This window comes from Anolis sagrei, chromosome 3, assembly GCF_037176765.1.
Source record: "Anolis sagrei isolate rAnoSag1 chromosome 3, rAnoSag1.mat, whole genome shotgun sequence".
Taxonomy (NCBI): domain Eukaryota; kingdom Metazoa; phylum Chordata; class Lepidosauria; order Squamata; family Dactyloidae; genus Anolis; species Anolis sagrei.
In genome coordinates this window covers 234,680,220-234,968,577 of record NC_090023.1, presented here as the reverse complement: position 1 = coordinate 234,968,577, position 288,358 = coordinate 234,680,220, and the positions used below count along the sequence as shown (strand labels likewise).

Here is a 288,358-nt window from a genome sequence, read left to right as displayed (position 1 = left end):
ATCCACCGGACTGAATATTAACTGTCGCTTTCAAACCTTTTATTCCTTAAACTCCGCCCACCTCCTCTGAGGCCTTGTTACCATGGCAACCTATCTCTTACAGTTAGGCCATAGCAACTAATGTAAACCCTAAATACAGTTTAAACACAGTACATTAAACACTCTATAATAAACATTTCTCTACAATGACTTATCGATTTAAAGTTAAGTTCTTAGCCTTACACAGTGACTATTTTTCCTTCTCCTTTTTTCTTTTGCTGGAAGACGAGTTTATGCATTTTATGTGTAAAATACAAATTCCTGACACATTAAAATATAAAGTTCAATCTTCTTCCCCTTTTCAATCTCATGATGCTGAGAATTACTTCTTTTTCAAATTAGCATTAAGCTCCTGTGGTCAATCACTGGAGCAGGAAATTACATATCTCTTAGGAAAGGAAATGGGGGGAAATAAAGGGAAAAACAGAAGAGAATAACCTTTCTTTTCAAGATGGTAACCAATTAAAATGGCATAGTGAGTGAGTCAGCATGGTTTGAGCATTGGACTACAACCGTGGAAACCAGGGTTCAATTCCCTGTTCGGCCATGGAAATCCACTGAGACTCTTTCAATCCTCTTTATGGGGAAAAATGCAAATTCTGGCCAGGTCTGATCATAACACAAATCAAAATGCTAGCCCACCCTTAGACTGGTCAAGTTCCATGGGTGTAGCTATTTCTAACATGGGGAGGACTATTAAAAAGTGAGGAGTCTCTCAGAAATTCAACATTCCAAGCACCCCAAATATCAAACTGAGCATAGTTCTCAATCATCCCTAGCAAAGGAAATTAGGATGTGTCAGGCAGTGATTCTATAACTTAATACAATCTATCAGCTATATGTAAACCATAGATACTGTTTTAACTTTTGCTGGCTGGGTGAAGCAGATATCTATCGTGTTACATGGTTATTGAGCTGTAATCATCTTGGTAACAAGTTATACAGATTTCCCCTACACCTTGGTTGCTTATATTTTTCCTGATGCATCTTCTTGCACTCTGTAAATAATTTCCCAGGCTCTTCTTGTCTTTTACAGGATATTGGAACAATGTCAGATAGTAGGCACTGCTTTGGATTTGAGCTTTAGAGGCTAGATTAGTAGCATGTTACAACTTCCTCTTTCCCCTCATTATTCTATGTTGCTCAAGATCTAGGAGTTTACTAACGCAGTGCCCTACAATCTGTGACGGCATGTCAGGTTAATCCTAATGCTTTGGCATCCAACAGATTTATGTACTGAGAGAGGCTCACATGTCTTAAATCTGACACATATAAAGTTTTAAAGATGTAACAACAATAATCTACATATCTGCTTTTAGACTCAGTCTACTTATGATTTCCTCTTCAAGCCCATTCTCTGAATGGAGCTTCTAGGCATCCTGTATAGCTGCTCTCTGAGCCAAACCAGATATTATATTAAACTGGTTCCTTGTTGTTATTTAAACACAAAATGCACAAGTATGCTTTTGTTCTTTAAAGTGAACATGTCTGATCATGATCAGGACTTTGATGTGTGGACAGGGATGAGAGGGTCATGGGGTGATAGTAGTTATACTTTTCTTTCAAGATGAACTCCCTTTCCAATGACCCTTTCCCTGTTTCCCATGTGATCATGAGGGCCAGTAGGGACTACTCAATTTTTTCAAACCAGAAAAAAGTAAATGCTTTTACTTACCTAGTTGTGACATTCTTTCAATTGTCTTATTCCTTGTATTGTTTGGCTATTTTTAATTAGGTATCTTACAGTTTTTTAAATCAATCCTGGAAACTTCCTACAGAAAATCCAGGCATACATTTACCAGTTGCTGAACTATTTAAAAACTTCATAGAGGCTTTATTCCAGAAGAATCACATTAAAATAACATGGATGTTTCTGGGGGCCTGTCTACACCCACCCCAGAAAGCGTGCACTTTATGGGGTGGGTTGTCCAGACATTCTCTTGGGACTATCCTTAGAGAACATCTGGAGGCCCTCTCCTCAAGCCCCCAGACCCCTTAGAAAAGTAAAAAAACTTACCAGACCTGCAGTATACCCTCGGAGCAGCTCCTCCGCCCTCCCCCCACTCTTCTGGTGCATCATTTGTATGCACCGGGATAGCTGCTCTGAGGGTATACGGCAGGCCTGGTAAGGTTAGGGTTAGGGTTAAGGTCTGGGTCTTTTTTTTACTTTTCGAAAGGGTCTGGGGGCTTGGGAGTAGGGGGTGGGTATTCCCACAGTTTATGGGAATTGTGTCTGGACTGTAGTCCAGATACTGGAAATAGTGGATTTGTCCCGTGTCTTCCAAGAAGCCGCAAAATAAGCCCACTATCAAATTAATTCGATACAAACCAGGGTTTTCCTGGTTGGTAGCAAATTAATTCGAGACTGTCCAGAACATTATCTGGACAGCCCCCCCCCCCTTTATTATGGGAGTTCCCACAATAAGGGTCCTGTCTGGATGGGTCCAGAGTTAACATGGGCTAGTTTGAGCCTCACAGTTTATGATATTGTGAATTGATGGTTTACCCTGCTAAAAATGCAGGGTTTGTTGACGATCAATCTGATTTTCTATTATTTATTTATTATTATTTAATATATTTATTTATGTCCCACTTTATCTCCCCTGACAGGGACTCAAAGCGACTTCTAGCAGATCATCCATACTGCAGAATTATAGCAGTTTGATGTCACTTTAACTGCCATGGCTCCATCCTTTGGAATCCGGATGTTTGTAGTTTATTATAATACTAGAGCTCTCTGACAGAGAAGGAAAAATATCTCATAAAACTACAGATCCAGAATTCTGCAGTATTGTGCCAGGGCAGTTAATGTGGTGACAGACTGCTATAGTGTTGATACAAATACAGTTAAGCTAAATATTAGGATTTAAGCTGATTGCATTTCCTGTGCCGTAGGCATCTTGACTTTAGTAGGGTTTGTGTCAGGATGAATCCTTACATTGTGATAAAATATTATATAGCTTGGCAGTGCAATCCATTATAGATGCATGCATATAAAAAAGTTAAGACTGGCATAATTTTTATTTACAGCAGCACACCTTTTAAACAGCACCTGATACATTATGTAAAAGTGCTTATCATCCCTTAGATATATGTAAATAAGTCCCAGGAGAGAATGCAAGCAAGCAAATAGGCACTTTATTTTGTGCTACCAGATCATTTATTGCTGAAGCTAGTTTGCTTCAGCCTGGGAACACTCTCTTTCAGTTTATGACATGCATGCACTGCACAGCTTCTTATCGCCAAAAAGGAATATTTATAATTGTGGAAACAATACAGCAATGAGTGCAAATGGGCAAAATAAATCATGTTTTGGTGTATTCCTGATAGATCGTTGAGCTAAATCCAATTGCTAGTCCCATTAGAGTAGACCTATTGAATCAGTTGCTGAATGGTAAATCAACATTGTTGTAAGTGCTACTGATTCAATGGGACAACTCTACTGGGGACTAAGTATTGTACATAGACTTCTAGATTTTACAAAACCCTATTGAGTGCTGTGTTTCAAGCAGAAAAACAAACTAGGCCACTGACCTTTCCCATGACCTTGACACAAATTCCTCCTCACATTGACCAGCAGAAGGTAAACATGAATGGGACCTGTCCTTTCCTCTTTTTCACCATGCCTCACTCATTTCAAAGTGACAGAGGCAGAACAGAGAACCATAAGTTAGGTCTGAAAGGCCTTTTTCTTAATAACAAAATCCCTTTGGGGCCTCACATTCCTTTCTTTCCAAATTAAGGAAATCGAGTCATTTTGTTCAAATGCTGATTTTTAACACTGCATGTTGTTGACAGTTTTAATAAATGGTATGTCCTCCAAACAATACTTTTAAGCAGGTTTATTTTGAGGAAAGAAGGATACGTTTTGATCTTTTTGTTAATTAAAAGACACCATTAATACAAGACCCAACTTTTGCAGGCATGTAGGATTTACTTTTCTTCGAGACACTTGCTGTTTGAAAAGGTGCGGTTTGCAAGAGTCACAAAAGAGGCATAATGCTCTACATACCACACCCTGCAGAGACTAACTCAAGTTCCCGGCTTCTTTGTGATATTTTAATATTAACTGTGAAAAACCATGCCTAGTTGATCTGACAGCAGCCATGTTGTAAAGCGTATTCCCAGGTGAGTATGTACAAAAAAAAGAGCCAAAGACTAAGATAGGAGCAATGAATGATAGCTCTTCTGGGGGGGGGGGGGGGGAGCCTGAATTTATCAGTGAGAAATGTCCTATTTTTCAGCTCCGTCTGAGTGCATGCTAGTTCATTACTTCTTAAACTGTGTTTCCCAACTCCAAATGGGTGCCCTTAGCTCAAAGTTGGGGTCCAAAAAATATTGACAACAGTAAAAGATTTCTGATTTTACATTAATCTGTTAGCAACAATGTGCAGTGCTTACTGTGGACTTTGCAGAAAATGCTTCAGCTGTGCTTCATAAAAAGGAAAATCAGCCTGTTTAACAAGCCTTGCAAATGCTGAGTTATTGCTAGTAAATGTTTGGTTTTTATACTTATTTTATATACCTATGTATCCATAGTCATGGAAAAATGATTCTGGGTATATAGCCATATATTGGAGCCCTGGGTGGCGCAAAGGTTAAAACCCTTGTGCTGGCAGGACTGAAAACTGACAGGTCAGAAGTTTGAAATCCAGGGAGAGCATGGACAAGCTCCCTCTATCAGCTCCAGCTCCCCATGCAGGGACATGAGAGAAGCCATCCACAAGGATTATAAAACATCAAAACATCCAGGCATCTCCTGGACAATGTCTTTGCAGAAGGCCAGAAGTGACTTGCAGTTTCCCAAGTTGCTCCTGACACACACACAAACAAAAAGGAAAAATGTCTGGGGTGGAAGGGGGCCACGAAAACATTTCTTTTGTGAAAGGGGGTCATGAGTGGAAAAAGATTATGAAGCCGAATGCTAGTTTATATATGTACCTCATAGCAAGAGGTGAACAAGTAGCTTAATTGTTTTTTGAATCCATGAAAGAGCGCAGTAGTTCACATATGCAATCCGCATTAATGTCACATCTTTCTGGTCTGGTTCCATTGCTTCACCTAACTCCTTCCTCATTTCCTGTGCTATTTCCCCCTCTACCCTCAAAGCCCGATAATTTACTAGCAGCTACTATGTCTTCTTTTACAGCATGGTATAAATACATTAATCATCTGGAGTGCTACCAGAGTGAATTGTACTTCCATGCTAAGGCACTTGCTTCAGCTAGAAATTCCTGTCTGAATTTGCTCTCCTCCCCAACTTTACATTTCTGGAAAACAAATGTCAACATCTTGAGCTATAGTTACACAACCGATTGGCTTCAAACCTTCCAGCCCACTACATCATAGTTGTTTGGTAAACATTTTCAATCATCTCCAAAGTCATAAAAACCTGGAGCTTTATAGTAACAAAATACTTATTTGTCTCCTTAAGTGCTTGTCTGTAATTCAGTTTAATGATGCTGCACTTTCCTTGTGGTCTCTCCTTGCCTAGAGGGTAGTTTGTATTGATTTAGTCATTGTGTTCGTCTCAGTAGCAAAGTAGCACATAAAACACAGACAAGGAAAGGGGAAACTTTCCTTCGGGAAAGAAACTTTGTATTCAACCTAAGGGAGGGCTACCATAATATGAAAAAGAATTCTTGATGAGTATTGTGTGTGTGTCCGTGTGTGTGTGTGTGTGTGCGCATGTGTGTGTGATATATATATATATATATATATATATATATATATATCGTAAGAACTCCCTCTACTTCCAAAATTAGCAGTTAGCAAAGAGTTGAAAATAAATGCATCACTGCAACTGCACCCATTCAACATGCAGATTTCTTAATTTAATTGAAAATATCTTCAGAGAGTATGCCCCAGGGTACAATACCTCAAGATTCCTTTACCTTGGGGTATTTTGCCATAGATGAAAGTTGTCTAATAAGCAGTTGTTTGTTAGTCTGGTTCTAACCACATTTTGTACTCACACATTTCCTCTATTGTAAATAGTGTGCTCATTTGTCAAAGGCCAGTACTTCCTGGAAAATGAAAGAAAACAGTCAGTAAAAATTAGATCAGAACCTGCTTCTGTTTCATGGATAGACAAACATGGTTAGGACAAGAAAGAATGTTGTACAGTGGGGTCTCCACTTTTGAGAGGTTAATGGTGAAAAACCCAATTGAAAGCGGGAAAAATCCTTTTTTTTTACGGTCAGGAAGTTTTTTCTAATGTTCAGGTGGAATGTTTTTTTTCCTGCAATTTGAACCAATTGTTCCATGTTTTGCTCTCTAGAGCAGCATAAAACAAACTTGTGATCTCTTCAATATGACATGTTCAAATATTTAAACTTGATTGTAATGTCCACTTTCAATCTTCTCTTCTTCAACTAAACATACCTAGCTTCCCAAATCAATTCTCATAGGACTTGGTTCCATACCTTTGACCATTTTGATCACCATTCTCTGGACACATTCTGGTTTGCCATTATTTTGAATTGTGATGCCTTGGATTATTCCAGGTATGATCTCACCAAAGCAAAACTATGACTTCCCCTATTGATGCAGCCTAGAATCCCATTGGCTTTTTAACTGCTGCATGACACTGTTGACTCATGGTCAGCTTGTGGTCTACTTAGGGCCCTTCCACACAGCCACATAACCCAGAATATCAAGGTACAATATCTGCTTTGAACTGGATTATCTGAGTCCACGTTGCCATATAATCAAGTTCTATGTGGATTTTATACAGCTGTGTGGAAGGGGCCTCAGGCAAAAGCAAACAACTGCATCCTCATTAATTTTTGTCATCTTGGCATCACTCTGATGTTTCTTGGCTACATATGCCCAAATTTCCTTCTGTGAAATATTGGAGGTTATGACACACAACTTTTCATCTATTAGTAAGGACAGAGTTCCATTACCTAGCATGGAACTTCCAGAGAATGTAAATAACTTCCTCTATTCCTCCCTGGCTGGCCCCAATCTATCAAAGTCTTACATCTATTGATTGGCTGTTCAGAGCTCTTACAATAAGGAATAAAATACACTGTACAAGAGGCAGTTTTCCCAATATAGAAAGTCCACAGAAATAACTTACTATAGAAAAAAAGTAAGTGAACAACCACTACTTCACTATTCAATATATTTTAGAACATAAGTATTTCTTTGTATCTGTGGCTGATATTGTAACTTCCATGGGCAAAGGCACTTTATTTATTTATTTATTTATTTATTTGCCACATTTACATCCCACCCTTCTCAACTTCAAAAGGGACTTACAAAGGCAGCAAATCAATGCCATATATTAATACATCAGTAAATAAAAACGTTAAAAGCAAACCCATTAAAAAGAGCATTAAAACATCAATTAAAATCACATGATCCAATTAAAATTACATGATTAATAACATTATCATTATTAATACCTATCCTAAAGGAAAGACTACACACACCAATCTCATGCTCTAGTGATATATTCTGCTTACTTCCAGTCAACCCAATAGGACTTTCCCTCTGGATGGATGGAAGACCTTGGTTCTAAGGGCAGGAGTTGGATTCTAATTAGGTTTTTATGATCAGGTGCCAATCTATAGGATTGATTATTCAGGAATTGGCAGTCACACAAAGTTAGTGGAGCAGAATTAGGACAGAAGTGGCACCAAAACCTTTCTGGATCAGACCCATGGAATAAGTAAATGCTGCTGTTCTAGATTCCACTTCACAAGGTCCTTTAAGATGAGTGTGCCTCAAAAATGTTGGACTCATCCTGTTAGTTTCCTTTGATTGAGTCTGATTGGTTGTGATGTCTGGTTCTATAGACTAGGGGTGGACGGAGAGGGGTTTTTATTCCCTGCAGCAGATGAGAGAAAGAGAGTGTTGTATACTTTTGGAGAAGCTGACTGCCCTGAAAGCTGTCATCCCCTTTAGCTGCTACTAAGCTGGAAGATTTTTGACAACCACCACTGAGAAGGCCCTGTCTCTTGTCCCCACCAGATGTACTTGTGACAAAAGCGGGATCGAGAGCAGGGCCTCCCTAGACGATCTCAAAATCCTGGAGGGTTCATAAGGGAGATGTGTTCACATCACCCTACGCCCCGCATTGCCTGACTTACAGCTGGCTTCATCCCACAAGGGGAAGTGTCTGTCACCTCACTTTCTCCCATTGTTTCATAGGCAACATGGGAAACATCTTGTGTTGCTGCCATGGCAGTGTACCCCACTTTCTCTCCCCTTTCACTATCGACTCTGGCCAGAAGTAGATATGTATCATGTACTCGGTTCTGTGGCGAAAGAGGAGTGCAAGTGGAATATGGTGGGCAAATTAGCCTGTATGATGAGGTCATAAGCCACACAATCGTCAACAGCCATGTTCAGGTCTTGCAGACTCAGGTCTCTTGGCTTCCTTGAATGAGTCGATCCACCTGTAGTTTATTTATCCATTTCACTCACAGCTTTGTCTTAAAACTCCCAACCTGTGTGCAACATTTACATGTTTTATTTGCAAATGCACTTTTTGTGCTACCAGACTGAAGAGCTGGTAAAATTGGCAGGAGCCTATCTACCATACAAACGAAGTTACATTTGCAAGCCTCCACTGTAAGAATTAAAGAAATGTTTTTGGAATATCAGAAAGGTGTGTGAGCTATAACTACATTCTATTGTGGCATTTTAAGTGATATATAATGGTTTCTTTGTAATTACATGTCAGAAAAACACATTCCAATACAAAGTGTTTACTCAAGTGCAAGAAAGTGTCATCGTTTTCCAACTTCTATGGAAGTTTTACCAGGAATGCTTGTGGAATTTGGGTTTTGTGCATATTAGCAACTGATCTGACCCATTGTTCCTAAACTGGAACATAGAAACCTATCATGTTTTCAACTTTAAAAAATTGTATTGCAGTTCTTGGCTCAAAAATGTATTAAAAAGCATGTAGAATGAATATTTGGAAAGCAAATATTCAACGTAATATTTTAAAAATTGTAAAAACATGTTTTCATATATGGGCAAAGTTGTATGAGTCAATGCTTGTGAAAGTGACATGAATAGAAATTGATTTTCAACATTTTTCCCAGTTTACCTCTGCAACCATAAACATTTATCTTACCAGTGTTTATAAGAGCACAATCTTACTATTTCTCATGGTTTGTTTCAGTCATTTTATTTATGTGTCTTCCTGAGCTCTACATTAAGTTTCAGAAAGTTACATTTTGGACTACAACTCCCAGAATGGTTTTAATATGTTTTATCATGTATTGTTGTTTAATCTTTGTGGTTCTGATGTTTATGTATTTGAGTCAGTATTTTATTATGTCTGAATGGCATTGAATTGTTGCTGAGTGTTAGCCGCTCTGAGTCCCTCAATGAGGGAGAGAGGATGAGACATAAAACAAAGTATACAAATAATGACTAAATAAATCCCTAGCCAGAATGGCAACTGATAGCGGTTGTAGGCCAAAAATACTAACTTTCCAAACCTTGTTCTACATATGTATATGACTACAAATAAATAAAGATGTTTTTCCTATTTTAGAACAGAATTAAATGATAAATCTATTTGGCTGTTTTCTTTTCTTCAACTGAGAATACCTAAACTTGAGTCATATTGCAAATTTCAAGTTTACTCAGGGACTCAATGGGACTGACTAATGTATTGACTCCCTATTTAACAATGGGTCTTCTCTAGTTGTGACAAATTAATAGGACTTAGTTGTGACTAATTAATAAGCTCTTGATGCTATCCTTGCACACTGTTAATAGGGTTAGTATAGGAGAAAGTGCAGTTCCCTCACATTTTCTAAGCAAACATCCAGATAGACTATTTTTCAGATTTATGTCTAGCAAGAATTTTGTGTGGTTCATTCTTGATTAGAAGTTTCTAAAGTTTTCACATCCATTCATCAATTTAACAGAAAGAACTTGTGATTCTTTAAAAATGAATATGAGAGAAAAAAAAAGAGACTTTAAGCTTTATCCATCTTTATTTTAGATTATTTCATCATGCAACATCTGATTTTTTCTTTCTTTCTTATTTATTTATTTATTTATTTATTTATCAAATCAGGAGTGATCCAAGGATGCAGTTATAATGTATTAAAAGAAACACAAAGTGTCTTAATCACAGATGCCTTAAAGGGCCAGACTCAGAGTTGATTGAAGCAAAGGAAAAGGACACAGAGACACTTAAACTCAATGCCTCTGGCCAAAACTCAAATGCAAAACCATGTGGCAGGGCTTAGGCTGCATTGTAATAGGTGGTCTGTGGTTTGCTCTTTTCCACACTTGCATGTTGTGGACTCCACTTTGTGGTCCCATTTCTTAAGGTTGGCTCTGCATCTCGTGGTGCCAGAGCACAGTCTGTTCCGCGCCTTCCAAGTCGCCCAGTCTTCTGTGTATTTCTCATGCCAACATACACTTCTGTTAATAAGGATGGGGATGAAGGAATGAACAGGCAAACGAACAAATACATTTGTGCAATGCATTTATTTGGGTCACAAACTTTAAAATAGAAAATACAGTTTACTAAATCATGATCAAAATCAATCTGAACCAGCAATATAGAACTGTATAAAACAGTAAATACAATTAAAAGAATGTAACACTGGAATAAACTGTAGTTATAGATGCCGTTGCCCATATCCTGAATGCACAACATAGTAATTTTCCACAAAATTAGTTTCCCCTGAAACAGTGTCTTTCATAAGATAAGAAATGTTCTGTTAGGAACCAGAATCTGCTTTCAGCTATGGACAAATTAGTTTGTTCATGATATGACACACTCATGTTCCTGCCCTCCATCATAGCAAAGGAAAGTACATTAAACCTGTCGAGTACAGGAGCCTTCCTAAATCAAAGAACAGAGTGGTGGTTCTTCATCTTTTTGAATCACGGGCCTCTTTGAGAAACTGATGAAAGCTATGGACTCTAGAATAAAATACACAAAAAGCATAAGCACAAAATGGTGAGTACAATTGGAAAGTGATTTATACTACCGTGGAATGAAAAGGATCACAACGAACTATTGAAAAGACTGAATTCTTCTTACTATAAAAATATTTCTTCAAGGTAACAAGAAGGAAATCAAAGAAGATACTTTTCTTCTTTGCACTGAGTCTGTGAAGCCTATCTAACATCCCTTTGGCAAGGAATTGAGAAAGATTGCCTGTGGTCCCTGAAGGTTATTTGTGAGTCTTTTAGCTCACTGTTGTCCTAAATGACTCCCAAAAGTCATTTGGAAATTTTGCCACAGTTTTACCGCCCCTGCAGGATTTAGCCGGAGCGAAGACTTCCAGGTCATTTACTGTTTTTAGAAAGTGCCTCTCTAATGCTCAAAATGGTGTTGGGTCATCAAGAATTCCATAAATGCTGTACAACAAACTTTATAGAAGTTTAGTACAAAATAAAATTTTAGAGTTATATGTCTAAAATTAGGCTGGTTTAATTCTCCCTTTAGTAGCTTAATGTCTCTATAGTGTGTAACTGTATATATATATATAAATAGAACTGATAGCTATTTTTGTTTTTTTCCAACACAAGTCATTTCAAATACCAACCAGTGGGGTTGAGGACACAATGATAATCCAGATTTCCAAATGTTCATTCAAAATTGTGATTTCATTAGATGTAGATACATCCAATCTACAATTGGATCCAATCTAGGAGCCCCCAGTGGCACAGTAGGTTAAAGTGCTGAGCTGCTGAACTTGCTGACCAAAAGGGTGGTGGTTTGAATCCAGGAAGTGGGGTGAGCTCCCGCTGTTAGCCCCAACTACTGCCAACCTAGCAGTTTGAAAATATGCAAATGTGAGTATATCAATAGGTACTGCTCTGGCAGGAAGGTAATGGTGCTCAATGCAGTCATGCTGGCCACATGACCTTGGAGGTGTCTATTGACAATGCCGGCTCTTTGGCTTAGGATTGGATATGAGCACCACACCTCAGAGTCAGACACAACTAGACTTAATGTTAGGGAGAAATTTTTACTTTTACTAGATGCATCCAGTTTGATTTGGCTCAAATTGGAATTACAAAGCTAGGCTCTGGCCTATATTGGGGGCTCTTTATACACCCCTACTTTCAAGTAACCCTGCATTCTGTACCAAAGCAGGCCTTTACTGTTGTTCAACAGGCAGATATAATACATTCTAGCCAGTACCTGCCAAGGGCCAATGCTCATGTTTCATCCTGAACACGAATCCGTTCCATTGCCTTCTTGTTTTAGTAACACCTTGAATTTATTTCTGTCACAATTTTATTCATAGTATTTATCATTTTTAGAAGGAACTTTGTGCATTCTGTTATGTAGTGTTCCTTTTTGCTAATCGCTGGCAGACTAGTACTTAAGTCTGGTTCTTTCTTGCCTTGGAAACCTTTAAGGAGCAGTCCTAACTTTAACTTCTCAGCTCATATAATGCAGTGTGACTGATTTATGTTCCTTCAACCTCAACTTTTCAAATCTGTCTTTGTCATTAGCTTCTATGTGTACTCTGTTCTTGTAAATGGCCAAGCATACAATAATTGTGAGCTATCTTGTTTTCAGAAGGCTTCAAAGTCTACTGCCACAAATTATCCCTATGGTGAAGAAAATTGCTGGGTGAGTGAACCCTGAAACAAAATCTCTTGTAACCAATGCATCTCTAGTAAGCTGATTCTATGCAGAAAAGAAACTACTACTTGGTCAACAATGGGAATTAAACTGTGCTGTAACTGAAATGGAGAACAGAAAGCAAACAAAGGCATATCACTTTATTGCTATATGTGTGAAAACTCTGGGGGAAAGTGTTACTTTATCTAATTGGCCCTTTGTGAATTTCCTATATGATTCTGATGAGCATTAAGTACTTTTGAATAAGAACACTGTTTAATACATATATGATATAGGAGAGACATGATAGGATTTCCTGATGTTAAACAAGAAAAGTAATGCATTTGTTATGACCACCAATTTTCTTGCAACAATACCACGAGGAGAAGGGTTTGCCTTTGCATTTTGATCAAATTTCTCCCAACGTGCTACTTGCTTTGTGGATAAAAAGATACAGATGCTCAAAAAGGATTTAGAAAATAGTTTCTGTAGCTTGGAGTATTAATAGTCCTTCATTGTTGCTGCTGCTTTCCATTATAACTGTAATAGGAAAAAAGTTCAAAATGACAGGTTTCAGCAAAATGTATTTAGCAGTATGTGAAAGAGCCCACGTTCACATTTTATCCCCAGAGCAATCCTGTGATATAAGACAGAAAGAGAGGCCCGGGGCCATCCTGTGAGTTCCATGATTCCATGGGAGCCCGAGTACGAAGCCCTCGAAGTCCCAGCTTGCAATTACAGATGCTTGCATTAATATTTAACAAATAAATGAAAGTATCACACTTTCACTGAGAATGAATTGGTATAAACTTAAAAGCTACTTTCCTCAAAAGTTCAAATTTTCAGAATTATTGCTTCCATTTCAACTCCAGGCATAAATAAAATATTTATATAAAATTACATGCAACGTTAAAAGTGTGGCATTAGTAAAAAAAAAGTACTTGAAATAATTTATAGTAGATAAACACTGCTGCCGGCGTTTTCTTTGGCAATTTATAATCGACCATATTAGAGAAGACGTACAAAAACCCTTTTCACTGTATGATATTCAAGACTCAGCTGGGAAGAAGCATTTTGTTCCTGTTAGGCCCCAATCCTAGGGCACATCCTGAAGTGTTATTTTGATTTTAAAATTTATGACTGTTTTTTCGGGGTCTTAAGTTCACGGTCTAGTCCAGACACACAGTTGCTTCAACTGGAATCACCGAATGAAGCTTCTAAATGCCTCCTTCACAAATATGTCATGAGTCTTTTGGGGTTGTAATTTTTTGATGCTTGAGTTCCAGTCTACTTTTGGATAAGAATTTAGATTATAACTGGTTTTTAGTAAAATGTATACAGCTCTATGGCATTGCTGTTGTTTGGCCATTGCCAGTAGTGGTGGAATAGGGTTGTTGAAGGTTTTTTGGGTTGTATGACCATGATCTAGAAGCATTCTCTCTTGGCGTTTCACCTGCATCTGTGGCAAGCATCCTCAGAGGTTGCTGAAAAGCAGTGGAACACTTTTCAGCATAGCATTCATCAAAAACTGCAAGGTTTTCTCCATGGGGTGACAGAATTTTGTCAATCAGCCATGGACCTATAAGAGACCTGTTGAAATACCCTCTGGAGTTGCCCAGGATACATTGGCATAGATGCCTTGTTCTCTTGGAGGCCCCTACTGCTGCTGTTTCCATCTAGAATCAGCTCTAAACAGCTCTCTAGCAGAGGGTTGCTGCCAATGTTGCTTCTGATGGGGTCACAACATAAATAGAGCTTTAAAAATGGAGCTACAGTGTTTATTTTTTTAACACAAATACAAAAGGCAATTGTTATTCCTTTGGAACAGCTGGTATTTACCCATAATATCAGCTGTTAATATATCTCCTATTTTATTACCTGGATAAAGAACTCCAGTTTCTATAGTGGAGAGTTGATTGTCTATATTGGTTGCTTAATGTCTGTTTGGAAGGAATAAGTTAGGGAGGCCACCAAATTAGGGGGAAAAAAGGCAAGAAACTCAAGAACGTATGGTGATAGATGGCAGAACAGATAATGGCAGAACAGATCAGAAATTCAGCCCTTGGTCATAAATGGAGACCAAGTGGAGCGGGTGACCAGTTTTAAGTTGGGTTGTTGTAGGTTTTTCCGGGCTATATGGCCATGTTCTGGAGGCAGTTTTTCTCCTGACATTTCGCCTGCATCTATGGCAAGCATCCTCAGTGGTAGTGAGGTCTGTTGGAAGTAGGAAAATGGGTTTATATATCTGTGGAATGACCAGGGTAATGTTTCAGCTGATCACCTTGATTTGCATTCAATGGCCTGGAAGTGCCTGGGGGGAATCTCCTGTTGAGAGTGAATTGATGTGCCTGATTGTTTACTCTCTGTTGTTTTGCTGATGTAATTTTTGAGTTTTTTTAATACTGGTAGCCAGATTTTGTTCATCTTCATGGTTTCCTACTTTCTGTTGAAATTGTCCACATGCTTGTGGATTTCAATGGCTTCTCTGTGTAGTCTGACATGGTGGTTGTGAGAGGGGTCCAGCACTTCTGTGTTCTCAAATAATATGCTGTGTCCAGTTTTAAGTTCCTAGGTGTCACTGTTAAGGAGGATCTGACCTGGGGCATCCATATGGCAGCATTGATGAAGAGGTCCCAGCAGAGACTGTACTACTTGAGACTTCTAAGGAACTAACAACTGAATGAAAAACTGCTGGTGACTTTCTACCACTGAGCTATAGAGAGTGCCCTAACCTACTTCATCTGCATGTGATTTGGTAACTGCACAGTGCCTCTCCTGCCCCTCTGGTCTCTCTCTCTTTCTTTCTTCCCTCCCTCCCTCCCATCTGGGGAAGAAGGCGGGGCTTTGGAAGTTTCCCAACATCTTCCATTAGGCTTCAACTTGACTGGACTCTCTCCTCTTTCTCTACCTCCCTCCCACTCCCTCCCAGTGAGGGAGAAGGCAGGGCTTTGGAAGGTTTGGCTTCATCTTTTGACTCTCCTCTCTCTTTCCCAGAGGAGGAAAGCAGCTCAGTTTCTCCTGTTTCCCAAGTTGGGAGACTGGGGAGAAATGGCCAGGGAGGGAAAGGGGTGCTGTTTCATTTCCATCTCGCAGCTGGGAGATGATAAGCTGTGAGGCAAAGGAGAAAGGCTTGGGGAGGGAAGCCCTGATCCACCATCAGGCGGAGGTTGGCGAGTTTGCTAGCCTCCCCCTGTTGGAGGGGCAAAGGCACCTTTTAACTCACAATTGTAATGCACCATCAAATCTAATGCACATCTCAGTTTTGGTTAAGCACGCAAGCAAAAAAAGATACACGTTAGATCTGAGTAAATACAGTAGTTTGTGGCAACCACAAAAACGAGGTTTTTGGAATATAGCAACTACTTTCAAAGTAAGTGCCACACTATTAAACAGGAAATAACACTTTCAAATCAGGGACAGAAAAAAATTCAAAATTTGTTACATGTTATATATTATTTTGGTCAGTGACCAACAGTAAAGGAGAATTTTTATAATCTTTCTGAAGGTCACAACAGCTAAGGATGAGTGGGGCATTTACAATGTGTCCAGTCAGGAAAACCACTTAGCCTGGATGCATCTTTACTGTAGATATTTCACTCACTAATAATTAAAAATGTCAGCAAAAACAGAAGAGAAAGGCATTTCCTGATGCTAAGTGAAACCATGTTGAGATTAGGCTCCCTTAACAAATAAAGAACTTAATCTCTTCTGATTCTCACCTTGATCAATAACTGATTGCACATCTTCAGCCCTGTTCTGCTGATATCAGCAGGTGCTTTAAAATATGAACTCCTGGCTTCCACCAGGAGGCTGAAAATGATTGAGGTATTTAGAATGTACATCTCTTTGAACTGGTCACATCGATTGCAAAAACTGCTCTTACAAAATAAAGGGAAACTTCTTCATTGAACCAATACTACTGCTACTGTCAGCCATGATGACCAAAGTTATGGCAGTTTCAACATTGTGTGCGTTTTTACAAATCAGATGAACTTGATGAAAGAGCACACTAAAATAAATTAGATTTGAAGATGCTATGGGAACATTCCTGCCAGTACTGCTCATTAGACAGAGTGAAATGGCTATTTCAAAATAGCATTTTTGGGGTGTCTTGAAAGGCATATAAGGTGTTTACTATTTTATTATCATGGTTTTATTGCCAGGGAACAGGAGGAGTACTTTTAGTATTGGGTTTTGTAGATCAAACTATTTAGATGGCTGCATTTGCTATTTATTTATCATGTCAGAAGCAAATTGAAAATACAGTTATAATGTATAGATAAACCACAAACCGAGTTAAAAACTTGACATTATACTAAATTTCCTTTGACCAGAAGCTGGCCACTTTGATTGCCTCTGGTGTCACTGTAGGAAGGTCCTCCATTGTGCATGTGACAGGGCTCAGAATACATTGAAGTAAGTGATCTGTGGTTTGCTCTTCTCCACACTTGCACTTTGTGGCCCCATTTCTTAAGATTAGTTCTGCATCTCATGGGGCCAGAGTGCAGTCTGCCCACCGCCTTCCAAGTCACCCAGTTTTCTGTGTGCCCAGGGGGGAGTTTCTCATCTGGTATGAGCCACTGATTGAAGTTCCAGGTTATAACCTGCCACTTTTGGACTCTTGCTTGCTGAGCTTTTCCTGTGAGTATCTATGCACACCTTAGGAAGCTACTTCTTGATTTAAGGTGTTGGCTTGCTGGCTGACATCTGAAGAGAGGATGGGCTGGAGATGTCACTATCTTGGTCCTTTTGTTACAGGCTGCTAATTCCCAATGGATGTCAGGTGGTGCAATGCCGGTTAAACAGTGGTAGAGGACAAAGTTATCCTATGATAATGTGGCATCTCATTAAGAGCCACATCCACTGTTTTAACATGATATATTCCACATTGGGCATGCATATTCAGCCGCAGAGTAGCAAAGCACAAGGGCATTTTCTTCTACAGTGTTAGAGTCTCACTTATCCAACCTTCACTCATCTAACATTCTGCATTATCTAACACAGTCTGCCTCCCGCCTGGATCTACAGCTGTTTCAATACATTGCGATGCTTTGGTGCCAAATTCATAAATACAGTAATTACTACATAAGGTTACCATTTATTGATCTGCTTCTTTCTGTCAATTTGTTGTAAAACATGATGTTTTGGTGCTTAATTTGTAAAATCATAACATAATTTGACGTTTATGAGGCTTTTCCTTAATCCTTCCTTATTATTCAACATTTTCATTCACCCAATATTCTGTCAGCCCGTTCATGTTAGATAAGCGAGACTCTACTGTATTTGAAGACTTCAGTTGAGAGTAAACCTTAAAAAGCCTGCTCTCCCCAATAACTTGCTCTATTGCTAAACTCAAATATTCACATTTAAAAAAAATTCTTATAGGGCTAAATCCAATGCTAGTATTGCTTAGAGTAAGCCCATTTAAATCAGTGGGATTTGTGTTCACCTTAACTAACAAGCTCCAAAACATTTAGTGGGTTTGCTCTTAGTAAGGTTCATTTGGATTTAACCTCAAACGATTATCTGAAGTCTTTTACTCTCTCCTAAACACATTAAATCTAAATATGCCCTCCTTTGAAGTGAGTCTAATCTCAAATTGACTTCATTTAATGTCTAATAGCTGCACTGTTAAAATGATATGAGGCTGGTAGGCCAGCATATTGCTTTCTTCTATGAGAGAGAATCTGGGAAAGTCATAGCAATATTTTACTCATAAGAAAGAATGAGCTATTTTCTGCATTAATCAGGGAAAATGCAATTTTATCTCTATACATATTTAAAAGAAAGAAACAATAAATACAGGCAACACAGTATTTTTCCAGAACTCTTGTTGGAAAGGCTATTGTTGCAAACAAGTGAATAAGATAATTATAGAAGTTCAGATTTGTTTCCTTAGATACATAACAGTACCCAAACATTTTGGTTGCAATTTTGTGGCAGTGGCCTCAGAGTTATATTTGATTAAAAATGCAGTGCTGCTGAGCTGCTTCTAGCCTGGGAGTGCCTGATAGTGCTGAAAGCTCCTTCGAACGGCAATGTAAAATTACAACATATCCTATTTAAAGGTATATTTAATGCCAAATATAAACATAGTTCCATACATCACTTGTAATGTCTCTGATGAGCTGGTCAGAAAAATACATCACCCAGCATCAATCAAAAGTCAGCGAATTGGTGTCCTAAAAAAGAAAAGAAAAGCATTAAGTGCTTTTTGAAAAGCAAAGCTATCATGTCAGCAAAGTCTGCATGTTTAACTTCTTTACTGCATTGACCTACATATAAGAAATAACTCCTGTTGAAAGGGCACCCACACCCCGAACCTTAACTTTACAAACAAATACAGGCCTAAAATTAAGTGGAGCTGACAAGCATCTGAAAGATCCCTGAGCAAAGACAGATAATCCAAAGAATAAAAGAGATCTTCGCAGCAAATAGTGAGGAACCACTCTGTATTCATCTAGGATGATGTAATGCATATTCCGCTCCCTGGATATCCTGTTGCCCTCTCTTCAGCAATCATGTATTCTGTTGCTATTTTGTTTGGGTGTTGGGAGATGCCTATGCATGTCTACAGAAACCAAAAGGGTTCTTTTTGTACTTTTAGTCAGTTGCACGAAGAACCATAGAAAAGGCTTTTCTACTAATGAGTGTCCTGAAAACACCAGAAAATATCCTGCACTGGTGACTGATTGTGAGCTGCTATACCAGTGTAACCAAATACATACCCACCTAGCTGCCCAGGAGATGATGTTGAACACACCTTTCGTAATTTGACCCATATATCTTGTGCAAAACATCTACAGTATTTGCTTCACATGACTTCCTATGAGAAGCAGAATGGCTGACATTAATGTCTTTCCTCCCTGTGCAAGTAGTTCCTCTGAAAACAAAAAAGTGCAGTAGAATCATAGAATCATAGAGTTGGAAGAGACCTCATGGGCCATCCAGTCCAACCCCCTGCCAAGAAGCAGGAATATTGCATTCAAAGCACCCCTGACAGATGGCCATCTAGCCTCTGTTTAAAAACCTCCAAAGAAGGAGCCTCCACCACACTCCGGGCAGAGAGTTCCACTGCTGAACGGCTCTCACAGTCAGGAAGTTCTTCCTCATGTTCAAATGGAATCTCCTTTCTTGTAGTTTGAAGCCATTGTTCCGCATCCTAGTCTCCAGGGAAGCAGAAAACAAGCTTGTTCCCTCCTCCCTGTGGCTTCCTCTCACATATTTATACATGGCTACCATATCTCCTCTCAGCCTTCTCTGTGAGCCGTGTGAGCAAACCTCCACTAACACAATGGCAGAAGTTCACTGACATTATAGCATAACAAATTACTATAATAAAAGATGTAATTATAGCTTTCAGTTGGCTATATTCATGGAAAATAAGGCAACCAATGACTAGTGATCCTGATAGCATGGTATCAGAAGCAGTACACATCAGAATACCAGTTATTGGCACCAAGAACAGGAGAGAAGTAGCTCATTCACATAGTGGTGTAGATAGGTGTCATATGTCCTTGATCTCATCTACTATGGCCTTTCTTATATTTTTTCTGTTTTGAAAATTCATTTTGACTTACTATGGATTGTAGTATGAAACGAGAGGGAAAAAATATGTATTGCCTTTTTCTATTCACACCATTCATAACCATGCCCATTAGGGCTGGGCGGTTTCATTTCGTTAATTCATAATTCGTTAATAATTCGTTAATTTTTTCAATTACAAAACGATAACGAACCATTCTGGAGCAATTATTAAAAAAACGAATGTTCAAAAACGTTTTGTAAATGCTTCGTATTTCGATATTGTATTCGTTTCGTTATTGTTTTGAGGTCGTTTCGTTATTATTTCCGCATGTCTGGGCCAGTTTTATGGTTTAATTAGTGAAAAAAAATTATAATATCACACCAACAGTCAACAACAGAGGGAGAGGGAAGCTTCAGAAGGTTTTGGAGGTTTTTTAGCATATTTCACGTTCGCGTCCGCCATTAACGAATCGATTCGTTATTGTTTCGGAAATCGATTCGTTAATTTTTTACCATTTACGAAATTTCGTAAATATCGAACTTTTTAAAAGGAAAATTTTGTAATTATTTTAAATATCGAAACAAAAAAAAACCCCAAATACAAATCGATCTTAGAAACAAATTTTTCCGTTGTTACCCAGGCCTAATTCCCATCTCTACTTGTATTGTTTTGAAATGAAAAGCTGCAATTATAACCTTGACTCATATTTAAACTGCTGTAGCTCACTCATAAATTTGGAGTAAAATATTTTTCCATTTATATTTTTATATGATACTTGTAATAATCTAACGAACATGTCTTTAGTAGCATCCAGGTTCTAAATTTGAGAATCTCATAGCATGCTTTCAAATAATATTTTCAGGATTGGTATTGCTTTCCCCATTTTATGACTGGCTGATGGATTTTCAAAAATCCTTCATACATATAAAATCTATGAACATGATTGGAAACCAGGAACAATCTGACATCTGTTGTGGGTTAACAGCAAACCATTTTGTTTAGAAGGTAAGAGGCAATTTGCATAGCTGTTTGCCTTACCTCTGTGTACACATGTGTACTTAGCTCATTGTAAAGCAGATCAAACTTTCTTTGAAAAATGAACCTTAGTCGTTACACAGTAGCTTAACCTATGCTTTGGAACATTTCATCTATTATTTACAAGATGAAAAATCTATAGGGCAGTGCTTAGAAGATAATCATTTCATATATCATTTACCCCACAGCAGAGACAGCATCTGCAACGTGTTTATTAAAACCTGCCTCGCAAATATATTTTAAGATGTGACTCACAAGAATTACTAATAGAAAATCACATTAGTCTTCAAGGTATTTTGGCTTCAGAGCATTTGTTATTTTTGGCCCCACAAAAACAAAGAAACATATGAGAAAACAGAACAATTTGGCAACATGTTTGCATAGAGATATGATAAAATTCCATATCATTGTTGTGACTGCTGCTGTAAATGGAGATAATTATAGCACATTGATGATATGTTTTAAGGGAATTCTCTTATGAAAAGTTTCTTTCAATGGAAATTCCAGGTGAGCCATCTAGAGGCCAACACAGATACTTTAAAAATGATGTGACAGTAGTAATACAATGCATGAATACTGAAGCAAATCCCAGTAATTTTACTGACATATTTTCACAAATGAGCAATCCAAATTTAAGAAAGGATTTAACTCAGTTTAACCCAAGAGCTTAGATTTTTTTTCATGTCAGGAGTGACTTGAGTCGCTTCTGGTGTGAGAGGATTGGCCGTCTGCAAGGACATTGCCTAGGGGATGTCTGGATGTTTTGATGTTTTACCATCCTTGTGGGAGGTTTCTCTCATGTCCCTGCATGGTGAGCTGGAGCTGACAGAGGGAGCTCATCCACGTTTTCCTTGGATTTGAACCTCCGACCTGTTGGTCTTCAGTCCTGCCGACACATGGGTTTAACTCTTTGTGCCACCGAGGGCTTCTAGAGCTTAAAATGAAGAGATGACTGTTTTAAGCCCTTGATCTCAATTAATTAATTAATTCAGAGGTTAGAATGAATTGAGATCAAGGGCTTAAAACAGTCATCTCTTAAATTCATACTATACCTGAGCTTTCCCCCTCTTCTTTTCAGACAAATCAAAGCAAGTTTGAATTGTATGTATTATCCATTCACAAAACGTTATTCTTTCCAACATGGTACCTACAACAATGAACAATATAACTGTAATATAAAAACAAAACAAAACATTATTTGAAAAGAGACTAAGGTCAATTTTAGATGACAAAGACCTGTTGAGAAAGTTGAGAAGAATGGAACAGCAAGTTATTTCACTTTTGATCGGGGGGGGGGGGGAGGGGGGGGCAAACTCATTTTCATTGAGGGCCACATTAACCTTATGGTTGCTTTGAAAGGGCAGTTGAATCCATGAATACAGAAGACAAACTATGTTTTTTACTTAGTGGTCAGTGCTCTTTAGTTTTTACCCAGTTTGGGTCGCCAGGTATTATTGAGTCACAATAAAATAATAATGGGAATTGCAACCCAACAGCAGTTGTGACTCTGAGATTGGGGAAAGATTAATGGACATTATAAAGTCAGACATCATATCCACAAGCCTTGTATCTAAATCAAACCCCTGTATACTGATGAAACAGCACAAACTGCAACCTTCCAGACATTACTGCATCACAACTCCCATCAACTATAGTCATGATGTCTTACAATGAGTCCAGGATCTGGAGGGCCATATAAAATGACACGGAGATTTGGCCCATGGGCCTTGAGTTTGACACATGTGCTGTAAATGATATTCAGTGCTAGAATTTGCTATTATGTACTTAGCACTCTAAATTTTCAGGGGAGGGGGTGATAATGAATTTACCCACTGAATTTCAATGAAGGGGGTGTCTCAAAACACTCAAAAAACCTTAAGGCATTAGAACTCTATAGATGAAAAAAAATAGCATTTAAAACAGAGGTTTAAAAAACCCTCCTATATTAGCATGGTTGGTTCAGACTGTATAGCACCCTGTCTTCTGTATTTTGTAGAAGTTGCTCACTCCCTCTGAGAACATTCCAATGGCAGTGCAATTGTCTATGTATGTTTGTATCTTGAGGACATTCATAGATGTACAGTAACCCAATAAATTATAAGGTTTTCTTAGGCAAAGGAAATTGAGGTGTAGTTTACTAATTCCATCCTCTGAAAACTAGCTTACAGCATTTGGTATTTTTGGCACAATCTCACCCAAACCCAAAAAGAACGAGCCTTCGATAAGGATGATCAGAGGTGATGGAGGGATAGTGAAAACAGTCTTGTTAACCACAAATGTGATCTCAATACCAAGACAACTCAAAATATGTGGATATCTACTATTTCAAAAATCATATTTCAAAGCAGTGTAACTATGTCCAGGACTTACCACATGGTTTAGCTGCAGATAATTAAGTCTGGAATAGCTTGAAATACATGAAATAGAAACCCTGTAATGTGAAATACTTTAATAATTTGACATGGAGAGTATGCAGTATGACCATAGTTCCCAGTGCTAATTTTTTTTTTTTAAAAAAAAATGTTTCTAATGGCTCTACAATAACTGATCAAGACATAATATGGTACTCTTGGGTACCAAGTGGGAGATGGCGAGTACTTAAATCTGTCATAAAAATATAAATGGGAACCTTCAGGGACAGTGAACACAGAATTGAATTCAGTTTAAAAGATTTCCAAGACTTTAAATTACCAGAGACAGTATTAGGAATGTGCTGTCTTTACTAACTTGCTTATCACCTTATACATTAAGGCACTACATTCCTTTCCTTCTTTCTCTCTCTCTCTTCCCCTCCCTACACCACCATACTTTTTTTTCATTTGGCTTGTGGTAAATGGGTTGCCTTTTTAATGAATTTTGCCAATTTTCCTAAACCAAAGAATCACAACATTTTTATTTTCCTAATCTCTATTCCAGTGGTTCTCAACCTGTGGGTGCCCAGGTGTTTTGGCCTACAACTCCCAGAAATCCCAGCCAGTTTACCAGCTGTTAGGATTTCTGGGAGTTGAAGGCCAAAACATCTGGGGACCCACAGGTTGAGAACCACTGCTCTATTCCATGAAGTCATATGTCCTGTCCAGATGTTCCCTTTATGTGTTTGAGCTGAGCTTTGTTGTTGTGTATTTCTGTAGTCTCTATAATGCAAAAAGATTTTTTTGAATGGGAGAATCTCCTTTATACAGTTTATAACTGTGATTTACCAGTTTCCAGTCACAGAGAGCCTTGAAGGTGGCAATAGTTCTGTTTTTCACATAGTTCCCAACCAGCATAGAAATTAATAGAAATTGTGATGTGATAGAGGAAGTGGTGGTAGCATGTTTCCACTCCTCACATCATTTTTTTAAAAGATAGATTGAAAATATTTTAGGTTCTGTTCTACAAGAATGAACCTTTACATGGTGTACATATTGGATACATATTTATATACATGCAGGTTTATTTACATTTCTATACACATTTGATAGTAGTAAGGTGTGAATAATAATAACAGCAATAACAATAATATTGAGGAAAAACAACAGGAAAAACTCAGCTGTTATCAAGACCTCAAAATCGAACTGCAAAGGCTCTGGCATAAACCAGTACAGGTGGTCCCAGTGGTCATTGGCGCACTGGGTACTGTGCCAAAAGATCTCAGCCAGCACTTGGAAACAATAAACATCGACAAAATCATGATCTGTCAACTGCAAAAGGCCACCTTACTTGGATCTGCGCGCATCATTCGAAAATACACCACACAGTCCTAGACGCTTGGGAAGTGCTCGACTTGTGATTTTGTGATACGAAATCCAGCATATAGATCCCTTTTGCTGTGACATACTGTGCTTTTGTATCAACAACAACAATAATAATATCATCTTGAGATTCCTGTACCTAAGAATGCTTATGTTGATTTCAGTACATAAGAATGCTGTTAAGTTGGACACTCTGGGTGCCAAAAGGTTATATAGAGATACATATTAGCTGACATGTAGCAAATGACCTTCAATCCCTCAGTCAAAAAAAAAACAGAGCTGAGGAATCATACCTGTTTCAATAGAGCAGATGCACTACCCCATTGACGTGGAAGCCATCAGCGTCTGTACAGCCCTTCAAACAAAGGATACCTTCAAATGAAGATCTGTTAAGTTGTGAATTAGGACACATGGACACCCTCCTGCCCAGTCCAATGGGACCTTTGGCACTGATGTCATACAACCAAGTAGGAATTCAGTGACAAATTAGGAAACAGACAAGCATTGGACAAGTCACTGTTGAGACAGATAGTAATGTATATGCTGCTGAGAGAGTGACAATTCAGGCAAGTTTGCAAACCTGCTTCACACCATTGAGACAATGGCTCATCCCTCACATTTGAATAGCACTACACCTAGAACAAGATGTTCATTGAATACTTTGGAAATGATTCACTGCTATTATTTTGGATTGGAAGTCCTTTTGATTTTATATTCTTTTGTACCAGCAAATTGCTTTTTTGTGCCAAGATCTATTTCTCCTTTGTGTATTTGGTAGCACAAGTCAAAACAGTTTGAGTTGCTATTAGATGCACTTGCACAGCTTTGTTCTGAAGGCAGTCTCAAGTGAACACTTGAGCATCTTGTTCATAAGGTATTCATTGTCAGGTGGCATGTACAAGTCAGAAAAGAGTTAATTTCCTCTGGGAAAAGACACATACAGTAGCACCAGAAGGCTGGAATGCTACAAAGGTAGAAAGTGGAACTGTGCCTTTGGCTCACACATTTAAAGTAAGTGGATTAATAATGCTAATGTGTACATGCAGAAATAATGTATATGTACATTCCACAGCATTGTTTTCTATCCTTTTTTAGATCTTTGATCCATTCTAGGCAATGTAAGAAAAAATGAAGCATGTTAGATATAGGGTAAAATATTGAAGATAATAGATTCAACTTTGCTATGATACATGCATTCTTCTGTATATATAGAATATTCAAGTTGACCATGAATATAAGAATTATTTTAAAGGGTGTTTTTGAACATGCTATACATTGAAATTTCAATGGAATTAAAGCAACATCAGGTGAATCTTGCTAAGATAGGGCAACAGAATTTAAAGTAACTATTGTATTACACTATGTAACAAATTTGAAATATTTTCTGTTTCTGGGTTGAAAGTGATATTTCCTGTATAACTATGCAGTATTGACTTTGAAAGTAGCTGTTATATTCCAGAAACTTTGTTTTTGTGGCTGCCATTTTTAACCTTTCAAATGTCATTTTAACCTTTTGTGCAGACCACAAAAACAACATTTTTGCAGTTTAATAAACTTTCCCCATGGTTGTTTTTAAATGAAAGAATCAAATAGGAAATGACATTTATAACTCAGGAGCAAAAATCGTGTTAGATAGTGTTATGGAAAAATGGTGCAAGATATAACATGAAGATAGTGAAAATAAGAGATAATACATTTAGTTAAATGCAAAATAATAAAGGCACGTCCTTTTTCACTCATTCCAACATTGTTAATATAAAAACAGACAGTCTTTCATTTGGTTCAGCTAAGATAAATCTGATGGTAACTATTAGGTAAAGGTAAAGGTTTCCCCCTGACATTAAGTCCAGTCATGTCCGGCTCTAGGGGTTGGTGCTCATCACCATTTCTTAGAGTCGGCATTGTCTGTAGACACCCCTAAGGTCATGTGGCTGGCATGACTGCATGGAGTGCCATTATCTTCCCACCAGAGCTGTACCTATTGATCTACTCACATTTGCATGTTTTCAAACTGCTACGTTGACAGAAGCTGGGGCTGACAGCAGAAGCTCACACCGCTCCCCGGATTCAAACCTGCGACCTTTCGTCAGCAAGTTTAGCAGCTCAGCAGTTTAACCCATGGTGCCACTGGGGGCTCCTATGGTCACTATTACATCTAATATTTAAAGTTATTTCTTTTGTCTGTTGTCCTGACTCAACTTTTGTAGAAGTTTCATGCATATTGGCCTCCCTTCCAGCTGTGGCCACTAAAGAGAACAACTTGACTATTTTTTTTTTAGTACTTCCAGGTGATAAATACCTAAATTAACAAGCCACCATTTGATAGGATGAGTCTAAGACATTTTGGTACCAGAACCAAAGGTTATTATGTCATGCTCTCCATTTCATGTATAAAACTGTAGGGGCAAATGGATCTTGCTTCATCACTGGCAATGAGATAGGATCCTCCAACACACTAGAAAGGGTCAGGTTGCTAGCTTAAGGAGTATGCAATGGACACAATATGACACAAAGTATTGGGGAAAGTATTATTTCTGTGCAGTAGTGGCATTTTTGCACAAAACAGTCACATGCACATGTGTAGATTATGTTTTCAAGCATAAAGATTCTTATCAGTCCAGACCCAAGTTCTTCTTGTGTCTTGGATACACATTTTGGACCATTTTGGAGGATATTTTCAAATGCATGCCATCAGTTGCACATTTCAGAAGAAGTAAGCAGCTGCCCTGCACACGCTAAGAAAACCTCCACCAAACTCTCAAGTGTGATTTTGATGTTTGAGCGTTTTCTATCATAATAAATATTATCAGATGCAAGAAACCTGTGCCAAAATTAATATAACTTTAATATGTGTCTATGATTTCATAAGGCTTGGTTCAGCTGTCAAAATTCACAGAAAGCTGATGTGCCAATTGTTACCCTATGCTGTGCATTAGGTAACACCTCAGAAGTAACCCACCCTATATATAATTCATTTTCCCATTTTGTGTTGGGCACCATTGTTAAAATCTGTTTACAAGTGTTTCTTAATACAGAACTCTATTCTTTCATCACGTGGTTAACAAAAATGGAATAGAGCAGTTGGTTTTAATCCAAAGTTCACAGCAAAGTTATCCTACTCAAGTCCCATTGAAATCAATTGCAGCCAAAGTAAGTATGAATCAAGCATGGCTTGAATCCAACCATGCTTTGTTTATTAACTATACAATGGAAATTTGTATGCATATCTTCAGAAATAAGTTCCATTGAGTTATATTGGGTTTACTACTAGGCACATTTGTACTGAATGGCAACCATATTATCAAAACAATCTGCCAGTGCAGTCATCTACAAGTGTTTCCTAATATTAGCCACTAGCCAGTCTCTACCAATGGCAAAATAATAATATTCCTTTGCCATGAACCCCTCCCATGTAATGATGTGCCACAAAACTGCTTTTTCTACATCTTGACTAGTTTTGCATGAGGATTTTTACCATAAGCTAAGAATTTACATTTGAAGTTACCATTTTGGTTGGAAAGAAAAAAAATGCTAGGGTTGTGTCTGGATCAATTTGGACTGAAAGCAATTGGTAAAATTTGATAATTAATTTGCTAAATCCCTGAAAATAGCATTGGGGGGAGGGGAAAGCCAGCTGAAACAAATCAAGAGAGCAGGATTTTTTTCTTTTGCTACTGAAGATAATGGAAGTAACTGCAGTATATCTGAGGCAAGGGTTTGCCGCGGGGGCTCCTGGAGATGATGGGGTTAATTTTAGTGTCTCTTCGTCTTCCTCCCATGGGTTTTCAAACACTTGAAAATTTGGTCAGGAAAAATTATGCAGTCATGAGAATTTCATAGAATTATAGTATGAAAAATGGAATGGGGTTTGCCCTAAAAAAGAACATGAGAAGCCTGTCTCTCAAAACAGTTAATCTGACAAAAATAAATCCAAGTACTCTGGGCTAGCTGGGTTGTGGGTCAGATTGTCTGTTTGATAGATTCAAATGTAATTAGATAATTCAAACTGAAAATAAGACAGAAAAAAGGATGCTTGCTTTATAAGGAGTTTTAGAGTTTTCAAAATAACACACAGCAGATTTTCAGTGGGATCCACTGATTTTAAAAATATTTTGGTGTTTTAACTGTAAAGACAGCTCAACCTCTCTCAAGTCTATGATAACATCTCTAAGGGGCATTATGTACCTAACTGACATAAATAAAATATTTTAATTACAGCTAATAAGAATTAGATTTTTGTTTTTGAGCTCCATAATGTCAAATTTGGCATGCTGCAGGGAGGAATCTGCACAATAGGTTTTTTATAACTCATTCAGACTGTTATGTTCATGTCAGTTTGACCTTGTAAAGAACACATTGTGCTTCAAGAGTCAAAAAAGGACATTTTAAGCAAATGTTCTTGCCTACAGACACTTTCTAAACTTCAGAGCATAATTTGTTAGCAATAAAACAGAACTGGAAGAAAAGATAGCACTCAAAGTCTGTATGTTTAAGTCTGTCCCATTTAAGACATGGAGAAAGACTTTCCATTTACTCATGGATGAAATCGTTCTTCTTCTATAGTATCTATTTATTTATTTATTTCAAACATTTGTACCCTGTCCTTCTCAACCCCTGAGGGGGGACACAGGGCGGCTTACAATGGCAACAATTCGATCACACACACACACACACACACACACACACACACACACACACAAAACATAATATAACACGACATTACAGTGTAGGTAAAAACATTAGGTTAAATCCATTTAAAACATTATTTAAAACATTATTATTATTATTATTATTATTATTATTATTATATGCATGTGTGTATATATAATGTTCCATAAAAAAGAGAGCTGCAGCTGTTTACATCATTTTAGCTTATGATTTGAAGCATTAGCCATTCCAGTGAGGTGCACTTTTGCTACCACTGACATTTTTAATTAACCTTTGCCTGAATTTGGAAATACATTTTCACATAGATATGAAACCATATTTTTTCCAATGTATTAGTTTATCTGGAGACAGAGCATCATACTTCATGGCTTAAAGGAACAAAAAATGCAAGCCATAGGAAGAAATATGAAATATACAGCTCAAGAACTTGGCTATATATTACACTAGGCAGGTGGAGGAAGCAGCTTCCCCCTCCAAGAGAATTGTGAAGACTCCTTTCACCAGGGAACAAAAAGTTAGAGTTACTTTGGGTGCATCATCACTGTAGAATTAATGTTGTCCGACACTACTTTGAAGTGCCATGGTGCAATGCTATGGAATCATTCGAGTTTGAATTTTTCAAGGTCTTTAACTCTCTCTGCCAAAGAGTGCTGGTGTGTTACCATACTATGAATCCAGGCATGTAGCCGGGGGGGGGGGGGGGGGCTTTCCATGAGTAGGCCTTACTGGTACATTATTTATTATTATTATTATTATTATTATTATTATTATTATTATTTATTATTGGCATTTGTTAACCGCCACTCTCAGCCCGAAGGCGACTCGTGGCGGTGTACAGAACATAGAACAAAAAGACAACAGTTACAATAAATTCAGGGCTAAACATACATCATACTAACACACAATTAATTAAACTATTATTATTATTATTATTATTATTATTAACTTTATTTGTACCCCGCTAGCATCTCCCGAAGGACTCGATGCGGTTTACACAGGCCGAAGCCTCAAAACAACAATACAATAGAGAGCATAACATCACAATAGCAAGCAAATCAGCAATAAACAAAATAGCATAACACCACAATAACTAAGCAAATCAAACAATAAGCAAAATAACAACAATAGCAGTACATCAAGACATTATTAAAACTGGTTCGGCCGGCGCACTGGGGTACAAGGGTTAAAAGTGCTGAAATGGCAGGAGGCACGTGGGATTAAAAGTGCAGTGTGCAGCGACAATTAGTTATGCTAAGGTGCTACTAGGACTTGGGGTGGGGATTCCTAGTCTGAGAAGGCACAACGGAACAGCCAAGTTTTTAAATTCCTTCTGAAAACGGCTAGAGTGGGGGCCTGTCTGAGATCTTTTGGGAGGGCGTTCCAAAGTCGGGGGGCCGCCACAGAAAACTAAAACTAAAAATCCGCTTCGTCTTGTTTGGGTCATAATCAGTCTCGTAGTCCTAGTCCATTCCGGTGGTCGTTCCAAAGCATAGCACTTAATTGAAGGCCTTTTCGAAGAGCCAGGTTTTCAGGCCCTTGCGGAAGGCCATGAGGGAAGGCGCCTGTCTAACTTCAGCAGGGAGGGAGTTCCACAGCCGGGGGGCCACCACCGAGAAGGCCCGCTCTCTGGTCCCCACCAAACGTGCCTGTGAGGCAGGCGGGACCGAGAGAAGGGCCTCCCCGGATGATCTCAAGGTCCTCGTGGGCTCGTAGGCCGAGATGCGGTACTCAAGGTATTTTGGGCCGGAACCGTTTAGGGCTTTGTAGGTTAGCACCAGCACCTTGAATTGGGCCCGGTAGCTGATCGGCAGCCAGTGGAGCTGGGACAGCAAGGGCGTTGTACGCTCCCTGCGTCCCGCTCCGGTTAACAACATGGCTGCCGCGCGCTGGACTAGCTGGAGCTTCCGGGCCGTCTTCAAGGGCAGCCCCACGTTTATTCATATCATGATCTGATCACCATGCTCAATATATCCCATATGCATGGGGGTATTGGGGTAACGATACAAAAGGTTTGCTAGGGTAGACCCTCTTTCACTCAGACTCAGCCCCCCCCCCAAAACAAACTCAGCCCCCCCCCCCCCGAATCAAAATCCTGGCTGCGGGCCTGTATGAATCCTAGGATTCTATAGCATTAAATCATTGTAGTTAAAATGGTGTCAAACTACATTAATTCTACCATGTAGAGTCAGCCAAAGATGTTACTTACTTACTTACTTACTTTACTTAGGCGATTCCTCATTGGACGAGTAAGATGGTCTTCCATGATGAGTTTCCTTGTGGATTCGTAGGTGGCTGTGGAGCCCTATTCTTGACCCGCATCTTCTCCCACAGTGAAGGCATTGGTTTCCAGGTGGAAGGAAGTCCCAGTCGGGGTTGGCTTGACGCTTTCTTCCTGGCATGTTTCTCTCTTTCCCCCTCCACTCATGCCTCCTCGAATTCTGCAGCACTGTTGGTCACAGCTGACCTCCAGCTGGAGCGCTCAAGGGCCAGGGCTTCCCACTTCTCAGTGTCTATGCCAGATATTTTAAGGTTGACTTTGAAGCCATATTTAAATCTCTTTGCCTGTCCACCAATGTTCCGTTTTCCATTCTTAAGTTCAGAGTAGAACAACTGCTTTGGGAGACGGTGGTCAGGCATCCGGACAACGTGGCCGGCCCAGCGGAGTTAACGGCAGAGGACCATCGCTTCAATGCTGGTGGTCTTTGTTAAAGATGTTATACACATGGTGAAGGCACTGACAAGAAAGCTGTTTCTGTTACAAGTTTATCCCACTAACTACCTCATCATAAAAGGCTAAAATCAGTGGCATGTGCTGATATTAGCACAGGTCACCCGTGGAGTTGGCCAGCTCCATCACATGATGCTAGTGTGGCTCTGTGAGTGTAGAAAGGGACCACCCCAGGCTTGCTCACACTTCCCCTCATCTCATTGCCCTCACCTGGATCTGAGCAATGCAAGATGTGGGGCACAGGATTTCCCATGTCCCTGTATGAAGAGGAGCAATGCCAGTGGCTGTCTGACAAGTTCAATAGTCACTTCTCCATCTTCTTTCTGTTTTAACATGCTGGCAAAATAGAGTACCATGGAGGCCATCCCATGATGCATGGCCATTCTGGTGGATGCCCATGGGAATCTGTGTTGCCAACATGTTAAAAGGAAGAGAATACTCCAGTCCTTTCTACACTACTGAATAAAATCTCACATTATCTGCTTTGGATTGGAATATATGGCAATCTGGACTCAGATAACACAGTTCAAAGCAGATATTGTGGGATATTTTTGCCTTGATATTCTGGGTTATATGGCTGTGTGGAAGGGCCTTTTGTTTTCAGATGTTGGGTGCTATCTGACTCCTAACTCAATAAAACGAGGAGGAAGTGGGGAAAGCACAGGAAAAATAATGATGATGATGATGATGATGATGATGATAAAGAAAACATGTTCCTCATTTGACAGTGTTATTTCCTGTTTAATTTAAAAGTACCAAATAAGTATTAACAATTAGTGTTAAGGATACTTGGAAGATGAAACATGACTTTGTGCCCTTTCACACTACACAATTATAGCATGCTGATTTCACTTAGTCACATCTCATTGACTGCTGGGATTTTCAGGTGGGGGACATTTTGAATTCTCAGCCTCAGCAAATTACAAACCCTGGGATTCCATAGGGCATTGCCATGCCAGCTAGAGTGGGATCATAGCACTACTGTTGGACTGTGTGAAAGAAACCTTGGAGGGGCAGTCTACTTAGGCACACTCTTATGCATTCGACCTCATTTTCCAATGAGCTTGAAGAACCATACATCTGGAAGTTTCTGGTGCTATGATGCTTCCTTGTGGGTCTGAAGTTTTTTAAAAAGCAATGAGGAGAATCCTAGGAAATCCAGGATGTAATGAGCTGCATGAGTCTCTTGGGCCACATAGTTCTTATTCCTTCACTAGCAGAAGGCACTTTCTAGAACTGGTGAAGAGAAGATAGGATTAAAGACAGTGTTCCACTGGCCAAACCGTTCTGAAATGTGATGAATATGTGTGCTGTCTCAGTGCTCAGTAACTTCTTGTTCAGTTTGCTAGAGTCATATTGGATGCGAGTCCCAATTACTTGTTTGTTTTTTCAATAAGTCAACCTTGTGTGTAAATCAAGAGCTGGTTTGGGGGTCAAAATTATAGATTTTGATATTATCTATCGATAAGTTAAAGGTCATTCCTGAAGAAAGGGAGAAGTGTCAGTACCACCTCAGGAGGTTAGCCATTCCTAGTCACCACCACCATTTTCCCAACCGGGCATGCAAAAAGGCCAGAAACACTGATGCAGTGAAAAGAGTAGAGGGGATCAGTGCTTCTTTTAGGTTCTCCCAAGATGAGCTGAGCTCTTGCCTTTTACCACTCCACTCAGAGAAGGGGATTGTGCCTTTTTTATTATAAAAGAACTACTTACTACTTACATTGATTCATAGATAAGTCAAACTAGGTTTTTTTGGGTTGATTATTTGACTCAAAAGTCTAGAGCCGACATGAGTATATACAGCATATGCTGTTCTTTACCCACAATAATGGTCAGAGTGGAACTAGCTGTTCATAATTAGTCTGTCTCCAGTGTGAGAGTTTATGTATCATTTACTGAACAGGTTTATGCTTCCTTTATTGAGGCACTTAACTGATCAAGTTGTTGCATGCCATATTCTCCTTTCATTGTAGTGAAGTGTTTTTATGTTCTACTTCACTCTTAGTTTTATCGATCTTTTCCCATACTTCTAATTATAAGAAAATACAATGCAAGGTATGTTTAGGAATGTCAAGTAGACCATTTAGTAATCAGATACCTGAGGAGCAATATGTCAGAAGGACCCAGGTGCTCACTGTCACTTTGGCGACAAGTTTCTCATAAACTAGGTGAAATGGGCATATAAACAAGGTTTTATTATCACTGTGGAATACCAGAGTACCAGATTATATAGAACCAAACCTGAACAAAAATTTTAATTCAGCAATAGCAAGCTCCCGCTTTCGACACATGGCTCTATTCTTTACTTTTTATGAGCAAAAATACTGTGTCCAATTCTGGGCACTGCAATTGAAGAGAGATATTGACAAGCTGGAATGTGTCCAAAGGAGGGTGACTAAAATGATCAAGGGTCTGGAGAACAAGCCCTATGAGGAGCGGCTTAAAGAGATGGGCATGTTTAGCCTACAGAAGAGAAGACTGAGAGGAGACATGATAGCCATGTATAAATATGTGAAGGGAAGTCATAGGGAAGAGGGAGCAAGCTTGTTTTCTGCTGCCCTGGAGACTAGGATGCAGAGCAATGGCCTCAAACCATAGGAAAGGAGATTTCACCTGAACATTAGGAAGAACTTTGACTGTAAGAGCTGTTCAGTAGTGGAACTCTCTGCCCCCGAATGTGGTGGAGGCTCCTTCTATGAAGGCTTTTAAACAGAGGCTGGATGACCATGTGTCGGGGGGTGCTTTGAACATGAATTTCCTGCTTCTTGGCAGGGGGTTGGACTGGATGACCCATGAGGTCTCTTCCAACTCTTTGATTCTATGAAATAATTGCTGTTAAGTAGTCTTTATTGATGCTGGTGAAACATATGTATCTCTATTCTCCAGTCCATTCTTGAGACCATACCTAAGTTAGTCATCATACATTCAGTAGAGATTACTGTATGTTAAGTGTGAATTGGGCAAATATTTTGCTAATAAAATGATGATTTCGATTATGGAATGTAGGAATGGAAATTACATTAGGGAAGAACGATCATGTCATGCCTGCCCTGAATTTACAACTGAACGCCTTACTTCTCTCCCTACAGAGCACCCACCTCTACCTTCTTTGTTCCAATTCTACTTATCCAGCTTAACATTCTTAACAAGTATGGCCAAAAAAAAAAAAAAAACCCATGATAGATTCTCCTTTCTTGTTATTGATTGCAAAAGTTAATGTCAATTTAGGAATGAGAGACCTCTAAATCTCCCTGCTCAGGTCATCCAGTAGGGTCATCATAAGTAGTAAACAACTTCAAAGCATAGAACAACAATAAATATTAACAGTAGGTAAGCGGTACAGGAGTGAGCATTTGGCTGTGATTCTTCTTGGAATGTAGCATGCTTGCCCAAACATCTGCAGTTTTACTGTGAGTTGCCGTGCGTGTCTGTGTCTTTCCTTATCTTTGATACATAATATATCAGAGGAAAAATTTAATGTGTTTCAGGTTTTTAATTTTAAACCAGATCCCTAATTTCCTCCATTCAGCTGCCTTATCCATCAACAATCACAGGAACCACAAGAAAGCATGCAATATCCTTGTTCTGACACTCAAGTGGACAAGTTGGCAAAACCACTTTCAGAATTATGTAAAGTTGTAAATAACTAAGTGTTTAGCTCACAGAGTAACAGTCCATCCAGATGTGGTGCAGAAACCATCAAAGCCTGATTTCTGTCCTCAGATATAAATCTCTGCTGAGGCCCCAAAGAAAGGAAGTATGGAATAGCCACAGAGCTGTGAGATCATTTATGATATAAACAACTGACAATAATGATTTCTTAAATAGTATCAGTTGGCTGGAGCATGACATTATATATACCCATAGGAGGAAATAGTTTCATACTATAATAGGAAGTCTGCAGTATGAACACTGTTTTTCTCTGACATCTAGTGCATTAGAAAGATATTAGCGGCATAAAGCTATTTATTTTAAATGCACTGAGATTGTCTTTCCAGCTTTATTTTCACAAAAGTCAATATTCAACCCCTGTATTGTTAATTCTATGAACAACAACAACAAAAGCCCCAAGGCAAGCAAGCAAGTATACAAACAAACAAACCCAAAGCCACAGTGTTTCTAAGTGGATGCCTGTGTCTGAAATAGAAACCCTTCATTGTATGAACTGGAGGTATTAGGAAAAGGTTTAGCGACTCTAATTTATTCCACATTCATAGCAGAAGAAAAGAATATATTTTCTTAGAAGTATAGCCAGTTGGGATGGAAGTTGACTTAAATCTTTAAAACTATGAAAGACTTTGATATTCAAATGTGAGGGGACAAATTTTTACTACACCCCATGATTTTAACCTCTTCTCTCTTATCGGTGTATTTTTCCCCCCTGAAGTCTAATTCTCCAGGCTGGCCACCCTCACATCTGTTACCCAGAACCTGTGCTGATACCTCGACATTGAGATTATCTTCTCCAATTCTCTATATGGAAATTATTTTCAAATGTCTAGAAAATTTTGGAGAAATTCAGCATTTCCAGAGTGATAAGATTAAAAAAAACTTTCCTTCTTTTTCTTATCCCTGCAGTCTTTTCAGTTGGGCAGCAATTGAAACTGGATGCTAATTTCATCTGACTTGCATTGAATCCCACTTCGGAAGAAAAGTAGGATATCAAATCAACAAATAAAAATACAATACAATATAACCATCATATTCAACGGAAATATGTTCCTAAAGTTACTGTGGAAACAAGAAAACTGTGGTGGAAACTCCTTCCTTGGAGGCTTTGAAACAGAGGCTAGATAAGTGCTTTAAATGTACTTTCCCTACATGGCAGGGTGTTGGACTAGATGGCCCATGTTGTCTCTTCCAACTCTATTATTCTATGATTCCACGGATAATAGCAAACCCTGTTGAAATGAATGATTTCTAGGTCCTCCAAGGCAATTCTAGTATAACCTCCAGTGGAAGCATATCATAGAATTACTTGGATGATTTAAAATTCCTAGACATATTTTATTGGATGTTAATAGGTGAAATCATGAGTGTTGATTCTGCAGATATGGGGATTGTACAGTAAAATAAAGTATATAATTATTAGGCTGATGGATCTCTCTTCTGCTCTTGACTTTTTTCCATTCCAGTTGTTTTCCCTCTCTTACTGTAGCCCAAGAACATTCAAGACATCATCACACTAGATCTACTTTAAATCTCTATCCGCTTTAAATCCTGTGGTCGCCTCCAGCATAATTCTGGGATTTATAGTTGAGTGTTGTCTAGGACTGTTCTGGCCAAGCAGTTTAAAGCCCCCCCCCCCTCTAAACTAAAACCCCAGAATTCTGCAGAAAGATCCATGCTCATGAAACATTAGATTTTATCCAATAGTACTTATCTCCTTAGTCACAGTGACAAAGAGAAACAGATAGACATAGAACTACTTTAACCAACATACACCAGTAACATAGAAGCATCTGGGAAATGTTTGATTTCATTCAGAGGGTACAACTTATATTGATCACAATGGGCACTTTGGTACAGATGGATTGCACGGTGCAGATATATTTGAAATAATCACATAGTAACTACCTCCATGAGTTTTTTGCTACAGCATAATGGTACCAAGAGTCCTAAAACTGGACTTTTTAATGGAAGTCCTGTCCTTACCCTTGGGCTGAGAATTGCGGTATATAAGCACAGTAAATAAATAAATAAATAAATAAATAAGTTAACAGCTCTCAAGCAACCACAGCATTTCTGTAAGACTAGCTCTTTTCACTTGATGCATATAGTTCACATTCTTATAAAGATAAATAGGTAGTCGGCCATAATATGATAGTAAGTGATGAATGAGCCATCTCTACCATGGTTTTGATAAGAATGGGTATCTTGTTTGATAAGTGTGTCATGGATCCAGTAATTCTTGTAGTGATGAGGTTCATGGGCTTTTCAGTACTTCTACGTAAGTGAGATGATAGCTGAACTCTTTCCATGTAGTTGCACTGTAGCTTTAAAAAAACATACTGGTAACTGGATCCTCGTACAAAGCACATCTAACCCGTAGTGCCATGAATACTTAATCTGGGATGAAGCTGATATGGACAAACAGATAAGAGGCAATTGATGGATTTTCTTTACTATAGAAATGGGCTTTGTTTATTTCTGGAATTTGTACTCCAACTTTCTCTCAAGATGGTATCCAAGGTAGCTTAGAAAACTGTAAGAGAACATTACGTTAAAAGCCATATCCTACAAAAGTGAAAAAAATAATTAAATGTTATACTCAGAATACAAGTGGAGAAAGAAAATGTTATGCAACATTTTACATGATTACAGGAAATACAGTAGAGACTCGCTTATCCAACATGTACAGGCTGGCAGAAAGTTGGATAAGCGAAAATGTTGGATAATAAGGAGGGATTAAGGAAAAGCCTACTATTAAACATCAAATTACATTATGATTTTACAAATTAAGTACCAAAACATCATATTTACAAGTCTACAGAAAAAGTAGTTCAATACACAGTAACGTTATGTAGTAATTACTGAATTTACAAATTTAGAACCAAAATATCACAATGTATTGAAAACATTAGATAGAGAAACAGCTGTGGATCTGGGCGGGAGGCAAACTGTGTTGGATAATACAGAACGTTGGATAAGCGGTTTGATAAGCAAGACTCTATTTTAAGTCTTCAGGTTCATACCTTGGTTTTGCCAGGGTTCCAGAAATGTGATCCCTGGCAATGGATAGAATTTGAAGAGTCCCTCTCCTCACAAAATCATTCATTGTAGTCCCTTAAACATTTTATATATAGCTATGCCTCACTGAATTTGGTAATTCATACATTTAATTATTTGATCAATTCCAGTGAAAAATAACTTTGGTCTCCAAAGCTTTGATACCACATTAAATGCAGTTGTTTATCAAACCTGGTATAAAACTCCTGTCATGTTTACATGGCACTGCTATATAATTCAATAATGCCAGGAGAAAAAAGCAATCCATATATTTAATTTCAAATAAATGCTTATTTTATTCACAGGAACTATAGTATCCCTTGCCCACAATTTCTGGCAAAATATATATTTTATGGATACTTGCACACATACATGAATTCCATCATTTGTTTCATTATGTTAGTTGTGATTAATTTTCGAATTTGACTATAGCAATAGACTACGGCCTTTATTTAGTGTTGGATTCTTTATAGGGAAGCCTACAATCTGGAGAATTATGCCATCAAAATGGAAGCTGTTTTCTGATTCTGAATGACATGTCCTTCAAACCTCCAACCACCCAATATATATATATAAAAAGAAGTGATATACCTGGGGTTCAACATGAAAAAGAACTTAATTTTAGGTGAGTGTTTCCTGATGTTAGGTTCTGGACTTTGATCTTAGGTTGAAGACTTTGATGTTAGGTTCTGGAATTTGATCTTAGGTTGAAGACTTTGATTCAATAGAACATGTAGCAATTCAGTCTGTTTTCCCCCCCAGACTGAACCCTTCCCATAGGTCAGTGGTTCTCAACCTTCCTAATGCCACAAACCCTTAATACAGTTCCTCATGTTGTAGTGACCCCTGACCACCACAACATGAAGAACCTTTGTCCTATCTGACAAAGCTTGATGGTACCTCATTTTACTTTACAACATATTCACAATTCAAGTTATAGGAGCCCTATTCCATATCTACTGCCATGCTCTAAGGTCTAGGGGAAAAATGAACCAAGCTCAAATAGTGCATTGCTCTTTTGTTATGTTACATGTAGAACAAGTACAAATGAACACATCAGGCATGAGAATAATTGGAGAGAGGTAGTTCCACACCTCTCTGCTTTTGCTCATGTCCAAAGTGAAGATGAGTGCCTCCTTTACACTGAGAGGTTCCCCATGCAGGTTGGAATACAGATTTTCCAGATTCCTGGATTTTACTGCATTTCTTGTCATATTTCTATCATTAGGAAGTCTAGTCGTCATTTTGTATGGATCTCTGAAAGAGTTCTAACAACCTGACAGATGATTAGTGACTCACCCATAGAAGGTGAAATGGTTTGAACATTCTGCTACGAAGTCTAGAGAGGACAAAAATGCCTATTGAAGTTCCTGGGAAAGGTCTGATCTGGCAGCAAGAAGATTACAACTATCAAACTAAAACTCTCAAGCTTCATAAGTAATTTCAAAGATCAAGGAATGATGGCATGTCTAAAGATTAGCAGGTAAAACCCTTATAGGATCATTTTATATGGTCAGAGCATCATAAACAAAGAACCCTTGAGAGTTTTTTTTACATCATCTATGGAATTCAGTTGGACTTGTACAGGTTTTACAAAAAAAAATCCCACACCATTCTTGCTTTATATTATTCATCTGATCTTTTAATCTCAATATGCCAAGATAGAATCTTTGTTCTGAAGCAATGCATCTCTTCCTAAAGCTTGCTTGGTGTCTCAGAGGCCGAGTGCAATCTCCACTTTGGCTCCTAAAGTATTTAACATAATGATTTACCCAGCATCTTTAATATCTGTGCAAGCTTCAGAATTTAAAATTTATACTTGAAATAATATTTTATCTTGGGTTGGCTATATATTTCCTTATATAGAAATATCTTATGTTACATATTCCTGCACATGTTTTCATAAAATCAGAATCAGAAGAGACCACAAGGGCCATCTAGTCCAACCATTTACTTACTTACTTACTTACTTACTTACTTACTTACTATATTTGTATACCATCACTCTCAGCCTGCAGGCAACTCAGTGCAGTTTACAGAGGCAACAATCCAATGCCCAACAATAGCATAAAACATTTAAAAACATTAACATATAATTTAAACCCATAACAAGATTAATAAAAACATAAATCATATACATCTCTTAATTAAAAACATTGTCCAATATCATCATCCAGTCATTCCATATTCCTTAAACCTTATATATTTGACTTCCTAAAATTCAGTCTTTCATACCTTAGTGTTGTCAACATCAACAAGAAATTAAATTTACCAATGAGAGAAAATTGGGCTGGATATTGTGTTTTTATCATAGTTGCTTCTTTCTAAATTGATTTTTCTTGTTTGGGCCTCAAAATCCATTTAATTAAACCCCCAAACTTATGAAGTGATGTTAAATGGGAAACTTTGGTGTTCAGGCAAAGAGCGTCAGATTGTTTTCCTTTATATAGTGAAGTTATGGCACTGCATATAGATTTATGGCACCATTTGAACAATGATTAAAAATGAAGAAATAATTGGTAATTTGTCTCCAGGTATCTGGGAAAAAAACATGCATGCATGTGCACAGCCAGGCACATCTGCATTTATGCCACTCTGGTGGTTGGGTGGAAAGAAAACTCAAATGGAAATCAATCAAGAATACATACTCTGCACAAACAGTAAGAGCCAACAGATAAACCAATAGGAAAAACAAGAGGCAAATTTAACTGTGCCCACTAGGGAGCATGGAGACCTGTTACTCCATGACCCACACTCTCCCCCACTACCTCATCATATGGGGGAAAGCCTGTTTAAGCCAGTTTGACCCATCTTTCCTCATGTCCACCACAGGCATTTTTTTCAGCAGCAGCAGGGTTATTTTTCCAGTACAGCCATGGAGCCACCCTGGAAGTACTTTTCTGGAATGTGATGGGAGCCGACAGGCTCCATGGTGAAAGGACAAGAAACCTGCTGCCGAATTTTGGACTCTTTGAAGAGGTCCCATGACTGTCATGGTGAAGCTTTGCTTTCTTCTCCAGAAAGAGACACACTGATGAGGCAAAACAACCACCACCATATTGGTGGTGCTGTGGATGGTGGTGGTAGTGGCAGAAAGAGCTGGCCTCTTTCCTTCTTGTGAATTTGGCTCCCCCTCCAGCTCTAATGTGCAGTGAATGCTATAGTTTCTTCAGGACTAAGTAGGAATTTTTGGCCCCATTCATCTCTTTGGTGATCTGAGGAAAGTTTTGCCTATGATGCACTTTGGTCCTTATGGCAGTGGGAAAGCTTAAAAAAATCGAATGCCCTTAATAATTAACAAAATGGCAGTTATGTGTTATAATACGGCTCTCTTTTCTCCAAGTTTAAGCAATGTGAAACAAATGGATCTCTTGAAGAATTCTTGGTAATTTTATTGTCCAGCTACTTAATACATGTGTAGATTCTTCCCAATTGAAGATAAAACTTTATGCACCTGATAATGGACCAGCCCCATGAAATGTCATGCCATGATTAATATATTGGTCTAAAAACAGCTTTGAGTCACTTTGATAACCGCTTTCACTTTTTCCATATCCCAAAGTCTTTCAGTGTCATACTCCAAAACCTCAGAGGATATTGTGCTCAGTATCTTGTTAGAAGCTGGATTTCCTCGGGGCCTATTGGGAGAAGGGGTTCTGAAGAGATCTGGTGCTATAACATCTAGCTTACCAACTAAATATTATGCAGAAGGCGAGTAGGTGCACAACATAACACTATTGCTCCCCTCAACGCTTCTGCCACTGGAGTACACACACCCCACAAATGGGAAGTTTAGTTTCACAACCTTGTGTGTCTTTATGAGCTCCCTGCAAATAACTTGCTCCTATTTTTATCTCATTAGAGTTTTTAACATTTTATCTTGTACATGTGGCCCGTCCACTGTTACTGCAACTGTGTTTATTGTAATGTTATTTTGTTATTGTTTTCATATGTTTTTTATATAATTTGATGATATTGTTTGTTGTTTATGTTTTGGTTTTATTTTGATGTAATATGTTGTCCGGGCTCGGCTCCATGTAAGCCGCTCCAAGTCCCCATTGGGGAGATGGTGGCGGGGTATAAATAAAGATTATTATTATTATTATAAGAAATGGAAGAACCCTACTTCTCTGTTAGATAAACTATCAGATTATATATTTCCGGATTTCCTCATGAGTCCCCAATTCATCTTTTCTTTTGTGTTGTCCCAGAAAAATTGAAGTCTATTGCCAGTGTTGTGTGTCATCAAGTCATTTGCGCCTGATGGGAATCAGCTGCAGAAGGGGTTTGCCCTTGCCTTCTCAGAGGCTGAGAGACTATGACTTGCCCAAGGTCACCCAGTGTTTTTCCATAGCTGAGCAAGGATGCAAACCCTAGTCTCCGGAAATGCTCAAACAACTATGCCCTGCTGACTTTCAATATTAAAAATATGTTCCAGACAAAAATGTGTACTTATGGTTGTTTTCCTTCGTTGGCTTAAAATAATTATAGTCAGAGTTTTTTCACCCTTTTGGTTCTCATAAGGGAGTGAAAAAAATGAGAATGTTGTACTTATTAAGGAGCTTTAAAAATATTGCACCGGAATACTGAATAAAGTTCATCAATAACACAGGCAAAGGGTGGAAAATGGTAATTATGATGCTGAAAAAAGATATTACAGCACACTGAGACCTCTGATATATCCCAATTGTTGGTAAAATATGGGGGCTGGTTGCTATTGAATTTTCATTAACGCTGAGATTTATCTCTGGCAATTTGAGCCAGCCAACACAGTCTCATTCAGAGATAAATCAACCCTTTATATAATACTCTCTGTTGAAGGTAAATCTGAAGAGGTTGTTCTTTGAAGCTTAGTAGCATGGTAAATGCTCCATTAATTATTCTTTCCTCTCACATTAGCCAGTGCTTGTACCCTAAGGAAAGATCTGTATGGGACAGAGAACACCTTGTCAAAATCAAAATCCCAGAGTCAGCATTCTGTCTAGGTCCTTCACCACTATTTTTGTTTAAAGAAAAAAGGTTAAAAAGGTTGAAGTTAGACAAATATATTTTGTAAAGAGAAATTTGGCAATGATATCAGAAACAATTTTTGGAGAAATTCAGCCTTATAAAGTAGGAGTCCACTCCCTTTATGAACCATGAGATATACTCTCGGGGACCAAAGGATTGCAACAATATAATGAATAAGCTGTATAGAACCAGACAGGAATGTTTCCTCTTATTGATGTCACGTTTAGAAAAACATTGACAGGGGCTGTGGTAGCGCAGCGGGTTAAACCAGTAGCTGTAGGAAATCTGCTGAGAGTTGGCAGATCAAAACTGTGAGTCGGATAGAGCTCCCGCTGTTAGTCCTAGCTTCTGTCAACCTAGCAGTTCGAAAGCATTCAAGGAAGGTAAAAGGGTGCCCCATGCAGACATGCCGGCAACATGATCAGAGACAGCAGGCTCCTCAGCAGACAACAGGCTCCTCGGCATGGAAAAATGCAACATGTTTTTGTTATTTTCCCCATTTTATTGCATTATACTAAAGTGACATAAATATCCAGTCCATGAAATGACTATCTAACAGGCCCAAAGCCAATGGAAAGGTTCTCACCTAGTGTCAAAAGGATAGATTTGTTAATAGGTAAACTTTTCTAAGGAACATATCTCAGTGTTGGTGTGACCCAACCAAAAACAACTGTTTTCAAGCCTTATCCATTTCGCCAGTGAAGGAGGTGGTAGAAATTTCTCTGGAAAAGATCACCCAAAACATGTAGATTCAAGTGGAAGCAGCCCTTAAGGCACCAGGGTCCTAACCACAGCAAGGAATGTTTATTTTTTGAGCTTGAAGTCTCAAAATTCTTCCAACCAACAGGGTCAATAGCTGTGGAAATTAAAAAACAGTTTTTTTTAAAAAAAAAGTATTAATAAGCCAGTTTTCCAAATGGACTCATACAAGCCATTTAAGATTAAAACTAGGGCTTTCAATTATAGTAGTAAAATTTTATGCATCTTCTGTAATAAGAAATTCAACAGAAAAAATGATAAAATTTGTAATAATCATTTTAAAATAACTAAAGCACAAAAAACACCATTGTGATTGTAGGAGGGAAATATACCAGAATAAAAGAAGGATTATGATGACTTGTATCAATTGTTCCAGTATGTGACCACTACTGCCTATTTCCTTCAGTGGCCTCTTTGCTGTGAAGACAATGGAGATCACATCCCACAACTCACTCTCTCTCTCTCTCTTGCCAATGCATCCTTTAATTTTGGCCATTGTTTCATTCTGGCACCTTTTCTTTACTTTGCTTTTAAAATATCCTCTTGATCACCTGAAGATATGCCATTACTTACCTTGTTTGAAGATGCACAAAGATCTGGTTATTACTCTCACAGTTCAGATTTGTCATCTTTCTCTTTGTATTCCATGAGCAGAGTTTCCAGGAAACCTGTCACGTTGTTCTATTAAGCAAATTCGGCATATAATTAAGACTATACAACATTAATTTAGATTATTAATACTAGATCATGCCTCTTTTTCTCAATTCTCTTATATACATTTCTGCAAGACATGTTGCCTCTGCTGCCAATAGCAATTTCTGTCTCCAGCATGAAATTCAATTAGTTATCTAATAATATAAAACCATCCCAAATATCTATATTTAACATTTTTATGTGGGCATATAATTTGAAGAATTTGCGTGTAAGAGCACAATCCAGCAGGATGTTTCTTCTGTATGATCCCCATGGAAATACGATTTACAAAACAGTAAAATTACTTTTAGACTGGAGAAATCCCCATTACCAGTAGATTTCTCCCAAAATTATATTTCACAGATACTGCTAATCAACACTTATTATACTACGAAGAGATTGGGCATTCTTTACCTTTTTACTGCTTTCAATAATTTGCAATGGGATTTGTTAATGGTATATACCATATATACTCGAGTTTAAGCTGACCCGACTATAAGCCGAGGCACCTAATTTTACCCCCCAAAAACGTGGAAATGTATTGACTCGAGTATAAGCTGAGGGTGGGAAATGCAGCTGCTACTGATCAATTGTTCTTTATTTATTGTTATGATTTTAGAGGTGTTTTTAAATACTGGTAGCCAGATTTTGTTCATTTTCATGGTTTCTTCCTTTCTGTTGAAATTGTCCACATGCTTGTGGATTTCAATGGCTTCTCCGTGTAGTCCGACATGGTGGTTGAGAGTGGTCCAGCATTTCTGTGTTCTCAAATAATACGCTATGTCCAGGTTGGTTCATCAGGTGCTCTGCTATGGCTGACTTCTCTGATTGAATTAGTCTGCAGTGCCTTTCATGTTCCTTGATTCGTGTTTAGGTGCTGTGTTTGGTGGTCCCTATGTCCCCAAATCATGAAGTAATGGGAAAGAAAAGACACCGAGTAATCATGTGAATGCCTTATGGTTATTTGTAATTCTGTATTTTTTTAAAAAAAAAACTCCAACAAATATAATTTGTCCAGGATCTAAAACAAACACAATCAAATTTGTTTTTATGTTCCATTGGCCAATCAGAAAACAAAGGATACTAAATGCAAAGAGTGTAAGTGACAAAAATCCCATGATAAACAGATGTTTTTCATCATTTGGGGGAGAACCTCTTTAAAAACCACGAGAAACATATTCTTTAATATTACTCTGATAAATATCACACCTGACTATATGTAAAAGGACCAAAGCTTTATTTATCTCTTATATAGTTTGTACCAGACCCAGCCTGAATTTTGACATCATTAATCAGAGATAAAGGGCTGAATATTTAAACTATTGCTTTTATTATAATTACACTGGCGCACAAATAAATAAGCACTAAGTTATTGTAAAATATTGTCAATGCACGAAAGAAAAAGCAAAAACTGATAGTCAAACGACATCTTATTACTTCAGAAGTATCAAAGTACATTTAATTACATTTTACCTAAAAAAATCAAGTACAAAAAGGAAATGAAATTAATATGTATTCACATTGTGTATATAGAAATGACTAATATATGATTACAGTTATCATCTATCTACTCCATACACATTTCAGGCACGTACCTGACATTTCTAATGAAATATGAAAAAAAGCAATATGACATTCAGTTTTAAAATATTGGTAAACATATTACATAGGAATGGACATGTTATGGTTTCATCTCATTTAAAAACCCTGTCACTGTTATAGGTTGGGCCACTGGCCACTTTTTTTGTTAAAAAATTCTATTTAATAACATGAGCTATAAATTAAGGGGAGGAGGAAGCGCAATAAAGTAAACATACATTTGCCAATATACGTAAACACCTTTTTAGTGCAAGAATAAACAAGACCTGTGACCTTACTGTGCTTCTTAAAATCACAGTGCACTTGACACAAATTGCTACACTAGAACGTTTGAACTTAAGAAATGTAAAAACAAAGGTAAGTGCATATCAAACATGGTCATATATACAGTCAGTAAGCATGTGAGTATATATATATATATATGTGCATGACCTGGATGTTACAGAGATTGCATATTTCGATACAGCTTTTGCAGTACAATTCTATCCATGTGTACTGAGAACAAAGAACCACTGGATCCAATGGGGCTTACTCCCAGGTAGATGTCCATGGGATTGCATCCTTAATGAGCTCCCATTGCTAATTCCTGGCATTTCCCCCCTGCAAAAGTAGCAGAGAATATCAAAAATGTTGAAATAGCATTTGGTCAGAGCCAGAGGCACACCATGTCTCTTGGAACAGAACTATCACTTCAAGGAGGGACAGCCCATTACTGGGTTTTCAATGACTGATGAGTCTTGCAAGTGTTCCTTTTAGACACTTGAAAGTCCTCCTAGGAGATTTAGAGCATTTGACAGGAATACCTGAGACTCCTCAGTGACTCAAATGTGCTCCCTGACCTTCTCAATAAAAAATGAAGTTATTGGGACATGGGAGAGGATAACAAGTAGTGATAAATGCTCACACAGCTACAAGGCTGAAAGTGCTGACTCTGTGTTGTCGAAGGCTTTCATGGACAGAATCACTGGGTTGTTGTAGGTTTTTTGGGCTGTATGGCCATGTTCTCAAAGCATTCTCTCCTGATGTTTCACTTGCATCTATGGCAGGCATCCTCAGAGATTGTGAGGACCTCACAACTTCTGAGGATGCCTGCCATAGATGCAGGTGAAACGTCAGGAGAGAATGTTTCTAGAACATGGCCATAGAGTCCAAAAAACCTAAAACAACCCAGTGCTGACTCTCCTATTACCTGCTGTGAAGCAGTAGCAGGCTGTTGAAGGAAACAGCTAGGTCCTAAGCCTTCTAACCTCTCTTGTTGCCTTCAGGTGTGGTGAAGAATGTTGTCACTCATATTAAAAATATTTTATTACCAGCCCAAATGGCTTTTGTATGCCAATCGAGAGGAGGTAACATCTGGCTTTTTTGCCTCTGGCAGCTAAATGTGATGACCAGCCATGCTCATTCAACTTGGGTGCTTATCTGTATCACGGACAGTCACAAATATGAAACTGTATAACCTCAGAATGACAAAATTACTGTTGCTAGTTTAAATCAGTGGACTTGGTCATTGGGATCTTTTCCAAACTAGTGGTGGGGAACATTTGTTTCGCTGGACACTTTAGGCCTAAAGTTGGAAACTCTAAGTATAACTTCACTACACAGTTAGATCTATGTGATATCTCTTGAACTGCTCTATTCCATATATAGAAATCAAGTACCCTGATTCAATCCCCTTTCTCACTGTCTTGTGATCTGCAGATCAAGGAAGTTATATAGAGTTCTACTGGAAATAATTCTAAGCAGGTCACTAAATTAAAAATCCCAGAATTCATTTATATGGATTCACAATAATGAAACTGATAGTAACTGATTAAACGGTGCAGTGCTGGTTACATTGCTAGTATAAGACACTTGGTAACAATGACCTACTCAAGGCTTGTCTTTTGTTTGTTTTCTATGCGCTTAAATAAAAATTGCTTTATGCAGCTAAGGACTTTATGATGTTAAACATGCAACCAGTAGAATTTTAAAACCAGTAGAATTTTAATTTTCCTTAAAGAAAAGGTCAAATCTTAGCTGATTTTTCTTGGGTCACTTACCAACCTCCATCTAACAATGCTAGATGGGAGATTACCTGTAAAATCAGGAGTAGGAATATCCCCCGCTTATGGAGTAGTTACCTATGTCTTTCTATCATGGGTAGTATTTCCAAAGGGATGTACATTTTAAAATCCCAGACTGCCTTGAATTTCTAAAATAGGGAAATAGCTAAAATTATCCTGAGTCAAATCTATGTTGTAAAGGAGCCCATCAAACCTTGACTTGGAGATCAGTGGAGCCCAATCCCATCATTTTCTCCTATAATCTTCCAAACCCCATTCCATCAAATCAATTTATGGCTGGTGGTTTCTAGTGGGAAGAGGGAAACCTCTCTGTAGCAGCAAATATGTGCTTCTGACATAGCCACACATACTCAAGAATTGCCATTTTTTCACTACTCTTGATATGTATAATGACCATTTAAGGTAAAGGTAAAGGTAGTCCCCTGACATTAAGTCCAGTCATGTCTGACTCTGGGTGGTGGTGCTCATCTCCATTTCTAAGCCGAAGAGCCAGCGTTGTCCGTAGACACCTCCAAGGTCATGACTGCATGGAGCGCCGTTACCTTCCCGCCGGAGCGGTACCTATTGATCTACTCACATTTGCATGTTTTCAAACTGCTAGGTTAGCAGAAGCTAGGGCTGACAGCGGAAGCTCATGCCGCTCCCCGGAATCGAACCTGTGACCTTTCGATCAACAAGCTCAGCAGCTCAGTGCTTTAACCCACTGCGCCACCGGGGGCTCCTTAATGGCCATTTAGAATAGTACATTTTCTAGTGCTCCTAGTTGGTTGGTCATTATTCTGTTAATAACAGCACCATAACAAAGAGGAATGCATGGGAAAACCTTCTCTCTCTTGCTGACAGTTCCACTGATAACAAGATAAATAGGAAATATTGAGGAGGTGAACAGGGACCTCGCTTATGGGTCATTGAGGTTTTACAGAACATAAGATTTGCTTCAAGATAATTTGAGCCAATTACTACAGAAGGGAGTGTGAAGAAACAAACTTTTGTCCTTTCCATCTTGGATGCATACAGATGTGTTTTCCCCCCAGGTCTACTCCTGACCATGTGACCATGTGGGAGTGAATAGGAGGCAGGAATATAAATCTTCACTTAGTTCCTCTTTAAGCAAGAAGTAACTAACATTTTTCTTCCCAGTGAGTGAAAGCCTTTGAAACCTTTGCAAAGGGTTTTCTGCACAAAATCTCAAATGGCTATTTTGTTTCCTGTGTTGAACATTATTTGTTGTGTGGAAAATGCTATTTCCTGCATAAACCAGCCATGTGCAAATTTGTACAGAATTATTTCTGAACTGCAACAGAGTCTCATAAGCCTAGGGGTTTTCTCATCAAGTTTTCTCCACATTCTAAAAACATGATTTTTTTAGCCATTTTGCGAATATTTTGAATATTATTTTCATTCTTAATAGGAGGAGAACCATAGAAATTCAATTGTGGAGGAAGCGAATGATGGGAAAATACAAAGGTTGGAGAGATGATAGATTTTGTAGCAAGCAGTTGGGTAGAATAGAGGTCCTCAAACTAAGACCCAGGGGCCGGATATGGCCCTCCAAGGTCATTTACCCAGCCCTCGCTCAGGGTCAACCTGTCTGAAACGACTCTAAAGCACACAACATCAACAATCCTATCTCATCAGCCAAAAGCAGTCCCACACTTCCCACCGAAATACTAATAAGTTTATATTTGTTAAAATTGTTCTTCATTTTAATTATTGTATTTTAAGTGTTTTTTGCACTACAAATAAGATTTGTGCAGTGTGCATAGGAATTCGTTCATGTTTTTTTTTCTTCAAATTATAATCTGGCTCTCCAACAGTTTGAGGGACTGTGACCTGGCCCTCTGTTTAAAAAGTTTGAGGACCCCTGGGGTAGAAGTAGGGATGGAGCACTGAGTATATTTGTAACTGAGACTAATATCCAAGACAGAAAGAATCCAGGCAGTACCATACTAGCTTTCTATTTGAGGTGACTGTTAAAACTATGAATATTTGCTCCCTGACTCAAGGACCTTTGAAGCTCAAGTACATCTCATCATAGTTGAATTCTAAAACGCAGCAAGAAAAATAGGATTATTCTTAGAAGGACCAATCCTTTGAAAACTCTGCCTTATCCTAAACTTCACACAGTCAAGTCTCCAGATTGGAGAGCTAGAAATTTTGCAAAATCTCCAAGTAGCAATTTCAGCATATTTCTTTCTTAAGAATGGCCTTTTCTTTTGCATATAACTTTTTCCCTACAAAAGTTAAAGATTTCTGCCATAATGTTTGTACTTGATTTTCTTTCTTGGGTCATGGGAGCACCTGTACATTAGCGACTGAACAATATACCACTTTCAGCTGTTGCATATGCACATCATGGCAATTTGAACATATACGAGTGCCTGTGTCCTTACACTGATAAAACATAAATAACGTTCCATAAATAGCTACTATTCACACTTATAAACTTCCACCTTTTTTAAAAATCTGATACAGAAATCATCAATTTGGACATCAAAATATACATTAGTTATAAAATATTTAAAAACTTTATTTTTTATTTCAATCTGGAAAGAAACTACTATTGATAAAGTAATAGTCAATTGTAGCAATATAGATTACAAAATAACCCACTAATTTATTTATTTATTTATTTGGTTTTATTGATCAGCATTCACACTTGTGGCATTGCTGTCAATATTATTTTAAAAGAAAAAGCCAATATGACAATAAATTCAAATGACACATTTTCTTCTTCTCTGAGAATATAATATTTTAAATGATTTTTAAAAGAGAAACCTTTTCATGCTACCAAACTTTTAGAAGCATAGATAAAAAATTTTAATATATAAAATATATGTGATCACATCAACTCTACTGCAATATGGATCTTTTTCAAAATCTTATCCTACACAGTGCCTTCTGGAAGATACTTTAATGCACAGATCTCACCCTCATGTACAGCATATAAACCATCTCTTTCTCCTGTTAAAACCAAGAGGTCATAATTCTTTGGTCATGACATTATATTGTCTAGTTAGATGGGTGTGATGTCACAGAGGACTATGACCCAATTACAGGATCAACCAGGAATTCAACAATGATCTCTTGAGAGAAATGTGCTTTACAGACCCAGTTCAAAGGGTCAAACTTTCCAAGATGAAGTCAACCTTTCCCATTGACTTTAGTGAGACTTAACATTAACTCATTCTAATTGGACACAGAATACAATATATTACAGAAGTAATATGAAAATTGTGAACAGATTGTTACCTTACTTTCAGGGACCACGACAAATGAGGATGGGAAATACAGCTGCACTATCACAATTTCAACCTGCTAAATGAATAAAGAATAAATGAATCATGTGATGTACAGTCCTTAGTCACAGTGAACCCTGGTCTCCACAAATTATCTGAACAGAAGAAAGAATAATACTCCACTGAATATAAAATTTTCTGCAGTTAATTTAGTTTGCTTGTTAAACCAGCCTAGTTTATCAGCATCACTCAAGACATTCACCATTTTTTAAATTTATATTATACAAACTTATGTTCCTTAAGATTTCAAATGTCCCCATCCTGAAATGAAGGCCATTAAACATAGTTGACAGTTCTGGTAACATTTTTGGAGAGTGGGATGAGTAAGAACCCACTTTTACCAAATATTCCCTCTAAGAGGTACCAAGTGCTGTTAGGTAGTAAAAATCCTTAAACAAGGTTTTTGGGATTGGGGCCTCTTGGTGACCCTGGCTAAGCAATAGTAGTAAGCTATGTGGGTGAAGCTGATGTAGGAAGGTTGCAGAGCATACTTTGTAAACAGCCGATATTTCTGATGCCCTATTAATACAATTATAGAATAGCAAATATACTTTCCATAAAATGTGCAGAACAACACATTGCTAATGTATTTTGGATTTCCAAGTGAATACTGTTTAACCTGCATTCTTTGCCGTTCTGTCCAGCCCCTGCTGAAAGGCGTTTGTAGTAAATTCTTCTAACGAATGATATATTTATAGCCCTAGCACCAGTTTGATTCAAACAACTTACTGTTAATCCAAAAATGTACAACTGCATGCTTTTGTAAAGACACTAAGGCCTGAATCCAATGGCTAGTCCCAACCTGAGCAAACCCTACTCAATGGGATACATATACATGTTGCTGTGCCATTTAGCAACTGATTCAATGTGGCAACTCTAGTTGGGATTAGGAATTTGGATTTAGGCTGAAAAATTAGGCAGGTGAGACAACTTCTTTTCTTTTTTTAAGAAAGCATAAAGATAACACATTGAAAACCATTAAAACAGTATATGAGTAAAATTCTTCTTACATGTTTGCATTATAAAGAGTATAATAACTCTGTTTTTTTCCAAAGGAGATTGGCAAAATATTTACATTTTACTATTTTTCTTCAGGCAAAGAATCCTCAAAAATGTGCATGCCTTTGCTCCGTGGTAGACATAGATTTCTCTCTTGATTGACATGTGGATACCACTCCAGTAAGCATTATTCCTAGGTAGACCTTCACCTGAAATTAGGTACCAGATACTGCCTTATGAGGAAGGTAGGCTGACAGTGCACATTGCGACGTGTGGAAGATAAACCCTCATGTTCATTTCATATTGCCGTATCCCAGAAAACAGTCTGTTGCTTGGAATATGGAGGGGGGCTGTATTTCTTGGACCCTGTGTTCTTCTTCCAACTTGGTAAGATTGGCATACTGTCCTGTTTGCAAAGTCCTTTCTCCGACTTCTGCCGTGCCTTGATTTCCTTGCAGAGGCAACGTTTTTTCTCAATCATTTCCAGCATTGTATGATCGCCATGTAACCACTGCATACACGTCACCTATTTTAAAAGGTACAAGAATTTAACCACAGATGAAGTATAATGTTGGACCCTTAAAAGAATCAGGAAGTATTCACAAAGGTCTTAGAGCAACAAGATTATTAACTGATGAAGAAAAATATGAGGAACAAAACACAAACACCACACCACTCAACAGACTATAATACGGAACATGTAATTTCCACCCTAATACCAATAAATAGACCCAATGAAATGCTTATGGCATCATACAAACCATCCTGTTCAAATCTACATTCCTCTAGAAGTGTTCACCTATAACCCCCCATCCCAAAACATTGTATGAATACCTCATTCGATTGTAAAATCAGTACTAGATTGACCCGTGTAAGACTTTGGGTGAAGGACCAAAGAGAAAGGTAAGCTAAAAAGACACCTTCCTCTTACTATTAAAAGTCCAAAATGTGCAGAGCTGTATACAAAAGAGAATTTTCCATGTGTAGTCATAACTCGTGGAGGAAAATTTGCCATGTGATGAACAGTTTCAGTTATACAGTGTTTCAATCTGCCATCCAATGCCCATTTATCTGAGAGCAAGCTCAATTGACTAGAAAAACATCTACAACATACATCCAAAACATCTTCAGAGACCCCACCTGCTTTTATTAGAATATTGTGCATCTATAAATGAAAGGTAATTCAAGCGATTCATTGTTGGGTCTCAATGACATTGTCATCCAATTCTACTCTTATGTGTGCCAGATTTTTATTGGTATAAGGCAAATAACTATCCTCACATACATCTTTTCAGGCCAATTTGACATGAGGTTGAAGCAATACTTTGGTGAGCACTATGAATGCAAATACTGCTCAATTCATTACACCCTGCACATTGAAGCATATGTCCAAAATGGGAAGACACCACTAGATTTATTTTCACCTGGGGAATTCTTAGGGGAAAATATTTCAGACAAATCCCCATTTTATGCAAAATTTCATGTTTTCAATTTTTTCTTTAAAAAAAAAGCTCTAGTTTTTTGTGCAGACGATTCCCCCCTTTCCAGAGTTATGAAATAATTTAGCCTAATGAGAAGATGGTTTTTTAAAAAATAGTTCTTGCACATGAGAAAAAAATGCCATCCAAAATAGTTTCATTGAAAATTATTCCAACACAGAAAGTCTATTAGATCACTAAGCTTTCTTGGAATGCTAATCACCAGATTTGTCTATACAGTATGTCATTGCTTTCTTTCTAAAAATTCTACATGTCTGCTGTGATGGTACTGCATTTCCTCCATCTTCAAACCTTCTTGCACAGTTAAAACTAGTAGTTGTTCGAGTGCAATAATGACATACTTCATTGCTTGATATATTGTGCTGTGCTGAATGGGTTAAATGTTGTCTTTTTTTTTCTTAAATAGCCTATAATAAATGTCTGTGCTGTCTAAATAAACTCTCAGGGCCCAGACATTAATCAAAATAAATATTTAAACCAGTTTTTCTGTTTTGATTATTTTTTTTAAATGAAAGGAATTTTTTTAAAGTGAGAGGAGGAGTGTTTTTTCCCTTTTACTTTATTCTGCTAATTCAGCCTATAAACAATCAAAATAAGGATGTGGATTCGTGATTACTAAAACCCATAACAATCATTTTTATCATTCATCGACATTGGTTAATATTATATCATTGTATTATCCAACACCATAAATCTGCTTGGTTTCTTATAACTGGTGAACTAGGACTTACCTTTCAGTGTGCATTTATGCCCACTTTTCTGACACTGAAATTCTCAGCATTTATTTCATTTACTTACTATAGCAGGTATGTAATGCTCCATTATAAGTCTTTGACTTCTGATTTATTCCTTTCTTCTCAAGCCATCTGGTGAATCACAACACCTCCCTCTCTGAATTACTCTGTGTTGGAGCAATAATTTGATCCTATAAGGAACCAAATACTTTTTTTGCTTTTCTTCTCCAAAACTCCATCTTTCAGCTGTTTCCACTTGAGCTGTTGTTTTGTTTCTTAGGTCCTAATTTTGGGAAACAGCTGCTGTTTTCTTGATGAGCCTGCTCCCAGAATCCCTGGGTATTGGCCAAGGCAGCTGAAGTTCCTAGGAGTTAAAGTCCAAAACACCTGGAGGACTAGAGTTTGGGAATAAACTTTCTCTTGCTTTCCTTTGCACTATAGAAATTTCCGTACCTGTGTGTGAGTTCAGTGCATCTACAGTTAGTGAGTTTGCAAATGAATTGAAGTTTAGAGCTAATCCTACTGAATATCTATCCTGAGATCTTTGTTATGCAAATATTGAATTACATCTGCAAATCCACCTGGTGCTAAATCACAGTAAAGGAAAGCAAGAAAGTTTAGGAATTTGTGCAGAATAATAGTCTGGATTCAGCTTTGGCAATTCTGATAAGACAGTTCAACTCAAGATTGCTTAGAAGGACCTTAGAATGTATAAATAAAATCTTTAGCAAAAAAAGCAAAGCTGTTATGCCTCTACTTTGACATTTACCCATCTCCTCACTGTTGAGAGCAACCAGTGATCTTGGAAAAAACAAGTGCATTGTGAGAAGTTGTTCCCCCTTTCCTAAACTATTTCCAAGGACACAGATTTCTAAATAAATAAAGCCCTAAGCTCCTTGTGCAGCCTAGAGATATTTGGCCTAATTGGTTGTATGGGAATCAAATGAAGCTTGCTTTTTTAAGGACTTTTGGGGGGACAGGATTTTCAGTATGTACTTTTCCCTGTCAGCACAACTTGAAACACTTTGAGGAAATACCAATATTTCTGAAACAGCCTGTTTTGATTCCATAGTCAGGCTTAGTCTGAAAAGAATGCATATCTGTAACAGATATACATGAAAAATGGTAGATGCATTCATACAGTTCACTGAATAGAGTATAAAACACCTATACTGTATGAATACAATAAGGGCTTGGTGATAATTGCAATTTCCCCTCAGCTATACTGTTAAAGATGACTGAAGATACATTCAGCTACCATGGAACTGATCTAGTACAAAGCCAACTCTGGGATGCAACAGAAAGATGGCAATCTTTCATGGACATGTTCACTCACCATTATCTAGCCAGTGTGCTCTAATTTAAGCACATAACCAGTCTGTCTTCTATCAGCAGTTGTGAATACTGGTTTTATGTTGTACAAAAAAGAAGGGTAAGTACCAAATATCTACTGTAAAACTAGTCAAATCTCAGAGCACTGTATTAATAAATACACATATTGACTTGAGGGCCTTACCTAGTTGTCTGCCATGTCCTGAAAACAAGAATAGTACTATGATTTCACTTTATGACCATCATGTCTGCATTCTATGTGTAATCCTGGAGTTTGTTACAAAAATGCTAAACGTTCCCTCTTCCATTTGCCTTTTTGATGCAAAATTTAAGTTTCATTAGTAGGTGAAGTGCTGTAGTTGTGTAATGGTAAAGGGATCATGACATAACTGTTCCTTGAATACATGGCATTAGTCTCAGAAATAGGTAATCCATGAATTATCAGTATTATCTGATTAGTTCCTGAGGATTTCTACTGTTTAAGCCTATGCTTTGCTTCCTTAAAAGATGAGACATGAGGAAACCCACAGCAATAACATTTGTTTCAAAGTAATTGTCCATGCAATACTTTGCAAGCTATGGTATGCTGGTGGCATGGTGGTAAGAGGTCCAGTTTGAGAGAACCAAGTCCATGCCTTCAATAGCCATGAGACAGTCACAATAAGACAGTAAGTGTCACATAGGCATGGGCAATCCATGGTTCTAAATAGTTCTAAAGTACTTGGACAACTAGATGGTGCTGGTGCTTTGCTTCTATAGTGTTGCTAAAGTTCTGATAGTGAAAACTTCAGAACTCTAACAAAATGTTCAAAATCTTGTTATAAATGGCAGTTCCTAATTGATTCTACTCTAGTTGGGACTAGAACAGGTGTATTTAGGTCAAAATAATTTGTATTTTGTAAAATGCATACTAAAATTATGGATGCTTGAAAAAGCAAAACAACATTTCAGTGAATTAGTACAAGCCTTTAATAATGTCAGCCTCTGCAAAATCAACAAATTAAAGACCTTCAAATAAGTTGATTGAATTGTCTCTGAATAAATTAATTGCTTTGTGTACCAATTAAAATGTATGGTACAGCAATTTCTCTTCTTATGAGTGAAGAATAAATAAATTCTGACAGTTGAAAATTAAATGAAATGGTATTTTCTTCAATCTACAGATTTACAGAGCTTGTCTGCAACTTTGCTATCATCGTTCAGTATACTTGCAGTGGACACATTCTGATTGTACTTTCATCATTTTAATCTATACCTAATCAGTTGTATTCACTGATGGCTGATTAAACTATTCATATCTAAGCAGCCATTTATTACGAGTTATGTTTCAAGTGAAATGTTAGCCTTTTTATAGGCAATCATACTAGGATTTCTAGATGTGATTATTCTTTATAACCTTTCAGCACTGAAATGACTGAACATGTATCACAAAAATGGGTTAACACTGTACAGACAGAGTTCATAAATAAATACACAAACACAACTGAAAAAATATGGAAACACTTCTAAATCATGCCAAACAAAATGTCTTTTCTGAAATGAAAAAGGTGAATGATTGAAAATCTTGAGGGAATATGAAGATGGGTCTTAAAATAACATGAAAAGTCTCTTTATTATGAGTGTGGTTCTTCCATTTTAGCTGTTTTTTAAAAATATTTTTATTGTTCTGGGTCAGGTAATTGGTCCAAATCTATAGGATGAACCTAATACATAATAGAATGAAATGCCATATTATTATAAGTGTGGACCTTCTGTTTCAGCTGCATTTTCTCCAGGTAGGATTATTGAGCCTAATCCAGTAAATTGCCTTACATAGGCACTAGGAACATGGACTACTGATGATGATCTATGTGTGCAGCCCCCAATCATTGCAGTGGGAATTATGATCATATTTGTGTGACACATTGGAACAAGTTACTTTTCCATCCCTCATTATTCCTACAATTCCTCAATTCTTTTTCCATCTTGTGAGTTATAACACTACAGGAGAATGAAAAGTTTTTTTAAAAAAGCAATGGGTGAATTGTTGTCAGATCACCTCTTTTATTATGTATGTGTGTGTATATATATATATATATATATATATATATATATATATATATATATATATATATAACCATTTCATCAACCTGAGCCTTTATCTGCAAAGCTCATGAAATTCAATCTTCTCAATCTGGTGTTCTCCTGATGTGTTGAATAAAGATATGAATGTTGCCCATTGCCCATGACGATTGTGGCTGATGGGAGATTTAACCCAGTAGAACTGGAAGGCTCTATGATGGACAAGGCTGATCTAACTGTTTATGGTGGCACCCTGTAGCAGGGCATCCCATACTGTGGCACCATTCTTATTTGTTTCCAGCAGAGAAGCTGTCTTTGCAAAAAGATGGTAAAATTTGCAACCATGGCCATATCAAGACATGTCCATGCTTCAGAAAGTGTTTCCATATTTTTTTCCCAGTATTGTATCATCACACTTACTTTACTGTTATTGTATACGCTACTAGGCTGTGGAAGTGGTTGTTCTCTCCTTGTTCTTGTGGGTTTCTTGCCTCTCCTATTGGGTGTGCAGTGTGCTTGATTCTACATTTATAGGAGGTATGGGGAAATCAAAGTAATACTGGTGTGATCATGGATCATATTCTGTATCAAAAAAACATTCATTTTCACAATAGCTACATAGAAAAAATTGGATGAACTTTTGTGTAATGAAGGGATGAATGAGAAAATGTTTAAATTTTTAAAATCTATCACTTTTTTCTGTATATCTGTGTATCCACAAATAAAGCAATTGTATATAGGTTCATTGAAAAAGTAGCGTTTTCAGTAGTTTGAAATTTTCCACAAGCTGTCATAAATCAAACAAAAAGTGGCCATTTGAAGAAATCACACATTTTTGTTAGAAGGAGTAAGTAAGCACACAACTATTCTGCTTATCCACTCTACTTGAAAAGCTAGAGTGCATGTTTATTCTTGATTTTCATGTGACTGTTGAATGCATTGTCCTATCATCTTGATGTTTTTTTGTGTGTGTGTGTCAGGAGTGACTTGAGAAACTGCAAGCTTCTGGTGTGAGAGAATTGGCCATCTGCAAGGACGTTGCCCAGGACATGCCTGGATGTTTTGATGTTTTCTCATCCTTGTGGGAGGCTGAGACTGATATTTCAAATGTAACTTCTGTAGTTTGATGTATAAATTGTATAAATTTATGTATAAATTGCATGTACAAGGAGGGGAGGGTGGGAGTGGGAAAAACCAATAAAACAATTAAAATTTAAAAAAACCTTGTGGGAGGCTTCTCTCATGTCCCCACCGGGGGAGCAGGAGCTGACAGAGGGAAGTCATCTGTGCTCTCCCCAGATTCGAACCTGCGACCTGTCAGTTTTCAGTCCTGCTGGCACAAGGGTTTGACCCACTGCGCCACTGGGGGCTCCTATCTCATCATCTTGATGAGATAGGCACTTCGTGGTAATAAAATTCTTTTTATACAAATATGAGATGTTACCACTATTTACATTTGTTCTGTATAGCACAGTTAATTTCCAACAGGGTTTTGACCCAGTGCATAGCTGAAATGGAAGATTATGGGTTTCATCCTTTTAAAATCAGAACACCATTTATTCTCTTTGTTATAAACAAATAATGGATTAATTGTTTTTTTTAGAACAGAATTATATATAACAACAAATGTATAAAAACAAAGAAAAAGTCAGAAAATGAAAACAATCAAGAATAACAAAACAAACCATAATTAATAGTTAAAATAGTGCAACAATATCAACTTAACAAAATAAATAAAAATAATAAATAATAAATCCAAAAACTATTTCTTGGTACAAAACCCTATTCCTGATACAGAAAGAGTTGAAATCGTCTAAACAGGAGCACAGAGAGCAAAACAAACACCACAGGGGTGTTAACCCTTCCCACAGGGGTGTTAACCCTTCCCTATGTTATCCAAAACATGCATGTGTGTGTCCGTGCATGTATATATGGAGTTACCCTTTAAAAATGTACTTGTTCCAACATATGGTACATACAAATTCAATTTAAGAACAAACCTGCAGAATTTATCTTGTTCGTAACTTGGAGACTGCCTGTAGAATGAAGGGGAATTGAATTGCATTGGAATTGTCCATATGTCACTCTTATTTCACATATTTTGATTTACTTATCAATTTTTAAAAGTGATGTTATCCAGATTCAATTTAATCAATTACATTGATTAAAGTCATGTAAAGTTTAAAATGGGAAATTTTAGTCCTAGCTTCCACAAGGAGAAATCCAATCAATTCCTTATGCTTAAACTGATTATTTTTTGTCAATAATAGCAGTTCTCCCTGGGAATTTATATTCTGATTAGTTATACATGAAAGAAGAGAAAGTGTTTGCTCCCTTAAACATTTCACTGTTGGGCATTTTAACCATATGTGTTTGAGGGACCCACTTACACCCTGTCTTCTCCAGCAATCTATTGACCAAGTTTTATATATTCATAGTGATCACATTCTCTTGTGATTTTACTTCCTCTTTTTTGTTGAATGCCTAAACTATATTTGTAAATGCTCAACTGAAGTTTTAAATTACCCCTATCAATAGATTATTGGAGAGTTGTGGTATATATCATCAGCATCAGCCCTCCTGGCTTATTATCAGTGCTAAAGGTAAGCACCAACAATGGAGGTGGTGGGTGCAAAGTTGAAGTCTGGAATGACAAAACAGCTTTTGCACTGCAATTTGGGCAGCATCCCAAATTACAAGAGGCTTGTAGCAGGTGGCAATGGCCCTTGTGGCTTTCATCTGACAGTTTGGAATTAAACTCCTCCCCTCCAGCTACACTTTCTTTCGCAAGATGACATGGATAAGAGGCCTTTGTTTCATTTACAAGGGAAAGCTTAGTCTTCATATACATTTTCAAGTAGATCTCATATATTTTTTTCCTGTGCTGCCAATATTGGCATAATGGTTCGGTGTGGAAGAGGCCATCTTCTGTATACCAAGAGGCCTACTGTTGGTTGATACACTCCATCAGCTATTGTATCCCAGGTGATGTTGTTGATGTTGATTATACACAACCCCACTGAGTTTGATAATGTGGGCATCATTGTTGTTGTTGTTATTAGCAAAGTTGGTTGATCATGGAAAGAGATAGGCATCCAAAAATGGGAAGAGATAATGATAATCATCCCATCAAGAAGTTTTCCACCAACTGACCGCACTAGCACTTCTCTTCCTGTTTGGATGATAAGGGAGATATTTGTGGCCATTGTGTCTAGAATGAGTGCCATTTAAAAGGCAAGGGTATAGCCAGCTTCATTTATATATATATTTCTCTATAATACACATATTTCTGCCCTTACACAAACATATCCTAGTATACCATCTCAGACAGATCAGTTATCTGTTCCAGATAATCAATGAATATCAAGAGAATGGTAGCAGCGGAAGGTGGATATGCTCAGTCTTTCCATCAAGGATAAATCTAGTGTAGTTGGTGCAGGGCCTAGATTCACACCAACTCAAAATGGGATGGGCAGTTTCAGTTTGGCATTGTCTTTAGTAGCTCCTAACACTGGACAATCATAGTAAGAATCTCCACAGGCAGAAAATATTGGGCCTTTATCCAGATGTGATGATATAAAGCTAGAAGTCATGACTGTGGGACAGCTAAGGAAGACTGGTATGACAAGCCTCTGGTTTCTGAGCACAGGTAAACCTTAGAGAAATATGATGTTTGCCTATGGAACTTTGAACCTAGTTTTGAATGTGCTTGAGAGAGAAGAAACTGTTGCAATGTTCAATGTTATCTTCTTTGTGTTCAAGCGAAATCCTGGGGGTGACAGGATGTTACATGTGATTTTTCAATTAAGAAAATTTTGGAAGGGTGCATGCAAGCAATGAGATTTCAGAAGGAGTAACCTTTCCCAAATGATGAGTAATGACAATGCATTATTGTTTAAACACAATAATGACCTAGAAAATTGAATTACTTTTAAAATAGTACCTTTTCAATTTCTGCAACCTCCTTCTTCTTGAAACCAATAATAAAATGAAAGTGGGAAAAGTATACCAAAAAGGCAGAGGAAGACATAAGAACACAGGTTCCCTACATTTAATACTATTCCAACATCAACCAGACAGTGGTTTTCATTTCATGGTTCATCTGTCATAGGATTTCTTTCCACATAAGATTACTGTGAAAAGCACATAGAATTATTCTGAAAAAGTTCTTTGTCAGTTTTGTGATTTGAACATAACTTTCATGAAAGTTTTTTGTATGAAAATGTGGTGCAGGATTAGGCAAAAAGGAACTCATCTGCCCACTATTCCCAAATTACAGATCATTGACATAGACATGAGTCACCAAGAAGCATCCATGACTCAAGCACAAGGTAAACTGCTGCCAGTAAATTTAATTCCTTCCTGGACATTGAAGCCAATTGGAATCATGCCACTCTTTCGATCAGAACGAAAAATAAAAGGAGATGATTACTGGCATTTGGAAGTCTCCAAGTTATGTTGAGAAGAGACTCCTGGAAGACAGGAGGAACAGACAGAATCTGGAAGTTGTCTTTACAGGTATTTTCCAACATGGAAAGTATGTTCTGTTAGAGTAATTCTTATTCCTTCTGTTTAAAGGAAGGGAGTGGAAATATTTCTCTCAACACAGAACTTGACTGCAATCTGAAATATGAATCTTTCTGCCTCACTAATAAAACAGTCTGTGTTGTGGTTTAATGACATGGATATGAACCTCCCCTCAGAGCAGTCACACATGAATTTACAACAGTGTAGTGGGTCCAGGGCTCATAGGGGTTGGAATAAGGAGATTTCTTTTTGGTTATGAGGGACAATGATTTCATCTACTCTGCCCATCATACTTTCCTGTTTCCTCAGAGCTTGGCTACAAATACACAGTAGCAGCTGAAACTGAACTTTCCTAGCAGTCATTGTGAGTTACCTATGCCATAATATAGAATACATTATAGCCATGGGTTCTGTATTCATTTATTCAACCATCTACAACTTGAAAGTATTAAAAATAATTAAAAAAACAAATGTTGATATTTGCCATTGCATATAGGATTTGAGAATTCATGGATGTTATTATCTAAAGGGAGTTCCAGAACCAAACCCCAGCAGAAGCATTTTACTAATTTGGTAGTCTAGTTTTGAATGGACAAGCTTAAAATACTTGCTTTTTTTGGACTCTCTTTGGGAGTACAAATATGAGGATTATTGTCACGATAACCTTCGCTTCAAAAGTCTCCAGGTCTCTCTTCAGGACCTGGGTTCAAGGCAAAGGCTCACATATGGACCTACACATCAGATATATCACCACATTGATGAGGTGAAGCATTCCAATTTACCAGTTTCCATGGTGAATCAGGGGACAGCAGGGCAATCCTGGCACCCCATGCTCTCCTCAGCACCAGCTGATGCTTCCCCATTACACATATGGCTTCCATGTTAGCAGTGCAGCATCCTAGATGCTTCTGCCCCAGTTGACCCATGGAGCCCCACCAGGTGAGGCTATGTCATAGGATGGACAATGTGGGTCAATTGGGACAGAGGTATCCTAGGAAGCTAAATTTCCATTGTGTGATGAGGTCCTTAGAAGCACTGATCTACATGATCTACACATGTTTTTCTTTCTTTACAGTTGGATGGTAACTGTTTAAAAACTTTCTGTCTTGTGATGCCCCATTAACTAATTAAATTGGGTTTGAGTATGTGTTTCTTCTAATTGAAGGGAGTGTACATGAGATACTGGGCAGTGTCCCATCTAGACATTGATCTATCTGACCTGCAAAGCTTGCATGCTGGAAGCCCCATATGCTGCAACCATTTCAGAATGTTCTTCCTAGTCAAGTTAATCTGATATCTGCTTTGATTTAATCTCTGCTGTCTTTTATTTTATTGCCCTGCTGTTGGGTAATCTGTTTGTAATTGCTTTTATCATGTCATTTCTTCAAATTATGTATTTTTTTTTAAAAAAAACTATTTTGTACACTGCTTTGAAGATGAAAATACTGAAGAGGTTATAAACAAACAAACAAAAATGTTTCCAAGTTGGGAGAGGACTGTGGACAATAGTAAGCCCTATTACTTTAGTTGGAAGAATGATAGAGGTACCAAAAAATAAATAAGGGAATAAGTGATTAAGTGAAATTATGTACAATTCTGCAGATACAGGGGTTGTACTCTAATCAAAGTGCTAACCAATGCAGAATTACCTACCACAGTAAATGTGTCCTTTCCCACACATTTCAGCATTCAAGGCTTATGTCAAGCTGCTTATTCAGCACTGGAATGAATCTCATTAACTTGACAAATAGCTTTACCATGCCTTAACACAGAAACCATCCATTGTAGACCAGGTCCTCATCACATTTTGTTGATGATGCCATTGTTGGTTTCCAGATTCTATCACTCTGTGCTATTCCCTCCCTTCTCTTTTCTTCTATTCCATAATATTTTGCATTCTACAATAACCAAGTCTATGAAACACAGTCATCCTGGAGAAGGACTATCTTCCATAAGGGTAGCTGTGATTACAGCAGAAAAATATATTAAGTCCACACTTTTTGGTGAAGATGTGTTCTTCCTCCAGCAGAAAACACATAAGACTGAAGTTATTTCTTCTGCAATTAGATTAATCCATCTGGACAAAATCCAAAAAAAATAAATAATAAAAATATTAGCACTAATTGAATGGAAGTTATTAACTTAAAGCCAATATGCCTTATGTTTGCACAGACAGTTCCTACTAGAGGCTGTAATCCAGCAAAGCACTTATGTGTCCAATGCAAAATCTGGTGTTACTGATCATCTTGATATCCAGCAAGAACAGGATGGAAACTGACCAAACTTTCAGCTGGAGACTCTTTGTGGCAGGTGTCCAGTTTTGGGAATAGGATGTTAAAATAGAGCTGTGGAGTGTACTCGGAGCCAAACATCACTATGGAAACATATTATGAACTGGAGGGCAACAGCTAGTTTCCATGTATTATTTACTTAACCAGTAACTGTGAAAATGGATGTGTTGAGAACTGTGACAAATTCCATCACATTAGAGACATTTTTACTTGGTGAATATGATCCACAACCTTGGCCTATTCCACCCAAAAGAATAATGGCAAGTATTCCAAAAATAACACTCTAGAATCAATTATGAAATAATGAGATTTTTGAGACTTGGTCAGTTTCAGATTTTTCTTTTTCATTTGCCCCCGTTTTCTGAGCCTTTAGGTTGCATGATGCCATATTTTCATTTCCTTCCCCTTGAATTCTCAGGGGAGTGAGGAGTAGAGCTGCATTTTTAAGTGAAGTCGACAGTACTTTGAGAGCTATGGATTTGTGTATTACTTGGCCTGGTTTGATGGAAATCTTCAATTCACCAAGTTGTAAGAAAGTGGGTGGGGGCTATCAGAGTTATACAATGTAGCAATTCAAGTACATTCTTCTGAATGATATGTTATAGATTATAATATGCGATTTATCAGCATCAGCCCAACGGAACAGAGATCAGCTCAGGATTATATTTAATTCATCAATGCTCTTAGCTGTTTAGAATCTAACCAAATATTAATAATCTTTTAATTTAGCTGAATACCATTAATGCCTATTCTTAATGGATACTAGTAATTATGTCATGATATATCTTAATGAGTGTCCCTGCTAATGATTTGTAATATACATCATTGTCGGTAGGTTGTGATATTAACACCTAATTAGAAGTCTTACAAAAGATTATTATAAATTTAAGAATAAAACTGTGGTGCTGAAATCTTAACTATTTACGGAAAGTTACAGCACCCTCTCCCCACAACTGCTTAAGCAGCCAAGCAATCTAGCTGAGCAAAAATTTTAATATACTGAAGCATGAAAACAGTCTTGAGCTTTCCTTCTATAGTCACTCAGTTCAGGAGAATAAAGAAAATGGCAAAGTACCATGGGGAAATCAAAAGTTCACTGGATCGCTTTTTCATATGTAAGTATTTTCTCTTTATCTGTAGAGAGGCAGAAATGTCACGATAGAGCCAATGATGTATTGAGATTTTTCAAATATGCTTTGCCATGGATGACCAGCAATGAAAAATGCTTCTTTTCTAATAAGATTTGCTAAACCATTCTCTTCAGCATGTTTCACTGCCATTATTTAAGTCGTTCAGTTGCCTTGCTTTCTTTCCTCTTATTATTTCTGGCTTCTTTACTTTATTTCTCTCTCTCCATAAACATCGCAGGGCAAGTGACAACTGCTATATTTCAAGAATAAAACAGTAACAAACTACAATAAATAAACCAATAAAACAGTCAGCAATGAGATTCATTTCAGCAACAATTACCTGATCATAAATTCCCAGTTAAATGGATGGATCTTAGCATCACACCATATTGTTTGGAGGGCATTACAGGTGCAACCTCTGAGAAAGACCTTTATCTTAGCATCTCATGGCATGTGGTGAGGTGGACCTCCCAACTTTGTTCAGCCTTATGTCACCTTGGGAAACCATTTCCCCAACTATAGTTTTTTTTAATCATGTCAGAAGTGACTTGAGAAACTGCAAGAAGCTTCTTTTGTGAAAGAATTGGCTGTTTGTAGGGACGTTGTCCAGGGGATGCTCGGATGTTTTTTACCATCCTGTGGGATGCATCTCTCATTTTCCCACATGGGAAGCTGCAGCTGACAGACAGGAGCTCACCCCATCTTTTGGATTCGAACTACTGACCTTCAGGTCAGCAGTTCAGCTGACACAAGGGTTTAACCCATTGTGCCACCAAGGCCCCTGTAAATAGTTGATCCCCCTTCATTGATATCCTGTTCTGAAAAGGAAATGACTCCACAACCCACTCAGACAATTGAATCAATGATCCCCAAGCTACTGCTCCTAAATCATCTGAGGACCACCCAGAACTAATGTAAAAGAAAAGAAATGTAATCATTGTTTTAAAAATGCTCATTTAAAATACATGAAGTTTTTATTTTCATTGTTGAACAAGACAAAATGAAGGTTATTATAAGTTATCAAAAGTGAGTGCTGGCATCCATACGTCGTCATAACTTGCATACATCAAATGTAAATATGAGGAAGTCAAACATTTCAGTGACAGACTATGAAGAGACACACATACATATACAGATATATAAACAAACTATACATACATACATGGGTGAATAAATATACATATTTATGGGCATACAGTATACAGACAAGATACTATACAGGTGCAGGAAGTGCAATATACTTCATAAGGCTATACAAACATTCGAGGGAATCTGATAAAAAAATCATGGTCACCATGGTAACAAGGGTAGATAGAGCACTGTGTGATGTAACAAAAGAAATTGTGATTTTTTAAAAATGTAACTTTTCCACAGAGTCCTCTGTGGTGTCTCCCTCTCTCAGGCACACAGCTTAAACAAAAAAAGCACATTAATGCCTACATAATTGATATAACTGAACAGCAACAAAAAAGAAGCAGCTTTCATGAAGAAATGTGTGTGAAATGAAATACATGATATTCTATTTATGGCATATTATAAATAGACTTGTAATTTTAAGGAGGGAGATAGGATACATAATCCCATGCTTTCAAAAGGTTTGCTTCATACTACTTTTAATCATTGTCTATTCATTTAGGAAACACAACCAATAACAGGGTGGGACTCATGCCGTCTTCCTGATATTGCTAGACTAAAAATCCCAGCTTCTTTAGCCAGCACAGCCAGAGGTGAGGCATGCTGGGAGTTGCAATCCAACAAAAAATGGAAGACCAATAATTCCCAACCCATGCCATCACATTGTTTTGCCCTGAGTCAAAAATAAAAGGACACCAAAGAAGAGAAGAGTTGTTTTCCAACGAAGGCACAGGAACGTCAACAGTAAATAGGTGCATAAGAATCACAGGAAAGGAACCCATCACTTATTTTCTCAGCCTAATTAAAATAATTGTTTGTACTAAAAAAATCCCAAATAACCAATTTCGAAACAATTTTAAAAGACGCCATTCTCTTTCTAATTCACGAAGGAGTATTAAACAGCAATACTCCTAGAAAATCTTTTTGCAATACAATCATTTTGTAGCCCACTTATTCATATACTTAAGTTGAGCATATGTTACTAAAATCTCTGATTGTAGATCAGGCATGGGCAAACTTCGGCCCTTCAGGTGTTTTGGACTTCAACTCCCACAATTCCTGACAGCCCACTGCCTGCTGTAGATTCTAAATACAATTTATTTACACTATATGGTAGACCCTGTAAATATATTATAAAGATTAAAGTGTATCCCGTGTGATTTTTAAGAGCAATTAAAAAGTGAGAGACGCATTTCCAGTTAATATTTTGATTCTCTGAGTAAGCAAGAAAAAGGTGGTCCTATAAATGCCAAAATTCATAAGCCCCAAGAGTTTTAGTTTAATTACATTAGACTAATAAAGCAACACATACTGACCATTAGTTCCCATGATTTACTTTGCCGTTTTGAAAACTGATTCCACATTCTTTGCACGTGTGATACAATTGGATTTTGCAAGGCCATTTATATACACTGATAGTATAGTAGTAGAAAAACTAACCCTGCTTCTAAACACATCTATTTAAAAGTGTTTAATGTAATACAAGATTATCCCAAGGAAGTGAGTTTTGGATTGCACTTGCTTGTACTTTGTAATTCTTAAAGCACATCATATATTCAAATGCTATTTAAGGTTGTAATTTCATTTAATTCAGTTGGGTTTGCTTTTAAAAAGATATGCCAAGATTTGCAGTATATATTGACACAGAACTGCAGAGGAAATAATGTGTAGCTCAAGAACCTCTGAAGATGCCAACCACAGATGCAGGCAAAATGTTAGGAGATAATGCTGCTGGGACACGGCCATATAGCCTGAAAAACTTGCAGCAACCCAGTGATTCCAGCCATGAAAGTCTTCGACAACAGACTGGAATTTGATTTTTACAAAATGGCCAGGACTCATGGTAAAACAGATTCACATGAACCAAACAGTCTCCCAAAACCTGGATGATGTAATTTGAGACACAGTGATTTGTTCCATATACATTATGAAACCAGTGTCCTTTCACTATGATTCTACTGTAACTATCATGGTTTGTATTTTGGTGATGGAACAGAGTTCTCCTTTGGATAATTTCAAATAATACTCTAAACTACAAAGGCTAGGATTCCACAGGATGCGGCCATGGCAGTTGGAATGGAATCATAGTGATACGCTTGTGTAGTGTGAAAGTGGCCCAGCTGAGAGGATACCCAGTGCACTATAGACAGACAATATTATAAAGTAGGCCAATAGTAGCATATGATCAGGAAAGGAGACTAGGAAAGAGGAGGAGGAGGGAGACTCAAGTCTCTGTTGATATACTTAGCCTTATGAGAAATTTGTTTGATCTTGGAGCAATTGTTGTTGGAGTAGATAATCTATTATAAACCAGTTAAGGCTTTGCCACAAAGGATACAAATTCATTGGACATAATTTGAAAGCATTCAAGTAATGAAAAAATATGGGTGAAAGAAAAACTGTCAGATTTGTCTATTCACTTAGAACAGTGTTCTAAGTCTGGGATCCCCAGATGTTTTGACCTTCAACTCCCAGAAATCCTAACAGCTGGTAAATTGGCTGGGATTTCTGGGAGTTGTAGGTCAAAATACCTGGGGACCCACAGGTTGAGAACCACTGACTTAGAGGGTTTTGAGCACTTAGTTATTTAAAATATGTATTTCAATAATTGTGTATCTATTGTCTAACCATATTCGTGGTATCTCCTATACCCACCAATAGGTTCTTTATATAATGGTGATGATGATGATGATAATAATAATAATAGGCTTTATTTGTATCCTGGCCCTTCTCCCCAAAGGGACTTGGGGTGGCTAACAGCTACATGGACTCAATGTACAATCTTTAAACTAGAAACAACTATATCTAGCAAATTTGCGCAGTGAAGCTGGTTGAAAATTTATTTCATTATGAATTTACCAAAATTTGCAAATGCCTTCATAAATTCAACAGATATTTGAAGTTGAGTTTGCCTTTAAAAAAACAAAAAAACAAAACAAAACAAAAAACAACAACAACAACAACAGCCTTGTGGGAGGAAGTGAAATGGACAGATTTGTTTATTCCCTCTTGCTAGTGTACTCTTTCAACTTCTTGACAGAAGATTTAGAAACACTTGTCCTAATAATGTTCCTTGTTATAGTAGGCTAAGCTTTTGGGCATGGCAAAAACTACACAAAATCAAAACACAAAGTAGATCAAGCACCCCCTCTTGTGGTCATCTAAAAAGTAGCATGTTATAATCAAATTTCAATTTTAACTAACTATACAAAATATGCTGAAAAAACAAAACCACTATCATACTTTGGCTCTGTATGAGTAAAAATACATAAATATAATCCTCCATTAGAAGCTTAAGATCTGGTTGTTAGTTTGCAAACAATAGCAACAACAAACACTTCTTCTGGCCAGTGATGAAATGCACCTTACAGGAGTTGGTGAAAACTTTTTTTCATAAGAGTCTCACAAATCTGATTAACTGAGTTATGTGAAGGAGAAAAACGGTATTCTAGAGCCCAGGAGTTTTTCAACTGCTGGAGATAAAAGCCCAAATGTTACCAGGGGAACTGGGCAAATAGTACAAGCATCCAAAAGTAGGAGAAAAATACCTTAAATAAGCAGCCAAAAGCAATGATTCATGGTCTTAGAAGTCTCTATGCTAAGGCACAGTATATGGGAAGTAAACAAAAACTCTGACCAATTCTAACTCTGTGGAGAACATAAGGTCCAACACATTCCTCACATACCTTTCAGAAATTACATTTTCCAGAAAGTGGAAGATGCAACAAGGGGACCAACCATCTTAGCTCTGATTCTAACCAACAGTGATAACTTGGTCAAGGGGTGGAGGTAGTAGGTTCCTTCCATAGGAGTGACCATTGGAGGAACAGTTTCAAGCAGTTCCAATAAGAAGAAAGAATAGGAGGTACCTTAAGAAACTGGGATGACTTTCAACTGAGCTAAGATTTAAAAGGACCAAGTACAATAAATTGTGAAAGGGAATAAACAGCAAAGAAGAATTCAAAGAAATAGCCACATGCATAGTGCAAAATTCAAAAAAGTTAGAAAAGCTGAGAACAATCTCAGGCTTGCTTAAGAGGTTAAAATAATACATCACATTTTGTTTATGTCTGTATCAAAAGGAAAAACAAGAAAATGGAAGGGACGCTGCATACAGGTGATGGTGAAATGCCAGTAGGAGGCAGAACAGACAAAAGATAAATAGTTCTCAACCTGGGAATAATGAAGCAGGTGATGCAGTAGGGGAAATGTAGCACAGAATAGGTAAAGAGGCAATACATAAATATTTGGCTACTATAAATGAATTCAAGCCTCCAGGACCAGATGAACTACAGCGCATTAAAAGAACTGGCAGAAGTAATTTCAGAACCACTGGCAATAACCTTTGAGAATTCCTGGACAACAGGAGAAGTTTCAGCAGACTGGAACTCAATTTTATGAAGGCCTTTAACAAGCTGATATTATTTGTGTGATATTCTTACTATTATGCTAGTAAATGTGGGATAAGCAATACGACTTATAGATTTGTAATTGATTGACCATCTGAACCCAAAGGGTACTCACCAATGGCTTTTCTTCTTCCCAGGGAGACGTGACTATGGGGGTAGACATGAAAGGGGTCTAATAGTAGATAATACACTGAGCATTACTCAACAATGTGATGTGACAGCTGCAAAAGTCAATGTGATTCTAGGCTGCATCAATAAGAGTATAGTCTATAGACTGAGGGAAGTAATAGCATTAATTTATTCTGCTTTAGTCAGACTTAACCTGGAATACTGTATCCAGTTCTGGGTATCACAATTCTAGAAGAATATTCACAAAGTGGAATATCAGGGTGACGAAGACAGTAAAAGTATGAGGAGTAGCTTAAGGAACTAGATATGTTTAACCTGGAGAAGAGAACAAAAAGATGTGAGGTAATAACTATGTTTAAATATTTTAAAGGATGTCGCACTGAAGATGAAAGAAGATTGCTTTCTGTTGTTCCAGAGACAGAGTAATGAATTCAAACTACAGGGGAGAGATTTCACCTAAACTTCAGGAGGAACTTCCTGATAGTAAACTGTTTGAAAGTGGAATACACTGCTATCTCAGAAAGTAATAGAGTGTCTTTCTTGTAAAAATAGACTGGATAGCCATCTGTTGGGAGTGCTATGTCTATTCCTGCCAGGCAGGTAGTGGTCTCTTCCAACCTTATGATTCATTTAAAGAGAGATGAATCCAATTCTAAATTTCAGTAATTACAATGCTATTCCATGGGTTTGTTGTTTAATAAGTTTTGAAAGATGAGTCAATAAGGCAAATCACAGCTCCTGGTTTGAAAAGTCACTAATGTCAGGAATCTGGGAAGATTTATATCACAAGGATACCAGGGGCCTAGTCACGCTATGCAATAATACCACTATTATTTTGCTTTAACGGTCATAATTCTGTCCTGCAAAGTGGCAATTTGTTTTGGAGCATTTAGAATTCTCTGCCAGACCATCTCTAGTATCTCACCAAACTGCAAACTCCAGTGTTCCATAGGAAGGAGCCATGGCAATTAATGTGGAATAATAGTGCTTTAATTGTCTTGTATGAATGGGTTACAGGTTATTTGTACCATCTCCTTTGTTTGTGACATCATTAGATGACATATGTAAAAAAAGGTTTGCCAAACTATTGTATCCATTTCTCTCCATTCTTACAAATATTACCATTACATTTCTTTGCCTAGGATCTATCTCCTACATTATATCCCTGGCATGACAACAAGCAAACAAACAACCACTATTTCTGCCATCCTTCTTGCACTGGCACATTTTCCACGGTAGGTCCAAACACGTTGTACCTAGTATCTTTCTGGGTCTCAAAACAAATTGAAATATTCTATTGATTCCAGCATTGAGCAAAGGGAGATCAACTTTTGAGATCTGTAAAATGTAAGGGGAAGAGTTAGTAATGGAGTTAAAGAAATTTGCAATGTGTTCTGTTGGTACATATATTCTTGTGAATGGTGTGGTGGTGGAATACATGCAGATCCACTTGCTGGAGTGTTCAGAATAGCAGCCTTGATATGGTTTCCCTTTTCCTGATGGCTTGCCTTCACATTACAACTGCTATTTTTTATGATGGCTTTGAATTTTGAATATTTCTTCATCTCCTAGAATTCCTTTGATATAATATTTATGCTGTTCAGTGAAGCACCTGGCGGAGTTTGTGAGCTATTCTGTTTGCAATAGCCACTGACTGACACATATATCAATGGCAGTCAGAAAACAGCAGAGAAACAGGATGCCCTTAAAAAATGAAGCATAATATTCCTCGAAAGAATAATGTGTCTTCAAGCTCCACCTAGTGGCTATTAACCTTAATGTTGCAGCTGTGAAGAAATACTATCAAAACAAATTCACATTTGAAGTAGGAGCTGAAAATGATGGATGGACAAATTCTATACCCATGTGCATAAACTGCAGACTAATGCAGTAAAGTAGAAAACTTGTCTGTATCTAGTGTGCAATGGATTCAGCTGCTGTGAATTTATGTAATGAAAAGTGTTGCTTCTAAAATATATGTTGATATAAAATCCCAATGTGTGTTAGCTTGCTACCTCTTGCTTGAAGAATGCAACAGTAGCTAGTGACCTTGAGAAATCAGGATTGAAAGAAAATCTGTGATCTTTCTATTGTAGGGCAGCTTTTATAATCTAACCTAAGATAATTACTTTAAAATTCAAGGGTGCTACTAATATCTATTCCTTTACTCATGCACACACACACTGCTATTGTTCATTTGCCCCATTTTCTGTCACCTTTTCTCATAACACCACCTCGATGGATTGTCACTTTGTCATAGTGAGGGGGCTTGTGTGTTCCAATGAACCTGTGGGAATAACCACCGGAGTCATGGTTATGGGTGGGGGGAGGTTCCAGATCGAGCACATCTGAAGACCTCAATGGCGGATCAGGTAGAAGATAACATGGTACATGTTACAACAGCTGTGAAAGAGAAAGAAGGTTGCAACCACATCACTGGTTGGGATCCTCATTATGTGAAAATTGTGTGTTGACTGACTGTGCACCAACCTCCACACATTAAAAAGACACACGCACAGGCATCTCCTAAGAACTTGAAAAGCCATCATACTTGGACAATGAAGGATCACCTAAGTAAGTCTCATGACAAAATCTATGTATCCTTGGCCCCATCTACACTGCCTTATAATGCATGTATATGGTGTATAATTCACAATATAATGCAGTTTCAATCTGCATTATATGGCAGTGAGGGTGGGGCCTTTGATAACTACTCGTCATATGCATGGAGTTCTGTGTCCTCCCTGGAAAGCAGCATTGAAGTGTTCCATGTTGTTGCCATGACCATTTGGCCAGAGGTAAGAATTACCGATGAAGGATTCAGCTGTACTTCTGTAGTCAGGGAAAGAAAGCCCGTTACCCTTCCAAGTCTCTACTGTTTCTAGTTTGGTTTGGCTCCTCCCAAAAAATTAAAAATACAATTTTAAAAAAGCCATCTTGTTCCAGTATTTGTTTTATTTCAAAAGAAGAAATTGATAAATCCAGTTACCCAGTTGTAAGAAATGTAAGGTATTAATTATTTATTTATTTAATTAATTAGTCCTCCAACTGGAAGAATAAGCACTGAACCATTTCCATGTGCCATTTCCCCAGTAGAAGTCCTTGCACCCCAGGTGTGATGAATGGATTGAATTAATTGTATGTTTTGCGTCTGGCTGGGGCCTATTAAGGTCTGGGAAAGCTGAAGACACCATCCCAGAAATGAACCCTGGAAAATTACATTATGGAGAACAAAGGAGGTAAAGAATTCATTAACTTAGGAAAGAAAAGTGCTAATGAGAAAACTGCTGAACTGAACTGAGAACTTTGGGTGCAGACAACATGTGTTTGCAAAGTCAAAGACAATAGCTTTCAGTTAAACAACCTATCTCTTTTGGGATTGATGCAATTCCAGCAGGCCTGAGCTGAATGACAGGGGTTATCTAAACAATCAAATACTGGATAACCAAAATCACTACATAAGGAAACCCTCTTCCTTAGTGTATGTGTGCCAGATCTGCAGGGATGCAGCTCTGACTTCCCGCCTGTCTTCTCTCAATGGCAGGCCTACATGGAGAAGGGATGGTGATTATGAATGCTGAATGTGTGTGAGTGAATACTGAGTTTTTGTAATGTTTCTCCTTGTCTGTGTAACCAATATAGCTATTATAAAACCAGTACTGGGATCTGTGTGTGTCTTTCTTTCTCTGAAAGTGCCTGATGTACTTTGTCCCACTGAAAACTAATTAAAGAACATTGTTAAGATTCAAAAATATTAATGACACAGGGCTCTTCCTTTCTCAGGACGGGGGGATTAATATCAGCTTCTGCAAGCATCTAGATCTGCAAACTTTCTGGAGGGAAGTCCACAACAGAGTGATATCTTTATTGACCCAAATGGAAAAAGTATTTCATGTAATCATTCAAAGTTTCACTGGCTTTTTCAGCAGGTAAAGATGTTAAAATCATACAAGAGAAGGAAAGTGGTGGCGTTAGACCCACAGGTCTGCATTCGGTCTCAGATGTTTCTCAGTTAAAATGATTGAGAAGGATATTGGGAATGGGGAAAACAATCAATACTTTTCTTTGCAAGCAGTTCTGCTTGAATCTAAGGTATGTCTGCCTACCAGTCCCATGGCTGAATTAAAGTACATAAGAACCTGAGAAGAGCCATACTGGAGAAAAGTGGAGAACTAGCTAGTCAAACATAGGGATAAACTGCTTTGCTATTGTGATGCTCATACACAAGAAAGAACAATTAAAAATGCTTTCTACATGTTGGATGTGGTTACAAGAGCTTCTGTGCATTTCTGATCCCTTATCACATGCGATCCTCTTTTTGGTACAGTATATATTTGTGCAAAACAAAACAAAACATGTTTTACGGTCAAGACCTTGTATTTTGCTCAGGTTCTTTCTGTGTGATTTTCACAAGAAGTGCCCAAATGAGAAAAATCCTTCGGCTATTAAGCTTTTTTCTTCTTCTCAGAGTCCTTTGATCTGCTGAGAAAACTCCTCCTTACAAGGATGAGAAATTTTGCAAATAGTTTTTATCCCCAGAAAAACATGTTCATAGGGGCCAACCATTAATCTGACACCAGCAGGACAGAAATATCTTCTATATCTCATTCCTCTGTATCTCTACATTTATTATTGTTCGAGATTATATGCAGCCTTTCTGGCTAGTAGCTATTGATTACCTATACCTCCTATGAATGTATCCATCCCTCTTTTAATGGCTTTCACGTTAGGAAAAATACAAACATTGGCCAAAATTCAACTGTTATTTCTTACCATAGAAGAAACATTAACTCAATAAGAATTTGATAAATTAACACATATCTATTAGGCTTGGGCAGTTTCGTTCGTTAATTTCATAGTTCGTTATTAATTCGTATTTAAGTTAGCTTACGATCCAATATTGAGCCATGCAGGAATAGTGTGAGGTGTAGATTTGAAACAATTTTTTCAATTTATTTTGTAATTATTTTGTAATTATTTTGTAATTATTTCGTAATTATTTCGTAATTATTTTCGTATGTCTGGTGCAAGTTTTATAGTTGTTGTTTGTTTTATCACACCAACAGTCAACAACAGAGGGAGAGGGAAGCTTCAGAAGTTCCCCCTGCCCCATTTGGAGGTTTTTTTAGCATATTGCGCAATCGTGTCCACCATTAATGAATCAATTCGTAATTATACGAAATTTTGTAAATTTCGAAATTTTTAAAAGGAAAATTTCGGAATTCTTTTAAAAAATGAAACGCGATGGACCCCTAAAAACGAAACAAGTTTAGAAACATTTTCTTCCGTTATTACCCAAGCCTAATATCTATGATTTTTTAAAATTCAGGAAATCTACTCTATTTAAGATTATTGAATTTAGACCATTAGAATATCCTTATCCAGTCCATAATCTTCTGTGCAATACATATTTTGATACTGAAGATAAAATGATAGGGAAAGACTGACAGTCTAAAGTGTATAAATTATAGAGGGGGTTATTTATCATCCCAATGCATGTACTATGCTCAGAAATCAATGGTGGAAACAGCTAGATATACTGCAATAGTAGCAAAATACTCTGATCTGCCAATAACAGCATCAATGATTGAATGTAGAAGAGAAAGGGGGCATCTGGAAGTGAGTGGCATATAAAAAAGGCCATACTTATGCAGACAGTATGCAGAATATTTTGTAAGAGAATGTGGAATAGATTCCAGGGCCAGCAAGGCAAAGTCTAGAAAGCCCTAAATACATACTTGGCATGTTTGATTATGTGATGTGTGTTTACGCTAATGTGCTAGCCGACATTTAGACAATGTGAAGTCTTAAGTGAAGGCATTGCCTGAGAGTTGGAAAAATTCCAATAAAAATTCTATTATTTTTTAAAAAACAGATTAAATTAAAAAAAATATATAAAAAGATTCAGTTCAAGATCTTCAACAAATGTTAATTGAGTGGGAATTTTATGCATTTTCAGGCAATACAAATTATATTACAAGAATGAGACCTCCATGTTTATCAGAAGAAAATCACATGGTTTAGGTTTAGCACAGCTGGTAAATCATCAACAATTGTAAGATCTATCAACCAAAAGGTTGCAAGTTCAAACCCTGGGTTTGGCGTGAGCTGCCAAATGACACCCTAGCTCATTGTTTACCTAAGCAATCCGAAAACAGCTTTAGCTGTAATTAGAGAAATTAGGTACTGCTAAAAAGCAGGGGATGTGTTTTACGACGCCCTAAAGAAAGAAAATCAGAAAATGCTGGGCGACCAAAAGGAAGGAGGAAGTCCTGACAGCTCTTCGTCAAAGAAAATAGAGCAAAAGCACTTCCTGGATTGAAGCCCAACCTTCCATGGCATCAAAAACAACTGGACACTGAATAAAAACAAACCACCTTCTTCTGTTGTCTGTCTGTCTGTGTATTGTTTTTACAAAATGGCATTCAATGTTTGCCAAGTATATGTACTGTGATCTGTCCTGAGTCCCCTTCGGAGTGAGAAGGGCAGAATATAAATAAGAAGTATTATTATTATTATTATTATTATTATTATCACTACTACTACTACTATTGTCTCACATAAGCATTCTATATCCCAGTTTTCCCCAATATATTGCCTTTGGAATGTGTTAAACTACAACTAACATCATTCCCAACCAGATAGGTTGTGATAGCTAGGTGTAATGAGCATGAGATTCAACATATCTGAATGTTACTATACTGAGAAAAACTTGGATATATTTTCAGATTCAAGACAAAAATAATAGATGCTACACTTTCTGAATTTGCCATGAGATGGAGCCATTAGCCCAACCCAACAATATACAATCATTCAGTGATACTTTCTAGCAAATTTTGAATATGCAGGATTTTGTCTCCTGTAAATGTTCCCTTTTTGTTTAGCACCATTTTAAATAACTGAAATGATTTTTAGGTGTGGAAGGCAAGAAATCTCACACTTACCCAGTTTCTTTATAGGGGCATTCTCTTAGCCACAGAAGAATGCAATGGCAAACCCACTCTGAACACATCTTGCTAAGAATACTCTATGGCAGTGGTTCTCAACCTGTGGGTCCCCAGATGTTTTGGCCTTCAACTTCCAGAAATCCTAACAGCTGGTAAACTGGCTGGGATTTCTGGGAGCTGTAGGCCAAAACACCTGGGGACCCACAGATTGAGAGCCGCTGCTCTATGAATATGTCTGAAATGGCTTGATGGCACACAATCAAAACATTAAAAGGACAAATAAGAATAATGTACAGGATCATAATCTAAGGGAAAAGGTATGGAAAGAACTGTCATGGGAATGATGGAGGTGGGAAATAAGATAGCTAAAAAGGAATGGGAACAGTATTCCATGGATAGCAGCGCTGAGATTTGTGAAAGTGACAAGGAAGTAAATGTATCTATTTAGTTCATAGGCCCCATCTACCTTGCCATGTAATGCAATTTCATAATGCAGTTTTACTGCACTGAACTGCATTATATGAATCTACGCTGCCATATAATGCAGTTCAATGCCGTTAAACCGCATTATGAAACTGCATTATATGGCAGAGTAGATGGGGCCATAGTTTGTTCATCCTTTGGGAAGAAAATACTATGATGAAGGATACCATGCTATTCACCATAATATTGACACCCTCCTTGAGTATTTAGTGTCAATTAATGGAGGAGCTGGGGGTGGTGACGGCCGACAGGGAGCTCTGGCGTGGGCTGGTCCATGAGGTCACGAAGAGTCGGAGATGACTGAACGAATGAACAACAACAACAATGGAGGGGAGGAGGTGCTTTTAAAAACAGATTATCTGAATTGAGGTAAACTTGTATTTATTCTCAAAGAAACAAAACATCTGCTCCATTATAGTTTCACATGAGCTTAACTGTTCTTTTTATTCACTTTGATTATCCACCATCTAAAATACTTAGGACCAGAAATATTTTAGATTTTTCAGATTTTGGAATGCAAAAATAACGAGATAGCTTGTAGATAGGATCTAAGACTAGACAAATTCATGGCCCGAAGGTAGTTATGGACAGTATTTTCAATAGTTGTGTGCACGCAGCAAAGTTAGCATTCATTGAACCAGTAGAAAGCAAAGGTGACACTATATCAACTACCCATGCAGACTATTTTGGATTTCAGAGATACAGATAAATGATGTTCAGTATATTTAACCAATTACTAAGGGAATGGGAGGAAGGTTTATAAAGATAAAGTGCAATGCTTCTTTCACATTTGTTTACTATAAAAACTGAAACCGTTTTTTATTTGGCATTTTATAATGGCTTCCTTCTTCAATAATTCCCTTTGATTTTTTTTAAAAATGATAGACATACAGCATCTATCGACTACTATCCTTAGATATTATGCAAGATAGTGGATCATGTGGCAGAGTAGAGGATTTCACTTCAAATTCATGTTTTCTGTAATTATGTCACTTTGCTTCTAATTTCAGACTTTTATCTTAAAATCAACTGTACATGTGTTTCTTTTAATTCCGTTTTGCACTAGAAGTTTACTGTATAGTTTTAGTGCAGCTGGTATATAACTAATTTTCATTGTTTCTTTCAACAGGCACCAGGCAATGTGTAATGAATGCATATGTGAGATGACCCTTACAGATTAGGCCAGTACAGACTTGCAAATGTAACCCTGTATTTAGTATTCCTTGAATTTGTGATATGATATCTCCACACACCACTGTTTTACAAAAGAAAAAGAAGGAAAAGAAAAAGAAAACCATTGCAGGCATTACACTGTTAAGGTCCAAGACTTGCTAATACTTCTGTAATCCTTCCAAATGGCACATAAATCAGAAGTACAGAGGGACAGCAGGGGCTGTGGTTAGCACACTGGGTTAAACCTCCAGCTATGGAAAATCTTGCCGACCAGAAGGTTGGCAGTTCAAGCCATGGGTGGGGTGAGCTCCTGCTGTCAGCCCTAGTTTCTGCTTACCTAGCAGTTTGAAAACAGTAATGTGGTTAGATAAATAGCTACCACTGTTGTGGGGAAGTAGAAGGCATACCTAAAGACATGCTGGCAATTTGATCAGGAAGGAAACCATAGACAACAGGCTCCTTAGTGTGGAAAAATGGAACAACAGCATTTTCCCGTGGCTGAGTCGACCACAGCCTCCAGATGCCGGAAATGAAAAGGAGGGAAGCCCTGCACTGTCTGTTTACTGTTTGTTAATTGTATAACAGCATCGAATGTTTGCCATATATGTATTCTGTAATCCGCTCTGAGTCCCCTCGGGGAGATAGAGCAGAATATAAATAAAGTATATTATTATTATTGATATGTTCTTTGTTGACTTCCTTTCATCGAAATCTGTTTTTGCCACAGTTCAGCTACAGCAGAGATTTTCCTTAGATTCCTTCACTATTCTAGTCTTCAAAAATATCCTTTAATCAAATATAAAAATAAAAGAGAATTGCAGAAAGGAAGAGAAATCATATATTTCTTTCATAACTTGGATCTGGGGAAAATGATTAATTACATTTATGTGAGCACATTTCTTCATTCCTAAACATATTATATATTTTGGATCACTGTGGAAGCCATTTTATAGTTTAAGTCTTGCAAATCGCTGCATATTATCTCAGTAGTTCTCTAATACTGCTAAATACTTCTATCTTCATACCTTTCTCCAAGTAACATATTTAGGGGAAAAATGTTCTGATTTGTTCTCTGCAACTTCTGCAAACGGGTAACGTATAATAAATAGCTATATTTTAAGTGGGTAGGGTTTTTTTTTTAATAAAAAAGATATATCTACCTACCAATCCACCCATGTCAGTTCCCAATATTGTGTCACATTCTCTAGTCTGTCAATACACAGTGTGACATTAAGATGGCATAATAAAGAACAGAAGGGCTGATGGATTAATCGTTCAGGTAAAAATAAAGGAGATATGTGGAAGATATTATTTTCTTTTAAAATTTTCTATATGAAGAGAGGCTTCTACTATTTTCTTCTTCATGGTACAAAGTACTTTGAATCACCCCCACTCTTTTAGCAGTGGAGATGAGAGGCAGGGCCTTCTCAGTGGTGGCCCCATAGTTGTGGAACTCCCTCCCTAGCAACATCAGAGCAGCCCCCTCCCTATTAGCCTTTAGGAAAAGAGTCAAAACCTGGCTCTGTGGGCAGACCTTTGGAAACTACAGTATTTTGAATGAAAATCTTGTGCAATTTGACCTTGGAACGGACCCAGACCATGAACTTTGGATGGTGGGTTTTCTAAGTTTTTGATTTTAATTTGTTTTAACTCTGTTTTAATATGTTGCAATTTTTGAAATATTTAGGTAATTGTGTTGAGGCATGACGTGTGTGCCACTGTAAGACACCTTGAGTCCCCCTGTCGGGGTAGAGAAGGGCAGGGTACAAGTATGGCAAACAAACAAACAAAGAGCAAGACAGCTTCCCTACTTTAACTAAAAAACAGAGACAGGTCAAAAATGTTGAAGCTCAGCCCTTCACCTGCAGTGGTAGTTCTCCATTTTGAGCACAAAAGAGCATTTAAAAATACTATAAGGACCTCCCAACATTTCCGTCAGAATTGCCATGGATTGTGACAAATCTGTCAATGCCTGGCAGTGGGCATAAGGAACCCATCACCCCATGCTCTGCATCACCCTGCTTACCCCTAACCTTATCACACAAAGGGAAGCATCTGCTGCCCGGCTTCCCCACATTGTTGTGAATGCAACATGAGAAGTCTCCTGTATCGCCACTATGGCAGCATATGCTAGTTAGTACCTCTTCAGGTTCACTATGAAGCCCCGCTGGAAGGAGCTGTATGTCCTAGAATGGTAGCCAGTGGCCTCTATAGCAAAACCGAAGAGGAACTGGCATATGCCTGTCTGATGAGGTCGTAACATAGTAAAGATCATTCAACTATCATTTTAGAGCAGGGGTCCTCAAACTAAGGCCCAGGGGCCGGATACGGCCCTCCAAGGTCATTTATCTGGCCTTCACTCAGGGTCAACCTAAGTCTGAAATGACTTGAAAGTGCACAATAACAGCGACAATCCTATCTCATCAGTCAAAAGCAGGCCCACACTTCCCATTGAAACACTAATAAGTTTATATTTGTTAAAATTGTTCTTCATTTTAATTATTGTATTGTTTTAAGTGTTTTTGCACTACAAATAAGATATGTGCAGTGTGCATAAGAATCCATTCATGTTTTTTTTCAAATTATAATCCGGCCCTCCAACAGTTTGAGGGACTATGACCTGGCCCTCTGTTTAAAAAGTTTGAGGACCCCTGTTTTAGAGAGTGGGCAGATGAAGATGTAGCATCAGTTTTCATAGACTGTAGGCCTGTCTACAATGAAGAAGTAGCTCAGGGGCCCCAGATTCCATCCAGATGACTTCCAGTTCTTAACACGGGGTAAAACCAGTTAACTCAATTCCATCCCTCATTAGGCAAAAAAGGGAAATCCTTTGGAATGTGCCAATAGCTCAGGAGCAACCCCTAACTTAGTTTATGCATGAACTGCTGGGCTGGTCCTCATTCAGAATTGAGGCTATTCTTCACATGGGTCAGTTCCACAATCCCACAGTTACATGGGTGCCTTTGTTTGTGTCATTGCAAACCATGGGGGCCAGGATATGTGATGGGGAAGCATCACTGCAGTTGCCCCACTGTTCTGCTTATTTGCCACGGAGGTTGGCAAATCACCCTGTGGGATCTAAGAAGGCTAAACCTTTGAATCATTTAACTTGTTCTGCTTTTTTTCACTTCATTCTGCTGCATCTGTGGATGACGTTTTGAAAGAAGAACCCAGGATAGGATTATGGAATTCTTATAAATAGGATAAAATGTGGGTTTGATAGGAGGGTTTGGAAAAAACCTGCCCACTGCCCAAGATGAGAAAGATTCCCTAACTGCATCCTTTATTTCATCTTAGAAAAGCTTCCTTATATTGGGTAAATTAAAGTGCTGCACTTTGGATAAATATTATCGTAAGAATCAAAATAGCTATACAAAATATCAAGACACCCCACCCCCACCCCCACCCCCAAAAGGAAGGAAGGAATATACACAAATAGATACAATTTCTAAAGCATTTGAGGAAAGTCTTTATCAACATAAAGTTAATATTTCTAAGCAAAAACTATTTGTGACAAAGTTGACAAAGTTTATTTTTATGACAATTTCTTTTGGCTGTGTTGGCTGGGAAAAATCAGGGAGTTGAAAACCAAAATTGTTCCTTTTCCAAGTTTTGGGACAATTTATTTCCTCCGCCATTTAGGAATTGCTTTGGTTTGCAGGAGGAGAGAAGTTATTTCAAACACTCCTGATTAGGAACCAAGTTTTGATGAAGGACTCTTGATAAAGAGTTTCCTTAAAATACAGCGAGAAGAATCACATGTCTTCTCAGCACCCCATTACTGGGTTACCTGCCACCAACAACAGGAACCCGATTAGTGAGGCAAGAGTGCATCTCTACACTTGCAGAAACCACATTGCACTCTAAGTTATTCATGGTATATGGGAATTCCCTCAGTAAATACCCTGCTAATTGTAATCACTTTGCTACTTTATAAAAGCAGAGGGTTACTATTTACTCTTTCTTATAGTATTACATATAATCCAGGGATGAAGAAAAATGCTTTGTGCAGGAAACAAAATGTTTTGCTAAGAATGGTCATTCCTTTATATTTGCATATATATGTATATATATATGTATGTATGCATATTTCAATCATGCACAAATCAAAATAGATGCACATATGGTACAATACAAAGAGGCTTGAGTTTAAACTGTATATACAAAGTCACTGAGAAATATAGTAAAAAACATTACTGAGAAGACATTTAAAAGAAATGTGTATTATAAATAAAATAGACTGAATTTATCGAATAATGATAAATTTTTAAATTCAGGAAAAATTACACAGGATCAAATAATAATTCAGTGAATACATAAGAGTACAAAAGGTTACAACATTTATATTACAGAATGAAGAGGAGACAAACAGTGATTTTAGACAAATTAACAGCAAAGAAAGCCTGGCAGATTACCAGGATGCCATGGGTAAATTTTCTTTGCTTATGAGAAAAGGGCAGGAGAGAGAAAGAGAGACACGCACACACATAAGCACAGGCATACAAACAGAAATCAAATAAAACACGCAGAACAATTTACATTAACAGATGATAGACAGACACAGAAGTGTGAAAATTTGGCATGTTGCATCACAGGAAGTCATTCACGATTGGCTAACGATGGTACCTGGCTCGGGTGTGGATCGCTCGCTTGCCTGAGAGGAGTAACAGAGGGAGGAGGCACACCTGATGTGGATGCAGATCGTCCCAATCTGCAACTTGCTTTCGGCTCTGGAAAGGAAAAGCAGTGTATTAGAGAAAGAATCCCATTGTCTTTTTTCTAAGCTCAGAGTAAACAGGAATTGCGAAGACCACCTTTTTCATGATGTCCACAACTTCATTTTCTCCCCATATTCTCAACAGTAATGTGCTGTGATGGTCAAAAAAAGCCAATGCAATTCTAGGCTGCATCAACAGGACTATAGTGTTAGATGGAGAGAAGTAATAGCATCACTCTGTTTTGCTTTGGTCAGACCTCACAGGGAATACTTTGGCTTGTTCTGAGCAGTGAGAATCACCATTCAAGATGAATATTGAGAAGCTGGAACGAATCCAGAGAAGGATGACCAATGTAGTAAAAGGCTTTGAAACCAAGTCCTGTGAAGAGCATCTTAGGAAAGTGAGTTGATTACTCTAGAGAAGAGAATATTTAGAGGTGACATGACAAACATCTGAAGAGATGTCATATATAAGATGAAGAAGGGTTGTTTTCTACCACAGAAGGTGGTAGACTCTCTTTTTAACTGAGATTTTTTTAAAGTACTGATGTTTATATTTAATCCTGTTTAAATGTTTGCATATTGTTATATATTAAATTGTATACTAATGCTTTTCTGTTAAGCAGCTTTGGGTCTCCTACAGGAGAAATAAAGCGGGGTATAAATAAATATAATAATACCCATGGACATTTTAAGTTTGATGGCCAATTATCAAGAATGTTGTTGTGAATATTTACATGGCATGGTGTTTCATTAAATGGCCCTTGCAGTCCATTCCAATTCTATAATTCCAACAGTTCTCAACCTCTCTTTTAAAGGGAGAACCTTAGAAAATCTTTTGACACTTTACTTTAGAGTCTGTAGAGGGGATCCATCTTTTTCAGGTTTGCTGTTATTCCATTCCATTTACCCAAAAAGCCATCCTGTCACACACTTACTCAGTAGCTTTTGCCTGCCAACATGCACATGCTTTATGTAATGTCAAAAGTAAATCCATTAAGATAAAGGGTGATCGCTAAATGTTTTCCATCAGTCAGTGGAAGAAAAGCTCTCTGAGGATGCAAATAATTGCCACATATTCCATCTATGTGATAGATTTAAATCTTTCCTCCCTCCTTGTTGAGATTTGTAAATCCTAATCTTAATTTGACTCAATCATTTGGCTATTTATAGTTACTTGACAATTGTGGATTCGATAGCTATATATGTTGCAGACAGTGACCTTAATTCATGTAAGCCCACTGAATCAATGGAATTTTCATAAGTGTTGGCTTACCAAGTTCCCATTTATTCAGTGTTTTTATTCTCACTGGGACTAATTGGATTTAGGCCAACATGTCTTGCTTGAGAACTGCTTATGTGCAAAAACTACATGGCTTTGTTTACCAACTTCTGAGTTGTTTTTCTTCATTTAAGGAAAAGTGGGAAATGTCATTTTCAGTGGGGCATGGGCAACATCATGAAAAATTATCACATCTTTACCACCAAACCCCCTTTCATCTGACATCAAAGAAATAGCATACACCATACTCAGAGACAGTGTGAGTTTCCTTTTACCTGTGTTGCTTTATATCTCCAACATGATGTGACTACTGAAATAAGCAGGAGTTTCTAGGCTAATAAGTTTTCTCATCTAAGAAGTCTCTCTTTAATGATCTAGTGCATTATCACAGCAAGCTCTTCCTTACATTAAGAACTGTGTGTGATTTTCATTTCTTATTTTTAATACTATTTCTCTCTAAAGGCATAAATTATAATAATACAAAAAAGAAAACATGTCAAATGTTATTGCGAGTGCTTTTGGATAGAAAGAAGAACTACACTTTCTTTATGGCAACAATCTCAAGTGGGCTCACTCACATTCAAGATCCAAAATGCTTGTGCTATAATCCCTTCAACTGTACATAATAAATAATAGGATTTGCCTCACAGTATAGAAATACAAGGGAGTTCGATCTGCGTGAAAAGAGTAGGATTGTGCAATGCTAGTCAAAGGTCTTATCACTAGCCTTAAAACATGCTAGTTGGTTAATTTTGCAATTGCTCCCTTGCACCTGCAATCTGCATAATGCCAACAGATACTGCTTGAACTCAGAGGCAAATGGTTTGCCAGGCTTTTCCTCAAATGACCTTTCAGATCTTAGGAGACAATGGCTGGCATCAACAGGAGAAGCTACAGCCAGAGTGCAAATGAAAATAGCAGGCTCTATGCCCTGTTGATTTTATTAAGGTGGTCAAACCACCACCTTGATAATTAAGGCAAACCTGTAAAAGAACACAGGTTCTAGTTACAGGTGGAACATCATATCCCAAACACCAGAATTATCTGTCGATTTTTTTTTTGTAGCTCAAATCTACTTATATTGGTAGACTTCATACCCAGTCTACTATATTCACCAGAAACAATATACTTCATTGGGATGTGTGTGTGTTTTAATACACAAAGGCATCCTGATTTCATATCTTACTGGCCTAATAATCTATTACACAGGCATAGAGCACTTTTTCAGGTTTGTATAATGGTGGTAAGTCAAAGAAATTTGTCTCACTACCATGCAAAGCTTCTAAATCCTGAAAAGGCTTATATTTGAAGTGCTTGGTTTTGAGGTAGCTTCTCAAAGTAGGAAGTATGTCTTGGAAAATTGCCTGTCCTGCCTAGGCAATTTTCCAAGATAGCCTTTCTAGACTGTCTTTAGCTTCAAAGACCCATCTTGAAGCCAAACATAGCAGAAGTTGATCAGGAGCTGGGGGTTTCAATCCCAATCTGTGGGTATGTGCTTTGTTTTCCATATTTCTTAGAATATTTTAGTTAGAACTAGTGTTGATTCTGTCTCTGTAGCCTGAAACAGTATCCTCCCGCCATCAGTCCTAGCTCTCCTGCTTGCCTAGCAGTACGAAAGCAGCATTGTGAGTAGATAAATAGGTACTGCTTTTGCAGAGAGGTAAACAGCGTTCAAGGACAACATACTCTGTGGCTTGGAAAAATTTAACAACAGCACCTCCCCATGGCTGAGTCGAGCACAGCCTCCAGATGCCGGAAATGAAAGAAAAGAGAGAAACCTTGTTTCTGTCTATGTACTGTCTGTCTTTGTTAATTTGTAAACGACATTGAATGTTTGCCATAAATGTATTCTGTAATCCTCCCTGAGTTCCCTCAGGGAGACAGAATGGAATATAAATAATAATAATAATAATAATAATAATAATTATTATTATTATTATTATTTTACTGACACAAAACCACAGCAAACGAGATCTATATGCTTATATTATTATTATTATTATTATTATTATTATTATTTTCTAAAAAATGTATCCAGATAAAAAGTTGGGGCAGAAAGATAGAATATAAATTGAATAAATAAATTTTTTAAAAGATGTATCAGTCAAAAGCACAACCAGCTATGCATGGTACCAATATAGCCATGGACGGGCTCTCCAGTGGGCACTCCCAGTTTGTGAGTTCCTGATCTGACTGTGGATTGTCACACCCCATTCCTAAAATGGAGGTGATGTGCACCATCATTTAATAACATGACTATCCACATTTTTTGCTATGTGTGTTTGTGTGTGTGTCTCAAACCCCAGCAAATCTGGAGGGCTCACTGTATACCTTCACACAGAAAAGTTTACCACCTATTCCCCCCCCCCAAAAAAAATCAGTTGTAACTATGTCTTTCTCTTCTGTTTTGAGAAGACTAAAATAGATGATAGGCTTAGCATACATTTAGAAGAGGTTATTATCGCAAGTAGTAAAAGACTGTCCTATGTTATGCGTTCTCTTATCTAATCATTTTGCATTTATTGCCTTTTGTTTTGTAAGTAAGTCATCTGTAGATTGAAAATTGTTGTCTTGCCACTCCAAAACAGACACCTGAACAGAGACAGAATTCTGCAGTGAGATACTAAAATACCTTTGGAAAATGAACTGCAAATGTAAACTGATCCTAGTGCCTTATATTACATAGCAGCATCATTACTTCAGTGCAACCTCTCTGAAGACGCTTCATTTTACTGACAAAAAAGCACTTTTGAAGGGGACAAGAAACAGTCCCTATTTCTCCTTATTTAAAAGACCAGAGCCTTGCTGTCTTGCCAGCAGAGGGAGGCAACGGCCAAGATTATGATAACTTTCACTGCTTAGTGGGCAAAGACTCATCAGCTCAGATATCAATCTGCCATTAGTGGCAGATTGTCTAGCAGTGACAGGAGAAAGGTTGGGTCTATACCAAAGAAGGTGAAAAGTCATTTTTTTTTCCTGTATAATTTCTAGAATCCTCAGGCAACATAGTGGCTGAAGAACTCTGGGAGTTGTGGTACAACAGTAGAACTTTCTCAATATCTGGCCAATATAGAAAAGTCTTTCCAGATACCTAACAAGTGAATGGAAAGAGATTGTCTATTCTACTCTTATCTTGAGTGAGGGGATCTCAACAGTGTCTCTATAAACCTCAATGCTGTGGGTTAAGTGCTTCTGAATACATAGTATAGTAGTTATATAGCTTCCCACAATCTACACATGGGGCAATCTGACTGTGTGGTCATATATTTTGGAAATTGTCCTTGTAACTCCTACATTTCAATGCCTAAAAGTTAGTTGCTTGCAGCATACAGAAGACAAATTGGAAATAGAAATCAAGGGAAATAATATGGTGGGAGGGCTGGCTCCAGGTTTGAGGCCATTCTGGTCAAAATGATGGTGATGGTGATGGGCTTTCTCCTTTGTCACCTTTGTGCTCCCTGAAATTGGCTCCCCTGAAATAGAAGGCAGAACACTCAACGAGAAAGTAATGGATGCTTTGGAATTGCCATGTAAATTCCTCCGCCAAGACCCTACACTTGGAAGGCAATCATATTCGGCCATGAGTGATAGCCCATGATGATGACGATGTGCAAAAGAAAAGGAGGAAAATTGAGGGAGCAGATCTAAATTCTAATCCAAGATACCACCAAGGTGAAGGCTGTCTCTCTATAGAATCAGTTTATTTTGCAATAGCTGGCATGAACCATTAACTTATTTCTACATTGGACATCTTGATTAGTCTCTCTAAGCATGGCAAGAACACCTGCTACAATCCCCACTTCTATATAAGCATTCAGGGTTCAAAAACCCTCTCTAGTTTTCACTCTGGCCGCACTGACAGAAGCCAAAATGAAATCTGTTTGATAACAGAGAAGGAAATGAAGACAGACAATTCCCTCTGGGTTTCAAATGAAACCACCCAATTTACTCTGCTTGTTTGTGATCTACAGGAGTGAGCTGAGCCAATATCTCAAGCATCCTTTTTTGGCAATGATAGTACCTCAGTAATATATTAAGTTCATTCTTCTGTAACCCAAATAACCTTTTAAAGTATGAAACTGTATTCTGGTTGCAACATTTGTCTGCCCAGTTGCTAAATGATTTGGGAAAACATCAGGCTTGTGTGATGTTGGGAAATGAAAAATAAAATCACCCAGAAATACCAGAAGGTGTGTTTTTAAAAATTGTGATGTAGTTCATTTTTCCATCAGTAGATGGCAATGCAAAATTTTTCATTGGAATAAGGACAGCAGCCTTCTGGAAAATGTGCTTTGCAACACCCAGAGTGAAGCTGGATGATGCTTCCTATTTCGCAGACCCCCTGCTGTGGTTCTTCACTGAAATAGCGGTAGCATGTTTTCAAGGCTGCTGTGTGTAAAAACCCCTCACAGCTACTCCTCTAAAAAAGCCTGAAATCACTGAGGATGAGAAATGTCCCTGAGAAATTATCTGATATGTGGTAATGACACAGAGAGCGATGGAACATAATAATAAACATCCTATTCAAGGTCACTGTAATATTTACAAACTCAGAGAGCAATGGGTTTACTTACAAAGACATACTACAGTATAACAATATATACTTAGAAACAATTGAACCTAATGAATTGAATTAGATAGTTTTAGCAATGGATTCATCAAAAGAAGGGTGAAGGTGAACATAGGTAAGTGTATGTGTGTTAAGGAAATGAGGGGACTGCTCTTCCTAAGAAAAATATGGCATGCCTCCATGAAGTTTCCCTTCTATCTCCAAATGTCTAGCATTGCAATGAATTAATCATTCGGTTGAACATTTAGAAATATAGTACAGGCAAAGTTATTAGAGGAAGGCAAACATGGTGAATATAAAAGTTCTAAGTGAGGAACATTTTCAATGTGTCATTCTTTGCAATGATAGAAATGTGAAGACTGGTGGCAATTTCATTGGGAGGCAGAATTTCTATTTGGGTCAGCACTCTCATTTTGTCCCCTAGGTAGCTATACCCTTGGCAATGGATAGGTGTGCCTTGCAATGGAAGAGGATTTGGAGAGGGTATGGATGTGTGCCTTGTTTTCATGTTACAGAGAACAAGAGAACCAGTATGAATGCCCTGTGTCCTGCTGTGCAGGACTACTAGCACCAGCTGGGTACTGCTGAGCTGTTACAATGCTCAGCTGTAGAGTTCCTGACATCCCTCCATGCAGCAAGCAGGGCAAACTGCAGAGACTTGGCAGAGTGAGAAATGCCAAAAACTATCACAGTGTTTTCAATTTTTTAAAAAGGAATTGCTTCCCACACTCTGGATTTTACTGGGAGTTTCAAACTGTAGTAGATATTGTGGAGCTTTCATGCATTTTCTGAATGAAGGACTCAACAAGAACATATGGCAAATATTTTTGTGGTGTTTCATTTCCATGGGAGTCCTGTAGCCCTAAACACAGTGAATGTGGATGGTTGGCTAATAACAATTAAACCTTGCTCTGACAGATCATGATGTGGACTACAAAAAGTCAAGAGGCTGCTGATACTTGTTTCATTTTGTTTAGTATTCAATTAATAGAGTACTTTTTGCTTGCATATATTTCCGAATTCCAGCCAACTAACAAAAGTGTATTAAAAACTAACTTATTTGCCTTGAGGTCATCGTCTTGTATGTTAACCCTATCCTACTTTATCCAGATGATAGCAATTCACTGGTTCAGTATTTGAAACAGGCAGGATTCCTAGTTGTCCTAAATGCAGTTTTCTTTGTTTTAGCATTCCAGCACATTCTACCCAGAGTGGAGGCACTTGAAATTACTGGGAGCAATGAACAGTTCAGAATAAACTATGGTGAGTGTTGGATTATGGCCTCATTGATTTTAACTTGAATCCATTTGCTGTCATGAAATGTAAATTTAGGATGCATGTTACTTTGCATTGTGTTTTAGGAAGTGCCTTGTGTAAAAGGGTCCTTATGGGATGGGGAGCTTATACACACTCATCAACAGAACTGACACACAATGTAAGAAAAACACTTACCTCTTACTGGATCAGTTCCCATTGATGAGTGTGTGTAAGCTTTCAGTCTTCTAATTTAGGTAGAAATCGCTTTAGCAAGATGCATCACCTTACCTATTTTGTCTCTGGTGTTCTGGGACCAGCACAGGAGTAGCACTATATAACAAACAAGAGAATTTTGTTCAACACAGTGGGTATATTTTCTTATTGATTCTGTTTCACTCTATGGAACTCAAATGTTTTCGAGTCCTAATACAAACGTTCTCTAAGAAGCTGGAAAACTGTGTGTTCTTATTGCAGTTATACTGGTTGCTTCCAAATCTTTTCTGAGTTTTTGTCTAAAATTACTAGGATTCAGTATTACTGATTGTTCTTTTCAATTTCTACTCTACACAAGAGTGGATTTGTTTTTGAAATGGATACCACCAGCAACCAATGATAAAATTGCTGTAATCCTTCCTTGCAATCTCCTCCAACCCAAAAGAAATATTGTAAAGAGGGAAGGAATCTTTAAATTTAAAATTCTGGACTATTTTGCAAAGAAAAAAAACCTTTCTAGACCTTTTCTAAAGAATGATAAATACCTTATAAAGGAGAGTCTTTGCAAGGATGTGAAGACAAAAATTAAATCACATTACCTTCCTACTTCCCCCAAAACTTCATCTTGCTTTACATTGAGGAAAATAAGGGACTCCCCGAAATCAGCTCAGTTTTGCCTTCTCAAATTAAAGGGATCATTCAAACCGGAGCTTGGAAAAATATTTTTGACCCTCAATTCAGAGGTTATCTAAGCTCTTGTTCAAAGAGTCCAGTTGGTTTTATGGAAAAGCAGAAGAGCATTCACACAGTATTGTTCTTTGACTAAAACTTCCAACAGAGATTGAGAAGAAACAACTACTCTGGTTAATGTCTCATTTGCTGATTCCTCTATAATAATATGTAACCAATGAGAGCAAAAGTAAGTGATATTTCACATGCAATCCCATATTTGACTGCTGACAGTTCGAATCTGCGGAGTGGGGTGAGCTTAATTAAATTTTATTGAAAACTTAATAAAGATTATTTTTTAAAAAAGAATGTGCGGAGTAGGGTGAGCTCCCATCTGTCAGCTCCATCTTCTCAAACGGGGACAGGAGAAAAGCCTCCCACATGTATAAAGTTTAAAACATCTGGGCACCCCCTGGGCAACGTCTCTGCAGATGACCAATTCTCTCACACCAGAAGTGACTTGCAGTTTCTCAAGTCATTTCTGACATGAAAAAAAACACCTTTCCTGCCCCCAGCATGGGGGCGGGGAAGCACTTTGCTCCCTTCCGGGGAAGGAAAGACAAAGAGTCCCAGGCAGGACTTCCTGTGGGCTGGGCCAAGGAGTGGTGAGCCAAGCTCACCTCACTTGACCCGAAGAAGTTGGCACCCTTGTTGGAGGATGACATGGTCATGTGGAGTTACCACCTCGTCTGATTAATAGCACATTAAAGTTCAAATTCATGCTCAAGTTCAAATTCTTGTTCAAGTTCATGCTGAATCACAAATTGAATTTGATGATCACACAGACATTGACTGGTAACATATAATAAAAGTTGCCCATATTGAACCCACAACATGGTGTTGTCTGGTGATTTCACCGGTTGGAGAGCATAAACCCTTGATCTATGTAAAGAACGCTAGATAATATATATGGGTCACCCCTTCACTCCTCAACATTTTTGAAGCCTAAATGCAATTTAGACTAGAGCAGACCCACCAAGTCCACTCCTAAATTGTAATCAACACTTGCATAAATCCTACTGATTTAATTGGTCTAATTGGGAGTAGCAATTGGATTTCGCTACTGATTATTTCCGTCACATAGTCATATATGCAAGTACCTGATTGCTAGAGAAAGGCAAGCTTCCTCTTTCCAATAGGTTTGCCAGGTGAGACATAGGACAGGGTTCCTATATCTGTAATGGTTGTTTAGATGACAGAATTTCAGCAAGTCATTCTTGCATAATATCTGTGCTTGGCCATGTAGAAGGTAGAACTGAATGAAAACTAAACCTTCTGAAATTCCCTCTTCTAAAAAAAACATTAATGATACCAATGCCCTGTCCTGTATTTAATCACTCAAGTCCTCAGAACATATTTCTATGCTAATTCCACATTCATAAACCTCTCCCACTCATCCTCTAACTCAGAGTTTCTTAAACTGTGCTCCTCCAGATGCTTTAGACTTCAGCTCCCACAATTCCTAACAGCTGGTAAGCTGGCTGGGATTTCTGATAGCTGAAATCCAAAACACATGAAACAACAGTTTGAGAAACACTGCTCTAACTCAATGGTTCTCAATATTTCGTCATGATATTTGACACTTTAACTCCCCAAAGCACCGCCAGCATGACCAATGGTCAGAGATTGGGGAATTTTAATTTAAAGATGGACAACAGTTCAGAAACAGTGCTTTAGTTTATTCATCCCCCCTTCTGCAATCACTTTCCTCAATCTTCTTTAGACATATCAAGCTGGGAGAATAGCAGGGTTGCCAGTGAGGAAAGAAAACAAAAAGGGAGAAATTCCTACTGAAACATTTGGGTCTGTTGTACTAGGGGCAACCTAGATAGAGCAAAATATCTCCATTTTTTTCCATCTAGACACAAGGTTGCTCTTGTAATAAGAAATTCAATGTGCAGATTTGATAAATGTGAATTTAATATGCTGTGTGGGAATGAATGGAAGATGAATGTATGGATGGAGCTAATAATTTTGGAAACACCAGTAAAAGACCCAGGCCTACAATGACTAACTACCTCCTTGCTGGACTGTAATTAAAAGTTGATAATAAGAACTGAAAAGTAAACTCTGATAAGAACTGGACAGTGATAAGATAAATGTTTACAGTGTTAAGAAGGAAGTCAACATAAGATCAACACCAATCAAGAAGAGTCAACATCTGGCTGGGAAACTGAGATGGAGTCAGGATGTAGTCAACTTTGCGACTACATCAGCAGAATATTCCTATAAAATACTCTGTCTAATAATGCTCAAATTGTGGCAGACCTGAGGAGTCTGTTCCACCCACTATGCTCTGCTCCATGGAAAGGAGAGAGATAGTGTACGTATGGAGAGTGGCAGATTTGCACGGGAGCAGTCTGGTCACTTTGAGGCTTCTTTCTCAAGGGAAGAGGAAGAAGTGCACTTTTGGAGTCTTAGATTTTGTGCAGGGAGTCAGGTTCTGCTGTATGGAAAAGAGAGATCTGGTCCTTGGCATTGTTCTTAGGGAAAGAAGTTTTGGCATTTCAGCGTTTTGAAGTTATGGCATTATGTATGTTATGAAACTATAGGTTGGCAGGCTGCAGGAAAGCAAGATCTGGCCTAACAGGTGCTTCTCCAAGGAGGGAGAAAACGATATGGTAATACTTTGGATGCATGTGGATGAATGCGTGTACATGTGTGTGAATGTTTTCCCTTTAAAGGTGAATCTGTGCTGCAAAATTATTGTGATTCAAAATTATTGAATCTGTGCTGCAAAATTTGATATTATTTAACCAGCATGGCTCAGTGCTGCAGAATCTTGAATTTGTAGTTTGATAAGACACCAGCACTTTTTAGCAGAGAAGGCTAAAGATCTTGTAAAACTACAGCTTCCATGATTACATAGCATTGAGCTATGGCAATTAAAGTGGTGTCAAATTGCATTAATTCTACAGTCTATCTGTATCCCAAAACCTAATAGACTCACATAAACATACAAGGGAAAGAATCTATAAAGACAGTGATCATAATGTTTGGATATGTTGTCGTAACCTGCAAGAAAATAATTTGTAGAAAATGGAAACCTCCATTCTTGCCTTGATCTGTTGCATCTGATGTGAGTTATTGTTAGAGTGTCAGCAGTGTGCTAAGTGAGACATGGCATATATTCTGACAGAACAACAACTGCATACTTATTTTGTTCTTCTGCATTTTCTTCTACATTCGCACTTACCCGAACTATTATTTCCCGCCAACATGGTTGGACTAACAGAAGACCTTCCAAGTCTGCTAGACACAAGTGGTGGTCCTGGTGTCCCATCCCATTCCTGAGCTTTTATTGGCTCTCTGGAAGATGCCCCGTGGTGACCTCTTTCTTTGTTTTCCAGCTTTGGTAGTGGCTCAGTGCTGTGGCTCCTGATCTTCAGTTCATCTAATGGTTCTGCAAAATAAGCAATGGTCACAATCGATTACATAGTGAACAAATTGATGAGGTCAACAATCTTTGTTGCCCTTTCTCCCATTTTAGCATGTTGCTAACTGGACCTAATTTTAAATGAATAAAATAATGCAGGGATGTAATAACTGATTATTTTAAACACATTTTATAACTTATATGTGCACTCTATGTCAGAATAGTTGAGAGTAATTCAAAGAATTCCTGATATAAACAGAAGTTTGCAGTAAAATTATTTATGACAATATAGAAGATAACAATAGGAAATGTATATAGAGCGAATGTATGGGTCTTCCCTATGTTTGTTCTCCAAAGAAGGCATGGGGCACTTAGCTCTTCCTGATATTTCCTTATCATAGACAATGCTGAGTGAGATGGATGAGAATTGCTGGTCAAAGTATCCAAAGAGGCGGAGGTTTATCAATTTCACCCTATGGAACACTTCTATTCAATATATTTGGCTTAATTCAAGATTGGGAAACTGCATTGGCCCTCCATGGGACCTTGAGAGTCCATAACTGCTGTTGTGACAGCACTGTGTGGACAATCTCTAATGTTTAAAATTCGTTTGGACCAGATGGTTCCTTTGCCCTTTTTTGAGCTGAAAGGAGCGATGTTCCCATATTTGAGCTGAAGGAGCAATGTTCTCCGGCAATTTGAGGCCCAGAAGAGTCCCCCTATTTTTGTAACTAGAAGTTAACTGGAAAAGTCAAGCAGCATTTGTCCCAAAAAAACACCAGAAGGGGGGATCCTCAATTTTTGCTTACTTTTGGTCTAAAAATCTCATCAGATAGAGATCTAGAAGCCAAAGGACAGCAGTGGAAACCATGGGATAGTTCCCAGCTTTGTCTCCTTACACTGGCTGCCACCCCGCAGTGTTTTTTGGTTGTCTCTGGCTTCCTCTCATGCTGTTCTTGTCAAGCTGCTGGGATGTAGCCTGGATGGAGCCCTGCTGGAAGTAGCCCTGCATCATAAGATGGGCTCCAACGGACTCCATCCTGGTTCTATCTCAGGAGAGCTAGGATGCCCCCCCCCCATAAGATGAGGTCCTTGGTGACAAACAGAAAACATGCTCTAAATATTGAACACCAAGTTGATAAAAGAAAGCAAAGAAATGTGTGGTTCTATGTCTTCAAGTTGTTTCCAACTTGCGGTGACCCTAAGGGTATCTTTGGCAAGGTATGTTCAGAGGTGAATTGCCATTGCTTTCTTCTGAGCCTGAGTGAGTGTGGCTTGCCCATAATCACCCAGTAAATTTCAATTGCTTAGTACAGATTCAAACTTTAGTTTTCAGAGTTGTAGTTTAATGCTCAGACCATTATACTATTTTGGCTCTTGCAGCCAAAGAGATAGTGCACATTATTCAATAATAGGGAGGTATTAAATGTTGTCAGGGTGTCTGTGTGCAAGCTTTTCACAGCAATTGAAGCATTTAACTGGTTTTCTGGTCACTACTGATGATTGTGACCAACCTTTTGTGTTTTTCTTGCTATGTATTTAAGAAATAAAAGTGGGAAGTATCACTTCATTTGACCCTTTTCTTGACACACACCACTAAGAAAGGGGGAAAAGGATATTTGCAATGTAAAAAAGAGTAAGGGGCAGAGATTTCTTCTAGTAACCCACCTCAGTTACACACAGTTAACCAGTTCAGCTAATCAGTTTGTGAATCCATTATTGGGTATAAGCACAGTTTGCAGTTGACAGAACAGTTAATATATTTACATGGTGAGCTTCATTTCTAAGGTTATCTAAAAACTGATAAAGCTAAAAGAAATGAAACAGTCTGGATCAGTCTGGCATCTCATGCAGTCCATTCTTTGCCCAAAGAACACTGTTATTAGATGATAGGTATCAGGACACGAAAGCACATTCTTTTTTTTTTTTAAGAACTACCTATTTTATATACCCTCTAAAGAAGTGAGGGAAAACACAAACCAGGGGAAATTACATTTTCAGATAATATCATTAAGGAGGTCTCTATTGTTTGTACATGTAGTGGTGAACTTTTCTCAGTTTTAATATTCTCAGATAAATATGAAAGAGATTTGCTGTGCCCATGCTTTGAAATTTCTTTATCATTTTATTTTCTGAGTTAAATTTATTCCTACCTCTAACAAACATGTATGTGCTGATATCCATAGCTGTATTTGCTATGGATATCAGCACATATTTATTTATTTATTTACACCATTTGTACCCTGCCCTTCTCACCCCCGAGGAGGGACTCAGGGCGGCTAACACAGGCAGCAATTCGATGCCACAATATCAGTAACAGAATATAAAATCATCATACATAGCAAACTTAAAAACAGTAACATGAATTAAAATCACATAATCACAAAGTCACATAGCCGTTTCCATTTGTCATAACAGTGTCTAAAGTGCTGCTGTGCCCACTAGCCAAAGGCCTGGGTCCAAAACAACGATTTTAGTTTTTTCCTAAAAGAAAGGAGGGAGGTCGTCGATTTGATCTCACTGGGGAACATACATGTTTCCAACTTTCATCCCAGATGGAATAGTTAGAACTATCAAATACAGACAAGTATTTTGTGTCCAGTAACAGCCAATTCTATAGGTCACATCTGGTCTGCAGATATTAAGAAACTTCTGGTCCAAAAGTTGAAAATTGACATGGAATCCCTCCATCAATGTTAAATGATGCACCTCATATGTGATTGGGATGTCTAACGGTTGAGTGACGTATCTGCATTTCTTCAAAACATCATTGCATTTTTCTTGGGATAGAGGATGGCATTCACATTAGGGGTGTGCAATTCAGCAATAACCCATGCTATTTTTGGAGTCTGGTTTTCGACTGCCCCCTTGTTCCATTTTTAAGGAACTTTCCAATTTCAGTAAAGGTTTCTGTTTTCATGCTAGAAAGATTTGTCCATTAGGGAATAGGGAAACTATAGAGGCTCATTTCTCTGACGTTTTTAGGCCTATCAGCATAAACTTGGTCTCACCTATAGGCCACATCTTCTACTGCAAGCCTGCCAAGTTTCAGAATGTTTCACCAATCTACTAATTTTTACCACATTTAAAAAAAACCACAAGAGGGGATTCTGGGAATTGAAATTCAATTCCAAGTGCATGCCACAAGAGGGGAGGAGGACGGATGGACACAGTCAACCAGGCCTCTGATTGCTAAGAAGGAAAGTGAGAAATACACAGAGAGAAAAACCTCAACTCACATCATGCCCTGGGAGGGAGCACAATGCTTGCACTGCACAAAGTGCTGCTGGGAAAATGAGTTCTCATTTGTCTCAAGCAGGCATGTCGGAGGAGGGCCTACAGGAAGGGATGGAGGAGTCTGCTGGAGAAGAAAGCAAAGGAGGAGCCACAGCTTTCCTGTTTAGCAAGGCTGCCCTGCCATGCCTATACTTCACCACCTCTGCCTCAGGTAGAGTGCTGCTCAACCCCATTAGCTGAAAAAAATCTGGCTGCTGTAATCTGTACTGGCTAAGGCTTCAGCTGCCCCATGCCAGGCTTATTTTCAAGCATTTGGCAACCAAATCTGCTGAATTATTCAAATCTGGTACACAAAAATGAAATCATGCACACCCCTAATTCACATACCTTGCAATATTTTACAGACAAAAACTGGGACACATGTGGCTAAGCAACACCAGAATGTGTTCAAGATAGCAAAACTTATTAATGAGATGCAATAGACAAGAGGCTGCAGTGATTTGCTTTTGCCTAACCCTAGTAGGAAGGGCAAGACTTCCCTTCTCCTTAGTCTCCCCTGATGAGTTAATTGAATACAAACCTGCACTTCGAATTTAGGGCCCTTCCACACACTTATATAACCCAGAATATCAAGGCAGATGATCCACAATATCTGTTTTGAACAGGAAGTCCACACTGCCATATAATACAGTTCTATGTGGATTTTAGACAGTTGTGTGGAAGGGTCCTTACTTTGTAGCAATTGAAGTAAACTGAAAGTAAAGGGAGAAAATGGGGGAAGGAGAGAGAAATTTGGATATTTAAAAAGTAGGGCAGGAGAGGATTAATCAAGACTGTCCCTGCAAATTAGAACAATTGGAGGTTATGCATTTACCACCCCCAAATTGTTGGAGAATGTATCAAGAAAATTCCCTGATTGGCCAGGCTAGCCTTTCTTCACCAAGGGAGATTGGGATTGGGGGGGGGGGGGGATATGTCTTTTAATAAATCTCAGCTCAGCTCTTTAAATCAAAATCAAACTGATAAATTGGAACTGAGGAAACACCTTATCTACAATTCTATCATTCAAATGAATATATTCTCCCAATTCAATCTGGCACCAGGCTCCTAAGCACATATTAATTCCAGAGCCTGGTTGTTATAATGCTGAGTGACAAACAGCAGACTCCTTCTAAAGAGGCAAACAAGGCACAATTGGAGGAACCGTAAATGAGGGCAACTCTCAGCGAGTCTTCTCTAAGTAGTCCAAAATGTATCAGATAATGATGCATGTATTATTCATTCATCTCCCTCCACCTGTTATTAATTCTAAATAAATCACACATCATCCTAACAGAAAATGTGTTTTTAAAAAGATAGGGTTACAATGAGTGTTTGTTTCTCCCCAAAATGCATTAATAATACTAAAGGTATTTTTGCACAGTGCTTGCAGCAAAACAAGGTCATGCTATACCAAGCTTTAGCATAATGTCAATTGAACCTTAACAAACTGTAAAACCAGTGCATTCGCAAGTCATTAATTGAATGGTTTCTGAGTAGTCCTCTGGGAGCAGATTTATACAGCCATTCAGAAAGTGGCAAATCGCTGTATTTTGTGGTTTATGGATTTGTGCATGATACAACCAGGCTTCTAAATGCTACTTCTTGTGTCACTATCATGATTCATGATGCCTTGGTTGTCAGACCTTGACATATGTCAGATTCCGTGATCTTCTAAATTCTATAATAAATCAACACAGGTGTAGCATAATTAGTGAATCAGTCCTTACTCCTACATGTCTTATGAATACATTGTTAAACACATTCCCATTAGAAAAAGGAAAGAAAGGTTTTCCATTTTCAACTTGTGCCATTTGCAAATATCCCCCAACTCTTTCCCCTTTTACTTAAGATCCCATAACTTAGTAGTAAGATGAAGCTATGTTTAGAGTAGTGTTGTGGTTAAAACACTGGACTGGAACACTATACACTTACAGTGTGATACATGTTTACTGTTGCGGCTCCATATAATGGAATCCTTTTATTTTAGTTTAGGAAAGCAGTGTCAATACTCTAGAAAAGAGAGATAGATCACTCCCCTGAACTAAGACTGTGGGGCTCTTTTGCAAATAATTCTAAAAACCTCACCAAACTACAAAAGTTCTGTAGGATGGAGGCACAACAGTTAAGATGGTAACAAACAGTAACAATTGCATATGCAACAGTCGATTCAGACTTTGATTAAGAAGTTCAAGTCCCAAATAAAAATAAAAGACAGTGTAAGCAATAGAGGTGTGTATTTTTTTTGTTAGTCCTTGTAATTCAAATAAAATTCATTAAAATCATACTTATGGGCAATATCAGATATGTGGGCATGGCTTGCACCAAAAATTTAACTATTGAAACTTATCCCATACTTTTTCTTTTTCTTTTTGTAAATCTCAGAAGGCTCCCAAAGTCAGTTTCATATTCAGTGCAAGGAAGCAAAGATGAAAGCAAAGCCAAAGGCTGCCTTAGTGCCTCTGTAAATTAGTTGAGTCTCACCATTAGGAGTGGGGGAAAAAGAGAACAGTGTTTTCTGGCAACAGCAAAGAACTCTGGAAAATGTAGTTTGGGAAAGGAGGAGCCCTATGCCAGAGAATTCAAAAGGCTCTGCCCTAAACTATATTTCCCAGAGTGCAGTGCACTGCTCAGCCAGGTAACTCTGGCAACCTTTTACAGACTGTGTAAAGAAAGAAATGTAATGCTAGGCGTTGCTGTGTAGAAAAGAAAATGTTGTATTTCTTATAAGGACATATTATAAATACAATGGGATGTAGTTAATTTTAAGGAGTGGTGGAGATGGGAAGGATGTAGTTTATTGTCTTTTGTTTTGTCTTGTTTGTGTGTGTGTGTGTGTGTGTGTGAGAGAGAGAGAGAGAGAGAGAGAGAGAGAGATGAGAGATTTATCCCTCCATAGCCAGTCAGTGTTCCAATAAATTATGATTTTTGTTCCTGGGTTATAAATGTCATTTTCTAATTGGTTCTATCATAAAAACATGGCAAAAATTTATTAAACTGCAAAAACTTTGTCTTTGCATGAGGAACATTATGTTATAACACATTTTGCTGTAGTCTCCAGTTCACCAATTTAACATTGCCATCCACCCATTTAACAAAGTTTTTGGAGCAAAAATAAAGTTCCTGGTGTAGAACCACTACTTTCAAAGTAAGGACTACGCAATTAAACAGGAGATAATACTTTCAAACAAGGAATATATTTAATTAATATTAAAAACGCTGCTTATATAAAAAAATCCAAAAATCCAGAGATAAATGAAATATTCTGAAATTTGGTGGGCTATGAGTGGTAAATGTGTTCTAACACTGGACTGAGTTTCATCCCAATAGCTGTACTCTCGTAGTAATGAGTTTTTCCACTAACAATACTTTAGAAACACTTTAGAAACTTGGTGCACATTTTGATCTGACTTACAACACTAGCAGGGTTTCAACGAGAACCACAGAATCACAGAATCATAGAGTAGAAAGAGGCCATGTTGTCCATCCCTCTGCCATGCAGGAAAAGCACAATCAAAGTACCCCATTTGGGGATATGGCTCCAAAAACAAACAAATAGATGTGTGTGTATGCAGTACTCAGTCACAACAACAAGAGGGCAGTATATAGATTCAGAGGGAGAGATGACAAATGGAAGAGGGCTCGAACATTGGCAGTGTGAAAAGGTAAAAGGCAGTCCTTAAGATGACAAAACTTGGATTCAGTACTATAGAACTTTATAGAATCCTATATACAGGCAATGCATACCTGGGCGACACCGGTTACATATGCTGGTGAGCTACAAAGCTCTATAATGCTCAGGTACTGCTTGGAGACCTCTCTTCTATGAAACTATAAAAGTACGGGATCAAACTCTGTTTTTCACTTTGGCAATCCCATTGGGAACTTCCTCCCTAGAGAGACTGGGATGGCTGGCTTCTTGTCATTCCATCAGCAAGCGGGTTGTTGTTGGTGTTGTTGTACTGACAGGCATTTTAGAAACTCAGTGTAAGGGCTTTTATTAGTGTTCTGATTCTGGTCTGTTGTCCTTTTTTCTTTTTTCTTTTTGATGGGTTTCATTCTATACATTTTAAATACATTTAAATAACAGCTTGCCTCTGATTTTGTAACTCTTTTAAATTGCTTGTGTTTCAATTTTTGCAAGCCACCTTGGGTACAACATTGAGGGGGGAAAGGGTGCTCATACTAATAAATTAAGTCTCAAAATGTAAATAAAAGCAAGGAGATGAAGGAAGGATAGCTGGTTATTTTTTTTAAAAAAAACGATCCCAGTGCATTTCAGCCAGAAAATATTGCATGCTTATTTTTCAAGGGAAAACAAAAGTAGAAATTTCCATGGAGCCTATCAGGGCATGTAGGCATTTCATGAGCCTTTAGCTTAGAAAGAAAAAAGATATGTATGATGGCCAGGAAAGAAGGTTAACACAAGTTAATGTTGTTTTATAAGAACTTATCAACATTTTCATAAACAAGGTGGGAAAATATGAATGTGAAAAAAGTATTTTTAAAAAGGCACTTTAGACTGTGATGTCTCACTTGTAGAAATCCCTTTCCAGGAAAAAAAAATGTAACGGGATTTTTTTCCAGATCTTTAGATTGTTCTGAATACTGATACAGTGGAACCTCTACTTAAGAGCAATTCCAGCTTAAGAGAAGTTTTGAGTTGAGAGCTGTTGCTCAGGTTGGGTTTTGCTTTGACATAAGAGTAGAATTTTGAGTTAAGAGCAGAGTACAGGGTTTAGGGCTTCAAGGAAGCAGCCTCTATGACTAGTGCTCTTGTTCACTTTAAGATATTGCTGTCTGGTTTGGTCTTGTCTGCTTTGAGGAACTTTGTGTTAGTTGATTTTGTGTGATTTTTATTCCTGGTATGTTTGGATTCATAAAGAAAGAAGGGGGGGGAGAGAGAGCAAGGGAGAGAGGGATACTGGAATAAGTACAGTATGAAGAAAAAATGCTTCTACGTCTTCACATGTGCTTTGTGTTTCCTTGCCACAACTTTGTACTTCTGCTATTGTGCCACAACCTTGTACCTTTACAATTTAAAACTTATCTTTCCTTTAAAAAAATTGTTCCATGTGAATGTGCATTTATGCATTATTTGTTATTTATAGAATACATTTTCTTATTTAAAAAATACATTATATAAAGAATTGGGAGGAAAGTCAGGACCCCGTAATGGATTAATAACATTTCAATGAGAAAATTTGCTTTGAAACAAGAGCATTTCAAGTTAAGAGTTGAGTCACATAACAAGTTAAACTCCTACATCAAGGAATCACTGTAACTGAATATCACATTTTGGAAAACATGCAAGGATGGTATATAAATACTTCTGTAAAGAAAGTAGAATCCCACTGAAAGTAATGCAGCATAGATGGATGAGATCCACATCTGGATTTGCATCTGAATATGGATCTCATCCATCAACATCGCATTGCATTCAAGAGAATAGCTATCTGCATGTGCCTGCCTGTTCTTTTGTAGCTGCTTAATTGCACTCAGCTGGATTGGTGAAAGGACTGTCACATTGGCCGCCTTGGCAATGGATACACATTCCTTCTCCCTGCACAATATCCTTTCCCCTTTTCCCAAAGAATTGTGAAAAACTGGTCAAATGAAATGTGCAGAGACATTTAACAAGTAGTGAAACATCACCCTTTGAAATGCACCCTATTCCTCATCAATCTACATATAATGTGAATGCAGCTCCAGGTAAATGCACCTTAATAATGACTGATTCTTGAACCAGATTTTGGAATAACTATTTAGATTTCCTAGCTCCTAGTTTCCATGGTCTCTTGGTGATACATTTTACCTACTGTTGGTTATCATTTTACCAATCCCATAATTATTTAGAAGATACATTTCAGATCATATGAGTCATAATCCCAGCAAAAGCAACTGAATAACTGATTCAAGTCAAAAGATTTCAAGTGTACTTAACTCTGTTGGATTGTCCAGGCCATATGTACACAATATATTTTAAATGGCTTTTGTAGAGAAACTATGGCAGCTCTTTTTCTATATAATACAGATTGATTGTGGTATTGAAGAGCATCTGCGTTCATTAGCAAATTGGCAGGGATTTATGTGCCAGCTGCAAATCAAATGTATGATTCTGTAGCATCCAGATGCATCCAGATGCACATCATAGTTTAGGCTTAAAATGTCTAAATCCACATTAGCAGATATTAACTATCATTGGAAAGAAAGAAAAATGAAACAAACGCAAAGAGCTAAATTGTCAATATTAACATGATATAATAATTGTGTTACAGACCTTATTATCCAAGATGAGACATGGGAATGTGATGGGGGTCTAAACCCATGTTCTCCAACATAATATTCATTTTTTAATTATGGTATTTCTTAACGGTAGTGACAAATTTGTATACTTCAAAATAAATGTTTGTAAATATATGGTGTTGATTCCAAGAGACATGTACAAGGTAGAATTCAAAGAGCTAATGTAGGTCACAAAGTATCATCAACACCATCTTCTATTGGTTTTATTGTATCTTTTTATTATAACTCACTGTGCAATGAAAAAAAGAAAGTGATTTTAAAGCTTCATTCAGTTTCAGACGAGTTTTCACAGATGAAGACACAGACACCAGAATGTTCTCAGATGGGTGTGAGCTGGTAATAGGAGAATAAAAGCAAATATAGAGGAGGAATGCATACACTATTTTAAGCGGAAAGCATACTGTTTTAAGCAGAGAAACTTTGGGATTTATTCACTGAGGAAAACCTGAAAAAAAGAAAAGAAAAGCCCAAATGAGCCTGCTGAGAACAGCAAGGCTCCATCACTTCCTTTCTTCTCTCTGTTGCTGAGTTGAAGTCGTGCTATTTTTGCACTTTGAACATAGTCTGCAGCAACTGAAGTAAACCGAGTGCAAGATAAAAAGTGGGGGAAGAGAGAATGCTTTAAAACTAAATGAAAAAGCAGGATGACAGAGAATGAACTGGGACAATGCCTGCCAAAGCAAGTTGGTAGATATGTGTTTGCCACAAGGTATTTGGAGCTCAATTCCAAAATATTCATGCAGGCATGGGATAAATTGCACAGTTCTTTGGCTCTAAGACAGATATTGCTCTGCTACTTTGGACAGCTTCTGAGACTCAGACTCCTGGAGCCTCATCCGACTTGAGCATTTTGCCACTTCAATCCACTTTAAATGCTGTGAGTGCCTCCTGCAGAATTCTGTGACTTCTAGTTTAGGAAAGCCCAGGGCTTGTCTGGATGAGCAGTTTAAAGGCCCCTCCCTAAACTATAAACGACAAGTTCCAGAATCCTGCAGGAGGCAGTCACAGCATGTAAAGTGGATTAAAGTGGGAAAATGTTCAAGTGTGATGAGGCGTTCATTTCCCAAACCCTTTGCCCTTGTTCTACCTTTTTAATCCCCCTTGCCTTCCATAAACAGATGTACAAAAAGAATATGGTGCAGATTTGACTCAGAAGAAAAGGCAGCAAATGGATCAACTGGCTCTCACTTGGCAGAGCCAATTCTGTTCCTTGGTTTACTAGGGGGTTAATAGCAATGAAGCCTTGCTGGGACAGGGTGAAATTCCATCATGCGTGAAAAAGGCTATCATAAGACTTTTTTTTTAAAAAAAAACCTTCACGGACTAATTAATATTAAACAACTACCAGTCTATTTCTAATCTTCCCTTTTTGGACAAGGTTCTGGAGCTGGGGGTGGCTACTCAACTTCAGGGACTCTTGGATGAAACTCATTATCTTGATCCATCACAGTCTGATTTTAGGCCTGGTCATGGACCAGAGACAACTTTGGTTGCCTTAGTCAATGACCTCCACAGAGAGATTGTGTCCCTGTTGGTTCTCTTTGATATCTCACTGGCTTTTCATATCATTGACTATGGTACTCTTCTGGGCTGGCTCTCTGGGATAGGATTTGGGGGCAGTGCTTTGTAGTGGCTCCGTTTATTACCAGAGGGCCAGACCCAGATGGTATGCTGAGGGATATCAGCTTGGATCCATGGCCATTGGCCTGTGGGGTCCCACAAGGTTCTATTATTTTTCCCATGCTTTTTAATGTCTACATGAAACCGCTGGATGAGATCATTTGGAGTTTTGGAGTTTGGTATGATCTGTATGCAAATGACACACAACTCTATTACCTATTTTCACCAAAATTCAAGGAATCTCCCCGAGTCCTAAACCAGTGACTGACAGCTGTGATGGACTGGATGAGGGTTAATGAAATGAAACAATCCAGACAAGACAGAGGTCCTCCAGAGGTCAGTCGTGAGGCCAATTGGGGTATAGGGTGGCAACCTGTGCTCGACGGGGTGACAGTCCCCCTGAGGACACAGGTCCACAGTTTGGGGGTCCTCCTGGATTTAGCTCTGACCGTGGAAGCTCAGGTATTGGTGGTGGCTAGGAGGGCTTTTGCACAATTAAAATTTGAGTGCCAACTGTGCCTGTACCATGAAAAGATCTGGCCACGGTGGTCCATGCTTTAGTTACATCTCATATGGATTACTGCAATGCACTCTGTATGAAGCTGTCTTTTTAAATGGCTCAGAAGCTACAACTGGTATAAAGATTTGTTGCCAAGCTGCTCACAGGAGTGAGTTATAGAGAAGGTACCGCCCCTCTCACTGCCTGGCTATATGCTTTCAGACCCAATTAAAGTGCACCTACAAAGCCCTACACGGTTTTGGTTCAGCCTATTTACATGACCACATCTTCCCTTATGAACTTGTGCAGGCCTTAAGATCTGCCGGGGAGGCCCTTCTTATGGCCCTGCCTCCGTCGCAAGTGAAGTTGGTGATGACGGTGGAGAGGGCCTTCTTAGTAGTGCCCCCTGGCTTTGGAATGTCCTCCCCAGGGATATTAGGTAAGCATCTACACTGATGTCCTTCAGGAAGGAGCTGAAAACTTGGCTGTTCAAACAGGCCTTTGACAATGGTGATATTTAAGAACTTTGTGTTAACTTTTTAATGGATTTTATGGCATATTCTGATTAATGCAAAGGGTTGGACATCAGCAATGGTTTAAATTGTTTAATTTTTTATAGTTTTTATAGTCTAATTGTTTAAATTGTTTATTGTTTTATTATAGTGGCTTATGTGCTGATCTATCTTGTGTTAATTTCGATTGTGTAATTGGTTATGTTATTAATTGATTTTTTCTTTATTATGTTTATGTCTGTAAGCCACCTCAAGTCCCCTGGTGGGAGATGGGGCAGGGCACAAATAAAGTTTTAATTATTTCTTTATCATTGCTGAAAGGATGATCTGCTGAAGATGTCTTCCTAAAGAACCCAAAGTCTGATACTGTTATAGTTGTCATTTTCAGTGGGTGTGAACTGAATCCAAGGATCAGAAAATGACTTAACCAAGAGGTCACAACACAGCTAAATATATTTGGAAGTGTATGGAGGTGTTGCTTTTTAAAAAGTGAAAATAATTCAGCGCAATATAATAGGGATGCACTGCATAAGGTCAAGGCTGCCCCAATTATGCCTGGTAGTTTCCACCCCACCTTACATCAAAGTAAATGTAGCAAGTTATATGTTTTTCATTTCACTGAGAGGAGTAATGCCCCATTTTCCTTTCATAATGGCAGCCACCCCTTTCTGCTCAGAAAATAAAATTTATTTCTAGTGCTCACTACCACAGAAAATCCACCAGCAACATACATGTTCACTGGCACACTGCAGATATACATTTTTTTAATCAGTCATTCCTTGTGCTGAGATTGGAACTCATGGAAATCTATGAGATAAAATTTAATTCAAGCTTTAGCACATGAGTAAAGAAAGAGAAAAATAAAGAAGTGTGTGCCTCCCTGTTGAACAGCAGCTGCTTAAAACCACCATAAATAGAAAGATAGAAAGCCAAGATTACATTTGTTCTGAAATTATGCTCATCTTGCTGATTCTAGCTTGTAATATGGACTCAATTCAATTTTTTTAATTCATCAAATTCATCAAACAGAAACAAAGACAAAAACCAATGGGAGCAACTATACTATTGTGCAGTATCTCATAACAGATGTTGCAGTATCCATGATAGGATGGCTTGGATATCACATTATATGTCATTCTTGCTACATTTACTTTTTAAGTATGCCTGTACTAGGGCTGGGCAATTTCGTTCGTTAATTTCGTAATTCGTTATTAATTCGTTATTTTTTTTATAACGAAGCGATATTGAACCATTCAGGAGCAACTAAAAAACGAAACGAATTTTTCAATTCGTTTCGTAATTGTTTCGTAATTGTTTCGAAATCATTTTGAAATCGTTTTGAAATCGCTTCGTTATTATTTCCGCATGTCTGGTGCAAGTTTTAGGGTTGCTGTTTGTTTTCTCAGTGAAAAATAAATATAATTATTGCACCAACAGTCAACAACAGAGGGAGAGGGAAGCTTCAGAAGTTCCCCCTGTCCCATTTGGAGGGTTTTTTAGCGTATTGCGCGATCGCGTCCGCCATTAACGAATCGATTCGTTGTTTCGTTATTGTTTCGTAATTTCTGAAATTTTGTAAATTTCGAACCTTTTTTAAGGAAAATTTCGGAATTCTTTTAAAAATCGAAACACAAAAACCCCCTAAAAACGAATTGAGTTTAGAAACAATTTTTTCCGTGGTTGCCCAGCCCTAGCCTGTACTTGTAGTCGTGTGCAACCTTTGTGTTGCATGCCTTACTTCTCTCCTTTCTTTCTCTCTCTGGCAAAATTTGAATAAGCGTGCCATTGCAGGATATCTTCACTTGTGCATACATTTGTAAATAGTTAAAGATGCTGTAACTGGACATGGGATAGCCATGGACCAGAAGATCCTGTGAACCCAAACCCTCATCCTGTCTATTCATATCTCTGGGGTTGAAGGTCTATTTCTGGTTTGGGAGGGAGAAATCTGGTCTTCCTTCGCATTATGCTGTCCTGGGAGAATAACATTGCATTGCAAATTTCTCGATTTCTTCCTGCAAAGGGAACTAAACCTGTGGTATGCATAACCATATAATGGCAATCCCTGAGTTACAAACATCTGCCTTACAAATGACTCATTGTTACAAACAGGGGTGAGGCAACAGGAAGTGAGAGAAATCTACTCCTCGGAAGGGAAATTCACTCCAGGAAGAGTTATCATGAGGAAAAGGTGTCTCAACTGAAGATTTAGCATCAATCTTTGTTTCCACAACAAGCCATTTTTTTCAAAATCCAATTATCATAGGAACAGAAAATGAGGTGAAATCCTCTGAACAGGGGCACAGATAGCAAAAGAAACACAACAGAGATGTTAACTTTTCCCTAGACTGTCCATATATTTGGATGGAGTTACACTTTAAAATGTACCTGTTCTGACTTACATACACATTCAGCTTAAGAACAAACCTACAGAACCTATCTTGTTCATAATTTGAGGACAGCCTGTATATACCTTTGTTCATAACCTTTTTTTTTCTGGGAGAATTCACAGACCTACATTTTTTTGAATGCAAGTATTCCTTTTACCAGAATTTTTTTAATGGACTTTACCGTAAGGCCCATTAGAATGATTAGTGTGCTGTGTCAGTTCCAGCATAATCCCTAAGATCCTAATTTGCAGTGAGTAATAATCATAATGCTACTCTCCTTAATTTCCCTGCAGGGGTCTCTCAAAGGCTGAAACACTTCCCTATATGAAAAAAAATCTTGTTTTTGTCCTCAGTGGTAGGGAGGATTATTATATTCTTCCATTTTCAGAAGATTTGAGGATTTTCTTAGGCATCTGAAGATTTGAGTAACTTCAACATTTCCATTTCTGGATGCAAAGTGAATCTTGGGTGTTATGGAATTTAATTATCTGTCAAGTGACATGTATGGCAAGTTGAAAGCAACTGATCATATAAAAATGGATATATTTACATATTAGGATCCTCTGTCAACTACCAGGGATATGGAAGTAAAAAATTAGATATGCAAAAGCAGAACCCATGAAGGTATGTGAAAGCAGAAATCTTTAATCTCATGTTTTCGAAAGGTCTCTGGGTTGGTGAGGAGTGTTGCTAGTGTACCATGTGGCTGTTGTTGGAGGAGGTTTGTCTAGGAATAAGAAATTGAGCAGCAAACCACACCACTAATTTCTATCAGCAAACTAGAATACTTCATTTGAATCAAATCTTTTACTTGCTTTAAATGTTTGTGTCAGCATCACTGAAATGAGGTGTAAGTTGCTCATAGTGGTTTCCAGCTGAAATACCATGATAAGCTACTTAAAGCAAGGCAAAGTGTTTACTTTAAATAGAATTTTCCAAGATTGCTAACAAATTTGAGCTGTTTGGTTTTGGGAATATTTGCGGGGTGGGGGGCAGGACACAACTTATCCACAACTGCTGTGCTCATTACATGGCACTTAAGCCTCCATTAAGGTCTTTGTAGTTGGGATGGGACACAGGAGAGCAGAATAACTTTCATCAGAGAAGGGAAGCCTACTTGAAGCATGAAGAGTCAGCAGTGACGGAGATTTTCAGAATGCTAAAAGTGTGAAATAAGGTGTCATTTGGGAGGTGTTAATATCAATCTGGAAGAAATCTGTCAGGTGCAAGTGCTTGTATCAGCTGTTGGAATAAAACATTTGGATAGGTGAAGAGAAGGACATTGACAAGCTAAAATATGTCCAGAGAAAGGCAACCAATTGGAAGACAAGTCCTACAAGGAACAGCTGAGGGTGCTGGAAATGATTAGCTTGGAGAAAAGAAGGCTGAAAGAAGACATGATTGGACATGGAGCAATGGATTCAAACTGCAGGAAAAAAGATTAGGAAGAACTTTCTGAGAGTAAAAGCTGTCTGGCAATAAAATATGCTGCCTTGGAGTATGGTGGAGTCTCCTTCTCTGGAGATTTTTAGCAGATGCTGGATGGCCATTTGTGAGGGAAGCTTTGATTGTGTGTTCCTCAATGTCAGGGGGTTGGACTGGATGTCCCTTGAGGTCTCTTCCAACTCTATGATTCTATGATAGAGTAGCCCATTCAGAGGTCTCTTCCAACTCTTTGTTGTTCATTCGTTGAGTCACTTCCAACTCTTTGTGACCTCATGGACTAGCCCATGCCAGCTTGTGATTCTATAATTCATTTCCAACTCTATGATTCTATAATAGAGTAGCCTGTTGCATAAATCATATTATGATTAGACCAAATCCACTTTCATTTGGGAACTTCCTAATGATTTGACTCTAGTCTGTAGACATCGGTGTTGAATCTCTTCTTAAAAATCCTGGATGTTGTCAGACCACAACATATTTCATTAGCAGTGGTCCTGTGTTTGCCTATTAACAAATTATGTTTTCAGTGATATTTCCTGCCATCTGTCGTTCTTCACTATATCTTCTCCATTCCATTCTAATTTTGCTAAACGTTGTAAAAGATCTCACACAAAAAAGCCTGTCCTTTTTAGAAGTACCATTTATCATTTCCAATCCAGATTTGCTTGCATCCCACACATGCACAAAAAGCTGGTGTTATTTTTGTTATTATTGCCATACTATTTTACGTTAAACATACACAAATGAATGATGGAATGACAATTCTACATAATGGACTGCAAGCTGCCAAGCTCCTGTACAGAAATGAAGCAAATGTTTTCACTGACTCACTCTTGCAGCTTGATTCACCCCCTTCACAAGCACAAGGATAAATTCACTCATTTTCATGGTACTTTCCCTAAAACCTTATTAATGTAATTCCCAGAATCCTTGCCTGTCAAATAGAAGACCAGGGTTTCTTCCTTCAAGGAGGAAATCTCCTTTGATGGCAAAGATCTCTTACTAAGTAGGAGAGCATTTCTTTCTATTTTCCCCCTATGCCTGGCATATTTAGTTAACGAGAATTGAGCAGCATATGATGTCCTTGTCCTCTGCATGAGCCCACATTACTGAAGATATTTTGCTGCCTGAGGCAAGGATAAAATGACTACTCTATTTATTTCCCATGGAGAAACCGAATAGAGTAATAATTGAAACTTGCTTCAACTGTGCCAGTGAGACAGTGTTCTCCACCGCACTGGAAGACAGCATGTTACATTGTACAGAAGAGTCGGTGGGGATGCACAGCTATATCCCTTCATCTTTCCGTGCCATGTGCTGACTGAGGCAGTCACCTAACTGCTAAATGCAAGGGGTCACACCGATTTGCAACTCAGTAAAGCTGCTGATGGCCCCAAACTGACAGGAACTGTCTCAATTAGATTTTTCTCACACCTTTTTCAGCGGCTTTAAAAATGTCCCAGTTTCTCTCTCACACTTTCCCCTTTAATCCTAACTCACTTCAATTGCTTTGAAATGGAGTTCAAAGTGAAAAGGCAATTTGTACCACTGGGGGGAAAGGGGAGTAGGGGGCAGAATCCTGCCTTCCAGTTGTTGTTCATTTGTTCAGTCGTCTCCGACTCTTCGTGACCTCATGGACCAGCCCACGTCAGAGCTCCCTGTCGGCCGTCACCACCCCCAGCTCCTTCAAGGTCAGTCCAGTCACTTCAAGGATGCCATCCATCCATCTTGCCCTTGGTCGGCCCCTCTTCCTTTTGCCTTCCACTTTCCCCAGCATCATTGTTTTCTCTAGGCTTTGCTGTCTCCTCATGATGTGGCCAAAGTACTTCAGCTTTGTCTCTAGTATCCTTCCGTCCAGTGAGCAGTCGGGCTTTATTTCCTGGAGGATGGACTGGTTGGATCTTCTCGCAGCCCAAGGCACTCTCAGAACTTTCCTCCAACACCACAGCTCAAAAGCATCTATCTTCTTTCGCTCAGCCTTCCCTAAGGTCCAGCTCTCACATCCGTAGGTTACTACAGGGAATACCATGGCTTTGACTAGGCGGATCTTGGTTGCCAGTCTGATGTCTCTACTCTTTACTATTTTATCGAGATTGGACATTGCTCTCCTCCCAAGAAGTAAGCGTCTTCTGATTTCCTGGCCACAGTCTGCATCTGCAGTAATCTTTGCACCTAGAAATACAAAGTCTGTCACGCCCTCCACAATTTCTCCCTCTATTTTCCAGTTGCCAAGCATTCTTGTTGCCATAATCTTTGTTTTTTTATGTTTAGCTGCAACTCGGCTTTTGCGCTTTCTTCTTTCACCTTGATTAGAAGGCTCCTCAGCTCCTCCTCGCTTTCAGCCACCAGAGTGGTGTCATCTGCATATCTGAGGTTGTTAATGTTTCTTCCAGCAATTTTCACCCCAGCTTTGCATTCATCCAGCCCCGCACATCGCATGATGTGTTCTGCATACAAGTTAAAAAGGTTGGGTGAGAGTATGCAGCCTTGCCGTACGCCTTTCCCAATCTTGAACCAGTCTGTTGTTCCGTGGTCAGTTCTGACTGTTGATACTTGGTCCTTGTACAGATTCCTCAGGAGAGAGACAAGGTGGCTTGGGATGCCCATCCCACCAAGAACTTGCCACAATTTATTATGATCCACACAGTCAAAGGCTTTAGAATAGTCAATGAAGCAGAAGTAGATGTTTTTCTGAAACTCCCTGCCTTTCTCCATTATCCAGCGGATATTGGCAATCTGATCTCTCGTTCCTCTGCCTTTCCTAAACCCAGCTTGAACATCTGGCAACTCTCTCTCCATGTATTGCTGGAGTCTTCCTTGCAGGATCTTGAGCATTACCTTACTGGCATGAGAAATAAGGGCCACTGTACGGAAGTTTGAGCAGTCTTTCGCATTTCCCTTTTTGGGTATGGGGATATAAGTTGATTTTTTCCAGTCTGATGGCCATTCTTGTGTTTTCCATATTTGCTGGCATATTGCATGCATCACCTTGACAGCATCATCTTTTAAGATTTTAAACAGTTCAGCCTTCCAGTAGGCTCAAGTAAAAGCATACTGCTGTAATCTCTTCTATCTTGTGTGTTCTTCTTCATGAATACTTGTTGCCATCTTGATTACACCCTGTGTACATTTATACGGGCTGAATGAGTAATGGACTCTGTGGCATCTATATGACACATAGGCGATCTCATCACTTGGGGGAATTTAGCATCCTAGGATGCTTTCACTCTGCCTTCTGAACTGAGCCCAATGCTTGTCATCACACAATGTCATGTGACTTCTGACAGAGGTTGTGCTGCCAAACGGGGTGAAAGTGTCACCAGAGGCTTTCCCCACAACATGGGCAATGCTTCCCTCATGTGATGGGGAAAGTGTTGCTGAGAGGCAACAGATTTGCCCACTGTCCCTGTCCTTTTGCTGCAATGCCAGGTGAAGCATGGCACTTCACTTGGCCTTTGTGATGAGGGCCCTAGTACCATTCATCCTAATGAACCTTATCCCACATTTTTAAGGAACTTGTTGGATTATCCGGAGATTCTCCACAATTTGTGTTCACATAACCATCCTGCCTTCCCCAGGCTTGATTAGCCTGGGAATAGGGGATGGCATTTATTTTCCCCATGTCATTTTGGGTTTAGCAGTGAGTACTGGCAAAGTGATCAAAGACAGGAAAGGGAAAAGAAGGCAGCAGTTTTCCCCTCTCCTCTCTTGTATTGCTTTATTTGCTCTAACTAGTAGAATGGATAAGACAAGTGATGACCACCACCTAGTGTTCATTGCTAAGCCCAGAATGACATGGGCATGACAAGGGTGTTGGTCTGGTTGTGGACACTACTGGGTCCTGTGGATACTATCCAACTGCTTAGTGACATGTAGTGCAGACATCAGCCAGCCACTGAACCAGCTCAGTCTGGATCAGGTGATAAAGCTTCAGTTGAGATACCCTTTCCCCATGATAACCCTCTCAGGAGTGAATTTCCCTCTCTAGGGATAAATTTCTCTCACTTCCTGTTGTCTCATCTCTGTTTGTAATTAAGAATCATTTGTAAATTGGGTGTTTGTAAATCGGGGACTGCCTATAGTCAATATTGAGCTTGATCAACAGTGTTCCCTTCAAGAATATCGTCCTTTATGTTCAATACCGGTCCACGGCCCTATAGAAATGGAACAAAACTCTTATATAGTTGCAAATGATTGGAAGGAAAGTTTAGAGGAGATAGCTACGTAATGTAAGCCTCCTTTAAACCTCCCATCCAATTTGCATCTACAATTTAGCTCATGTCTCTCTCCAAACGATGCCATAAATGAACAGTGATCATCAGGTATGTTTGGCCCAAGGTTTTCTCCACGGTATTGTTCTTCCCCAAAGGCATAATTTATTGCTGCTCACTTACATAAACTCTCGAACTAGAAAATAAACCTTTCTCAAATAAAAAGCATCTCAGCTATACAAGCTTCCAGATACCTTAAACTCACTCATAAAGTGATTTTATAGGACCTGGAGGGAAAAGTGTATCATGCTCACTTACTTCACTAAACTACTAAAGGTTTAGAATAGAATTTCTGCCTGCACTTGATTTATTTTCTCAAGGAACTGAATTGAAAACATTTCTGACAAGCTGAAGGCAAAGCAGAGACAACATAATACAGAAGCACAAAGGACTAAAATCAGTCTAAGTGCTTTGTGCCTGCTAATTCTTATTCCCTCCCATGAAAACTATCCTATTCTTTCATAACCTATCTAGGATGCCAAAGATGAATTAGAAAGCAACCGTGGTAAAATAGTAGAACATATATCTTCTCAGTATGGCAACACAATTATTAAAAAAAAATAAAAATGTCTAGCCTTTGTATTTTCTTTAAAAATGTCCTTGACAGGATACTGTGCATTAAATGTTTCAGAACCAGAACAAAGCAACCAGGAAGAGAGGATAGCTCAGTGATGACAACTGAGTAGATGATGATGCTTTCACTCAGGAATCCTACATTTAGATCTTGATATTTGGAAAAGACTACTGCCTAAGAAGATAGATGGCATTTTGGAAGGTCATTTTTCTTGAGTTTGGGAAACCATTTACATTAGAAATTTATTTCATTGTTCCATGTAAGTGGAAAGGTTTCCCACTGTTCCACTTTTTAAAACTATCAGCATCTGTATAATGTCTGTGAAAACGATTTGTACAAAAAAAAAAAACCCCTCTCTCTCTTTCCCCTTCCCTTCCCCTTTTGCTCAGAAAAAGTGTTTTGGGGGCAAAACCCAACATTGTGACACACCTTACAACAGTTGGCCGTTTCCTTGATTTATATGTCAGGAACTCTTTCTCACAGAGGATAAGAAAAATTACATGTCTTGCATCCCTAATGCACACATACACACAGAGACCCTGCCTTTTGTAATTACATAATTTAGCATCTTAATTAGCCAAGGTCGCACTACCCAAATAAAGTGCTATTTCCATGGAAAAGTCTTATCAGGATTTCAATGAGGTTGTATGAATGCACAGGAAGGAGAGCAAAAGTCCAACAATAGTTCTTTCTAGATTGGGTTGGGCCTATCTTTGAGACCACATCTCCTTCTATGAACCAGCATGGGCATTAAGATTTGCTGGGGAAACCCTTCTTTCAGTGCCACCACTGTTTCAAGAATGATTGGTAAGGACGAGAGAGAGAGAGAGGGCCTTCTTGGTGGTGGCTCCTCTGCTCTGGAATACCCTCCCTAAAGAAATTATATTAGCCCCCTCTCTTCAGGCCTTCCAGGTGAGTCTAAAAACATGGCTCTTCAGTCAGCTCCCGAGTAATCCATGGCTAATGTGATGAATCGATTGTACTGGCCCGCACTTTGATTGATGATTATGACAGATAGCCAGCCAGCAGGTTCCACTGTGTTTTAGAAATTTTATAATTTTCAAATTTTTATAATTTTATTAATGAGATTTTTATGTGTTGTTGGTTATACTTATGTCATTGTATTTATACTTATGTATTCTTTTCTGCATGTGGCACTTGGAGTGATTCTGTGAGCTGGCCCGAGTCCCTTTGGCGTGATGGTGGTGGGGTACAAATAAAGATGAAGAAGATGATGATGATGATTAATTACATTGAGATCAGGATCCAATTTCCCCACCCTGTCCCACCTCACCAACTGGATACTTTCATATATGATCCCACTATAAAAGTGGGATCCAGGGCCACATGCATCTCACTTTCCCTACCTTTGATCTAGGACCTCATTACATGCAGGCTTCCCCCTGTTCCTAGGCACTTTAAAAACTGAATCCCACAGAGGCCACCAAATGACGTAAGACTACTTTCCGTGGAACTCTGGTTTTAAAGTGTCTATAAATGGGTGTTTTTTGCAGTCAAGCTTTATCCTACTCCAGATCTCTGAATTTGCTTTGAAGTGGGGAAAGGCAGGCACTTTAACATGTGATGACATTTGTCTGATATCTCCATTGTATTGTTTTATGGTGGCAAATGGAGCAGTGATTGCTGTTGAAATGGTACGTATGATGGAAAAGCAGCAATTCTCCATACAAGTGGGTTCCCCCCCACTTCCCCCCTCCCCAATGAGATGAGGTCCTTACAGATGTGTTTATATCTAGATATGTGTACATGCATTCAGGTCACCTGCCAATTTATAACAACCCAATTGATATCATAGAGTTTTCTGAGGAAAGGAATACTCAGAGATGGATTTACCAGTTCCCTCTTCTGAAATATAGCCTACAGCAGAAATGTATTAGTCCCCTACCCCTTACTTAAACTGTATTTTATTGCCAACAAATAGCTATTTTCTGATTATTACTTAAAATATATTGTTAGAAGTGCTAAGAAATTTAGAGTTCAGAATATCTTTTCTGAAATAGTAATTCACTATTGGTTATGTTACAATGTTAAAGAGTCATGTGTTACTAATGTGTCACCTTTTTGTTACTTTTAATCATTTTCATATATTAAAATATTTTAAATCATTTTTTAACATCTACAAATACAAAATGACTAGGTAAACCCACAAATGACCCGGGGGGGGGGGGGGCATTTTAGGAATAACAAAAAAGTTAATGGCTTTATGAGTCATGGTATTTTTTTTAAAGATCAAATGCATTCTTCTTACCTCAAAATTAATGCCTTGCAGATAGCTTTATTACTTACAATGCATTACTATCCAGCTCTGAAGGGAATACATGAAAATGTGCATGGACATGATTTATATGCCTCAGTCTTTCTGACTCATGATGCAACATTTCACCTACTGAACTGCTGACTTACTCACCTCCCCCATTTTAGCGATCTTTACATTTTGACTTAGTGCTTATGAAGTCAACAACAAATGCTATTAAAGGTGCCCAGGTGCAATTCTATCTTTATCTTTCCTGAAAGGATTAAGAGGTACAGAATAGTAGCTCAGGTAAGGAGGAAGGAAGTCAGCAAAGATGCTTGTTAATTAACAGTAATTTCAACTCACACTGTTTCTAAAGATCAAATGGAAATGTTTTAACCAAAGGAGAAAGATTGGAGCGTGGGGGGGGGGGGCATTTACTGCCCTTGGATTATAGCCAGAAGCTTAAATAATCAATTACTGCCATTGTGGAAAATGTTGTTTAGGTAAATGCTACAGGGGAAGGGTTGGCTGCAAGAAAAATGGTGTTAGATTTTTTTTAAAATTCAGAGAAGGCAGGATACTGAAGAACATCTGGAACTATAGCCTTGGCATATAGATGTTTGCACCTGCTCACTGGAGGGAAGGAGATTAGAGGCAAAGATGAAGTACTTTGGCTACATAATGAGAAGGCAGGAAAGCTTGGAGAAGATAATGATGCTGGGGAAAATGGAAGGAAAAAGGAAGAGGGGCCAACCAAGGACAAGATGGATGGATGGTATTCTTGAAGTGACTGGCTTGATCTTGAAGGAGCTGGGGGTGGCGACGGCTGACAGGGAGATCTGGCGTGGGCTGGCCCATGCGGTCACGAAGAGTCAGAAGTGATTGAATAAATAAACAACATCCTGAGGACAGGGTTATATAACTTCACCAAGGGACACATTTCTGCTTTGAGATCCTTCAGAAATACAATCCCCTCTCCCAGTATTATGCATATTCTGCTTTTTAAAAAATGATCATTAATGCCATACAAGGAAAGGCCCATTTAAAAGATGAGCCACTGCTCCTATAGGTTTTTAGAAAAGGTGGTTCTCCCTTTGTAAACCATGGAAATAATTAACCTCTTATAGGAGTTTAGGGAGTCATTTTCTTTATCATCTACTGCAAACAATTGTTATAAATACATATTGTTTTCACATTTCTCACATCAAAAACACTCTCTTGTTATGGATGAAATTTCGGATTTATTTTTGTGGTCAGGCTTGGGTTTGCACATAGATGTTGATCATGATTGGTGTATTAGTGAGAACTGGGAAGCCCTGGCCCTTGAGTGCTCCAGCTGGAGGTCACCTGTGACCAGCAGTGCTGCAGAATTTGAAGAGGCACGAATGGAGGATGAAAAAGAGAAACGTGCCAAGAGGAAGACACATCAAACCAACCCCGACAGAGACCGCCTTCCACCTGGAAACCAATGTCCTCACTGTGGGAGAAGAAGCAGATCAAGAATAGGGTTCCACAGTCACCCTATGGACCCACCAGAATACTGATCCTGGAAGACTATCCTACTTGGCCAACGAGGGATTGCCTAAGTAAAGTAAGTATTAGTGTGAGCACTGGGTAGGTGAAACAGGACTACAATTCTTTGACAATTCCATATGTTTACATGTAACAATGTAAATATGTATGAACCAATATTATGAAACATGAGATAGCTCTTGGAAAATAAGTGTTAAAGAAATAAATAGCTTAAACCATAATGTTAGTCCTGATTAAAATATAGCCATTGAATTAATGGGAGTTATGCATTGAATTATTATTCAGCAATTGATTCAGCAGATCTCCTCTGGTTGGACTATCAAACAGGATTCAACACAACAGTCCTGGAATTTATGAATCACTGTTATAATTCAGTAATGTGCCAAGCATTAACATCATTAGATTTGCCAGTAGTGTTGATTCCTCAAAAATTCAGATAATTTGAAAGATTTTAATTTTAAAGGTGCTCAGGTGCAATTCTATTTCATAAACAAATCTGTAAAATGAAATATGCAAAATGCAAATCTTAATGGTTACTTTTTCATTTTAGGACTACTTTATGTTTTATTTGTGACAAGGAGTGATCCAGCTATTTGCATAAATGTGCATAACATTTCAATTTCAGCATTAAAAAAAGCAAAAAAAAAAACACACACAAAAACATTTCTAGAAAAAACTTACTTTCTGCAGGCTCTTTAGATCTTCTCCCACTGGAGGATTTCCTCAGTAAACTTCGGCCTGAGGTAAAAAGGCTGGTTAATTCCTCGAGAGGACTGGTTGGTGTTCTGGATCGTGAACTACTCTGCGAAGATGACCCGTAGGTATTGACAGTGACGTTTACCATTTTCCCTCCTTCTTGCAATATGTTTCTGGCTGTTGAATGAGGCACTGATGGAGAACTTCTTGAGAGACTTCCTGAATGTACAGAATCATAAGGAGGAGGTCTTTTGAGACTTAAGGGGGTAAGTGACCGACCCATACTCACAGGAGAGGGAGAGGCAGAGTGGCTTTTTGGATAGCCGTGTGGAGACTGTGTTCTGTATAAGGTAGAAGGATGAGGAGGTGAAGAGGAGTGCCCTGGAGTACTAGTTCCATGAGATGCTGTCTGGTCTTTCTCCAGTTTTTGATGACTTGGCGTGTGAGGTGGCAGTGAAGATGGAGAAGGTCCAGCTTGCTGTTTGATATAAGACACATTTTCTAATACAGGAAGCTTGATCACTTCCAGTGGTGTTAAAGGAGATTCATCAGAATTTGGGGAGCACTGCACTGGTGCAGGCGGGAACACTAGGAGTGGAGGTCTGTGAGAAAGCAAATTTGGAAATGGTGGGGGTATGTCACAAAGCACACCCTTGGGAGTGGATGGCAGAGAGGACTTGGTGAAATCAAGGTCAGGCACTGTGGGAGTAGCACACTGAGAGGAACAGCTGTGATGGTCATACTCACATGGACACTTTGAATCTTGGCCACCCTCATCAAAGATGGGATACTTCATTTCCTCATAAACTGCCTCACTTTGGTCCTCCTCATCTTTTTTGAAGTCTCTAAGTATATTTCCAACCATTTCAATATAAACTGGTTCATCTTCCTCCGTATCAGGAGCAGGACTGCTGACCTGTGATAAGGAGGCATCTCTACTCAGCGTTGACTTTAAGGAGCCATGTTTTTTAATGTATGTCTCATCAAAAGATGCACTCAACTGTGTGTTTGGATTCCGTTTTGGCTTAGGAGGAGGAACTTTCTTTGTATATTCATCACTGTGAGGCCTTTGTTTGCCTGACACTGTGGAAGAAGCAGAAATATACATTGATAAGACAATTAAAATATTGTTCAATTTCTAATGCTGACATCTGCATATTATTCTTATAACATACTTTTTTTAAAGAATTGTTTTTCATAACATCACTGTACAGTTGAAAGCATGCTTTTTGTAAAACACTTCTGAGATAACTCCATATAATTTCACTAAAAGTCGAGTGGTACCCACCATTTCTAGAAACAAGGCTGCCTCATTAGGACAATATGGCATAATTGAAAAGGTCTTACTACTAGTCCAGCCATTTGTTCCCACATGAGGAACTCTCAATCAGTATGTCTGAAGATACTGATCAATTTCTGTGTGAGAGCTCCATTTCATTAATATGTCTAACCACATTTCACTGCAAAGTATACATTTACAAGCTTTTCCTTTTGTAGGTAATTTCTTCTAGTGCTTTAAAAATTAGAATATTTTCTAATATTAAACATAGCATTTGAGGATTGAAAGAATCATTTTTACATATCCAGACTCAAATATCTTGTCAAAGTCAGTAGTGTCACATCTTTTGTCTGGTTGTCTGGATTACCCTGTTTTACTAATCTGTTTGAAATTGCTCTGGAGTGATACCCATGTAACCTTACAGCGCGTGTCTGAATTTATTCATTTGATGTGGGAATTAATGGAACTTGGTTGTTATGAAGTGCCCTGTCTGTGTTTTTTTAATTGTTTCAGATGTCTCCCAAGGGATGTCTACTTACCATCTGCCCTGCCATGCTGACTCAGAACTAATTCACAGAATTCAAGTCGATTGCATAGGTAAGTGTTTAAATATACCTTACTGTATATAGACAGGTGAGCTGAGCAACAAAGCAAATATCAAGTTTTTGCCAAGAACTTCAAGATAGCTCCTCATAGGATGAATGAGGTGAAGCTTATAAAGCATTTTGGCCATAAAAATGCCATAAAAACAATTATTTGTGAGATGTTATTGACAGACCAAGTGCAGGCCAGTCCTATTATTAAACAGAGTGAAGCAACCTCCTCAAGTGAGAAGTTATCCAAGGGGACAGCAGCTATCTCTTGTGAGTCCTTCTCCAACTTTATTTTTTCCCCCAGGTGGGAAAGCATTTGGGACTGTCCCCAATAACACACATTTGAAAATAAGACACATGGATTAGATGAGACCTCATCATATGGAGGTTTTTTTTGAGTTTTTACCCATTTTTACCCTACCCTAGAAACTTTTAAAGAGAACCTTAAAACCTGGCTCTTCTGCTGCGCCTTTGGTGAGTAGGTACACAACTTCACATGATTGCTCACCCTCAACATTTCTGTCACTGGAGTACATGTCCCCCCTCCCCCCGGTAGGAAAGCTTGGTCCCACAATCCCATTTTTTATGAGCTCCCATTCTCAAATAACCTTCTCCTCCTTTTATCTCACCTGAGTTTTTAAATCATTTTGTTCTGCACATGTTCTCCATTGTTACTATGATTGTTATTATAATTTTATATTGCTAATGTATTCATATGTTTTTATGTAATTATGATGTTGTTGTTCGTTGCTTGTGTTTTTGGTTTTATTTTGCTGTAATTTGTTGCTTGGGCTTGGCCTCATGTAAGCCACCCTGAGTCCCCATTGGGGGAGATGGTGGTGGGGTATAAATAAAGATTTTTATTATTATTATTATTATTATTATTATTATTATTATTATTATTTCTATACACTCCAAAGGTGAACTCCCACAGAGCCCATTAGATGATGCAGGACTGCTTCTGGTGGTTGCTCCTGGGACTCTGTCTCAGTAGAGTGTAGAAACAGGAGGATTTCAAAGATGAGTAGACTCAAATCATTTTGCTGCTCATAGAAATGCTTAAAAATTGGTGCTTTCTCTCGTGACAGAAAGTGGTGGATTGTCTGATTACTTTGTGATTTTTTAGTTTGGGCATTCATGTGAGTGGTCTGCTAATGAGCCTTTAAACCATTATTGGTTTAAAGATGGTGTAGGCCCCATTGAAAGAAGTGTTTTAAAATGTGTTTATCTTTGTAAGTGTAGGGACTCTGTGGCAACGACTCCATGGAAAGTGGTGTCTCAAAAAGGAAAGGATGTGGGCTCCTTTAGTGTAGGGGCTTCAAGGGAACAATCCCATGGAAAGTGATGTCTCAAAAAAGATGCCTATTTTAAATATGTGCTGGTATCTTGAAATGGTTGAGCTAGAAAGGGGAGGAGGTGATCCTGTGTGATAGGGATGAGTAAATTCTCAATCTTATTTAAAAATGGAACTCCATGAAATGCCACACAAAGTAGATGCTTCTTCTTGCTTCTCTCTCCCCCGTTCTTGGATGGAGTCCCAGTTAATGGAGAGATTTCAAGCCCACTTTCATGTTAATGGTCGTGGTATCTAACACTCTTTTGCCACTTATACATATCTTACCTCAATTGAAGACATGCACCAATCCCCAGGCTCGTATATTGAACCTTATTTCCCTCCACCATTTCTGATTAGTCCCACAAGTGTGTCTGTAGGGCACATCAGAGTTGGTGGGGAAAATCATACTTTAAAAACACATGTGGATTGATTGACATCTTGCATCATGCAGGTTTTCTGGGTTGTGTGCAATCCTGTATAGACCTATTGCAGGTTCTATGTAGGTTAAAACTCTTCCCTGTCTGAATTTCAAGGACTAGAAATTAGAGCCATCTGGGTACAGTTTGATAGCTGTCAGTAGCATAATATGCTTCAGATCCATGCTGTTTATAATGATACAAAGGACAGTGTAGATTAAGCTACTAGCCTTTTCAATATGGAGAGTAGGCTTTAGGGTAGAAACTTGTATTAAAGTGACCTTCAGGTCCTTTCCAATTCTGCACTTTTTTCATTCAGTGGAAAGGTCTTTCACTGTTTATTCTCCCGGCACCCCACCAATAATCCAGTCATTATATGCGCTTTCCATTTTTGCATTGTGCTATACATTGAAGAAAAGGAAGATAACATGGTTCGAAATGCAGTATGGCAGAGCTTGGCATTTACTCATCTCGTGTATGTTGCCATTATATATCATATATAGAAAACAAAATTCAGTTAGAGGCATAAAGGTCATCTAACTTCACCCTTGTACATAATATGAAAATAAATGTCTGCAGGAGGACTCCTCTATTCTTGTGCAGGACTCTTATATGTGTTTTAGTATTACTTACATGAAACTATTTTAATAAAGTAATAGAAGAAAAATGTATTATGAACTCCTTCCACCCACCTCACCCCCCACATGAATTGTAAATATTTTATAACATAATCTGTATAAAAGAATGTACTTTACTATAATTTCAAGTCCTGGCGGAAACCTTTCCAGAATATTAAGAAGCAAATAGAAATACTAGGAAGGCAAAATTCTGAGAACGATAAACTCTGGAAAAAATCATGAAATATTAATGAACATGGGTGCAACTAACACTAGACATGGACGATTCTTATCTGTATATGTGTATCTGACAGTGTCTCACAGGCAATAAAAAGGAATTAGTTGGTAACCTATATACAAGAGAGAAAGAAGCATTAGTACTGCGTAGTTTAGCCAACAAGGACAATGTTATATACATGCCAAGAGCACAAACCCACATCTTGGCAAATTATCACACTTAATATCCACATGCTCCATTATTACCTTTTGAAAATATGGAAACCTAGCCAAGAAGTACAAAACTGAGGTCCACCTGGTTCAGGATAAAAATATATATTGTAGTTTCAGAATATTATTCAGAATTTTCTCAATTTTTGTTCTTCCAGTGCTGTACTCTTTTTTCCCCTTCTTATTCCTAAATGCATACAGATACATATGAAATAGCAAATATACATGTCTTTCTGCACATGCTCTTGCACACCATTAAACACCAATTAATGCTATTGTATAGTTTTTTCCTTTTCAAATTATGAAAACAATGCAATTTTTTCTTGTGTGTGTTCATGGTATAGTTGCCCTTTTTTTGTAATGAATATGTTCAATTCTGAGGTCTGTGATGTGTTTAGGCAACAAAAATATGCACAAGACAAAATGTATAGTGGAAAAGTGTGTACAAACCAACATGTGTGAATGTACACATAAATACATTTCCATTTCTCTTTAATCAATGGGAAAATATTCTGAGAAAATGTATTAAAATGTGGAAACAATGTAAACTTGTATGAATTTTAAACTGACATTTTAAAATTATGTATAATTATTTTAGTGTTAGTGGTTGGTGTTTTAATCTAATGTTTATGAGTTTAAATCTATATTTTATGTGGTTTTCTGTATTTTAGTTATAAATTGTATTTTAATGTATGTGTACCCTGCCTCGAGTCTTGGGGAAAAGCAGATAAGAAATAAAATTTGTGGTTATTATTATCTTTCTTGTTCTGATATTTTTATATTAACTACAACTTTTCAAATCCATTACCAATAATAGGGTGTTTTTTTCTATCCAAGGAGTTTCTGATACAAGCTGGTATAAATGTCACACTACTGTATTAAGTATCTCGGTTCCTCCCACTGTTCCTTTGCACAATTTCTGATGTTATTTGGAATGGTTGTGTGACCTTTGATGATGTTTAGAATGGGATATAACCTTTGCCAATGGATTTTTTACACAAGCCTTCATTCCTCCATTACATTTTTAGTTACTAGAGTCAACACTTCTTTTCCATTCTTTTTTTTTTCAGTTACAGCACAGTAGTTTAGCATTACAGAATCCCCCTCCACCTCCCCAAAGGGACTCAGCCCAAAAGCATGGACTCAGCCCAAAAAACCCAGGTTTTTCGGGAGGCGTTTAGACTTAAAATCTTCTACTCATTCATGAGTATATAGGGAAATTATGCACCATGTGGAAGAAAAAAGCAACTGAAAAGAAACACATTGACTGGGCAAATGTTACAGGCAACAACAGGATCCAAACCCTAGAATGTTTAGGAGATGATTAGATCCAGGGCAGAAATAACCATGACAAGATGTAGTATCCTGAAACAGACAGCCCTAACATTTACCTGACATGCTACACAGTCAAGAAGAGCCCTGATAGGAAAATAATGCCTGTGGTATTCTGAGAAACCTAGAAGAGTAAAATTAACAGATTTTCACATCTTTACCAACTGTCTCTGTCAAATCTCACTAATTCTCTCAACTGACTCTAACTCTACCTACCAGTCCATTCTGGCTCATGCTGTCAGTAATTCCACCCTCAGGTCCCACTCAGTACTCTTTCTCCCCTCTCCCTCCCCCAATTTAAAAATGACTATGACTTGAATCTAAATTTTTGCAGCTGGCAATGTCAACACTTTTGAAGGCCTCTTCAACTAACAGCTTTATTGCTTTATAAAGAGATAATGAAGACATTTTTTCAGCATGGCAAATGGTTATTCAAGAGCAAAGTGGCACAAGAGTATTTCATGAGCATTCATCATGATTCCTCAAATGACTAAAAGTCATGCCAGTGTTGACTAGCTTTGGCATTTTGCTTGCCAAAAGCACAAAAGGGGAGACACTTTTGCAGTTTCAAGTAGTGGTTTCCATATCAATGGGGCAGTGAATCTGCTGTGTTTTAGTTTAGACTTTAAAAGAGCCATTTAAGATGCTGCTCCCTAAAATAGGTTCAGCATCTTATATAATATGGCCCTGGCATAAATAAGACCCACCCATATATGGTTATTAATTATTTTTCATCAAACCTCTTTCTAGAATCCTTTCTAGAGAAGTTTCAATGAGAAATAATTCATAACCATATATAGGTGTGTCTTATTTATGTAACCAAAGAGATATTACATGATTTTCAATTTAATGTTTAATTGTCTGAATTAATACGAGTCAATATGTGGACGGGGGTTTAGCACAGTTGGTAAGATCTATCAACCAGCAATTATAAGATCTACCAACTGAAAGGTTGCAAGTTTGAAGCCCTGGGTTGGCATAAGCTGCTGACTCTCAGCCCAGCTACTATTTACCTAGGAAGTTTGAAAACAGCTTTAGTTGTAATTAGAGAAATTAGGAACAGTGTTGCCTTGCTACTTTGCAGTTCACTTATTGCAGACTCGCTGTTTCGTGAGTTTTTCCTTCCCCTTCGTATACTTTCCTTCTTATACTTTTTATGCATGTACTGTATCTCACAAAGAAAGAACAACACTAGAAAGAATGAGTCAGGTGCCACGCCTTACCATGGGGTTTATCTCCAGGCTGGGCCTTGGCTTGGCCCCCTTCCCCCATGGCCCTTTTCCCCCGCTCCTTCCTCGGAGGCCCCTTGGGCACCATTGATGCCACTGCCAGGCTGGGCTGAGGCCTACTCTTCCACACTTCGCACTGAGGCCTGAGCCCAGCCTGGCAGTGCCGTCTTCGGTGCCCAAGGGACCTCCAAGAAGGAATGGGGAGCAGTGGAGGTGGCGAGGGGGAGGAGGCCACCGCCGAAGAGGGCTGCACCAAGGCCAGCCCGGAGACAAAACCCAGGGTACAGCCCAGCACCTGGCTTCCCCTCCCCTCCTCTTCCTCCTCCTTATCCTCCTCCTTATCCTACTTCACGGATTTTCACTTATCGCGGGTGGTCCTGGAATGTAACACCCATGATAAATGAGGGAACACTGTACCACTAAAAGTGGGGGAGGTGTTTACGATGCCATAAAGAAAGAAGATCAGAAAATGCTCAGTGACCAAAAGGAAGGAGGAAGTCCTTGTGGCTCTTCATCACTGAGGATGGAGTGACAGCACCCCCTGTGGCTGGATTCGAGCCCAACCTTCCATGGATTCGAGCACAACCTTCCATGGCACCAAAAAGCTGGACATTGAGTTGAAACAACAACATACCTCCTTCTGTTCTGTATGTCTCTGTACTATCTATACAACAACGACATTGAATGTTTGCCGTGTATGTGATTGTGATCTGCCCTGAGTCCCCTTTGGGGTGAGAAGGGTGGAATATAAATAAAGTATTATTGTTGTTGTTGTTGTTGTTGTTATTATTATTATTATTATTATTAATGTTTCTTTAAAAAACCGGAAAACTCATATGAAAACAAGTCAGGAGAGTAGACATGCAAAAAAAAATATAAATAGATTTATATCATAGTAATGAATCCAAGTGCACTATGGACAGAGTTTTGAAGTATTTTCTTTAAAATAGCAAGTTATCTGCAACTTGCTATTTTTATTTATTTAATTTGTTTTGCAATTATTAAGATGTAACTTGTCTATTTTATGTTTGTAACACAATGAATGATAAATTCAGTTTCTTTATGGTGCACCTGTAACTATTTTAATTATGTGTACAGTTACAGGGAGATGGCCCTTTATTACAAGCACTGATCACATGCCAGATGCTCATGGCCTTTTAATCCTTTCAAAGAGCAATTAACAAATAAACATATTAGTTACATTTGAAAAACTGAAAAGCAATGAGTTAATTTTTAAAATTGTAACTATTATACTAAAAAATTACGGGTGGCTTGGATATGTGGCTATAATAGCTTTGTTTTTAAAAGTAACTTACCAAGGTCCTATAGTGGTTTTATGTTTGACTAGACTTCTTGGAGACCAGGATTCAAAGAGGACTTGATGGTGGGGCTGCTTTATCTATTTTGGGCTCGAATCTTACAAAAGAGATGATGACCAAGCAATGCTGAGCCACTGTTTTTGATGTTATATAAAGATTTGATTGTAATACATTTGAGCAGTGCCCAGAATGGAAATTTCAAAGAGATAAAAAGATGTGAAAAAGACTACCAGTAAATATGCACTTTGGTAAGATCAGTTATTCTCTGTCAGAAATTGATCTGTAAGTTAAGACTGAAATGAAAAGAGATACTTTTATGGCCATCTGGTCTGTCTGGATTGTACACATCAACAATAGTTTTGGTTAAGTGTTCAATCTCCTTTGTTTCATTTCTCAACTGAAGTCAATTTAAATTACAGAAGCTCAGTGTAGTTTGCTTATAGATGTGACTTGTGCATTGTTCCTTTAACTGGGTAATTTGCACTTATAATCATGTTTTTTTTAAAAAAAACTTTCAGAAGAATTTTCATTACTAGAGTTGTACGTGGATCTGTTTTTGTTCGTTACATCCATTCTGTCACTAATTTTGTTACCTTTGGGAGCATGTAATGGGAAGCCCCCTCCTGGTACGAAAATCAGCTGAACGCGAAAGCAAGCAGGAGCGGAACCCAGCTTCTTGCCTGCTTTTCGTGAGCAGCCTCCTTGCCTTGGCAAGAGTATGTTTGTGGCATACAGGCCCAGAAAGCGCACACTTCCGCCTGCAGTCAAGTGCCTCCTCTGAAACAGAACTTGCCTCCTTGCCTTAGAAAGTGTGTGTATGTGTGGTGTGCAAGCCTGAAAAGCATGTGCACCTGCCTACACCCGAGCGCCTCCTCTAGAGTAAGAAAAAGAACTTGCCTCCTTGCCTTAGAAAGAATGTATGTGTGGTTTGTGGGCCCAGAAAGTGCACATGCCTGCATACCTCTCCTCTAGCGTAAAGAAACAGGTAAGAAGCCTCTTTAAAGCACATGCCTGCCTGCAGCCGAGCACCTCCTCTAGATAGTAAGAAACAGAACTTGCTTCCTTGCCTCAGAAAGAGTGTGTATGATGTGCAGGCCCAGAAAGTGCTCATGCCTGCCTACAGCCAAGTGCCTCTCCTCTAGGGTAGAGAAACAAGTAAGAGAAATCTCCTTCAAGTGCGCACCTGCCTGCAACTGAATACCTCTTTTCTAGAGTAGAAACAGCTTAAAGGCCTAAAATGACAGGAAGGGGAGCCTGGGAAGCCCCTCCCCCATAATGGGGTGATAGAAAATGGATCTGTCTGCACCCCAGAGTGAAAGCAGATGTCTGCCCTCCCGGTTTTGGCAGGTTCCCAAAAAACTGATTGGTGCCCCTCACTGAGAGCCGGGACATGAAACAGGTCAAGGTTTCATGGTTGAAACATTCACATCTAATTACCTCTCAACAGGGGTTTGCCCCAGGCACAGTCAGGCCATTGTATGCTAATCAAAGTGGTCAGTTGAAACATTCACACCTAGCTACAGCAGAGAAGAGTCCTTTGTCTCACCCTGATCATTCCACAGATATATAAACCCTTTTGCCTAGTTCCAACAGACCTCACTACTTCTGAGGATGGTTGCCATAGATGCAGGCGAAACATCAGGAGAGAATGCCTCTAGGCCATGGCCATATAGCCTGAAAAAACCTACAACAACCCAGGTCAAGGTTTACCCAGACTGCACAAGCCTACTAATTACACACCTATATAGACACTGGCAACTTTTAGTCTTCGGCAAGGTGTTGTAAGTGGATAGTGACATAAAAGACCAAGCGGTTCTTGAGTTTCAAACATATGACTTACATCTTACTCATTGTTAAGAGTCGGGGTGAGACAATAGGAAGTGAGAAGAAATCTACCCCTAGGAAAGGAAATTCATTCCTGAAAGAGTTATCATGGGCTGCCTGCACTGAAGCTTTATCACCAATCCTTGTTTCCACAACAACCCAAAATTTTCAAAATCCAATTGGGACAGAAAATGAGGTGAAATATTCTGAATAGGGGCATAGACAGAAACACAGATGTTATAGGGGTGTTAACACTTCCCTATTATATCCCAAACTTTTTAAAAAAATATTTTGATTGGAGTTACACTTCAAAAATGTACCTGTCCTGACTTACACATGAATTCAACTTAAGAACAAACCTATAAAATCTATCATGTTCATAATTTATTTTATTCCTCATGTTGTGAGCTGTCCTGATTGTTGTGAGCTGCCCTGAGTCCCCCTCAGGGTGAGAAGGGCGGGATATAAATGTAATAAATAAATACATAAATGTTATATGGTTGTATGACTTACTTTCTGCATAGTGTTATCATACAGTTCCAAAAATGCTTACAGGGCCTAATAGACAATGCCCGATTTGTATACTTAATACTACAAAACCCAGGAAGGTTTTGATTTTGTGGTGTGCAGAATAGTGTCTTGGGGCCATATTCTTTTTTGGATCTGCTTTTCTCAGCATAAGAGTGACAGGGAGGTCTACTCTCAAGGGAGAAGTTCTGACCATCAATGTCCTCAAACCCAAGATCTCTGAAAGTTTTGCAGCACTTATCTCACTGATGTCAGAGTTCCAGGGTTGATAGCACTGGTTTGTTGTGAACTACCTTCAGTCCCATTTTTGGAGAAAGTCAAGAGAAAAATCAAACCAAATCAATCCACCAAACAGAGGCAAAAAGGAGGTAGAATAGAGAACATTATGGACATGACATCAAAGGATGCACAACCTTTCTAAGCTGCCAGTGTGATCCCAGAATAAGGGGAAATGATATTAGACATTGAGTAGGCATGCTTCATTTCCCTCCCCCTGATATCAATAAGAGATGCATGTGTTTAAATAATGTAGCTGAAAGGAGACACAACAACCCCAGAGAAACCTCCTTCTTTCTTTCCTCTCCTTACTACAGATTTACTCAGATTTTACTCAAGAACCCATTGGATTTTTCCAGCGGCTCTGACTCACATCTCCTCATTCCAGCTGGTTGGATTCCTGTGTAAATTACTTTTTATGATTATTCTAAAGCAATTAAACCCAGATTTTCTACATAAAAGAAGAAGAAAAAATCCAAGTGAGAAAAAATCCAAGTGACTTACATACATATAAATATAATCAGTGATCTGTTATTGTAGCAAGATATGAATATTTATGACTGTCATGACAGCCAGCTTCATCCAAGCAACTGACTTTAAGCATTTTCAAATCCCATTGACATCAAAGGGAAAGAATTAAGGTAGTCCTTTTCTCCCTTATTCAACTTCGTGACAGGAAAGCATACATTCATATAGAAACACATCAAGATCCCTGTTGCTGGAAAGAAACCTATGTATGTTTACCAAATGTAAGGTATATTACAATCAGTAGAAATTCTTCCCTTATAAATTGGTTAAGGCTTGTTGCCTTTGTTGATCTTTTTTAGCATCTTTGTAGGGGTGTAGAGAGATTTTTTTAAAGTTCCATTTAGTTGACAACTATCTACATTGAGTCCCATTCTGGAGAAAGGAGAGCTATAATAGTAACATAATAAAAAAACAAAAGAAAATAATTATATTTTGGTGCAAAAGAAACTCGGACTGTTCTGTTTGTCTTCTTGTGCTATTTGGTTTCAGGAAAGTTCTAATCACACACTTGTACACTTTTGTTAGATTATAATAACAATGCACAGCTTTTGATCCATTGTTAGACTTTAACTCATATCACTATTGGCTGTGTTGGCTTGGATTCATGAAAGCTGCACTCTGAAAACAATTTCCCTAACTATTTACCTCTGCAACACTGTAAACAATTCATGGGAATTACGCACAGGAGACAATTATTTGTTACTTAGGGCAGTATAATTCTCATCCCTGATATAAATACTATTGATCTAAAAGAGGACACCAATGCATTAATTTAACCATGTGCTTTAAATGCTGGAAGCGTCAAAGGGCTTTAAATAAACAACAAAAACAGAACCTTGATACATTGTAGAAATACCTTTGTAGATATGAAATGATGATACATATACCTATCTTGCAAATGTGTCTCCATGATTCTTTCTAATTCCAACTAAGGGTCTCATCTACACGAGTCACAAACCTTGAATTGGCCCAGAAGTATGGGCATTCAGATGATGTCCATGGCCTTCCAGGCCTTCTTATTCCGGTCCTGTTGGTTCTGTGTTGCTATACTATTTTCCATGAGCTCTTCAGCATGGTAAAAAGAGGATAGCATTTATCTTTTGCATTGTTCATCACAACAGCAGCCATGGAGCTCCAGAGAGGTCCTGGCTACCACTGGGCACCTTTGCTGCTGTCGTTTAAGGCACCCACACATCTTGAGGAGAAGAGGGACATCATCCCCTTCTTTCCCCTCTCCTCTCTCCAAGTCAAGCAACATCTTTGCTGAGGTGCCCAGCAATGTCCAGGAGCTCCCCAAAGCACTGTGGCCACTGCAGCAGTGACAAATGACAAGAAATGTAAGGTTGAGCACCCAGGTTAGGCCCAACTGGACAATCAGGACTCCTCTCCCACCACCAGGCCTGTAGCCAGGATTTTGATTCGGGGGGGGGGGGGTGCTGAGTCTGAGTGAAAGAGGGTCTACCCTAGCAAACCTTTTGTATCATTACCCCAATACCCCCATACATATGAGATATATTGAGCATGGTGATCAGATCATGATATGAATAAACATAACAGTTTATATAATGTACCAGTAAGGCCTTTTGAGAATTTCGGCTACATGCCTGCCCACCACTGTTGTGGTTCGGGAGTGGAAAGGTGAAAACACCTCAACAAAATTGGGGGCCAGTCCATATAAATCGTTCCTAACTGTGCTTTTCCAAATAAGCTCAATTCCACAAAAATCTTTCATAAAGTTAAAACAAACATATCAATCTAGAGCTCCAATTCAAGGTATAGTTCATGTAGCTCTGCTTTAACTTATGTGAATGCCCATAAGTACATGATCATATGGATTTCTGCCACTGATTAACAAAGATGCTTGATTTACCATTTCTGCTCTCTTAGTTATTTCTCTATTTTGCAGTCATTTCATTCTTTCCTCTGTGTCCTCCATTAGGCAATTTATACTAAACAGCATTTGTAAGTAATACTATTTTAGGCTATTAGATAAATATAGCTAATCTCACTTTTTTGTTAGATGCTGTATTTGTGTGAGTTAGCATGGATCTGGTTGTGTAGCTTTTGCCTTGTCGATTTCATTCATCTATTATACCAATCCACGAGTACCTTTGACATTTCCTAAGTCTCTCTCACACACATACACACATACCGTCCATACCATCCTGTGGTTTGAGAGGTGGAAGGAATTTTGATGCCCAAGAAGGATCACCATTATGACTCACTTAACAGCAGGTCTTTTCAAGAATAGATCCCAGCTTACTATTGGATATTTCATGGTGTATATCATCATTTTCTACAGCAGCATTAAGAAGTTGTTTTGACTATGATCAATCATCTGGGATTAATGTAGGATAGGGAAGGAAAAACAATTTTCAGAAGGCAGTGACACAATAACCAGTTTCCTTTCTAATATTGTATATCCCACCCCATTCAATTGAAATCAATTTTAAATGCAACAATTAGAAACCATTTGAAACCGTTACCAGGTCATTTGAAGGCCATCAAAACACATATGCCTTTTGAAATATCTGTTGTAACAATGAGCACAGAAATATGAAGTCAAAAGAAAGCCTCCGTAATGTTGGGGAAAGTGTGCTCTTTTTAATGTGTCATTCTGGACTCTTGTTTCCATAGTAATTGCATGGCTGACAGCTTTGCTACAGTATATTATATCCAGCAGAGAACTACTCCCCAAATTAAGCAGCCATGGCAGTTTAGCACTGAGCTGCACTTTTCATTCTGGCTGTATTACTCTTACAGGAGTGTTTCCTGGAGTCTCTTGCATTTCCTTAGCACCCTAAGGATTTTCTTCACTCTTATTTAGCTAAAAAAAATTAGTGCTGCCTCCCCAGGGTACAATCTTTCAGTTATATTGTAAAAATGGGACATATCTGAAATCCCAGCTTTTATCTTGTGTGTCCCTTTCACCCAGGCCTCTAAATAGTATTAAACTATTGTGTGTTTTGTTTAATCTAGGTCACCAGTGATTTTATGCATTTATATTCTATTTTGTATTAATTACTCTAAGTACATTTACTTTAAACACTTCATGCTGTTAGGAGCATGCAAATATTATAAATCTGTAAATCCCCTTTTTCTGTATTATAGCTAGATATGATTTTGATCAAATCAGGCTGGAGAACAACCCCATTTTTATGTGATTGGATATATGACTGGCAGCATCAAAATCTATTTGTGTGGTAAAATTTCCATATGTTTGTGCACATTGATAAAATGACAGAAAAAAACAAATGTCATTGAAATTAAGTTCTTGGAAAACGGTACTATATTTTGGTAATGTAGACCTTGGGGAGAGAAGGCACAAGCAAACTGAAAACCCTGGAAAAGAGTATGTGCAAAGAGCTCTATTTGTCAAATATGGAAACATGACAATCAAAACAGGACAATGAAAAATTCTCAGTGTTTTGGTTTCCCTTAAGATAGTCCAGCACTTTCAAATTTAGAGAGAAATTTGGATGAAGAGACATAAAACATCCAACCTGAAAGTAAAAAGGCATTTCCCTCAACTGTTATTCTTTCATCCTGGGGGGTACCTGATGCAATGTGAGTTCAAGGAAACCTCAATTAGGACTAGAAAATTATTCTGTATGAAGTCCCGGGTACCACCATCACAGAGGATTAGATAGACCAAGGGCTCTGACAGAGCATAAAAACATTTATTGTGTTTAACCTACAAAGTTGCCTTAAAAGTAAACTTTATTCATTTTCAGTGGATGTATTCAGCCCAACATACTACTTCATCGTACTAGAGAATGAATCCACTGTAATTCCGGTTTCTACTTCCTGAAGAATTCTGGGGTTTGAAATTTAGTGAGGTTGTTAAAAGCTCCTCCCTAAACTACAAATCCCAGAATTCTGCAGGAGGCAGCAACTGGATTTAAAGTGGATTCATTCTCTAGTGTGATGAGGCCCATAGAAATGTTATTTATTGCACCCATTAAAGAAAACTGATCAACCCAGTCATTCTGAATCCTGTATTTCTCATATTCTATAGTTTGTTTGTTTTTGTTTTTTTTTATAAAAAAAACACAACTGACAAAAATATAAGAAAATTACACTTAATTTAACAATAAAACAAGATACTGGCTCCCATGTAGAGCTAGTGCATAAATAAAATAAGGAAAAGGTTCTACTATTGGTTCTGTTGCAAGCCTGTACTTTATTTATGCATTTCTTTATTTATTGGTAATGTCATCTTGCCTTTCCACTCAAGTACTTGCTCAAGGTGACTAACCTTCGAGTAATCTGGCGGATAAGCGACGACCAGAATTGACGGATTGGACAATGTGGAATTTGAATTTACGGACTCTGAGCTGATAAAAGTTGAGCACTAGATGGTTTTAAGGATTGTGATGTATAATGGACTGTTTTAATTGTTTTAATTACTGTTTATATGTTTTGTTTTTTACCTTGTTGTTGTGCCAGCATGGAATTGTGCCTTTTTATGTAAGCCACCCTGAGTCCCCCCTCGGAGGTTGAGAAGGGCGGGGTAGAAGTGCGAGAAATAAATAAATAATAAATAACCAACATAAGTGAAAACTTATTAAAACATCGACAACAAAACCCTTAAAATCATCACAACAATCAAATATGGCTGGCACAGTTGTGTTCCTCTGATCTCTTGAACACTCAGTGAATGTTGAGCAAGGCAGGAGTAAACTATAGATGTTGTTCTCTCCAAATTCTTGATAACCTCATTAAAAAGAGCCACAGAGGCAAGTCTGGTGCAATACAGCAGGAAGTCTAGCACTACAGGGTGGCCCTAAATGTATGGAGAAGGCTGTGCTAGTGTCTAGATCACCTTTAAAACTTTCAACAAGGATACATGAATGGATGGGATGGGATATGAAAGGGACTGGAAAGACATAAGTTAGGCTCAAAGGTGCACAATGATTATAGAGGCTGGTAAGAAACTGGGAGGCTTCCCGTGTTTAACCCGTCCATATATGGGGTAACACATCATGAGAGCTGAATTAATGTCTGGCTATGATAAAGTAATGTGTATTGAAAACTCAGATTATATATCAACCTGTATATCTGAACAATGATCATACACTGGTGTGTGAACCATGTAAAGTGTATTCCTATCCTCTTTTCAGCATCATTAAACACAATTTCTCAGTCAGATTAGTACAACTTGACTAAACACTATCAGTTTCCCAGCACAACAGAATTTCGAAGTTGTTAACTACACGCCATGCACTTCAACACAGCACAGACCATTCTTTGCACCTTGCCTGCAATTTCCTTGAATACTGATAAAAATGTATTCAGACCTCAAAGAACTTCAAATGTTAAAAATACAAAGAGAGGAAAAAGATGGCCCCATGGCTACACTTACATTAAATGTGGTGACGTATGTGGCTTCAAATCACTTGTCAAGAATTGATTTTAAACATTGGCTTCCTGGGTAATTTTGAAAGAATAAAAATGTCTACCATAAAGCACCATCTTTCTCATTTCAGTGATTGCTACTAAACCCTAGAGTGACTCTTCTAAAGTTTTCAAAATTGTATTTTCAATTATAACTCCAGGATTCTGAACTTAATTTGCCACTGATGCGGCTCAAAACTCAGCATGAATTCCACAATTTTAATAATAAGAATTACAGAAAAAGATAATACATTTCTTTAATCAAAGACAATGTGTTTGGAGAAAGGCTATAAAGCACATGTTTTGAAATCGCAAGATCTCAGAGAACACAAAGGTTTATATCCAAAAATTTCTGCAGATGGTTCGAAAATACAAAGGGAGTTCAGAATAATGAGCTAAGTTGATCATCAAATTGACTCAGCATATGGCACTATATGGTACACTTTTTCATTGTTCTGTGCCCTGCAATATTTCACATCTGGAAATTTGGGCATATTTGCACAATGCTAGGGGCATGTAAATAAAGGGGTGGGGTGTCCCCCTGAGGAAAACCCCTCTTAACTGGCAGGGGTTGCTTCTTCCCATGTTTCTTACAAGGTGTTCCTGTGCCTTTATCTCAGGAAGCTCTTTGGAGTCACACAGAATATGAATAAGATTCTCACATTTGCTCTCGTCTCTTTCCTGTGGAATTAACCGAGTGCAAATAACTTGAATATTCTAGTGACAGAGAAGAAAAATAGGTGGAGGGAGAAACCAATTTTTTTAAAAAAAATCCGAAAAAATGGGAAAGCACAGGATAAACCAAGTATGTTCATGTCAAACTGAGACCGTTTTCAGGTATGCTGTTCCATGACACAAAGTGCAACCTATGTGTCACATGCAATTCCTGACTTTTGTGACATCTGAAGTTCCTTTATGGACCTACAAAGCTCTTCAGCACCCTTTCCATAAACAAAAAAAAATCAGCATTCTTTTCTGGTACCTTTTTTTCCCTGAATAATTCAAAACTCCTTCTAACTTGTGAAAAAAAATCAAAACACTCACAGAAGCTTCTCAGGACTTCTTCCATCCCAAATACCTCAATTTTCCCTCACTATAGGTGATTTTAAAATGGTGAAAGGAGGTGATACAACATTGTTTGCGGTTACCATTTCCAGAGGTATGATAGTAGAAAATTGTGGTATTTGGATTTTCTGAGCAGTGTGTTATGATTATGAATAGTCTGCATAAATTATCCCCCCATAGCTGCCTGCCTACCCCTATTCTATTTGACAAGCAAAACCAGGCAGTACAGGTAACATACAACAAACACTTGTGAGATCCACTCTGTTCGTCATGGTAACGCAAGTAAGTATGTGTAGGAATCTGGTGGTATACAACAAGGTTACATATATTTTTGTGCAGATATTTCATTTCTTTTGCATCATACTTCATATATATGAAGCAAAGAGGTGGAGCAAATTATGTCTACCAATCTGCCTTGAGCTGCAATGAAATGCATTATCACCTTGTGTTATAATGGTGAGAAAAGGAGGAGGAGTGTGATCCAAACTGGGGTTGTCCTACATAAAGTGAAGACAATAAGCATTGTTTTCAGTCTAATTTGGTTTTATCGGCGAAATGGCACATTCAGATCGGTTCGGATATATAAAATGAAGATGCTACTATAATGACCACATGATCCCTGAAGAGCTAGATTATAAAAAGAAATCTTCAGTAATTGTGAGGGTACTTACCAGTAAAGGCACTGAACAGAAGCAAAACAGATCCAAATAATTTGGGAAGCGATTTCATAAGCCTCAGGTCTTTCTTTGCACTAAGAGTGTTTGCCCATTAAAATCAAGTTTAGCCCTATAAGTAATATGCCTATTACTTCTAACAGAAACTGCTGATAAACATGAAGAACTCTGGCTTTTACTGAAAGCTAAGTCCTTTAAGCTTTCATCTCTAAATATATTATTTGACTGTATCAAACGTAAGTGGGATAGAAAATTGCTCCCTACCCCAGTGCCGACAGCTTTAAATCTTTTCTTATCTAACTCACATTTCACTGCTGTGGCAAAAGTGCAAGCTCACACAATGGGCGTTCGGCATCCTGGGTGGGTTTGTAGCAGTGATTTCAGAGAAAAAGGTGCAGCTTCTGAAAAACAGCAATTACTGGTATAGTAATTGCTTCTCCTAAAAGGTAAATGCCCTCAATAAGTCAACCACTCTGGGAGATTACAGAGCAGGAGAAATGCTTTTGTGCACCGCAGAATTACAGAGCAGCAAGAAAGCTCGCCAGAGACTGCACAAAGAGTAAAAGTAACCAAGATTTTGCTTCAATACAAGTCCCATTGAAATAAACTGAAACTGGGCAAGAGGCATATATGGCCATCACTCACTTGCTGGAGGAGATGTTGCTGTTTGATTGTAAAAAGTGGATGTGAAAGCATTGTAAAAAGCTTACATTGATCCATCTCTGTTACCACCAAAATACGCAAGGGTATCAGCCAAATCAGAGTGTAGCCAACAAGAATCATTATTTAAAAACTTCTGTCACTCTGATTGGAAATGTTTCACATTTGTGCAAGCAGTTCACTTTGACAATGGCAGGTGCCTTTTCTTATTTTTCTCTCTCACAGCAACCTTGTGAGTTAGTTGAGGCTAAGAGATACAGATTGACACAGGGTCACCTAGCAAGAATCAAGATGCATGGCGAGAGGGGATTTTGAACTTGACACTGAGTCGATGTTATTGTATGATATTGAATTGAGGGTCTTTTAAGAAATCTTGGCAGTTATGAAACATATAGCCAATAAAGGCATACAAAATCAAGGTTTGAATTAGAACAGTGATATATGATCATACAGCACTGAGAAGACTGGAAAATGCAACCATTTATGAATTTATTTTTTACTTCTTTTCTGATACTACTACTTAAGTCTGCCAATAAAAATAAGATTTAAAATAAAATAGGATTCAAAATTGGCATAGAATTTTATTTGGTTTTGTCAGGGACGAGGGAGTTTAATACATTTTTACATTTTGGAGAAAGAGGTTGTAGAAGGAATGACTTATTTGCACAGTACATATTTAAACTATCACACTCAATGAGATAATGGCACTTAAAATGGCACTTTTCAAAAAAGTAGGACTGTACATCTAGTATTTGAGCAAAAAAAAATTGGCTCAAATACGTACTTCTCTGGAGATTTAATACTTCACTAAGTTTCTCTTGAAACAAACAGATAGGAGCAATACCTTTATTAGGACCAATTGAAATGTCATGAAATTTGTGAGTATTCAAGTCCTAATAAAGATTTTGTGCTGAATCCAAACATTTCATACTAATCTGTAGAAGTAAATATGAATAGAACATTTACCTTCAGTTCTGTCTGGTAGCTTTCCACTTTTACTGGTGGTTCCAGCATTTACAGTTTCAGATGATGTGCTTAATTTGGTATTGGGGTCTCGTTTCGGTTTCGGTGGTGGTTGTTTTCGAGAGCAGCCACTGCTTTCATCATCGGTACCTCCAACAGAATGAAGAGATTGCGATCTCACGGTAAATCCACTGGAACAAGGATGCGGCAGTCTATCCTGAGGTGCAGGCATTGTCATAAATCCCATACGAAAGTGTTTGCCCACATAGCTTCCTTCATTTCCTCTCACCACTTCACCACCTAAGCTGTAAATAAAACAGATATAGATATAGAAATATTAAACCTCTTGATTGGCTAACAAATGTGATCTATTGCTTAATTACAGAATCGCTTTGACAGCTTGCGTACAGTCTCTGACTCAGAAATGTAATGGTGTTTTCAAGACATAGTTTTAAACCACTCATAATATCTGTTTTACTATTTTGGAAGAAAAAATAGTTCCAGTTTACTTCATTTTTACATTTGAAAACTTCTTATTAAAGAACAACATATGAATAATCATTGTAGGCTATTTATATGCACATGATAGTTTAATAAGGCATGACTGGCATTCCATATTTCAGTTACAGATTCGTAACATAGAGTTACAGATCTGTAACTACTCTGTACTCAATGAGCATATGTAGTCTTACTGCAGGACTACATAAATGCCACCCAGCCCACCTTAAGAGCCAGCATCCAGCTAGGGTGAAGGAGGTCATAGTTTCCCATTGAGGCACAAAGAGGAAGACCCCATCACAAGTCCTTGTCACATCCTTGCTTACTGGTGAAAAGAGATATAAGCATAATTTTCCTTGAACTCAGAAGTTGAACAGACTTTCTTTGTCCAAATGGGCTGCTGGCTCTTAAGCGGGTTGGGGGTGAGTTGGGCCAGGAGACATTACTTAGTTATACTTAAGTAATAAGCAGATTCAGGTTTTGCATTTTTGATTTTTTAAAAGATAATCTTTATTAGATTTTTCCCCCAGGGGGAATAAGGTAAAAACAATCAGAAAAAGTGGGAAATAGAAGGGTGGGATAAATAGGGGAGTTTAAGGTATGAGAAGGTGTGGGGTAGTAGGGATTTGGGGGTGGGTAAAATAAGAGAAAGGGAGGTAGGGGGATATCTTGTCTTCTAATCTTTTCTGCATTGATTTGTAGTCTTTGGTCTCTCATAATAGCTATGCTGCATTTCCCCTTTTTTTGTTCTCGGCCAAATTGTTTACTTTCTTACAGTCTCTTGTTAGCTTTTGTTGGTAGTCTTCCTTTTCCCCGTATTCATGTAGTCCTTAAATAGCTGCCAGTCTGTTGAATTAATGGGTCTTCCTGTATGTTTTTTTCATTAAAAATGTTAATTTATCCATGTCCATAATTTCCAGAACTTTATCTATCTGGTCTTTAAGAGGTATTTCTTCTTTTTTCCAGTTCCTCGCATGTACTATCCTTGCTGCAGTTATCAAATAGGTGAAAAGAATATCTTTGTTTGAATCCAATTTGATACCCATATCTGTTAAGCCTAAGAAGAAGTATTCTGGTTTCATTTGAATTTTTATTTTCAGTATTAACTGACATGTCTCCTGTATCTCTTTCCAATATTTCCTGCCTTTTTTTGCAGGTCCACTACATGTGGTAAATGTGCCTTCCTGTCTGCCACATTTCCAACATTTGTTCTGATTGTTTTTATACATAATATTTAATTTTTGTGGTGTCATATATGAAATATTTTAATTGAGGCTATACTAGTATTGATGGGGCAACTCTCAAAATAATCCAGAATAATGTAATAGATGCGTGTACTCTAGCAGTACTATGGAATTTTAAAAGATATTGCCTGCTTTGTATTGTATTGTAACTAATTCAGGATATAAAGTCAGATAAAATGGGATTAGATCAGTGTTCTGTTTTATATCTATAGTTATTTAGAAGTAGAATAACAATTCAGTATGATATATACATTATATCATACATTTAAAACACACATACATACACACTGATTGAGAGGGGAGGGGCAAAACTGACTGAAAGAGATTCCTAGACATAGTAGGTTCATAAAACTCATGTTTACCCAACCAGAACAACTTTGGTGGCAGAAACAAGTAGAATCCCCACTGAAATGCCTATTTTTTTCACTTAAAACTGGTAGTGTCAAGGCATTAATCAAGGCATAACTGAACTTGTTTGTACCCTTCAGTTTAAGCAAAAACTGCAGTCCAGGGGTCAAATTTGAGAATATTCCTGTCGCAGAGTGATACAATCCCAAAACATTACTTATTCTGGGCTAAAAATAAAAGTACCCATCTCCTACCCATACTCCTCCCAAAACATGGAATGTAGGAAGACAATACAATAATACTGACTTCACAAGTACATTTCCACCCCCTACACCAGTGGTTCTCAACCTGGGGTCCCCAGATGTTTTTAGCCTACATCTCCCAGCAATCCCAGCCAGTTTATGAGCTGTTGGGATATCAGGGAGTTGAAGGCTAAAAACATCTGAGGACCCCAGGTTGAGAACCACTGCCTTACACACACACACACCAAATTAATGGGTCGATAGGGACTACTTTGATTCTATTGACTATATCAGTGGTTCTCAACCTGTGGGTCCCCAGGTGTTTTGGCCAAAATTCCCAGAAATCCCTGCCAGCTGTTAGTATTTCTGAGATTTCTTAAAGGTGAAAACATCTGGGGACCCACAGGTTGAGAACCACTGGACTATATATTGGGAGGGAGGTACAACACTGTATTGACTGAATTGGTGTGCATTAAGAAAAACAAAATCTAATTACCTATGTATTCTCTCTGATAAAACTTCAGAATGAGAAATGCATATTATTCAGTTCAAAAAATATGGTTCAATTTTCTCCTAACATATTTAGTGCATATAATGTAAATGGTATCCAACAGAGTACTTTTAAAAATCTGTCTATGATTCCTTTGTGGCAATTTTTATCTAACAGTTGTGAAATATTAGAAAGGAGATGTTATTTGTATAAACGTGACATATTTATGAAAAGGGACCAATGTGGAATAAAAACCTTAAGCATAGTCATTTATCTTTTCTCTGCTTTACCCTTCAGTGGTCTGAAACAATTACCATCAATCATAGACTAAATGGAACTGAATGGTGAAAATCATAGGTAGTGAGATGGATTTTCTAACATTTAGACACTGCCAAATCTTGGATTATAAACTCCCAGAACCTCAGCCTGGAGAAATCTGAAACATGTAGCTTCAGAAGAAGGCAACTTTTCCAATCCTTTGATTCACATTTGAAATATCATCTTTTTACTAGAGATGCAAAGGGAAACTGCAAAGAATTGGGAATTATCTTATGACATCTTCCAAACCCTTTGACCTTTGTGGATTATTGGAAAAGGGCTATTTCAGATACAAATAGTTACACCTTGCAGTTACTCATAGTCACAATAAATAAAACTAGCCTCAAAATATAAAAGCAATGCTTCCTGGGGTGGTCTGAAGCGGTCATCCTCCATTTTCAGGCTTTATTTCTTTCGTATCAAAAGCATTGCATAATTTAGTATAAACAATTCTTCTTCTGTACGTGAGGCAGGGCATAATGGACAAGCATACAGATGCAGAATTGTTTGTTCTGCTCCACAGTCACAAAAGGTGTGGGATTCTTTTAGGTAGTGCCATTTTGCCAGATTGTCTTTTGATCTGCCCACTCCATTTCTGAGTCTGCTCAGGGACTTCCAAGTTGCCCATTCTTGGTTTGCCCCTGGAGGAAGACCTTTTTTTTTTTTGGGGGGGGGGGGGAGGAATCCAGTTGGGATTTCCTGGTTTAGCTGTCCAGAGGGTAGCTGATTTTTTCAGGATGATTTTCCCCCCCAGCAATGTGGCTTTGGGATATATGGAGTTGTACTGTGGATATTGGTGAGTTGCAGATGGCCTAAAAGTCACACTTTACATGTTATCCTAGATAATATCTTATCTAAAAACAGGTCTTTTCTTATTAGTTTGACATATTGCAATTGCTAGAAAGAAAGTTGGGCATTGAGGAATTGGCAAGGAGGAAATTAACACTTCTCTGTAGTTTTCATTTCTTTTTGGGAAAAAAAACCTGAGTGTTCAGTGTGGTCTTCAAACATATTACAACTGTATCACACCTATCAAATTCAACATCCAATAATACTTCCAGCCTTCTTTGGGGATGGAGCCCCACGCCATCCATCGCACATGACTTCCAGCAGAGGCCCTGCTCCCAACCGGGGGAAGCGTCCTTAGATGCTTCCTCTCAAATATGGGAGCCTTCCTATGTTGTGCTGGCTTCTATTCTGTTTGAGAGAAACTTCCTCCATGTGTTAGGGGAAGTGTTGCCACGCCAGAGGGGCATGTGGGGCAATGGAGACACCCCTTGCACCTGCCGTTTCACCACATCTGCTGATGAAACTGCAGGGGGGCCTTTCTCGTGTGATAAGGTGGTTAGATTGCAGTTTTGGCCATTCTCAGCCCTTGGGAATGATTAGAAGGACTCTCCTGATGTATTTATGTTCTGTCTATTTGGTGAATTTGTTGTGGTTTGTTTTGTGCTTTCAAATTGACTTTTAATTATTTATCTCCCTGTGGGCTTCCAGGTTTTTCTTCTACTATAGATTTTTTTGTTTTTTTCCCCTATTCTCTCAAGTTTCCAGTTTATATTATTTTATCTGATATTTTTATATTTAACTCCATTTCCTACAGTTACCACTAACAGTCAAACTGAATTTTGCGAAGTGTAATATCCTTTGTTTTATATAACATTAATTTGTTCTTGCCTGATGATGCAAAGAGTTTAGCTGAACTCCCAACAGTAAATAGTAGTTCTGACTGGTCTTAGTCTGTTTTGTATTACAGGAGACAGTGTAAGATTTATGAGCACTTTTCTGTACATGAAAATGTGGATCGCTAGTAAAAGTGATTGTGGGGATGATCTCATTCCATTACTTTTGACACAAAGGAGTCTATGGTCTTCACTATTCAGATGATAAGCTCCAGCTCATTTCAAAATTCTATTATATGAGTTTTCAAAAATGCTGCACAACTTATTAATGTATACAGAAATACACATTTGGATTGTTCTCCTGAGAGGTTTCCATTTGGGCTTGGTCAGGTTTAAACAACCTAAATCACATGCACAAAGGACAGCGCAGAAACAAGTTATTTTGAACAGGGAAAGGGGAATAAAAGGATGTTTCAGAATGAAAAAGTCATAGTATCAACTTTTCAAGTCATATACTTCATCCACAACTCTTGAACATCTGATTTGGGTTCAATTTGGGCTTTGTAATTCAACTTTCATAGTTGTAATCCAAAAAAGTAAATTTCCTGAATTCTGTTTTGGATTACATTCTGTCCTGATGATAAAATGTAAAGGTTTCCCCTTGACATTAAGTGTAGTCAAGTACGACTCTGAGGGGTGGTGCTTATCTCAGTTTCTAAGCTGAAGAGCCAGTGTTGTCATTAGATGCCTCCAAGGTCATGTGGCTGGCCTGACCGCATGGAACCCTGATGATAACAGCAATAATAACGGCAAAAAGATATGAAAGTAATTTCCTTAACAGTCAATGAAATAATCTGGATAGAACCAACATGGTATAATGGTTTGAGTGTTGGGCAGTTTAAACTAAAGTTATAACTGTTTTATGTGTTATGTGTTTTTAACCAATGGTATGCATTGCATTTTAATATGCTGCTCCCTGCCTTGATCCATGGAGAGATGTGGGCAAGAAACAACAACACAACATGACAATATCATAAAACAGACCCCAATCAACATTCCACACCCTTAATCCACAACCGAGGAGAGACTGCAGCAGTTTGCTTTTGCTTCAGCCAATTAGAGCCCCTTCCACACAGCTGAATAAAATCACACATTATCCACTTTGAACTGGGATATATGGCAGTGTGAACTCAGATATCCCAGTTCAAAGCAGATAATGTGGGATTTTTTGCCTTGATATTCTGGATTATATGACTGTGTAGAAGGACCCTAGGGAAGGCTAAATTCTACCATTCCTTTTCTCTCCTATATAGAGTTAATTGAGTGCAAACTACTGTTGCACTTTGAACTTGGTTTATAGGAACTGAAGTAAGATAAGGGCAAAGAAGGAAAAGGGAATTAGGAGAGAGAAAATGGCAAATTTTAAAAGCAGGTGCAAAAGTGGGACAACAGTGGATTATCTGGGACTATCCCTGTCAAATTGGAATTTGGAAACGGTGTTCTTTGATAGTAAAAGTTACAATTGCCTCCCCCTCCCCTTTCCTTTTTTTCTCAGCATGATGACGACCACTCAGGTTTGTTTTATATCCATTCTAAGCACCAGATCTCTCAAAGACAAGCTGAGGATTTACTTATGCTTATGTAAAAGGGAAACACAAACTCCAGTTCTTTTGAAAGGAAACTGTGTGTGTCTCTGCATGCACAGAAATGCACATGCTGAATTATCCTTGCTTGGTGCACTATGATTTTTTTAATGAGAGAAGTGCCATAAACAGCATTTTTTAATCCACATTAATTAGCACATTCACACTTCAGAAGACAAAGAGCACAATCCATTCAAAAATTCTTCTGTGTGGACTCTACTGATACCCATTGAAGAAAACAGAACGTGTTAGTGGATTGTGCCCAGCGTTTTCAGTTTAGACTTTTTAACCACATGTGAATGTTTATGTCATCTAATTACCACATTCCCCACACCCCTTTATGTCAAATCATCTGAGGATAAAGGACTGAATTGACTTTGAATTTCTGTTCCACCTAAGAATAAATAGAATAAATTAAACACACACATACATACACTGACATATTTTTCACTTTGTATCTAAAAAGTGCTTTCAAGATTAGCATAAATTGGATTTGTAAATCGGAATTTGCTGAAAGATTGAAGCTACACTATTTTATCCACTCAAATAAGATTTTCTCATCCCATGAAGAAATCTAATAATGGAAGATGGAGGATGCAAATGAAGAGGATGTCTGTCCTACCAGCTGCACGTATACTGCAACTATAAAATATAACTGTGCTATAAATTACAACTGTATTCTAAAGTGAGTTACAACTTTTATCAGGCAGACACATGCGCATACAGACTGGCACATGTAGAGAATGCACACTTAATCCTTTTTCAGTGACAAAGAATGGTGCTTAGTCCCAGAATTTACGTTCAGTTTAATTTAGGTTATTTTAATGGTATTGTGTATAATGTGACATCCTACATAGGATTAAGATTAAATCTAACCAATGCTCCTATTTTAGCAACTGAACTGTTACTGAAAGGATATACTGACTAAAGTAATTAAAAATGGATTTTGGGATGGGGATGAAACACTGGATCCTAGTAATTTTTCTCTCTCCAGCTTAAACATAATGAGCATGTGCCCATCACAACTTTCCTGGCAGTCTAACTCCTCCAATCTCTACCACATATTACAGAATGGGTTTGTTGTCCATTGGAAGCACATTTTAATAAAAGGAGCCCCTGGTGGTGCCGTGGGTTAAACCCCTGTGCCGGCAGGACTGAAGACCGACAGGTCGCAGGTTCGAATCTGGGGAGAGGTGGATGAGCTCCCTCTATCAGCTCCAGCTCTCCATGCAGGGACATAAGGGAAGCCTTCCACAAGGATAATAAAAACATCAAATCATCCGGGCATCCCCTGGGCAACATCCTTGCAGACGGCCAATTCTCTCACACCAGAAGTGACTTGCAGTTTCCTCAAGTCGGTCCTGACACGACAAAAAAAAGTACATTTAATAAACTCATCTAATACTGGACTTTGGATGAGATGCCTCTCTCCCTTTCTGTATGTGTATTGTAGTGATCCTATTAATTTTATAAGATCATCCTAAGCAAAGACTACTCAGGTGACTTTGATATTGCTTTCCTAAGAAATATATAATTGGGCATTCCTTGGTAGTTTTTCATCCAAATACCAAATACTCCTCTTGGCGTCCCTCCAGCAACAGCAAGAGTATCCCTCTGGGCAGCTAAATCAGGAAATCCTAACTGGATGGCCCTCTGTGAGGGTCTTCCTCCAGGGGCAAACCTGGAAGTACCTAAATAGACTCAGAAGTGGGGTGGGCAGATCAAAAGACAACCTGGCAAAATGGCACTACCTAAAATAATCCCATATCTTGTGTTACTTTGGAGCAGAACAGACAACTCTGCATCTGTATGCTTGTCCATTCTGCCCACTCAAATGGAAAACTCCCCATACTATGGTGAATGATGGGAACACAATATCTCCCACTGTTTATTCTCATTTCCCCAAACTATTCTACTAACTGTACAGTTTATGTCCTGATTCATGTCTGCATAACTCCATTAAGTGACTTAACGTAACCCACATGCTCTCAGCTTCTGGAGTTTGGAAACAGGAAATAGATTGTACCTTCTAATATCTTTGGCCTGGCAAACACTTAACTTAACCATTGTGAAACACAATTATTCATTTCTCCTTTTTCCACTCTTAAAGAAAACAACATACGTCTGTTCTTTCCCCCAGTGGAGTATTAATAATCAGTCATAAAGCACTGTCAAGACATACAGCCCCAACTTATCACCATATTTCATACATAATATCCATTCCTTCCAGTTTCTCCAAAATCTATGCAATTTTTGAAAGTTGATCATATGTTACACAAGTCCACATATTCCTCAATCATACATAATTAAAGGCTTCAGGAGAACATTCATAAGGCTTTGAATAAGGAGCCTCTAATATTAGTCATGCACCCCTCACTCTCTCACTATGACTGGTTTCAGTGTGATAAAACAAGTGCGTCAAATATTGTACATCAATATTGGCAGCTTTCAGACTTGCTTTTCATCCATGCTAAAAGGCTGCAGGGTCTTGTTCACTAACATTCAAATTTCTCTTTGAAATACTCGCTCAAGTTCTATTTATAGAACATCTTTATTCATAACAAAATGCTCATAGTTATGGCCACAATGGAATATTTAAATCCTTTATGCTTAAATCTAGAACCGGAAAATATCTTTCTTGATGGGTGGAAGTAATTGAGCCAGAGCTATCAAGAATATAGTTACAATAAGCTAAACATCTCTAGTTAAAGAAACAAATACAAGAAAGGTAGGAATTTTATAATGAAAGGGAATTTTAAAAATAAATTGAAAAATACAGATGTTTTGTATGCACTAAGGTTTGGTTCCAGGACCCTTCATGGATATCAAAATCCATGGGTGCTCAAACCCCATTATATAGAATTTTGTAGTAAAATTGTTTCCCTTATAGAAACGGCAAGATCCTTGTTGGCTTTTTATATTTTCTTTTTAATATTTTCAAGCCATGGATGGTTGCATGATACAGAAAGCTGACTATGACCCCATCTCCTTGTTGTTTATTCGTTCAGTCGCTTCTGACTCTTTGTGACCTCATGGTCCAGCACACGCCAGAGCTCCCTGTGGGCCGTGTCTACCCGCAGTTCCTTCAAAGTCAAGCCAGTCACTTCAAGGATACCATCCATCCATCTTACCTTTGGTCAGCCCCATTTCCTTTTTTCCATCCATTTTCATCACTGTCTTCTCCAAGCTTTCCTGTCTTCTCATTATGTGGCCAAAGTACTTCATCTTTGCCTCTAATATCCTTCCCTCTAGTGAGCAGTCGGGCTTTATTTCCTGGAGTATGGACTGATGGACTTCTTGCAGTCCAAGGCACTCGCAGAATTTTCCTCCAGCACCACGGTTCAAAAGTGTCTGTCTTCCTTCACTCAGTCTTCCTTATGGTCCAGCTCTTGCATCCATACGTTGCATCCATATGGTCCAGCTCTTGCATCCATAGCCACATCTCCTATATCAGTGGTTCTCAACCTTCCTAATGCTGTGACCTCTTAATACAGTTTCTCATGTTGTGGTGACATCCAACCATAAAATTATTTTTGTTGTTACTTCATAACTGCAATTTTGCTACTGTTATGAATCATAATGTAAATATCTGATATGCAGGATGTATTTTCATTCACTGGACCAAATTGGGCACAAATACATGAAACACCCAAATTTTAATACAGGCATGGTTTGTAACCGATTGACCTTGGTATATGGGAGTTGTAGTTCATCCACATCCAAAGAGCTCTGAACCCAGCTGATTACTGTTCTGGGCCAAACTTAGCACACAGACCCAACATGGCCAACTGTGAATACTGGTGGGATTTGGGGAGGATTGACCCATGATTTTGGGAGTTGTAGTTCACCCACATCCTTATGCATTTTCGAATGGACGCATTAATAAAAAAGCAAAAGGAAAAACTAACTTTTTCTAATAAATAGCATTATAAATTACTTAAGATGCTTATGCTGCTGCTTCTGATGCTGCTGGACCACTCTCAGTCCCACGTTGCATTGATGCTTTTCCCTCTGCTTTGAAGGGACACACTGGTGCAAGCCTCTCTCCAACCTCATGCTCTTTCACTTGCCCATGCATGCGCACCACGCTGCCATGTGCTGAGCACACCTATTCTCCCCTCCCCGCTTGGAGTCTCAGAAACAGCCCTCCTCTTGGCTGAGAGTACAAATGAGAGGCCAACCAATCACAGCAGGAGAGCTTTTGGTGGGAGGATGGTTTCAGTGTCAGCAGAGCTGTGAATCTATCCTGGATTTAATTCAATGCCTCAAAGCACTGTTTTTCAAACTGTGTTCCTCCAGGTGTTATGGATTTCAGCTCCCAAAAACCCTAGTCATCTTACCCGCTGTTAAACATTGCAGGAGTTGAAGTCCAAAACATCTGGAGGAGCACAGTTTGACAAACTCTGCCTTAAAGAAATTGTCCAAGGAATTAAAGTTAACCCTGACACAGGATTCAGTAACATGTAGTGGGACCTACTATCAGACAATTGAGGCTAATAGTTTTGCAGCTATAACCATGATTTAATATGAGGGTTTCTAACAATATAAACCTATGTTCGGGGTTCACTTAGAAAAGTAATTTTGGAAGAGGAAGTTTTGAAGCATTTAAGTAGGCTGAATGTGTTAAACATTGGAATTTGTTATCTGTCAGTCGACAGTTTATTTAAGGTATTGAAATAAATTGTCTAAGAAGTTGAACATTTTTCCTCATCGGACAGGCAAAACTGCCCATCTTAAACACTTTGATTTCACTTGAGGAATGGAACCTGCTGGCTCCCATCACACAACGTTGATCTACTCCTGGTGGGACTCTGTGCCACAAGTGAAGTCCAAAGTGTTGCAGGAGGCAGTGGTGGCAACATGAGAGGTTTCCTGTGTTGCATAGGAAACAACAGTGGAAAGCCAGGCAGTGGTGTTTCCTCACATGGGATGAGATGAGGGGGAAGCTGGGCAATGAAGGGTGCAGGGCAACAGATTCCCCATGCCCTCACTCTGGGCCCCACCAGATTCACCATGATGTGTGATGAATCCCAGCCTCAATATGATGAGGTCATTAACTCCTGACCAAGGATTCAGTAACATGCAGTTCAACTTGCTATCAGACAACTGAGGCTAGCAGTTTTGCATTTATAGCTATGATTTAATACTGAAGGTTTCTAACTATATGACCATGGATTGCTTAGACAAGTGGGTTTTCATGACAAACATGTATAAATATTATCCCTCTCAATAATATGGATATTGATCTCTGTAGATGATTCTGATGATGTTCCTCTTGCTGCATTTTGCATGTCAAGCTAAATTTATGTCTATTGTTCAGTCACCGTAGTCAGGTAAAGAATAGCATGCAATGATAGATTTCATAGAAGAGTACTAGTGTCACTCAAATGACTGACAAGTACTGCTTAATAAGAAAAGGTAAGACAATCACCAAGCCTGGTTCTACAGTTTGTGTGCTATGAAAATATATGCAGTCAGAGTATCTCTGAGATGCCCCAAATATCTATAAACAAGGAAACAGAATCTCTTCTTTACTGAGACAGTTCACTTGTCATGGGTGACTTCCCTGCAAGTCAAATTTGGAATTGTGTCAGCAATCATATGCATCACTGGAGAATATGGAAAACATTTTAACAGACTATAATCTTATCCCTATTTAGCTCAGAGTATACACTACTGAGCATATTGAGGGCTTACTTTTGGGTAAATATGCATAAGATTGCATATTGCTCTCTCTGTATGAGTGTGATACACATGCCTTATCTGGAATTCTAAACTTCCATAGTCTCTTAAATCCAAAATTGTCCACATGGGTAGCTAGGATAAGGCACACAAACTTTGTTTCAAACTCAAAATTATTTAAAAGATTATATATAAAATTACTTTCAGACCATATGCATAAGGTGTATATGAAAATGTTTAGACTTGGGTCTTATTTTCAAGATATGTTCTTATGCAAATGCAGGTATTCCAACTCCTGTCCCCTCCCAAATCCAAGTATTTCAGGTAAAGGGTACTCCACCTGTATACACACACTGAAATAGATCACCCACACATTCCATACATCTGTCCTACTTCCCCCCTCCCTCCCTCCTGATTTCATAAACATTCTTAGCAAGGACCTTCTGATTCCTAGGAAGATTCAGTAAAATATATATGGTTAAGAATATGCAATGGGAGACATAGCTACAGAGACATGTATCTTCTACCTCTTCTGATGCATCCACTCACCCTTCTCCAACATATTTTAAATAGTGGAATGGAAGTGGCCATTTCTGTGTTGCCACAGAGTAAGCGGGGAGCTTTTCTGGAAAGGAAAAGAGCTGGATATATCTCTGCTCACCTCCTTCACCCCAAATTTACTTTAATAGGCAGCAGCTAGAAAGAGCAATTGAAGTCTCATCAGCTAGTGATCAGTACTTAGGATGATGCCAATTCCAGTCCCCCACATCAGCCACTGAGGTTATGAAAATCAGAAGCAAGAACTCTGTTTCAATTCCTCAATGCAGTCTCACTGACTGCTGGGAGAAAAGTCAATGACCAAATGAAGGCACATTCTTTGTTTAATCTGGCCTCATAAGATTCATGAATATGGATCAGTTACAAATCCATAACTTGAGGCTATGCATCCATAACTGCACTACTGAATACCAGGCTCTCTCTCTCTCTCTCTCTCTCTCTCTCTGTGTGTGTGTATATATATATATATATATATATATATATATATATATATATATATATATATATATATATAATGGGGGGGGGAGGGGGGTTGCTGCAGAAATCTATTTATCTGTTTTTCTTCCAGCTGTTGTGATTGAAACTAAGCTCAGAAGAGAAAGGAAGCATGAAGGAAAGATGGCAAATGGACATCACCATCTTTGCTGAAATATCATTAGATGCAGAAGACAGCCAATTGAGAAAAATAAAATTTAAAAATCCCTGCTATTTTTTTTAAATCACTTCACTACTGCAAAGCCCAGCTTTACTGTAATGGTGTCTATACTAGGATCTTTGAAGTAATTCCTGGTTTGGTAAAACAAAACCCTCAGCCTTTCAAACTCAGTGTGGAGATATATAATGCATTTTGATAGCACACTTCTCAAAAATGAGTGCTCTGATGGCAATTTACAAGAGCAATCAGAAAATCAATATTATTTAAACTGTTAAAATTCAAAGCATAGCAGATCAGTGAAATTATAGCCAGATTAATATCAAAACACATTTTTAAATAAAAATATTTTAACCATCTTGAAGAACACAGCAGAAAAGGGATCGGTTCAATGTCTTTTTGTGAGAGTGACATAATTAGGTTATTACCACCAAAAAGCTGCTTTCTCAAGTCCTTGTTCTCATGGTTCTCAAGGTATCTGTCTTGATAGCTGAATACAGAGCAGAGTAGTACAGAATCTATTGACCAAAATATGTTTCCTTCTGTACTCTGATTTATATTTGTTTTGCACTAAAATCCCAATTTGAGGCAAGTTCCACATTTGTCTACATTGTAATCACTGAAGGTGTATCTACACAGTAGAAAAAATGGAGTCTGAAACCACATTAACTACCATGGCTCAGTGCTCGAGAATTATGGAATTTCTAGTTTGGTGAGGCCACAGCTGTCTTTGACCAAGAAGGCTATAGACATTGTAAACGTGAAGCTCCCATATGCTCCCATAATCCCATAGCATTGTGCCATGCTAGTTAAAGATGTCAAATGGCATTAATTCTAGTGTAGATGCATCCTGAGGCTATATTTAACCTTAATTTTTAATCCGTTCATTAGTTTATCTTTTCATAGCCAAACAATAAATGAATCCTAATTTAATCATACTTGGAGTTATTAAAAATTTTGTTGACCTATTGGTATCAGTGACTATATCTTGAAATGTATCTGACCTGTTTCAATATACTGGCTAAAGCTGAAAAGACCCAAAATATGTCTTGGTAGAAAAGGCCATTCACTTGCTCTCAATGCCCATTTGGTAATGGATGGATATCTAACTAAAAATTATATTGGCATGTATACTTTTGCAGACCTTGTGGAAAGAGATATCCAGATCTCTTTACACAATTCTCCCAGTCTGGCATGCAATGACACTGGATAGAACTTCGTATCCCTGACTATTAATTAGCTATGGGGATAGACCCAATCTTATTGCGGGTGCTTTTGATCATCATCAAGAAAGGGGAACTTATGGTAGGGTAGAGGTTGTTCCTTCTTCCCTCCATGTTGTAAAGCAGCTGGAATGAGAACAGGTGGACCACCACATTTCATAATTAGCCAGGGAGTTGAAGCTACCCAGTATCCCCCAGTTGTTACATGCTGTAGAAACAGTTGGGCACAGAATGTAACTTCTACTGCCCCGTGTAAGTAAATTTGTGGAGGTTTACACTGCTAATGTTTTACAGGATCTTGGCCAATTCCTAAAGTCTTCTCCATTCCCACAATGAATAAAATGAAATGTCAGAGTTCTTTTATATCTGTACAGTATATGCATTTCCTTTGATTAAAGCTGAGGTGAAAAAACAGAACTTTTTTCTTATCTTTTTTAAAAAAAACTTTAGCTTTGATTCATTCTTTTTGACACTGTGAACAATTTCTTACTATATATCTGTCATATTCCATATATTTCATACTCAGAGGAGTAAAGTTTAAGCTGTCAATTAATGATATTTGTCACATATAAGTAGGAATTTCTACTAACAGGTTTCAGTCTCCCTATCTGTTTTTCTCTTCTATTACATTCTGCATGAGATGTTTGTGTGTGTATGAGAGAGAGACGGGAGGGGGAGAGGGAGACCTCCATTCTGCTACTCTGAAATATGTATGTTCATAGTTGACCATGTTGACCACATGCATAACTTTTAGCTTATTGGACATTCCTGCTATGCAGAAAGCACACTATTTTCAAGTTCGAAAAATTATAATCTAAAGTAACTTCCCTATCTTTTTATTTTATGTTGATGTGTATTTTTGTGACACTCAGTGATTGTCATATTTTGTCAAGGAGCACATTTTGAATATTTCTGAATTTTGAAGGAGTCCTTCCAAAAAGAATCTGATTATTATTTAATTATATGAAATCTTAAAAGTTGCACATAACTAAATATGTATTTCAACAAAAAAAAGTCTAGCAGATACAGTTAACACATGAAGCCTATTAGATATCATCCCTGAATGGACAGCAAAGGAGAATTTTTCTCTGACCAAAATGGACATTCATTTCACCCCCATGTCACATTTCAATCAGTGTTAACCAATTTGTTTCAGCTAAATTTAAGGAAAAAGTGCCTGTGACATAATAATAAATTACCTGTCACCAACTTTTCTAAGAAAAGGCCAGGCAATCTAACAAAAAATCATTACAAAGCACCGGGATTGTGGCACAGCTGGCTGAGTGTCAGCTGCATTAAGATCACTCTGACCAAAAGGTCATGAGTTTGAAGCCAGCCCGGGTTGGAGTGGGTTTCCAACCAATTGTGTAACCTGTTGTTGACCTTTGCAACCCGAACGACAGTTGCATCTGTCAAGTAGGAAAATTAGGTACCACCTTAAAGTGTGGGGAGGCTAAATTAACTAATTTATGAGGCCATAAAAAAGACTCCAGCAAAGCACTCTAGCAAAAAAAGCATGCGGGGAATGCGGAAGTACTTCATCAGTGTCGCAGATGGACGATGAAAGCGACAGCTCCCCTGGCGGCCAGAAAAAGTTAAATAGCCTCTGTGTATATGTTGTATGTTAAACTTGGCATTGAACGTTTGCCATATATGTGTACACTGTAATCCGCCCTGAGTCCCCTGCGGGGTGAGAAGGGCGGAATATAAATGCTGCAAATAAATAAATAAATAAGTACTTTTTAAAAATTAGCTGTACATAAAAAATTAAAAATTAAAACCTTGGAAAAAGTTGTATAGTTTTAGGCTTCACACCAAGGCAGTAAGCTTGGGCAGGGATCAGTTTGGCTGAAAGTGATTTGTAATATTTGGTGGTCCATTTCATGCAATCCTCTGAAAACAGAACAGGGAGGAGGGAACTGAAAAGCTGGGCAAAACAGATCAAGAGAGTCAGATTTATCAGCTACTGGAGAGGATGGAGTTAGGTCTGCATTACACCTGAGGTAGGGGTCTGCCATGGGGCTTCCTGGTAAACAGAATGAGGGATTAGCCAAAAACTAACCCCCAAACGGCATGCCTTTTGGGCAAATTGCACACCTCTACAAAGCAGTGTGTCGCTACATGTTTGCTCTTTCCAGCTTTCTGCCCATAGTTCTTTCCTCCTCTTGCATTTTTATTTCCACTCTCACACCAGATTTGAGCTGTACTGAACTCAGGGAAGTTACTTTTTTAGGCTATTGTATCCATAATCTACTATCCATCATGGGTGACATTGATGATAATGAGGCAATTCTAGGAACTGTAGCCTGAAAAGTGACATTTGTAAGGTCTGAGGAGGAAGATATGCTCTGCTGTTGTAACTAAATTAGGAAAACTGTGGTTCACTTTGAGCAACCCAAACTTTGCTTTGAAAGCAATGGAATTAAGTCTATGAGTCATACTTCCAATGCTTCAAAAATGAACTGAAAAAAAAATCAATTTAAATGGACCAAATTCAGTAAGTAAAGCTATTTTTAGTTATAGAAAAGAGCATTTGGTATTTCCCCACCAGACAGAGAAACATATTCTACAATGTTGGTGGAAAGGCTGAAAAAGAAAGTTTAAGAAACAACTACAGTTGTTCCCAGAATACAGTGCTTGACTTCCCATATATTTCACTGATGTTGGCACAAAATATGGCCTGTCAAGCACAGTATTCAGTATAACTCTGCTGGTTTACTAAGAAAAGAAAGTGTATTGCATTGGTGGAACTGAAGAGATATACTTTTTGTAAGCCAGCTTGAAGACATTCTGAACTAGAGATGAAACAAAATATTTGAAAATCTTTGTCAATGGTCAACATGACTATATACCATGGAAACATGTGAGTTGTAGTTTTACAAGGTCTTTGACATTTTGTCAAACAGTGCTGAGGCTCACCAAACTACATTGTAAGTGCACCCTGTGTTCCTAACTACACTTTTGCTGCCTCATGTCTTTTAATAAATGTCATAAAATGTTTTCTCTAAGTTAATGTATATGTGGCAAATATATTTTGATTGTCATCCCACCTCATGACAGATGTGCCTCTCACTGTTTAAGAAAACCCTATTCCCCCTATTATTTTGGTAAGAAAGGTCTGTATTTCCCATATGAATGAACAATCAGAACAACATATAACTTGAATTTAATTTTTAAAAATCCACACATCTCTGAATTTACTAGATGAAACAGGTAACATAAAAGCTAGGGTTTAGAAAAAATATATAAATCACTTGGAAAGCCTAGAAGATGAATTGGCAGTGCAAAATGAAGGTAGCCCATGCAGCAGAGCACAAAGATAAATGAAGGTACAAACATCAGAAGGAGTAAAGAGAGAACACAAATTATGAAGCACTTCATGGATGGAAGACTAGTTTGCTGTACTACAGAAGAACTGAAAGAGAGCCATTTGTTAGATTAATGATGCTAAATATTTACGCACACATTAATTGAACCAGAAAAAGAGCATAACATTTTTCACTGGTTGGAACTACACAGCCATTTAAACCTGGATCTTTATACACATTGTTGTCATTGTAATGCTGATAAGCTACATTTTAAAGGGGAGAGCCTGAATAATTATCTATATAAATAAAAATGTAATGTTTGTTTGTGGGATTAACATAACTCTAAAACCACTGGACCAATTGATACTAAATTTGGACACACGACACCTCTCAGACCAATGAGTGACCATCACTCATAAACACACTGAAAAATACAATGGAAGAGACTTAAAAAGCAAAAAAAAAACCCATACATTACAACGCATGCACAAAACCACATATATACACACACACATACACATATGCACAAATACACACACACACATATACACACACAAAACACAAATACACAGACTGGGCCACAGCAACACGTGGCGGGGATGGCTAGTTGTCCTATAAAATTCTCACAGACATCTTACATCTGAGTTATAGAGCAAAATTTCCACATTCAGAGTTACACTTGGATTGTGTTAGGCAGTCCTTCCATTGAATTTTTTTCATGTCAGGAGCAACTTGAGAAACTGCAAGTCACTTCCTGTGTGAAAGAACTGCAAGGACGTTGCCCAGAGGACAACTGGATGTTTTGATGTTTCCGTTGAATGGCATCATTGTATGACTGTAACAAGATGCCAAGCAAAAATGCACAACCAAATGTACATGAACATCTATTTACATGCACATCTATGCATAGGGTACATCTGCACATGCACTGGCACTTTATATACAATTTCATTATAGTGGTTTTGAAATGAATGCAGATGTCTCACATCAGACAAGAATGCCCAATTGCTTCCGTAGGATACATCAAGTGATCGACACAATTCTAGCCTCTGTGGTTTAGTAGATTTGGTTTGGAACTATAAGTGCATATCTATTCAGCACTTGGATTCTTTTCATCATTGGTTGCCATTACTTAGCTGGGTATGCTTGCCTCTTTCCCAAGGGTGACTGTGACCATGGATTATATTTGCTGGCCTATTGTGGCAGAATTCCCTTACATGACTGGAGTGATCTGGAAGGGAGTTTTTTTAACTCAAGTAACTGGCAACATTATCTAAACCCATTTATTCAAGGCTGTATGAAACATATCTAACTGAATTTACAGTATCTAAACCCATGCTTCTCAAACCTTTACCACTTGCTACCCCTGTCCATCTGAGAAATTCTACATGACCCAACATATATAAAATATGTATTAAATCAAATATTTACTGGTAATAAGTCAGCATTTCCAAGGCTTACTAAACAGGCTGACTCTTTTTTGTGGAGTCCAGCCAAAGTATTTTCTGTAGAGTCCATTGTAAACACTGCACATTGTTGCTAACAGATCTGTGTAAATGGATGGTGGTCAGAAACATTTTACTGTTGCCAATTTTGTGATCCCCAACATTGAGCGAAGGGAACCTGATTTGGGGTTGGGTCCCACAGCTTAAGAAGCAGTGATCTAAACTTATACATATAGTTAGAGTATGGCTGCATACCTCTTTAACTATAAAACCATATCTTTAGACATTACTGCTATATTACATAAGGAGCAAAGATGCCCCTCAGTATTTTACGGTCGTAATACACCTTAGGGTGGTTCCAGACAGCCCTTTATGCCACAAACATCTACGTTAAAATGCGGATGTTTGTGGGCGGCTGTCCGCACCCATGCCAGAAAGCGCATGCTTTCTGGAGTGGGTGTCCAGATGTTCTCTTGGGACTAGCCCGAGAGAATGTCCGGAGGCCGTACCACCCTCCCCCAAGCCCCCAGACCCCTTAGAAAAGTAGTAAAAACTTACCTATTGTCAATTAGAAGCCTCGGCAAGCTCTCCCAATACGTAGAAATGACACAACAGGAGATTGGGGTGGGGGGGGGGGTGGAGTGATTTTCCTCCTTCCTCCTTTTTACTTAGTAGTAAAAGTAGTAAAAAAGTTTTTACTACTTTTCTAAGGGGACTGGGGGCTTGGGGAGGGGTGGTGGGTATTCCCACAGTTTACCGGGCTTATTTAGCCCGGTAAATTGTAGGAATCATGTCTGACTGCAGTATTCTGTAGTCCAGACCTGGAAGTACTGGATTTATCCCGCACCTTCCAGGAAGGCGTGGAATAAATCCACTAACAAATTAATTCGGAACAAACCAAGGTTTTCCTGGTTTGTGCCAAATTAATGCAGGACCGGCCAGAACATCGTGTGGACAGCCCCCCCCCCCCGCCTTTTTGCAGAAGTTTTGTTATTGAAAGTTATGCTTTTGTTATTGAAAAAAACAATTACAAATAATCCAATATTTGTAACTGGTAACATCTATCCTCTGTTCAATTACAGTACTACATAATTACTTGTAGGCCCCATTTTGAATACATGGCAAAGAAATAGTGTGTGATTTTAAAACTTTTCAAGACTGTCCATGACTGTTGCTCAGGAGTTGTTATCAAGATGGATGAGGCCATATGGATGGGGTCATATTAGATACTAGATGTGGCTCTTATTTGACATGAAATATTATTTCAATGTGAATCTATCTGCATCCAATCTGTCAACATTATTACACCAGGGCTTTAAAGAGGGCAGCCCACATTTCTGCCACCTGTGGAATTCTGGGAAATGTAGTTTAGGGCAGAGCCTTTTGAATACTCAGCTACAGAGGTCCTTGCCTTCCCAAACTACATTTCCCAGAACTCTGCAGGCAGCTGAAATGTGGGGCTGCTCACTTTAAAGCCCTGGTGTGATCATGTGGTTTGATATTGGTATAGTGCAGCAAGGAGAGGATGTTTGTTGGAGCACATTTTGGTGTGCAGATTGACATTAGTGGAGCAAGAGTCATATCAGTAGATCCATAAAGTGCTGCTGTGTATCCGTACTCATAATATCTTTCAGTTCCCGTTCTGGAGTTTATTCTTTTTGTTTTGTGCTTTATTTATTCTTGAGGCTGGGCCTGAGAACCTGACTCCATTTTAAGATCAAATTATTTGTGTGTATTATGAGAATCCTCAAACTAAGTATGTCACTGTACATATAAATCAATACAGATGTGTCTTTCCTTTGACTAATTCCTATACGCCAGGATGCACACAAGATGGACAAAGTCAGAAAAAATTACTGTTATGAGCAAAGCAGGAGGAAAATAAAAATGAGCACTGATACACATACTCATTTGTATTGGGTGGGAGCTAGAACTTTGTGAAATAGATTCTATCCATGGCTATGCAGAAATTACCCTCAATAACAAGATGGATATATGATGGCCATTTGAAGCGTATAATTTACTATATATACTTGTGAATAAGTCAACCTCTTATATAAGTTGAGGGAATGTCATGGTCTCAAAAATTATGGATTCTGATATGACCTATGGATATGAGTTATTCCACAAAGAAGGTAAAGAGCTAGTACTGCCTGCGAGGGCCAGTAGTGCCTGGCTGACACAATTTTCCTGGCCAGATATTCAAAAAGGCAAGAAGCAGTGTTCATTCTGGTTCTCCCAGAATGGACTGAGCTCTTGCCTTTGCCCACTTCACTCAGAGATGATTCCTTTTTTGGTTCCTTTTTTGATAAGAGTTAAAATATGGTACTTACAATGACTAAAGACAAGTTAATCCAGTTTTGGGGTGTTGATTTTTTTTTACTATAATTTGCAAACTTTATATACCAAGTTGCCAGTTATTGAGGGTGTTTTTTTAAAGTGTCAGTGCTCTATTTGTCATTAATTTAATTGTTTTGGTTAACAATTTTATCAAAGCTTTTGTCAATAAAAATGAAACAACCCAACAACCAATTAAGTAATTAATACTATGGATGGGGCATAATTATCGTTCTACATAAACTAAAAAATAACAAAAAGAGATACATCTTCACTTCATTGTTTAAATTGAAAGAGAATTACAATCAGTCAGTAATAATATCTCTCCACAAATCAAGAAAGGTTTGCAACTTGTTTAGGCACCATAGAGATTATATTGTGATTAATATAATAAAAAATGGGTACAAAATCTTATGAAATCTAAATTCAGACTATCAGCTTTTTTTTGTTAACCTAATGAATTAGCTTTCCCATAGTCCAAGGTCCTATAGTCCAAGGTCCAGTTTTCTATGATTAAGGTTTTTTTTATTAAGACAAATGAATTAGGATTTGCCAAGCTTTTTATTTATCTATGTTCCATGTTTACTTGCCCGATTTGTGTCATTATGTGCAATCCTCTTCATGGGTTGCTTCTTATTTTCTTGTTGGTGATGTTCCTGAACTTTACTGGAAAATGATTTCCTTCTCTTTTTTCATTCGTATCTATTTATTTATTTATTTATTATTTATTTATTTGGAAGATTTCTATACCGGCCTTCTCACCTCAACCGAGGGACTCAGGTCGGTTTACAGCATATATGCAATTACAAAGTATACAAATACAACCGGGTGCAACATCATTAAGAATTAAAAACAACACAATAAAATACAATAAAACATCATCATTACAATTACCCAGGCCAAAACGTCAATACAATTGCAGTCGTAGTCGTAGTCACAGTTCATTAAAGATTCAGTCCTCAAAAGCCACATTTCAGAGCCAGGTCTTTAGTAATTTCCTGAAAGTCAGGAGGGAGGGGGCAGATCGTATCTCTAGTGGAAGGGAGTTCCAGAGCCAGGGAGCCACCACTGAGAAGGCCCTGTCTCTCATCCCCATCAAGCGCGACTGTGAGGGTGGGGGGACCAAGAGCAGCCCCCCCCCCCCGGAAGATCTTAATAGCCTTGATGGCTCATATCTACTTTTCTAAAGAAGGGCTGCAGTTTATTGATTAGATGGAAAATCTGCATGCAGAAGATACTAGGTTCATTCCTTGCATCCCTGGGTAAAACAGTACTGGAATACTGGTTCAGTGGGGACAGTCCTGCACTTAATTGAATAAAAGATCTGACTTGGTAAAGGCAGTTTAATGTTTCTGTGCACTTATCTGGCAGCAGCTGTGTTAATGCTGGTAGTGGGAAAGGATTTTAGGACCCTTCATACTATCTGTTATTGTTGTTAACTTTATTAATACCCCGCCTTTCTTCCCATGGGGACTCAAGGTGGCTAATATCTACTCAACTTCTGCTCCCTTTCTCCTCCCTCCTGGAACTTATGTCCCCTAAAAGTTCCCTAAAATATGTAGTTTTCCAGAACGCCTGTTGCTTGCAATTTGTAGATCCAGTGTGAATCAAACCTGAGAGGGTTTAGTCCATGCTGGTTCCAGAACTCTTCAAATACAGGCGTTGGAATCGTTATTTTAATGTAAGGTGGTACAATGTATTTATACTGCAGTGTAGAACAATTTACTGGGCTTGATTACTGAAGAAACCGCTGACAAGAGATTGGGACTTTGGGAAGCAAAGTTAGGGCCTTCCACACAGTCATATAACCCAGAATATCAAGGCAGAATAACCCACAATATCTGCTTTGAACTGGGTTATCTGAGTCCACCCTGCCATTTATCCCAGTTCAAGGCAGATAATATGAGATAAATTCAGCTGTGTGGAAGGGGCTTTAGTTGGAAAAAAAGTAACACTTGCCAAATGTACGGTAATCCCATATTTAAAATAAGATGAATGTGCCATTTTGTTATAACTAATGCATTACAAACTCAGAAGCACAAATAAGGCATTCCTTTTATCTTCTAGTTGATTATTAACAGCTCTTCGAACCACAAAATGATGATTAATGAATTTAACTTGTATGGCAATCAGAGACTTTGTCAAATGATTTGAAATAAAGATGCAACTAGGCAACATCAAGTGTGGATTTGTAAAAACATGTTTGCTGAGACAATTTGTGTCTGAGCATTGCTTCTAAAAGTTACTTTTTGGATCACGGCTCCCAAGACACCCAACAGATTATGGCAGCTGTTGCCTGAAATTCAGTTTCCTAAATTCTGCTTGTCAACAAGTGTGTGTGTGTATGTGTGTGTGTGTGAGAGAGAGAGAGAGAGAAAGAGAGCGAGAGCGAGAGAAAGAAGAGGGTGCTTATCTTTTCCTTTTCCCAGTTCATCTTTTGCAAACAATACCCCGAGGCTATTTTGCCCCCACCAGCCATAGTTCCATCTGATTTCCAGTCTACTTCAAATCATTACTATTTTTCCTGTCGATTTCCGCAGCCTACATTCCCTGTAAGTGACCCACCTGACATTCCTGACATTAGCATAATGTGGGTCATGCAAGTTTGGGACATACACTTCCCTGCCATTTACTGTCTAACATCTAGTATGACTATTTCCTCACTGGAAGGTTGATTCAATAATTAAAAATGCTGCCAAGAATTTAGTCCAGTCTCTCAAGTAACTAATAAATATTTAACACACGATTGTAACTTTCCAGGAAACGTTTCATGCAAAAAGTGTAGAGTGGTTTGTGTTGAATTTTTTATTACAAAAATGGTGCCCAAATCTTCAGCAGCTAAAACTGTAAAATTAATGCTGGCACCTGTCCCAAAGCATGTGCGATGACGTTATCTCAAATTTTATTTCCACTCTTGAGTGTTTTTTTTAAAGACTGTTGTCTGTCATACTCTTTCTCCCTGTTAGTCCTGATCTCTATTAACCTTACAGATATCTTATTTTGTTTTGTTCCTGGAATAAACTCCTTCATGGTGAAAGAATTCAAATGGGAGAGGCTGGTGATATATTTTAGACTGAAACGTAACTTGACCCACATAGATAAATCCCAGCATACTGCATTAAGGCATATGCCTTCAAGTATTTTAGAGTAATTTTAAAGTTTAATTAGCAGTCACAAACATGAATATTAAAGTCTTCTTAGAGCAGCTTCTTCCCTCCCCATAAAACATGTGTAGATATATACCTACATGATGAGAACAGGGAAATTATGACAGCATGGGTTTGCATACAGAAGTGGAGCACACTTGAACCATGACGAGCAGTCCCATGAAGAAAGAGTTCAGTACAAGCTATTTCAGAACTACATTGTACCGTTGTTTCCTTTTTACCAGTATCTTATCTTGTTCCATACTCACAGGAACACCTGCACAAGTGAGAGTCCAAAAGTGTCAGGCTAAAATTCAGAACCTCAATCCATGGCTGGTACCAAATGAGATATTCCCTCCTGGGCACACAGAAGACTGGACAACTTGGAAGGCACTGAACAGTCTGTGCTCTGGCACCACGAGATCTATAGCCAACCTTAAGAAATGGGGCTACAAAGTGGAGTCTATGACATGTGAGTGTGGAGAAGAGCAACCACAGACCACCTACTACAATGCAACCTGAGCTCTGTCACATGCACAATGGAGGACCTTCTTATAGCAACATCAGAGGCACGCCAAGTGGTCAGCTACTGGTCAAAGAACATTTAATAGAATGCCAAGTTCTTAAATTTTGTGGGGTTTTTTTTCAAATACATTGGTTCACTCCTGATATGATAAATAAATAAACCTTGTTTCAGCAGAAGTGGTTACAGGTTAGAAGGTTAGTCAGAACAAATATCTGTTTAGGAGACTGGGGCTGGACAAAATATCCCTGGTGGGTATTCTCTTCTTCTCTGTCAGTTAATGTATAAATTAATCCTGATAATCCTATCTGGTTGGTGTCACAATATGGCTCTGTTTGTTCACCATTTCAATGTCCTATCATATCCCCAAATGATACTAGAACACGTATATTGTGTACATTAAAAGGATAACTCAATGCTGGCAATGTGCTGGGAACTTATAACTGCACTAAGATGCCAAGTGAAAACATCAAATTGAAACTACTATAATTCAGTGTGCAATGGTATACGACTGTTGTAATGAAAGCCAGGATATTTCTACTTGTTAAATACATTGACATTTAATATGTGCTTATTAACTTGTTTGTAATTTAAATAAATATCATAGTGGGATGATAGACAGACAGACAGACAGACAGACAGAGATGATAGATAGATTGTAGATCAGAAGGTGGAGAGATAGATGAAAGAAAGCAACTGAGTTTTTAGATTGTTTAGGGCCATAAGTTCCCTATCAGTCCTACAATGTCATCTAAATTGCCTAAATCTCACCTTTGTGCACAATTTATATATTTTGCCCCAAAATTACCATGTTAAAATGTGCAAAGATCTTCATCTATAACCCCCCCCCCCCCGTACTCTCCATAACCCTCTCATCCACCCAAATATCCAGTGGTGGTGGGAAAACACTGAAACCTTTGGCTGGGACCCCACAGCTTGATACAAACTGATTACATAAGCTGCTGAGATTTCTGAAGGATCCTGGCAGAACTGTAAGATAATGTAATCACTTTGTGCCTGACCAATGGTATCATAGGGTTTGGTAAGCAATAAGGAAACTCACCATTGCCTTCCTTTTAGGCTGAAAGAGAGTGACTCGCCAAAGGTAACATGATTTGAAGACTGTTCTCTCAATTTCCTAGTCACACACTCAAACTACTACATCCTCCTAGCCACTATCATGTCTAACCTTCGTGAAAGTAGGTGGGAACTCTCTTTAGTAATCTACTTTTATATAAGAATATAAAAAGAGCCCTGCTGTATCATCCTGGCATTCAAGAATGAATAACTAAGATAGATTTTCCCCATTTTGTGGGAGAAAATAAACATTCCATCCATAGAATCTTGCCTGTCCCAAGGGGAATTAATCTGCATAGAAAAAGTTGTATGGTATGTGTGGAAAACTACTGTTTTCTGCAAAGAGAAAACATCTCCTGCACAAAAGAACAGTTACTTTGCATGAACAATTTTTTCAATGCAGATTATTTCCTGTGTGATACTTCAGGATGTTCAAGTACTGGGATAAAATTGCCCAAGATGTTAGATAGTTGATTTATTATTCATCCTTACTGTCAGGAAGCTGGTTTTCCTACCTGGAAATGAATTTCAATGAATATTCTGTACATCCTGATGTTGGATGCAACCTTTAACCCATCTAGTCCAGTATTCTGTCCATCCAATGGCCAAACAATTGCCTATCTGTAGTCCATAAGCAGGACATCAATGCACTTGAGCCCACTCTTTCTTCAAGTCTATCTTTAAAATATTTGAATATGGTTCCTTTCATGTTTTTAACATTCACATATGGTTCCTTTCCAGGCTCATATTTATTTCTTTACAAAGCTTTCTTTTCTGCCTGCCTGTTTGTATAGTGTAAGGCAGGGGTCCTCAAACTAAGGCCCGGGGGCCGGATACGGTCCTCCAAGGTCATTTACCCGGCCCTCCTCAGGGTCAACCTAAGTCTGAAATGACTTGAAAGCAAACAATAACAACAACAACTCATCAGCGAAAAGCAGGCCCACACTTGAAATACTAATACGTTTATATTTGTTAAAATTGTTCATTTTAATTATTGTATTGTTTTTTAAGTGTTTTTTGTACTACAAATAAGATATGTGCAGTGTGCATAAGAATTCATTCATGCTTTTTTTCAAATTATAATCCGGCCCTCCAACAGTTTGAGGGACTGTGACCTGGCCCTCTGTTTAATAAGTTTGAGGACCTCTGGTGTAAGGTATACTGCACTATAATGATTGATAGTGTGTCTTTTTTAAAAGAAAGCAATAGAAATAATTCCAACTGAATTTGAAAGTGGAAGAAATGGCTGAAGTGATAGTAGAGGTAGATCTCATGGGGGTCTATTTTACATTAGAGGAATTCTACTGATAGAATGATCCTTTATTTACACATAAGAGATATGCCAAGGTCATCTTGATTAATTTTCAGAGAGGCAACTATGTTAGTCGCCATATTATAGCAAAAGCAACCCTTTTGCTATAAGTGTTTTGATATTAATTTCCAGCTAATCAATGCTGATGTTTTTGTACTAGGCTAGGATTGCCTATTAATCACTTTCTTGATCCAAATAAATATCACAACAAAGAAGAAATCAGTTGATCAGTATTGCAGATCTCCCTCCTATTTTGCTAAACAATAAAACTCAAAGAAAGGGAAATAATAGCACTACATTTTTGTTTTATCAGAATGCTAGTAAATAATCTACAGTGAACTCAGACTACCACATCACAGAAGTGGGACTTACAGCTCAATTCCAAGTCAAATTTGCAGGAATGAGGTTTGAAACAAATTCCAGAGGTGCTCTGTCATCTTGAAAAATAAAGGGGGACAGGAAGTTACTGGAACATCACACAAAGGGTGATGTACCAGCTGTAATTTTTGTCAACTATCAAGGTTACCAACCTTGTAATACAGAAATTGCAATTCATCTTCAGCAAGATCTGAGAGGTCTGGAAGGATGACACACATTTTTGACATTGCCTGGCCACTTCACCCCATTCTTCTCTGGCCACTAAAGGGTCATAGGCAAGCATTACAGTAGTAGAAAGATATGCCCCATGGAAAGAGAAGAGGGAGAGGAATTTTTAGCAGGATTTCATTCTTCTTCGAGATAAGATCTTTGTCATTATCTCAGTTGATCCTAAGGGTAATAGTACTATTCAGGAGTCCAGCATTCTTTTCCCGATACCTTTGAAAAGCCCACAAGGAACATGGAATTCTTAGACGCATTCAGTATGGTAGCAAATTCATCAGCATTTTCAAATAAAACAGCAATTAAAAGAAAATTTGATAGTGATAGCATTTAGGATGGGGGGATTGATAGTTACTTCCATCCAAAGTAGTTTTATTGTCATTATGAAATGGAAAAGCTATTCAATACATTACTTGGTTGAATTCTATCCTATCATCAGGATTTATATTACCAGGAAACTGTGAGCTATTAAGGTTAATATAGGTATGGGATGTACAAATATAGTTAAATTGAAGCCAAGAAGCTTGCAAGACAAATGTTTATTCCAGAAGGAAAAAAATATTACTTATCAAGGACAGGTTTTCCTAAGGCCCCATCTACAATGCTGTATAATAGAGTTTGAAACGGCATTATACAGTCAGTGTAAACTCATATAATATAGTTCAGTCCCATCAAACTACATTATATGAGTCTAGAACTGACCATATAATGTAGTTTCAAACTGCATCATATGGCAATATATATAGGGCCAAAATCAAATTAAATATTACTGAGGGACAGGATGTCTGGCACAAATGTTCCTGAGAACATGCTGCTTTCAGAAATGGCTCCAGCAGGGATTGCTGGCTGTGGAGCTTCAACACAGGCTCCTCATGAGGAAACCATTAGCAGCAACATAGATGAAATAGCTTGTCTGATTAATCCAGTGGATTATTAAAACATTTTGTAAAGATTAACATTAAACTTTCTCTTTGGGGTTTCATAGTTGATCTATTAGAAAGGAGCCAATTTATCATTATACGAGAACAGCTACAAGAATATTGTATGCTCAGAAATGGAAGACTAACTTGGTATCTACTAAAGAGGACTGGTTATTAAAAGTAAACGATTCAGTGGAACAAATGGTCTACTTAGATTAAAGAAGAAGGAAAAATCATAAAGTTTTTAAGAAATTGAAAAGACCTGAACAAAGTAGATAATTTCTAAACAAAAATATTATGATTTGTCGATTGTTAGTTTTGCTAATTACTACAAATTAAATGCATAGATCAAGTTATTTTTTCTTTTCTTTTGTTAGTGTAGTGTTTGTAAGCTATGTAAGTAGTTTAGGTGTGTGTACACTAGATATAAGAAACCATTCACTAATAGGTTGAACATATCTCTTGATCCTATGATCTGTGGTGTTTGGATGGACATCACGTGTCACCAGCACATAGAACCAACATGTATATGCCTCTCTAACATCCAAAGCAGCAAGCAATGCATATGTAAACTCTTTGTTCCCACTCATACACCTGTTTTGACCCACCAATAACAACACAAACTCATTTCCTCTCTAAGCTACAAATGAACAGTTTGGTCTTCTCCAATCCTCTTTTGTTCTTAGAGTTTTTGTTGTGTTTTTCTTTTGAGAGGTGAACCTTGTCCCTCAATGCCCAGAAAAAAAATCTAATTTTTGAAAAGAATATCTTGTCAATACATGACATGAGGACAGTAAGAATAATAGACATACATAACAGTGATTTGTTGCAGCCCAACCATTAGTAAAAGTGAGGATGTCACCTCACATAGCTGATGTAAGCTGATAAAAAGGGAGCAACAGAGGTAGCTTCCTGGCTGTTTTTATCTACTGTAAGGCAAGGCAAATGTATTTCAGACAATCTGCTTTGGAAGCCTTAAGCCAATGTGTTCTAGGAAAGAAAATCCTGGTTACTTTCATCCTTGTAAATAAGACAACTTGGGGGATGGGGCGGGCTAAATACTAAGATAATAGGCTTATTTATTGGCCTCAGAAAGAAATTGTGAACTTTTCTGACTTCCATTACTTATAGTTTGTATGTGAAGTGTAATGTATACTTTGGGCAAATTGCGAAAAGAAGGGAAATTGTCATCTTGCTCTGAGGATGGAGAACAGATCTCCCGAGGAGTCTTCAAAGCAATGCCTTTCTGTGCTGTGACAGCCCGTCTCAACTCATAGGGGGCCATTTCACAATAAACAGTTATAACGCTAGGATTCCACCAACTGCTGTAATTCCTTTATGTAATCCTGGGGATTTGCAATTTAGGAAGGGGTACTTTGAATTCTTTGCAGGAGAAACTGGAAACACATCTTCATAATCCAAGCAGGCTAAAACTGGTCACCATTAACCTTTCCTGTTACTGTTACTGGTGGTTAATGGCTGCAGAGCTCCTAGAGAGCTCCTTGGTGTCACCGGATGACCAGAATTTTTAGGAAACTCAGAGCATTCCCTGACTTTACTTAACATGGAGCTAAACCATTTTATCCTTGTTTATTCTGTGTTAAGTACTAGAAGACCTAGGATATCATTTAGAAATCCAAGGCTGACTTCTGGTCCACTATAGGGTTTGGAAATTGTGTGGACAAGACCAGGAACAGCTACAGTAAAAAAGAATAAATAAGGGAACAAACATTAATCCCATATTCTCCTCCATTGCCCACCCCCACCCAACATATCGCCTTATCTCTATTACAGCTTCTTTCTATTTCTAGGTTATCTGTTCCCATCTCTCTGGGCCAGCTTCTCCCTATGCAGTCTCTGCCAGAGACAAGTGTTAGTTTTGTATACTTCCCCCCCCCCCCCCCCGTAGGTCCACTTTCACAGCATTCCCTGAGCTGGCACCAACCAGGCTTCTGTCTTCGTAAGCTCTCCTTCAGCAGTCATTACTCTGTTGAGGCTTCCATAGACCTCTTAACACAAACAAAATGTTTAATTTATTGCTATACTTACCAATGTTATTTTACACATTACATTAGGCAAAGTAACTTTAACTTCCCCTAAGCTACTCTAACTTTATCCCCATTAACATACATACATATGGGCTTCATATAGTCGATTTTACATCACTTAAACATATATCATAATTTATATAATTTAATGTGAGAAGTTCCATTTTCTAAGCTACATTCTCTAAAAATTTACAAGAAAGGAAAGGGTGCTTGTAGAACCTTTCTGCCATGTACCGATTAAACTTGGTTGCTTAGTATGGGAGGATAAAATTATTTGCTGGGAGGAAAAACAATTCTTGCCCTGGCCTTTATCTCATTGTAAGATAAGTAGACATATCAAGTAATTTCCATTAAAATGAGCTAAATAATCTGATCCATGTTTTGATCTGAATGTAAAGGCAAAATCAGAACCTTGGATAGCTTCTTTAAAGTTCATTCTAAAACAGAGAACGAATTCACCATCCCTTTGGAAGGGAACCCTGCTGTAGGCCAGCAGTGTTTTTATATCAGCTTCACTCAAACAATACTATCACTACCAGGAAACAGTCATACAGTTTCCATAGTTCCCAAACTGGTTTGAGTGGATGGCAAAAATGTGAAAAGTTAGCACTTAATCTTTTAGAGAAGATGAATATAGAATACAGAGCTTTGGTCGCCTTGTTTTTATACTTAAAAGATCAAGGACTGCCTGCCTACATCAAAATCTTTTTGTTTAATTATACAAAAGCTGGGGGGATGTGACTCAGGTGCTTTGAAGTGCCTTTGTGGCTGTGCTACTTCTGAAATCACACATCACTGTGAATGCTACCAGCTTAGATCTGTAACTAATAACGGATGCCTTATTTTATGGGATATCTTTTCAAACCAGTTAATATCATGTCAACAAGTCATTGAATTAACTTGCATGTTAGCTCCTTGAAAAGACAGGCTGTCAGGAACTACTCATGGACTTCTTTTCTATTTTCAGATTATTTGTGGCAGTGCCACTATTAAGCGACTTGAGTAATTTCTCCCCAACACCTATTATGCATTTATAAAAAACAAAGGGAGCCATGCTTGTGCATGGGTGAAATTTAATTCTACACAAAGGAAGAATCTTCATTAGAACCTACCAAAATATATGTGGGGCCTGAAAGCCAACATATTTTGGTGGCATTTTGGTCACTTCTCATGAAGATATAGTCCAACTGTTAATTTGTTTGTAGCCTCTTGTAGGTTAAATTTTTAAGGGGTTGGTATTCAGTATTCACAACCAAGACTCTGTATTTAGTAAGACTGTGTGGTCTTGCTAGAATCCTATGTAAATGCTCCTTCAGTCTATTTTAAGAACCAGCAACATAGGATGAAAGAGGTCTTTTCATCTTCCAAGGAGAATTATATTTCCACATTTCTTCCACCAGTGACCAAGGTTATAAAAAAGCCTTAAGACAGGTGTCATCCTGATTGTTGTATCCTTGTACACTGTCAGGAGTGGGGTGGAAATCTCCTCCTCCTTGCCTCCCCCATTGGAAGCTGACGAGACCTCTTTTGTCCAATCTATCAGCTGGCTCTTAAGGTGGGTTGTGGGTGGTTTGTGCCAAAAGATGTTACTTAGTTACACATGTAGCTAAGCAACGAATCTAAGCAACCATACAGTAAAAGTACAAAATATGTACAAGAGATTAATCATCAGTCAAACATTATCAGAGTACAGAATCATCATTCATAATGTGTAAATAAAAGATTTTTTTCTAGTTTAAAGCATTGTGGAATGCTTTCTCTCTCATCTCTGCCTCACATGCTTAGAGGCTAAAAAAAGAAAATAAAAAGATTGATCTTATGCAAGTATGTGAAAACTGGAATAATAAATAGTCCTCACACTGCAGAGCTTGGAAACCAGTGGTTGGTCTATTGGTTATGGGGACTCTGGGATATTTTTTAAAAGTAATCTAACCATAAAAACAGAATGATGTGTTAGTGTATAACATATGTAAGTCATTAAATTATCAAAACTTATGCACAGCCAAAGGCTTTCCCCTTGCTATGGCAGTAGGATTTGTAAATCAAAACAATATTTCCCATACTTGGTGCCATGTCAGACCAGTCCAACTATACCATGGCTCAGAAGTCAAGAAAAAGGGGCAATGAGTATAAAGAATGCCTTCATCTTGTTTCTCTTCCCCACCCCTGGTAAGGAAGCATAAAACATTGCCCTATATATACAATGGAGGTAACTACCTACTTGGCTGTGTTAGTCTGTCACTAATCCCAGATTGTATTATTATTATTGTTGTTGTTATTATTATTGTTATGTATTTCTCACTTTTTCTCTCTGCAAAGAGACTGAAAGTAGCATTCATTTGGACATGCTATAGCAGTGGTTCTCAACCTGTGGATCCCCAGGTATTTTGGCCTCAACTCCCAGAAATCCCAGCCAGATTACCAGCTGTTAGGATTTCTGGGAGTTGAAGGTCAAAACATTTGGGGACCCACAGGTTGAGAACCACTATGCTATAGCATAGGGACTGGCAGCCTAAGAAAGTCTGGGAATGGCTCCTTACCTGGACTACCTCTTGGGCTTTTCAATGTTACTGAAACTTATGGGAAGGTCATTTCTAGCTTTTTAAAAGCTCGTTTTACCCTAGAATCAAACACTTCAGAAGCAGTATCACACCCAATGAGATTAACTGCTAGGTCCCCCAATGTAAAACTACGACAATTCCAAGTTGAAATGTACCATAGAATTGCATTGTGGATGTAGAAAACTCCTAGAGAGGTATTATCTCCAGGAATGTGCTAGATCCTCCAAAATGACTCTATGCTAATTTCATGGAGGAATGTACCATACATTTGCCTGAAATAACTAGCAAGTTAGGTGTAGGTAGCTGAAACTAGTTACTGAAGGTATGGGGGAGTATTGGTATTCTGAATACAATGTTGGACTGTTTGGGATTGTGTTGTGATGGAGAAAGGATTGGTCACCAAAAGAAAAAAAATACTAGTTGGCAGGAATAATAGGAGATATAGTAGCAAAAATGGCTCTCCCTGGGCAATTTGGAATAAATTCTAAGACAATATTAACCTCCTGAAAACTGGAATAAGCAAACATGTAGCACAGCATTTCTGTATAGTCTCTCCCTCCCCCCCCCCCCACCCTCGTGCACAAAGATTTTTATAGTTCCTTTTAGCCCAGATTTCATTTTTTTGTCTGCACAAGAGTTGATGTAGGTTAGGATTTCTGTCATATGGCAAGCTTTGCACATTGCATTAATTCGATGTTCATGATTTCCTGACTCAACACAACAATGCATAAATCATGCTGCCCATCGCACGCAATGTCAACAGTCCCTGTGGTTGTTCTTTTATAGCCTGTCGCATGTAGACGGAGATGAAATGCAGAGCAGCTGGTGCCAGCATCAGATCAGGCAGGAGGTATTCTCCAGGTATAATTTCACCTTGACTCTGTGCTGTGCAAAACCCATTAGTAATTCTACCATGCTGCAGGACGTATTAGGAAAAAGGAGAGAAGATCTACATTTCTACCATATGTAGTATGAGCTAATGAAGTCTCAAGAAAGTTTAAAATTCATTTGGTGGAAACCTAAGGCATTTGTGACATTTTAGCTTTACTTTTCTTCTTCCTCTTCTTTTTTAAAAGGAGCCAATGGAGTATATATATATTAAAAAATCTATTTGCTTAAAAATAGGGATGTGATCTACAACAACGTATCAAAATAAAATGAATCTCTGTTTTCAGCATTTTTGTTAAGAAGCTTGGCTACAAACTACAGCTTAAGAAGCAAAAATCTAAAGAGGATAATATACTAATCTATAAAACCACTAATCATTGGAAACAGGCATTTGTCTGTATATGGCAAAATTAGACCTGGACATATATGTGCAATGTCCCAAAGTTTTTTTTAAGGAAACACAGAGAAAAGCAGATACTGACACAAACTTCTCCTATCCCAGAAGGGTACTTATTTTCTTTGCCCATTTAAAGTGTTTGCAGCACATTCCAAGATAAAGTATAATTATTTCAAAAGTGGTGGTAGAATCGGGTGTAGATTGTCAATTAGTGACTCTTTCAAAATAATGAGTGAAGTAAATTAATATTCCTCCCCCACAATAAAGTCTGTTGGAAAACCATTTAAATTATATTTGTCAAATGGTGTTTATATCAGCATTGTTCAATTTGGTGTTCCCCAGATGAACTCAATATGGGTTTTTTTTCCATGTGAGGAGCAACTTGAGAAACTATAAGTCACTTCTGGTGTGAGAGAATTGGCCATCTGCAAGAACATTGCCCAGGGGACACCCAGATGTTTGTTGTTTTACCATCCTTGTGAGAGGCTTCTTTCATGTCCCCACATGGGGAACTGGAGCTCACAGAGGAAGCTCAACCCAGTCTCCCCGATTTGAACCATTGACCTGTTGGTCAGCAATCCTACCAGCACAAGAGTTTAACCCATTGCACCAACAGGAGCTCCACTTGACTATGGTGATGGTGATTGTAGTCCAGTGGAAACAACTGTTGCTCAACATATCTAGAGGGTATCAACTTGGGAAATATTAAATTAAATTATGATGACCTGTCCATCTTTCAGATCTACTCATTTCTACATGCTCACTGTGGAGATGAAATCCCATGGGCAACATATAGAACAGGTCATGCTTTGTTTGATCTGTAGGATTCTGTCTTTGAAGTGTGTAGAGATTGAGGAAAACCTCCATCTGACGAGGTCCCATATTTAAAAAACCAGGAGCTGAATTACCAATCAGTCAATGAATAAATAGCAAAGCTGTTAAAAACTGGAAGGAGAAAAACATAAGCCACTACATATTAAAAGCCTATATTAAGAAATAACAGTACAAAGTCAGAAGGCTTTGGTGAACTTTGCGGATCTCAACTAGAAGAATCAAAAGCATTGCACTACCATTGAAAGGACATTAGCTTGAATTCAAGTAGTAGTTCCAACTAGAATGAGATTATTTGAATAAACTATGAATTGATTTATCTTTTAGCAATTGGTTCATTGGTCTACTCAAATTGGATTGACCTATAGGTTTCCTATATATCCAAAAGCTACACTAAAGCATCATCAATAATCAAACCCTGAAGCCAGCAGGGATGTAAAGAATATTTAATGCAATGTTTAATGCAAGAATATAAAATGCAATGTTTTTGCACAAACTTCTTGTAATTTTTGCTGAAAGTACATTTTTAAACCTTTCTTTCATTGGCAAAAGGGGGCTCAAAATACATAAAAATTGGTGAAAAAATATACTCTTTCCCATTAAAAAGCAAATGTGGCGTGCTTTTTTATGCTTGTGCGTGGGAGCAACATAAGAGAAAGTTTTCGTGCCTGACTCAAAATTAGTCTACATAGAAGTAAACAGTTCTGATGTTATGTCACCATAGATTGTTTAAGACTTGAGAGGACTGACACTTTACACATAATTTATGCATCATGTTGAATGGTGAAGGAGCTCCTGGTGCCCTATGGGTTATACCCTTGTGCCAGCAGGATTGGTGACTGAAAGGTCAGCAATTCGAATCCGGGAAGTGAAGTGAGCTCCAATCTGTCAGCTCCAGCTTCCCTTTCAGGGACATGAGATAATCCTCTCACAGAATGGTAAAACAACTGGGCGTCCCCTGGGAAATGTCCTTGCAGATGGCCAATTCCCTCACACCAGAAGTGACTTGCAGTTTCTCAGGTTGCTCCTGACATGAAAAAAAACTTGAATGATTGGGGGCACGCACACACCCCTCATGTTAATGGGAGTAAAACTTAGTCTGTCCATGTTATAAGAGAAGGAACAAAGAAGCCACAAATGAAGCTGGACACAAACCTTGTGGAATTCTGTGAGTCACACATCTGAGCAGATATGTAAAAGACTGTGTTGGAAGCATTGTTCTGTATTTTCAAGAAAATAGAACAAGTCAGCTATGATGAACAAACACAAAAGATATTGATGTGCTGTATGTATAAGAAACTAGATGAGCAAAATGTGCCAGGATGTAGTTAATATTTCACTATTTCGAGGACACTGAAAGCATAAAAATTAGCTATTGTTATACTGTTTGATGATCCAAAGTATGCCATTCAGGGGAAAGTCTAGTCGATGAACTTTTGCACCACGAAGGATGCAAAGGCTTTTGAAATTCATCTAGGCAACAGCAGTGTATTAAGGTTAATGCCTCTTTCTGATGATAACAGTTCGGACAGTCAGCATCAAGAATTGGATTAGAGATTCTGGCTTAAAATCAGCAGAGCACTGCTTAAATCCTAGTTGGGTATACATATGAGATAATATAAATAGCTCTCCAGCTACTGTGCTTTCATACAGAATGTGGGTATTTAATCCTACAGGTTTTATCTTCGGGGCATTCCTACCACACATGAGAAAAGCAGTCTGTTATATGCAAGCCTATTATATATACCTTGCAGTGTACTATATATATCTTGCAAGATGATGGCAAATTTTCTCTTACATTTTCACTGGGTAAGAATTGGGTAAGTTCTACTCAGAATTTTATGATAAAACAAGGTATGCAATTCCTATCTCACCACTGCATTTGTGTAGTGAGGAAAAAGAAAAGAGAATTATGAACTCCTTTTGAATTAAATAAGACACAACTACTCATAATCTCCCTTCTATTGACTATCCTAGCAATGCATGTCTATGCATGTTTAATATTTGAAATTAAGTGATCTTACTCCCAGGCAGGCCCGTAGCCAGGATTTCGTTTCGGGGGGGGGGGGGGCTGAATTTTTTTCAGGGGGGCTTCGGGGAGGGGGGCTGAGTTTCGGGGGGGGGGGGGGGCGCTGAGTCTGAGTGAAAGAGGGTCTAGCCTAGCAAACCTTTTGTATCATTACCCCAATACCCCCATGCATATGGGATATATTGAGTATGGTGATCAGATCATGATATGAATAAACATAACAATTTAAATAATGCACCAGTAAGGCCTTTTCGCGAACCACCATGAGAATTTCGGGGGGGGGGGAGGCTGAAGCCCCTCAAGCCCCCCCCCCACCCCGGCTACATGCCTGCTCCCAGGTAAGTATGTGGAAGATTATACACCAAAATAATGAGTGGGGATTAGAAGCTTTAATCAGAAGATTAATTAGATTTACAAATAGGTCTGGAATCTCTGACACCAAAATTTAACATCAAAAGATATTTGGGAGAAGAAGCTATTTCCATTCTAGAAAGCTAGTGAGAAAGATGGTACTTTTAACAAGTGAGTGATATAATGTAATTCCTACACTTGTTCCAATACCTCTGAAAGGTTCTTATGTTTCAAGGGTATTTTTACAATGTTCAAAATATATAATGCATTGATTTTTTTTTTAAAAAAATGTTGTTGGATTGAATAAAAGACAAACAGCTAAACATTATAGGCAAGGAATGGCAGTTTCCCACCAAAATTATTAGCAGTTTCATAAGGAACCTCCAAGAAATTAACATAAAATACAGTGACTATAGTCCTGGAAGCTTCTAGGATTTGTATTTTACCCTGCAGTCACTTTATGTGTACTTTATTACTTATTACTTTATTACTTAAAAGGTGAAACATCAGGAGGAAGTTTGAAATAGAAAATCAGTTTCCAGCCACTTCCAGTTTCATTGGGTAGGGATTGAGGTCCCAGACCTTCCAAACCCTAATCTATTACCATTCTTTGTTTATTCATGTCCTGTTTTGCCAGGGACAGTGTCAATTAATCCTCTGCCATTCCACCTTTTCAGCTGCATCAAACAAGCTAGCTGGCATTGCCCCCCATGTGCATCAGGAAGTTGCTGCTAACTGTGAAAGAAATAAGTTTGAACACTGTGAAAGCCATCCACTCCATGGCTTTCAGCCTCCTCCCAGTAGAGTCAAATCAAGGAAAAGCTTCATGAGAATCACCACTCCTCTTGGTGTTCACCCAGCAACAGCAAGTGTGTCCCTCTGGGTAGCTAAACCAGGAAATCCCAATTGATGACCCCTCGTGAGGGTCTGTCTCCAGAGGCACACCAAGAATAATAATAATAATAATAATAATAATAATAATAATAAACCAAGGGACTCGGTGCGGCTTACATGAGGCCGAGCCCACAATATAACAATACAAGCAATAACAACCACAATACGAAGCAAAATACAACTACTAATACAAAGCAATTAAAATAAATCTCATACACAAATAGCATAAACAATGAAGAATGGGCAACTTGGGACAGACTCAGAAGTGGAGTGGGCTGCTCAAAAGACCTGCAAAATGGCATTACCTAAAAGAATCCTCCACCTTCTGTGTCTGTGGAGCAGAACAAATAATTTGCACCTTTATGCTTGTCCACAATGCTCTGCCTCATGTACAGAGGAAGAATTGTTTAAAGCTACAGACAATGCAATCGCTGTTGCCCGGTTTTGGTCCAAAATTATTTAGCCACTTGTGCTCCTTCTATTTTTATCAGTTCTATACTTATTTAAGCAATGCTTTTGACATGAAATAAATTAAGAGCTGTTTTTTAAGTGTCCCAATTTTTGTCTCTTCCTCTCACTCCGTCCCCTTTTACAATGTTTTTACATTCCAGGATCTGATCCCAGTTTATCTTCTTTGAACTGGATTATATGAATCTCTACTGCCAGATAATCTGGGATAAGAAAATAATCAGGGATCAGATCCTGGGATATAGGGCAGTGTAGGGCCTTCTCTTCCTTGTCATCAGCTTACTTAAATTGTTGAAGTCAAAGAGCAAGAGATATTTGCACTCAATGAACCCAGCAGGGAGGAAATGACAGAAGAAGTTAGGACCTCATCACAAAGGTCCATGGATTCACTCCACGTTATGGTGAATCCATGGGCTCCTGATGGGGGGGGGGGGGGTGTGGAAAACTCATTGCTCCATGCTATGTATTGCCCACTTTACCATGCCCCTCATGCCACAAGGGGGAAACGTCACTGTCTGGCTTCCCCCTATTGTTGAAAAAGCAAAATGGAAACGCTCCCATTTTGCTGCGGTGGTGGCGTGCACCACTTTTTCAGCCCAGAACCTGACTGGAAGTGCCTGTGTGTCATGGGAAGGGCTCGAACCTGAAGGCAGAGGGGAAGCAGCATACAACAGGCAAATCGGTCTGTGTGATGAAATGGTTTGTCAAATGCTTCCCATCATTGTTGTGTGCCTTCAAGTCATTTCCACTACACAAGGCAAATCTATCACAGTGTTTTCTTTGCATGGGTTTCCATGGCAAACTGAGATATGAACCTTCATCACACCACAGTGTCTATCTATTTTAAGTGACATGACTGTCTCCTGAAGAATTCTGGGATTTGTAGTTTAGGAAGCCAGAGAGGTCCTGGACCGCACTAAACTACAAACCCCTTTCTGAAGAAAGAAGCCACAGAATTTAAAGTGGATAGGAAATCTAGTTAGTGCAGGAGTGATCAAACTCATTTTTACCTAGGGCAACATCAGACTTATGGTTGCCTTCAAAGGATTGTTTGTAATTGTAAGGCTTTATAGATGTAACTGTTTCCCTGGCATTGAAAGCCTCGCAGGCCACATAAAATGACATGGCTGACCAGATTCAGCCTGTGGGCCTTGCATTTGACACCTGTACTCTAGTGTGATGAGGTCCTTAGTCTCTATATTTCTAGTTCAACAATCAAGCTTTTACACCATGCAAGTTCGCTCCCTTCTCTTCCCATTACAACCAGGTTAGCCTGTCCTAGTTTGTGTATTCTTCTTCATTAATAACTTTTTCCCATCTGGACCACAGATGCTTAGTCACACATGTCCTAGTTTTCATCTGTGAAATATTGGAAAGTATGTGTCATTGTATGTAGGTGTTGCACTGCTGTTAGCAAGCAAGGCTAAATTAAAAGCAGAAATAAAAAAGTCTGCTGGAGTGAATCCCCCCCCCCCCCCACATGCATTTAGACTGCAGATTTCTCAACCTGTTTTTCTTGGTGTGTTTTACACTGTAAAATTAATGCAGCTTGACACCACTTGAATTTCCATGCGCAGTACTATGGAATCATGGGATTTATAGTATGGTGAAGCACCAGCACTCTATTGCAGAGAAGGTTAAAGATCTTGTAAAACTACAATGCCAATGATTTCATAGCATTGAACAATTGCAGCTAAAGTGGCATCAAACTGTATTAATTATACTATATAGATGCACCCTTGGATTTTCCAGTACTGTCTTCAGTTTTAGTGACTTCAAGGCACTGCATTACTTAACAAAGAAAAAGTATAAGCTCAAAATCAAATGATTTCTGAGTCACCCATATGTTGCTATACCTTCCATATCCATAGCTAATCAACAGAGGAGAATCAGAGCTCAGATAAGTTACTTTTTTGATTACAGCATCTATAAATTCCCCCAAAAGTAAATATTTCACAACCCATTGTACAAGTTGAGCCTAGATAGGCACACATATCAACTGCTGCAATAGTATAAATATACATATAAATACATGCTTGAACATATAATTCTACACATCTCTACTCAAAAGTAAGCTCCAAAGAGTTCAGTACTTAACCTCAGAAAAGCATGCATAGAATTATACCCCTTAACTATATTAAAAGTCAAATCCATAATTATTATTAATGTGTTTCAAAACTGTGATAGAAATATGTAGCTTACAAGTGGTATATCATCTGCCACTTTTCTATAGAAGGTGTAAATACATGCAAGGACTATAACAATTATTCCAGCAAATTTGAAGTTGCGTACACCAACACTTGTAGAAACTCTACCAATCATATTCAATTACATTAGTAATACTAAGTGCACTTGTTCCTTCAGATGACATAGTACAATCTAGTAAAAATAAATGAAGCATTTTACGCTACCTATTATATAAATATTTTTTAAAATATTATTTAATAAACCTCCCTTGACTTCCAGAGACAAAAGATTTTTGTTCTGATATGCTATTGCTTCCTCCTTCTTATATTTATCAATCTCTTAAGAAGTGATTTGATAGTATCTCCGTGTTAGATTCTTTCAAAAATGCAAAGGTCAGGATTTTTCTGCTTGTAATAGACTATTAAAAGGTAGAGGCATTTTTTAAATTTTGCACATGGATATGCTTATCACTGGATCACAGCAAAATTAGATGATAACCTTCATAGATGAATGTCAATCTAGAGGAAAGGTTCGCCTTGCTCACACAAATTCCTTTGAAAAGCCTCAAATAAAATGCTTTCCAAAGGAATTAATTTAAATATCTGGCTGCTAGTAGATGAGAAACGAAGTAAAAATCTTGAATATGTAGAACAGCTGAAATATTATTGCATTTTTTCAGGAATCTTGTCTAATAAGCTATAGTAGATCCATTGAAATGAATTGGACCTAATAGCCATCATTTATAGATGTCCCATTTATTATAATGACTCTACTCCAGGTACTCATCCTGTAAGAACCAGGACCATGAAAACCAACGTTGCTATTAACATATGTAATATCCAGATAGCTGATCTCATATGCTATCTAGGAGGTGTTTTGCCAAAAGTGGTTCCCACTTGCTCCATTTAACACATATTATGAGAATCCTTAGGAACAATGTCTTTGCAATAAAACTAAATCTTGAAGGTCCTTTGCATCAATTATTTTTAAAATGGTAGATGAGATGGCTCTCTTTAAAATTACTTTATACCACAAATGTTATAGTGAAGGCTGATATTCTTACTAGTTAGCAATGATGAATCCTTTTTTTTTTTTTTTTTGACATTGTGAGTACTGGGGATGAGAGATAGTACAGGAACTGTTGAATCGAACAATCACACATCTTTACTTTATTATTACATTCTACACTTTACAGTGAAGGAAGGATTTTGGAAAATTAGACATTCTCATTGATGTGAATATTTTGCAAGAAAAGCCTTAAGGGGTTGGCACATCTCAGGTCATGTCTGTTGAACTGGTGTAGGAGTGATTGTTCTTCAGTTTATGCAGGTCCTGATAACATACCGTACAGCTAAAATATATGTGTGTCTTTTTGATCAATCAAATAGCCCTTCTGTGCTTGTTTTGTGTATGTGCCCTGTTTCATATTGGGAGAGGATATGAGTTTCATGCAGTCACATGTAGCACACATTTCAGAAGCCTTCATAAAGAAATGCTTTGTGTTCTTGCACTGGAGGCCAAAATTCACATGGAAATTAGCAAGGCTTCCTTCTTCATAGGCTTACCCAGTATTGCACTCTTGCATATCTATTGAAGCATTATACAACAATGTTTTTTTTATTATATTGACCATTTATTAGCAATATTTTATTCTCTGTTTCTCCCTTTCTCTTCACTCCCATTTACACTGGAACAAGCATTGAGATTTTATTCAAGATGATTGTATTTTTTTTTCCTCAGTGGCCTTTAAGTGAATGGGTTGTTGTAGGTTATTTGGGCTGTATGGCCACGTTCTAGAAGCATTCTCTCCTGATGTTTCACCTGCATCTACGGCAGGCATCCTCAGAGGTTGTGAGACCCATAAACCTACAACAACCCAGTGATTCTGGCCATGACAGCCTTCAACAATACTTTAGGTGAATCTTTTTTTTTTTTTTGTCAGCATATAACACAGTATGCAATTTTGTCTATGTGCCTGCCTATGCAGATGAACAATTGATAGGAGATGACTAGGTCCCAAAGAGAGAAATTTAACCAGCCCCCTCTGAGTTCTTTTGGTGTATAAGACAATTTGCTGCAACACACTTAGTTGGTGGGCATCAACTATAATAGGCCGGCTGAGACCACATCCTTCAGCTATTTAGGTTTAAGTCTACCCTGGGGCTTCTATCAGTGCAAGTTAGAGAGACGATTATACACAAAATGGGTCGGCATAGTTGCAGCTTTGTCGCTTGTGATGGAGCCATCAAAAAGATGGGTTTAATTAGAATTTCAGCTAACTTCCTTCTCCAGCAAGGAATAAAAAAGAAACCTAGCTTGTGTGAAGAAGGGAAATGAGGACAAATCCTCTTTTATATGCTTCATTTATTTTATCTTCAAACTAATGTAGATTTGATGTGACCTATGTGAGAACAAAGTGAATTTCTCCATGTTTTTTAAAAAGTTTGCCACCATGTTGTTCACCAAGGTCTAAACAGGACATGAAATGGCAATAAAAATACAGTTGCATTTGGACTGTTTCTCTATGACCAACAGTGAAGGCAAAGAGGTTGCTTTCACACCTATGTTATATAGTGACAAAATGGAGAGAGTTGTCAAGTTTTCAAAAGAACTCTAGGACCCAGAAATGGAACAATGAAAAATTAGATAAGACTCTCAAGTGTAGATATACAGATAACTACATCCAATATCACATTATTTCCAATGTTTATATGTGGTTTTAAAAGCTACACAGTGAAGAAATAGGAAAATTAGTTTATCTGCAACATGGTGCTGGAGGAGAGTTCCACAGACTGCTAAAAAGACACTGAATTCATCTGAAACCAAATCAATCCTAAAGTCTTCCCAGCAGCTAAAATGACTAAACTGAGGCAGATGACTATGGGCATATCATGAGATGACATGACTCACTAGTAACGATGTTAACTCCTGGTAAAGCTGAGAGCAGCAGAAAAGAGAAGGACTGCATTACAGATGGATAGATTGAATCAAAGAAACCATAGCCCTGACCAGGATCATTAATAACAAAGTATCTTAAATATTCCTCACAGCTAGGATTGCCATTGTCGAAGCTGAACTGATGTCACTTAATAGAAACAAGATGTCCATCCAATATAACTGACCTGCATGAGTACTTTCCCCAATTCATATTGTCAAGCAGATAGATGGTATATAGATTAGGTTAGATGGTATATAGTACAGCAAGGCACAATCCAGGCCTTATACTTTGGATTCTACAAACAAAAAAAATCCACTGTCGTTCCTGTCTATTATGAAGATTTAAGAATTAGGGATTAGCAAAGGGGCTGACAATGTAGACTGCATTGGATGAATGTGCTGGATTACTACATTATTGATAGACTTTGGGGCCAAATAGTTACAGCATGATAATCCCCATCATGATTGTTTATCTCAGGCCCCATCTATAATGCAGTTCAATGCAGTTAAACTATGAGTCTACACTGACAATATAACACAGTATCAAACTGCATTATATTGCAGTGTGTACATGAGACCTCTGTTTCACATCTCTGTCAAGTGAAAAACAATGAAAAATATACTCAAGCATTTTTTTATTCATCCAAGTGAAACATCGGTGTATTCTGATATTAAGAGTTTTTACGTAAGTTGCTTCATTCAGTTATACTCGCCACATGACCTTGGAGGAGTCTACAGACAATGCTGGCTCTTTGGCTTAGAAATGGAAATGAGAACCACCCCCCAGAGTCAGACACAACTAGACCTTTACCTTTACTTTATGTAAGTCCATCCTGGTTTATATGCTCCAAAGATTGTAACAATAAAAGAGAAAAGATAATCAGCTACAGGGGAGATTTCAAAGATGTCAGATGGACCTAAAACAGATGTGTCATATTGTTTTCATTCTTAAGGTAGATCAAAAAAGGACACACACCTTCCCTTGGCTTGGTTTCACCACAGAATATCTGGCTCAGGAAGGAATAGCATACCCTCTCAATTGTTTGAATTGGTAATAACAGCCTAATTTATTCCTGTGCTACATCTCACTTTGTAGAAGTGCCCTCATTTCCCAATTTTCCTTCTTCGCCCACAGCTTAATTTCTGGGGTAGAATCTCACCCTTCCCAATAAACTTGGGCAAAAGCAAACTTCTGTAGCATCTCTAAGCTTCTCTGTATTTCCTCATTAATAATCCCCCCCCCACTCTGAACACACTTGGCACATGTGTCTTGGTTGTCATCAGTGAAATGTTGGAGGGTATGTAACCAAATCATGATTTAACAACAAGGTTTCAGCAATCGGGAAGAGAACATTTTCACCGATAACAACTAGCCAAGCAAACTTCTCCCAGCTTGGAGGTGATGCTCCCAGTCCTTCAGCAGCTTCATGTCATATATTTAAATTATGTACAGAAGCTGAAGAAGGCACATGATGCTTCAGGAGGTGGACTGTAAATTTAAAATGCTGTAAAATAGCTAGTTATTGGAAATACACAGTATACCAGCTTGTTGATTTAGGCTAGCTTGCCCTATGTGGAATCGTTTTGGACCACAAGTCCCATCATCTCTGGCCATGCAGGCTTATTCTGACAGAAGTCATAGCCTGATTTAGGATATGCATTTTTGAGTTTTGAAATAAGATAGGAGCTCCTGGTAGTGTAAACAAACCATAAAGCTTTCAGAAAGGAAAATATAACCACAGTAGTAAATTACTCATGAATAAGGGCTACTTTATTCTTAAAGGCATATGCATGAGACACAAGCACAAACATTTACAATGCACTCTATATCAATGAAGCTGTCCCCATGAATCCAAGAATACCCTCTTGTAAAAGTACAAGCTCAGAATTCTGCTATAGTGCAATGACAAATGTTCATATCTAAGTACACAGACCTATGTACTAAATTTGGATTGAATCTTGATTGAGAAAAGAACCTGATTTAACATGAGTCTGTGTTTTCATTTTGATTTGGAAATCCAGATGTTCATGCCTCTTATTGACTATTCTTGCACGTAGCTATGACTCCCATATCAGAATTAGGTTTAGTATATTTATGAGATTTTTATTCATATAAAAAAACAGACAAATAGTATTGGGGAGGGGAGGGGGGAGTGCTATGTACTTAAAAAAAATCTCTATCTTTTTTAAAAAAATTGTCAGTATTGCATTAAATTAAATTAACAGGAATAGTTGTCTTTCTAAGGATATCAAACCCTTTGCAGTTATGACCTAAGACAAAAAACCCCAAAATAAAACCCTGCAATGTTTTTGGAAGGCTTTCAGTCAAATATAGCGTGTTAGGGTTAATAAACATTATCTGATGCTACTTTATTGTGTTTAGTACCCATTTGTTTGTTTGTTTATTTATTTATTTTACTATATTTATATCCTGTCCTTCTCAATGCTGAAGGGAACTCAGAGCAGCCTTACAATCAGCAGCAATTCGAAGCCATTAACAGACCATAGAAATTAAACATGTCCATTAAAACAAATTAAAAACAATAAAACATTAAATACATTTTTAAAATCACATAATCCAAGGACACAGTCAAAGGCTGTTCCAGTTGTTATTTCACATAAGTGTATTTTACTTATTGCACAGCACTATTGGACAAAAGCTTGATTCCAGAGCCATGTTTTTACTTTCTTCCTGAAAGTCAGGAGGGAGGGAGGGAGGGAGGGAGGGAGGGAGCTCTTCTGATTTAGCTGGGGAGGGAGTTCCATAGCCAAGGTGCCACCACTAAGAAGGCCCTGTCCCTCACCCCAGCAGCCGCACCTGCGACGGAGGCAGGATCTAGAGCAGGGCCTTCCCAGACAATCTTAATCTCTGAGGTTGTTCATAGAGGGAGATACCTTCAGACAGATAAGCTGGGCCAGAACTATTTAGGGCTTTACAGGCTAAAGCCAGCACTTTGAATTGTGTTCGGTAGCAGATGGGCAGCCAGTGGAGCTGGCGTAACAGGAGGGATGTCCTATCTCTGTACGCTGCTCTGGTGAGCAGCCTGGCTGCCACCCATTGAACCACTTAAAGCTTCCAAACAGTCTTCAAAGGCAATCCCACATAGAGCGTGTTGCCATAGTTTATATGGGATGTAACAAGAGCATGGACGACAGTGGTCAAATCTGACTTCTCAAGGTATGGGTGCAACTGGCACAAAGTTTTAATTGTGTGAATGCTTCCCTGGCCACCACTGAGACCTGGGGTTCCAGGCTCAGTGGTGAGATCAGGAGAACTCCTAAGCTACGAACCTGTGTCTTCAGGGGGAGTGTAACCCTGTCCAGCCCAGGCTGTAACCCTATACCCTGTTTGGCCTTATGACTTACTGTCTACTGAGTTTTCTGAATCAGATGAATATATTCAGAATTTCTGGAGTTGTCTGTCTAAAGCAGAACTCTATTAAATCTACATACAGATAGAAATACCATAGTAGAGTGATTATCTGCATTCAAGCCAGTAGCCAGGATTTCGTTTCGGGAGGGGGGGGGCTGAATTTTTTTCAGGGGAGGTTTCGGGGGGGGGGTGAGTTTCGGGGGGTGGGGCTGAGTCTGAGTGAAAGAGGGTCTAGCCTAGCAAACCTTTTGTATCATTACCCCAATACCCCCATGCATATGGGATATATTGAGTATGGTAATCAGATCATGATATGAATAAACATAACAGTTTAAATAATGCACCAGTAAGGCCTTTTCGCGAACCACCATGAGAATTTCGGGGGGGGGGGGGCTGAAGCCCCCCGAGCCCCCCCCCCCCCCCAGCTACATGCCTGTCTGCATTCTGTTATGATGATAAACTTAATCTGAAGCTACTTTATTTAGAAAATGTATTCATACCATTGTGTAGCAGGCAGCACTAACAGGCATAGGGGCTTTATAGCTTGGGAAAGTTACTCTTTAAGACTACAACTATCAGAATCCCCCAAACCTGGCCAAAAAAAGTACTTTTTCCAAGTTTTAGGAGGGGCTCACAAGTGAGGTACAAGAATTGGCCATTCAAATGGTGATAAAGAAGTGTTGAAGAATGGGAGTGTGTCTGGATTCTCGAGTGAAGTACTAGTCAAAAAAAGCTCAACCCATTGCTTCATCTGGGAATTGAATGTCATCAGGGAACAGCCTCTCTCCTAAAGAAATCTATTTTACAGAGAGCTACAGAATCTAGATAGTTTGATCATTTTGGCATTCTCCACATGCTTTGAAAGACCACCTTAAACATATCACAGCTTTTTGTTGATAAACACTAGTTGTATCTCTGCTTTGCCCCTCTTCCAGAACAGGGATGATCAACAATGATTCCTGGTTTCTGATTTAGAATCTCTTCCAATGGCTAATTTGATGCTACTGTTTCCCTTTAAATGACCTTGCAGATGCTGAATCTCATCTGCACACTAATTAGGGGAACATGAAAGCAGGATTCTTCCCTTTGGACCCTCCCTCTCCCACAGCCAACACACAGGAAAGTGGCATAAAATAAACAGGCTAAAAATAGGTAACTTTATATTCAATGACATTTGCAAGTAAATGTGATTGCCAGAGAAATAGAGATGAAAGTCTCATTGATTTGAATTGGAAATCGAAAGAAGGCTTTCCTGAAGTTCAAATGCTACATCACAAATCACAGGAACCATTAATTCTAGCATACAGGCACTTTTTAAAATGGGTTCACTTGATATAATGGAAAAGTTAAATAGTGGCAGGTTAGCTGACGAGAAAGAGAAAGGCCAAATAATTGATTATGTTTTATTAATTAAACCAACATGGTATTTAATAGAATCATAGAATTGGAAGAGACCACATGGACCATTTAGTCCAACCCCCTGCCATGCAGAAATACCACAAAGTACCCCTAACAAATGGCTACCTAGCCTTTGTTTAAAAGCCTCCAAAGAAGGAGCTTCAACCACACTCCCAGGCAATGTGTTCCACTGTTGAACAGCTCTTACAGTCAGTAAGTTCTTCCTAATGTTCTGGTGGAATCACATTACTTGTAATTTGAACCTGTTGTTCCTAGTCCTAGCCTCCAGAGCAGCAGAAAACACACCTGCTCCCACCTACTTATGGCAGCCTTTCAAATATTTAAATGTGGCAATCGTGTCTCCTCTCTCCTGCAGGCTAAACATACCCAGCTCTTTAAAATGCTCCTCATAGGGCATGGTTTCCAGACCTTTGATCATTTTAGTTGCCCTCCTCCAGACACCTTCCAGCTTTAAACTGTGAATCCCAAAAACAGACACAGAATTCCAGGTGAGGTCTGGCCAAAATAGAATAGAGGGGCACAATGACTTCCCATTGGCTTTATTAGCTGCTGCATCACACTGTTGGCTCATTTTCAACATTTTTTTCCACGAAGACTCCAAGATCTTTTTCACATGTACTGTTGTTGAGCCAGACATCACCCATTCTGTATCTTTGCATTGCATTTTTTCTGCCTAAGTGGAGTATCTTACATCTCTTCTTGTTGAAATTAATTTTGTTAATTTTGGCCCAACTGTCTAATTCAGTGTTTCTCAAACTCTGCTTCTCCAGATGTCTTGCACTTCAGCTCCCACAATTCCAAACAGCTGGTAAGCTGGCTGGGATTTCTGAAAGCTGAAGTCCAAAACACTTGGAGGCACAGAGTTTAAGAGACACTGCTCTAATTTGTTAAGGTCATATTGAATTCTGAACCTGTCTTCTGGATTATTAGCTATCCCTCCTAATTTGGTGTCATCTCCAAACTTAATAAGCATGCCCTCTAAACCTTCATCCAAGTCATTTCTAAAGATGTTGAACAGAACTGGGCCCAGTATAGAACCCTGTTGCACTTCACTAGTCACTTCTTTCCAGGATGAAGAGGAACCATTGGTGAACACCCTTTGGATTCGCTCGCTTAACCAATTACAAATCCACCTAATGGTAGTATTATATAGCCCACATTTTATGAGTTTGTTTGAAAGAAGTTCATGAGGGACCTTGTCAAAGGCCTTACTGAAAACATGATATGCTACATCCACCATTCTGGTCCTGTGCCAATTCTTACCTATGTTTTCCTTCATTTTATTTATTGCATTGTACTCTGCTTGTAACTATGGAATTGGGCATATCAGCTACAAATGAAAATGGAAAGAATGAAGATGACTTTTCTTACTTTATTACAACAAAATGCACACACACTTTTGCTCATTCAGTCCCATGTGTAGTGTGGCTATATTCCTATATGCATAAGACACAGAACTACCAAAATGCTGGTTATTACCCTTTGGGTGAAAACAGGTCCTTCGATAAGCAGTGGGGTACTTACTTACTTAGGCGATCCCTCGTTGGACGAGTAAGATGGTCTTCCATTATGGATTTCCTTGTGGGTCCGTATGTGGCTGTGGAGCCCTATTCTTGCTCTGCATCTTCTTCCGCAGTGGGGGCATTGGTTTCCAGGTGGAAGGCGGTCCCGGTCGGGGTTGGCTTGACGCGCCTTCCTCCTGGCACGTTTCTCTCTTTCACCCTCCACTCGTGCCTCCTCAAATTCTGCAGCACTGCTGGTCACAGCTGTCCTCCAGCTGGAGCGCTCAAGGGCCAGGGCTTCCCAGTTCTCAGTGTCTATGCCAGAGTTTTTAAGGTTGGCTTTGAGCCCATCTTTAAATCTCTTTTCCTGTCCACCAACGTTCCTTTTTCCGTTCTTAAGTTCGGAGTAAAGCAACTGCTTTGGGAGACGGTGGTCAGGCATCCGGACAACGTGGCCGGCCCAGCGGAGTTGATGTTGGAGGACCATTGCTTCAATGCTGGTGGTCTTTGCTTCTTCCAGCACACTAACGTTTGTCCGCTTGTCTTCCCAGGAGATTTGCAGGATTTTCCGGAGGCAGCGCTGATGGAAACGTTCCAGGAGCTGCATGTGTCGTCTGTAGACAGTCCACGTCTCACAGGCATATAGCAGGGTTGGGAGGACAATAGCTTTATAAACAAGCACCTTGGTATCCCTACGGATGTCCCGGTCCTCAAACACTCTCTGCTTCATTCTGGAAAATGCTGCACTTGCAGAGCTCAGGCGGTGTTGTATTTCGGCATCGATGTTGACTTTGGTGGAGAGGTGGCTGCCAAGGTAGCGGAAATGGTCCACATTTTCTAATGTGACACCATTAAGCTGTATTACTGGCATTGGAGAGGGATTGGCTGGCGACTGCTGGAACAGCACCTTGGTTTTCTCAATGTTCAGTGACAGGCCGAGCTTCTCATATGCTTCTGCGAAGGTGTTTAGAGTGGCTTGTAGATTTTCTTCTGAATGCGCACAGACGACATTGTCATCAGCATACTGGAGTTCTATAACAGCTGTTGTTGTAACCTTGGTTTTGGCTTTCAGTCTGCTGAGGTTGAATAGCTTGCCATCTGTCCGATAGATTATTTCCACTCCGGTGGGAAGCTTCCCATCATCAAGGTGAAGTATCATAGCGATGAAGATGGAGAATAGAGTTGGGGCAATAACACATCCCTGTTTGACACCTGATTCCACCTTAAATGGGTCACTTTGGGAGCCACTGCTGTCCAAGACTGTTGCCATCATGTCATCGTGGAGGAGCCGCAGGATGTTCACAAATTTGTTTGGGCACCCGATTTTGTGGAGGATGGTCCAGAGAGCGCTGCAATTCACTGTGTCGAATGCCTTTGCAAGGTCGATGAATGCCATGTACAGAGGTTGGTTTTGTTCTCTGCATTTTTCTTGGAGCTGTCTTGCAGTGAAGATCATGTCCACTGTTCCTCTGGAGGGGCGGAAGCCATTCTGGAATTCTGGGAGGGTGTCTTCTGAGAGGGGCAGAAGGCGGTTTGCAAGGATTCTTGCGAGGATTTTCCCAGCGGAGGTTAGAAGAGAGATACCTCGATAGTTTCCGCAGTCTGTTCTTTCCCCTTTTTTGAAGAGGGTGATGATGGTGGCGTCCTTGAAATCTTCTGGGATTTTCTCGGTCACCCACACTTTTTCTATGAGCTGGTGGAGTTGGTGTGTCAGCTCAGGTCCTCCCTCTTTAAAGATTTCAGCAGGGATCCCATCTGGTCCACTGGCTTTGTTATTCTTCTGTTGGCTGATGGCATTGCTGACTTCTTCCAAACTAGGCAGTGCTGCAAGCTCGTCCCTGGTTTGTTGTTGCGGGATTTGTGAGAGGACCTCTTCGGCCACATTGGAGCTGCAGTTCAGGAGGCTTTGGTAGTGTTCTTTCCAACGTAGTGCAATTGAGTTTTGGTCCTTCAGGAGTTTGGTACCATCTGATGAGTGTAGAGGCTGTATCCCATGGTTTCTTGGTCCATAGATGACCTTTGTGGCTTTGAAGAATCCCTGAGCATCATGGGTATCTGCCAGGTGTTGGATTTCTTCAGCCTTCTTTGTCCACCAGATGTTCTTGAGTTCTCTTGTCCTTCTACGTGGAACGTACGGACTCTGATGGACAACAGTGGCAGTGAACGCCCCTGAAGCAGTGGGGTAGTCAACTGGAGAGAGGGTGGAAGGCCAATTTTTGACCAATTAGTGTGGGGGGAAGTGTCTTTTTGAGGTCTTAGGAAGGCTTAGAGGAGTTGTAGTGACAAAACCATTGGGAGACGTTTGGAGACACAGTGGACTTCAGGAGGGCTTCAAGGGCCATATTTTGGGGTCTTGATGATCACATACATCCCATGGGCTACTCTTTGCCCACTACTGTTTAAGCATGCATATTTCTGATAAGCTAACAACTCTGACACATATAGACAGCCATATTAACTAATTTTCTCTCTGTGCTTTACCTGAAGAGCTGCTTAATCCAATTCTGGATAAAAAAAATAAAGAACCTTAAGAAAGAACAACCTTGCCTATCCACAGATGGCAACTAGAGCAACAAACAGAGCAGGCAGACAAATCTCCAGGTTGCAGTCACCCTGTCTATGGTTAAATCTACTTTACAGTATTTGTTTCTGAAATTTTCACCTCTACATATACAGGGTTAGTCAAAATGCATAGGCCAATAAGCCATTCAATTGAATGGCTTATTGGCCTATGCATTTTGACTAACCCTGTATTTTATGAAAGGCTGCATCCTTCTGTACACTCCTTTCTGCATAGTTACTATGTATGTCCCCACAATTTATTCCCAAATATAGATTTCACCCCCCTCTCCACCCCCATCCTGCCTCTCCACATACCAGTATACAATCAGAAGTATATACAATTCTTTGCACAGCTCTTTTTGCATTGGGCTGCAGCATACTGGTCTTAATAAACTGGGTATTCTCTTCTGTATTGATCTTTATGATTGCGGTAATCATACATGCAGCCACAATGAGTCAGAAGCATAAAATTTTACCACCAGAGCATGAAACAATAACAGTATGAAAGACTCAGCAGGAGAACATGTGATTTTTTTTTCTTTCCTTCCCATTTTGTTCTATAAACCCAACAGAATGAGATGCTCCCACCGGACATTTCTGTCATTTACAGAAGAAAGCTCAAATTGCCTGTCTTGAAGGCAATGGCAAAAGATCAATTTATTTTAAATGGATTTGGTTTTTCTCTGGAAGTTATAGTACATTCCTTCCCTTTGTTTCTTACTTAACATGTCCTTCCTAATTCTACACTGCGGCTTTATCTCCCTCATTATGCACAATCTACCTACAATTTCCCAACAACATGAAAGGGAAAACAGTTGTTTGATATCACTCGCTACACTAAGAGACTTGTACAACATTTATGACAAATTCTGAATAAATTTACATCCTTCTGCAGATGTTTTTGTACACTGCATATGCTCCTTTACCTGCAACAGTTACAACTCTTGGTAACAAAAAGGGAACTAGATTAATAAAAAAAATTCTCTCTCTTTCTCTCTCTCACACACTCTCCCCTCCTCCCCTCCCTTCCCCTCTCTCTATCATTGATTCCCCAGTATGAAAAAAAGGAAGTTTTCTGATATATACCACTTCATCTTGGCAAATATCTGAGGTCAAAGGCAGCCAAATAAACCCACAGAGGACTACAGGTTAAGTATTCCCTATCCAAAATACAAAATTAACCAAAAGTGCATTGGATTTTTTATTTCCCCCCTCCCCTCCCAGATTTTGGAATACCTGATTTTGCATAGATGTCTTGGAGATGGGACCAAGGTTAACATGAAATCCATTGATGCTTCCCATGAATCTTATAAACCTATTTTGAAGTTAATTTTACTGAAATAATGTGCTTGAAACAAAGTATGTGGACCATCCAAAAACAAAGATGCAACTATCTCAGCCATCCATGTGGACAGCTTTGGATTTTGGAGTAGTTTGGAATGAGAGCCGAAGAATGCAACCTGTCTCACTTCAGTCTGAGCTCCACATTCAACTTCACCTCACCAGTAAAGTAAAGAGATAGTGCCAGACAAATGCTCTGGAGAGGATATTATAAAAGGCTGCTGCCACAAATTAAAAGGTGCATCACTTATACCTAACCTCTGCACATTGTCTGGTATCACTACCAAGAGCACATAAGAAGGGGTCAGAGTTCAAAAAAAGTACTGAATTTATTTTTCTCTGTATGGATTGAAATATCTTTCAAATGCAACCATGTATGTCAAACATTCCAATTTTGACTTAAATATGGAATCAACTAAAGTATGCTAAATAAGCATCCCAAAGTCCCATTTTATACCACTAGCAACAAAGTTTGCTTTCTACTCCCGGGCACCATGTGAACCATAAGAGCAACATGTGCCTTAAACAGTATGGGAGAAGTTCCTTTGAAGTGTTTTCTTTTTCAACAATCCCACTGCACCATTTGATCTGCAACCCCAGATATTCCATAGCCTATAAAGCTTCAATTAAAACTGAGCTTCAGAAATTAAATTATGGCATAGCATTAACAGAAGGTATGAAATATTGCATTTGCCCTGGCGTTCAAGGAAAGGCTGTTCTTGACAATTTGCTTAATGGCTCCAAACACGTGATCTCAACTTAATAAATGAAAGTGCCCTCAGCCAGCACAGAGAAGAGATGCCCTATATAATCTACTGGAAAAAGGAAAGGATTAAATGATATTAATTTGCAGCACACCAGGCAACTGTCAATATTTTTAAAACTGAGATTTGAAATAATCTCATTTCTATCAAAGGTCATTTATTCTTTCTACTGTTGTCAGTGTTTTACACCAATTTCGGCTTTAACTAGAAACTCATGAATGGTCAAAAAATATTTCATGATCAGACTGTGTCACAGTGTTTTAAAACTTGTTCTTCTAAATACACGAGAGAACAAATTAACAGATTTAGCCATCCCTACTATGATGTCATTATTCAATTCATACCTGGAAGTCAAAATGGGTAGACACAATAGGAAATATAATTTTCATTTTGTTGGAAGGTCAGTCAACATGAGAACACTGCCAGTTACATTTCACAAACTGAAAACTCTGTTGCCTGAAATACCACTGCAATGAGAAGAGAGATGACACATGCCATGGAAAGAAGTCCTAACAACTTACTATGATAACAATTTAACTGATTCTCTATTGGAACAGGCATAAAATGTACTTGCTCATCCATACCATTTTAATTTCATGTCAGGATTGACTTGAGAAACTGCAAGTCGCTTCTGGTGTAAGAGAATTGTCTGTCTGCAAGGATATTGCCCAGGGGACACTAAGATATTTTAAACATTTTACCATCCTTGTGGGAGGCTTTTCTCATGTCCTCGCAAGGGGAGCTGGAGCTGACAGATGGGAACTCATTCACGCTCTCCCCAGATTAGAACCTCCAAACTGTTGGTTATCACACAACTACATCTTGGATAAGGATAAGGCACAAATGGGACTAATGCACTGCTATGATGGGTATAACAGAATGGTATGATAACATCCTGTTGGTTCTGAAATATCCCAGTAACAGCTAGGCAGATATCAGTTTACAGATGGCCAGTCATCAGGAATATGTAGGTTCAAGCTGTAGCTCTGAATCTCTGTAACATTCAATTAATCCTTTGAATCAAAGTAGTTCCATTTACTTTTTGCCTTGCTCCACACATCCCTTCCAGTAACTGGTCATTGCCCTTCTATTTGCTGTTGGGGAAAATCTGTTTGTGCACCAAAGCATTGACCATGTCAGCAAACAGATGCCGCTCTTTGCTTTGCTCCTCTCTACTATTCATTTCCTTTCTTGCCATGCAATCTTTTCCATGCTTCTCATTCCTTCCAGCTCTACTACAGGCATCTAAGCCTACATACTTGCTTCATCAGCTTCCATTGCCTTTCTGGGATCAACCTCCACTTATTTCTCCATTGTATAATTTCATCTTGCTGCTGGGTAAGATGCTCTGGTCAGATAACGTAACCGGAGCAAGACAGCTCTGCAAAACTGCATCTTTCTTTCTCCCTAGGGATGCTTGAGGATTTAATTCAGTCTGCCTTTTTAAGTGAACCAATTTGATTTGCACTTTCATGACTAATATGTGGAGCAGAAAGTAGTTTATTGTTCAGTTTCTATGCTGCTCTGAATTTTACAATAGAGTTTCACTCAAAAACAAGTATTGAAATGCCTACAACATATTTCTTTGGGAGTATAAAGTTTTCTAAAATACATACCATAAGATATGTACCAAAATGCATGTTTAAGGTAAAGTGCACACAATAAAATGCACTTTTCATTTAAGACAATTTTCCCCCAATCTGACTTATCAAATTGCAGCATGATAAGCAAGATGAAACAGGCACATGAAGGAATATATGCAGTACAGACTCATACCAGAAACAAATTTATCTATTCATTCTTGTTTTCTCATAATGTCATGCTCTGTCCCAGAATGGCGTGATGAGATCTAAGTTCAAACTGCCAATGAGCTATGAAACTCATCAGGTGACCTTAGATTGGCCGTCTCTCTCATTTACCTTTCAGGGTTGTTGTGAGGATGCAACCCAACATATGGTTTGGGTTCCTTGATCAAAAGGTATGATATGTACATAGTTTCTAAAGCAATATGATTGCTATTGTTTTTACTAATACCTGTATTCTTCAGGGAGATATGTCCACTCCAGGGTCTAACATAAGCAATTATGATAGCGGTAGCCATCCCAATGTGTGGAATCAGAGGCATACTAATTCTGAACAAGGAATTGCATTCAGTTATCAGAAGTACTGTATATAATCATGTATAGGTCGACCTCATATAAAAGAGGGCAGGTTTGGGGGCCAGAACTTTGGATTTGGATATGACCCGTGGAAAAGTCAATTGTCATTTCATAGAGAGAGAGAAGAACCAATGCCAATTTGGGGCCAGCCACCTCTGGCTACCACCAACTCTATTTACCTGCCCAGGCATTTAAAAAGGCCATAAACAATCCATGGTGGAGAGAGTAGAGGGGTTGGTGCTTCAGAGAAGGGAATAGTTTCTTTTTTAAAGTATTAAAGTACAGTACTCACATTGACAGAAGGATGTTGACCCAAGTTTTGGGAGTTGATTATTTGACTGAAATTTCTAGACTAGAGTTATACACGAGTATGTTTAGAAAATTAGTTACAGTCACAGTTAAAGTTTCTGTTGTTGATCAGTAGAAAATATTGTTGCAGTGTTTTATGTGATTTTTATATTTAAATATTAGAGCCATTGGAGCCAGTATGATACAGGAGGGTAGAGATCAAGTCTGGGAGATCAGGGTTCATATTCCCAATCAGTCATGTAAAACTACTGACTGACCTTGAAAAATTCACACACTCTTAGCCCAAGAGGAAGGCAATAGCAAACCTGTTCGCACAAATCTTGCCAACCCCTGGGATGGAGTTATTACAACTCAGGGTTGACTTGAGGGCATACAGCCAGAATCATTCTTTCTTGTTACCACAAGAAAGAATGACTCACCTGGGAAGGGGTACATAAATTTGTGAAATATAAAGAAATAAATACCAAAAGAACAATTCTCCACTGATCCATTCATATTTCCCTCTCAAAATACAGGTAGCTGATCTTTTTTATGTTAAATTGTGCATCTTTTTTATGTTAAATTGCTGAGCTGATGAACTTGCTAACAAATAGATTAGCAGTTCGAATCCGGGGAGTGGGGTAAGCTACTGCTGTTAGCCTCTAGCTTTTGCCAACCCAGCAGTTCAAAAACATGCAAACGTGAGTAGATCAATAGGTATTGCTTTGGCAGGAAGGTAACAGCGCTTCATGTAATCATGCTAGCCACATAAACTTGGAGGTGGACAACGCCAGCTCTTTGGCTTAGAAATGGAGATGAGCACCACTCCCCGAGAATTGGACATGACTAGATTTAATGTCAAGGGGAAACCTTTACCTTTGCCTTTAAACAATTAAATTCCCCTCAAACCCAACAGCATTCACATTTCCCACTATCTCTGCATTCCCCTAAATCAAACTGTACTCTGCCAACTATATACAATATTAACAACCCATTTGTTGGTGTTTGCAAAGCATGTTTATGTGTTTGTATCACTGCAGGCATATTTTCAAGATTCTAGAGTTCATAGTTCTTTGCACCTGTCCTTTTCATTACTATCACTCCCTTGGGTCATGCTATGCTTTCCCCCAACCTTTAACGTGCCACTCATGAGTAATGAAAGTATTTGCTGAGCACCGCTGTGGCATTTTTGAAGGCAGCAAACCAACATTCCAAGCAGAATGAATGAGAGGAGGCTCCACATTGCTAGAAGGAAACTCTTATTAATGAGATGCGCCTTTTTCAATGAACCCAGTTGGTCAGCCTTTGAGATTCTTTCTTCAGCCTCCTAGTCTGTCAATAAAACCTAATTCCTTCTGGGAATATACTTAATGCAATATATACTAAAGCTTCTGTGAGATCTGTATATACTTATAGTAGCATTTCTCCTTCATCTAACATTATAAATTCTAATGATACATTAAAGTGGAGGCATATCTTCTAATTACCTACTGTATAGATTTTGGCCCATTAAATTTCACCTAAGTGTTTCAGAGATGGAGAAAATTGATACTTATTTTTAAAAATGTGATGAAGAAGTTTTGCTACCTTTTGATTTATTTATTTTTAACAAATTACCAAAAAAAGCATGCCTTAGTTCACATTTCTCCACTTCAAGCCGCCTATTTTGAAGCTTGTTCTGGACCCAGTTTCTCTCTTACAAACATTTTTTTCCTTGTTTATGCACAGCTTCTTTTCACTGTAGGCCAGAGTTAACACATTAAATTCAACACTCACAACAGTTGGATTCAAGGCAAATTGGTTAGTGCTCTGTTTCAGGTTGGCTTCAGGACAATGTGTCTAATCCAGCAAGATTCAAACAATAAGCAGTAAGTTAGGCAAAAGTATGGCAAAGATGGAGGTCAAAAGGTGGTAGCTGATTCAAGTCGGTAAAATCATATCAGAAACAAAAAGAACATGTTAGGCAAGAGTGATCTCAAGTCAAGGTCATCCGGGATGAATTATAGCAACTCTATTCTCTCATCTCTTGCAAAATCAAAAAAAATTAAGCTGATGTATGTATTTGTCTTTTTAGAAATCTACGAGATCTGAAGAACCCTTCTCCAGCACTGTATTTCAAGTGAGTTGGTTTTCTTCCTTTCAGCTTTCTACACATCTTTCACAATCATACATAGAAATTGGAAATATGATGGAATGGATAATCCAAGAATTAGTATTTAATGGTATATATTTATACTTAGATATCTTGTCTACTGCCTGCATAGCTAATCTTTCAAGTCCTATGTTTATGTATGCATATAATTAATTCTTGTCCTGGCATTGAATGTTTGCCGTAAATATGCTGTACTCCGCCCTGAGTCCCCTTTGGGGTGAGAAGGGCGGAATATAAATGTTTTAAATAAATTTAAATAAATAAATGTTTTTCTGATTTCTTGACTGCAGTCTCCATTGTGATTGAGGACTGAGCCAAGGTATGGAAAATACTGAACTATTTCCATATACTTCAAAGTTATGAACATAAGCGGTGATCATTATTTTTGTTGTCTTAATATTCAGCTGTAAACTTTCCATTGCACTTTCTATTGCTATTTCACTTTCACTCTCTACTTCTGATAAAGAGTAACTTTATCAGGTATCCTTGTAGAAAAGGGATGTGGTGTCTAAGAAGCATGATCACTGATGATTACAATGTGTCTTGAGTTGAAAGAGAAAGTTCAAGATATTATTTATTATTTATTATCAGTATTATTTATTATTTATTATCATATTGTAAAGTAAGCTTCAGTTCATCAACAGAGTGGATATTAAGCAGCAATATCTGTTGATGTTACCCCATCACCTAGTTTTATGCATGGACTGAAAGATAAAACACATTTTATAATGCTTAACTTTTTGGAAATTGCATTATTCTTTGCAAAGCCAATGGGTAAATATTAAAGTTCTTCCAGACAACTCTCTAATCTTGAAATTAGGGAGTGGTCTGGAAGACCAGAAAGACTGTTTTCTACTGCACAAAGTAAGGTGGTTTGGATGGCACAATCAATATTTCTTGCAATAAATATCATGCAAGACTATATTCCTGAGACCACAATAGCTTATCATCTCATACATTTTTAAAAAAATTCTGAACAGACAAGGCAATGATCACACTTCATGTCACACTGAAATTCACTGGATCTAATTCTTTCTTGAAGAGTTTCATAATTGTATTACTTGTCCTATTTCTTTTTCCTCTTAGTTGTATAAATAAAAAATAATGTCTAGTTAGTTCTTGTTGCTTCCAGGCTGGTACATTTCCGTGACAATTTGGCTGCGTCCAAAGATTATAATTATGATGAAATGGCTACTATTGCTGCTCTTCATTTTACATTGCATATGGGTGACCATATGGATGCAAGCATTTGTGAAGGAGGATTTGTTGTCGAGATCTTCTCAATTATTTATAAATACACTGTAATGTGTTTGGAGGGCATCTCTTTCACAACCGTTTTGTTGACAATTGAAAGGAAAGCTGAAAATGGCACTCTCTCTCCATGTTAACCTGGCTACAGCAAGATCATGAGATAATGGCACATGCATTTAGTATTTACTGTGCATACTGTAGAATTCATGCTGTTATATATCAAGGACAACCATTAACAAAACTTAACATTTCTATTTGCGTCATGATGACATTCTTCTATAGACCCAATAAATCCTTTCATTAAAGCCAGCTATTATTCAGTACTGGAAAATCCTCTATTATATTGCTTGAAGAGCATAAAATTGATAAAGCAACAGCTAAAGAACTGGAGTATCTCAATTTATATACATTTTGCCTTTTGCTAGTGATTCCAAACTAGATGTTTAGATTACTAAAGTTACTCAAAGTCAAAGTCCCCCCCCCCCCCACCATAATATACAAGATGGCTCACTATTATGTTTCTTGCCTGCTGCAATCCCCTACTAAATATCAATAAATAGCCTTAACAAATATTCAGGATCCAGCTACTATGGTAATTAAATACATTTAAGATACTAGGAATCATCTCAAGACCAAATGCTATTGCACTTCTTTTCTTTCCAATAGTCTGGGACATACATCCTCTCTGACTTGAGCACACCTCCACTGCATGCTCAGCATCCTAGCTTGGATTACTGTTGACAGACAAATCTACAAACTATAGTACTGTACTACTGCAAGCAATCCTGATTCTTATATCTTGGAAATAAAGTTTGCAAGGCATCAAAGCCAATCATGGCAAGTTCTCAAGCATATCTGCTTATGAGTAAGCCATACAAAGTTCATTTGGGTTTGTTTCTCTGAAGTGCATATAGTTTTGCAGTGCTCACCATCTCTTTATCCTTTAGTGCCCCCCCCCCAACATTTCTCCATCAATATATATTTCCCTCTCCCTTCTTTTCTCTATATTATATCTAATTCTATGTGGACACAATCATATAAATGCATACACAAAAGAAAGTGGGAGAAAAGCTATTTTTGAAAACGAAAGAACACAAAAACAGGAATTGCTCTTACATTTGCTGAAGAGTTAGTCTCCAGTGTTTGGTTTACCATAGATCATAAGAGGTTGAGATGACAGCTGTTCATTACAATTACTCCTTCTTTACAAGGAGCTTAACTCTGCTACTGCCCGGCTGGCCCATTTCTGTTTGCTCCAACACAGAACTTACCCTACAAAAATGCTCCACCTACTTGGTAACATCTGTCTACTTATTCCCAGGAATGAGAAAAACAAAGATGTGTGCAAAGCCATTTCAGGGCTAGAAACAGGGCTAACCCATGTAGAACAAATCTGGAAGTTCTTTCAAATAATGGTGTATAAAGATTCCTCATTTAAATCTCCAATCAGTACTTATGTTTTTTCTAAATAGAAGACTTACTGTGGTAGAAACATAACCACATTTGAATATGCAAGCATACAATTTTATATCATATTGCATTTGTACAGCTGCAAATTTAGAAATAGTTCCCAGGATTTAAATATAAATTCAATACATTGTAGAAAGATCTGCCAGAAGGTGACTTGTGTGATTTCTTAGCTGTCTGCCCAATCTGTAACTTCTGATAAGCATTTGCAACCCCTTATATTTTATTTCTTATACTTCTGATCTATAAATCATACTTGGATGGGGCAGCTTAATAGTATCTACCCTTTCTCCTTAAATCATCTGGCCCTTTTGCCACATGTAAATAATTTCATATATTTTTGCCTTATGAAAGTTTCTTTTCTTTATTCTGTCCTTCAGCACCTTTGTCACGATGCCCAAATAAGGCTTTGGAGGATAGGCTGCATGGGTCATTCTGACATGATGGAATGCGGTGAGTAGAGATGGCGAGTTGATAAGAACCATTTATTTATTTATTTGCTTACTTCATTGAGTATCCATTGTTCCTGAGCAGTGTGAGCTGTATTCATTCTGAGAGGCCCCAGAATTTGACAACCTTTTGCAAAAAAATAATAATTTACGGAAAAGCGTTTTTGTGCAATTAAGTCGTATGCTAAAAATATCTAATTCACGTAGATTATGCAGTTTTATGTACAATAATGTTTTTTGCCCAAATAATTGTTTCTACACGTAAGTCCTGCATTATGAAGAATATTGCAGCATTTAACTATTTTCTCGACTTATTGGATCAGTTTCATCCAGCCATTTCTCTGGGTTGTGAGGGAAAGTTTTATAGACATTACTTCAAAAGGTAAATATTTGCAAGAAAACCATTGAGAGGTTTCAATGCAATACAAAATGGAACATTTGAATTTGTCTTCACTCATAAATATGCTGGCAGGCAAAGGTCTATTGCTGTGAGTGCCTATAGGTAAGCCAAAAATATGTGTCCTTCCCACAGCACCATCAATTGATGGGATTTCCATGACATGAACATCCAAAAGTCTTCAGCAATTGGTGTACTGTGAAACTAGGGCTTGCTCCCAAGGAAATTTTAGAATGGGAATAATGTTTGTTGTTCTACTGATTGTTTTGTTCCATCTTCAGTGTTCAAAAGGCTAACAGTACAATGGCCATAGGTTAGTCACAGACATGCAGCTAAACACTAATATAATTATTTCTTCTTGTTCTTCTTAATCACCACATTAACTTGCTATTCTTTGTAGCCTGCTATCCACAAATTAGGTCAGGAATTCATCAGCTCACTTCATCCAGGAAGAGACGACTTATCTATCCACACAGGTGGGATAGCTTAAGACATGCTTATTAGGAAAAGGCTTCTCTCAAGTATTCCTTCCCTTACAATTAATTCCACCCTACCAGAAATATTCTTAATGCCCTTGTCTTTAATGAAAGCATTCCTAGCACTCTCATTTTCCTCTTGGGGGAAATCTGCAATGCCATGTCTACCCACTTGGACATGAGCCTTGTGAGCATTTCTGATTGCCTTAAAACATTTTAATTACTCTTTAAGACACAACATAGTCATTGTATGATTCAGCACATTATGTCTATTTTTGAAAACCCTGAAGGATAACACATTTTTGACATCAAAAAAGTCAGTACTATTACAAACCTTAGCCACAATCTTATGCATATAAATTCATAGTGGCTGATGCCAACTGAGGCTAGTGGGGTATAGCTGTGGGATCATCAGAAGCAGGACCATGTACCTCTAATTTGCCACAGTCATATACATAGGCACACTTTTTGGAAGTGGTACTGGGAATTTTGCCAAAACCAGGGGAATACTTTTTATCCAGACCCATATTACAATGGAATAAGTTCATGAGATGGACTGCGGCCATTGTGATTATCATTCTTTTAAATAAACAAAAACAAATTGCTGGGCACTTTCCCTTAGGCAAATGAATGAGCCAAAACACATGCTGAGCTGTATTCAACTCCCTAAGAATGCATCATAAAACAGCACTGACAGCTCCAGATATTTTTGGCAGTAACTTGGGTAACACAATCTCAATGAAGATCATCTTAGACAGACAGTGCTGAATCAAGGCTTTTTGTTATCAGAACTTCAGACCCAGAAAGAAATCTCTTTCTCCCAATTACATTGGAGAGCTTTGCTTGCTTTAATTATACTGAGAACATGTTTTTGTGTATGTGTGTGCATAGATTACAAACAAAACAACAATACTGGGCCAATTTTTGCATAGGTCAACATTTTTGAAAATCTGCCTGGCCTTTGTAGGCACCAGTTCCTATTGACTCAGTACAACTTGGTATCATGTGAGATGGATTGTTTTCTTCTGCAGGAAGGCAGTCAATGGGAATTTACCATATTCAGAAATAGTACATGAAACTATCAAAGAAGAGTGGAGGAAGGAAGCTGAAGGCCAAGACAAGAAAAAAGATCCCTAGAGTGTGAGCCTCAACAAATGCCAGTTCTGATTCTTCTGAAGGACTTAGGAAGCTATGGTTGTAAACATCTTATCTGTGCCATGATATAGTTGGAAAGCAGACAACTATGAATCCCAAAAATCAATTCCACTGAGATACACTTCAAACTTGGACAACATTTGTGTGATTTTCCCTACCCCCTAGTTCAGTTTCAGCAAACAGGACAAATATAGACCCAAATCACAATTGATCGTGTTCATCTTACTATTTGCTACTAATAAGATAAGCCAGAGAACAAACAGTCATTTCAACATATTGAAATAAACATAATGCTTATATGTATGTATGTATTTATGTATGTATGTAGGTATGTATGTGCCTACCTGTCTGTTTGCCTGCCTGTCTATCTTTGAAATTTGGATATGTGAGCCTATGTGAGGGTTATTTGTCCCATGTAAACATGGCCCCAGGTGAGGTGATGCAACATGAAACTCATGCTGTGCTAGAGGCATAATGTCTATTTCATGACTGCAGATCTTCCCTGACATTGTAGTCTCTGAGTGATGTACAGCCATATGTAAATATAGCCACCATATGTGTGTGTGTGTATGTGTATGTATGTGTATGTATGTGTGTGTATACACACGCACACATTGCATCTTTGTAAAAGCAAGCCCCTGTGCAACTAAATTTTTTTTGCAAGATTCTTTTCTCTCTCCATTACAGTCAAAGAAGAGGTTTTCTAATTTCTCTCTATCCCCCACCCTCTGAATTGCTGCTGGATAGGAAACAATGATACTGGTGCACCAGACAGCAGTGTCTGGAGATTAATAGATAGTCTGTTTTGCTGTTTTGTTTCTAATCTATCAAGCACTCAAAAACATGTCCTCAGTATAATTAAAGCAAGCAAAGCTCTCCAATATGCTTGGGAGAAAGCGATTTCTTTCTCAGCCCAAGCACCAGTTAGCGTGATAGTTGCAATTATTCATAACCTCTAGATCAAAATAGGCAATGTCCTCAGCAGTGACGGCCATTTTAGAAATATGTCAGTAGCCCAAGGGCAGGGGCTAATTTACATGTAAAATTAGACTAAACTACATATCATTCCCACATCTCATAATAAATGACACATGGTTGGGGGTCAGGATTACATTTATTATGCTGTTTTTGAAACAGAATATTGTTATTTTGGATGAGAATGCACTTCCTCTGATGGTGAAATTTGGGTAGTGTCCTGGAATGAATGATGCCTCTAGCTAGACATGTGCAGGGACATTTAAACATGTTGACTCACTTATTTCTCCAACAATAACTACTAGTTTCCTTCCATGAAAAAATGGTACACAAACAACATTGTGGCTGTAAGGAAGAAAGCCACTGAATCACAACATGTTTGAACCATAATAACAAAATTGCAAAAAAATCTTCCACTTCCACACCACTATCAGAAGATAGCACACAAAACAACACACTTTGTCCAGCTGCATAAATAAAGATAGACCTCTGCTTGTCTTGGCAAAAATAAAATACTGGGTCATTTTCAGCAGGGCATCTTCACCATTGCTATTGCTGTTATTCAGCACAACAAAGTTAGTGGAACTCCAACATTGCGGCCAAGACCACCCCAGGAATCTCAAGAAAGGAAATGCGGATTGTCCACCATCAGAATTTCTCATCTATCCCATCTGTAAACAGTGCTTTATAACACCTGGTTGAACCGGGACTGGGGGGAGGGGTGCATGTTCAACATAATAATCTTAATTTATAAGGTGGTTGATTTTGTTGCATTCCTTTGAGTCATTTCTGACTTATGGCAGATCTATGACTTGGTTTTCTTGACCAGATTTACTGAGAGGGAAAGTGGTAGCCATCACATTCCTCTTGGATTGAAAGGGTGTTACTTGCCAAAGGTCACCGAGTGGTTTTGAAATAGAATTTGAACCTCTGATTTCCCCATTTTCTGCTCCAACACTATCATTATGTCAGGCTGTTCTCATATTGTTTCATATCATGGTATGTACGCAACATATCTATTGCCACTTTGATGCCCGGAATCCTAATTCCTTTCTTCCATTGAATTCTATGGGAGGGCCATAGATCATTTATCAGACTGAATAATAGAAGTCATTCCTTCCCAAAGGAGATAAAGATGCTGTCTTAGCTATCACTCTCATTGCTCTGCTTTCTCTCAAATCCAGCACCAGTCTATGGAAACAGCCACACGAACCTTGCATATATCTGTCAGCACCATCTTTTCAACAAGTTTAGCTCCCTGTGCTGCTTTTCAAAAAAAGAGAGAAAGAAGGAAAAGCTGTGATAGATACCGTTTTATTGCTTCCTCTTGTTTCCGGCGCTTTTCATTCTTTTCTTTCAAGTAAGCCAGGTTTGTTTCATTCCTCATGCGATCGTTCTCTCGGGCTATGTCGGATGCGTTCTGTATAACCAAACCATCATAGGCCTTCATGCCCATGTCTTCAATATACTGGAGAAAAGTGCCCAAAGTTACCTCCTCTTGATTAGAACTCATCATCTTGTGGGAGATAATAAACAGAGCAAAATACTTCCTGTTGGTTGACAAAAGAAAGAAAAAACAATGAAGTCCATACAAGCAAATCAACTTTATGGGTTACTTTGTTTTATTTGTTTGTTTTAGCTCAGCATAAAAGAGTTATATTTGGACGAAAATAATCACTGAAGTGTATTTGTTATTTTATTTTAACTTTTAGTTTACTAAGAAAGAAATATATTTGAAACAACTCAACTCAATCCAATGTCATACTGCTTAAGGCTAGATTGTTGCTGGATTTTTTAAAATTTTCTCTAAACCATGGTCAGAGTCCTAGATTCAAACATAAAATGAACCTAGGTTCTTGTGGGTTTTTTCAGGCTATATGGCCATGTTCTAGAGGCATTTCTCCTGATGTTTCGCCTGCATCTATGGCAAGCATCCTCTGAGGATGCTTGCCATAGATGCAGGCGAAACGTCAGGAGAAATGCCTCTAGAACATAGCCATATAGCCCGAAAAAACCCACAAGAACCTAGTGATTCCAGCCATGAAAGCCTTCAACAATACATAAAATGAACCACATATACTCATGTATATGTCAACTTCTTATAAAAGTCAATGGCAGGTTTTAGAGCCAAAATTATGGACTTTGATATGACCCATGAATATGTCGAGGTTCATTGTATAGAGAGGGAAAAGGAAACAGCTCAAGGAAACAGTAGCCCCTGGCCTCTGCCACTATTACCTTATCCAGCCATTCAAAAAGATCAGAAGTAGTGCTAAAGGGTAGAGAGTGTCTGTGCTTCTTTTCAGTTTTCCTGAATGGACTAAGTTCTTGCCTTTTGCCACTCTACCCAGAGAATGAGATGGTTCCTTTTTCTCTAGGAGTTAAGATACAGTACTCACATTGACCTGTGGATAAGTCAACCTGGTTTCTTTTATTTTTTATTAAAATTTCTAGAGTTATACATGAGTATATACATAGTACTGAACTGAGCATGTTCTAATTTAAGGCTGCTATTTCCTTACACTACATTGCATGACTGTGACCCAAAGCAGATTTTGCAACTGTAGCAGTAAAACAGTTTTTTCCCATCTCCTTTCACCCCCACACCAATTTGATTATGTCTAGGTTAGTTAGTTAGTTAACTAGCTAGTTCATTTATATCCCACATTTTAAGTGGGACTCTAGCTAGCTTATATCATGTTAAAAGGAATTTTTTTAAAAGCTCTGCAAAAACATCAATGAAAAGTGTACGTGTGTGTGTGTGTTACTTAAAAGCCAATTTAACAATGTATTAATTAAAACCATTAAATTTATTAAAAGACTATACAAACTACTAACTAACACATCACATGAATAAGAGCCTATCTCAGCTAGTTTCTAAAATATATTGGAATATTTTAACTTGCTGAAGAAAGAGTGGGCCATCCTGGCTTCCCTCTAGAAGGCGTTTCAAAGTTGGGGAGCAGCCACCAAGTAGATCCTTTCCCTTGTTCCCAGAAAATGTGACACTGTTATTATTTTGTTGTTGTGAGGCTTCAAGTTATTTTCTGACCTATGGCAAAACAATGTTGTTGTTTTTTTTGTCTGAGAGTGTGTCACTTAATTTGGTAAAGTGGAGATTCACTCAAGCTGCTATGACATGCTGGCTCCAATAAGTGCCATTTCCATGGGGATTAAAAAAGTGGGATCTTGAGTCTGTGAGAATCAAAGCAACAAAAAAAACCAGGTGTGCTAGCTGAACTGGACCATTAGATCTCACTGCAATCAGTCTGATGAATTAAATATGGGATTAATGGGATTGACAGTAACTACTCAATAAGCTAGTGCTGAGAAGAAAGATTCCAAATTAAGTATAGCATCCTTTACCTTGAACACTGAACATTTCATGCATGTAGCATCCTTATCTCTAGAATAGCAATACAGATGGGCTTTATGTGGAACATTTCTTTCTGTCTTCAAGTTATCTCACTTAACTTGGCTCAAAGTAGGCCAATATTATCATATTGCCCATATTACAGATGAGGGATTGAGGGTATATATATTTCCTACCTCGTGGTTAATGTTAAGTTTGAACTGGAGCTTCAGTAAAATCTCTTTGTTGCTATGCTACACTAGCTCTGAAATATACACTCATTATACACTCTGTAACATAGAATCATAGAGTTGGAAGAGACCTGAAAACGTGGTTGTTCTGTGTGCCTTCCCTGAATAAAGGAAACAATTCCCTGCAAACACTCTGAGAAGCACTTTAATTACCCGTTGGGCTGCTCTTTACTTTTGGTTTAAAACCCTCCAAATAGATTCATCCTCATGTCCAGCATTTATTTTTTAAAGTTTTAACTATTACATTTGGCCCAGCCATAGGTTTTTAAACTCTTGTGTGTTATTGTCTACTTATTAGTTATATTAATTGTATTGTTTATTTTGTTTATTGCTTGTTATTTTATTATTGCTTGTTGTTTTTGATCTTCTGTTGGGCTTGGCCTCATGTAAGCCACTCCGAGTCCCTTGGGGAGATGGTGGCAAGGTATAAATAAAGTATTATTATTATTATTATTATTATTATTATTATTATTATTAAAATCATCCAAGTCCAACCCCATTTTGCATACAGGAATCAAAGTATCCCCGATAGATGGCCATCCAGCCTCTTATACCAAAATTTTCCAGACAAAGGGATTGTATCACACTTCAAGAGACCCCATTCTACTGTCAAACAACCTTTGCTGCAAGGAGGTTCTTTCCAATGTTCAGATGGTTTTCCTGAAGTTTGAATCCATTAATATGTGTTCTAGTCTGTTAAGCAGCAGAAAATAAGCTTTCTCCCTCCCTCAATATGACAACATTTCACATATTTAAACATGGCTATCATGTCCTCTTCTACAGGATAAAAATACCCAGCTTCCTAAGCACTCCTCATAGGACATAATTCCCAGACTTTTTACCATTTTGGTCACCCTTCTCTGGACACGATTCGGTGGGTAAAAATCAGTTTGATTATTTTAATGGTCTAGGTTTATTTTACATTAATTGCTACTTTGTGTTATTATTAGATATGCTTGACTTTTAAGGTGTATTATAAACAAATTGTTATTGAAGTGCTATTGTATTTTATCCTGCATTGCTTTCTACTACATACAAAATGGGTTGTGCACCAAAATTTCGCAGTGCATCCTTCATACTGAAATAAGTACTCCTATTCAACACTCCAAACATTCACTCCTTCCAAGCATCCTATTCCACTCTTCCTTCTCCTCTTCCCTATCATATCCTATGTTTTCTATCCCAATTGTCACTCTTTATTCCATGCTGAATCCTCAAGATTTCTTAGTGGAGCGTTTGGAAGGCTTTTTCCACCTTAAGTCTTTTAATCTTTATTTTAAGTTTCCAATAAACCTCAGTAGTTTTTATGACACGCTCCCTCACCATCACCTCAGTGACCTCATTTCAGCCACAATGAGGGTGCCACTCACCACAGGAATTAGCTATTATACAGAATACTTATTATCCACCCATAACACTGAACATGTACAGGTTAAAGGTTTAGGATTGGGATATGAAGCAGAATGAAAAGGTGTAAACAAGACATACTGCATACATAACCTCCTTGCAGTTTTATTAGTTTGGGAACTGGACATTTAAAGATGGCAATGTCAGCAGTTTCTGAAGGTTGGGAAGGTCACCCCTTTCTTTAAAACACAGCACAGTTTAAAATTCTCACCACTTTCTCTTCATCTCTCAGCTAGAGTCAACATGCAGTTGTGGCAAAGTCAAAAATACCTTAGAATCATCTTGCCTGCAATCATCTCTCCAGCAGACAATAAATGAATTTCAGCCACAAATATTTTATTTTTAACTTTTACTCTTCCTGACAGTTTATTCTGTTTGTGGTAAGTTTGAACAGTTCACAGAATAATAATGATGTGGGTGTTTATTTTCCTGTGAGTGCTCCCATGACTACCTGCAATATCATTATAACAATTCACACATAATGTCTCTAAATGAGGATAAATAATTGATTGAGTTTTCAATCCAGCGATGAGGCAATCAAGCATCCCAACCCTTTTTTTTCAAATGTTCACTTGGCTGTGCTGAAAAATATATATGCAGAGTTCCACATCACATTTTGTTTTCTTTTTCCTCATGACATTGGAAAAACTGAACTTCATTGAATTCCCCAATGACCTGATCCAGTCAGGACTATGCCTAGCCAATTAGGGAGCCACAATGGAAAACAGACCTCATGGACACAGACCCCATCTTCCTATAGGTTAAATTGATCATTAGGATTCTTGTTCATTATTTGCCTAGAGCATGGAAATCATATGTGAAACGAACAAGGGCTTGCGAAGGAAGCTGGATTGGGTGTCTTCCCCAAAGTTGCAGATGAGGTGCTCCTTCCACTTGATCCATAAGATGTTGAGCACATAGTTAGATTAGGAAGGAAAATGTTCTGGTAGGTCCCTAAAGTTTTTATGTGTGAAAACTTACTCATTCAGTTCATGTAAAAAGGAAGTCCTTCATCAACTGGATCTTATGAAGGCAAAGCTTCTCCACTGAAGGAGCTGGATGAACCTCTTCATAAGTGAGACAAAAGTGTGTCCATTAGAACTCATATGAAATGAATTCTTGAAGGTTTTGCTGCTTTTTGAAGACCCAGAAGGGCCATACTCCATAATCATCTGAATGTCTGGATTGAGCCAGACAAGGGCAGTGGTGGATCTGTCACCATGGAAGCAACACATACTCTCTTAGTTTCACAGTAACACATTTTACATCTGCTCCTATTTGTAGAAGGGCTGCTCCAGTGATAAATCTCTTCCAGGATAGGGTTCGGCACTAGGAGAATTCCGTAGAAAACAGGTGGGAATGCTAGCCACATAATTGAACATGTATTTCCCATCTGGAATCCAACATCTCCTGGACTACTCAGTTCCATATGACTTTAGCAAGTCATTAGCCTGAATCCTATCAGATAATCACAACTAGAGTAGACCCACTGAATCAACTGTTGAATGGTGAATCAAAACATAGACAAATTCCATTGCTTTAACATGCCTACTCTTTTTGGAATTGGCAATAGGACACTGGTCATTGTCTTCATTCTCCATAACAGTAACTTAGACAATTTGTACCTCAAACTCAATTTAGACTTGCATTTTGTAACGCAATACCCATCTGAATGAAACAGCTCTCAACACATGTTCTGGTAATTTTTATCTCACTGCATTGGCACAAATCCCAATTTTTGTTTGTTTGCTCCTCCTTCAGGTTTATATTTGTATAATGAACATAACCCATACTACTTGAACATACTGCTGTCTCTATATTAGTTGCTTTCCTAGTGTCTATTTTTCTGCATATTCCATGTGTGTTTTCTCCTGTATAAAACGTGCTACTATCGGTGATGTTAAAACAAAGACAATGATGAGTGCTTATCCCATTTTACTGATATAAACAACACATTTTCTGTTAGTTGAATGGGTACATAACATCAGTCAAAAGCTTATGTTTCAGCAATACAGAAAAATTTAAAGGAGCCATGCAAAGCATCATGTGATTCGATTTCAACCTTTCTATGTCTTCTCCTCAGCATGTGCATTTTGTCTTAGGAATTTATTTTTAAGAAATCCACTATTTCAACCACAAATATTACTCATCATTCCAGTTGTAGTGACTGGGCTTCCTTTCCCTTTGGTGCTGAACTTCTCTCAAGACAGTAAGTGCAAAAAAGCTAGGCCACATCCAATTTCTGCAGACTGCTGACTTCAGCACCATTGTGAAAAACCTAATGGCATTGGTGTTTTCTACACAAGATCTCTCCAACCCCCTCCAGAATTGCTGCCTTTTATAAAATGGCTTTTAGAAGACAAATTATTTCTTGGGTAGGCACATTATCAATGGAACTCTCATATTACATCTGGCTCAAGCCTTGTTAATTTTTAAACAGACTTAATATATATTTTTTTTTAAAAAAAAAAAAAGCTCTCTCCTCCACATGGTCTACATGTCTGGAAGCAGGATTTTTGCTTTTTACATATAGACACGAAGGCATTTTACATTTAAAGCCAAGTCTACATGAATGAACTCTTCTGGCATTTTTCCACTGGACTAAGATTTCCAGAAACTTTTATCTCTATGGTTCATTATTCTTGCTGTGTAAATTGACATTATTTCTTTCCCATTGTAAAAATTTGCATATCTTAATCATGACAAGGAGTCAAAGCAGGTCCTTCAAATGAATTAGGGACATACACTGTGTTCCATGAAAAGGAAGCCCCCTTGGTGTGACCTGTGTATGAATGTGTATTTGGAATAAAGTATGCGAACTTTACAAATCCTGTGAATATGAACTGGTCTGATTTTACACATTTGATAGAACATTCTTCCTTTCAGAACTGCTAACATGTGCAGTTTGATCACAGGTATTGTTGTTGTTTGCTTGTTAACATAGTGTAACTTTTGCTATGAAACCTTTATTGGTGTGTTTTGATTCTCAATACATAATTTCCAACATAGATAGATGATAGACAGACAGAAAAATAGATAGATAGTTAGTCTAATGACCACTACCCATAACTGGGATAAAAAGGTTATCACAGCACTGCTAGTTCAATTTATGCTTTAACTTAGAAGTGTTTTAGTTAGTCATATTTTTCTCATTCCTGAAGGTGTGCTTGGGTGGGGAGGTGGAATAAAATCAAGATATTTTGGCTATGAAAATAATATTGAAATGTCATAAAATATTTATGGCGTGACAGGCTAAGAAGTAACCAACCCAACTGTTATGTATTTTATCAATTAATAAAGCAGAAAAAAAACAAGCAGCTTTTCAATAATTTAACATGACTTTTTGCAAATAAAAACTCCAACTGCAAAATGTTCTTACTTTCTGGTAGCCTAATATGTAAAAAGAGCATGAAATACTTCCAAATATGAAATACCATTGTTAGCTTGACCTTCAATTTGATTAATATCACCAAAACAAAGTTCTTTTCAGACATTGATGGGTTCTAAATCATTTCATATCTGGGCATATATTCCTTTGATAAGCATGATATTGCATTAGCAGGCTTAGAATTTCTTTTAAGAAAAATAATAATATCATGGACATACATACCAAGATTAAAGTCCTGAAGGGACTGCTAAGTGCAATGATTAAAGGTGACTTTTGTCTGTAAAAGCCCTTCCCTGGGGTTTATCTCAGTGCAGTCTGAAGGGATATTTTCAGCACCATACAAAACAGGTTTTGCAGATTGGCTCAGGTTTGTTTTTGTTTTGATTTTTTTCTTCAGTTAAAGTGCTTGAGATCTTCTTGGCAAAGATATCCAGATTGTAGCATTCTGTATTTCTCAAAACCAGTGGGTTGCCATAAAAAAAGGAAAGAAAGAAATCTTCTCAGTACAGGATTAAAAATAACCTTTCAAAGTTTGACTGTCACAAATGCAATGGAACTAAGCAGAGGAAAGAGGAGACTGGGCATCTTCAATCCACATGGAGAGGAAGGGCAGTGAAGGTATCAAGGGGGCACCAACGGCATCCTGTTTTGAAGTCCAACAGCAAAGAAATGGGAGGGTTTCTTCCCCACTTCACCATGCAGAAGATTGCAGCACCAACATATGCAATGACAGAGAAGTGGCTAAGGTGCCTCATTGGAGTGAATAGCGCAGAGAACGAAAGAAAGAAAAAGAAAGGATGGCAAACATCCTATCCAAATGGCTTCTTGCAGCAGGAAAAAAAGATGCTCTCCGTCTTGCTGACTCTCATTGCCACCTAGACACCGAAGGTTTCAAATAGTCTCTCTCACTCTCTCCCCATGACTACAAGCAGGCTGGAGCTTTCTTTCTCTCTCTCCTTCACTCTCTTTCTCTCTCTCTCTGTTGCTGCTGTTGTTGATTAATCAGGGATTCTCAAACAAAGAGCAAGCCTACCTTCAGCTATGAGCAGTAATCTGGTGCTCCTCTTTTTCTGCAATCCGCTTGCATCCAGCAGCCAAGCAGCCAGCATTCTAGCACCTTGGACAGTTCCCGTTTGGCTTCCTTAGGCCCATTGGAGGCGAAAGAGTGGGGGGGGGGGGGGGAGAGGAGGTGAAGGACCAAGTGAAGAAATGACAAGAGACTGGAAAGCAGCAGCCTTCGACTTCAGCTTGCTGTCCCCAGGGGCGCAGCTGCTCATTAAAGCCTCCTATCTAGGCAACAGATTCTCTCTCTTTTATCTTCGCTGCACTGAAGTCTGATTAGCAAAATAATCCACTCGCGTGTGTGTGTGAGTGTGTGTATGCACACACGAGAGAGAGAGAGAGAGAGAGATTGAAAGCAGGGAATCCAAGCAAATTCAGGGTCTCTAGGTAGGACAAAATAGGAAACAAGCCTGTTCCATTCTTCTCCTCCAACACCCCTTTAAAAAAAAAAGAATTGTCCCTCCACAGAGAATGGGCAAGTTAACCTTTAGCCCATGTTATGGCTCCGGGAAATGAGGAGCCACTTAAAGGGAACATCTAAGTCTTGGTTTGAGACCTCATATTGATGTATCATTTGCACTCACCCTCCCCATAAAAGCCGTGCCGGGCTCACAATTACTGCTGACGCAGATTAGGCTGCTGCTTGGGGAAAGGTAGGAGGAGCTTTTTAACCTCATCAAAACAACCTCCCACCACCTGCTCCCACTGCATGAGAGCAGATCTCCCCTCCTTGGAATGAATACCCATAGAATAATGTGATTTGTAAGGCAAAACGGCTTCCGAGAAGGCATCGTTCAACAGCAGGAAGATTTAGAAGACACAGCCATGCTATTTTTTAAAAGACTCTGATGCCACATTTGTCTCTTGCACAAATCATTTCATTCATCTTTACTAATTCATAGGGAGGGGGGAGAGAGATGACCTACAATTCTTCTACTCCAAGCCACTCCTAGTAGATGGCATAATCATCCATCAACTCAAAAGCATATGCATGTTTGTGCCATCCACATTGCTCTGTGAGCAGGTGGAGTGCAAAAAATGTGCCGGAAGAGTAAGAGCTTCCAAAGATTTCGGAAGTGAGCCAAATTATAGTATTATAGACCTCCACCTCCAAAGCACAACTCTGACTCATTCATCCACTTCATTGACCCAAACAGGAGAAATGAAAGAAGAGCAGCAGCTATTTGAGGTGAGGCAAATGTTTGAAGAGGGGCAAATATAGCTGTATATAAACATGGCATTTTATCAGTAGTTGTGAAGTCACACAACAGCTCAGACATATAAGGGGAGATCTTAAGATCATCAGTGTTGTAAGGATCCTCTGTCTCATGGCTAAAATACTCTGGTTGAGTGCTATATTGCCTTGACTAAGGTGGGAGGGGATTTTTTTTTTTGCCATTATGCCACAAGCAGCAAAACATCTTGGACCATCCATGGGGACCATACACATGCAAAAGCAGGTATCCATCTGTGTATCCTGAAGTGTATGTAAACTGCTGATTTGAGCTCAGATTTAAACCAGATCTCCCTGTCTAACCTACCAAGGAGGGCTATGTCTGATTGGCTGTTTGGTATTGGGAGCAGTGATTTGGATTAAATTTAGCCTGTCTTCCCGTTTTTCTGATAGTAGTTAAATTGCTTGGGTGGCTTTTGCACACATGTGAATTAGGAGAGAGTCCATACAAGCATCTTCAAACACAAACCTTTAACAAACCCTGACTTCCATGGATTGCAGCTGATACACAAGTACAGAAAATCACAAGATAGTCTTCGAAACCAAATTGTTTTTGTAATCTTTTTATTTTTCTTTTCATCTCTAATTATATACTTAAGCTATATGAAAAACCTTGCTAGTGATGGGTTGGCATGCACAACATCAAATAAATGTATTCCAGTACTGAAAGCAAGGATAGTACACCAAACCAATTAAACTTTTAAGTCATCCTAAATAAGATTACAAGTACCTTTTGTTATTGGAACTTCCATTTTCTTTTCAGTTTCACCAAACTATGCAAGATGCTTAGAGTAACTTCCATTTAAAGGATTCCTGGGTAGTGTGCATGGCTCATACATAGGGTATACTTTTTGAAAATATGTTTAAAAATCAATTTGCAAAAAAGCATTCTTTATAAGAAGACAGGAAAAAGTCATAATAACAATAGGCTGCTCCCATCTTGTCAGGTATCAGACAGAGCTTTTGGCCTGCATCCAAGCCATTGTCCAATCCATGCATTGTTTCATCTCCTGCACAGCCTCACCTGACTCAGATGACAGAGAGTAACATGGCATACTATAATGAGAAAATCAATGATGCCACAATTGCATGAAATGTAAAAAGCACGAGTGATGAAATGGAACTTCATGAGATTCCACAGTGCTTTCTGAATCTGATCCATTCAGATTCCCTCCACCCAATCCGCCAACCCAGTATGATATTATGAATTAGGATATCAGATTAGTTTTACCAACATGTCAAAGACAAGGAAACTGCACTTTCCTTGTATCTCTTCTTACAAAGATCCTACATTAGACAGCTCAATGCTCCATCTTTAAAAGGACTTTAAAAGAGGCTGCATGACCATCCATCAGAGGTGTTTTGATTGTGCTTTTCCTGCATGGAAGGAAGTTGGACTGAACTGTATGTGTGCTCTCTTCCAACTCTATGATTTTATGATTTTAATATTATCATTTTGGTAGCACACTCTTGCTCAAATCCAGACTGAAATACTGCCATGCAAATTGCATGGAGCTGGACAACTTCTACCTTCTCAAATCTCTAGCACAAGGAAATAAAGTTCTGACCAAGTATCATCTCTTGCAATCTTCCAGAATCTTCTGAGGCTCATTTCAAACAGCTGTGTAAAATCCACATTGAACTGGATTATATGGCAGTGTGGACTCAGATAACCCAGTTCAAAGTAGATATTGTGGATTATCTGCCTTAATATTCTGGTTATATTGCTGTGTGGAAGGGCCCTGAATAAAGAGGGAACGAAAGAGTAGCTGTACATCATTCCTTTTTTTATCTCCTGAACCCATCCAGTTAATTTTCTCTGACAATCCTTTCTGGCAAGATGTCATTTTTGACCAAAATAGATAAAGTGGTCAGCCAAATCCCTCCAAGCACTTTGTCCACATCTCCTAGCCTCATATTCTGAAACTGATCTTATATTGCCTATAGACACTCATAGGAATGTTGCTGTGTGTCTACAAGTTGTTTCTGCCTTATGGTGACCTTCTGCCAGACCTATCATGGGGTTTTCTTGGCAAGATTTGCTCAGAGGGGGGTTGCATTGCCTTCCTCTGATGCTGAGAGACTTGCCAAGGTCACCTATGGCTGAGTGAAGATTTGAATCCTCATTTTCCAGAGTGCTAATCCAGCACTCAAACCACTATACCACACTGGATCTATCGCAATCTCTAACAACCCTGGAACAGAGGAATCAGATCTGTGGGCATATTTCCATCAACTTCAGGCTCTGGTTTTTTTTCTCTTTCAAAGCCTGGGAGATTTGGGGGAGGGGCCGTGACATCTGGTAAAAATATTTTGCTCAGTATCCACTGAACAATACCAATGCTGTACCACCTGCCTCGTTAAACATCTTTTTAACTATAACACTTGTATACCTCTGCTTGCATTTCTTTCCTAGTGATGACCAACCCTTTTCCAAGCCTTCCTGCATTGTGAAAAGGTGTTCATTATTTCTGATCACATTGAATCTCATACTGAGATAATACGTGTTTGAGACTACAGCAAGGCTTCCTATAGATCAGCAAGCATGAAATAAATGAAAACTGCTGTTTACAGCTTGGACCACTGTATTCTACCACATCATCTCTTTTTAGTTAATCACAGAAAAGATTTGAATTATTATTATTTCTATCTTCTGCAAAAGTTACAAAGTATTATTTGACACACAAAGTTTTCTCAATGAAAGAAGCAGAAGTCCACAAAGCCTTTAAATATATGAATGTATTAAATGGGGCAGTTCAACGTTGACTGAAATCATTGGCCCATCTAGCTTATATCTTCTAACATTTCATAGATGGAAACTGGGATACATGTGGCCAAGGAACATCTGAACATCAAGATGGCAAAAGCTATTACTACAGAAGAAGGCATGAGCTAGGGGAGGCTGTGGTAGATTGCTTTTGCCTGAGCTAATTGGGAAGGATAAAATTCTGTCCTCTCCATTATTCTCCCCTCTGTTAAGTTAACTGAGGCCCCTTCCACATTACACCTATATCCCAGGATCTGATCCCAGATTATTTTCTTATCCCAGATTATCTGGCAGTGGAGACTCATATAATCCAGTTTAAAGCAGATAATCTGGGATCAGATCCTGGGATATAGGGCAGTGTAGAAGGGATCTGAGTTATAAACTACTCTTGCACTTTAAACTTATTCTGCAGCAACTGAAGCAAACCAAAGAAAAAGAGGGGAAAGTAGGAGAGGAGAAGGAAACAGGAATAGCAATGGATTCATCAGGATTCTTCCTGATAAGTATGGATAGATGGAGGTCAAGATAGCTCTACATTGTTTACTGAGTGGCACATAAGGCTATGCTTTGAGGCAAAGGAGGTTTTGGCCTCAGGCATCACATTTTGAGTATCCTGAAAGGGCAGCACATCATAATCAATCATGTAATTTATGATATGGGAGGCAGAGTGATTGTAAGAGGGAGAACAAGTGATTATGAAATATTCTTCCTCAATCAATGCTTTCTACTCCTTTGGTCCTAGATTGTGGAATATGGACAAGTACCTGTTACTTTGTCTAAGGTAGCAGGCTGTGCTGAGGCAGCACTGGCATCACCTCTTTCCCAGGACAGCCAGGAGATGCTGGATATTGAAACTGGGATATTCTTTAGGCAAAACAAATTTCTAAATGAATGGTAACCTCTCCTTTAATGTGTGTGAGAGAGCGTATGTGCACAAACACCTTCAGGTCACTCGTTGGCTTATGAAGGCCCCATGGCCCACATAGGGTTTCCTTAGTCAAGGAATATTCTGTGAATGGCTTGCCATTGCTTAAATCTGAAATATAGCTTACAGCAACTCATATTCCTTGTCAGTCTTCCATCCAAGTACTATTTAGGTGTCCCCCTTCCCATATTACCGTAGGTGTTGTTGTGTGCCTTCAAGTTGTTTCAAAGCAAGCCCCAGGAAGTTCTTGGCAGGATTTGTTCAGTAGGTTGCCTCTGAGGCTGAGTGAGTATGGCTTCCCCAAGATTACCCTGTAGATTTAATGGTCAAACAGTGATTCAAACTCTGGTCTCCAGAGTCATAGTCTCAGGCCCAAATCACAACCACTGTGGCTCTTACTGTATTAGATTGACCTGAAGTGAATTGGCATGTCAATTTATTTATTTTTAAATGCATGTGTGTGTGTGCACATACATGTTCAAGTGTATAGAGAAGCAACCATCCTAAGAATAACATATGTTCTGAATTAAACTTTGAAAAGTTGTTTTCTTATGGACTACAACTTTAAGAAAACCCACAATCAGTATGTTTGATTTGTAATTCAAAAAAGTAACATTTCTTAGCTGTGGCCTGAATTTAAATGATGTTCTGACAAATGCCTTTCGTATGCAGTTGGCACCAGTCTCCTGTTCATAATTTGGATCATGTTAACCAAATTATATAGTTCAGTGCAAACCTAATGATAGCAGCACTTTGCATTGAATAGCAATACTCAATGCACTGGAATTATAAGAAGAAACATTGACAACAATTGTGTGAATGGGGGTGAGGAGACACATCTTTTCCTGATATAAGATTAGGAAAGCTGCTATCATCTCAAAATGGTACCTCCTCTGGAATTTAAGTTTAAAACATATGAGCATTAGGTTTCCTCCCAGATATTTCACTCTCTGTTTCCTTTTGTTCTGATAAGCTGATAGAGGAGCTTATTAAGATACTGTGGCTCAAACTGTGTTACAATAGATTTTATTATCCACTTTTAATTGCATTCCACTAAATGAAATTAGAATGGAACCAAAGCTTTCCGAAAGATAGAGAATATAGTCCTTCAAACCTTAATTCATATGACCTGTTAAAACCTAATGCAGTAGGTAATAGTAGCCTGAATTATGAATGTACCAATCAGTGCTGACAAAATTGGACTGATTTTTGCCTTTAAAATGACTTGTTCATACAATATAAATTATATATTGCATACTGGGGAGAGCTCCACTCAGCAATAATTCTGGAATACCTGCAGATTGGCCAAGAAATATATTTACAGTATATAAATGTCCAGGCTCATTATTTTTACTCAGATTGCCCAAATGTCTAGAATTTACCATGGTAAGAGAAGGAAAATGACCAAATATTTCAGCTTTAGTTGTTCCAGGCAATCATCTCATTATGTCTCCACTTAATACATGGTGGAATAGAAGATGGTGCTAAGGGATGCCTATTCAACTGCTTGGCCATTGACTTCATCACACAGCTGATTGACAGAGCCCAACACCACTCATCACATGATGTAGGCTCACTTTCAGCAGGGCTCTGTCGATTAACTGGGGTGCAAGTGTCCTATGACGCTTCCTGTGTTCCATTAGGAACTATGGGACCAGTGTGGGGTAAGCTATGGGGCAACCCTTCCACACATGCAATGGGGAAAGGTTGCTGCCTTGCTGATTCACCACAGAGGATGGCAAATCACCCCACGAGACCTCACCAGTGAGATGAGGTCCATAGGGTCTCACAGTATCCTGTTTTGTCCCCTGTGTTTACCAACATCTACATAAAACTGCTGGGAGACATCCATAGTTCTGGCAAGTAATACCATTGGTGTGTTCTATATCTCATATTTCAGTCCAAGAAAGCTGTTTTGGTTCTAAGCCATTGCCTATCTATGGCAATGGATTGGATGAAGGCAAACTGAAGCTTAATCTAGACAAGACAGAAAGTGCTCCTGGTCAGTCATAAGGTAAAAGAGGGAGTAGGGACAGAACATGTGTTGAATGAGTTATTCTGTTTCTGAAAATGCAAGTTTGAAGCTTGTGTATACTTCTGGACACAGCCTTGAACATAGTTGATCAGGTTTTGGAAGTGAATTATAGTTCATTTGCACAGTTAAAAGTAATGTGACAACTGTGTCTGTTTCTTGGGACATCTGATTTGGCCACAGTAATAAATTACATTCTCTTTTAATTACTGCAATTCAATTTACATGGGGCTGGCTTTGGAGCACTTTCAAAAATTTCAGCTGGTTCAAAGAGCTGCAATCAGATTGTTAATAGGGAGCATTCAATTCCCTTTAAAAATAGCCCCATTGGCTGCCAGTTTATTCCTGGGCAGAATTCTAAGAGCATATTGTAATGTATAAAATTCTATATGGCTTTGCTCCACACTATATATGTGGCTGTACTAGCATGTTTAAACTCTCAGATCTTTTGGACAGGGTTTTCTTTCTCACCACCTTCATGGGTATGTTTGGTGGGAATGGGAAAGTGGCTTTTCTCCTTGACTGCTCCTACACACTTGTCTTTCTGTCACCAAGTGAAGAATTTCTAGTCCAGCAAATGCTTGAGAATTGACTGTTTTATATAAAGAGCATTGTGGTGTAATGCTCTATTGGTTTCAATCTATACCTTTAAATTAATATTTTGCATTGTTTTAATTAACTTGATAATTTAATATTATATAAATCTTAACTTTTTGTACATTTTTATCTATATGTGTGTTTTTTTTCTTATTCTGTAAGCCACCTTACTACTTTAGGGGGCAACATGGAAAGTGACTGACTGAACGCAGTTCAGGCCTAGACCAGGGATGGGCAACTGCACATGGTTGCAGAGTATTTTTCCACTCCATTTCCCATCACAGGCTATATTAAGAAATTGCAGCATACCAGAAGTGATGCCATGTCATCTCGTTGAAGTCTTAGTTCTGCTTTTTCCTCTCCTTTGCTTCGGTACCCCTTGTTTATAGGTTTTCCCAATAGTGTAGATCCTTTAGTTTTGGGTGGAGCATAAAAACACCTAGAGGTCAGAGTTAGTTGGCCTATTCCATTTGCCTATATAGAGCTCCTTTGCTGGACTCCTGCTTTTTTTCTTTTTGTAACAGAGCTACAGAGAATAAAGGCTTGGGAAGTGTCTGATAATCCTAGGCCCAAGTAATCCAAAAAAATGGGAAACATTAGCACCTACATTCAGCAGTATCCATATACCACGAGTCCAGGAGACAACAGAAGGTTTTTACCATCTTAAGCTCCACAAGGACATAGATTGAAACAGCCTATAACCATCGCTTTGCACCAGAGGCAGGAAACTTTCAAAGACTTCAGAGAAATGACTACAAGTAGCAAAATTTCCCTTTGTAATGTATTGTTTTAAGTTATCATATAAAAGTCCGGGTGGAGTTAATTCTTGTTTCAGTAAACTCATTTTGGTTATCTTTTCACTTTTTGTGAAGTACCTCTGTCTGCTAAGGGACTTAATCTTAACAGAAGGTATCAAATAGCCTCCGAGAAAAGCTAGACGCTATAGTTTTTCACAAAGGCTCGGACGTGCCATCACCATCTCCGGTTGCCATTTTTGGTGGGTTTGCAACAAAATAAAGAAATTAAAATTAATTTTAAAGGTCTTGGGATTGTTGGGAGGTGGGAGAAACCAAATCATCATGCATGTGTGAGGGCTCTATGTGATATGGGAATCACAAATCACAATAATATAACACCTCAAGACAGCCTGGGGCAATTTGTCAGACAGCTTCAGGGACTTTTTTTAAAAAAAAAATGAGGTTCAGGAGGTTTGTTTGTCTCATCCTTGCTCTATATAGAGCCAAAAGGCCCAGTGTTTGTTCCCAGACTCTGGAACTCCCTACCAAGTAAGGCAAAAATATTTTCTCCCTGTTGCATTTCTATCAAGAGCAAAGACATTCTCATCCTGGCAAACCTTTAGCATGCAAGCTTCCCTGCTGCTGAAAAGAGCGTATTAGGCTGGGTGGCAGCTGTGTCTGTAATTGTTTTGAATTGTGCTTTTATATATAGGTTATGTTTTAATAAAAATTTGTTTTCAATCTGTGCTTTATCATCATTTATCATTGTTCACTGCCACAATATCCTTTCTCTCACGAGTATAGGGCATAAAACAAACAAACAATTAAACAAATCCAGTTAGATTCCACTCAAAGGGCATTCAAAATGTTAAGTATGAATGAAACCTTTATTTTGCTTTTTTAAATCCTCACATATTCATTAATTGCAACAAATTATAAATCAGTTGGAGTTGGCTCAATGCCTGAACAAAAAGCTTCTGCTTCAATTGAGATGGTAGCCAAGATCTTGCACTGGAAAACATGCATGTATCACATAGCTCTGCCTCCTAAATCTTAGCTTTTATAGAGCACCGAATCCCAACACAGCCATTTCCATGTCATCAGTGTGTGTGTGTGTGTGTGTGTGTGTTGCAGGAACACATTCAGCTATTTTCTTGAAGCTGGATTTGGAGCAACAGGTATCTGCAAGAGCCCTGAGGGTACTTAGAAGGTCTCGGAAAATTATGTTCTTGCAGCACATTCAGCCACAGGAAAATAGCTAAATGGGTCTCTTCAGATCCCTCCATTCTCTCACAACATGGAAGTGGTCATGTGTGCAACTGTGTAAAGGGAGCAGCACTGCTTACAAGGTGGTAGGAGGTTATTTTGACAAAACAAAAGTGAGTTGTGACAGTGTGAGTTTGACTTATGCCATTGCAATTCACCAACAGGATGCCTCTCCTTGTGGCTCAATGTGGCTAACAACACAGCTAAAACACATAATCATCATCAACGTTATATAAAATGCACATGTTATAATGTATTTCTGCAAGTACATACATTAAAATACACAGAACAAAAATTAAAACATAGTGAATACAAGATGCGAGTTTAAAATTCATGATTAAAACTGCCTGGATAAGTCAGCTGGAAGAGATAGGTCTTCACATGTGTTTTAAAAGCTTATTTAGAAAAGATGGGGCTGCCATGTGAGCATTCATATTGCATTTCTATTCTTAGGAGGTGGGTGGGGACTGTTTGGGAGACAGGCACAGCATAGGTGATAATGACTCCCACCCACTCACTTCCTCAGGATGGGCCCCTTTGTTAATAGGGCAGCCCCATCTACACGAGGTGAGGGAGTAATTACTCTACACATCTGTCATCTCTTAAAGATGGGGTTGCTGGACATGTTGTATGTGTATGTTTTGCCCAATATCTCCCTTTCCTTGCTTGCATGAAATAGACAAATGCAGGACACAGGAAAAAGAACAAGCTCTGCATGTCACTTAACTTGCCCAGTGGATCCCTGCTCCTCTTTTTCCATGCCATGTGTGTATGTTTAAGACATGCAATTGAAGGGAGGTACTGGGGGTGGGGGTGGAAAAGAGGCCAAGATCCACAAGGTAAGTGATGTTGCACATGCTCACATGGCCTGCACCCTTCTCCTTTTCTGTGTTCTTCATATTTCTGTTTATATGTACTGGTGAAACAAGACACAAGCAGCACACAGGAAGAAGAGATCCTGGCTCCTCCTCCCTTCCCTACATGCTGGATTTATCTGTTTCACCTTTCCAAAGGAAGGGAGGCATGGGCAGTCACTAAGTTAACACGAGATGTTCTGTAGGTTTGTTCTTAAGCTGAATTCCTTTGTAAGTGCTTTGTAAGTCAGGACAAGCACATTTTTAAAGTGTAACTCCAGCCAAAAATATGTATCTTTTAATTTTGGATAGCATAAGGTAAAAGTAAAGGTTTCCCCTGACACTAAGTCTAGTCGTGTATGACTCTGGGAGGTGGTGCTCATCTCTACTTCTAAGCCGTTGAGCCGGTGTTCTCCGTAGACACCTGCAAGGTCACATGGCCAGCATGACTGCATGGAGTGGTGTTACCTTGCATGGAGTGGTGTTACCACAGAACCAGGTACTATTGATCTACTCACATTTGCACGTTTTTGATCTACTAGGTTGGCAGAAGCGGAGCCTAACAGCAGGAGCTCACCCTGCTCTCTGCATTTGAGTTGCTAAACTTTGGTCAGCAAGTTCAGCAGCTCAGTGGTTTAACATCACTGTGGTGTTTTGGTTTTTTTTTGTTGTTTTTTTTGCTGTATGTGTCTCTGATCAGAAGATTTCACTTCATATTTTTTTTGTCCCTGTGATAATTGAATTTTGAAAAATTTGACTTGTTATGGAAATAAGATTAGCGATAAAGCTTCAGTGGAAACCCCTTTTCCCCATGATAACTTGTTCAGGAGTGAATTCCTCTTTCGAGGGGTAAATTTCTCTCACTTTGTGTTGTCTCACCCCAGTTCTTAACTACGGGTCATTTGTAAGGTGGATGTTTGTAACTCAGGAACTGCCTGTACTGGGAGAAACTGAAACACATAGCACACAGGAAAAGGAGCTGGGATCCACAGTGACATTGCAGGCATGTGGGGAGCTCCTCCTCCTCTTCTTGTGTGCTCAATGCTTCTTCTCTCTCCCCAACCCCAGTACCAGCACCATAACTATGCCTATTTATAAGAAATTTTTAAAAAAAGTCTTAGAAACTTGATGTGGACTGTCAGCAAATGGCTCACAGACTGGCCATTGCCCATGGACCACCACTTTGAGCAGCACTATCCTAAACGTCTTGAAAACCAACAGGAGACCTGTGACGGTACTAAATAGGGTACTAAAACAGACATTAGTTTGAGCATGAAGAAATCCTTGAGAAAACTTTGAAAGCATTTATGGATTTAAAAAATACCAGTTTAACATGTTTGTAAAAATTCTCAGAATACATATTCGGCTGGTTTCTTAGATAACTTCAAATTGACCGATACTGGACTAAGGCAGATTAATATAATGGTGTAGACAAGATATATTGCTAACTTCTCTAGGTAGACTACCGCTGTTTTGGGATAGGTGTAAGCAAGGTTAAAGCAAAAGTTAAAGTTACATTTAACTTTTTGAGAGAGTGATGTTTATTTATGTATTATTTATTTATTTATTTATTTATTATTTGTGTATTTATATTATTTATATTATTTATTTAGAGTATTTGTATCCTGTCCTTCTCAACCCCAGGAGGTGGACTCAGGACGGCTTACAATCAGCAGTCATTAGATGCCAACAAAGAAACAGAGCACAACTATTAACACAAACAGGTCAACAGCAATAAAAATATATTTAAAAAGCGATAAAAAATACTTCGAAATATTGGCCCCTAAAATATTAACACAACCAAGTCTGAGTCCACAAATTCAAATCATAGTCCAGAGTTCCAGTCCACGGTCTCTTAACTGACAATTCTCACTGGTCATTACAGATGTTGCTCAGCCAGCTGCCCGAATGCTTGGTCCCAAAGTCAAGACTTGAGTATCTTCCTGAAAGAGAGGAGAGAAGGAGTTGCCCTGATTTACTTGAGATGCGCAGTTGTAAAATCTCTTTCTCATTTTTTAAAGGCCCTGAAACACTATTTGGTACATCTTGGGATCTTGTTTTGGAAGGGATGCTTTAAAATCCATTCTTTCATATTGAGAGAAGTCATATAAAATAATTCTCCTGTCCTCTATTTTCCAGGCAGGAAACACCTTTTTTATGTACAGCAAAGGTTCCTAGGGAAGTGATCATTATTAGCTCCTAGTTCTCATGTTGTATTTTGTTCTAAGGATACAAGAACAAATAGTACACCCTGGGTCTTTTAAAATGAAATCACAGCTCAGACTATCAAGGTAATATGTTAGCCATTATGGTTTGTACATGTTCAAATATAGGATGCTTCTGAATGCTGTTTCCCGGGAAGGGGGTAATGCAGGTAAACAAATAACGCTGTTGTACCTCATTTGTTTGTCTCCTGGTGCTACAGTTGTGCATAAGTGGCCTCTTTACTTTGTAGATAAATAGGGGAGACCACCAAATATCTCCAGAAGTGGAGAGTTTTCCCCAGAATTTCCCTGCATGAGGTTGGTCTCAGACTTGGCAGTGACAGCGACATAGCTTCTTCCCTTTGCTTTGTCGCCAAGACAGTTCTAAATCCAGAAAGTAAAGGGATGGGTGGGTGAGTTCATTATAGGTTTGGTGTTATGAAATCATATATCACAACACAACTCAAACCTGTAACTCGGGAGACATAGCACAATGCAGGGAAGAAGACAGTTTGATCTATACTCCAGTTTGAGATAAATGCTTGGGAGCAAAATAGCATAATACCTTTATCAATTATAAATGAGAAATAAGGAGAAATATAATTGGCCAGTTGCTACTTTCCAGGAATCCATGCAGAACAACTTCTACACAGGTATCTTTAGACATCACATAGATATTTGTACACAAAGGACTCTAGTAATAAAGGGTGATGTTAGAGGGGAACAAAATGAGGGCGTTAACCCAGCCAACCCTTCAATACTTCTCCTCCTTAAATGACATTTTCTTTCAGTCCCCATATTTCTAGAATTGCAGGAGGCAATACACTGGAATTTTTTCCTGTCTTGAACCCTGATATTTACTATGTTCACATTCCTTCTGTAACGTTACCTCCTGATTTGCTCTGGCTGTTTCAACATTTTTGTTCTGCAAAAATGTAATTTTGCAGAACAGTGCCCTTTAGACATGTGTCTTTTTCCAAAAAGGACCTGAAATCAGTATTCATAATGAAGAGCCCCAAAATACCCCACCATTATGCTCAGCTGAAGTTCTGAATTGCTGCAGTGCTAGAAACATGAAGAATAGAGGAAAATTTGATGGGGGTAGGCATAATTATTATTTGGGGGAGATGATACCTTCATTTTGCCCCCACTTCTTCCACTCTAAGTATATGCCTCCTAACAAACATTCATAATATTACCCTTAACATACCTAATCTCATCTGATTGTTGGTTTTGTTTGTTTGTTTGTTTTGCATGTCAGGAGTGACTTGAGAAACTGCAAGATGCTTCTGGTGTGAGAGAATTGGCTGTCTGCAAGGACGTTGCCCAGGGGACAGCCAGATATTTGATGTCTTTTTACCATCCTTGTGGGAGGCTTCTCTCATATCCCTGCATAGGGAGCTGGAGCTGACAGAGGGAGCTTAAACCGCTCTCCCCAGATTTGAACCGCTGACCTCTCAGTCAGCAGTCCTGCCAGCACAAGGGTTTAACCCATTGAGCCACCTGGAACTATTGTTGGAAGGTAATAGAGATTGGGCCTGGTTGGTACTTAGATGCGAGCACCAGGATATACCAAGGATTTCAAGTATGGCTACGAAATGATCCTGCTACCAGTCAGAGATATTAGTAGTAGGCTAGAGAGACTAATGGTCTGTTTCAGGATAAGGCAAGCTTCTATATTCCTCAGAATTATGTCTAAGCAGAGTATTTTTTATTAATAAACTGTGTAACAGTATATTTTCACAGGCTCCCTTCCCCTTTGCACATCGCTGCTTCACCTTGGGCAAGGTCTTTTATCTGGGGAAATAAGCAGCCTTCAGTTTGAATCTCAATTCCATGTCTCAGGTCATTTTTAAAAACACACAGGGGCATTCCAAATAAGATGTCACTCACCCAGCTCTGCAGATATGAAAATCAGCTGTCAGGTGGATAGAAATTTTCTGGTCTCTGGCAGTATGAGAAAGTACTCCTTGAGTTTATTAAGCGAAAATGCTCTCACTTTCTACTCCACCTTCATTCTTTCTCAGAACAAAGTGAAACATATTTACATTCATGTAACATCTCCATCTCTTCCTTCAAACACGATCAGAAAGATCAGCAGGCATGTAATACTGCACCCATCTTTGAGTGTTATATTAGGATTCCTAATTCTTCTTCAGATCCCATTGTTATCTGAGCTTGAAAGGACTTTTTTTCAACCCCTGCCTCTTAACACATATCTAACCTATGGACTCAAATCTGCCACATCTTTCTTTCAGCTCTACTTGCTGCCACTCTAGTGGAGGCAAAACATGGAGAATGACAATAAGATGTATATCATCTCTGGTGCTTAGCATATTGTTAGTTGTATATCAGACTATAAGCAGTCCCTTCAAAATGTAGCTTTTCCAAAGACTGTTGTATTCACACTGCAGTAGCATCTGGACCCATATTGGGACAGTTTATCTCCAAAAGAGCTAAAATGGGGACTAGATCTACAGTAGTAAATCTAAGAGAATTCCTTGCATTTAGACTTAGCAACTTTTGCATGTCTGTACTCACTGATTGCTAGTTTACATTATGCTGACGTCATCTGCTTCTTTTACTACACAGCCTCTCTTCCTGTGACATGCTAAACTGTAGCCATTTTCTCATCTCTTTCTCTCTCTCTCCTTTCCATAAGAACAGGCTTCTTGCCAAGGATCTGTCCATAAGATAATAAAAAAAAATTTTTTCTTGATCTCACATAATTATTTCTATTTACTCAAAAAAAGATGCTCATAGTTTTGATTATACAGCCAAGAACGGTACGCTTATTTCTTTACTAGACTGGGAGGAGTGGGTGGGCATAAGTCTGGTTATTGTTTAGCTTCTGTCCTGCCAGTTGATTATGTGTGAGTGCTTTAGTCATAAAACTCTTGTTCCTGTAGAAGTGACTGTTAGTTCTAAGGAACGAGGTATCCAAAATTTTAATAACAAAAACACAAAGAGTTTTATACTTTCCCAAATAAGCAAGAAGGCTTTTCTTTCTCTTTTGTTGAGCAGTATACAAAGTATATACAAAATATACAAAGTTTACTTTTTCTTCCTAACTGCTCACAGCAGTAATTCTCCAATTAGCCATCCATCCTCATCAACCCTCATTTAGTACACTTGTACACTTGTATACTGCTAATATCTCAGCCTAAAACGGCGACTCATTGCGGTTTACAACATTTTAATCAAACTTAATCAATATAACTACAACCTATATACTACTCTCATTGCTTTATCACCCTAATTACAGAGGGTTAACTCTTTTACAAGGGGTTAGGCCAGACGTATTACCTCTACTATCACTTAGAAAATTCCAGGTAATTTCCAAATCCTGACAAGAGCTTCAGTTCCCACTTCTCAACACATGCATTACCATAATTTCAATTACATGGGCTAAAAGTAAGACAAAGTGGGAAGTAGACTAACAAAACTTTAAAAATGAGTAGCAGGAGAAGTAGAACAAAACAACCTGATAGGTTCAGCAGATCAGTCTTGCTATGTAACATTGTCAGGAAGAAACTCGCTCTGAGAAAGCCCAAGCTGAAGTTCTGTAACAAGAGTTCTCACTATGCTTCATGGACCAATCTGGTTTGCTGTAGTACCTAACATCCATCACCTCTCATTCATCCTAATGCATCTATGCACCTGATCCATTAATGTGTTCCCAAATGGTAAGGTGGTACTTCAGGTTTAGAGGCTGATATTTATAGAGAGCAGAGGGGTTACTTGGTTCAGACTGCTAAAGTGCTCTTCACTGATTGGGCCTTCTTCATCTTAGTCACAGTCTAAACTACGGAACATGGTGGGAATCATTTATGTGTGTTTTTTGTACTGTGCTTCATGCCCATTAATGGAAAAATTCCAAACATTTATGGCACTGGTAGAAATCATATGTCATCTGGCTTTGATAAAGAGTACTTCCTGCTTCATTATAGAAATGATATTTCACAATAACCAAAGCAAGAAAAAGCGTATATACAGTATAATTCCCCAACCAGTAAAGTCACTGGCAATGCAGACTGGGGTCTTCTAGGAGTTTAATTGTATGTGACACCTGGTAATCACAGCCTTACTTGTTGAGGTGGTAGTGGTAGTAATCTCTCTCAACTTTGTCTCTAACATCCCATTTTTGGGCAAAGTTCTGGATTGTATAGTGGCCGCCCAGCTCCAGGGAATTTTGGATGAGATGGATTCTCTAGCGCCATTTGAAACTAGTTTCAAGTCTTAATATGGGAGCAACAGCTTTGGTTGCCTTTGTGATCTGCACCATGAACCGGACAGCGTTAATGTGTTCATGATGGTTCTTCTAGATCTCAGCAACATTCGATATCCTTGACATTTTTCTGTCCTTGATGGATTGGGACTAGTGGGTACTGCTTTATAGTAGCTTTGGTTCTTCCTAGAGGTGATAGCGGTGTTGAGGGGAGACATATTTGACCCCTTGGGTATTGGCCAATGGAACCACAGGGTTCAGTCTGTCCCAACTACTGTTTATCATGTATATGAACCCTGTTGGAAAAATTGTTTGCAGTTTTGGAGTTCAGTGCTATTAACACCTACTACTGCTTCCACCACAATCCAAAGAAGCCATTGCAGTGTTTCCAGCAATCATTTACTGCATGAAGGAAAACAAATTGAAACTTAATTCAGACAAGACTGGGGTGCACTTGGTCAGTCTAAAGGCAGGTGAAGAAATAGGTTTGCAGCTTAGGTGTGCTCCTGAATTCAAAACTGATCCTGGAAGCTCTGGTTTAGGTAGTGATCAGGAGTATATTTGTACTGCTAAGGCTAGTAAATCAGCTGTGCTTTTTCCTTTTGATATTACATCTGGCTGCAGTGACACATGCCTTAGTTATGTCCCAATGGACTTGCTGTTAACACATTCTACATGATGTATTTGGAAACTTCAATTGGTCCAAAACCTGCAGCCAGATTGTTAACTGGGGCTGGCAACAGGAAGCACACAATTCCCTTGTTGCAACTGCTCTACTAGCTGCTAGACCATTTCCAGGCACAATTAAAAGTGCTGGTTTTGGCCTATAAAGCACTTTGTTGTTCAAATCTAGATTATTTGAAAAAAAACATATTCTCTCTTATGAACATGCCCATATTTTGATATCACTTGAGGAAATCTTCTTTCTGACAAACCACCACCAACAACACACCAGGACATCAAGTGTAAATATAGAAAATTGCCTTCTCAGTGGCTTCCCATGGGTTCTGGGACTCTCTTCCCAAAGAATTTTGACTGGCACCTTTCCTATTCTTTCTTCAAATGGGAGAAAAAAGTCCCACCTCTCCAGGAATAAGAGTTGGGGAGGAAGCAAAATTGCCCTTGCCAAGCCACCTGAGATGCCCTGTAAGTGAATTATCCTGCACTGCTGGAAGTCAAACATGGTGTTTTAAGTATAATCTATCATTCCACTGTACCGTTGCATTTTGAAATGCTCACATTTCAAGCAAGAAAGTTCATGGATTTGTGAAACGGATTGCCTGAAAGTGACTAAGCAAGGAATTAGCTTCTGACATGGAATCTTTAGTTACCTGTTTATTTATATAAAATTATAAGTGGTCCTACCGGATTCTGACATTAGTCACACAAATATTTAACCTGCATTCACCACTTTAATTCTCCACGAAATGTCACTGGGCTGCTTCTTAAAAAGGAGATTAGATTAAAAGATTTTGGCAGCTTTCCAAGCTCTTTAATTACTGAATGGTATACTCTAAATGAAAATGTTCTGATTTAACTAAGTGCTTCTAGAGCCTGTCAACCCCTGCCTTTAATCTACTATAGTTTTGTAAAAGCTACAATTTTTCACCAAGTGCTAAATCTCATACCAAAAGTAATAATACTGAAGCATAGAAGAAACTGCTAAACCATTTAACCAAGGTGGCATCAGTAATTCTTTCTAACTATATTTACTTTGAAACAAATCCAGCACATGTCCAGGGAACCTATTTCTGTGTATGCATTCTTATGAAAGCAACTGTATAGCTCAATCTTGTTCAGCTTTTGGAAGAGATGAAAGAGGTGGGACCAAAACTATCAACTCAAAAAGTAGAGAAGCAAACAGTAGCAAAGCTACTTATTAGTGACCACACACAAAAATAGACACCCAACTAGAGGAGCAACAGACAAGGTAGAACAAGCAGTTAAGGAAAATGTAGAAAAGAAGAAAAGCTTACTAACCTTCATCTTGAAGGAAGCAATTTTAGCAATTTCTTCTCATTCTCAAATTGGTTTATGTCCTATTGTGCATAAAATTCACTCTAGGTATTTTAATCTATGCAGGAAACAGCACTTTTTGCATGGAAAATAATATTTATCTGCAGAGATATTGTTTTTGCATAGAAAAGGCTTTTTCTGCCTAAAATAATCAGACATGAATATTGCATATAACAAATCCCAAACTAAATGTGAGTCTTATCAGTCCAGAATACTTTTCATCAGAGAGTCTGACTGAGGAAATGATTGCAAAGGCATTCAACTGAGCAGCTATGAAGGAGGTAGTGAAGTCAGGTATCTAAGGGGATGGTGGCACAAAAGCCTACCCTGGCTGCTCTCACACAGAGTTTGAAAACAGCCTCTCTTCACCACTACCCCCCACCCCAAACTGAGGTTGCAAGTCAATTGTAGATATGGCATCATAAGAGCATTGCTTCATCAGGACACAGTGGCCAACTCAGGGCTGGGGGGAGGGGAGGAGAAAGGAAAAGATTAAAATGGCAAGTTCCAGCAACTATCAACTCTGATGTTTTTTTCTAAATAAGGAGAGTGAATACGAATTGGATCACGACTCTAGTTATGAGACGCTGATGTGTTGTTATTGATGTGTCATTACTTATATACTATGCTGTCAATGGTTTTTAAATTGTATGTTGTTATGATTGACTTTTGCTCTTGTTGTGAACCGTGTTGAGTCGCCTACAGGCTGAGAAACTGAGGTATACAAGCAAAGTAAAATAAATAAATAAATAAATAAATACTCTGAATGTCTGGGCTCTTTGGCAAGTGCTCAATAAGCTTGGGACCTATGCGTTCAGAAAAAGTATAGGGTTAGGGTTGGGTTAGTTATCATATGGACTCAGTCAAAAACCAGTAGTGTTAGAGTTATTAGAAAAATATAGTTGTATATTGTCATATATAGAATGTTTTACTGGACAGATAATAAATTAATTGACAGGCTGATACTTATAAAGTATATTTTTGTTGCAGTCCAGCCACCTATGTGACTCCTTTTCACCTAAAATGAAGAGCTAATTATACCAATTATAGCTCAGCCAATAGGAATCAATTAACTAAAAGTTTATTTTAAAAAGGAGTGTTCTATAGGGGGGAAATATATTCCAAGGTAAAAAGTACAAAAGTATTTCCAAGGTATATGTAAAAGGCAAAAGTGAAAGTACATCCAAAATATAAGTTCCAAAAGTCATTTCAAAATATATGTTACAATCACAGTATTCCTGAGGCAGCAATAGTCCTGCACTGATAGTAATGCCAAAATCCACAAAACTTAGACCAAGAACTGCGTCCAAATGAGATCCCCCAATCTCAACAGGAAACATGACATGCAAGCAAGGTCAGAAACTCTGATCATGGAACACAAGGGAAAGGTGACTTTCTTCTGAAAATGCAAAGTTGCTCTCATACAGAGCAATCCAAGGGGTTATCTTAAGAAACAGCATTGGTTCCCATGATGATACTATCTATCTAACATCTGGAATCCCTCTGTTTATCTTTCAAACACTGAGAAAACCTTAATTGCCTCTCACTGTAACTAAAGACGCTGAGTAATGGGCAATAATTTGGCATCTTCCAACTCCATCACATCTTTCCTAGGGTCAGGGAGAACCTCTGGCTGCATTTCATGTGAAACGTCTTCACTAAAAGCAGATTTGTGTGTAAAGCCATTCCCATAATCCAGTCAAGAACTAATGTTTCTTTGAGGCACTACAGAAGTTGGGCTCCAATTCGGGCTCCAATTCAGGAGCACAAGGCCCCACCAAAGAGCCCCCCCCCCACTCCTCAGACCAGACCTCAACACTTCTTTAACAAGAAATGCAAAAGAAATGAGGAAGAAAAAACTATCAAAACTACCTCTGAACAACTGTGTGTTGTCAATAATAATGATGATGATGATGGTGATGACAATAATTGATATTGCGATCCCAGGTGACAGAAGGATTGAAGAGAAACAACTGAAAAAGCTGACGAGATATGAGGATTTAAAGATCAAACTGCAAAGACTCTGGCACAAGCCAGTAAAGGTGGTCCCAGTGGTGATCGGCACACTGAGTGTAGTACCTAAAGACTTTGGCCTGCACTTAAACACAATTGGCACTGACAAAATTACGATCTGTCAGCTGAAAAAGGCCACCCTACTGGGATCTGCATGTATTATTCGCCAATACATCACACAATCCTAGGCACTTGGGAAGTGTTTGATGTGCAGTTCAATACAACAGCCAGCAGAGTGATCTTGTTTGCTGTGTACTAATCTTGTTATGTTTCAAATAATAATATTTTATTTATATCCCAGCACCATCTCCCAGAGGGACTTGGGGTGGCTCACGAAACACTCACAAGGTGTGATATGCAAAATACAAGTTCAAAACAAAACATACAAGTAGACAATAAATAATCAACACATCATAAATTCATAAAATAAAACTGAAAACATGTAGCATTGATTTTAAGCAGTGTTTTCCACAACTAGACTACAGCTTGTTCGAACAAATAAAATTGCAATTAATTTAATTTATTCAACCAAATTCATTAGTGATCCAAGGATTTATCTGAAAGCAGATAGAAGTAATATTTATTTATTTATTTACAGTATTTATATACCACCTTTCTCACCTCTGGGAGGACTCAAAGCGGAAGATGGTAGATTGGAACATTAATGCAGTACTATTTCAGTTGTAAAACATCAGAAATATTGGCTAATCATGGGGGTTAAATAAAGAGCTATTATTTCTCAAAAGCTATAATACCATCTTCATTCCTATAAGCCTAAGCAATAATATCCAATAAGATAGAGGAAAATACCGTTTTCTATAAACCTGCCTAGCTCCAGAGTTTGACCTATATAAAGTAATATACCAATCCACATCACCAAAACTGGGTTGCAGCTTCATGTCAAAGAATCTACAAAAATAGAAATAAAAAAGAATGTTTCCATTGTTCTTGATATGTTTACACATTTGAATATATTTTGTAGCAATAGATTCTCTGCTATGGAATTCTGATATGACGACACATGCTTAGTCCCTCAATTGTCTTGTCCAACAGACGATCTGGTTTTCTTCTTCTTCTAATATACTGTAGAAAGAAATTGCATCCAAGAGATGCTTTTACATTATTTATCACTATGTTCCATATTCCATCATGATGTTAAAAAGATGTTTAAATGTAAACTGCTGTTGGTAGCTAAACCACCCCCTTCTTATATCTGTTTTGAATTGGTTTATTTTGAAATCAAACAAAGGCAAGATGTAAGTATAGAGCTTGATTCATCTATAACTTGTAAAAAGTTATCTAGCTTTCTAACTTTAAAAAAAAGAAGAAGAAAGGGAAAAAAACAAAAAAAAACTTCAGCTCCTCTGAAGTTTCTACATCATTTCCCCTCTAGAAGCAAATTAGCTCCTCCTACTCTTTCTTTCTCATTCTTCTTTGAGAGGTGGCTTCTTAGAGGCTTGAGACAGGGAAACGGGTGGCACTGAAGAAAAGACCTGTCCTGGTCTGCCCCATGTGTCTTAATGCCACACCATGAGGCCAAGAGAGAAAGAGAGGAGCCCACTGCAGGAATGCAGGTGGAGAAGGTAGGTCCCAGCCAGGGAACTGGACTGGCAGTGTGGTTTTTTTGTGAGACTTGTATGTTTTGCAAAAGTTTTATAAGTAGGGTGAAGTTTGCACAATTCTTTGCTTTTCTCATTACTAAAGCGCCTCCTATACTCTCCTCACCTCCCTCCTCACCAAAAACTTTTTACCCTCCTCCATCATTGTCGAAAGCCTTTCTACATTGCCTCCCTCTCTTCCAAAAGCCTTTTCCCCACCTCCCTTGCCACCAAGAGTCTTTTTTATCACCTCCCTTGCCACCAAAAGCCTTTTTTCCTCACCTTCTTAACTGCTCAGATCCTTTCCCCCTTGACTTCTTTGATTCCAAAACCCTTTTTCCCTCCCACCACTCAGGGGGTGCTTTAATTGTACTTTTCCTGCATGGCAGAAGGGAGTTGAACTGAATAGCCTGAGGTTTCTATTATTGTATTGTCGAAGGCTTTCATGGCTGGAATCACTAGGTTCTTGTGGTTTTTTTCGGGCTATAGAGCCATGTTCTAGAGGCATTTCTCCTGACGTTTCGCCTGCATCTATGGCAAGCATCCTCAGAGGTGTGAGGTCTGTTGGAAGTAGGAAAAATGGGTTTATATATCTGTGGAATGGCTGGGGTGGGGCAAGGAGCTCTTCCCTGCTGCACTTAGGTGTGAATGTTTAGCTGATCACCTTCATTAGCCTTTGAAGGCCTGCCTGAGTCTGGGAAAATCTGTTGCTGGGAAGTGTTAATCTGTGCCTGGTTGTTTCCTCTCTGCTGTTTTGCTGTTATAATTTTAGAGTTTTTTAATACTGGTAGCCAGATTTTGTTCATTTTCATGGTCTCTTCCTTTCTGTTGAAATTGTCCACATGCTTGTGTATTTCAATGGCTTCTCTGTGTAGTCTGACATGGTGGTTGCTGGTGTGGTTATAACAGCTAAACAACAGAGAGGAAAAAACCAGGCACAGATTAACACTTCCCAGCAACAGATTTTCCCAGACTCAGGCAGGCCTTCAAAGGCTAATGAAGGTGATCAGCTAAACATTCACACCTAAGTGCAGCAGGGAAGAGCTCCTTGCCCCACCCCAGCCATTCCACAGATATATAAACCCATTTTTCCTACTTCAAACAGACCTCACACCTCTGAGGATGCTTGCCATAGATGCAGGCGAAACGTCAGGAGAAATGCCTCTAGAACATGGCTCTATAGCCCGAAAAAACCCACAAGAACCTAGTTTCTATTATTATTATTATTATTATTTATTTATTTATTTATTTATTTAAAAGGCTGTGCGGCCATCTGTTGGTGGTGCTTTGATTATGCTTTTCCTGCATGGCAGAAGGGAGTGGGACTGGATGGCTTCTGTGATTGCTTCTATTACTACTACTACTACAGAGGCTTGATTGCATCTGCCAAGGGCACTTGGTGCTTTTCAGGCATGGCAGGAGAGGGTTAGACTGGATGGTCCCTGGGGTCTTTCATTGAAATACTATTAAGTTTATGTTGGTTAAAATTGTTCATTTAAATATTGAATTGTCCTCTCTCTCACACTCACTACAAATGGGATATGTGCAGTGTATATAGGAATCTGTTCATTTTTTTTCAATTAGTTCACATAAATACCCTCCATCCATCTGCCACTGGCCCAGCCTATCTGTCAAATTTTAAAGTGCAATCCAGCCTTTGCGTCAAAATGTTTTCCCATGCCTGTGTTATAAAAACCTTACTGTCCAGTGGTATCATAAGTGATCTCAGCCAAAAAAAAATTCTCCATAGTTGGCAGCAATATATACATAAATGTCATCCCTTGTTTTCCTGACAAATACATGATATCCTGTAGCAATATATTCAAAAGTTTTCAGTTCCTCTGTCTCCTCCCCCATTTCCAGACTCTTCAGTTCACCTTCTTTTCCACTTGAACCTGTTCAAGACATTGGAAATAACTGATTGACAGGCGACAACAATAAAAGCAGAAAATCATATTAATGTTGTTACTGTCCTAATGTGCTATTTAGTTAAAAGTGAAAGGTTTATACAATCTGAAGAGAAACCAGAGTATGTCTAATGTGCTGTTTCAAAAAGCCATTGTCATTCAGAGAGCTGGATTTTCTAGAGGTCTCCTCCACACATTTTGATTTTAAGCAAAATGAAATAAAATCTCACATATTTAACAGAACACATTTCCTAGCATATCTCTAGGGACAAAGTCTTTTAGAGTAAAAGAAATCAGCTAGTTTACACCAGTAAAACATTTATTAATAGCAACAATTCAAAACAGAACAGAAATAGGACATACTTTCCCACACCCCTCCCTCCGTTCTGTGTAAATAAGGCTGTACAAAATGCATCTTTTTAAGAAGATCTCATTAATAGTATAATGTTCCACTTGTTTCTTTCAGAGAATGTTATGATCCTTTGAATCCTCTTCAGATAATAGCCATTCCTATCAATGGATGCGCTGAAATTGCCACCACTAAAGAAGAAAAGAATGCAAATGTAGCATACCAATTAACCTCCTTACAATTAAAAAACATCTCTGTCTATTAGTGCACCCATTAGTGATATTCTAGTTAATGGTCTGTCAACATTCCTATTAGACCTTTTCCCCCCACCTCGCACCCATTCAAAAACTCTGTGCTAATCACCTTGGAAATACATCCCCATGGATTTACAAGACACTTCATACATGCTTTCAAAGGAGTCAAATGCAGATCCACTCGATTACAATTCATTGTCTACACACTTTTAAGGCAATGAATTCCACAACATGCTGAGCAATTTACTGGATGAATTTATCTCTTAATTTTCTGCACATTAGAAATGAAGAGCATCACAATGCCATCTTTAAATTAAAATTATTTGTGCATTATTTATTCATTGGTGGCATTTTTATCTTGTCCTTTCTCCTTGGAATGAGAAGGAGAGGATGAGAGTACCAATTGCTACATTTTATCCACACAACAATCAGAAATAAACCTTGCAATGACATGTGGTTGTTGACTCAGTCATGCAGTGATCTTTAGAGAAAACTAGGGGGCCTTCCACACAGTCTTATAACCCAGAATATCAAGGTAGAAAATCCCACAATATCTGCTTTGAATTGGGTTATCTGAGCCCACACTGCCATATATTCCAGTTCAAAGCAGAAAACGTGGGATTTTATTCAGCTGTGTGGAAGGGCCTAGGTCTTCTCTGCCATACATTGCACAGCTTTTAATGTTTATTCAGAAATTCCATTGAAACCAATAGAATTTACACTTTATTAAATTGGAATTGCAGTATATCACATTTGCCATTGCCCTAACTACAGAGGGAGAGAAGAAGAGGTAGGCCCAGTGCCAACATACCTAGGTTTGGCCACAGTAGTCCACACTCTGGTTACATCCCGCATAGATTACTGCAACGCGCTCTATGTGGGGTTGCCTTTGAAGACGGCCCGGAAGCTCCAAATGGTCCAACGTGCAGCAGCCAGGTTACTAACAGGAGCAAGGCTCAGGGAGCATACAACTCCTCTGCTGAACCAGCTCCACTGGCTGCTAGTTTGCTACCGGGCTCAATTCAAAGTGCTGGCTTTAGCCTATAAAGCCCTAAATGGTTCCAGCCTAGCTTATCTATCTGAACGCATCTCTTCCTACAAACCCTCCAGGAATCTGAGATCCGAGGAGGAGGCCTTGATCTCGATCCCACCTGCTTCGCAAGCACGTCTGGTGGGGACGAGAGACAGGGCCTTCTCTGTGGTGGCCCCTCGGCTGTGGAACTCCCTGCCTAGGGATATTAGATCAGCCCCCTCCCTCCTGACCTTTTGGAAAAGAGTAAGAACTTGGCTCTTCGAGCAAGCGTTTGGATCCTCCGAATAAATAGACAAACTTGAATTGGAAAATGACCCAGGAATGGCCCAAGATGATGGAACGGATAAGGACCTGAATGAGAGGATATAGTTTTTAGTTTTAATATTGTTATTTGCACTGTCTTATATCTAATTACACTATAATGGTTCTTTTTGTTTATTAATGTATGTATTTTTATGGCATCAAATTGTGCCGATTGTGTATGCCGCTCTGAGTTGCCTCCGAGCTGATATGAGCGGGGTAGAAATAATGCAAATAAATAAATAAATAGAAGGATATTGACCATCCCACCTTTAGCCCAATTGCCACTGCCCAGGCCTTATGGAGGGAGGGGGGAGGCAAGTACATCTCCATCACACCTATGTTCAGAAACAAATGAAAGACCATCCATCCACCCCAACTGCCATTACCCTGGCCCTGGAGAAAGAGAAGAAGAAGCAGTATCTGCTGAACTTAATCCTCTTCCTCACTGACATTCCCTTTTCCTTGTGTGTCCTACCTTAAATGGTAAGCCCAAGGATGAGGTGACTATTTGTAAACCACACTATGTGAAATTAACTATTTGCAACCCCCCCCCCCCAGAACCTTTGGGACTGAAGAGCAAAGTGTAAATATTACAAGTAAATAAATAAATGTGTCCTATACTCTTCTTTCCACTACGCTGTCCCATATTTATAGTCCGGCTGTATTCTTTCACTTTCCCCTCCTCCAACCAGATACTACAAAGCACTAGCTTGATACAGACAGAGATTTATATCTGATGATATGATCCTTTATTAAGAGATTTGGGACAGTAGGTTATGTTTTCTGCTCTAATGCTGAAAAACCACAGGGTGAAGCGAGGACAAGGTTTCATCCTTAATAGCGTGCAATCCTCTGACATGTTGATGGCTAAGCCACACTCTCCACATTATTGTCATGTAGATTTTTGTGTGTCAAAGTCATTACAAATTTAACATGTTCATATATATTGCATTTGCTACTTCTTTAAAGTTTAAAAACATATTTAAACATTTTATAGTGCCCTAGAAAATATTATATTCTGGGAGACAACTGCACAAAGCAGGAAACAGGTGTTTGTGGTTTTTCAGAATATAGGCTCAGAATCTTGTTACAGATTCCAAAATGATTGAAACAAATCAATCTCAACCCACCACATTTTGTGTTCTCAAATAAAAACAAAACAAAAAGAGATTTTTAAATAGATCACTGGCATCTACCAGTGATCTACCTATGCTGTGTGAAGGAGCAAAACATGCTCAACTTCGACATGCCCAACTGAATTAACCTGGGACTGTCTAGAGCAGCGGTTCTCAACCTGGGGGTCGCGACCCCCAGGGGGGTCGCTGGGTCATTTTTGGGGGGTCGTGAAGGCACCTCAGTTAGCCCCGCCCCCTCCAAAATGGCTGCCGGCCCCTGTGCCAGCCAAACATCCAGGCACTCCTGGTCGGCTCCTCCTCCTCTTCCCACAAGGCTGCATGGAGTCAAGAGGAGGAGCTCAGAGCTAAAGGCGCGAAAGGGAGAAGGTACACTATTTTTGGAGACCTTCTTGGGCCCTCCCCTCCCCGTGAGCTTAGAAGGGGTGGGGGTCGAGTGGAAGGCTCCCCATATGGGCTGGCTCTTGCTGCCCAAGTTTGACCCAGGACCATCATGGGAGGAGGTCAATTTCTCTGGTGTGGGTGAACTACAACTCACCAAAACAAAGGTCAGTTCCCCCATGAAGAAGAGGAGGAAGAAGAGGAGAAACCGCGGAGGCCGCACAGGGGCCGCTGCGGCTGTTTCTCCTCTTCTTGCTCCTCCTCCTCCAGCTGGCCATCGAGGAGAAAGAGAAGGAAAAAGAGGAGAAGGGGCTCTGCTGCTGTTTCTTCTCCTCCAACTGGCCATGGAAGAGAAAGAAGCGGAGAAACTGCAGCAGTGTCCCTTCTCCTCGTCCTCCTCGATGGGCAACTGGAGGAAGAGGAAAAGGGTCGCTGCTGCCTTGCCCCGCCTCCCCCCTGCCTGGCTGGAAGGCTCTGCCTGTTGTTGTTGCTGCAAGGTTAGTGAGTGGACCAGCTGGTTGCTCCCTGGGTAAGAAACGTCTTAGCTGTTGGGGAAGGAGGAGCCCACACAGCCAGATAATCCACTTCAATGTGTATTTTATGCAGTTGTATGGAAGGGAACCCAATTAACCCAGCCCTCTTCCACACAGATGAATGAAATCCCACATTATTTGCTTTGAACTAGATTATCTGTGTCCACACAGCCAGATAATCCACTTCAGTGTGTATTTTATGCAGTTGTATGGAAGGGGACCCAAATAACCCAGGCCTCTTCCACACAGGTGAATGAAATCCCACATTATTTGCTTTGATCTGGATTATCTGTGTCCACACAGCCAGATAATCCACATCAGTGTGTATTTTATGCAGTTGTATGGAAGGGGACCCAAATAACCCAGGCCTCTTCCACACAGATGAATGAAATCCCACATTATTTGCTTTGATCTGGATTATCTGTGTCCACACAGCTAGATAGTCCACTTCAATGTGTATTTTATGCAGTTGTATGGAAGGGGACCCAAATAACTCAGGCCTCTTCCACACAGATAAATGAAATCCCACATTATCTGCTTTGAACTGGATTATCTATGTCCACACAGCCAGATAATCCACTTCAGTGTGTATTTTATGCAGCTGTATGGAAGGGGCCTCAGATAACCCAGGCCCTTTCCACACAGCTCAAGTTTGGTCCAATTTAATTGTGGTTGGATTTCAGAATACTCTTTGATGGCTGGGGAACTATACATCCCAACAACTCCCAAATGCCAAGGTCTATTTTCCCCAAACTCCACCAGTCTTCCTATTTGAGCATACTGAGTATTTGTGCCAAGTTCTGTCCAGATCCATAGTAATTTGGGTTTACAGTGCTCTCTGGATGTAGGTGAACTACCTCTCCCATAATTCACTATAAATTCCCCCCAACCCCCTCCAGTATTTTCTGTTGGTCATTAGGGTTCTGTGTGCCAAGTTTGGTCCAAGTCTGTATTTCGGGGGGTGGGGGGGAGAGGGGTGTTTCAGTGGTCTCTGGAAGTCAGAGCTGCATCAGTTGAAGGTACTTCAGATCCCATCATCCGTTGCCCACACTCCCCCAAACATATTGTTTTTGTGATTAATCACTATGCTTTAATTATGTTCAATTTGTAACAATGAAAATACACCCTTCATATCAGACATTTACATTACATTTCATAACAGTAGCAAAATTACTGTTATGAAGTAGCAACGAAAATGTGGTTGGGGGTCAGTACAACATGAGGAACTTTATTTAGGGGTCACGGCATTAGAAAGGTTGAGAACCACTGGTCTAGAGTGATTTGGACCAAAATGTTACCTTACCATGTTTGCTATATAATTTAACTTGTACATTGGTCATCTTCTCGTATTGCATTACCCTGGATTTTTATACATTTTTGTCTGCATGAATCATCAGAGCCTGGAGAATTCTTCCAAACGATAACTGGAAAATGGATTCTCATTAGCCAAGATTAATCCATTAAAGCCCCAAGAGACTGTTCTTTTCTGATTAATTGGATGCAAGTCTTACTCAGTTTTCCATGGTATCAAATTGAGAATTATGTGTGTGGGAAGATATTCATAGAACCTGAAGTGTTGCTATTGTGCCATTACTACAGAAAGAACATGTTGGAAGTTTCAAAGTGTCAGTGGGATGTTGTAGTCTGAATGTTAAAGGATCTATCCAAAGTTCTGAACCCTGTGCCCCAGAAATCTTCAGCACTTTGGATAGTTCCTTTACATATTATAATTTAGAGAAGTGGTTCTCAACCTGGGGTCTCCAGATGTTTTTAGCCTACAACTCCCAGAAATCCCAGCCAGTTTACCAGCTGTTAGGATTTCTGGAAGTTGAAGGCTAAAAACATCTCAGGACCCCAGGTTGAGAACCACTGACCTAGAGTGAATTCAACATTGAATTGCCTACATAACCATCAGTTTCTACTATTGAGTTTTAATCTCAGCATAAACTGAGATTAGAGGTGGGGAAAGTACAGCATGCAGACTTCATGCAAGGTTATTTTGTGTCATTCAGTGCCCCACAAGGGTCAAATGTGCAAAAAATGACTTCTAGGGCAGTCATTCTCAACCTGTGGGTCCCCAGCTCTTTTGGCCTTCAACTGCCAAAACACCTGGGGACTCACAGGTTGAGAACCACTGCTCTAGGGAGTGTGGAAGGCTTTTTCACCACATTTGAAAAACTCCTGACAAAAACCACAATTATTTCAAGAGTTTTCAAAAGACTTGTTTTAATTAGGCCTGTCGGTTTTGTTTCGTTAATTCGTTTTTCGTTTTTTAATCGTTATTTTTTGAATATCCGACGCGATATCAAAACATATTTTTAAACCCGGAAGGGTTTAAAAATATTGAAGCAGCAGCCCCATGTATTTTACGAGCTTCAGCTCGTGTCGTCAATGGCATGGAGGCTGCTGCTGAGTGGTGCTGCAGTGCTGGAGCCTGGGAGCCAATCCGGCGCTCCCAAGCACCCCAGCAGTGCACCGTGGCAGAAGCCGGATGGCGCGCGGAGGCCGCTTGTGAGCGCGCGCGCGCCATCCAATGGGCTCCGGCTCCTGCGCCCCCCTCCTCCTCCTCCTCCTCCTCCCAGCTGTGTTGCAGGAAGTGCAGCTGGGAGGAGGAGGAGGAGGAGGAGGAGGGGGGCGCAGAAGCCGGAGGCCGCTTGGATGGCGCGCGCGCTTACAAGCGGCCTCCGCGCGCCATCCGGCTCCGGTTCCTGCGCCCCCCCTCCTCCTCCTCCTCCTCCCAGGAGGAGGAGGAGGGGGGCGCAGGAACCGGAGCCAGATGGCGCGCGGAGGCCGCTTGTAAGCGCGCGCGCCATCCAAGCGGCCTCCGCGCGCCATCCGGCTCCGGTTCCTGCGCCCCCCTCCTCCTCCTCCTCCTCCCAGGAGGAGGAGGAGGGGGGGCGCAGGAACCGGAGCCGGATGGCGCGCGGAGGCCGCTTGTGAGCGCGCGCGCGCGCCAGCTGGGAGGAGGAGGAGGACGGGGGGGCGCAGGAGCCGGAGCCCATTGGATGGCGCGCGCGCGCTCACAAGCGGCCTCCGCGCGCCATCCGGCTTGTGTGACTTTTCAGGGCTGTATATGACCATGTTCCAGAAGCATTCTCTCCTGACATTTTGCCCACATCTATGGCAGGCATCCTCAGAGGTCTGTTGGAAACTAGGCAAATGGTGAGTTATATATCATCTCTAATACTATGGAATGTCCAGGGTGGGAGAAAGCCATTGGTGACCATTACTGCAACATTCACACTTAGCCTGTTTGATCAAGAAAAATTTTTTTTCTAAAATGTTTTGTAAATATTTACGAAAATTCGTAAATAACAAAACATTTTTTTGGTAAGTTTTGTAAATATTTTTAATATCGAAACAAAAAAACACCCCAATTAAGAATCGAATTTAGAAACAAATTTTTTCTTGATCAAACAGGCCTAGTTTTAATGCAAAAAGCTCTCAAGGGATTGTGGAGGGTATTTCCATTATATTGTGGGCCCCTGGGATAAATTATGTCCAATATGTGCCAATTAAAAAATTAGAAGTGAACAGGGAATAATTTCAGCTCACTTTTTGTACTTGAAAAGCCTTCTCCTGGGTCTAGATTGACCCAGGAATGCAACAAAACATAGGACATTTGAAGGCATTTTTTACTATTTCATGGCACTAGGTGCAGTGGAAGGCGCAATATTTCAGGGTGTCCTTAGTATAATCATCTAGCCTTTCTCAATTGCCACCCCTGACATAAGCACAGAGCAAAGCTCTTTGGCTCATGCCATGAAAAAAAGTGCACTTAATTTTACTGAGAAAATGATAATATAGTAATACTGGTGGTCAGTATGTTCCATAATGGCAAGCACACATTTTAGGATTGCTGCCTGCATGTTGATGCATTGAATGGCTCTGCCCTGATGTTACAGTGAGTTTGATTTACCTTATACACTCATCTGTAAGCAGAGAGAAGGCTTTGGGGCCAAAATTATGGATTTTGATATGATTCATGGTTAAGTCAAGGGTTCTTCCTTGGAGAGAGGGAAACACCCATGCTGCCTCAAGTCCTGGCTATTGCTGGCATTTTCCTACTGATGCATTGGAAAAGGCCAGAAGTCGTATCACACAGGAGAGTGAGAATGAGGGTTGATGCTTCTGTTATGTTCTTCCAGGATAAACTAAGCTCTTGCCTTTTGAGCACTGTTAAGCTAAGGTGAGCCTGTCCAATTGCTGTATGGGCAGCCAAACATGCACAAAAAAAATGAAAAACATTCCTAAAAAATGGGGGGGGGGGGGGAGGAGAGAGAATTGGAGTTCCACTTTTGATTGTGAAAGAGTACACCTTTAGAAGGCCAGGCATTAATATTTAATTTTTTAGGATTTGAGCTGTTGACAGTTTTAGCCAACTGGGACTAGTAATATTATACATATTACCTGCTTTTCAGCATCTCTTTCTATTAAGTACTTGCACACAAGCAGCTGATTTTTTTCTCCTTATCAGGAGTCCACAACAGGCTGTTGTTAAGCTTTGTGCAAAGAATGTTCAGTACATGGTAAAATGGCCACAACATCTCTAAAGAAATAATTTATGTGTGGTGAAGGCAAATTAAAAATGCAGACACTTTGGTGCAAACCATATAAAGCAAAAGCGTTTTGAATTTCTTGAATGAATGTTTGGCTGCTGATCAAGCAGACAATGGAACTAGATTTAGCTCTGCCTGTGGGTATTCCATTTCTAGAAATGAAAATAATAATCTCAGTGCCAATCAGGAACTATAGTTTAGTGGTAAGTAAGACAATCTTTAGCAACCACTATATTGAGCATATGGAGAAATTATGTACTGAAGGTGTAGAGAAAACACTGAAATATCAACCAGTATCCTGCATGTAACTAACTACAAGGATGTAGCTATGACCCATCTCCCAATTTGACCCCCTAAAACCCACATTAAAACCAGATAGTCTCATTAATTGAAGCAATTCCACAGTGCTGCTGAGCATGACATTGCACATTTATCCCTCTCTCATCAGTGAACTGTGATGTGAAGAGTGGTGGAAGTGACTCCCATGGAATCCCATTAAACTCCTTGTTACACCATTGTCTCCTTGAGGGAATAGTGTGGATGTTTCATCCTTCAATACCTCACCTATCAATGGTGCTGGACTCTTTGGGCATTTGTGATTGTAGCAGTGCTGTTATGATCATAAATATGAACACCAACATTTATAAGATCTAATTTATGGCACTGTAAATACTAAACAGGATACCAGATGCCAATCAAGAGAGTTAGTTAAAAATCAGACTGCGAATGTGCAGTTTGAACAAGAGCTAAATCAGGGGCTAGGTAGTTCCCTAACTTCAATATATCATATGGGATTTGTCAGAAACCAGTTGGGACTCTATTGCCACTATGTACTACTGTTTGGGCTATGGGTCTACGGTGGTACTGCTGTCCCCCCAAAATTTGGCATTGAGTGATATATAGCAATCTATTGAATTTCTCTCTAAAATTTGGTGGTAATTATATTGGTTCTGTGTGGTGCCAAAAGATGGCAAGACTCCTTTTTTAGCCAAAGATTCAATAGGTCTTCTGGGATATCACTATCATAATATTGGTGATTAATTCAATGGTATATAAAGCAGACTTATTTATATAACTCCCTCCCTACAACACAATTTTCACCATACACTCCACTCCATATTTCCCATAGTTTAAGGAGAATCAGATAGTGCAGAGTTTAACTTGGTCCTTAGTTTCCAAAACAGTGGAACTGAAGGTAGCACTGAAACCTTGTCTAGTCGTCTTTTTTGCTTCAAGCTGTGGACAGCAGTATCAAAGATGCCTGTGATGGATTCTCTATGCTCTAGCAGTTTTAACAGAGTGAGACATGTACACCAAGGGTCAGTGTCTGCAGTACACATTTAAGCTGTCCATCATGATTTATCATTCCTCTCCTATCAGTTTGTATGAATGTCATTTAAAATATATTCAGACAAAACCACTACAACTGGGAGGCTGCACTGTAAATAACTGAATGCCATACAGTCCCTGTTGCAATTATTATCCAGCAACATGTTTAGAAAACTGGTCTTTTGAGCAATATCCTTGATTATTCCATATCAGTGGGGTGGGTGTGGGTGTTTAAGTTATTATAACTCAAGCTAAGCCCTCCGGAGGTGTGGAAAGAGAAATGAAATAAGCAAACATTCAAACAGTGTGTAATTATGAAGTGGGAGGTTTGCAGCATGCATTAGCATGCATTTACTCATATATATTTAGTGTTGCATAATAGATATGGGGGTTGGCTTTCAAGGTGATGCTCTCCTTTTGTGCAAAAACAATATGCAATGACAGTATATGTTGCTGAGCACTGTGAACCCTGTCCTACAAGATGAATCTTAATCTTAAAGAAGGGGTCAAGCTGAACCTGACTGATCCCAAGACAAAATATGGATACCTCCTTCACCAGTTTCATTTCAGCTATAGATCTACATAGCTGAATTCTCATGGCAATGGCTTAAAGATGGTCTGTAGCGTTTCGGAAATAGGAAGGATGCAGTTGAAATTAACAAGGGGTTTCCTCATATGAGCCCACATAGATTCCTGCCTGTGTCTCTTCTCTGTAAGCTAAGAGCTTATGCTAGGCTTAAAAAATTCTGGTGTGCTGACTGACTGCAGTAATAGGTCTAATAATCTGTAATTCAATCCAGATGATACAAAAATGCTTTTGATCAGTGGGAGGTGAAAGAACTTGGATTTGTGCTCTACTTGAAGGGTTCAGTTGCACAGTTTGGAAATGCTCTTGCACCATTTTCAATGCCCTCTGAGCATTCAACCACCTCCTTGACAGATCTCAACTGCAGTCAAACATCAAAACACCATATTCCATCACACATTTCTGTAATTGTACAGACTCTGATTTTGTGCAAAACTTCTGCAGAAAACTTCTATTTCTCTTTCTGTCTCTGAACTAAGTAGGCTCACACACAACCATTACAGACTGATTGATCACAAACCCACAAATAATCCATCTAATGTTACTGTTTCTACTAATTAATCAAATATGGAACAATTTTCACTAACACTGTTTTTATACAAAGGCACAAGAACAATTCTCGCCAATGTGCAAATTTTCACTGAGCCCACCCCTTCAAACCCACCATGAGGAGGGAAATGCTGATATTTTCCATTTAGTGTGTAAAGATGAATCAAAGCAAGTTTTGATACATATCCTGAACCCAGCTTTGTTTTTGGAAAGCTGGGTAGCTGCACCTAGGAGGGTCTTCATTTAGCTACAGCTTGTGTGCCAGCTGCAAACTTATCCTGAATTGTGCAGCAAGGGGAGAAAGGCTGTGCATTTTCCTTTAGGGCTTGGCTGTCTCTATCTGCTTTGCTCCAGTGTCAGATTTAGTAGTTTTTAAAAGAGAGACATGTAGACAATCATAAGGAAAGATTATGGGAAAGCTGTACATTTGCTGCTACGCTGTTTCCTTTTGCTTTGTCTCACACTCAGTAATGGAAACCTACATTGGAAAAGTGTGTGTGATGCTTTTTTATTATGTTTTTAATACGTCACGTGGCCACGGTAGTCCACACTCTGGTTACATCCCGTTTAGACTACTGCAACACTCTCTACGTGGGGTTGCCTTTGAAGACAGCTCAGAAGCTCCAACTAGTCCAACGCTCGGCAGCCATGATTTTAACAGGAGCGGAGCGCAGGGAGCATACAACCCCCCTGTTGCGCCAACACCACTGGCTACCGATCTGCTACCGGGCTCAATTCAAAGTGCTGGTGTTGGCCTTTAAAGCCCTAAATGGTTCCGGCCCAAGCTACCTATCCAACCGCATCTCTGCCTATGAACCCACCAGGACTTTGAGATCTTCCGGGGAGGCCCTGCTCTCGATCCCGCCTGCTTCTCACGAGAGATAGGGCCTTCTCGGTGGTGGCTCCTCGGCTGTGGAACGCCCTTCCTACGGACATTAGACTAGCACCATCTCTAATGGTATTCCGCAAAAAAGTGAAGACCTGGCTGTTTGAGCAGGCGTTCGAATAATTAGTGCAATGATTGGTTAATGAACACTGGAATGGAACAATAGATGACGAATCTGGAACATGTTTTTGATGACGAGATGACAGTGAATGGGTATTGTAGTAACTGTTTATTAATTGTGTAATGTGTTAGGTTGTTAACTGTTTTTATACTGTAGCACTGAATTTTTGCTGTTCGTATTTGTTGTGAACTGCTGTGAGTCGCCTTCGGGCTGAGAACAGCAGTATATAAATAAGGTAAATAAATAAGTCTGATTTGTCTACGGGATCTTTTCCCACCTTGCACCTAGTACACTTCTACTGAGAAGCAGAGAGGAAGAGACGTGAAGTGAAGTATGTCCTGATGGCATGGTTTTAATAGTGGATGCAATGTTTTAAATGTTTTAATGTGTATTAATTCGAATTTTAATTTAAATGTATATTTTAATATATTTTTATGGCATTGAATAGTTGCCTGTGTGTAAAGCTGCCTTGATTCCTCTTCAGGATTGAGAAGAGTATAAATATGGTAAATATTGGGTTAGGACATATGAGCTTGACCCCAGGAGGTGTCCCTCAAAGATATACCATCCCATCATTTCAAGATGAAAACCAGGACACTTGTGGCTAAGCAATATCAGAATGTAGTCTAAACATGAGCCTATCATCCATAAGCTCAAACTTAGACTAGTTATGTAAAAGGCTGAAACAGAAATGGGTTGTTTTATAAGGCTTTTCATCTGTTTCTTCTAAAACATACTTCTAACTCAAAAGAATTTGGTAGATGTCACAGAGTAGATGATGATATCATTGCAGAGATAAACCTCTGCCTGCAGGCAATGTAGAACTAAGCAATTTAGACTGTCTGCAGATCTCCTTGGAGTCTTGCCTTGAAATGAACTATGTAAGACTATATGTATCCCTACTGCTTGTTTCAGTGATGAGCTTAAACATAAGCAAAGAAAAAGGCAAGCAAACCACAACCTGCATGTATCAAAGGACAAGGAATGGGGAAAGTAATATCAAAGAGTCAATTTAAAGATACCTTGCTATGCAAGGGCAATAGCACTGTTTAATATAGCAGTTTGAATATCTGTTTTTTGTCTATAGCTGTGGTTCTCAACCTGTGAGTCCCCAGATGTTTTGACCTACAACTCCCAGAAATCCCAGCCAGTTTACCAGCTGTTAGGATTTCTGGGAGTTGAAGGTCAAAACTTCTGGGGACCGCAGGTTGAGAACCGCTGGTCAATAGCATTAAAGCTTTAATAAACAACCCAATAAACAACCCAGTGGGTCCACATCTGTGCTAGCATGCTAGGAGTAAAGCCACATCAGGGAATGGGATTCTCCTCCTTTTCCCCTCTCCTACTATTCCTGAGCTGTTTTATCTTCCTTTTAAAAAAAACTTACAGCAATATTTTCCTTTTTAATATTTTGCTAGAATTGTGAAATGGCTCAAAAAAGCATTATGCCACAGAAGGATGAAAAGGCAGGATTGTGAGGCTATGCAGAAATACAATTGTAGGACCATGAATTTTCCAAGAAGTACAATTGTATGGATGAAGGTGCTCATCCCCATATATACTTGCTGTCTATCATAGCTTGACTGCCATGGAATAGTGGCTTTGTTTGATAAAAGTTCTTACATGGTGATAATTACAATAATGATGTCAGCACGGTGCATAATACCTTTGAAAAAAAGAGAGTCTTACATTTCAGCTGGAGATGTCTTTCTTCAACATATAAGTCAACACACAATAATAATAATTGTGTGTTGTCTTATTGATGTTGTATATTTTATTGTTTATGTTTTCTTTTCTTTGCTTTTACTGTTGTTGTTGTTATTATTGCTTGTATTGTTGTATTCGGGCTCGGGCTCATGTAAGCCGCACTGAGTCCCTGGGGAGATGGTGGCGGGGTATAAATAGAGTGTTGTTGTTGTTGTTGTTGTTAGGCCACATCCTAGAACCATTTTATTGCTCTCAAATCCTGTCCCAGCAGCATTCAGTGCATGTCTTCCCCTAGCGACATGATGACACTTTGCATATATTAATCTGAGACAAATTTTTGCTCCATTTCAGACCTCAGATAATGGCAGAAGGTCTGTCTTTCTAGCCTAATTTGACATCAATAACATGTATCTAGAGAGGAGAAAGCAGCAAGGGAAGAAATGGAAGGAAAACCAAAGAGAGGGAAAACTTCTAACTTTTGTTTAAACTGGAACATTTAGATTGGTGGATACCAAAAATTCTCACAGATGGAAGCTAATGTCCCTGGAGGGTCTCTGAAGAATGTAAGTGAAGAACAGTTATTGCTTGAGGCATTATTGCATACAAAGTTGCTAATGCTAGAAAATAAACGACTTCACCTGAATGAAAATTGCTTGCAACCTTACCACCTTTTTTGCTGCATGACAACATGTTATAATTCAGGTGAACTATGTTAGATATTTTTGGGGAAATATTTCTTTTTATTTCATTTAGAAATTGGGAAAGTGCCATAGATTCATTAAGACATCATCCAGTATGACCGTGCCAATGCTACAAATGTGAACATCACTGCAAGTGTTACAAGACTGAACAAAAAAAATCTTATCTTGCAAAGTTCTTTGTCCTTCCTCTGGATCTTGTTTAGTGAGGGCAAATTGTGTTTGAAAGCAGGTATCCACACGGGCAGGGATTGCTAGAGTGGAAATGATGATGATTGCATTTACCATGAATGTTGTTTCCTGCTCAAAACCACTTTCTGGTTTTCATTGCTCTATCATCCACCCAATTAGCAGCACCAAACAACTAATTGGCATTATCAGCTTCTCATTCCTTACTACAGAGGTTAATATTTTTCCAAGGTTCTCAAGGCAAATCAAATCAATTTTCATATTCTTTACATCTTACTTTACTTCAAGCCCAAATTTGCTTTATCTGTTAGTTGCTTTTATTCCTTCTCTTCCACTGTATCACTCTCTATCTACCTGCTCATTCCATAGCTTTTTATAGTTTTAAAATTGGGAATAGGTGTTCTCCAAAGTTTTAACCACAACTCATTTTGTTCAGTATGAGCGATGTCAGACAGATCCACACATACACACCCAATGTTTACCTATAATCTTGATGTGAAAATCTGTCAATTTTAATATTGTTGTTTCCCACAGAATTTTACGAGTATTCTCTACTGGATTGTGAGACCATTTCCCATGTGCTTTATTTCTTAAAAAATTCCAGTACTTGGCACATACTTTTCTAATATGTTTATGTATATATTTAATGAAAACATTTTATGCATTTTCCCTTTAACAACAGGTATACTTGTACAAATTTTATATACATATTTCATATACATATTTATACATTTACTTTTATTTTGTAGAATACAGTAAGAATACAGTGCTGTTTACAGGAAACCTAAAGATGCAAGTGTACTGCGGGACCTTGGTATCTGCTGGAGTTTGATTCCAGGACTGCCTGTGGATACAAAAATCCATTAAAGTCCCATTGTAATACAATGATGTAGTAAAATGGTGTTGCTTGTATAAAATAGTGAACAACCTATCTGCTAGAGAGCATGAGGATGTGTGAAATGGTGGGATCTTACAGCAGTTTGTGTCTACATATCAATATAGCACGCAACACATAGCAAAATCAAGTTTTGTTTTGGGGAGCTCTTTCAGACATTTTCAGTCCATAGTTGGCTGAATCTATGAATGCAGAACCTATGAATGCAGAACCCAGAAGGCTGACTGTATGCTTTTATTAATAGTCTTTTAGACCACCAATTAGATAACTTCATGAAAAATTTTGGTTAATTCAAATTGACTCCTTCTGGCAAAAAGTTAAAGTGAAAACAAACATGGTGCTTGATAACACACGGCAGAAGATGTACATGGCAGGCCACATATCCAGTTGCTGGGAGAGAAGGAATAGTTTGCAGATTGAAAGAGTCATGCAGATAGCCAAACAGATAATTTTGTAGAAAATCCAAGATCATACTGAGTAGTCACACGTGGCTCAAATAAACCATAAGATATTGGTGATGCCCAGAAATGTTAGGAAATTCAGGAACAGGCTAGAGAAGAAGGGGAAACCAGCTATACCTTCTTTTTTGCCTTCATCACTGGATCACTAGCTAGTGAAGAGTCTAAAAAAAATCCACTGGCTCAAACAATGAGAATCTAGCTTTGAGTATTTGAAGATGTAATCTCTCTTTTCTATAGTAAAATGTAATGTAAATTGGCTATTTAGATAAAAATATAATTTACAAGAAAACGCAAAAGCAAAGAGTAGTACAAAGCATGAAAAATGGATTATAAAAACTGTACCAACTAAAACAAATTGATCTTCTTTCTTGTGCTCTACCTGTCCATTTCTTGTGTGTATGTTTAACCTGCATAATTTTAATGCCAGTTTGCTTATTGTAATTTTTAACTGGTTGTAACTTTGGAATAAGCATTTGCAAGTCCCCTTGCGGATTATGTAGCCTATATAAATTGACTCATACTGTTGGCCCAGAAACCCAGAAGATTTGCATTTTTCACTACTGAAACCGAAACAGAACTCAAAAGTAATCTAAATTAATCTGAATACCTTAAAAACTGAATATGAGACAGGAAAAGTGACAAGCATTTTCTACTGGACATACAGACATTCAGTGGAAGTGGCATTATTGCTTCCTCCTTTATCTCCTTATTATTCATGTGTCTGATGCCACTTCTGTTTCATGCTACTTCACTGCCAAGATGCCTTAGCATTTCTGATACTAGATAGTCTTCTGTGATTAAGTTACAAATCTCTGTATAACTTTTTTTAAAAAAATGGCAACAAAGCCAAATGGATTTGGCAAGTTTTTTTCTTAAATCTAGGAATTTATCACATGATGGCACTATCCCACACCATTATCAGAAAAAGTGGTCATGTTGATGACCCTTGATATTGCTGTGCTGCAAATGTTATGCAGCTGCAACATTTCCTGAAGCCAGACCTCTGAAAGATTGGCATAACTCCCCACTCAGCTGTGCTACTTCTCCAGCTTTATTATGTTTTTAAAATATCTTCAAATCAGTGGTTCCAAACCTGTGGTCCATGGACCACCAGTGGTCCTCAAGAAACTTAACTTGTAAGAAGTGCAGATCTACCATACTCCTCCCCATGTAGTGAAAAAACAGGAGCAAGCAAGGTGCCAATGTTATTTTTGGTGGGCATTACAATACTTACAAGTCAAAGTTTTCAGGATTGACATTGGGAGATGTAGCTATTAGGGGTGTTCAATTTTTTAGTTAGTCATTGTACGTCATATGAAATTTGTTAAATTCGTACTCATGATGCAATATCCAATGCACAGGCATGGCCCTCAGCGTAAACTTAAGAATTGAAACTTATTCAATACTTTTTTGTTTGCATTTTTTAAATCATGGAAGTCCCCTAAAGTCAGTTTCATTTTCAGTGTAAGAAAGCAAGGAAAACCCAAAAAGGCTATCTTTCTGTTTTAAATTAATAGCCTCTCACAATTAGGAGAGGGAAGCAACAGGGAGAAATCAGAGTTCACTGGGAAAGAAAGCATAGAACTCTAGAAAATGTAGTTTTGGAAGGGAAGGAGCCCTGTGTCAGATAATTCAAAAGGCCCTGCCCTGAACTACATTTCACAGAATTCTGCTCAGCATCAGAAAGCCCCAATAAAGATAAGTGAGAGCTATTTTCCATCCATAGCAGCAGCCAGCCTGAGTTGCAATAAACTGTTGAATCTGCAAAGAGGAGGACTATGTCATGACTATGTCATGGTGTGATTCTGAAATTTTGCATTTTCCTTTCCATGATTCTGGTTTCATTTCTGAACACTATAGGGCAGAAAGGCAGAAGTAAATGTAGGAAAACTTCACAGTTGCTTCCTTTTCTTCATCTCCTTGCAATGCTCCAAAATATGCTTTGTTTCAGACTAAATCAAAATGAGTTTAAAAAGACTTACTTCCAAGTGAAAGTGCACAGAAATGAATGATACATGTTTTTATGTATTTCTAAGCCTTTTCCATTCCCAATAAGAATGTGTTTGAAATAGATGGATTTCCCTAGATTGTGGGTGGGGGAAAACAATGGAAGGCTAGCACTGTATGAGAATTTGGAGGGCAATGTACACTTACCATATCCACATTCGCTGGCAATGGTCTAATGCAAGAACCCTCAAACGAATAATTTTCTGATTTTCCTAGTTACTTCAATGGAATGAGATATTGCATGTATGTATATAGAAAAATCAAGCTGTTTTTAAAATACCATTAAACCTGAGCAGGCAGTGAGGTCGAATTTTAAATGTTGGAATTCGTCTGGGATATACTGGACAAGCTATTCTTGCATTTGGCCATGAACCTATTATAAACCAGAGCCTAGAACATTATGTCTTAAAAGTAATTTGTTATGTTAGTTGTTCAAGAGCCACTAAAAGTAATTTCTTCCAATATTCACTGAAAGGATTAAGAATGGAACTAGTTATATTCCTTATTACATTACTCAAGGGAGGGTCTTGAGGAGTATGTTACCTCTTAACTTAATTATATAAGTAGTCAGATGGGGTTTTGTCTATTTGTTACTCTGTGCTACTCAGAGAAATGTAGGATTGGAATTTCTGTCTGCTTTCAGTTCTGAAAAATGCACAGCAGAGCTTCATGGCGCAGGAAATGTGGCTGACTGCCAGCCCTATATCCTAGAGTGGTTAATCAACACAACATTATGTAAAGCCATTATGATATTGGTAGTTTTAATTTCAGTTTCTTTCCTAATGATACTTACAATTTGATTCACCTTTTTCTACAGCTGCTGCACACTGGGGTGAACTTTTTTGTTGAGCTATCCCCAAGATCCATTCACCTCAGTCTAAGGCCTGTCCAAGTATTGGAGACATATTCCACTAATTGTTAGGTGATCCCCAGTGCCTCATAATATTTTCTTGGCTAGATTTATGCAGGGGAGTAGGGTTGTGCGCAGAACCTTTTTCCTTCATTTCATATTCTTTCATTACTTTCATTACCTTCGGGAGCACGTAATGGGAGGCCCCTCCTGGTACCAAAATCAGCTTGACATGAAAGTAAGTGGGAGCCAATCCTCTATGCCTTGGAAAGAGTGCATGTGTGGTGTGTCGGCCCAGAAAGTGTGTGTGCCTGCCTGCAGCCAAGCGCCTTCTCTGGAGTACACTTGCCTCCTTGCCTTTGAAAGTGTGTGTATCAGGCAGGCCCAGAAAGCACGTGCACTTGCCTGCAGTCAAGCACCTTCTCTAGAGTAAGAAATAGGTAAGAGGCCTCCTTAAAGTGTGCACCTGCCCGCAGCTGAGTGCCTTTCCTCTAGAGTAGAGCTTAAATGCCTAAAATGGGGGGCCTGGCAGCAACAAAAAGAGAATGAAGCCCAACAGTGCAGCATTCTTCAGTCATCTCCATTTAATTAGTTATGGTAATATGATCAATGCTAATATTAACAGTGCAAACACTATTACAAAGAGGAAAAATCCCCCTGGACATATTTTCACTCTGACAATTGCCCCAAATATTGTTTCTCAACAGCAGATGGTTCAAAACTATGTCAAGATGTTAATCTACTGAATGTGCACTTAATAAAGTGACATTGAAACACCCCTGGGTGAAGCCGAAGAACAGAAGGCTGGAAGTGGAGATGAGAGAGAAGAAAGGAATCACTCAGGCATTCAGGGAGAATATGACTCACTCAGAAAAGGGTTGAAAGAGGGGGATCTTCTGAAAATAATCCATTCATGTTGTTGTTGGACCAAAGATATTTCTTTCTACTATCAAAATGATACAACCTAGTCATCACTATAGTATTCTTCCTTGAAACTAGAGCAAAGTGGAATTGCCCATTAAGACTTGTCTTCTGGCAATATCTAAACTAGATTATTGTAGCATGCACACATTCCTTTTGAGATCAAACTTCAGCTGGTCCAGAATGTGGTGGGCATCAGTGGTGCACAGCACGAGCTCTCTCTGTCCTCTTCCACACTGCCCTATATCCCAGGACCTGATCCCAGATTATCAGCTTGTCCCAGACAGAGGCGGCCCTAGGTAATTTTCAACGGTAAGCAAACAGTATTTTGCCCCCCCCCCCCCACCAATCACTGATATATATTTTCTGTTTGTTGTGGGGGTTCTGTGTGCCATATTTGGTTCAATTCCATCATTGGTGGAGTTCAGAATACTCTTTGATTGTAGGTGAACTATACATCCCAGTAACTACAACTCACATATGTCAAGGTCTATTTTCCCCCAAGAGCGCCCCTGGGCAAAATCAACTATACTGCAAATGCTTACTTTGCGTAATGGGTTGAGCCGCTCCTGGTCCCAGATTACCTGGCATTGAAAACCTTGTGGACCACATAAAATGATGTGGTGGGCCAGATTCAACCTTTGGGGCTTGCATTTGACATGTGTGATGTAGAAGATTTACACTGCCCTATATCCCAGGATCTGATCCCAGATTATCTGCTTTGAATTGGATTATATGAGTCTACACTGCCAGGTAATCTGGGACCAGGAGCAGCTCAACCCATTACGCAAAGTAAGCATTTATATAGATTTACAATTTCAAATGGCCATTTGAAGGCAACCATAAGACTGATGGCTCTCAGTGAAAATGCGTTCTCATAACTACTTTTAAACATATAGATTTTCATATCTAATTTTACCTATTGCCCCTTCTAAGTTTAGGTAGGTATTGTTATGTCCATCAGCTCCCAGCAGTCTGCCTGGTCTAGCTTACCTACTGTTGAAGCCAAACAGATACAGATACTCTGTAGCATTTGGAGCAAGCTAGTGAACAAGCAACCATACCTCCTACTCTGGAACAGGGATGTATCATGGGTCTCAGAGATTAGCTGTGAAACAATCACCAGCTGAGACCTCAGAATAAAAAGCCCTCAATATATTCTTGCCCCGAAACCTGTCTCAGCTGCCTTTCGGTTTATTTACAAGAACTTCTGGTGTTTGATTTCTGGACACTGACACATTGTATTTCCAGCTTCTGGACCCTGACCTTAGCTTTGTTTTTACCCTTGTCTTGAAACCTGACTTGGCTGCTTTTCTGACTACTAGCATTTCTGATCCTGGACAGTGACCTTGGCTTTCATTTGTCCCTGATTATAATCCAGTGCTTCATTGGCTTGACTTTGGCTACTTGGGACCTCATCAGAAGGAGGGTTTTCCTCCATTTCTATACATTTCAAAGATGGAATCCAATGAATCCCATCAAACAACACACAACCCGTTTCATGGTTGCCATGGGATTGTGTCTCTGCAGCATGTAAAAATAGGAGGATTTGAAAAATGGACAGAAATTGACCCTGCACATAGAAATAGTTAAAAATTGGTAGGATGGGAGGTGTCCATTTACACTCCTGCTCGTGATGTTTCAGTGTGGGTGTTCATGTGAGTGGTCTGCTAATGCGCCTTTTGTCACCATTAGTGGTTTAAAGGCAACCTCAGTCCCATTGAAATAAGTGTTTTACCATAATTCACCACATAATAGTCACTTCCCTCTTTTTGTACCCCCCCCCATCCCAAATTGGCATTTTCCCCATCTTCGTGTGCATTAGAGCTGGCTCTCTCTTTTCCTTCTTGCCTCCTCAGAAGTGATAGAGGGAAAGCCCCAAACCCAGCCAGCTCCCTTTGTTTTTCTTTTACAAAACTCTTATGTGTGAGGAAGAGGCTAGACCTGGGGATTTTCTTCTCTTTCTTCCTCGGAAGCAGGAGAAAGAAGGGAGAGCCCCAGACCCAGCCTCCTCTTTGGAGGCAAGACAGTTTTAAAACAGAAACATGAAGGGAGATGGCAGAATCCCCTCTCTCCTGCCTCTTCAGAAATAAAAAAAGAAAAAGCCCCAGACTCAGCTAGCTTCCTTTGTATTTTGTAAAAACTCCTGCATCTGAGGAGGAGGCTTGGTCTGGGGCTCTCATGCTCTTTTCTCTTTGAAAACACTCACCTTCAAGGAGGCAGGAGGGAAAAGAGAGAGCCCCAGGCCTATCTCAGAGGTTTAATATTTTAAGAAAAGAAATACTGATGGAGCAGGCTGGGTCTGGGACTCTCCCATTTTTACTTCTGAGGAGGTAGGAAGGAGATGAGAGAGCCCCAGACCAACCTCTTGCTCCGAGGTACGACAGTTTTTAAAAATAATTACAAAGGGAGCAGTTTGGATCTGGGTCTCTCCCTCTCTTACTTCTAAGGAGGCAGGGGGAGAAGGATGAGCAACCTCAATTGGTATTTCTTTTTTTAAAAAACCAGCCTTACCTCCAAAGAGAAGGCTGGGCCTGGGGCTGTCTCTTCTCCCACATCAGAAATGAAAAAAGGAAAGTCCCAGACACAACCAGCTCCACACACATCCCTTTTTGAATAGAAAAAAGTATAAAAGCTGTGACTATTAATAAGTGCACTGGTCTCATTGGGAGTAGGGGTTTAAGGAGGACAGGGCAGATCTCTCTGGAAGAAGTGGTTTAAAAGTGTGCTGGTCTTGTGGTGGAGCAGGTGATAGAGCTAGAAACAGGAAGAGGGGATCCTGTGAGATGGAAGTAAGTAAATTCTCAGTTTTCTTTAAAGACGATCAACTACAGAATGCTATGTAAAAAAGACAATTCCACCCACCCCGTGGGATGAGGTGCTTGGACTTTGGAATTCAGGATTGTCTCGCACCTATCTGTATGTGATTTGTACTTCTGTTGTTCCAGCTTGGCTTCCAAGGACTCCTGAATGTGGGCTTTTCTGATATCAGACTTTTAACTTTGGCAGATTCTCCTCTTGTTTATTGAAACCTGAGCTCCTGACAACGTGGCTGAGTTCACAACAGGTATTTACAAGCAATCCAGATTCCTCAGTAGCTTTTCTTTATCACATTAGTAGATCCTCATGGATCCGCTTGTGTATACAGTCCCATGGAAGCAGACCACTTTGCATTATTTTATAGGCTGGCTGAGATCTGTCTGTTGGAACAAGCATTTGATTACATGTCACTACTGTTTCTATTTTTGCCCTGGATATTTTTAGTCTTGCTTCAAAATTAAGTTCCAATGCTTCTTTATATTGACATTACAATTTGCAGACAGCCTTCTAAGTCTTTGGGGGGACTGATCAAATGAGTAAGTAAACAAAGCAGAATAAAATTCTATGTCCCTTCCAAAACTGGATGGATAGATAGATACATAAAACGGTCACACAATTCATGATTTAGTTAAAGGGCGTTGTGTTCAGAGTGAAGTAAGTTTACAAAGAGGAATAGGGTGAAGAAAAGCTGTGCTGCTGCAGGAATCTCTAGGCCTCTACTAACAGGGAACTGCCAAGAGACCATTATTGTTCTCAGCAATTGTTCTGGCCATTTCAAGGTTCACAGGCCCTTTCCACACTGTCTTTATATCTCAAGATCTGATCCCAGGTTATCTGCTTTGAACTGGATTATCTGAGTCTGTATTGCCAGATAATTTGGGATGTGCAAGCCGATAATCTGGGATCTGATCCTGGGATATAGGGCAGTGTAGAAGGGATGCCAGATGTTTCTCTTTTAATTCTATACTCCGAGTAGTGGATTATGAGTCAGTGAGATTATGTATGCACTCCAGGTTTTAGTTCAGATTTTCAAAGGAACTATTAAAGGCCTTGAATCTATCTGTATCAAAAATAAATAGATCCACCATCTTGAATAGTCCCTTCAATGTTCAGGTCAGACTTGGTTGAGTCACCATCCACTTATATCAGAAGCACAAGCCATTGAGACTTCAAATTTTGAACAATATGTGAAATGTCTATAGAATATTCACATCTTCACTGGAAGTCACCAAAGAAAGGGGTTTTGCCCCTTCTCATATATACCTTTTTCATTAGATTTTAATAGAAGGTGGGCTATTCATGCATTCATTCATAAAAGTCCTGATTCAAAGCATGCAAGCCCCACAATCTGTAATGCTCATGGTACTTTGAGAGCACAGCAATCTATCCATTAATTTGAACTTTTGAGTATTGTATTTTTAAATTTACACTTGCTAATATTTGCAAGCCACTGAAAGAAGCATCCACCTCCATGCCCCTGTCTCAACACTAGACAAATGTAATGTGATCTTAATACAGATGGAAATCCCTGCATTTTTAATGTGATTTGTACTGTGTGTTTTCAATCAACCTGAAGTGGGGGAAAGGGCAAAATTAAGTACTGATTGGATTAAGTTACAGAATGGTTATTAATTCAGCAGCATCAGGTTAAATAGGCACAGTCTGGAGAAATGGTCACTGAGGGTTTTCAGCCACTTCTTCACTAGACGGCAATTTTCATTTCCCACATTTTATAGTAGCACAGAATTTGCAGAAGCAAAAATGTGGCTGAATGCCATGCGCAAGCACACAATTGAAAGTTCAAATCGTGGCTCTTTGTCTTAATGGCAACTGACACCATGAAGTATTTAAAGCACTTTGGACTTTCCAGCAGAAAGCAGCAAAGCCTGAGAAACAGTTTGGCAGCAGTCCACGTCGTAAGAACCAGGGAGAGAAGGAGGGGGGGGGGGGAAGAAAGCTGTAAATCTCCATTCATTTAGAAATAACACTCCATAGGGGGAAATATAAGGTTGGGACAAAATACTCAAGAGTGTGTGTATCTTTTAATAGTGCTGAAAAATGCTTCACTTTTTGATCATTAATGTCTCAAGGAAAAGGTTTAGCTTTACTTGTTTCCATTCCTATTTTTCCTTTTTTTTCTTAGCTGCCCTCTATTAACATGATCATCTAGCCACATTTGCTTGGCTGTTCTTTTATTCAGTGATGTCATCCTCTTCCGTTGGTGCCTCTGATAGAATGAGGTCATTCAAGTGACTGAATCAGGAAGAGGAGGGAGAAAATTCCAGAGAGAAAATATAACGCAGAGCAATCATGTTCATAGCCTGGTAGGGCTGAGTATGTGCATGGCTGCTCCATGTGGTGAGCCAATGAACTGCAGATGGCAGTCCTCTCGTTGTATCATCATCAGGTCCAAGCTGACACTGCCCATTTTGACCAGTCTGATTTATTGGTCCAGCACAGTCTTGTTCAACCACATGATCTTTCTAATTCTTTTTTTCCATTTTTTATTTTTAACAAAAAAAAAACCCTATACATTCATATACATAAAACCATTTACATAAGTAACTGCAAATTTCTCTTACTCTAAACATAATTCTAAAATACAGATATATGTGTGTGTGTGTGTGTGATACACACATCAAGTAGTTTAAAAAGAAGATTTTCTGCTTCTCTTTTGTGGTTTCCTTCACAGTTTAATGTTTTTTCTTCCACCTAATGTCCAGTAGTTTATTTACTTCTACTACATTTTACACTAACACATTTTATATGTCCAAACCATCATAATCCTTCCTTGAGGTAAGTTTGTTGTAACCTTCTCCCTTACTTTTCATTTGACCCTAGCTTTAGATGAGTGAAAATCTCAGTTTCAGTTAATTTTTAATAACAATTTGTCAGAATAAATGAATTTATTTATATTTGTTTTAGAAAAATAAATGTGAAAGAAACAAAATCTTAAAGATTCACACATCAAGACCCATCAAGAGCGATTGTCTTCCAAAACTCACTCCCCTACTTTATGGTCCTACATCAGTGTTACTGCCTCCTGTTGTTGTTGTTGTTGCTGCTGCTGCTGCTGCTGTTGTGATGTTCCTTATCTTTAACAGCTATATAGAAAGCCATGCTGACACAGGAATGAATACATGCTGAGAATGGCTGTATGTATGGAAAAGCTGGTACAAATAAGAGAGCATTCTCTTTCAATTCATATTTGAAGAATATACAAACTTCATATTTGGGATATAATGGTTTTTTACAAAATGTGGAAGAAAGAAGGGAAACGAAAAAAAATTATATCCCTATTGCTTATTATGAAAGTTCAGGCCAGAATATTCTGAACCATCTTGTCACCTTTGAAAAATTGTAACACTGAATCATAGAGTTCAAACCATGAGCCATCAAGTCCAGTCCTTCACTCAGTTTAGAAAATCTATCTAATATAATAATATTGATAATAATAAACTTTATTTATATCCCACCACCATCTCCCAAAAGGGACTCAGGGAAGCTTACAAGACACTCCAAGGTGCAGCATAACATAAACAGTACGTGAGTATAAAACAGTATCACATAAAAATCATAAAATAACTACTAACTATCAATACATATAAAATTAAGATAACACATTTTTTTTAAAAGCGCAGGTCATCTGTAGTTAAAACTAGCTGCCATCAATTCACAACGAAAGTTCCATCTCCAACAGGTAAATAGCTATCCTTTTTGAAATCATCCAGCGAAAGAGACCCGATCACCTCTCTGTTTTACTGTCAATAAGTTCCTTTTTTGTTTATTTGTTTATTTAATGCATATCTTACCTTTCTCCCAACATGGAATTCAAGGCAGCATATATCTTTAAAACAAAATACAGTTTTCCAAAGTCTACGTGTATCTCAGGGAACAGGAGAAAAAGATAACTGCTGAAGAACACAAATAGGAGCATACTAGTGCCTTAATGTCATGTTTGTGGTCTACTTTATAGGCATCTACTTGTTTACTCTGGGACTATACTTAGGCACTTTCCTTCTTTTGGTAGAGAGGACAGTGGCAATGTTGGATTGCAATTCGAAAAATCCCTCTGTATTAGTTATGCTGACTAGGGCTGATGAAAGTTACAGTCACTGAGCTAAAACCATGTTTCTTTATGGAACTGGTATTTGATTGTGGCACTACAAACATTACCTTTTTTCAAGTAATGGTTCAGTCAGTTGGTAGTATCATAGTTTATACCCAGATGATCTGTTGATCACTAACCTGAGAATTATTGATATCTCAGAATGAATTAAGCACAGCTCATCTGAGAACTGCAAAGAATATTAGCAGTAAATAAAAGATATTGCATATGCAGTTTTGTTTTCTCAGTGGAAAAAACTTCATTTGTTAATGCTTGCTTGCAATTACTTACAGGAAGTGATAATTAGCTTTTTTAAAGAAAATTTAGAATAAGCTTATAATCCCTTTATAAAGAAGAAGAAGGCTGTTGCTCTTCCCACCCATCCACCTCAAAGGCAGATGATAAAATGTTGCATATGACAGAAAACCTGCATAAAATATCCAGACACTCATACATATTAATATAGCAACTTCAATATTCTTTTTGTAGTAATTCATGAGTTTATTACATATTCTGTTTTCATATAGAAAAGGGAAGGATGGTAAACAGAGTTGTCAAAATAGGATTTTCCATGTTCTTAAATTCTTTGCATACCTTGATGTCTTAAAGTGACCTGGAAAAATATATTAATTTTCACATCTGTGTAATAGAAAAGTATTCTGAAATTCTAAAATATATTTTGCAGCCTCTTATAAAGTGTATTTCATATGATGGTTGAATATCTGAAAGCATGACATCATGTAAAGAAGATAGCAGTGAAGGATTAGTTGGCTTAGAGTTAAAACATGTGCACAAGTGGAGCAACCAAAGGTTTTACAGAGGCAGAGAAGGGACAAACTTATGCATGAACCTGTTAATCTAGGGCCATCCAGAAGTAGAAATGTTCCCGATTAGCACTGGAGACAGCCACATACCCTATCCCCAAACACAGTGTGTGGAGGAAAAGAATCCAGGTTGGCTCCATAGGGCCAAGATTATTTTGGTTCTGCTGACCAACACCTTACAATCCATGTCACCATTGCCATGTCCAGATCACTGCAGAGCTCCATGAAAGCTCCTGGTCATCATGGGTATCCCATGCTGATATCAGCAGAGGCACTTGCTTGACCACGAAGAAGAGGGGAACATGTGGGTGCTTCTGCTGATGTTCAGATGAGGTGCTTATGATGGCCAACAACTATCAAAGAGCTCTGCAGCCATTTGACAAAGATGACACTGTGTAATGGCCAGCTCAAATAGAAAGGCTGGGAAGTGCCTAAAAGGGCCAGCAGAGAAGATGGAGACCAGCACCTCCCAGTGGCTGGTCATGCCTACCTCAGCCATGGATCAGCCTTAGAGAATAGCTGTGCGAAATCACTTTCTCGAACCCATGCAACTCCAGTACAGTGGGTTATGCCCTAGTCTCAAAAAATGCTTTTTATAGAATCCAGAACTTTAGCATTGGTACTTGAACTGATTGTGATAATCAGCCCCTGATTCTGGACATAATTGTCTCTGGTCATAAAGTTTGCCTGAACCAAATATCTGTATCAAGGGTCTCCACCATAGGGAACTCATTCAAGCTAAGAGCCAAGTGATCAGATTATGCCCAGGCTTGACTCACAGCCAGATTTAAATCAAAATCAGTATCAAGTCTAAAATCAGTAATTCTCTCGGATCGACCAGTGGAATCCACTCTGGGAGCTTATAACAAGCTGATCCTTCTACTACAAGAAGACCTAACTTTTGCCCCCAAGCCTAGCCACTTCCAACATATAGACACCAGGCTTATTGGGCCCATCTGGTTCAACAAGCAATACCAGAAGATGAAAAAAGCCTTAAGAGACATTTATATTGGCTACAGAAAATCTGGCTCAAGATACCCACACCCCTCCCTGTTTCAAATAAAGAGGGAATACAAGACCCTTCTAAGGTAAAAGAAATGGCAACATGACCATAACACCTAGGTGCTATTGATCAATGCCTGGCTGGACAAGAATGCTAAAAACTTCTGCCAACTTGTATCAGAGCCCTGCAATCCTCCCATAAAACCCCAGGTTGTGTAATCCCAGATAGATCATTTTAGATCTATCTTTACTGATACCAACCACCTTAATCTATATTTGGAACTGGACTAAGATGTTAACTTCAGCACCTTGCCTGTGTGGGGTTAGGGTATACTATTTACTGATAACTTTAACTGAGCTCTTCCTGAATAATGGTGGACATCATGATGATTACTGTAGTATATTTACCCAACTTTGCTCTGCTTTCACCCTATTTGGCCTTGTTTTGAATTCTATAAACAGGATGGCAATGATCAAAGGAAGCATTCCTAACTTTAATACATCATGGAGTAATCAGACTTTCTCAGACCTAGAAAACCCTGTGTCAGGTTCACCGTAGGGTTGCCATAAGTCAGAAACAACCTGAAGGCACACAATTTATCACACAATCTGTGTATGTAGATTTGTTGTATATAGGTATATATTTGGGGAATTAGTTCACAGGACTCCTTTTAATCATAGAAGTTAAAGGAACCTTATAAAAGGTTCTCAAAAAGAAGACCTTTCTCTCATTCACTTGAGCTCTCACTCTTTCATACATATTAATTTTCATTTCCAAAATTCTGTGATTTCAGTTACAACTAGCCTCCTATTATTTAATCCTATCAGATCTAGTCTTGCCCTTTGGCACTGGAAAACCTTCCTCCTGTCTTCTTTAGTTATTTTACAAATATTTCATTTTCCCTTGTTCCTGAACCTGACACCACTACTCCAAATTAAAGATGCTTTTCAAGCCTATCTCTCAGGACTTGTTTTCATAGACTTTATAGTTTATGATAGCTTTGTCACATAAAAAAAATGGAAGAATGTTTTAAAAGTGAACCTTTTGTAACTAATGGTTCCTTACAATTGGTTGCCAACCTGAAGTGTTTTTAGAAATAAAGAGTTGGTGCCAGAATGGATTCTAAGAAATCCTTTATTCTACATCTTCAATATTTGTTCTAACTGGTGTTTGCTCCAGCAACCAGATGACAGGATATTCATAATTAATAGCATTGGTTATAAACCATACAGCACTTTGAATTGTTGAATAGCTAGAATGTCAAGAAAGAATATGCATTATAGATAAAACAAGTGAATATTCACTCAGCATCAGTTCTGTGAGTGAAGAATACAACTGAAGTTGTTATTCCTAAGAATATACTTACTTCATGTATCCCAGCAAATAGATGAGTTTTATTTTAAAGGAAAGGTCCCTAGGTCATAAGCAGAAGAACCTGTTTGAAACTGAAATGAATGAAATTATTTCTATGAATTACAGTGTCAATTTCCATAGGATGTTAATTGCCACCTCACCAGTACTCACCATAAATATTATGTTTCACTGCTATTGCTTGCTATTTGTTACCGGCTCATTCTGATTTGTTTGCAAATATGGAAATTTGGAAATGTAAATAATGAGTTCATAGCACATATAATATATATAAAATTTAAAGCAGAAAGCTCTGTATTTTTCCATGTATTATTTATTGCAAAATAAATGAGGAATGGGGAAGGGAACAAGAGTGGGTATTTAATTAATCAATTAATTTAAAACATTTATATTCCACCCTTCTCGCCTCAAAGAGGACTCAGGGCAGAGCACAACATACAAAGAGCAAACATTCAATGCCGGGACATGAATTCATTATATGCATACATAAACATTAAAAACATTTATCTCAGCTTTAAAATAAACCATCTCGATCATCTGAGTCAAATCTAATTGGCCTGGTAAGGTTTATTGCACTGTCCCAAAAGCTTGGTCCCACAGCCAAGTTTTTACCATCCTTCTGAAGGACAGGACAGAGGGGGCTGATCTAATCTCACCAGGAAGGGAGTTATAACAGGGACATACACAGGGGCTCTGTGTATTGTTGAATAGACAGAATGCCCTTACAAATGTAAACAACATGCAACATGCAAGGAACATGAAAGGCACTGCAGACTACTTCAACCAGAGAAGTCAGCCATAGCAGAGCACCTGACGAACCAGCCTGGACACAGCATATTATTTGAGAACACAGAAATGCTGGACCACACCAACAACCCTCATGTCAGACTACACAGAGAAGCCATTGAAATCCACAAGCATGTGGACAATTTCAACAGAAAGGAAGACACCATGAAAATGAACAAAATCTGGCTACCAGTATTAAAAAACTCTAAAATTACAACAGCAAAACAGCAAAGAGGAAACAACCAGGCACAGCTTAACACCTCTCAACAAAAGATTTTCCCAGGCTCAGCCAGGCCTTCAAATGCTAATGAAGGTGGTCAGTTGAAACATTCACACCTAGCTCCAGCAGAGAAGAGCTCTTTGCCCCACCCCAGCCATTCCACAAATATATAAACCCATTGTCCTAATTCCAACAGACCTCACTACCTCTGAGGATGCTTGCCATAGATGCAGGCAAAACGTCAGGAGAAATGCCTCTAGAACATGGCCCTATAGCCCGAACAAACCCACAAGAACTTAACATGCAATAATGTGAACAATAATATTAATGCAATCAGATAGAAGCTAAGTATATCATATCCAAAAACTTCATTGGAAGAGAACACTGTTCATATAAACAGGGTACACTAAGAATCTTCAGGCTAGGAAAGATATAAAACAAACTAAGAGGAGAAAGAAAACAGACTGCTTGCTAATCTCCATCATAGAAGTAAGCTACTGATAAGACCTGCTCTGTTATGAGCTGATGGAGATCAGCAGTGCTGGTAGGAGATAGAGTGAATTTCAGTTTTCAATTTGTCTGTCTTAAATGAATGTATTCCCCATGGTGGCTGTAATGAAGACTGCTGCTCTAGGATACGAAACCTTGGATGCCTATTTATCGATGTACTCAACTGATGAGATGGCATTATTTAGTGAATAAATGCCTGTGATATGTTTATGATGGTGATGTTACTTTGAGTGTTAACATTAGATAAGCCTGCTAGAGATATGTCAAGATAAAGATTCAATCCTTATAATATATAACATCTTATTATATATTGTAATGTTATGAATGTATGATGCCTTAAGTATCATATGAAGTAATGAAAGTTGTGCACCTAGATGTGACAATGTCTAATAAATAGCCTAGAAGACTGAAAGAGAGTGTGTTTATCCTCCCATGGAAAAAAAAATCCTGAAATTCTAATGCTTAAGAATGCGAGTATTGTTATTTGAATTTTACTGTAGTCACAAGATGAATGCCCAGTTGACCAAAAGAAGATAAGAAGAACTCTAAACAGATTATCTGAAAAATAACAAAAACTTCAATCTCTCGGTCCAAGGCCCCTTCAACACTGCCCTATATCCCAGGACCTGATCCCAGATTACCTGCTTTGAACTGGATTCTATGAGTCTAAACTCCCAGATAATCTGGGATAAACAGATAATCTGGGATCTGATCCTGGGATATAGGGCAGTGTAGATACAGCCTAAAATTAAGGAATTGTGAATCATACCTGGTATATATTGCAACTTGAATTGCTTTTGACCTCAGGTGTTCTAGGGTGAAAACAATTCAGAAGTTTTAGACAATAATCATATGATTACCTCTAGTAAGCAGCATTCAATGCTGAGTTATGCTTCTGTTTATATCTGAGCAGCAGAATCTAGTTCCTAAAAGCAAGAATGAAATACCTTCCTATAAAGGATATACTCCCTATTATAGCCACATTTATGATTAGGTTAAACTAAAGTCATCATTTATCAAATATTTAAGATGTCACTGATGAAACTGCTGTATTATAATGTATCTGACAGAAGTCCTCTTCAAAGACTGATCAAGACAAGAATCCCAAAATAAATTCACAAGGGGTCTTTGATAACTCTGTCTTGATAGCATAATCCAGCAACTGGCAGATGTCTTCTGTGCATAATAATTGTGGAATCTTGCCACAATAGCTTCCTGCATGATAATAGATAGTTACTATCCTGAGTAATGATGCAGAGGGGTAGCCAATTTTGACATTTTATTCTACATTCATGAAGAGGTGCACTTTCAACAGAGTGTTTAAGGAGAGTGCAGAGGAGTTTTGGATTAGGACTGGGGAGAATGAGGTTGAAGCCCCCAATGAGCCATGAAATTCATTGGGTTATTTTAAGAATATTGTGTTCTTTCTCAGCTTGACCTACCAAAGTTGATCATTTCTGTGGGGAGAAGAGGAGTCACATATGCTGCCTTTAGATATAGTAAACAAAAACTACTAATAATATAAACCCAGGCTAAATTTTACAAAACCCCTTGCAATCTACTGAAAACTTCTTGCCATGGGATAGTATTGTCAAAAGTGTACTGAAAGTGAAGGCTGCAATGGGACAAAACGATTGTGCAAATCGAACCTTCTTTTATGCATGTTAAGTTAAAGTTATATGAATCCTTAGAATTAAATTGTAAGCCTTCAATATACTGGATTGGACTTTAAAAGCTTATGCTCAGAGCCTTTATTTAACTTTCAAAAACCACTTTAAAACAGATGTGTTATGTCTTTTGACTAGTTTATTTTCATGGCAATCACCTTTTTAGCTTCTTGGGAGAGGAAGAAGACTATCATTAAACATACAGATGGATTCACACAGCAGTGTGGAACACGAAGGATGCATGTGCTGTGATAGTACAAGTGAAAGCCAAGATGCATAGGGCTCCTATATGGAGACACAGGTTCTAACAAAGGTCATATCTACATAATTGTTTTTGAATTACAGCTCCTCATGAACTTTCGAGAATTCATCTGAGAACTCTGACAACTGTCCACAAGGCTTTTTTCTTTTTGACTTCCCCTCATCTATTTCTGCTAATAAGGACCATGCTAGGAGTGACGGGACAGCTTCATGTACTTTATGGAAGATAGGCTGTAACTGTTAAAGAGTAATCTCTAAAGCACTGGTGTAATAAATACAACAGGTCTGGGAATTAATGTTGACAGCTACTTCTGTAATGCATCATACATCCTAACTTGAATAATTGTGAGAGCATGAGCATCAATGTGAAATCCTCAGCTTGATCTAGCTTGCCATACAGTTGGAGGCGAGGGAGGGGCAAAGAGATGGTGCCTAAGGAAGAGGAGAGTGATGCAGATTGCAGAATGTCTGTCCTTCTACATCAACATTATTATTTTTACAAATTACCAGCCCATAGCCTAGCCAAATGGGGAGTCAGGCAGACAGTTGTTATAGGTTATTCAGTATATGTTTAGCTTTAATCAAAATTGGACTCATAATATCCTTGGAGAAATATGTCTGTTTAGTTCTTCATCTTTTGTATGTGATTTGTGCAATACAAATTGATAGAGGAAAAGTGTACATGCCAGCTTTTTATATATAGATGTGTGAAGGGCAACCTGACAATTAATTTACGATTAAGTTGCTTTATTCAATAGTTTGATAGTTCCTCAACTTTTTGAAAAATAGTTTAGATCGATAATCAACCAAAAGCAATTGAGAATAGGATCCTAATGTGAAGGAGAGATGAAATAACTTTTTCCTTCCATGTATTTTTTAAAAAGTAATACCCAACACCCTAATCAAGCTGATGCTTGCAAGAGTAGTACCTGAAAATTATAGATTAAAATATTTAGGCAACCTCAAATATTTTTGCTACCACATTCACTTTGGCACCCAGTAGCTTTATGGAACTCTTACATAGGTTCATTGTTGTAAAGGTTCATCTTTTTGCATCCTCCCTTCGCCCCATTTACTTCTTGCTCTCTTTTGATGAAGAGTTTCTCTATCAGTTTAAGGAACTGTATTTTGAAACACTCATACTGAAAGATGAACAATATTAGGAAGAAAAACATATGTGTTTTAAGCAGCAAAAAATGGCAATAAATATCAAAAGTCCAGAAGTTTTTATCTGTCACCTAAAGATACGTGGTATTATAACACAAAGGTGCTGCGTGGGATTATCCTGAAAGGAATTCATATTTATCTTTTAATCATTTAAGAATAGTTACAGATAAGTATTAGAAGTCATTTTGTAAGCATCATATCCCCCAAGAACTACTTTTCCACCAAAGCAGTTTATCAGCATTTTCCGAGCAAGTAAATGAGCAAAAAATGTTTTTGTGTGTGTGTGTGTGCAATATAACCACACATGAATTTTACACAAAAGGTTGTCAGTCTAGAATTCTTCTTATCGGAGTTTCTAAACACTGGAAAACCATGGGATGAGTGTGCTGGCTATTTTGAAAATATCCTTTTTAATTTTTTCTGTCATTTTGGCTCATTGCAGCCTGCAAAGGGAGCATAAGTAGATGCTCTAGGCTAGTGTTAGGAAACACATGGCTCACCAGGTGTTGTTGGATTCCTTCACTGATTTAATCTAGCATAGTTATTGATGTAGGATCCTGGAAGTTCCATCCCACAACACTAAAAGGTTCACAAACACTCCCCCTGTGCTGGAGATCCTGTTCCCATGAAGTGACAACATGAAACCAGTTGTGCATGGATTGGTCCACTTTGCTGGCTGTGGGAAAACACATGGACATCATAGACAATTTGGTTGTACATGCACTATCTGGGGACAGCACCAGTACTACAACCCCCTTTGTTAGAGGTAGGAATCTTAAATCTAGATCTTGTTGCAGAATACAGTGCAAAGGTTCCACACCTGGAACTATGCCATGTCTCTTTTCTCCATATTTCAGCTCAGTATTTAGCTGTTGCAGCCTCCCCATGCTCATTCAGTGGCTAATAAATAAAATAAGAATAAAACATTATTTATATTCCAACCTATCTCCCCAGGAGGACTCAGAGCGGATTCCAACATACAAAGGCAGACATTCAATGCCACCATAGAACAAACAAGTACTGACATAATAATCCCAGAAAAACCCCACATATGAAAACAACATTAGAAGCTAACATAACTAAATTAAACAAAATGTAATCAAATAAAAATTATGTAATGACATAAAATCTGATCATAAAACATCTGCATTGATTTACAAAAGTCAAATAAAGTTCACAAAATTATGTAGGTTGGTTTTGTGGCCATGATAGGAACTGGGATAACATGGACTAGCAGAGCCCTGATACAATAATAGTTCTCAACCAGAGATCTGGTAGTGGTCTCTCTTTGTCTAATCCTCCTTCTCTCCATATGCCAATGAGCAAAAGTAAGTCTTCAGTTGTTTTTTTGAATGAGAGGAGGGAGTTCCAGAGGTGAGGGGGTGACCACAGAGAAGGCCCTCTCTCCCCTTCCCACTAGCCATACTTGAGATGGGGGTGGGACCGAGAGCGGGGCCTCTTGTACTGAGCACAGTGCTCGAGTTGGTTTGTAAGAGATGTGATTGGTCAAGTAATCTGAACCTGAGCCATTTAGATCAGGCAGGTATTGCGGAAATTATATTAGAATGCTTGAGTATAGTTGTAGTTATTCTGTGACGCTTCCCACATCATTCAGTCCCTGAATGGTCAGAGCATTCAGTGGTAAATGGTGGTAAAGAGAGAGCTCTGCAGTGGCTGGATGAAGAATTAGAGCTGAGGATATAATCTACATTAACAATAACCAAAAAAGCCCATGCACAAGCATACATGGGACTTACAGTTCTGACTGCCACTAACAGGTTGCTAGCCTATCCCCAGCAGTTCTTAGTTTGCATGTCTCTCTTTTAGGTATAGCATATAGTCACATCATCTTCCCTGGTCTAAAGTTATCCTCCATTTCATAATAAATTGTTCTCTTTCTCCTTTATGTTTGAAAACTACATGTTACTTTTGAGAAAACTACTATTTTCCCAAATGCCTTTTCTACTTTTTCATGTATTTTGCTGTACCAGTTAACAACCCGGTATATGTACAACTCATAAAAACCTTGTGTGTGTGTGTGTGTGTGTGTATTCTAAATCAACTGAAATGTCTAAAGAAATAAACTCCATAATCCCCATAATCTCCAGTCATCTTCAAGATGTAAATGATAACTGCATCTTTCTCTCAACCCTCCCCTACTTCCCACTCCAGTTGCAGCAATAGTTGCTTACTTAACAGTACAATACTAGGCAAGTTTACTCAAAGCAAACCACGTTATGTTAGATGGGGCTTATACACTTCTCTCATCCTTTGATGTAGAATTGTAGCCTAAAGCAGCTAGACATAAAATGTTTAAAGTCTGGGAGTAGGAAAGGAGAAAGGAAAGCATGTAGAAACAGCCCTCACTCCCTGCCTGCTACTGCTTGAGCTATCTTACATGAGCAGAACGGTGCAGGTGTTCTCCTTAGATATTTCCTTTAATAGGGGATAGGCTGGTGAGTCACTTTGCGAACAATATAGCCCCCTTAGCAAGTGACCGAGTCACACAGCCATTGACATCTAACTTCTCAATACTCAGCACTAAGAGAAATTGTATCAGAGTGCCTGAATATAGTTGTAGACACCAAACAATGAATTTATCACTGAAATATTGGGATAAAATAAAGAACATTGATGGAATGGTAGGAATTATTCTTGGTAAATATAAATTGCAAATAAATTTTGATGAGTTAGTCAGGGAAATGCCTCTTTCCAGTATGCATGGTGGTGAAAAGCATGTTGGCAGGATAGGACATCTGATCCTAGCACCCTGGTCAAGCTTCCTTTTAAATCATAAAGTGGAATTTCCCTCCAAAACTCGCTCCATCCTGTTGACAAGGATATAGTCTCATTATTGTATTTGGGAGAGTATTTCATGCTCAACTGTCTTGTTTACCTCTTCTGAATGGAGACACTGTCAAGCTGGCACAAACTGGCATCCCCCCCCCCCCCCCCAATTTGGTTTCCAGATATGTTGGGCACTCCTACCTGGATGTACGAAAAAAACCTTTGCACATAAGGCATAAGCTTTGCACTCATCATTTTAAGCACATGGGGCTTTTTAAACTTTCCATGGACTAACATTAAGGTCATGTTTTGCCCCAGCCAGTGGTATCTCCTTAATTTCAGGTGACAGCCCCCAAGGTAGGAATGGATGAAAGGGGAAAGAAAGAGAAGTGATCTCAAAAGAAATAAAGAATCTCCAGATGATCTCCTTCAATTTGAACCCTCCATACAATCCCCTTCATTATGAACCTGTTTCTCTTCCTGCTCAGCTGATAGTGCTGCTGGGGCATCTACAGCCATCCAGCTTATCTAAACTCTTCTTTGCATTGTAGGGTTAGAAAATCCATGCTGTCTGAGGTCCTTTAAGTTTTGCAGCACCCTGTTAAGTCCCTTAATTTGGTAAGAGCAGGAGTTTTTACATCTCTACTCTCTTTATACCCCTTTGCCTTCGAGAAACAGCTCATACTAAACACAGACTACTCTGTTCAGTTTCTACTGCTATCTTTTTCTGGTGCAATAAAGAAATAATTGTCCTCAACCTGATTTTTTAAACCTGCAGAGAGTTAATGCCTGGGAGAACCTCTTCACAAACTAGTAAACTCAGTACATCACTCATATCAGAGGTACTATCTAAACCTGCTGGTCTTTAAATAAAAAACACAATATGTTCTAGATCAGGCATGGGCAAACTTCGGCCCTCTGGGTGTTTTGGACTTCAACTACCACATTTCCTAATACCTGGTAAGCTGGCTGCAATTTCTGGGAGTTGAAGTCTAATACACCTGGAGGGCTGAAGTTTGCTCATGCCTGTTCTAGATAGTAGCTAGGACATATCTTGGGTTTTAATCAAGGGCCACAGGGGCCACTGTGTGGGCATTAGGAATGAGAGTGCTGTATTTTATAATACTTAGGCCTTCACTTCCAACATTTTGTATGTAAGTAACTATTTTTCCAAATAGGTTTATGGAACAAGCAGGTCACTTTAATATCAAAAGCCAATGATCCATACAATGTAGTAAACAATAATTTGCTTCTGCCAAAATAGCTTTATTTCTAATTCATTCTAGTCTTGGTAATGACTTTTTCACTGCTATGTCTATTTCTACTGATATTAAGCATAAATTGCTTTTCATCATCATCACTGTAGCAATAACCAAACAGCAGCTTTGAAAAAAAGTTGAAATTAAGTATGTCCTTGCTCTTTCACATTAAAACTATAAGCCACATAAACAAAACAAAACAAAGTTTTATTTTTCATGCTTCCCTTCAGTTGTATTTTTCTAGCATTGCTGCTTACAGCATTAGTGCAAAATCTGTAAATTATATTTTTTTAAAACAGTATAATTAAGGAAGAACATTAATGAAGCTGAACTTCTAAAAGATCTTCTAGAGTCCCCTTGGATGATTTTTCACCAGGAATGTCTGTGATTTTGCCCCTAGAAATCTTTCCCCTCTCCCTCTCTCTCCCCCTCCCCCTCTCTCTCTATATATACTGGGGGCGGCTGGAAGTAAGTTGATTACCCAATGGTTTCATCATTTCTCACAAGTCTAAGAGCTGTGGCACCTACTCTTTGCTGAGACATTTCTTGTAAATGATATTGCATGATACCAAGAAATCCAGTGCATTGTGATTCCATTGTTCATTCTCAAGAATATATGCTATTTTATTTGATACTTTAAAAGAAAGAGTAGTGTTTCAAGAAAGTAATTATGAGAATTCAAAATGCAAATTCCAAATTTGGGCCAGGGCTGAAAGCCTCAAATATATTATAATACTGCTGTCCAAAGCAAAGCATCAGCCTAGTGCAGTGCCTGCCTCCCAGCACCTCTACAAAGCAATATGCAATTAAGCCTTCCAGCTATCATTTCATTCTCAAGACCAGTTTTTCTTGGAGTTCAGATCCTTTGATGTACACTTCAAATGCACACACTGGAAAGTGGCTTCCTTCAGCTCCAGACTGGTGATAAAGACGTGATTAGCTGGAATTGGTCACACACAGCTGACAGACCTTCTTAAATTCTCAGATGTCTTTAACTGGAGCAGAGCAGAAGGCATCACAAAGCAATACTAACTTCCTGGCTGAGAAAAATAAATCAATACTCAGTAGTCATCCTGATCCAACTCTAAATGCATATGGGAGCAAGAGCTTCATAGGCAAAGATGGATGAATGCCTACTCATTTACTTGCCTTAAATAAAATACCCGAATTCTCAAATTTCTTCATGACTGTGATGGAAAGAACTTGAAATTTGTTTTTAAAATCAATGTGGGAATGAGGAAAACTTTCAGGCATCAAAGCAGAGGACTTTGAGGCCCTTTGCATTCAACCATCCTGATGGTGGTGAATTAGATTGGTCACTTATTTTCTCCCATGCAGTTCTCATTTGGGGGGGGGGGGGGCAGGTGCCTCATCTTTAACAGCTACATGGCATGTGGATATGGTAGTGACTTCTCTAGCTGGATATAGCTATGCCCATTTAATTTGGGTAGTGTAGATGAGTGAAAATCTCTCTTACATCTTAATAGTAACGTACCAAAATACAGAAATGTCTTGATAATGGCTGATAAGGGAACTGAAGGACCTATTTGCCCTAGCCAACATGGTTATTTGTGATGCATGTTGGAAGTAATAATATTTGTAACTATTCATGATTTTGTCCCCCTTACAGTCAAAAAACTCAATCATATGGTAGAAATGTTCTTTATCTCCTAGAGGACATTTGTGAAAAAAATAGGGGTTTGGGGGGGGGGGGGGGAAGCACCTCTGGGAAACCCTGAGGGCCAGACATGTTGGAAATGCCTTCCGCCCCAAAGAGGGTGTTTTGGGGAATGTTGGAAGTTTTCTTTTAATTTCCTGGCTCAGTTAGCACACACTCACACAGTGAGCAGGAAAAGAGGCAATTAGATCTGAGTTTAGCGATAGCTCAAGCAAGAGCAATAGGTCAACGGGACTTAAAACACATTCTTGCCTGTGGAAGTCCATTTAACAGAAACATAGGACCTTATCACACAGTAAAATACCCCATCTCTTATGCCCTTTGCATACTGGTTTCTATGGGTCCCATCACATGATGCATGATCGGTTTAATGGGTAACCTATAGGTCTACATAGGTGAAAGATTTGCAGACAGTACATTTTGTATGACAGGTGACATTCAACTCCACTCATCTAATTTCTTGGTGCGTATCAGAGGGGTGGCTCCATGCACATCACAGTGGGCCAAACACCTGTCTGTAGGTTTTCTGCAGCTTGTCAGCTGTGTCGGTGACATATTTTCAGGCAGGTTTTGAGGGTGGTATTTAATCCTGCTAGATTCTCCTTTGTTGAATCAGGTGGCAGTATACTTTCAGTGGCAGTCAGAAAAAGACTCTGAGTAAAGAAAGCCATAAATGACCTTCAATGAGGAGAAATTGGTTTGTATTGGTTTGTATTGGTTTTATTGGTTTTATGGTTGTAATGCAAGAATTGTTGTTAATTGTTAATTGATATTATTTTGTTTTATTGCTGTTATGTGATGTGGGCATCGAATTGTGCCTTGCTTTTGTAAGCTGCCCTGAGTCCCCTTCGGGGTGAGAAGGTGGGGGGGGGGGTAGAAGTAACCGAAATAAATAAATAAATTTTCAACTTTTCTATTGTTTCCTTTCAATATTTTTTTAAAATTAAAACTGCACAACTGTGTAGGAACAAAAATGTGTTTTTATGTTTCTCCATTGGGACAGAGGCCAAGAACTTGCATAGTTGTGCAAGATACTTCAGGGGAAAAATGAGAAAAAGAAAATTGGTGACATAGGACAGGACTTCTTAAGCTTTTTCAAGTTGCAAACCCTTTTTACCTGAGAAATGTGTAAGAGAAGTCAGGGAGACACACACATGCAGGGGATAGAAGAAAAGGCAAGGAGATGCTACACCATTTGGAGTCCTGACTCAAAATATTACCTCTACTCTGATCTCTTCCCACTCTCCATGGTCTTGGGAGCTATGCTACTTGCTCAGATGATACCTTTGATAGGCTGGCTGCTAGTGGGTCCTGGCTTTGTGCATCCTGAGGCTGCCCTTCAACAAGGAGAACTACACAGCTGTATTCATTTTCCATGTCCTTGCTCATGACAGGGTGTCTTGAGTTGCATTTTGCCCATCCCTGCTTTAAATATTGGGTTACTGTTGGCATGGAGAGTAGTTTTGACTTCTGACCTCATCATAAATGCTGCCAGAATTACCATGCATCATGGCAATTGCAGCAGTGCACATTCGTGGGCATGGAGAAGCCATCACCCCACACCCCACATTGCCTGACTCACCCAGCTGTTCATCCCATTGGAGGGAGCGTTGACCATATGGCTTCCTCCCATTGTTCCTGGTGAAACAGATGAAGCCTCTCATGTCGCTGCCATGGCGGCATGCTCCTCTTCATCAGCCCTTTAAGCACAGAGTTCCACTGGAAGTAGTTGTCATATAATGGGAGCAGTGGGCTCCATGCTTAAAGGAGCAATGAAGTGGAGCATGCCACCAATTCTTTCTCCGTCAGATAAGGTTGAAAGGCTTCTTCCACATAGGCAACAGTTTTATACATCAGAACCACTATTTGCTAAGACCACTGGCACTACATGTTACTTGTACTATTATTCTTCATTAACAGCTACAGTTCCATCCTTTGGAATTTTGGGATTGGCAAGTTTGTGAGGGTATTCAATATTCTGAGCCAGTGAACTCCAGTGTTTCACCAAACTACAAACTCCAGGATTCCAGGAGATGGAAACATGGCATTTAAAGTGAGATAATAGAACTATAATTGAGCAGTGTGAATAAGCCCCTGAGTCCAGTGAAGTGTGATGGTAATTTCCTGACTTACACGAGAAGAAACTTCCTGTGTTCCAACAGTGGACATAATTTGCCATCAAGCAAGTCCAATGAATACTGTAGGAAAACACAGAGAATACACCACATCTATTGCATATACATTTTATTGCTATTATTAATGTAGATCTCCAGATCTAGGACAGCAAATAAATTCATTTCATTGTTTGTACCTTGCCAATGTTGACTCCAAAGCAGACCTTTGAAAACATTGTCCTTGGTAATGATAATGAAGACTGATTATATTTTTGGATATAGGACCTCTGGCCCAGAAGATGTACTGATTATGACACTTATACTGCACGTAGACACAGTAATGGCAAAACTGGTATCAGTCTTCAATTTTCTGTTGCTATGGATCTAATTTTCTGTGGTGTGGTTAATATGCTCATTAAATCCCAAGCCCTTCAGTATTATACCCACAAATTAAAGAATAAACCCACTTTTCTTCCTATAAAGCAGACTTATATTTGGCAAAATATAAGTCTTCTTTAATTAACACATTTCTCTTACCTCAGAAAATTAGGGGGGAAGTGGATTTCTGACCTAGAGGTGGCTGAGAACCTTAAGGATGAGATATAACTAGGAAGAATTTCTTCTCTTCACATTCTCCTTAATGTGTTTAGTACTAAATTCTCCTTTTCATCATTATAGTTGAATGAAACTTCCTTAATGTAGTCATATACGCTATTTAAATATATTGCCACAAATGTGTTCCTTCTTGCTGGGGAATGGATAGGGTCCTATTAGTTTCTGATTGCCTAATGCTTCATATTTCCTGCATGCTGAGTCTTAGCAGTTAAAATGAAGATATATATATATATATATATATATATATATATATAGAGAGAGAGAGAGAGAGAGAGAGAGAGAGATATCAGGGGACAAGTGAAGACCCTTAATCTGGTACCCCTTTCTAGCTGCAAATGTGGATATTATATAAAGATTTTACACACATTTGGGAATATGAAAGATGGCAGTGATTGGTTCACTCTAGGATCTGTGGTTTCATTGGGCAAGGAGGCTTGTCCATCTTTGGCCACTGACTACCTGGTAGTTTAAAGGTCCATGAACCTTGGCTGCTGAGTGGTCTAGCAGGAACTTTAATAAACTCTCATTGGTTGTATCTGCTGTCTGTTTATGTCCATCTTCTGCCCTGATGGCTTCTGAGATTAGGACAAAGGGGTTAGAAGGCAACTTGATGGGCTTAAAGCTTATGTCATGCCTGCTCTTTTCTGAGGCCCAAGAACTAGCTGATGACTGGTCTCAGTTCATTGTGAAGGTGTGAATCAAGGGGTGTGAACACTTTAGTGGGTAAATGGGCAAGCTTTGCGAAAGATGATTTGGTTTGATTTTTCGGGAAATACAGAGTTGTGCCGGGAAACTTCCTCAGATCATCCAGGGCCTCATGACAGCTTTGATTTGGAGTTTTTTTTAATAACAAATCCAAATCCAAATGGCAACCATGTAGTTTGGGACTACAATGCCAGCATTCCCAAATCATGTTTGTGTTCTGTGGGAGTTGCAACTCAAAAAGTAATGTGAAGTCTTGGCTCTGCCTTCTCCTCTCCTCTCCTTCAGTTCCCCCATTTATAGGCTTTCCCAATAGTGTAGTTACCTCCCCTTGTATTAGTTTTTGGGTGGAGCTTAAAATCCCTCCAGAGGTCCGTCTTAGTTGATCTGTTCCATTTCCCTGAATAGAGCTCTCTTGCCGGACTCCTCCCTTTTCTACAATCACTAGAGGATTGGGACATTGTCTGGTAATCCTAGGCCAAGCAGTCCAAAAACAGGCATTCTTAGCACCTGCATTCAGCAGTATTTTTATACCATCAGTACAAAGGACAACATAAGCTTTTGGCCAGCCTAAACTTCACAAGGAAGAAGATTGAGACAGTTTATAACCATTTCTTTGCACCAGAGGCAAGAAACTTTCAAAGATTCCAGAAAGATGACTGCAATCAGCAAAATCTCCTTTTGTAATGTATTGTTTTAAGTTACCTTATGATAGTCCTGGGTGGAGTTAACCCTTTATTCATCTTGTTTCAGTAAACTTATTTTGTTATCTTTCCACTCTGCCTAAAGTGCCTCTGTCTGCTAAGGCTCTTAATCTTAAGAGAAGGCATACAGATAACCCCTGAGTAAAACCAGACAATATAGTTTTCCCATAGGCTTGGGCGTGCCATCACAAGTAAGTTTCCAAGCATATTCAACATGCCACCATGTCTATGGAGGGAATGCAAATCAAAGTGACTTTTTGGGTAAGTCTAGAAGTACCAATTTTGCCTTCAAACTATCTGCATGCCAGCCGGACCTTATTCTTTCTCCTCACAACCACCTGAAACCTTGAGAGGACTGATG

General features: G+C 38.7%; 1 protein-coding gene across 5 annotated transcripts; it reads right to left on the bottom strand.

Annotated features, from left to right (window-relative positions):
• Positions 1-48,153: 48,153 nt before the first annotated feature.
• NYAP2 (neuronal tyrosine-phosphorylated phosphoinositide-3-kinase adaptor 2) lies at positions 48,154-219,936 on the bottom strand. Of its 5 annotated transcripts, none has more exons than XM_060767861.2 (9): positions 218,440-219,935; positions 211,130-211,369; positions 143,314-143,615; positions 122,813-123,910; positions 97,268-97,474; positions 93,418-93,459; positions 85,930-86,033; positions 59,501-59,602; positions 48,155-53,980 (listed from the first exon to the last, which is right to left on the bottom strand). In XM_060767861.2, exons 2-9 carry the CDS (start codon positions 211,333-211,335, stop codon positions 53,753-53,755), a joined length of 2,289 nt encoding a protein of 762 aa, XP_060623844.2. In that variant the 5' UTR covers positions 211,336-211,369; positions 218,440-219,935; the 3' UTR covers positions 48,155-53,752. The 5 variants fall into 5 exon arrangements, with proteins under 5 accessions (XP_067322065.1, XP_060623848.2, XP_060623844.2 ...); XM_060767862.2 differs by having other exon boundaries at positions 219,251-219,935; XM_067465964.1 differs by lacking the exon at positions 93,418-93,459 and having other exon boundaries at positions 48,154-53,980; positions 218,440-219,936.
• Between the last annotated feature and the right edge of the window lie 68,422 nt (positions 219,937-288,358).

Coding starts and splice junctions, on each gene's coding strand:
- NYAP2 (XM_060767861.2), bottom strand. CDS start 211,335: ATGATGAGTTCTAATCAAGAGGAGGTAACTTTGGGCACTTTTCTCCAG. Junction 97,475..122,812: donor ATCTAAAGAGCCTGCAGAAA/GTAAGTTTTTTC, acceptor CTTATTTTGCAG/AACCATTAGATGAACTGAAG. Junction 86,034..93,417: donor GAACACCAGAGACAAAATAG/GTAAGGTGATGC, acceptor TTTCCTTTCCAG/AGCCGAAAGCAAGTTGCAGA.